This window comes from Haliotis cracherodii, unplaced genomic scaffold, assembly GCF_022045235.1.
Source record: "Haliotis cracherodii isolate W230 unplaced genomic scaffold, xgHalCrac1.p SCAF_17, whole genome shotgun sequence".
NCBI classification, from domain to species: domain Eukaryota; kingdom Metazoa; phylum Mollusca; class Gastropoda; order Lepetellida; family Haliotidae; genus Haliotis; species Haliotis cracherodii.
The window spans coordinates 27,030,946-27,250,438 of NW_027266272.1; the positions used below are offsets into that span (position 1 = coordinate 27,030,946).

The following is a 219,493-nucleotide window of genomic DNA, read 5'->3' on the forward strand; positions in this document are numbered from 1 at the left end:
TGTAGTCCACTAAGGGAGTCGGGCTTTCAATTCAACTTTAAACACACAGATGTATCTTAAAGCTTCAAATGTGTTTACAGCAATAGATTAGTGTTATATCTACCAATACACCACTTTATAATGTCACGGTAATGCCCGGGCGGTCAAAATCTACTTTAAACACACAGTAGATTTTGACCGCCCGGGCCAAGTCGGACCCAACACAAGCCAAACACTTCTGATAGAGATAAATAATTAGATATGATACTAGTCTTTAGATATAAAGAATGTTAGGAACTTTAGAAGTGCTAGGACAGTTATTAACACGTGTCGTGTCAGCCTTACGACATTCGCGAATATCCACTTCCAGAAAACATCCTGTGTTGGTTTAACATGAATGAGTAAAGGTTAATTAGGGATGCCTAAACACGTTAATTAATGAAAAAGGGTAGTCAAAACACTGTCGTTTCCTGCCCAGGACATCACACCCCTACACGCTAAGGTCGGTGAGAATCATTCTCATCAAAGAAAACACACAGTCAAGACATTGACTTTTTGACGAGGACTCACGGTATGTAGTCATAATTATCAGTTTATTACATTGTTGAAGATGCATTTTGATTCAAACCCAATTATATGAGCAAAACTATATGTTTGCGGATATTTGAGATCTGCCTAGATATGCACGTTTCGTTTTATTATTCTGCAATCCATTTTTAGTATTACCCGCTGGCCCGGCCCGACTTTTCTTTGCCCGACTTTATGGCAAACATATGGCTTGAAAGCTTGCTGATACTTTGTTTCTCGTTGTACTAATGACTATCTTTCACTGATTGTGGCCAAATGGTAACAGCAGCCTCTGTCCCGCTCAGAGACAAACATCAACACATGGAGGTCAGGAAGTTATGTAACCGCCAATGCAATGAGAGACATGAGGTGGAAGGAATAGCCTTGCTGTGGACTTACTGACCTCATGATCAGTCTGACCAGAATAATTTGAGTGCCATTTTATCTCATTTTGCTGTTAACATTCTGTTTAAATATGTTTGTCCAATGAAGTAAGACGACTACGTCACTATAATTTACAAGCTTCGGGTAATCAGGCCACAATAGGTAGATCTCATGTGTTAACAATGAAGACCATACACAAGGAGACATTCCTTGGTTAAAGAATAACACCGCTGTCCCTGTAAAGACCTTGACGTGCAACTTGTGTGCAGATGTTTCTACCACTACATATTCGTGTTACACGCATTTAAGAAACAAAATCATATCTGGAAGATTATTTCGGTATGAACTGCATGTCACCATGATACATGTCAACTTATGAAAAATTGTCAAATTATATGTGTGCATAAAGTTAAACTGAAGCAATTTGAAATAATACCACAGATATTGTTTAGGTTTTAAGTCTATGTTGTAGTTTTGAATGTAGGACACTGAAATATAAATAATCAGTCAGGTGTTGTGAAGGGTAAAATAATTTGGAACAAGAGGTATTTTACTGGATTTTGTTTCCAAGATAATTAATACACATCACAGATATTGTCATAAGGACAAAAACAACAACACTTTAGCCAAATATAGGAAGTGTAATCCATGTCAGCATCTGTGCTATCGGTGTGTATGTAAGTTGTTACAGTGGATTTGTATCACAGCATGAACTCAACAGATCATTATTATATCCCAGTGTTTTTTTAGAGTTATTCAATCTCGTGTTCCTTTTTAAAACTTACAAGGTTCTTGTAAACTCACACACAAAAACAAACACACTTACACGCGCGCACATACACACCAAAATTTGAACATAGCACAGCACCATTGGCAGATCCCGATTGCAATTTTAACTATATCCATATATTAAGTGAGCACAGGTCGTTCACCCGAAATTTCCATAGACGACTACAATCACAGAGAAGAAGAAAAGAAGAAAAATATTTTATTTACGTGTCACACACTGTACAACAGTGAAAATAAAAATACACAAATAGTGTGTACAGTGTCCGGCCATTATGGCCTACGAGACACGCAGGACGTCACATACATATGAGTAAAAATGAGAAATATCACAGTACATACATATACATAAAAATGAGTTATCCCCAGTTATCAGAACATTCTGATACTAAGATACATTGAACTAACTTGGTAGAGAGGAAAGACACAGTTGTCTTCGCTGATACATGTGATGAAGAAGCGCGGCTAGGGGTCTGACCACCTTATTGTTCCGCATAAAGAACACGGTCTGATCGGCAGCGGACATCTGTTTAAAGTTTGGAGTTGATTGAGAAGCTAAATTCCATAAACCATAGCGTAAATCTGTATAGAGAGAACATTCAGCAAAAAAGTGTATTTCATCCTCAACAGCATTGCAATTACAGAATTTACACATAAGTTCAATAAGCGGTGTTTTGGGGCGGGTGAATCTTCCCAATTCTATTTCTAATGGCAGTGAGCCGCAGCAAAACTTACTTAATATACTGCGCTGACATCTGTTCGTCAATAAACTGACATAGGGTTCTACTGATGAAGAATCTTTAAATAATCTGTATGTACGTAACTTATTACCATTTACATGGCCTGTATCGTTCCAGAGTCCATGTAATCAATCAGAATGGTCTAAGGATAACAGACATACTTTACACAAGTTAAACTCTTCAGTAGAAATATTATTTAGATCATAAATTGGTAAATGTAAACTGACAAAGTAGTTGAAAACTGTATTATTCCAGGATCTACGGAATTTTACTGACCATCTGCAAATAATACTCTGCATTCGGGATTGATCTGCAGCATGCAAGCTGCGCCTGAACCGAAAAATTTCAATTTTTGGTTTTGTAAATGAGGATGTCCAGCTCATTTCACCACGGACAGCCAAATTTGGAGTCTTCCTACCGACTGCTAAGAAAAATCTACACGCTCGGTTTTTGACAGCATTCATACAGCTAAATTCCTTAGTTCCCCAAATTGCTGATCCATAAGATAAGATAGGCTGGACCAAGTTATTGTACAAAGTTGTAAAAATGTTATAAGCTAAACCACCAGCTGCTTTGAATTTACAAATTATAACACCAAGTGCCCTATTTGCAGATTTAGCTATTTCTTTAACTGTAAAATTCAAATCAAGATGTTCCTGTAACCAAACACCTAGGTATTTATAAGCGTGAGTACTTTCAACCTGATCAGACCCAATTGTAAAAACAAAATCGGACATTTTAATGTAACTGGGGCGATAGTGCACAACTTTAGTTTTCTTGATGTTGACAAGTAAGCGCCAGCGTGCGCACCAGTTTGCTACACAATCTAACATCCGCTGTAAAGAGTGCTCGTCAGGTGCTACGAGAGCATCATCGTCAGCATACATTAGGATACTCAGCATGTCAGTGTCCTGGTGGATACCACAGTGTACGCTATTAATTTCAGCAGCTAAATCATTTATAAATACAGAGAACAAAGTTGGTGATAAAACACACCCTTGACGTACACCTGATTCTACTGGAAAGCGGTCTGTGTGGTGATCATTTACTCTCACACATGACCAAGTATCGTCATACATTGCCTGGACTGCTTGAAGAAAATTACCCTTTACACCAATTTTCATAAGTTTATACCATAGACATTTACGATTAATTTTATCAAAAGCTTTCATAGCATCAATGTAACACACAAATGTCGATTGTTTTGATAGTTTCCTATCAATTATCACTGTAAATAAGCTGTAAATGTGCTCTTGTGTATTTCTCTTTGAGTGGAATCCGTTTTGTTCATCTACCAGTATCACATTGCAGAGAAGTGTTAGGTTGCTAAAGTTTGATATAATTCCTTTTATATTGATGCATGTTCGTATCAGATAGGCATGTATTTTATCCGTAGAAAGGCGGTCAAGCCTACCGTACAATTCACAGTTACAATTAATTTTTAAACTACCTCAGAACAAAATGAAATGTTTCATCCTTATCCTTTCAAAATTGAGGAGCCTCCATGACGTAAATATTTTAAAAATAGTTCTCTTGTCTCTGTCCAATAATTAAATTGTCTTATTTATCATTACTTAAATTGAGACAATGTTATCAAAAGGCCCATCTGCTTACTGGGATAGATTACAGCCTCGGATGAAACAAACCATGACTGATATTTTCAAAATTGAAGTTCTTAGTTTGTATGGCCTCAAAGCAGTGGCGTGGGTGAAATTCGAAACGCGTAATAAATGAACATGATATATCAATACGTGTCTTGGAGTCAGATATGGATCTATGACAACATGTTATTGTATTATCGTATGGTAATATAAGGTATTATTCTTTTCATATCGAAACCAGAATGATTTTGTTGCTATATTAGTATTAGTACCACAACGTAAACAGTCCACACACACTTGTAATACAACTGTCGTCGTGTAAACTAAAGGCGATGTGATCTGGCGATTCACGTTTAACCTTTATTGCTGTCCTAGGTATTGTGCTGAAATAATTAAGCCGAGTGGACCCGAATGTATTTCTTCACTGTGACCGTATGTTCGGTTTTCGCGATGTATCGCAGCCTTTGTTCTGTATCGTATATATAACGTTTCACACAGTCGCACACGAATGTTGTTATAGCATTATACCGTTCAGATAGTATTTGTAAATAATCGAGGCTGATCAGACAATCCCGTTATTGACTTCAGGAGCATCGATACACGCAAGTGGGATACGAGACTGACCACCCGATGTCGTTAGTGTCTCTCACGGCAAGCATGGGTAGCTGAAGCCCTATTATAACCAGGATCTACACGGGTGTTCAGATGGTAAGCAGTATTTTGTTCGCTCGCTGGTTTTCAGGTACATGTGAACCGTTTTGTATCACAGCATGGCGGAAACTGAAACAGGCTTAATAATTATTCAAATCATCCTTTGTCATAATATCATGTGGCAGTGCACGGACCATATACATGTACGTCTTTGGGCAGTGAAAATCTTTGTAACTATAATTTAATGAAGCGCTCGTAAAATACGTTTTGTTGGCCTTTTGTGATCGTCCCAGGGCAGCCCGTAAACACAGAGTGACCTCCCTTGGTGTTTACAGCCTAAAACACCGTCCGAACCATAAACTCCTTCGTTTTCCCCCCGGCTCTTCTGTGAGGAACTTCTTCAAAGACTTGTTTACAGTTATCAACTTCCAGGAACTACATGGTTCCAAATGCTTCGAAGTAGAAGTCTGTCGAAGGTTGCCTGTACCCATATAAGGGAGAGACAGTTCAAGGTCTTCCATCTGCCATCTGACTTGCGTCTTATCTACTTGGTCAATGCGGACGAGATACCCATCGGAAAACACAGAGCTTTCTGTCTGTTTCAACACTGTTTCCTGAATTCAAGAATGGAGCACGTGCCTCATTCAGACATTCAACTGTTAAACTTGGTATCCCCATCTTCCTGTAGGCGAGGGAGCTAATTGACTATAAAGAGCCTAACTTCCACCCTTGCCGTAAAGTCTACTCAAAATCGCGTAACGAAATAGACATCCAGTTCGTCAACTGCCGCGCAGTTGTACTAATGACTATCTTTCACTGATTGTGGCCAAATGGTAACAGCAGCTTCTGTCCCGCTCAGGGACAAACATCAACACATGGAGGTCAGTAAATTATGTAACGATATTATGATAAGTCTGACCAGAATAATTGGAGCGCCATTTTATCTCATTTTGCTGTTAACATTCTGTTTAAATATGTTTGTCCAATGAAGTAAGACGACTACGTCACTATAATTTACAAGCTTCGGGTAATCGGGCCACAATAGATAGATCACCTGTGTTAACAATGAAGACCATACACAAGGAGACATTCCTTGGTTAAAGAATAACACCCGCTGTCCCTGTAAAGACCTTGACGTGCAACTTGTGTGCAGATGTTTCTACCACTACATATTCGTGTTACACGCATTTAAGAAACAAAATCATATCTGGAAGATTATTTCGGTATGAACTGCATGTCACCATGATATATGTCAACTTATGAAAAATCGTCAAATTATATGTGTGCATAAAGTTAAACTGAAGCAATTTGAAATAATACCACAGATATTGTTTAGGTTTTAAGTCTATGTTGTAGTTTTGAATGTAGGACACTGAAATATAAATAATCAGTCAGGTGTTGTGAAGGGTAAAATAATTTGGAACATAGCACAGCACCATTGGCAGATCCCGATTGCAATTTTAACTATATCCATATATTAAGTGAGCACAGGTCGTTCACCCGAAATTTCCATAGACGACTACAATCACAGAGAAGAAGAAAAGAAGAAAAATATTTTATTTACGTGTCACACACTGTACAACAGTGAAAATAAAAATACACAAATAGTTGTACAGTGTCCGGCCATTATGGCCTACGAGACACGCAGGACGTCACATACATATGAGTAAAAATGAGAAATATCACAGTACATACATATACATAAAAATGAGTTATCCCCAGTTATCAGAACATTCTGATACTAAGATACATTGAACTAACTTGGTAGAGACGAAAGACACAGTTGTCTTTGCTGATACATGTGATGAAGAAGCGCGGCTAGGGGTCTGACCACCTTATTGTTCCGCATAAAGAACACGGTCTGATCGGCAGCGGACATCTGTTTAAAGTTTGGAGTTGATTGAGAAGCTAAATTCCATAAACCATAGCGTAAATTTGTATAATGAGAACATTCAGCAAAAAAGTGTATTTCATCCTCAACAGCATTGCAATTACAGAATTTACACATAAGTTCAATAAGCGGTGTTTTGGGGCGGGTGAATCTTCCCAATTCTATTTCTAATGGCAGTGAGCCGCAGCAAAACTTACTTAAGATACTGCGCTGACATCTGTTCATCAAAAAACTGACATAGGGTTCTACTTATAAAGAATCTTTAAATAATCTGTATGTACGTAACTTATTACCATTTACATGGCCTGTATCGTTCCAGAGTCCACGTAACCAATCAGAATGGTCTAAGGATAACAGACATACTTTACACAAGTTAAACTCTTCAGTAGAAATATTATTTAGATCATAAATTGGTAAATGTAAACTGACAAAGTAGTTGAAAACTGTATTATTCCAGGATCTACGGAATTTTACTGACCATCTGCAAATAATACTCAGCATTCGGGATTGATCTGCAGCATGCAAACTGCGCCAGAACCGAAGAATTTCAATTTTTGGTTTTGTAAATGAGGATGTCCAGCTCATTTCACCACGGACAGCCAAATTTGGAGTCTTTCTACCGACTGCTAAGAAAAATCTACATCCGCTGTAAAGAGTGCTCGTCAGGTGCTACGAGAGCAACATCGTCAGCATACATTAGGATACTCAGCATGTCAGTGTCCTGGTGGATACCACAGTGTACGCTATTAATTTCAGCAGCTAAATCATTTATAAATACAGAGAACAAAGTTGGTGATAAAACACACCCTTGACGTACACCTGAGTCTACTGGAAAGCGGTCTGTGTGGTGATCATTTACTCTCACACATGACCAAGTATCGTCATACATTGCCTGGACTGCTTGAAGAAAATTACCCTTTACACCAAGTTTATACCATAGACATTTACGATTAATTTTATCAAAAGCTTTCATAGCATCAATGTAACACACAAATGTCGATTGTTTTGATAGTTTCCTATTAATAATCACTGTAAATAAGCTGTAAATGTGCTCTTGTGTATTTCTCTTTGAGTGGAATCCGTTTTGTTCATCTACCAGTATCACATTGCAGAGAAGTGTTAGGTTGCTAAAGTTTGATATAATTCCTTTTATATTGATGCATGTTCGTATCAGATAGGCATGTATTTTATCCGTAGAAAGGCGGTCAAGCCTACCGTACAATTCACAGTTACAATTAATTTTTAAACTACCTCAGAACAAAATGAAATGTTTCATCCTTTATCCTTTCAAAATTGAGGAGCCTCCATGACGTAAATATTTTAAAAATAGTTCTCTTGTCTCTGTCCAATAATTAAATTGTCTTATTTATCATTACTTAAATTGAGACAATGTTATCACAAGACCCATCTGCTTACTGGGATAGATTACAGCCTCGGATGAAACAATCCATGACCGATATTTTCAAAATTGAAGTTCTTAGTTTGTATGGCCTCAAAGCAGTGGCGTGGGTGAAATTCGAAACGCGTAATAAATGAACATGATATATCAATAATACGTGTCTTGGAGTCAGATATGGATCTATGACAACATGTTATTGTATTATCGTATGGTAATATAAGGTATTATTCTTTTCATATCGAAACCAGAATGATTTTGTTGCTATATTAGTATTAGTACCACAACGTAAACAGTCCACACACACTTGTAATACAACTGTCGTCGTGTAAACTAAAGGCGATGTGATCTGGCGATTCACGTTTAACCTTTATTGTCCAAGGTATTGTGCTGGAATAATTAAGCCGAGTGGACCCGAATGTATTTCTTCACTGTGACCGTATGTTCGGTTTTCGCAATGTATCGCAGCCTTTGTTCTGTATCGTATATATAACGTTTCACACAGTCGCACACGAATGTTGTTATAGCATTATACCGTTCAGATAGTATTTGTAAATAATCGAGGTTGACCAGACAGTCCCGTTATTGACTTCAGGAGCATCATTACACGCAACTGGGATACGAGCCTGACCACCCGATGCCGTTAGTGTCTCTCACGGCAAGCATGGGTTGCTGAAGACCTATTATAACCAGGATCTACACGGGTGTTCAGATGGTAAGAAGTATTTTGTTCGCTCGCTGGTTTTCAGGTACATGTGAACCGTTTTGGATCACAGCATGGCGGAAACTGAAATGGGCTTACTAATTATTCAAATCATCCTTAGTCATTATATCACGTGGCAGTGCACGGACTATATACGTCTTTGGGCAGTGAAAATCTTTGTAACTATAATTTAATGAAGCTCTCGTAAAATACGTTTTGTTGGCCTTTGGTGATCGTCCCAGGGCAGCCCGTAAACACAGAGTGACCTCCCTTAGTGTTTACAGCCTAAAACACCGTCCGAACCATAAACTCCTTCGTTTTCCTCCCGGCTCTTCTGTGAGGAACTTCTTCAAAGACTTGTTTACAGTTATCAACTTCCAGGAACTACATGGTTCCAGATGCTTCGAAGTAGAAATCTGTCGAAGGTGGCCTTGAACCATATAAGGGAGAGACAGTTCAAGGTCTTCCATCTGTCATCTGACTTGCGTCTTATCTACTTGGTCAATGCGGACGAGATACCCATCGGACAATACAGACCTTTCTGTCTGTTTCAACACTGTTTCCTGAATTCAAGAATGGAGCACGTGCCTCATTCAGACATTCAACTGTTAAACTTGGTATCCCCATCTTCCTGTAGGCGAGGGAGCTAATTGACTATAAAGAGCCTAACTTCCATCCTTGCCGTATAGTCCACTCAAAATCGCGTAACGAAATAGACATCCAGTTCGTCAACTGCCGCGCAGATTTCGGTCGATTGTAAAGCATGTGTACCGTCAACTTGTTGTCAATATTTTCCAAATACTTTCATGTTTTTAATCAAGGTGCTCACGTGATTTGATGCACTATGCGAAGTAAGACCCGTTCTTTTAACAATATAGATCTTGATTATCGATCTTATCATCTTGACTGGGCGCCGCCATATTTTAAGCAAATGCAGGTTATATGAGAGGTGGAATCTGATTGTCAATTGGAGGGACAAAAGGGACATAACTCGTAATAGCCACTGGTGGCGCTACGATCGAGCCAAGAAATTCCAGCCAAATTCGGCAAGGGTGGAAACTGGACTTAAATAGTCAGTTAACTCCCTTGCCTCGGGAAGATGTGGTATCCCATGCGGAAAAGAATCAGACACGTCGTTTAAAATAGTAAAAAACACAATATTTGAGGACATCTTTATTCAACTAAAGACTACACAAAATTACATTACTTTATTGAAGGAGACGTTATTGAGCATTTTCTTTCATTACAGTTGATAAATAAGTCATAAGTACATAAACGATAAACACAGATAGACAGATGTTGGTAAATGTACGGAGGGACAGATATATGATAAAAGCTTCACTCAACTAAGGGTTACACAGAATCAAATGTACTGCACTGAAGGATAAGTTATTAAGCAACTTCGTACGTTACACGTGGTAACATAGTCGGGATCAACACAATAAACAAAAACTAGAACAAAACGGAATATGTAGCATATAAGTTGTTATTCATACATAATTTAACTGGAACACTATCACCACAAACGAAAAAAACCCAGATAATTGTTTTAAAATATAGCAATTCGAGAATTCTGTGAGCGAATTTGATTACAACCAATTTCAACTTGGCCAACAGTGTGGTTTCAGGAGACTCCAAAATACATTTCCCTTTATGTTTATACATTTTAAATAAATGGTTGTATATTATGCAAAATAGACATTTCAACATGGCTACCATGGAGAATATGTTAAGGTATGATTGTTGACACGTTACAGAGACTTTTTAGGTATACTGAATTATTATGAATTCAACAAGCAGTATAAAAAATGTTCAGTACACTGAATTAAGGTACAACTGTTGTTATTGTTTAGTTTGTCCATATGTATGCATGTGTCAACTAACATTTCTTGCAAAATCGGTGCTCCCTGTGAAGACCATTGACTTTATTTACCCAACTTTATTTTATTACACTTTGAGGATACTAGTGGAAATTATTAATATTATATTGGTAATTAATAATAAGGCTGCTTTGAACAGCATATCAGTTACATCACGATGGGTTAGCGTAATGTAGGAGGACATGCCCCAGTAAAGTAGGTCATGTAGATTCGAACCCAGTGTCAGCAGATCCTGACACGACAAACGGAATTCTGGTCTGGACAACTTGAGCCCCGTATTCATATTGAAAATGTGAAGCCCATTTGTGGTGTCCCCCGCCGTGATATTGCTGGAATATTGCTAAAAGCGGCGTAAAACCATACTCACTCACTCACTCACTCATATTGAAAACGGAATGCAACTCTTCTGTTTGGTAACGATGGTTTCGGTGTCATGTAAATAGATAGTAGCTACATATTTGAATAAATACAAAACCACATAGAAAGAGTTTAAGATGTTAGCAATTTTTTATATGGACTAAATTAAAAATATATAAATTGATGTGAAATTGGTAATATACACACAGACGCCAACTCAAGAAAAACAACCAAATTTACAACGCTTTTAAAATACAAATGATAATTTATGTAACTGTATGTACATTTAGACACAATTTTACGAAAGGTAATTTGTAATAAGACAAATGTATGTTAAGGCTGGTTGGTGTTATATTTGCAACAAATATGTAGGCCTGTAAATGTCGCATATTCCACAGTTACTTACCCTTGTGAAGCGATTTACACTATTTTACAATAAGTAAAGGTACTTTGAATATATTTCTTCCGGTGCAAAACATCTTCTGTGGTGAAGATGCTGGACAAGTGTTACTGTATATCTTATTGTTTGCGATAATAAAATATGCAATAAAGTAAAATAAATTATATCCTATCATGTATTATATCCAATTATATTAAACGGAATGGGTGATATAAACGACAATAGCGTTTGATTGGTCAACAGTGAAACTGAACATTTTGCAATATTCACTGACAAATATAATCTTTTTACAATTCAATTTTGCTTCCTTGTGTTTACATTTTGTCCAAACAGTTGTGTTTCTGTTTTTACTAATTGGATACTTATTTTCATGTGACGGAATATGGAACAAAATAAAACATAGCGAGAGTAAAATCACCTCAACTTACTCTAAATGATACATAAGTAGCAACATACTAATGTACTTAGAAGATAATGAAAAATAAAAAGATCATTCTATTCTCATAATGGAGAAAACATTGGTTCCAGTTGCTTCCAAAGTCTGTCATTCCTGCATTTACTATTTGGAGTAGTAATACAGAACTCCAGAAGTCGGCCTGAGGCCGAATGACGCCTCCAGTTTCCCCAGCGCATCCGCGAAGGTAGTCCTGGCCTCTGGCTTCTGCTCCCAGCAGCTTTGCATCATGCTGTAGTGACTGAAAAATAACACCACAGGCTGTTATATTTTCGTTTCACAATAATCACCAACTTGTTTTACATATTTACCCTTCACAAAGCAGCCGTAGCGTTACACTCCGAATTTGCACTTCCATTACATTACACACAATATTGGAAGCATAATAAGGTGTTTTTCCTTCCCTTCGTCGGGTTCCCGGGCAGAGTGAGTGAGTTGGGTTTAACGCCGTTTTTAACAATATTCCAGTTTTATCGCGGCGGGTCAGCTTAATGTGGGAGGAAAGCCCGAAGTGATGCAGGTCTCAGACGTTTACCACTTCGGTGAAACCCACGAGCACGGGTATGGCGCTGACAAATCTAGAAACGTAATCGGGGCGAACCGGGACTCGAACCCACAATCATAGGTAACTGGCGTGTGCAAGAGACGCAACTGTGCACAGGGAATCGCGGCGCCTTAGACGACTTGGCCTCCCTTACCGGGCAGGAAAGGGCTCCAAGTACTTCATGCTTCATAAGAGGACAAATGATTATCGGGATGTGAGACCTAGCTGATTGTGTGCCATCGTCCCCGACAAGGATCGTTAACGTTGTTCATATAGTCGACGACAGGCTGACCTGACCAAGACTCGAGTACACACAAGCCACGGTAATAACGCCGAATTCTTGCTGACGTTAAAAAAACATTAACTCACTCAAAACAGGCTTCCTCTGGAATTTTCATTAATTGTCATGATCACTTAATATAATAATTGCCGTATTAAACATCACTGCTAATAATACACATGCGTTTATCACTCACATATCTTCAGCATATTCAGGCTTTGCGAGTCTGTAACCATTCCTCAAGTCGGCTGGCAGATCCCGGCTCCGGATGTCAGTGTAGGGCATCTTGCCTGTGTGGGATAAAGTGCAGGAATATACTAAAACCAAATACCTTCCATGACTATTCCGTGAGTTTATATATGTTTTCCATGACCTCAGATATATCAGCTGAAGTCCTCATTGGTTAGCCAGTCATATGTACCAGCCTAAGTACTGTTTAATGAACAGGGGCGTATGCGGTCGGAATTTTATACTCTTTAACTTTTCCTGTTTTAGCTCCAGCCCGTGTCCTTGTAATACACTGATGGATGATGCCACAACAGAGTATATCACTGGTAAGCAGTGTTTGGAATCACTATGGACTACTATCAGCGGGTTGTTTTGTTTGTGTGCTCATTTTTAACGAGAAATATAGTGTAATAAACTTAAGCTAAAAAAGTGATCCATGACATTTCCATGACATTTTGAATAATTTATGTTTCCAAATCGTTTACTGGCTCTTGAAATGTACTATTAAAATGCCATGACTTCTAAAGGATTTAAGGACGGGACACTGAAAATAGTAACCGTGCATAAAATCTTCACTTAGGCCATAAAAAAAAACATTTATCATAAATCTCACAACCGTACCACCAATCCATGCTTGCCATAAAAGTCGACTATGCTTGTCGTAAGAGGCGACTAATGGGATCGGGTGGGCAGGCTCGCTGACTTGGTTGATGCATGTCATCGATCCCAATTGCGTGAATTGATGCTCATGATGTCAATCACTGTATTGTCTGGTCCAGACTCGATTATTTACAGACCGCCGTCATATAGCTGAATATTGCTGATTGCGGCGTTAAATAACAAACAACCAAATCACATCCACAAACAGCTAATGATAATGTAAGTAAACGTTCTCCAACTGGAGATTTGAATAATTAACCTATGTACCCCATTAGGAACACAATATTGGATTTAAAACTAAATTGTTTTTTTTTATTTAAGCTTTTGTTCATGTGCAACTGTCATTATGTAATATTAATATAATCATTAAAGAGTTCTTTTACCCATGACGGATCCAGGTTAGAAAAGTGCAGCGTTAAACGTGAAACACAAACATCACATGTTGTTTTAGGAATCCATATCCTCACATACTTTCATTAGGCAATGTATTCATACCCATGCTGAAGATCTCCCACATAGTGATCCCAAAGGACCAAATGTCACTCTTCTCATTGGCTCCCTTCAGAGACTGAAGACACTCTGGAGCCGTCCACTTCACAGGGATTCGATCCTGTTATAATGTATATTTGTGCCGAATTACATATTGACAGTAAGGGTTTATGTCATTTTGTGTTAAATATTGTTTTCTTATATTTAATAGTAATGACAAGCTAATAAGAAATTATTTAAATGTCTTCGATGTTTATTGCAAAAATGAAAATGATGGTGTGTAACTACATCGTAGATGCAGGGAACTTTGTTTTGTTTGTTTGTTGTTTAACGCCGCACTCGGCAATATTCCAGCTCTATGTCGGCGGTCTGTAAATAATCGAGTCTGGATCAGATAATCCAGTGATTGATATCATGAGCATCGATCCACACAATTGGGATCGATGACATGCATCAACCAAGTAAGCGAGCCTGACCACCCGATCCCGTTAGTCGCATCTGAAGACAAGCATAGTCGCCTTTTAGGGCAATCATGGGTTGCTGAAGACCTTTTCTACCACGGATCTTCAGGGAACTTTGATTCCCTGGGATGCCATACTTTAACAGAAGCATTTGATAGATGCTACACTTCCCCTTGGAAATTGCGGGAAGAGGTCAGTCACAAGTACATCTAATAGTCATTAGGTCCTTCTAATGAGGGCTTGGTGGGTAAAACCTATCCCTCGTTTGTCACGGTGCCAAGATTGCACGTGTCGCTGCTAAAATTGAATGCAGTCAACCACTGATTTGCCTGGGAGCCGTTTCACAAAGCCATACGACTGTCGTACGTCCTTGTTATAGAATGAAACTTACGACAGTCTTATTGTTACAATTGCTTTGTGAAACGGGGACCTCGTCGAGACTCACAGGCCGCCATAATATAGATGTAATTGTGACCACAGCGGCGGTAAACAACATTTCGTCTCTTACCCCCTTTGAGTCTTCGTCTGCACTGGCGTCCTCCATGCGATATGGTCCGAATCCACCGACCTTCACCTCATTTGTGAAGGTCAAGAGACAGTTGCGAGCAGCCAGCTTGCGATGGACAATCTATAGAACGACATCAAATTGATACAAACAGCTTCAATCAATACATACATAAATGTTATTTATTGTAATCATATGATATATGAGCATATATATTCAACTTACGCCCATCTAGTTACTGGCTTTTTTGGCACTACCGTCATCCTTTCTAGTTTGGTTTAACACCGCTTTGAACACTTTTTCAGTTACATCACGGGCGTCAGCTTGAGGTGAGGGAGAGCTCCTTTAATCCTTAAACAACTTTTACGGCAAGCATGGTTTGCTGAAGACCTATTCTACCCCGGATCTTCACGGGTCTGGCCACACTTGCCCTCTTTATTGGGTTGAATCCCAGTTGAACGTGACTCCATGAAAACCTTCATCCCCATCAGCCTCATTACCAAAACCACCCGCCTCATGTCAGTGTATTGTCCCCGAGGACCTTACACACAAGAAATATTGCTATGGGTGTTACTTTCTTGCTTTTTAAGATGATAAACGCCATATACTTGATCCTACCAGACATTCGCGTTTCATGTGAATCACTTCAGGCAACATTAATGTCCACAGATAGCCTGAATAGTTTGTTTTTCAAAATATAACATTATTTATAAAAAAGTTTGTCGCGTCGTTTGGTTTTATTATTTAGAAGAATTTGTAGTACAATGAAATCATAAAAAATACCAATCAGCCAGCTATAGTCAAGGTAACTAACCCACGTTCTTTATACTTCCATCTCTGACAGTCTTTACATGCACCGTACATTTGCCTCAAAACAGACAGCGTCCAGTCTATACATACCCCTTTACCCACTAGATACTCCATGCCCCGGACAACGTCTAAGGCAAATGTCTGAATCTGCTCAAGAATTTCCAGATTCACTTTGTCCCGACGAGAGGTCAGCCACTTGTCCATCGGTCCATTTTCACAGTACTCCAACACCAAAACTGGGCCCACTGACGAAGAAGATATGTACGTGATTAGGGACCGACCATTTGATATTTGGAGGGGTGGCGGGGGTGATTTTATCGAAAACAAACAGTCCCAGAAAATCCTTTAAATAAATAGTTAAGCTGTTATAAAAAGTATATTGTCTGCCACAAAAATCACATTGTTGCAAGGTGTTGTGCTTCTGTTAATAGTCTGGTTCATAGTTTTTATTTAATATGAGCTTTTGCAGCTACAGCTGAAAAAATGTCTAGTCTCCACACAAAATCTCATATGTAATCGTGGACCCCGTGACAATGCCATGTCTACGAGATTACACAGAGCAGAGAATTTTCCTTTCAGATATTCGGATATTCAAGACTGATTATTTTATATTTAAGGAACCCACTATATAATATTCAAGGGCTGTGGGTGCTAGATCTTTTCTGTGAAAGGAGACTAATATTATATTTTTGGCTAAGGACACAAGGAACATCCTAGTGAACAACTTATTCTTTTGGGTAAAGCCTAAGGGAAAATATTTTTTTTAAAAAAAACCTCACGTCCTATTCTCAGGCCTAAATTGGTCCCTGACACAAAATCGTAAGTGAAGTGCGCTAATATTATAATGAGGGGTGGAGCTCAAGGATGGCTGCTCATGATATTGGCAAGAAGGGTCTTTTGCCGTTTTGAACTGTAATTCATATGGCGCCTAATTTAACGTGGAAGATGAGCCAAGTCGTAGAAGTTTCCGAAACGTTTTGTGAAATGACAAATACATATGGTGCTGAAACGGCAGGGGACTGAGCGAGTCTGAGATTTGAACCAAACATCTGTGGATCCTAATGCGACTAAGGTACGCAACTCGGAATCATGTCGACTTCAATCCTTGGACAACCCTGATGTATTTATGTCTCCATCAGGTTAAACGGTGTTCGTGTTTTTGACTGTATTTGAAGAGGCTGATATGTTGTATCTCGTACTTACATGCATCATTATCAACAACTGCACCGATGAATTTCAGCACGTTGCGATGTTCCCCGACCTTTGTGGCAGCAAAGTTGATCTTGGCCATCATTAGTAAATTATTTTCCTCATTAGGACTGTCTGCAATAAAAAAAACTTTGGAATAGGCACGTTTACAGGCTCAGACGTATCAAGGCCAAAAAAACCTGATGTTGTCCTTTTTTATAAATCACATGAAATCATTTATATCATTGAATTTTGTCCCTTTTGACACAAATGTGATTGACAAGATTCAGGAAAAATATGGCATATATGCAGACCTCGCCTTCGAAATGTTATGCATGCATCAGAAGTACCAAGTCGTTCGACTCCCCATTGTTCTCGGTGCCTTAGGTTTGGTACCCTCAAATCTGTTGACTGACATTGGGAGAGTGCCCGGGTTTGCTACCAGGAAAACAGCCCTTATAACAATCTGGCTAATGCAGAAGGCTACAGTGTTGGGGAGTCTGCACATTCTCCGAAATGTTCTGGGTGGGTTCGTTATTTAGTCGCCTCTTACGACAAGCATTGTCGCCTTTTACGGCAAGGCATCGATCTACGCAAAAGGGATACGATGACAAGGATCAGCCAATTTAGCGAGCATGAGTACCCGTTCCCGAAAGTCGCCTCTTACGACAAGCAGCCCGTGAAGATCCGGGGTAGAGTAGGTGTTCAGCAACCCATGCTTGCCGCAAAAGGCGACTGTGCTTGTAAGAGGCGACTAACGGGATCGAGTAGTCAAAAAAAGGTTCGCTGACTTGGTCGATACATGTCATCGATCCCAGTTGCGTGGATCGATGCTCATGATATAAATCACTAGATTGTCTGGTCCAGACTCGATTATTTACAGACCGCCGTCATATAGCAGGAATAATGCTTAGTGCGGCGTAAAACAACAACCAAACGACAAGCACAGTCGCCTTTTACGGCAAGCATGGGTTGCTAAAGACCTATTCTAACTGGGAAATAGGCTACTTAAGTATCATCCCGATCAACTGGCCAAGGTGTTTAAACCTCCTTCAAAAAGGTCAACGATTTTATGAAGGTTATATCTAAAATCTCCAAAACTCAAGTGTCATATTCCAGCTTCTAGACTGATGGTGCAAAAATGGTATATGCAATGCTCAAATGTACATGAGCGAACTATGTTGAACCCGAAATAGATATAAATACATCAAAGGTATATGCTACTGTCAAGACAGGCTATTCCTCTATATTGTGGTTACCTTTCAGAGCTTTGGCCGCAACCTCGCGCGATTTTCTGCCAGTCTTGTAAGCAGCCTTGAAAATCCGCGCAAATCTTCCGGTTTGGATCTCCTCCATCAGTGTCAGCTGATCTTTCGAGATGTACCATGGCTGCTTCGTCGTGAACGTCATGCCGCCGTAGAGGTAGATGTCCTCCTCGGGACTGTACGTTTTGTTCTAGAATGGACATTGCAAACATTGATCAAAATTGACAAATACAGTGTGTGAATGCTGAGCAGCGGTCAGCATTATACTAGCTACATGGCGACGGCAAGGATATAATCGAATCTAGACCATAACAAGACAGTGACTGAAAGCATAAGTACTAGGAACGATCGACGTCCCCGTTTTGCAGATTCCCATCACATCATAAAGTGTTTGAAACCCGAGGGGATCCAGGTTAGAATTGGTCCCAGTAATCCTGGCCGAAAGAGTCAACTCACAAAGATCGGGTAATTAGATACGGTGACTTGGCAGATAGGATCATGACCAGGCCATCGTGGGACAGCTGGAACATGTCTGAGTGTGGCGTAAAAAGAAGCAAGCCCTGTCATGATCAAGAGCCGATCTCGGCGTGTGAAATACCATGGCCATCTCATTTGAAGACTATACAACTTTGGTCTAATTAGCTTAAAAAGACTTCAATCCAAGCCTATGCCTCTTCTTCTCCCGTATGCTCTAAAAATGGCCCCCTATGACGGAAAATTGGACGTGTTTCGAGACCGTGACCGAAAACATATGACATTAATGGTTTCACCCTTTCATGGAAAATGTAGATATATTGGCATTTTTCGCTGAAGGGCAGGATAATAAATATGCTGTCCCATTACACAGTTGCCTTACACAAAACATTAACACGAATACAAGGCTATCAATTTGTCTTTATTGAAAGAACTCTTGACCTCCGTTAAAGTCATAATAACATATTTATTTATATTTTGCTTGTCCAGACATATACGTCTATGACATTAATACATTTATATTCTATTCACAACATGTGTGTGTCAGTGATAATTGATGCCTACCTCGAAACACGCCCTGTCCTTGTGAGGGCCAAGATTATTGGTCACCGTTCCTGCCACGTGATCCTCACGTTCAGCGTACCTCTTCTGACGTCCTTTGATCAGTGTCGACATTCTTCCCGTCCGCCACAAGAAGAACCCGACTCCAAGGACTGCCAGTATTATCAGGAGTACTAGCAAGAGAACACAGTTGATCATTACAAGGCTAGCAGAGGTAGCAATACACTGATGGCGAAATATATCGAGGATATTTGGCTAATCTTGTCAAAAAAACGTTTATCTGAATGAGTGACCTGAGAAATTTCATATTTTCATGAGTGGCGATGTCATACGTGAAAATAAACTTTATCGTTGTATCCAAATGGGAACCTATCCCAGATCTCCTTGCTTGTAGAGCAACTGCTTTAACGACAAGCGTCTAACCTTCCGCCGTAAGAGCAAATAGTGTGATATGTAAAAATTCTTAATTCTTAATTTATCAATACTGATTTTAAAACACATTTAACTATTTTTCAAGACAGACATTACAGCTTTATAACGTCTTAATGCTAATCGTGATGAAATAGAACGATCTTTCTATGAAAATTACAGGCATTGGCAACAGGACTGATTTACTAAATTAAGAGACAGAATTTGAATTTAAAACTTTGAAATGTACACTTTAAATTCTCAAAGATAAAAGTTTCGTGCACCTTACATAATATGTTCAAAATGAGAACATCGCAGTTTACATACGAGTATACATGATGCATAAGACGAAAGTATGTTTTATTGTTCATTAAGACCGCACTCAGCAATATTCCAGCTGTGGGACGGCGACCTGTAAATAATCAGGACCACACAAAATAGTGATTGATATTATGAACAACGTCCCACGCCGTTGGGTACGATAACATGCCATCGAAAAGTCATAAAGGCCTGACCACCCGATACATTTTCAAGAATACATGTAGGCTGGGGATCTATTCCAAGCTGGAATCCGCACAGGTGTAAAGTCCTCTCTACTCACCTACGATGATTCCGGCTACAACCCCCGCACTTAGAGCTGCAGAAGTCGTGTCCTCCGCTGAAAATTATTACTTATAATTTGTTTGTTTGTTTTGTGTTTAACGCCGCACTCAGTAATATTCCATCTATATGACGGCGATCTGTAAATAATCGAGTCTGGACCAGACAATACAGTGATATACATCATGAGCAATTGGAATACGATGACATGTATCAATCAAGTCAGCGAGCCAACCTTATCCCGTTAGTCGTCTCTTACAACAAGCATGGGTTTCTGAAGACCAATTCTAACCTAAATTACTGCGAAGAGTGGCCTTGAGCATTCCAAAAACGTTTGATGGTTTGTTCTGATTCTAGATTTGTTGCTGACGTGATCATGGCTCTTTCCGCATCACAGTTATGATCTTCTTCAGTTTCTGAACGTGCGTTTGTCATTGAGTCACATGACGCATCACTTTATATATAATGTTTCCTCCAAAGTCAAGGAGTACCAACATTTCTATGAATAACACTGGTTTTGCTTTAAGATGCGATTGGATATTTCCTCTAAGAGTGCCTCTAACAGTTACTCTTTGAACATAACTGAAAGAGCGTTTATGAATACAATAATTTAAATCCTTTTAATTTTTTGGGGAGAGCGAAAGGTCCGGGGTTCGATCACCGGCCGCTTCGTACTTGTTGCTACCCTGTCTGGCGATCGGCTTAAAGGGACTCATCGACTCGGAGTCAGAATACTGTGTCTGAGTGGGGTATTCATGTTAAACTGCGGCATGGTATCTCAGTCGGCTAGCACTATAAATCAGCATCTGTCTGGACTAATGCAAACACACACACACACACACACACACACACACACACACACACACACACACACATAAGTGCAATAATCTTGGACGTGACGTTAAACTCCACTGTCCTCACCTAATTATTTTGGGCAAATTGAGATATTTCTTAGAATTTTCGTAGAGTATTCATGCAAACGGCCCAATACCTATATATAGACTCGTATGTATGTACCTGTGGCGAATGATGCAACGTTAGCAGTACTCTGTTCTGTGCCATACCCTGCTGTCACCATGACCTTGTATGCTTTGTTTTGTTCAAGGCCAGTGAGGTCATACGATGTATCGTCTTTGAACACGGTGACGACATGGCGTGGCCCGGATTCCGTGTGGTAGGTGATTGTTATAACTGTGCGTTCGTGGCAAGTAGGGGCGTGATCCCACTGTACACGAACAGATGTTGCAGTCAGTCGTTTGGTCCTTACGTTTGAAGGTGCTAAATCTGTGGAAAGATCAAATGAGTTCACTTCACTGCAGCTTCACTGCAGCTTCACTGCTACTTGGCAAGATCATATTTTGCCCATTTTACAACAAAATGTATTAAGTACGCCACAAGTCAGTCTCTAATACATTTGAAGTGATTGAAAGGCGTGGGGCAAGTGTGCAATACCATGTATTCAAAAACTGAAAATGTATTACAATAATTTGGTTATAAGATATATATTCGCATGAATAATAATAATAACAACAACAACAATAATAATAGTTTGGTTGAAAGATATCTATGCGCATGAATAATAATAATAATAATAATAATCATCATCATCATCATCATTGAAAGGTCAGTGGCCTGGAAGGGCTTACAAAATATGGAAAAGTGACTAAAGTGAAAAGTTAAACTAATCCATATGCCAGTGGATAAGGTCATGAAATGGTATTGAGTTGTTTCTCATCACCGTTGGCGTCATTTAAATTCAAAACGTCAACGCCAGAGAAGAATCAGTCCTAACTCTCTGCCGAAACAGATTCCACTGGGCACAAAGGGCGAAACAGTGATGGAAATTAAATGAAAGGATCACTGAAAATCAGTGATGACGAGGGTGTCCAGGAAAAGGGTAAGCATGTCCTGCTCTACCGGTCGCACCCTCCACTACTTGTTTGCAAGTGTTTGTTGCATACCTTGTGATCAATTTTGTTTTCGATTGATAAGCAAAGTTTGGTTTCGTAATAAGGTATCTGGTTTGCATCCAACACTCGGATTTTCCGGGAAGAATGATCTTTCCTTGCTTCTTGTTTGTTTGTTTGTTTGTTTGTTGTTTAACGCCGCACTCAGCAATATTCCAGCTATATGACGGCGGTCTGTAAATAATCGAGTCTGGACCAGAAAATCCAGTGATTGACATCATGAGCATCGATCCACGCAATTGAGATCGATGACATGAATCAACCAAGTCAGCGAGCCTGACCACCCGATCCCGTTAGTCGCCCCTTACGACACGCATATTACTTTCCTTGCTAAATATGCCGCTACCGTTGTTTTTTATGTTGAATTAGGTTTCTGCTTAGTGGGGAAAAGAGGAAGCAGGAAAGTCCAGTGACCTGGTCGTTATGGAAACAGAGTTTGGGAAACATTTTTGTGACTGACATCACTGCTTGACCCAAGCATCCTTATTCGGAAACAATGAGGCTTTGTATCAGAACAAAAATAGCATATTTCATAACATTACTTACAGGACGTGGTGCCGTTTAGCTCCAACAAATTCGTCACCTTTGAACAGAAATTATCAGGTTGTGAGTACCAGTTTGGATCACGAGTAGTGTCGTAGGTAATGTGAATGAGTGAATGTTGTTTATCGCCTCAGTCAGCGAGCCTCGTACCCGATCCGTTAGTCGCCTCTTACGATAAGCATGGTTTGCTGAAAACCAGTACTAACTCGCAAAGATCTTCAAGTGGTTATGAAGCCTCAGTCAATACAGAGGCAAGAATATTACTAAAATGTGGAGAAAATAGTATTAAGCACCGTGACCGAGCCGTTCTTGTTAAGCGAACTACTGATTTACTATACGTTAAGAGCGACTCAACGCGTGATGCAAGCTCCATACCCACGCATTCCATCTGAGCTTGATGCAAAGTGCTCTGCCATATGATATTCCAGCTTAATGACGGTGGTTCGTAAATCATGGTGCCTGGACCAGACCATCCAGTGATTGACATCATGAACATCAATCCACGCATTTGGGATCGAAGACATGCATCAACTAAGTCAGCGAGCCTGACCACCCGATCCCGTTAGTCGCCTCTTACGACAAGCATATATAGTCGCCTTTTACGGAAAGCATGGGTTGCCGAACACCTAGTTTGGCAAGGGTGGAAACTAGACTTTTGTAGTCAGTTAACGCCCGTAGGTGGGGAAGATGCACAACGCTGTTATAGAGTTATTTTGCTGACTGTGGTATTTAAATAACTCGCCCACTCTCTCAATGTAAGAAAAGCGTTAGTGGCAGTGTCATATAGCTACTCACCACTTGTTCCTCGTAGTTGGCTGACTTCAGCCCCGCCCTGTTGACAACACGTACATGCAGCCGAACCTCGGCGGTTTTGAGGGCGTTCTTGGCCACCATAAGCCAGCAGTTGCTGATGTAGACTTTGCTGATTCGTTTGTAACACACGTTCAGGGCGTTAGGGCAGTAACAGTCATGTTCTCTGTCTGTGCAGGCATGCGGCTGAAAGCAGGTGCAAAACAACATGGATGTAGAAAACAGATAATTAAGATGTAAAGATGAGGTTGGAGACACTCTGATGATGCAAAATGTGTCCAAATCATATTTGTATTTCCTTTTTGTTCTATACCCTATGCATTTACCATGTCATGCATAGATAAATATTTCAATCAGACTTTCAATCTTAAAAGTTTATTTAATTATTGCGATTTGTTTATTGTAGCACCAACAGCAAATCTCATGCTTAAAACGAACTTTTGTCCAATTACTTAAGAGCAACACCCTGATCCCTGTGGGGACAAGGAACGTGCCATGCGCTAGGAAGTAGTGCATGCATAGTCCCTGTTCATGCAGACTGGCCCTTGACAGTATTCACATTTTGCAACCCTTCACAGAATCTCTTCCGGGCCTGCTTGAGGAAATCAGTGTTAACTGATGTTCCATTATGTCATGACATGTTTGTTAAACGTTCCATTTATTCCCATATAAATTAGACAAGTACAGTTACTATGTCCAATAATACAAAGACCTCACTCACACTGACGGATCTAATCGTTACATTCTTCGTATTCAGTAGGTCTTCATTATTGAAGACCTTGAGCTCAATATGGTCGATTCCGCTTTCGGCATCGCGTGCGGTCACCATTAATCTAGTGAAACGAACAGAGAATTTCTTGTTTGAAAATAAAAAAAGTCTGCAGTGGTGTCATTATGAAATATAAATTTATATATTACAGTACTAACTGCATTGCACAAATCACTGTTCTTCGTGAAATACACTTCAACAATGGACATTTATAAGTCTGATCAATACATTACACGTACACATCACCCTTGGAGTTAACATCATTCCCGTGAGGATGGCCCCTTGTGTGTGTGTGTGTTGGGGGGGGGGGGGGGGGCAACAAACAAGCAAACAAACAAAGAGTGACCATGATGCACTGGTGAGTGAGTTGGGTTTAACGCCGCTTTTAACATTATTCCAGTTATATCACGGCGTGTCAGCTTAATGCGGGAGGAAAGCCCGAAGTGATGCAGGTCTCAGACGTTTAAACCCAACTCACTCATTTTGTCGAACAGTGCAAACCTCACAGAGTTAGTATATATAAATTAGTAACTAACGTAAAGTCTTTTCTTCTTTGATATATTTCCACAGGAAAGGATTTTTTTAGTATTTTGAGTAAAATGCCAAAGAAATTAACAAATTATACATTACAAAATATGTTGGGTTTTTTAACACCAAATGGATCTCTTACTCCTCAATAGGTCTACAAAAGGGATACAATCTATAATTGGAATCTATAACTTTTGAAAGATCAAACTCAAGCATATAGGACTATCAACTGACATTCCCCAATCAACCCAGGTTACTAGATCTGTTTTTTTTTTACCCAGAGCTGAAGTGAACGTTGGATCTCTCGTTCTTCTGGAATGTCATCCCATTGATGAGTGGTGGAGTAAAGTCGTAAGTTACACTTGTCGAGTCCACTTTCGTGTTATCGAGGATGTCCCTGGCTCTGATCCACACAGTAACGGTGCTTCCGCTGGTAACATTGCCTAGAGTACAAGACACAGATAGTGCAATGGTAATGAGTTTTAGCAACAGTTATACAGACAACGTCCTGCTGAAATTTAAAATCTCGCATATATTGTTGTTATGAAATCAGGAAACGAAGTTTTTTCAGTTCAGTGAGTTGAGTGAATTATCTTTTTAATAAGTATCAGTTACCTTTTTGTTTAATCACACACACTGAAGGACGCCAATACGGCCAACCCATGACCCTTCACTCTTAGCAGACCAGGTTCAGGCAGAAAATATATAATAAAACACAAATGGGTCTTTTCTTGCCAAATAAACAGGTTGATCGTATGTCTTGCCTTGCGAAAGTTTATTTTTATCGGAGCCAACTGTAATAATATCTCTTTTTCTGGTTATTCGATCAGATATCTCACTATTTGACATAATGGTCCAAGTACCATTTGTCAGACTTTACAAGGTGAGGTGAGGTGAAATTGGGTTTAACGTCGCGTCCAAGATTATTGCACTTATATAGCGACGTGCATGCACGTGTGTGTGTGTGTGTGTGGCTGCTTGTACTAGTCCGGACTAATGCCGATTTATAGTGCTAGCACACTGAGATACCATGCCACAGTTTAACATGAATACCCCACTCAGACACAGTATACTGACTCCGAGCCAACCAGTCCTTGTTTTAGCCCCTTAATGCCGGGCGCCAGACAGGGTAACAACAAGTACTATCTTTTAAAGTCTTTTGGTATGATAGAACCCCGGACCTTCCGCTCTCCGGGCGGACGCTCTACCACTAGACCACGGAGGCGGTCTCAGACTTTACAAATAACAGCATAACAGAATACGAACCAAAGAATGACGACTGCATTGTTGTGTTCAGACCAGAGACATCATTCCAGTTGGGCGGTGTATGTAGCGTTCTGCCTCCAGTCTTATTAACAGCACGTGTCCACTCAAACCTGACAATGCCACGTACATTGGGGATAGCTGCTGTGGTTCTTCTGCCATCATGATCATCATTTTCATAAGGCACTTCCTTGTAGATTTCTTGGTTTTCTACAACCTTTACCTTAAAGGGGAGGATGGTGTTGAGGAATTTACCACTGTCATGGACATAATTGAGAAAATGGTTTTGCCAGTTGATCACTAGTGGCTTGGAGGCATCGGTCATCCACTGGAAGCCCTTGTCTTGTACAGCAGATGATATGAACAGGGCATGGTTTGGATCAGTGGTCACTTCTGACTCTTTGTCGTACAGTGCAAACCTTCTCATGTATACAGAGTTATTGGCCTTGTCCATGGCTTCAAGAATGAAGGAATACATCCCTGGTCTTGTGGGAGCATAGGGAAGAGGGTATACGATGGGATCGGTGTGGTCAACTTGTCTGTGAACAACAGGTCTCAGTTTGTCTACTTCTGTCAAGCTTCCGTTCCCAGTGGGTTCAAGTTTGAAGGCTTCCCATGTGTATTTGTCCATACCGGATCTGGCATCAGTCCAGCCACCCCATGCCATTGTGATAGGGTGCTATTAAAGGAAAAAGTTAACGCATACAAGTCATCCACTTCCTGAGAACTAAAATGAAGTAAGGGTTCAGTTATTTGATTTGGGTTCATTAAATTACTTGATTTACAGATTAGCTGATCCAAACTGTCACAAATGTGGAATAGTTCTTGAAAGCTTTTTCATCATCGCGCCTAGTCTGTCAACATGTTTCGGCATATCTTGACAGTAGGTCAATATCGGAAGAGAATAAACTCTATGATATTACATGCCCCCCAAACAAACATTTTCGCAATTCATTTGTACCCTTACTGATATTTTTTACATATATGTTTTCAATGTCACTTATTAAATATTCTGGCAAACGTTAAATAATTTTTACTTTCTTGTATGTGAAGTTAAGTGTACGATGAACAGTCTTACATTTGTGAATTCCGGGTGAATCTGAAAAGCATCATTGGGGCTGTTGAACACCGGTTCACCCGTGTCAACTTTAAAGGCCACAGTGCTGACGGCATCCTCTCCAGTATAGTGTTCTGTGGCGTGAGTACGTGTTCCGACTAGCCTCCGGAAGCCACCACTTGAAACTCGGAAGGTCAAGGACAACCTGGACAATTGCATAAAATGTGACATCAATTACATGTTTTGTTTTGTTTGTTTGTTGCTTTACGCTGTTGGTGGATGTGATTTGGTTGTTTGCCGCACTCAGCAATATTCCAACTATATGACGGTGGTCTGTAAATAATCGAGTCTGAACCAGACAATCAAGTGATTCACATCATGAACATCGATCCACGCAATTGGGATACGATGACATGCTTCAACCAAGTCAGTGAGCCTGACAACCCGATCCAGTTAGTCGCCTCTTACGACAAGCATTGTCGCCTTTTAGGGCAAGCATGGGTTACTGAAGACCTATTCTACCCCGGATCATCACGGGTCTGGCCACACTTGCCCACTTTATAGGGTTGAATCCCAGTTGAACTTGACTCCATGAAAACTTTCATCCCCATCAACCTCATTACCAAAACCACCCGCCTCATGACAGTGTATTGTCCCCGAGGACATACAAACAAGAAATATTGCTATGAGTGTTACTTTCATGCTTCATAAGATGATATACACCATATACTTTATCCTGCCAGAGATTCAAGTTTCATGTTTCATGGGAGTGAGTGACTTGGGTTTATCGCCACTTTGAACAGTATTCCAGTTATATAACGGCGTGTCAGCTGAATGCCATAGAAATTCCCGAAGTGATTCAAGTCTCAGACGAAAGCCACGAGAACGGGGATGGTGCTGACAAACCTAGAAACATAATTCCGGGCGAATCGGGATTCGAACCCAAAATCATAGTTCTGATGATTTTTTTATAAGACAACAATAAAGAAATGTAGTAGGTCGTGTATAAAGAAGCGGATGAAGAGTCAAATAACATCATACTGAGACCGTATTTCCGTGTACTTAACGATAATATTGATATATTTCACTGAAATACGACCCGGCACGAGAGTGCGTTGCATATGTCTTTGTGAACGCATTTCATTCATATTGTTTGTATATGTAGAGAGAATGTTCCTGAGACTGTGTGTATGTGTATACAAAGAGTAACAATACATGTGCAAGCAGTTTGCCTCAGACGAAAGTCTTAGCACCTGAACGGAAGGAACCGCCTCCGTGGTGAAGTTGTAAGAGCGTCTGCCCGGAGAGAGGAAGGTCGGTGGTTCGACGCCTGACAGCGTCATACCCAAAGCATGCCTGGTGCTCGGCATGAAAGGAGATAAAACAAGGACTTGTCGTGTCAGTGTAATGTGTCTGAGCGGGGTATCCATATGAACCATCGGCACGGTAACTCAGAGGCATAATTCCGGTTGGCTGGTTGGTTGATTGTTGTTTCATGCCGCACTCAGCAATATTCCAGCTATATGACGGCGGTCTGTAAATAATCGAGTCTGGACCAGTCAATCCAGTGGTTGACATCATGAGCATCGATCCACTCAATTGGGACACGATAACATGCGTCAACCAAGTCTGCGAGCCTGACCACCCGATCCCATTAGTTTCCTTCTTACGACGAGCATTGTCGCCTTTTAGGGCAAGCATGGGTTGCTGAAGACCCCGCATCTTCACGGGTGGCATAATTCTTGAATACACGCGCACACACATACACACGAGCATGCACTTCGCTATATGATCTTGAACGCGGCGTTAAACCCAATTCATGTCTATTGTGAAGGATGATAACACAGACAGTCAGGTAAATATCTCTCTAGCCTTTCAGGAGACTTACCTGTCCTCATCTGTCAAGTTGGAGGTATAATATTTTGTAAAGGAGCATTGGATCCTCTCTTTGGGAATTTCGGGGCCAACTGGATCACTGCATTGAATATCCTCGTCTTCAGAGACTGAAGTCGGTCCGCCTTAACATTTAGAAACAAATATGAGCTTTGGATAAAAATATATAATCGATGTCCAAATGGCAGGCCATCTCGCTGAAATATGGATCGAGTTAGCACACCTAAGATCAAATGTATTTCCCTGCTTTTAATAATTGTTTATTTTGTATTATTTCCCTATTCTAACCTCTTTTCAAATTGCAGAAATATTTAATGTCACACTCGTATAGGACAGGACTACTCACATATGTCATTGATAAATGTAATATTTACAATTCATTTGTGTTTGTGACTGGTGCCATCGATCGGGCGGGATACGCTTACCTTAACACCTGTTATCATCACTATTTGATAGTGATTCCTCAACTCACGTTCAAGTTATTGTCGGAATCGTAAAATCGACTCTTCTTTCCTCCCACATAAGCTGACACGCTACACATAAAATACTTCCAAGCACAGAAAAACCCATGTCACCCTTTCTGTATGACAAAGAGCGTATCGAATTACTTACTAAGCTTAAAATAGGCTCTCGCAATTCCTGTTTTAGCCTCACTGATGTAGGAAGGAGGGGGATATGGTAGATCTCGGCCTTTGAACATAGCACTGGCGGTGACGCTCAGGTTGTTCAGTTGTTGTCGATTTGTCCATACTATGACGTCTTCGTCTTCGGTCTTGTCCGTGCCATCGGCTATAAATCCGAATATCTCTCTCTTTGCCTGCCCTTCATCTTCCCAGTAGGAAAACTGTGCCCGTATCTGTGTGACCTCCGGAGTTTGGGTATCTTTCACTGTAGGATGACATAAGACAAGGGGAAACGTATCAAAGCGCGCATGACATACCGTATTCGACGTAATAAGGGCCCCACTGTAATAAGCGCCCACGGCGATATTTTCTGATATATTGACTAGTGAACAATACTAATTAGCACCCTTCCGATTGATCAATGTACACAAGACTTATTTCTTAGTGTTTAATACGCAATCCTGTGTTATAAGCACCTTTAATTACGGGCAATTAAATTCTGGAAAAATATATCTGTCGTGTATAATACGCACCTTTCTTTTGTGTCAGTTCAGGCTATCAGCATAAACCACAAAATTTACGATCTTTCAACAAAATTATATTCTAATAAGAGCTCCCTATTTCTAATTTTGAGAGCGCCCTGGGCGCTTATTACGTCGAATACGGTAGTATGACCAATGAGGTTAGAACAGCGATATTCTAAAGTGTGAAACACTGTAGAAAATATGTTCGACGCCGGTTTCTCTAACATCGAGTTACATTTATACAGTCACTTACTCTAATAATTACAAAGACGCAATTTAAGTAAAACAAAAGCGAGACAAAACCTGCATGCTGGTCCGTTATCATAAAAAACAGAGTCCATTGTAAGATTACGACTACACCATAAATATGCGATTATGAATCACTATAGAATGGTGATGATACCAGGTGTTCGCGAAAAGGTGAGCGTGTCCTGTCGCGCCTCTGGTCACAAATACATGCAAAGGCAAGTCTAGTGTTCACGCGAAGAAACACGGAACACATGGTACAAGTCCAAGGAGGGAATGGTTTTGGGACATCATGAAACGTTATATGTATATGTTTATCAAATATCAAGGGTTCGACACCTTTCTACATATAGCCAAAAGTCTAGTAAAAATGCATATTATGGATTCGTGAAATATTGTAGGACACGACCGCGGTTGTATGTGGACAATGTATTACTAGCTACATTTTGTTTCCATCCTTCTAATAACTTGACAGTTAGAATTCAATATTTCAATCACAGAAACAACATTGCAACAGTGTTAAGATGTATTTTCAAGTAGCAGTTTAAAGGCAGCTTTAGGTGTCCAGGGGTCGAGGGAAGGATCTAGTTGTGTATAACGGGTCAGTGTCATTGTGGCAGCTCGTTTTCACTATTTTCTCCATGGACGTATGCGTGGAATATATTTTAAACTACTACCACTTACGATGTACACAAAAATGTCCATCGAAGTCCTGCATGCAGTTGCACACGACGTTCCCACCATTGCCTTGACAGTCCCCTGGGTAGCATGGCCGTTCATTGTTACAGTCGACTGATAATAGAGATACACCACCAGTTGATAGAACTGTTTTACATTAATCAAGTAATAAAAAGTGAAGATATATATACATATACATCGTTACTCTGTATAGGTAATAAAAAATATACATCAACTGCTTTACGTACTTAACGGAGACAATGAAGCAAACCACATTTGATTTACTCCTGAGTCTACTCCATCAAAAAGTGAAAAGTGAAAATATATACACTTACAACATGTGAAATCCGATTTTATCCTCCTTCTGATTCCAAATAATAACACATAACGTCATAACAACACACGACCCCCCCCCCCCCCCCCCCTCCCCCCACCACCAAAATTCTTCTTATTAACTATAACACAGGAAAAAGACAAAAATGCAACACAAGTAATAGTTTGTAGGTAATTATGCAATCCCTATTAAGCAGTCGCCATAAAACAGAATAGCAGCTCAAAAAACAGCCGCCCAAAAGCAGAATGGCCGAAGAAATAGGGGTTGCAGTTTGTTACCTGCCAATAAAAACTCAACTCCTGATTCACAATGCTGGCCTTTGTCTTTGCGGTCATTGAGTTGGTTCATCAAGCTTAATGTCTGGGTTGGATTCCCCACATGGATCTATAATGTGCGACGCCTATTGTTGGTGTTCCCCGCCAGGACATGGCTTGAATAGTACTAAACGCGGCCTAAAACCTTCCTCACTCTCTCGTAATAGCAACACAAGACCCAACAGGCTACTCGCCTTCTGATCAGCAACAAGGTTATCGAAGAAAACTTTACTAAACATGTACTTACGTCCGGTGCATCTCGTTCCACCAAATCCTGACATGCAGCGACACGTTCCTGGGTACGTGCAAGTACCGCCATTAGCACACGGGGGATAGCAGATTGCTGCAAGAATAATTAAAGTGCATATAGAGAACTAAACTATTGCCAATATGATGCAGTTGTTTTCGTTTCTTTATAAGAACAGAAAGCGTAATGTATTTCGATATTTTAAACAAAAAAATAACTTTCTCTACCATATTCTAAAACTAACGCAAGAGTCATGGACAATCATGATATGTAGCATTCTTTTCCATCAACCCAAAATTACAAATAGATGGATGTTTATGAATTTTTACGTTTGTTGCAGATATTATTTCCATTGTGAGTCCACCCGGGACAGCACTTATAACGCCGAGTATAAACGGGTTCAGTTACAGATGCATAGCCACAGCACCTGAAACAAGAATAAGTATCATCATACCACCGATGTTAATATACACCTGGAGAAGGTTTTGCACACCCAGTAGTTTTCGAAGACAAATGAAACAAGTGTTGGAATGAAATTACTGACCAAATAAGTGTAATGTGATATTGTCGTACAACTACCGGCGATGTTGTCACAAGAAAACAATGTCGGATCAGCTTCTCTCGATGCAAAGCTAAACAGGAGGCCACAGTGCCTGTATACGACACCCAATGATGTCTCCAAATGTGCTCCAGTGGATTCAGATCTGGACTCATGGCGGGACAAGGCAAAATGGTCATAGCATCGTTTTGGAGATCGGCTGTCTCTGACCTGGATCGACGGGCCTGATGTTCCTGGGTGTATAGGTTTGCTGTGCCTCCAAGCCATCCGTCATCCATCCGTGACATGGAGCAGGAACCTGATTTCGCCCGACCAATGCATTTTCCGCGAGGTTTTCAGATTCTCTTAACACCATGCTAAACGGAACCTCTGATGGGGATCTACCAGCTGCTCTGAAGCGGTTCCTCAAGGTTCTGGTGGACAGGACCGCCTCCGTGTACTAGTGGTAGAGCGTCCGCCTGGAGAGCGGAAGGTCCGGGGTTCGATCCCCGGACGCGTCATACCAAAAGACGTTAAAAGATAGTACTTGTTGTTACCCTGTCTGGCGCTCGGCATTAAGGGGCTAAAACAAGGACTGGTCGGCTCGGAGAACAGTATACTGTGTCTGAGTGGGGTATTCATGTTAACCTGCGGCATGGTATCTCAGTGTGCTAGCACTATAAATCGGCCTCAGTCCGGACTAGTACAAGCAGCCAGCCACACAAGCACGCACGCACGCACGCACGCACGCGCGCGCGCGCGTCGCTATATAAGCGCAATAATCTTGGACGCGACGTTAAACTCAATTCAACCTTACCTCTGGTGGCAGACGTCGTGTGAAAGTCCTCTACGTCTATGTCTACGTCTGACAACAAAGAGGCAAGAAAATGCAAATATACCGAGTCGAATAAACTTACTTCCACCACCAACAACGTGCTGTACAGTGAGTTCTCCGACTCACATAGTGAACCGCGGTGTAAGGACATGTGTGTCTGAAAGAAGAACAAATATAATCGAAAGAATGAGGCATTTTAACGATCCTTTTAGCCCTCTGGCAATGTCCAAGTTATAAATTGCGAAAAATTTGAAATGTTGTAATTAGTTCATCTATTAGACATTTTCAAATGACTTACAGATAATCTTTTCCTTTTCTTTGGTTTCCTACACTTTGGACTTGGTCAAGTGAAAATTTCTAAAATTAAACAAAAAAAGGCGATTTTCCGAATATCTTCATCTACATCTTATAACATCAGTTGGGATCAAAGACTGGCTCTTGTAAAGTCTTGTTCAATATCGAAACTAGAAACAGCCTGTTTGGAACATTTTCGTCTCATCTGTAATCTCATTCCGTAATGTTTTAAGTTCTGATAAACACGTATTATGACAAACTTTACATTTGTGATTACACTTTGTTAGTAAAGTACAGATTCTAGTACCTTTTTGGTTTGACTCCCATCCGTGCCTCACTGTGTATTCATAGCTTTCGGCCATGGGAGCTGTGCCAATTTACACTCGTCTGAGGGGTACACAAAGTACGTGATATAGACCACCAGTTGTCGAACTTTCATTTTTGTGGAAGCCTCGGTAGCTGAGTGGGTTATATTGCTGACTTTGTGTGCTGGCGATTAGGTGCCTCACTCTTGTAGTGTGAGTTCGAATCCCGAATGGGAGTCAACCCAAAACAATTACTAGAATCTGTACTTTACTGAGGGAGTGTTATGCCAAATATAACATTTGACAATTTTCTAAATGGCATTATGTATTCTTAAGAAATATTATCACTTTCATAATGCTTTTTAAGAGTTCTTCTGTTTTCCTGTAGAATGCAGACCTTGTAGGCCAATGGGGCACGTGAGTGAGTGAGTGAGTGAGTTGGGTTTAACGCCGCTTTCAACAATATTCCAGTTATATCGCAGCGTGTCAGCTTAATGTGGGAGGAAAGCCCGAAGTGATGCAGCTCTCAGACGTTTACCACTTCGGTGAAACCCACGAGCACGGGTATGGTGCTGACAAACCTAGAAACATAATTGGGGCGAACCGGGATTCGAACCCACAACAAGGGGGCACGGGTGACCCCGTCGTCTAAGGCGCCGTGATTCGCTGTGCCTGTAACCTATGATTGTGAGTTCGAATCCTGGTTCGCCCCGATTATGTCTCTGATGTGTAAGCACCATAACCGTGCACGTGGGTTCCACCGAAGTGGTATACGTCTGAGACTTGCATCACTTCGGGTTTTCCTCCCACATTAGGCTGACACGCCGCGATATAACTGGAATACTGTTAAAAGTGGTGTTAAACCCAACTCACTCACTCACTGTAGGCCAAGAAGGGCCCTCAGCCCATATTGTTTTTAGAAGGGTTGTATCAATCTACGAAGCATAGATGCACATTGGGTAACATCTTTCTCTTTGAGACTGAGTGAATGCTGTTTTGACGCCAGATTCAGTAGAGGGGACTCTATGTCGTGGTGGCAAGTCTCGCCTCAGTATCGGTTTTGTCATTGTGTCAAGTCTCGCCCCAGTATCGGTTTTGTCATTGTGTCAAGTCTCGCCCCAGTATCGGTTTTGTCATTGTGTCAAGTCTCGCCCCAGTATCGCTTTTGTCATTGTGTCAAGTCTCGCCTCAGTATCGGTTTTGTCATTGTGTCAAGTCTCGCCCCAGTATCGGTTTTGTCATTGTGTCAAGTCTCGCCTCAGTATCGGTTTTGTCATTGTGTCAAGTCTCGCCCCAGTATCGTGTTTTGTCATTGTGCTCTCTGTTTGCTGCTCAAGACCAGTCACTTGCCACACGAAACCGACAATGTGTGAGTCTGCGTAAATATGAAATGTAGACTATGAAATGAATTTAATGAGACATATTGTCACTAGATGCCCAGCTTCGGCACATAAACAGTAATATCTTCAGCGACATTATCGAGAGGCCAAGGGCCCTAAGCTGATAAGCCGAGCCAGCTTCAACACCTATTATTTAAGCCTTCTGTGTTGACCCAAATACATTAAATTGCCAGTAAGAAGAGTAAGATGTTTGTTTGCCATATAACCTTGAAATACAAGTTATGCCTCACAAAGGTTTAACTATCTGTTTAGCATTTAACTCTTAGTGTTACAGGGACATCGTTACTTACATAATAATTGATATGTTACACTAAATATAACACAAACATTACTGAAATAAATGGTGCCAACGAAACATATCTGCTGCACGAAAGATGTGACAAGTGTTAATGTAGACTTGGGTGATCGAAAACCGGGTAGACTTGGGTGATCTACATAAGACTATAAAAACTGGAAGGAGTTTCCAGCAAAATTCATAAAAGGAAATTATTTACTTGATAGTTAACAAATAAATATAAGCGACTTCATTCTTTGCATATCCGGTACATTGGCAGCAACATTGGACGATATGTCAATTGCAAATTCAATTGATTTACTGCCCTTATATTGTGCATCTCGACACCAAACAATCTCAAGTGGTAGCCACCATATATTGGCAGTATAACCGCCATTTGACAATAACAGTTTGTGGACCACTACAAATATGTGCTGAAGGAAAGTCGTTTTAGCGTCAAGGGGGTGACTAGAAGGGTGACATTCATACACTCTACGGTGCCATATGCATGATATTGTTTCAGTCATTCTTGGTTGCCATATACATGTACTTTAAATGTATATATCAGTCCCGTGTCGAGAAGCACAACAAAACCAACAGAATCACTTTTTAATCAACATTAATTTTCAAAATATTACGTAACACCCATGTTATAAATCCCGAATTGTTATGACACTCTAATGATAACATCTGCTATAGTTATTTTTGTAGTAATAAATATTCCTTCATTACATGATCATGTACGTACTGAAGGAATGTTTGCGATCTATCCATCTCCACTGTCACTTAGGACGTAAGACTTTATAACTCCTGTTTAATCAGAATTACTGATGTACATGTTTTAAGACTGAAGGATGAAATTTTAAAATCATTATTTCTGTGAAGTCGAAATTGTGGTAAATTTCATTATGAACTTGATTACACACTAAATGTAGATAATTTAGTATTTTGACAGGCCTTTTTTACTATTGACAGTACAGTGAGTGGCAGTCTATATTAATGCAATACAAATTAAACACAGTGATGTAAAAAATCTACAGTTGTCAAAGACAAATCATGTGATTGTAGGGCTGCAACATAGGTTGATATGATACATTTACTTTGCAGTATGACAGATACTTTTCTATGTATTGAAACTTACAAATTTTGATATATGCATACACTTGCTCGGCTGGTGAATTTACAATGATCCCTTATCAATTTTTTTAAAATGGTTTGGATTCAGTTATTCTTGGTTGATAGGACGCCATACACACGGACTTTTTATGTACATATCATTACTGTGTCCAGAGGCACAACAAAACCAACAGAATCATACTTTTATCAACATTAATTTTCAAACTATTACGTAACACCCATATTATAAGTCCTGAAATCTTATGACACTATACCGGATATCGGCTATATTATCAGTCATGCAGTTATCAGTTATTAGTATTGTTATGTTTGATTTTTGTTCACCTGGCAGTGAATGGGTAAATATAATACAACAATAAAAGGAAAAGAAGAATTTGGAATACCAGATCGATTTGATCCATAACTCTTAAAGGTAGCCTAAAACTATAAACCATCTATATAGGTTTTAAGTCTGAGGTTAGCATTTTCCAAGTCTGTGCAACAAACCTAATACAATTACATCCATATTTACGCCTTAACCCCATTTATAAAAAAAAAATCAATATAATGAGTGAAGAGCATTCAGTTGTTTCTTGGGACTAGTAATAACATACATCAACAAATGATAATAACATCAGCCATCCATGTTTACAAACATACCTTGTTGAAAATTGGCTTGTAGTTCGGTAGCAAAGGTGTTAATATTCCTTTGTTAATGGATTCAGACTCAAAATATTGTTTTGCGTCTTGCCTTGTTTGTAACTCACAACAGCGTTTTGAAATGGTGTTTTCAACATGCATTGAAAATGAACGTTCATGACAGAAACTTTTAAACAGGCTTTTTATTCTTCAACCTTATATGACCTTCTCGTATATCTTTCAGATCAGAATAATGTTCTGCTTGCAATGTGATGTGACACGTGACGTTTACGCGTTGCGAGGAATGCATGTAAACAGATCGACGTAAGATCCACATTCATATGTACAACATGCTATTCAGGTTTGAAAATGACTGACACGGTGTATTTATAAGGCAGAATAGGTCCCTAGTAACCAATGCCTGATCTTCACTTTTTCCCTTCCATTACAATCGTCTGTTCAATGCAACAGACGTACTTGATTTGCGAACCCTTGCATCTTAAAGGGACGCACCTTCACCCAGCGTATTTCCTCAAGCTTCTGTGCAGCCCTTTTACCAAAGCATAAATGAAACACATTCCACTTTGTTCGTTTGTTACAAGTTCAGTGACAAATCAAGTGAATTGTGAACTTGTTTCAAGTAAAAGCTGGATGCATTGCAAAGAAAGAGAACAGTAATATGCTCAAGAAGGAAGTAAAATATTTCTTAGGCCACATTGTCGCGCTTAGAAAAGTATTGAAAACAAAAAAATCTTAAAATCCTTCGTGTCTGCTGCATTGAAAAGACGATTGTGATGGATGGCAAAGTTTACCCTGATCCATAGCCTTCTAGAACAAATCCATCCAGTCTTACTCTCAATAGGGACGTTACCTGTACAAAAATGATCGTCAATAACAACAACTGCTTTTATTCACTGTAGGGGACCACCAGCGATGGGACATCAGAGATACAATTCATTAACAATTGTACATATAACATGTGACACAGCAAGATGAAAGATCCATAAACACACACAAATGAAATGTTTCTGTCTTATAAAAATGACTATTCAGGAATACGATGAACTCCCATAACTTCTTTATAACAGATATACGTTTGCATTTCAATATGTTTGCCCAACACTACTTGTATTTCTTAATCAAGAGATGCATGCTCTAGACATTTACCACTTTGATTAAACCCTCGAGTACGGGTATAGTACTGACAAACCTAGAAACATGTCTCAAGTTTGTTTGTGTTAACACTTAAAGAAGGTATTGTACAAAGGTGTTCAAGCAAAACCATTGTAACGTCATCAGCAAATAATAGCAAAAAAAGCAACAGTATATGGGTGTATTTGTGTGATTTTACACTCATATTCTAGTTATTTTGTCAGTTCTTGAAATGAAATAAGTAAATAAGAATGGACTTACAATACACCCTTCCCTAACACCTAGAATGCCTTCAAAATCATTGATCGCAACTTGTGAACCGTATCTGGAATTTCGGAGGAGGGACCAGAAACGATTTGTTGAGGTTCTTTAGATTGATAATCATCCTCATTCCCTGGGATTGTTTTCTTTGGAAGCAAGAGATCGGTGAATAAAATCCCTTGCTTTGTTTTGTACAGTTATGATGGCGAGATCGACTGTGTCCAATGTGGGACCCGCCAGATGGAATCGACGTTCGATAGGACGGGATGTAAGAGCAGGCAGAACCTGGAAGAGTAGTTTGTACCCATGAGTGATGACATCGAGAATTCCAATTGTCTGCGCAGAACAACAAACATCCTCCCACTGGACCTGGAGTCAGTGAAACGGGGAAAAGCTAGGTCGATAGGGTCTGAAGCTTCCAGAGGAGCAGGTATTGAGTACAATCTGCAATTACCCCGGCCGGCAGATCTAAAAACCACGTTGCAGGCTCGCTGACTTGGTTGATGCATGTCATCGATCCCAGTTGCGTGGATCGATGCTCATGATGTTAGTCACTGGATTGTCTGGTCCAGACTCGATTAATTACATATATTATATTTCCTAAATGTTATGACGTCACGTAACTATAATATATATAGCTGGAATATTGCTGCGTGTGGCGTTAAACAACATACATACAAACAAACAATAACAAGACTTGTTGGGTTTTTTTTACATGGAGCCATCATATAGGTGAAATATTGTGGCGTTAAACAAAACCAAATACAAGAACGAACATATCCAATGAAACCTGCAAACGCTGAACCTAAGAGGACTTGCTATAAGTAGACACATCACAAACTCTCTTTGGTTGTCACTCACGACAACGACAAATTTTACTCACAGTCTTTATAAAAGTGTTTCCAACATCCAAAGATTTCTTACGTTTATGCTCGTCGCGATAGCCACTTTTAAATAGGTCTTTTTTTCTTTTTCGGGTATCTCCTTCAACTCAGAAAAATGTTCTGCTTAAGAACCGTTCAACTGAATGTGCTGACAGATGATGTTTACACATTGCAATGCATGTGTGTAAATAGGTCGATTAACAAAGCTATTAACGGGTCATAAATTTTAATACATTCCACGGTGGCTTTTCCAATCATTGATTGTCCAATTGATATGAACTCTCGGACTGTCTGCGTTGAAATGTTTACTCCAGTGGCGTTCCGCAGTTCATTTCTGAGCGTGGTTGCCGTGTCAAAGTGATGACGTGAGAAACCGGTGCTCCTGCTGGGTGATGGAACGTTCACGACCACCTCCATGCTGCTTGGTAGCTGAACCATGATTCTGATATCGACTCCATGCCATGCAGACCACGCTTTGGGCTCACACCAAGGACATTGGCAATGTGGCCTTGTGTTGCCCAAGTTTCAAGCATCTCATCGCATCTGGCTAATTCATCGACGGTCAAACGAGGTCGCTGACGTAGAGGGGGCATTTCTGTTTTCAGTAATTGTAATAAAGTCTTTCACAGAACGGAGTGCAAGGTTGCCTTGACAAACAGATAAAACGCTGGTAACTGTGTTTATCATGCACCACGTGCATATGGTGTCCATCACAGAATGTCTTTTCCTTCCTGGTGTGGTAGCGTGACTCCAGATGGGCCACCCAATCATTTTGTACCGGGTTTTATTCCAATATGACTTCATATCATAAGTTCATGTTGCATTAAAGGTGTGATCCTTAGGAAACTTTGTGTAGGAATACAAGTCACTGTGTATATAATCATGAATCATTAAACCCGCCGATTTACAGTACTTAACATATATCACTGCATGTCAGCTTATTGTGGATGAAGAGGTAATATTGACGGGTGTGATGGTGACAAACGAAAAATTATATACAGGGCATTGAGGGCAACCGGGGATTCGATCCCATGATTTGCGAATCCTCGCATAGGTAAGGGACGCAACTCCATACAGCGAAATGGCTTCTTGTCCACCCATTTCCCCAATGAATAGAAAAAACGCTCGTTTAGTATTGATGGTGCTGTGAAATTAGCACACTGTTCAATGCATTGCAAGCATAAAGGACAGAAATATAACGAGGCAGTAGAAAGGTATCTGTAATGTGTAGCAGCTTGAAAAGAAATTCTATTTCAATCTTTCGTGCGTGGTGCATTTGAAGAGAGGATTGTAATGGAAGGGCAAAGTCTACCCCTGGAATGACAACTCATCCAACCTGACTATGTAACTCTCAACAGGGAAGTAGAACATCAGGCCCGCCAAAGAAAACCAGCAGAGAGCAACCAAACTATAAAATATGTATACATAATAATTAGCAACGCAAATTACTAACAAAGACATTATCCCCATAACGATTGCTACGTATGGATTTTGCCCTGGCACTTTTTCAATGGAGACCGCAAAAAAACGGGTTTTGTGCGCACTCGGTTCGATGCGGTCTGTGTGACTAGCTATGTTTGGTTCCCTCAAAATGTGAGTTTATGATAGGACGGACCCAATCTTAAGAGTCATACAATCTATACTCAACAACAAAAGTTACTGTGACACCAATATTTTAGTATATTTTTCAAACAAGTAAAGTTAGGTTTTCAATATTGTGGTACATGTATGGAATCAAGTCACAAAAACGCAACTGCTACATAAAAGCATGCATTCCATGCAAAAGTTGACTTTTATGCAAGCCCCATTCATTTCACTACCCAAGAATGTATATATGCATTGTTTAGCATCGTGCTGACAACAACCACTCAGAAAAACAACATAATTACGCAATTATTCTACATTACGAAATGCCACGTCTGTCCGAAAATGAGCGTCTGCAAGCCATTGGTATGCTTGAAGCAGGATCGAGTCAACGTGATGTTGCAAGACAAATTAACGTCCACAGAAACACCTTTTGGTGTTTATGGCAACGTTGGCAACAGACGAATGCACTCAGAGACCATCCTCGGAGTGGCAGGCCACGCCTAACCAATAATCGACAAGACAACTAGATTCGAACAACACACCTACGAAATCGTTTCCAGCCAGCAACAGTGACTGCAAGAAGCATCCCTGGCCTTCGACGAATATCTTCACAAACCGTACGTCGTCGCCTCAGATGTGCAGGGATTGTCGCCAGAAGACCAACCAGACGTCACATTTTGACAGGAAACCACCGTAAAGCACGTCTACAGTGGTGCAGACAGCGTCTACGCTGGACGGCCATGCAGTTCTATTCACTGACGAGTCTCGTTTTCACCTCAGCCACAGCGATGGACGGATTCGAGTGTACCGACGTCGAGGCGAACGATACCTCAATCATTGTGTCATGGAAGAAGATCGGTTCGGGGGCGGCAGTGTTATGGTATGGGGACGAGATCATCGGCCCTGTTGTTCAACCGTTTTTTTGCGTCGTCATGGCCCTTTGAACATGACAACACCCGGCCTCATTTTGCTCGACTGGTTCAGGATTTCCTTCAACAAAACAACGTGAATGTCATCCCCTGGCCGGCTCGCTCCCCTGATCTCTCACCAATCGAGCGCATGTGGGATAAGATGGATCGGTGCCTTCGACGTCAACCACGTGTTGCGAAGACACACCAGGAAGTTCGAAACATGCTCCAGCAGATATGGACAGATATCCCACAGGACTTTGTGCGACGCCTGGTCCATTCCATGAGACGAAGTTATGTTGCTTGCATCGCAACCAGAGGTGGACACACTCGCTATTGATTTGTAAATAGACATTTTGTCATATTCATGTTGTTGTTTTTATTAAATCACGCATTTTCTGAAGTCAGTATGGCAAATTAAACCATTTGAAGACTTACAGGAGTCTTTTATCTATTGCAAACAGAAATTGTTTCAGATTTGGTATAAAACATAACTTTGCATTAAATCTTATTCAATGTCACAGGAACTTTTGTTGTTCAGTATACATAGAAGTAGGATCAGCCAGTCCTTTGCCCCACATTTCTCTAACAATTTCAGGTTGTTCTCTAATGTAAGTGAGATATATCTGGTTTCAACCGACCCATCACTCCCAATTAACCAAACCCCCACCACTTATAGCTTGAATAAAATATAAACACCAACATACAACCAGTCAGGAGTATCTGTCCATACAGATTGCTTGGAAAAAGGCGTATTATGCATGGATTACTGAAAACCAGGATGACACCAGGTGTTCGTGAAAAGGGTAAGCATGCCCAGTCCTACCGGTAGCACCACGCACACAATTTGCATAAATAATTTATTTGATGATACCTCACATCGCACAGTAGTATTCATGCGATCGTGGAGGTACTCGGAAATAACTCAATATTTCCAAAAATGGATAGATATATTACTTCCTGGTAATAGTTGGATGATGATAATGAACGAATTGGGAACACATTGAACCGGTAGTGAAGTATGGCAGTTGATCCTGTTACCGCCAACGATCTTGATGCACGATAGGGAGATGGGAAAGTAGACGGATTTCATATCAATAGTGCGTAATACCGCCACGATTTGTCAAATATTCATTCATTCAGCGAAGCATACTGCCCACGAGATTCCCAACAGCGATTTCAGCGTCTTGACAAATTCAGCCAACATGGTCGGTGGCCTATGACGTTGCACGCGTCTCCCTATTATGACCCAGACGTGTTAAATGGGGGAAAGGTCTGGGCTCATTGCTGGCCATGGCAGTCTATTGGTGTTGTGCTGCTGGGGGTGACAATTGACGAGCGCAGGCGTTGTCGTTCTGAAGGACAAAACGTCGACCTACATGCCTTGTAAGCGGGACAACAAAGGATGTCAGTATGATGCCCCGATAGCACTGTACTTGTCACGTGACTGTTCCGTACACAATATGGAGCGGGGCTCGGTCAGTCATCGAGAATCACCCTACACCATTACCGATCACCGCCAAATTTGTAGGGGTGCGTTGTCGTTGAAAGCGTTCAATAGTCAACATTTTGGGTCTGTTGGTACCTGCTCCATAGTCTGCTAATCACAGACTGTGAAACACTGAACGTATTGGTCAGTAACACGTAGACGCTGCGCGCGTTGTAGACGCCGCATCGCTTGTTCATACACAAAACAATGAATAAAATCAGTAACTAACATCTGTATGATAGGTAGAATCAATAAGAAATAAGTCCACAGATTAATCGACCTTCCTCGAAAATGTCAAGGTGAGGAAAGCCCCTACTCATGACGTGTGTTGCGCTAGTGCGTATGGTACGGGCAAACTATCGGATGTGTTTTGGTGTTATGTTTTACAGACATAAACGTTCTTGCATATGATGTTTGTCGTCACCATCTATATGTAAAAATGTATAATACATAAAAATGAATCTGTAACCGAAGACTAGTGATGTCCAAGCTAAAGGAATGCAGTACCTCAATTTCAATATTTTATCCAAAATGTGTTTAGATTATAATCACTTTTATTTGAATCTTTTCCTTTTGACATTAAAATCGTGGATTGGTTTAAGAATCACGTTGCGTAGTTTTTGCATGTAAATAGAAAATGTCAATCAACTTCTAAATAATAGCCACATTTGCAGTCTGAACTGTCTGATACATGCTGATTAAATCTATGAGCATCTAATTCGCTTCAGCCGAGCCTGGGGTGACGATGCATAATTTGACAGAAGCTAGAACCGAAGCTTAAGTCTATACATTTATTTGTAGTGTCAGGGTCATTGATTAAATTTTTCTTTTACTAAAATCCCCGGGAAGAGCGTTCCACAGTTCAATCGCAAGTGGAAAAAACCAGTGCGCATGGCTTTGGGTCATATGATTCATTGCTTGTAAATTATATCTATCCCTAAGAATATGATTGTTATCATCTGAGATTTGAGCTGGAATATGTTCACTGAGATATTCAGGTGCAATACCGGTATTCATTTTATAAAAGTTCTTCAGTTTGGAATGGTTATCTTCTTTCTTTCAGAGATTTGAAACTTGTTTCATTATGAAGTGTATCATGACTCGTGCCACGAACCGCACTGCAAACAGAGCGTCCAAATGCAGGTTTTCTACGTACCGAGATCGTTCGTTTGTGCAATTGTCCCAAGTACGACAATGGTCGAATATAGGCGGTATAGAGTTTTTTCAAGATAAACGATCTTTTAACTCCTAACGCAGAGTTCTTCAGCATTAGAGTTAGGGAGGAAAATCGTAGATGCTTTTGCCACAGAGACCCTCGGTTGCAATGAAATAACTATTATGCTATCTTGTGACCTGACAACATGCCTAATTGCTAATCAATGCATTTGAGTATTCTGCTCCACCGAATGGATTCATTTAAAAGGGGTCCGGATTAACGGGGTCCCTTTGTATGTTAATGCAAGAGGGGATACGTAAGGCCTGTTAATATATATAATTAAATATTCTGACAAAATGAAGTTACGTGACTGACTTGCGTCAATGGCTGGGCATATTATTAAGTATGACCTGAACCTCATTCCGGTAGTTGGTTACCCTGGCACTAACGATGGTTTTAGTAGAAAGGATATGTGGAGTTGTGCTTGCATTTAGCAATGATTCCACACATACCAATGCGAGGTCCTCACGGCGACGATCGAACGCTTTAGACGCCAGGCTACCTGGGTTTCAGCAGTAACCATGATTCACTAAATATTCGACAGTTTTGTTGTAGGTCGTCTTGTAAACAAGCCTACAATATTTACATATCTCATTAAAACAATTGATAGCTCACATTTCATGATGTATATATCACCCGTGCAGTTAATAATTTCAGAGAATATATCTCAGTTTCCAAAAGGACTCAATGTAACGTCTCTGCCTAATCTTCCAGTGTGAGAATGATACCCAAATAACAGGGAGTTGTCAGTTATATGTTTTTGCATAAACACTATCTAAACAACTTTCAGTATAAAAATTCGTGATGATGAGATGATGTTCGTAATTCGAGATGTTCGTAATGAAAACCCCCAAGAAAACCGAAATCAAAATAATTAAATAAGCCTTACCCGCTCCATTGAATCGAAGGTTGAACCCACAAAGCAAGTACGGAGACAATCAACACAACTACTACTGTTGCAGACATGTTGGACGGGTATGCACACACGCATAGACGCGCTGTTTTATAAACATTCAAGAAGGAAGTACATTACAGCATTAATGTAAACAGTCACATGGTTCTGCCTTCAACCGTTTCATTTAAAAAAACACCCTCAAGGTCGACTCGAAGTATTAACTGTATACAGTAAAAGAAAAGCTAAACAACCATGTTAGGCATTTCCTCGAATATTACCAGAACACTGAAATATACAGTGAAACATGTAATTTGTTATTCGGAAACCTCACCTTCCAACCTACCCTGTTGGGAACGTGTGTACATAGTTAAGGACAAGTTACCCCACATTCACGTTTCGTTAAACCAGGAATCTTCCATAATAAGTCGGTTTAACTGTGATTTTCGGAAAGGTCAAACCCTGTGAAATCAAATCAAATCCTATGAATTGTTTAATTATCTGAATTAATACAGAAAAACTCAAAGTTTATTTCACATTGCTGTTTGTGGAGTTCAAAATAGAATGTGCTATAAAGGTACATAGTACGACATCTTGGTATTTTAACTTTCAAAACACCGACCCACTGATGTTATTTTCGTTATTTCAAGACGTGAACATATTTCAAGTTGGCTGACCAGGTAATGAATTATAATAGCGCCAAGGTAATGTTGCTTACCAGTACATTAGATCTAAAAATGCATTTGTGATTTAGTTTTGATTTGATGATTGTGTTATGTGGAAAACATTTCATTTATACACGACAAATTATTGATAAATGTATTTTGTGCCAAATTCTCCATAGACGGAGATTTTATAGCAATCGTTTGACTTCAAACAACTAAAATTAAAACTTTCTAATGGATAGAGTTATGGATTGTTTTAATATAAACTTGAAAAAATCTCAACACGTGTTTGCCAAAAAAGGGGTTAGAATACGCTGTAGTTCACATTAATAATAATAAAGATAATTTAGGAAAGTAAATAGGGAAAGGCTGTGAACAATAGGGAGGAAAATGTTAAGATACCGGCTGGGACCTTACTTTAAACCGCCTCCTTCAACCATTAAAACCATGGTGCTTATACTTTTAAATGAGTATTGATGATGGTGGATCCTTAACTGCCACGATAACAGTAGCATACGTTACACCGTCAAATATGGAAGACTAGCACATCAAGATTGATTGTATCGTTGTTCATGCACTTCCGGTGTAATGATATCATTTCCGTTTTGTGTAAACACATGCCTCTTGCAGTTAAGCAAACACTGGCCTCTAACTACCACAGACTTGTTTGTTATTTGCCTTTGTCTGCCTTCAGAATCCACATGGTCACAGTGACTACTGTACCCGATCCTCAAGACGTTGAGAACTGAGACATGTCAAAAGTATTTACGTAAACACTTCCAGCTTCCACTTTCATTTGTGACCATTCAAGAAGGAGTCTTCCTACGTGACCAGCACCCATTGTTACATTAACAGAACAGAGCAGCACTTTATTCCTCTCATGCCGAGTACATCGGCATATAAGGTACAAACAGTACACACTCGAGCGTCTTGATTGGTAGGGCAATAGGGTATTAAGGGGCCTATATTCACATAGACTTTACTGATTGAACACTGTTATGTTTATATATCAATGAGTGAGTGAACATATTCATAAGACATTACAGTAACTTCAATTCAATATCCAGATATTCAAATTTATGTAAGATAGTGACAATTTTCAGCTTGGTAAACCTCGGGAAAACTGAAAAGTATTTTACGAGGGACACATACTTGATGTTCAAGTGAAGCGAGTTCTATCTATTACCACGGATGTAATCTGAAGAGGAATCAACAAAACCAATGAGTTTCAGTACCGTCTATATAGAAACTGAGAGAAAGGTCAAGTTTGATACGTTTGTTGACCTAGCCAAAGCAAAGCGGAAGTGACGTCAGTGATGTCAAGTGCCGAACGTGAAAGTTTGAAGTTCATTTTTGTCTCCTGTACGGTAAACGACAAATTAATGTTTTATCTAACTGAAAGGCATCATCAGTCCTTTATCCAGGCAGTAAAAGGCACATAATACCAAGCATAATAATTTAGCAAGTAAAATCGTAATATCTCGTTAATTTCGCCTTTTAAACTCGTACTCTGTGTGTAGTAGACTAAACAACTGTTCCAGGTTTACTTTGATACTTGTAGATCTTTAATATCTCTGCATTCGTTGTTTCCAGGACCCAAAGTTCAGATCTCAGCCATTTTAGCACTTCCGGTTACACTCGTTTCTTTTACTTGGCAGCGGGGTACCCTAATGATTAAAGCGTCCCTCGTCCCGGGTTCGAATCCCCACATGGGTACAAAGTATGAAGCCCACTTCTGGTGTTTCCAGCCGTGATATTGCTTGGATAATGCTAAAAGCGGCGTAAAACCATACCCACTCACTCTTACACTTGGAATTATTGCGACGGAAAGTGACTTCATACTGTCTTTGACGAAGTTAGAAATTGGTGTGTTAGATGTTTAACGAACTAATAAAGTGATAGAAATATCGATGTGGTAGATAAGATGGATCGACAAAATTACATTAATATCGGTATGATATTACCGGTGTAATATACAAATTAATTGTTCTTGCTGATGCCAAGGGCCCACAAAAGCCCAGGGTTTATATAATGTATACTGATAGTAAGCAAAGTGAACTTTAAACTGATTGTCTCTTAATTCTGATTTCATACTGTGTAATGGTATGAAATATATATCAGTTAAACAACAGGCATGATATTCAATGCCCAGACCTACAAATCCTGAGCAGATTACCTTTTATCCGGGTTAGTCTAAGCTTGACATACTTGATTGACGACCCAAATGAAATTTAGTTGACTGTTGGAAGAACTTTGTTTTGTTTTTTAAATATGGCCAAGTACTTGCCACAGGAGTTGTGACTAATATTGATGTCGTTGTCGATACACTTTCAGTTTGTCCTATAAAGAGGATTCATTCGAAGTCAAACCGACGAGAGTCTTCGTATTCAGTGTTCAAATCAGATACACATTTTGTCAATAGGGACATTTTAATCAGATTATAATTCAAGTGAGGCTCTTAAAAGCTTTTAGTGAATAAGAAAGGGTTTTTTTTAAAGACACACGTAAAAAATATCTGTTTAATATCTGTTGTGGCCTATTTGAAGTTGACACAATCGATAGGGTATTAATATCCTACTTAACTTCAAGTCTGTTCATAGTATCACGGCAAACCAGGAAGTTTCTGTGTATAAATCGCACGTGAAATCAGTCACGTTTTGTCAATCTTGTCTTTGTGACCTACCTTCTACTGGCAAACGTATTAGTTTATGTATCTCATCAGCCTATAAGGTTCATTGCTTGGACTACGAAAATTCCCCTCCTGGTTCGTGCATACTATTTGTGTTCGTCAAAAAGTTTACAGAACACCCGGAGGATTGCACTGTCGATAGATCGGAGGCTCGGAAGTATCCCAAAAAAGTATTTTGTGGCTTGTGTTTGCTGGCTTTTATTGAAAAAAAATGCAAAGATACTTTACTAGAAAAATACGCTCCCAAATACGTTTAGCTTAACTACATTCAAGGCCCTGTATTATTATAATCACCTATCACGCTTAGCTGAAGCGCCCCCGTTTATAAGTATAACTACATTAAAACAGTAAAAGAGAGTCTTATCCAAAATTGTTCGAGATCATTTATCTCATTTTGTAATCAAGGTACAGAACTCAAAATCATTTCAACATCATCAGCCAATTACAGCAAACATATTCTAACAGTATCTGGGTGTAATTGTGTTCTGACTTTACACTCATATTCTAGTTCTTTTGTCAGTTCTTTTGCACCAGTAAGTAAATAGGAACGGACTTACTATACAACCTTGCCTAACACCTAGACAGCACTCTAAATCTTCAGAATACTTGCCTTTTCTCCTCACACAAGACGTTAGGTGTTCATAAATACTCGACACTAATTTCAACCTTGCTCTGCTTTTGCCTCTAGACCTAAGACATGCCTACAGCCAGTGTATGTCACGGTTTACTGAACTATACAAATATTGCAAAACCTTCCCTCCCTTGGAGGAGGGATTAGAGGATGTGACACAAAGGTAATGTCTAAATTAGCACCACTCTCTTCTATCAGCTTGTGCCTCATCTGTTTTTTAAATCATTTAGCCCAAAATACTAATCTCTTATTAAGATATCCCAAAACTTATTTGCTCAGAATGATTAATCATGTCCATGGATTGGATTGATAATTCCAAATGACCAATCTCGGGAAAACTTTGATTTAAAAAAAGGACAACTTCTAGATTTGGAACAATAACATAAGATGAATTCTCAAACAATTCCGGTATTTCACTGTATTTCTGGCGATTTTCCCATTAAAGCTATTGTGACTTAAGCTGATATCCACTCTTCAAATAGGGGCATCTACAATATACGAAGCTAAAATTAGTTCTTTGAAATGGTTGTACCAGGTGTCGATACGATATAATTATCATAAACCTGTCTTCTGCCATCGGATTGTTTAAGAGAATACCAAATCATTTTGGATAACTAATCAAATGCTGCGATTCTCCCACAGTTTTGTTTGTTAGTTCCTTTAACGCCGCACCCAAAACATAATATTCCAACTTTACGACGTCGGTCTGCAAACAGTCAAATCTGGACCAAAAACAGTAAACAAATCTACGCTGCCGGAATAAGATTACACGAAATCAACAAAGTCACCGACTCTGACCACCTACCCATTAAGGCACCTCAACAACAAGCATCGCTTGCTGGGCAGTTGCATGTATACGTACCCGAAATGCCCACGATCACCTTTTATCACACTTAAGACGTCCAAACATTTTTAAAACGACCGCAGCGTTATCCTTCGTCTGCCCATCTCCGAGCTTAAGTGACGAACTGAAAACTTTATAATTATGTCACTACAAAGATAGCACCCTGATTACTTCATGTCGTTTCCACGTTATAATTAGATTCATATTTGTTCCTGCCAAACAATATCTTCACCAAAATTAAGGCTTACGACGACTTGAAGCAATGGTATGAAGCTACATCATGGGCATTGTTTCTTGCTCGGTAAAATACAGTTCTAACATTATATTGGTATCAGAAGATGAAAAAGGGTATGTCACCACAATGTTAATCAGATCATGGACATGCTGGGAACATGGGGGTATATATGTTACAGGAACTATGTATAATCAGGGAATCTGTGTATTCCCTGAAATTGTGAATCAGACATTAAATATATTCTCTGAAAATTTCAGGGATTATACATATTCCCTGATTATACATATTCCCTGTAACATATACATATCCACAACCATTGTAGTTAGCACACTGACGGAGATTATGAGGACTGGTGAAGGAGGCCCAACTCAATCCCCGACTTAAATCACTAATAGGATGAGATCACACTGGAGTGTGTTGAGCCCAGACTCAGATCACTTCCACTGGACTGCGAGCAATCCACCCTCTAAGTTCAAATGAATCCCCTGTCTATTTCAAATGTCCATGTTCGGTTGTATGTTCTGGTACGGTTTTTCATTTTATTAACTGGTTGGTTTGCTGGTTTGTTGTTTAATATTCCAGCTATATGACGGCGGTCTGTAAATAATCGAGTCTGGACTAGACAATCCAGTGATTGATATCATGAGCATCGATCCATGCAACTGGATCGATGACATACATCAACCAGGGCAGCGAGGCTGACCACCCGATCCCGTTAGTCGCCTCTTGCGACAAGCATAGTCGCCTTTAACGGCAAGCATGGACCTTCGAGTGATTTGAGCCTGCTTCAGGACAATGTTTTCATAAGACATGAATGTAGCTGTATGGTGGTGACCTTGGATGTCGGATGTTTAAAGCCGAGCAGTACATTCATGTAGCTATGATTTCACAGCTAGTTACGGCATGGTTACTGCATGTATTAGTTAGCACATGCAACTGCTAATTGACGGTGGGCTGGACTGCGAGTGCTGATATATGGATCGGCTGTCACAGACTCACTAACACGTGATTATGCGCTTTGCGAGGAATGTATGTAAACAGGTTAACTTTAAGACCTTCACACGTACATATTGTTATTTAGGTTTGGATCGATTTTCCAAGGCAAAATAAGTCCCCAGTACCCCATACCTGTCGTTTAGGACGAAGTGGATAGAGCGTCAGCCCGGAGAACTTGGGTTCGAGATACAATCCCCTGGCCGCTCCATACCAAAAGACATTACAAGATGGTACTTCTGTTACCTTGCCTGTCGTTCGATATTAAGGTGGATAAAATTTGGACTCGTCGGCTCTGCATGAATATTCCTTAGTGAGGTAGCTATGTTAAACTGCGGGCTTAACACTTGAAAACCATCAATAGTCCGGATTAATACAAGCAACCACACACACCTGCATGCACGTCGACATGTATGTGAATTAATGTTCAACGTGGCGTCATGCTATGGAGAAAAGACGACTCCAAGTTTTTAGGTTTTGACGTTTTTGTAGCGCATTATACTGACAAAAATCTTGGCATTTGGATATGGTTAAGAGAGTTTCGTTTTGCGCTAGTTTAAACAGTATTTCATTCACATATTATCATGTCAGGTTATTGTGGATGAAGAGGTCATTTCACGCATTTTGGGTGAATCCAGGGCAAAACGGATATGATGCTGACAAATCAACAATCATATTCGGGGCAACTAGGGATTGGAACCCCTGATTTGAGAATCCTTCACCAGCGTATTGCATCAGGCTTCTGTGCCACCCGTTTCCCCAAAACATTATAAAAAAAACACCCTCAACATCGTTCATTTGTTACCAGTGACAAATCACTTGAAATGCTCGATACATTGCAAAGAAAAGAGCAGTATGCTCAAGAGGAAGTATAATTATTCTTAACTCACAATCGCACTTTCAAAGTATTGAACTTATCAAAATCTTTCGTGCCTGCTGCATTGAAAAAAGGATTGTAATGGTAGGCCAATGTCTACCCTGGCCCGTAGCCTGCTGGAATGACTATTCGTGCATCCAGACTGACTGTGTATATCTCAACAAGGAAGTTGAATATGGCATTGGTGAACATAGCAGTTAGCGTTTTGCACCCGCCACCTCTCAATTTGCACAACAGCAAATAAACAGTCTTGAATTGATGTTTTCAACATGCATTGAAAATGAGCGTTCATCTTCAAATTATGTATATAGTTGTCATGACAGACTCTTTTGAACATACTTTTTATTCTTCAACCTTAGATACCCTCCACGTACCTCTTTCAGATCAGAATAATGATTTACTTCAGAACCGCATTGGACTGACACGTGATGTTTACGCGTTGCTAGGAATGTATTTAAACAAAACGACGTAAGAAATACATTCATGCTATTCAGGTTGAAAAATGACTCACACGGTGGATTTTCCAAGGCAGAATAGGTCCCCAGTACCCCGTGCCTGTTCTTAAGGGGAACCACCTCCATAGTGCACGTAAGCTTATTGGGGATGAAATGGTCACATTGAAGGGTATGGTGGTGACAAACCAAGTATCATACACAGGGCAACCGGGGACTCGAACCCATGATTTACGAATCTTCGCGTGGTTAAGGAACGCAACTCCATACGAGTTTCTTGGCCACCCACTTCTCTTATAAAAAGAACTTAACACGCCCCACGTCTCTCGTTTGGTATTCACTGTGCTGTCAAACAGACACAGGCTCAAGAAGGAAGTAAAATTCAGTGTAGCAGTTTCAAAGTATTAAAAAAACTAATTGATATATTTCTTCCCTTCTGCATTGAAAAGGGGATTGTAATGGAAGGCCAATGTCTACCTTGGCCAGAAAGCCTTCTAGAATGACTATTCATGCAACCAGACTGACCGTGTAAATCTCGGAATATAGCATTGGTGTACATAGCAGTTGTATTTAGCACCCGTCACCCTCTGACACCGCAAAGCAGTGTTCCTACCATGCAACAGCAGCCTCTAAAAACACAAGACAATTAAGTCTGTTGACTCGATGTACAAGTGCAGATATTCTACCGCAAACATTAACCTTCATATTGTTCCTTTCCTCGTATATTATCAGAAGTGTTGGAAACATGTATACATATACTGAACCGCAAAAGAAACGTCACCATGGATAGATGTATGAGAAACCTTACTTGTCCATACACTGTAAACATACTTTGAGACATAAAAAATGAAACTTGGCAAATCTGATCATCAAGGCTGAAATTAGAGTGTCAAATGTTCTTAAAGTGAAACACAACACTAGTCTCTCAGAAAATGGCATCACAAGTCAGTATCTCGTGTGTCCGCCATGTGCATTGATGACTGCCGTGCAACGTCGAAACATGGAATGGATGAGGCGGTTGATGAAGGCCATAGGCACTTGAGCCCACACTCTGAGGAACGCCTGATGCAGTTCAGCTGCAGTTGTCGGCCTTGGTCGGACGTCATTTAGCCGTCTTTAAATCTCGTCCCACATGTGCTCAATGGGACGTAAATCGGCAGGCCACCGCATTGTTCTGATGCCATGCTGCTGGAGGAAGTCTCTTGTTGGTATCGCAGTGTGGGCACGGGCGTTAATTTGCTGAAACTCGTGGTTGCGGCGACGTGCCAAACGAGATATTTCGTGTGGTCTCAATGTACCGAGCTACTGTGACACCATTGTCTCTCCCTGGACCGACGTTCTGGAAAACCACAGGGCCGACCCTCTGTGCAAGACCAATTCCACCCCACACCATGATTCTCGGACCACCCCACGACCACGGACTCGGCCACGAGTCTCTCTCAACAACACAAGTTTTCGAATAACGTTCCTCACGGCGTCGCCAGACTCTCCCTCTCTGCCATCTGCTGGTGGCACCAATTCTGGTGCTGTGTTGCCCACTGAAGATGGTCCCGGCAATGATGTGGTGCCAGAATGGGTCCTCGGTGTGGACCGTGACAGTGGAGGTGTCTGCTCGTCAATCGTCGACGCACAGTGTTCGCACTAATGTGTCGCTGGTGTGTCCCCATGGTCTGTCAAGCAGTTTCCGCAGCAGTAATAAAGCGATCGCGATCGCACGATCTGACGATTCTGACGTCGGGTGGTGACCTTTGGTCTTCCACTACTTGGTCGGTCATCTGTAGTGTTGCTGGTCTGGTACCGTTACTAGCCCTGTATATGGTCCTTACGTGGACTTGATCATGTAAAATCTGCTTTATTTTTTATCATCAAATTTCATTTTTCCGGACAAGATCATGTTAATTTTAGAAACTTTGACAAAAATTACCCAGATATTTAACTGACAACTTTTCATGCAATGTTACTTGGGCTGACGTTCCTTTTGCGTTTCAGTATATTTTAAAGACGTGTTATTTAAACTGTTTAAGTTAAGGATAAAACGCGACTCCAATGTTTTGGTTGAAAATGTAAAAGCGCGAGCGTGGGAAATGCCCGAGGGCTTTATCCGCAAAGGTAGTTTTACAGTTTCAACCAAAAACGAGGAGTGTTTTATTCAACTTATGAATGCACGAAATACCAGACAAATTAAGAAAACATCGGGATATCTTATAGTGAAGCAATACAGTGTGTCGCGGTGTAATGGAATTCGATGAAAGCGTGCAAGAGAAAGACCACGTTCAGCACGACACAACAAAAGTCACGACATATAACATTGAACACTTTTCAACAGTGGGTAACAAATCTTAAAACTATATGTGAGCTTGCAGGTTCGATTCACGTCATGCAGGTTTCATTTGATTTTTTCTTATGAATTTTAACCAATCAAAAATCGACATTATTGCATACCAAAAAATCCTTTACAGGAGGATCTTGTGCCTGTATGCGCCGCCCCAGAATATCCCAAACATGTTTAAAGGGGTTCAGATCTTGGCTCATTGCTGGCCAGTGTAGAGTCGTTATTGCATTGGCCCTCATGTAATCTACGACTGCAGGCGAACGATGAGGCCTGGCATTGTCATCAATGTACTGAGGTCGAGGAGCAAGAGGGTGGTTGTCAAAATGAGGAACGACGACTGGCCTCAAAACGTCCCGGATGTACTGAGCCCCTGTTAAGTTGCTCCTTATGGAGACCAAATCCAACCTGCAATTATGAGTGATACACCCCCAAACCATTACCGAACCCACGCCGTATGCAACAGTCGGTTTGATGTTCCTGGGGCCGTGTTCCCGGGAGTGCCCCCAAACTCTCGTCCATCTGCGACGTGGAGCAGAAAGCGACTTTCGTCGGACCAATGGATCCGTCTGCAAGTATTCAGATTCCAGTTCTGTCACGCAATACACCATGCTGAAGGAGCAGCTTTATGGTGATCTCTCAACAAGGGATGCTTTATGACTCGTCTAGCCCCCGGTCCTGCTGCTTTCAGTGGTTCCTGGCGGTTCTGGCGCTGAAACGACGATTGGGCAACCACATCTGTGTCAGAAGAGTACTTGTTAAAAGGGTTCTCGGACGAAGAAGGTCCCTGTCTTTGCGATGTGTCGTCACAGGTCTTTAGGATCTGGGACGGTCCTGTACATCACCAGTCTGTTTCTCTCTAAACGGCTTACGAAAATGTGATGATACCCCAAATTCCGACCAATGGCATTACAAGACATTCATGCTGATTATTTGCCATCTTGTGACGTTTGATTATCGCCTTCGTGCCATGGTAACACAATGTCATGGAATAACTGTTTAAAACCGAGCTTAAGAAAGCAATTTTAACGTTTGGATATACTGCTTTTAGAGATACTCGAGAGTAGCATGCTGCACGGGCAAACCATGCATGGCACGTGAGGTTTCGTCACGCATGACTGATTACATTATCTCGAGAAAACATAATTCTTCCCGTAATTATATCTTTCCAATCTCATTAAAATCAGATCTTAGTTCTCGCTGACGCTAAACAAAGATCTGAGGACATCCCATTACGGGTAACGTCAGACCGACCTTGCGCGAACTTTGACTAACCAATTGAATGACCAATCAGAAGGCAGTTTTCTCGTGCTTTACGGCACTAATTTCAAATTGGCGTCTACGCTTCGCAACATATTTTGACAAATTCTCGATTACAAATTTGAAACCTAAGCAAAAGAACATTCTGGAATGACTAATAGATGATCTAGATTGTATGGATTCAGTCGTCAAACCCGTAACTATCGTTCGGAATACCCCGTGTTAAAGTTTTCGAGGTTGTATGATTAGAAATCACATTCCGACTGTCACTTTAATGATCTGGTAAGCGACGCTCTGATTGGTCGGATGAAAGGTCGTCCTGACGTGACCCTAATGGGTTTAGCGGTAGCGAGAACTAAGGTCTGATTTTAATGAGATTGATATCTTTCATGACTGTTACAAATATTGGGACCAAACAATAAAGAAATAAATATGGGTGGGCTTAACTTTTTACTTTGTGTATATCTTTCTATACACGTTTCGGGCCAAGTTTTGACTTCACATTTTTCGGCTGATTTTAAGGTTGTACCAATACAACATCATAGTTTATCCAGGGTAATATATATCCATTCTATTGTGAACAATGCCCTGGACCTTCACCGCCATAGCTCCGATCGGAAGTTGCAGAGATTTTCTCTCGCTCCTGATCCTTGCTCAAAGCTTACATAGATTTGCGACAATCGTAGCTCTAGGATCGCTTTAGGGAACGGGGTCCAGGAGACTTTGATAATATTTACCGTTGGGCCATAAAATTCGGCCTCAAAACAAAGCTACGTATGTATAGATGGTGTTGATTCGGTCCAGGGTATCTCTCATAACAGATTATAATACCCTTGATAATGGAGGATGCGATACTGTGCGTAGAATCATTATATTTGTGCGTCCGACGTCCTTGCATATAAGTTCTCTATTTATGAAGCTCTGTTTTTTGTTAATTTTGTTTGTTGATTTACGCCGCACCCAGCACGTACTGTTCCAGCTTTATGACGGAGTCATGTAAACAGTCGGATCGGACCACCCATCAATCTACAAAGAGCATCTGTTGCTGGGCACCTGTACTAACCCGAAATTTCCACAGTAGCATTTCGCCGTCATATAGCTGGAATATTGCTAAGTGCGGCCTTAAACAACAGAAAAACACAGTAGCTTTAATTACACTTGAGACGCGATTACGTGGATTACGTGTATTTCTGGCATCCTTGGTGCAGCTAAATGATCACTGCTCGGACTTCAGTTTCGTGCTTAGACGTTACATGTGTGTGCTACTTTTAGCTTGTTTGTTTGTTTGTTTAACGCGGCACTCAGCAATATTCCAGCTATATGGCGGCGGTCTGTAAATAATAGAGTCTGGACCAGACAATCCAGTGATTCACACCATGAGCATCGATCCACGCAATAAGGTATCGATTACATGCATCAACCAAGTCAGCGAACCGGACCACCCGATCCCGTTAGTCGCCTCCTACGACAAGCATAGTCGCCTTTTACAGCAAGCATGGGTGTCATGGTATCCAAATTGCGTGGATCTATGCTCATTATATTAATCACTGGATTGTCTGGTCCAGACTCGATTATTTACAGAACGCTGTCATATAGCTGGTATATTGCTGAGTGCGGCGTTAAACAATAAAGCATAAACAATATGTTTGATATACTGACGATAGATTCATTTTAGCGATGTCCGGATTAACAGGGCGCCTTTGTATGTATGCAAGGGCACATACGTAAAGCATGTTTTAACACAACAGAAGAATCAAAACCACATTGCCTTGCTGACGTCGACGGTTTGAAACGACGGTTCAACTGAAGTGAGTGTATGTGGTTGTACGCTGCTGTTAGCTGTATTCAAGCTATATCAAAGTAGACACAATTTATGGATAACAACTTCTTTAATGCTGTAAAGGCGACATTTCAAAGACGTTGACAACGGTATAAGGATTGAAACCGAAACGTCGCTTTTACGATATTAAAGACGTTGTTATTCATATATTGTGTCTAAGTGAGTGAGTGAGTTGGGTTTAACGCCGCTTCCAGTTATACCGAGGCGTGTCAGCTTAATGTGGGGAGAAAAGCCAGAAGTGATGCAGGTCTCAGACGTTTACCACTTCGCTGAAACCAACGAACACGAGTATGGTGCTGACAAACCTAGAAACATAATCGGGGCGAACCAGGATTCGAACCCACAATCATAGGTTTCGGGCGTGCCCAGGGGACGCACGAATCGCGGCGCCTTAGACGACTGGGCAACCCGTGCCCCCTTGTGTTTAAGTAATGCCTATGAAACAATTATCTCAGTGTTTTCGGCGCTACGATCGAACGCTTTAACAAATTTAAAACGCCACTTATTTACAGCAACATAGTTGCATATGAGATCGGTCGTCTTATCCTTAAATATTCACTGATCGTTAAAACAAATCGTTAAAACACAATTATGTGGTTAATAATTCCACAGAGAAAATGTCTCAGTTTCTCATAGGGCACTACCTTCTACGTGTAGATCTGGACTTGTAATTAACACTAGACCGGGAACACAGTTCCTTTTTAAAAAAAAGCTTTCTCCTTTGGGAACATTACGCCGCACTCAGCACTATTCCAGCTATATGACGGCGGTCTGTAAATAATCGAGTCTGAACCAGACAATCCAGTGATTGATATAATGAGCATCGATCCACGCAATTGGGATCGGTGACATGCTTCAACCAAGTCAGCGAGCCTGACCACCCGATTCCGTTAGTCGCCTTGTTACGACAAGCATTATTAAATGATGACGTGCTGAAAATTGCCTTACTTTTTTCCCCACACATCCAAAAATACTAACTGATACCCAAATGAGTGATGTTATAGCTGTGAGTCACATATCATTGCTTATACATTATCAAACATCATCGCAAATGCCTCATCAAACAAACTACAATTATATAAAAAAAATCCTCTTTGAGATTTCAGTAACAAATCACTTCAAATAAGCCAACAATAATAAAATAAACCTTACCCGCTCCATTGAATAGAGGGCTGAACACACAAAGCAAGTAGGAAGATCGACAACACAACTGTTGCAGCCATGTTGGAGGGGTGTGCACACACCTGTATTGACGCGCGGTGTTATAAGCATTCTAGAAGGCAGTAAAATACAACAGTAATGTGTCACTTCGCCCTGCCTTCAAACATTTCAGTCATGAAATTAATAAGATTGACTCACTCTCGTAGTATTGATTGCATCCATTAAAATGGAAAAGAGTAATCAGTCTCGATCAAAGGCAGATGCCATTGAGGGTAAAAGGCAAAACAGGGGTAAAAACATATATGTTTGGAATACTGAAAATCACCGATGACAAAAGGTGCTCGCGACAAGGGTTAGTCTGACGCAGTACTCCTGCCATATCATGGCGGCCTGTGAACAAACCAGACAATCAAGACTTAGTAGTGGACCAGACAATCCAGTGACACGATAGGGCATTGTCAGATTTTGATAAAACTACCTCTCATGTGTACCAGTGCAGAGATTCTGCTGCAAACATTAACATTTCACTGTGGTATACAGTGAAGCTATAATTTGTTGTTCGCCCAACCGACCGTGTTTGGAAAGTGAATACATATACAAACGGTGTTACTCCGTATCCATGATCCATCAATTCAAAACTGTGCGATACCAGTGATTTCATTAAAATGAACCGTCTGAAAAAACGAGGTTTCACTGTTCAAACAAAACCCAGTGAATGGGTATAACTCCAGTCGTTCAGTTACACCCATATAACACAACGTTGACAGGGAATGCATCTTGAAAGTTTGTTCCAGATTGCTACTCGGGGAAAAAACTAGTATTTAGTTCAAAATTGACTTTTATACAGGTATGTAGTACGGCATCTTGGTAGTTTACCTTAAACAGAACAAATTGTTAGCCAAGGCGCTATTGCTCACCAAGTACACAAATTGCCCGCAATGTTGTATTGATAAGGCTATACATATATAGTTCCTGTACATCTTTATGATTTTTGTGGTTTTGTTTTGATTTGTATAATGCCATTTTTCGTTGCGAGAAATTATTGATACATATAGTATGTGCCACATTAACCATTACTTGTATATGTTTTTCCTGAACAGAGATGGGGAAGCTCTTGGTAGTTTACCTTAAACAGAACAAATTGTTAGCCAAGGCGCTATTGCTCACCAAGTACACAAATTGCCCGCAATGTTGTATTGATAAGGCTATACATATATAGTTCCTGTACATCTTTATGATTTTTGTGGTTTTGTTTTGATTTGTATAATGCCATTTTTCGTTGCGAGAAATTATTGATACATATAGTATGTGCCACATTAACCATTACTTGTATATGTTTTTCCTGAACAGAGATGGGGAAGCAATCACCTGACTTCAAAAAAATAAAATTAACAACTGACATTTCATGTGGGTGGAGTAATGAATTGTTTTTATTCAAACTTCAATATCTGTCGGCACCTGTTTTCCAATAAAAGAGTTAGAATTCGAACACGGTTAAACTCAGATTCAGGAGATAATATTATGTGAGTGAGTGAGTATGGTTTTACGCCGCCTTAAGCAATAGTCCAGCAATATCACGGCGGGGGACACTAGAAATGGGCTTCCCACATTGTACCCATGTTGGGAATCGAACCCGGGTCCTCTGCGTGACGAGCGAACGCTTAAACCGCTAGGCTACCCGACCGCCCCAGGAGATAATATAGAAACGGAAACTTGATTACATAAAAAATCAAGGAAAATAAATAGGGAAGGTCCTGGATATATTCATAATGTTTAAATACCAGATGATGGAACATTTATCTTTAGTTTAACTGTCTTCCTTGCATTTCAGGTTATCAATTATACATTTTAAAATATTTCACTAAGCCCATACAACCATGGAGGTTGGGTAGCCCTTGCGCTCTTTAGAAGCTTAGAATGTTTAAACGAGAATTAATGATGATTCGTTCTTAAGTGTCACGCACCCGTGAAGCATCGGGTTAAAATAAGTCTTCAGCAACACGTTCTAGCCGGAAGATTACATCACATCAACATAGGGCTTTGGTACACTGTTAAGTATGGAAAACTTGTGGTTGTATCCATCGTTCTGCACTTCTGGTATAATTCTGCGATCAGATTTCACCGATGAACAATGGCTGCTGGGTCCGATCCCCAAAGCGTTGGTTACTAAGTGCTTTACATCAAAATGACAGTGCCAGTGATAGAGAAAATAAAATGGCATTTGTCAACTGCAAATATTGTCTTTTTAAAATTGATATTTGCAGATCACTAACCTCTCTGTAATCGTTGTTTGGAGTAGAGAACGCACAGATCTCAGTAACATGTACATATTTCTGAAATTATTTCGAAGGAAAAGGTACCCTAATCATTTCATGTTTTTAAAGCTGATAACATGTGAAATTGTTGCGAGAGTTTTAGCGAATCAGTTAAGTGCCTAGTCTCCAGAAAAGATTAGGGTTTAGTTAAGGATGAAGAAGCAGACAGAGTCTACAATGTATTTTGAAACGGATTGTCTCCTAATTCAGAATTTATCATGTATGTAGTCCATATTAAGTTAACAATGACCCTATATAAAACAAAATAAATCAGTTTTACAAAAGGCGTGATTTTCGATGCTTACACCTATACAGAACAACATTCAAGAGCAGATTTCATTTTACTGGGGCTGGTCAACGCTTTACATACCTTACTGACGACACAACCGAAATTTACCCGACATTTTAAATAACTCATTCAAAAACAAACCACGAAGAGTCTTGCCATTCACTGTCCAATTCAGTAACACGTTTCGTCAATCAGGGCATTTCAATCATTCGCTTTGAAATCAAGACCAATGTTACTCAGTGGGACGCTTTAACGCCTTTTAATAAATGAAAAATGATTGTTCAAATACAAAAAAAAGGTGATTTACACAGACAAACGCCCATAAAAATTCAAATGTTTGTGTGGCCTATTTGATAAACAAATTAATGTCTCCCATTTTATATCCTTCTTAACTTAAGGTGTATTCAAAGTATCACTATATGTTTGTACACATCGCACTTGAAATGAGCCACACGTTTTGTCCATAAGGATATTGGTTTATGTAACTTATCAACACACAATGCTCAAAGACAATCCCCTGGCAAATACTGACATTTCTTATTTGCTGTTACGGTCCTTAGTCATATGTTCATATCCCTAACTGGTCATGTTTTCCCTGTCACGTTAGTTAATCAGGAAGAGGACAAGAAACCTCTGATGCTAAGCATCAAAACGGCTGCAAACTCTTTGTTCTTCAAATTATATTTACAATATAATATTTTCTTCAAAATATTTCATCGACACAAGCAAGTTTAAAACAAACTGAACAATATTGGTTTCAATTCATTTCCTGCTTTACATCTAAGGCTCAGTCACACATTCAGGATGTTTACTGCCGTCCTTAATAGGACCTTTCCCGAATAACATTTGTCCAAAATCTGATCAAGATCTTGTGATTCGTGGCGGGAAATTCACAAACAATCAGATATTGTTCAGGAAGCGTCCCGATTCTCACGTTCTCAATCCGAATCTGATCCGATCTGTATCTTCCGCATGGTAAAAAACGACCGAATTTGATCCGACAGCGACCCGATTCTCCCGAATGCGATCCGACAGAGATCAGACAGTGACCGGACAGTGAATCAACAAAGACGGTTCGGATTCGGCAAGATCTGGAAGCAATCTGGACTCAATCGACAAGAAACGGCAATGAACAATAATTTATTCATGCCCGTTTATCACGACAGCGTCCCGATCCACAGGACACCGTCCGGACAACACAGGACATTGTTACGATTTTGATCCGATACAGCAGAATCTGTCACGACATAGTCACGATTGTAATCCGACCAGACAAAATCGTCTGAGTTTCCCGAATGTTACGGGACGCGCCATACTGTGTTTGGCCGACCTCTCTGGACCTACATCCCGCGAGGTAAAAATAGTGATATGAAAATTAAAAGAATTGACTTTCACTTTGTGAACGCTCTGACTGTGAAGGTCCACACTCCAATGACCCAGTCTTGGTCAGTGTCATCGTATATGGTGTGGAGTCTCCGGTTTGGGCTGTTTGTTGAATAGAACAAGGACGCACGAACAGGGCACAATGTAGTGATTAAAGCATTACCACCTCACACAAATCTGTTAAAATCAGATATATGTTATTGGATTTGAAACCTCTATTTGAACAGTTGCGAGTTATTGTATATACTCTGTATTATTTCGTCATGGTAGAATATTTCTTTTTTGTGTTGCTTGTTGAATTATCCACAAATAATATACAATGTAAACATCTGCATGGAGGTCTACAATAATGCTACTGAAGCGCATATATGATAAATGGGACTAATTGACTAATATTCAATTCTTAAACACTGCCTGTTACAGGTATTCCAATCTTTATATTATACTATGTACATATGAAGTCCAGGCGAAGATGACATGAGGAATTAAAAATAAAAACAATATATAGTTCATTGATAGATCAGTTGGTTAAACTGTTTAATGCCCTAAATAGAGGTCACTTCCCACAGAGTTTAGTCAATGACCATGACTGTGGGGGAAAAACAAAACAATCTAGATATGTATAAAAAATGAAGTGTAGCCAGTTCCAGACAGCTATCTTTCAACGAGTTCTTACATGAGAAGTGTGATAAGACTGACCCTAACAACTACAGGAGTTTTGCACTAAGCAGCTGCTTGGGTAAACTATACTGAACCAAATTAAAAACTTCACAATCCTAAAATTTTAACATTTTGACCAGTTATCATTGTGGGCCCTTATTGTGTATTTAAACAGTAATGGCCACGTATTGTCTTCAGATAACACCCGTTTTTGTGCAGGTGAATCGATCAAAATCATGTGCACAGCACTAAAGTGGCAAAAGTGTTTTTTCACGTGCAACTGGTTACGTGGCCATAATAACGCACGTGTTTTCAGCCATACTTGTTAGCAGTCATCAGCAAAAAAAGAAAAACACAAGAAAACAAAAGTCTTTACGGCCATTTGTCATGCCACGCCTTTCAAATGTGCAACGTGAACGTGCCATCGGCATGTTGCAGACGGGAACGTCCGTAGCTGAAGTCGCAAGGACGATGGGTTGTAGTCGACGGACTGTTTATGATTTACAGACGTGTCTACAGCAAACGGGTACCACCGCTGATCGCCCTCGGCCAGGTCTACCACGTGTGACGTCACATGCAGAGGATCGTCACCGTAACCGATTTTTGACGGCTACATCAACTAGAAATTAACTTTTTAGGGGTAGACTGAGTGCGCAAACTGTTCGAAACCGTCTGAGAACTGCTCACCTTCAAGCAAGGCGGCCATACTGCGGGCCGATTCTGACTCAATTACACAGACGTCAACGTCAATTGTGGGCACAGCGACACTTACGATGGACTCGGAGGAATTGGAATCAAGTCGACTTCAGTGATGAATCCCGATTTAATCTTCGATTTGCTGATGGTAGGGCGAGGGTGTGGAGGCGCCGTCATGAACGTTACGCCCAGTGTTGTGTACAGGAATTTGACAGATTTCGAGGCGGAAGTATCATGGTGTGGGGTGCTTTCTGTGGCAATGCACGTTCCAGGCTTCTTGTCATCCGTGGCAACCCCAACGCTGCTGCTTACCGCGACCAGGTACTGGTACCAGAACTTCTGCCTTTTATGGCAGCACATGGACCCGGTTTGATCTTCCAACACGACAATGCCAAACCCCACACAGCAATTTTGACAAGGAATTTCCTTCAGAATCCGGGAGTCAACGTCATGGACTGGCCGTCAAGGTCTCCCGACCTCAATCCCATCGAACACGTCTGGGATGCTCTTGGCAGAAGTCTGCGCACTCTCCAGAACCAACCCAAGACAAAACAAATGTTGATGATACAAAAATATGGATAGGTACGGATAGATATAATTACTGAGGAATTACATTTGAAACTTAAAAATGGTAAACTAGGACCTACCGCAAGCTTCATTCTCCATTACCCAAGATACACCTACAGCTCTTACTTGCAAATTATTCCAAACATTAACCGAGCCAGTAATCCTATATGATAGTGAAATCTGGGATATATAATCAATCCTTCTGATTCATTCATTCTCGAGAAACTGCAGGTCAAATTTTGTAAATCCTTGACTTACAAAGCATGTTTACCGCCACCTGGGAGTCGACAGATATTTTTCAAATCTTTTCATATTCACACACACATACAATAACAGCAGACGTGGTGAATACGCAACACTGCTCATAAACTGACATGGATGGTTGCTCCCTGTTGCGTCGGCATGTCGCTGACAGTTCTCAAGGTTTCTTTTCAATGTTTCGGAGAGCAACCCCCATCTCCAATACAATAAACCTCTCCTGCTTTTAGATTGCCCATCCTACTACATCAGAGACTGTGCTCTACGTGTTCAAGCAAAGGGTTGTGTGGGTCAAGCAATGTTGTTTGTTTATAGTATTAACCTGATACATTCTGTGGCTAGTTCCATACTGAGAGGAATTTCTGGAGGGTGGGGGTGGAGGGTGTCATACAATTAACTGGATAACACTTTTACTGCTTCTGTGAGAGCCGAAGAGTTAGGCTCTTTTCTTGCATACTATATACAAAGTTTAGGGGTTTGAACATGTGAATTGTGTCACAGACAAGAAATCAACACAAGTGATTAAAATATTAATGCAATAATTCTATAAATAAAACTAAATATATGGAAAATAAGAAGTTTAATTTCTCATTGTTGTAATGTGTTCAATAATAGTTTTTGTTTGATTGTTTGTTGTTAAACGCCGCATGTAGCATTATTCCAGCTATATGACGGTGGTTTGTAAATAACAGAGTCTGGACAACACAATCCAGTTATTGACATCAAGAGCATCGACCTACGCACTTGGGATAAGATGCTATGCCACAAACCAAGTCAGTGAGCCTAACCACCCATTCCTGTTAGTCGCCTCTTACAAGCATGGTATCTTCATGGGTACATTTTGAATAATGAACAATGAAATTCTGTATATGTTCAGAATACTTGTGTATAAGTGGATGGATAGTATATCGGTACACGACAATTATATGCGTTCGACTGCAGATGGTTCAATGATGAGCTTTTTTACAAGTCCATATTTCAATACATGTATTTTATATTCATATGAACTCCACAAAAGCTCCACAACAAAAACTGTACCAGCATCACATATACCAATAAACCATTTTTCAACCCAACCTGTCGTAAAAGGCGACTAACGGGATCGGGTGGTCAGGCTCGCTGACTTGGTTGATACATGTCATCGATCCCAATTGCGTGGATCGATGCTCATGACGTCAATCACTGGATTGTCTGGTCCAGACTCGATTATTTTACAGACCTCCGTCATGTAGCTGGAATATTGCTGAGTGCGGCGTTAAACAACAAACAAACAAATAATAGTAAATGAGCAGGTTTACAAATATATACTTCCGACATTTTTGGCATTATATTAAGTAGTGACAGTGGTGACTGTATCTGATGGGTGCAAACAGGTGTCGAGTCGATCTGTAAAGAGTACGACGAATACGCAGACTCAGTCCCTGAACCATACTATTTTCCCTTCTGCGCAGCCCTTACTGTAATGCTATAGCCCCAAAATGAAACACCCCACTTGGGCTCCTTTTATCAAAAGAATATGTAGTCAGAGACTACGCTTTAGTCTCACCGTGAAGTACAACTATCCAAAATACCCCATGCAAGTCTAAATGTTTTCAGATTTCTTCAGACAGAGTGTCCAGGGGTGTAAATGCGTTATTCTTTTTGCGTGCGCAAATACTTATATACTGATTAATTAGCGTTGTAATACAAGGCAAATATATGTCCATATATATATATATACATACATCAGTTTGATCTTGTGATCTTTATTTGTACTTTTGGCTCTTTTTCTACAGGAGATAAAGGGGTATAGACTAGTGGTTACCTAACACCAGAAAGCCAGGTCCAAATACAGGTCATAATTTCATGGTTCGTCTTGTATGTGGAAAACCAATACCAATACAAAATTCTACATTATAACGTTTTCCAATGATTCTCAACTTTTACACAATGTTCTGAGTCAAATTATGAATCATTGTACATCAAAATGTGCTGAAATGTATAACAGTCCTTTCATATATGCATATGGTATGAGTGAGCTCTGTTAATAGTTCAATGAATTTAGCAGGATCTTTTATTCAGAAATGATCAAATCATCAAATTAATGATATTAAGTAAGTATAGCTGTTGTATACATTTAAATATGTTTGTGATTAACCCAATCTTGTTAAAATATATATTAACAGATTTTTTTGTAATTATTTCAAATTAAAATGATAGCACAGAAGGAAAGCATATCACTTGTATTACACGTATCTTGTTAACCCAATAGTTATGAAATAAGAGCAGCATGTACATAAATAGGTTTGGTGCGTGTCTTATTACACATTACTTTCAGAAAGTGTGCATATTCTGGGCTCTGTAACTGGCAAAAAATGTGATACGACGGTCCATACAAGTAAATACGATTTATCATACAAAACTGGCTCCCAATAGGAGATATCGCTTGGGTGAGATATAGAGGTTATCACGCGAGTGTGGTAAATATCCTGCATTAGGAATAAACATTGTATTTAGCGAGCCTTGGCGAGCTAAATACATAGTGTTTATTCCTAATACAGGATATTTACCATCCCTAAACACACAAGCGTGATAACCTCTTTATCATATAATGTCATTCTTCAATTCTGTGCTTGAAAATCGCTTCCCCTCACTCACAAACATTACCTAAAACATTGCGAGTTTTCCTGGAATGCGCGCATTAATATTTATTACGTCACAGGGTAGGTGATGTGTCAGTCGGACAGTGACAGTAGCCAATATAGTTCAAACTGAAATCTGTTTCTTATACAGTGGCGAAGCAACATATACGCAAAACAACAATTGTTTTTACTTGCCTTTCGCGACAAACAATAGGTCTGTCCGCTAGAGTAACTGCCCTTTGTCAAAGGGAAGCTACTCTAACCCTAGTCTATGAGACATCACGGCCAGTGATTGTTCACAGTCGGCCTGGTCTGTCATAACGTTAAGAAGTATACACAGCGCCAAAACGAAACAAGGTAACAATTCATACATATTTCGCCTAAACCCAACTATTTTTATTTGTGGAAAAGGTTTCAAGCCGCAGAGGCCTACAAGCACAGATATGGCTACTGATCCCGCTTGGCTAGGCCTAGTGCCCTCGCAAAATTGTTTCGAAATTTATATCTCCAAAGTTGCCCAAACTTATAAAATGCCTTAGTTACGTCGCAGTTCGACACTGACTTTCAGTATATAAGACTGTTTTTTTTAATAATTGTATCAATTATACCTGTAGTTTATCCGGATTCACGATGGTTAATTCTGACTCGATCGACAATGACAAGTGCGACGCCATGTTTGTTTATAAACACTGAAAGTAGTCCCTACTTGACCTTTGATATTTGCATCTCTATCCGCATATGACCCCAACGGATATCGTTTTTATCCGTTGGCTTTATCCTGCCGAGAAACCTACCCATTATATGATAACAAGCAATATCTGCATTGTAGATATCGCTGCAATGAAATTGCATTGTGATGTCATTGTTACCATGATGTCACAATCAAATGACATCACTAATGGTTCTGCTACTGAAGCTGTAAGCAGTACTTAATACTTCAGACACTGCTTATTACTGCCTACAAACTGAAAAGTTGGAAGAAGGATGTTGTGTGATAAGTAAAATCTTAACCCTCCGAGTTTTTCCACTTTATCAACGGGTGTTGATCAATTTGATATCAAAAGACACGAGGTGAGATTCTCTATTTACTCAAGAAATAGTGTAGATGACTTTAGGTTAGTGGAAAATGTATGTAATTATCAGAACTTCGGCAAGGATCGTGTGCTCAGGCGGTCGTTTGGTCGGATTTAAAGGCTTCGGGGGCCTGGGTGGGGCTTAGAGAATAGAATCCGACCGCGGCAATGTCGGACAAATCCATTTTATGAACAAGGTTGAATTTGGTCTTTTCCGCATATCTTTTCCACAATTTTCACATCGATTATTTGTACCTTTTCTCCCAATACCGATGGTCATATCGCTCCCACTTTCGGATGCGATTGTTCGGGCATTGCGCTTATCTACGATGAACTCACTAGACACTTCCCTCTAAAAAAACGTTGTCAAATTTACGACGTCATCAAGTTGCGAGCGCATGTTCGAATCTCCAGAAATGACGTCGTGATAGACTTATGTCTTATCGTGAAATAAATCTCGCTTCGTTCGTCTTTGTTCTTTGCGATTTATCATCAAATATAGGTCAATATCACATTGCTTTATCAAGACGTATCCATGTCCAACCAATAGCATACACAAATATCGTTGTCTTCGACGTACAATAGAGTCATGATATATGATTATCCTTTGGTGTGCACTATTTCTGGTAGATAAATATGGTATATTCTTACCTGTAATCATAGGGACTATACATTTTATTATCACTTCATCAAGTCTCTGTTACAATTGCAAAATAATGCAAATTTAATGATACAACTGAACTTAAATTTGCGTATACTGTAATACCCTTAGGTTGCTGAGTGCGACATTAAACAACAACAAAAGTATAATATCCGTAAGGATTAAGAATTATGTTAATTAGAATAATTATTAATTTCATGATTTATAGTATTCATTAAGAACATTTCATGTGGGACCAATAGAGAGAATGATTAGCATATACTTGCTAATTTTTTATGATATTTATGCTAGCTCAATCGAAAATTTGATTTATGTTTACGTTATCCTCTAATTTTTGCTGTTTTGTGTTAACACCGCACGCAGAAATGTTCCAGCTACATATGACGGCGATCTGTACATAATCGAGTCTGGACCCGACAATCCAGTGACTGATGTCATGAGCATCAATCCATGCAATTGGGATACGATAACATGCATCAACCAAGTCAGCGAGCCTGACAAACCGATCTCATTAGTCACCTGTCACGACAAGCATAGTCACCTCTCACGACAAGCATGGGATACTAAAGACCAATTCTAACCCGGGTCTTCACGTGTATCAAACTATGTGCCAAAGTTGGTAATCGAACCCGGAACTTCGGCGTGACGAGCGAACGCTTTTACCACTATGCTATCCCATCGCCCCGCATGTCTCAAAGTAATATTTTGCAAATTGCATAGCTATTGCACCTTTTGTCAAGTAATTTGATGAAGATATTTCAATGATTTTGTAACAATTATATTTACTATTTGTATATGCCTAGCTGGAATAAATGGGTCCCCACTTCAACTTGTATGCATTAACAAGTAATGCATTACCAAACTCGCATTGTGGAACAAAGTCTCGCGAAACAACGATACTTCAGCGAGTTTTTACAACCCTAGCACACTTTCCCAAGCGGCATTAAACCATATGATTGATCCAACACATTACAATATGGGCGCGTATTAGTTGAGATGAAACGGTGTTACACTGTTTGACGTCGCTTTCAAAATTATTAAACTTATATGTAGCTACGTGCACTCTGTGTTTGTTTGTACTAATAACTAATACTAGTGCTAGCCCACGGGGATACCAAGCCGCAGACATCTTTGACGTCTTTTGGTATGACACACCGGGGATAGAACCACCGACCTTCTCACCCAAGGCAAGCACTCTGTCCACTTGACCACGGAGGCGTTTGTGAACATGCAACATGTCATACGGCCACAAACAGTGTTTACTTTATTTACTTGCACTTACCTTAATGATGTTTTCAATGTCCCTCAATAATCACAGCAGGTAAAGAACTGAAAAACGTTTTGTCGTTGAAACCTTCAAAATTTCCAAAAACAACGTTCATCCTGGCGCGCATAGACAGTCATGACATCAATAATAGGTGTCTAAGATGACGTTCATCTTGATTCAAAATTAATTTCCTCCAACTTGTTTGAATCAATTTGTCATTAAACCTGTAGTTGTTAAATATTCGGGGCGTCTGCTCCTATTCATTTAGTCTAGTATTAACGCGCATCAAATACACGTGCAACGGAAGTGAGCCCCGATTGGTGTAACAAGTAAATATAACATCACGTGACAAGTCTGGCGAACACCTGCATGAAATATACAACGTTTTAGCCTGATGTGACATGTTGTTTAGAGAGCTTCGTTTGGAAAGTGACGTCTCACATAAATGTCACTATGCTAGAAGATTTAAATCCCTTGTCATTCGAACCTCAATCTGAGAGCTAATTGAACGTTAAGTTTAGTACTGTCTGCTGCATGTCTATGACATTAATCGTAATATCTGGGGATATTATACAGTGGATACTCTAGGGTAGATTCCCAAATGACTTTCCATAATGTTTTAATTCAGCAATTATCATTGTCTATGTTGCTGTTTTTAATCGAATAGTTGTTGTAGAAACTAGTCTCTGTATTTATTGGTCATGTTTTATTATTTTGCTGATTTTCTTCAGTATGTTTAAATAATGTTATATATTTCATATAATGCAGTAACTAACAATTATCCATTGGATTTACTTCACATCTATAAAGTAAGTATCTTCATCGATGTATCTACAACAATTGTATTTCTCATTTCAGACTGGACCCCTGAAGACCCGGATAGGAAATTGGCCTTGGGGAACCCATGCTTGCCGTAAAAGGCAACTATGCTTGTCGTAAGAGGCGACTGACGGGATCGGGTGGTCAGACTCACTGACTAGGTTGATGCATGTTATCGTATCCCAATTGCGTAGGTCGATGCTCATGATGTCAATCACTGGATTGTCTCGTCCATCCTCTATATTTTACCGACCGCCTCCATATAGATGGATTATTGTTGAGTGCGGCGTAAAACAACAATCAAACGAACGTATAATAATTTCAGGCTGCATTAGATATTTAAGGCCCCAGTACAATATAGATACATGTATTATATATACAAAGTGCTGGTACAGTAACAAGAGGTACACAGTGACGATAAAATACAAAATAGAATTATGATAATGAAGATCGTAAAGATAGGGCATCTTTAACGTATTTATAAAACATTACACATTTATAACATTTATAACATAATGACAGGGTTTCAATGTTAGCAGTTTGTAGAAAAGTTCTGAGAGAATATAAAAAAAATTAAGTTAGTGTTGGGCAAAAATTTATGTCTCAAACGTTTTATGCTGGGCACACCAACAACATGTAACACATCTTCTATAATATTTTTACAAAAAGGACAAAAATCTGAGGTTTACAGCAACATCCTGCACCTACCTACATTTTTTCATAATTCGTAATTCTCCAATTCTTAATAGTGTTAAATATCTTCTTTGCTCTCTTTGGTATACAAGAAGCAAACCTGACCACACGATCCCGTCAGTCGCCTCTTACAACAAGCCGGGCGTTCGGGTGGCCTAGTGGTTTAAGCGTTTGCTTGTCACGCCGAAGACCTGGGTTCGATTCCCGACATGGAAGCAATGTGTGAAGCCCATTTCTGGTGTCCCCCGCCGTGATATTGCTGGAATATTGCTAAAAGCGGCGTAAAACCATACTCACTCACTCACTATATTATCTCCTTAATCTGAGTTTAACCGTGTTCGAATTCTAACTCTTTTATTGGAAAACAGGTGCCGACATATATTGAAGTTCGAATCAAAACAATTCATTACTCTACCCACATGAAATGTCAGGTTTTTTTAAGTTAGGTGATTGCTGCACCATCTCTGTTCAGGAAAAACATATACGAGTAATGGTTAATGTGGCACGTACGATATGTATCAATAACTTCTCGCAACGAAAGGTGGCATATATACAAATCAAAACAAAACCACAAAAATCCTAAAGATTACAGGAACTATATATCTATAGACTTATCAATACAACATTGCGGGCAATTTGTGTACTTGGTGAGCAATAGCACCTTGGCTGACAATTTGATCTGTTGAAGGTAAACTACCAAGATGCCGTACTACATACCTGTATAAAATTCAATTTTGAACTAAATACAAGTATTTTCCCGAGTAGCAATCTGGAACAAACTTTCAAGATGCCTTCCCTGTCAACGACAGGCATGGGTTGCTGAAGACCTATCATACCACGGATCTTCACGGGTCTGGTTCAACTAGCAAACCATATGCGTAGTTTTCATGTATTCCATATTTGACTCTACTAATTAAAGTTAAGTATCCTGTGGGTTATAAGCTTAAATGGTAACAAAGATTAAGCTTTACTTTCTATATTATTCATTTGAATTAATCTTTTTCCAAGTGATAAAGATGTGTTTCGTTACGCCTTAGGATCCGGGTTCGACATTCCTCACAAGGGTACAATGTGTGAAACCCAATTAACGTGTCTCCCAGTGTGTTCTGGCGGAAGTAGGCCTATTGGTTGAAGCGCAGTTAAACTCACTTGGTAGAGGAAAAAACCTATATATATATGTCTTTGGTAGAGGCGAATTCTTGGATCATGCCAACATTTGCAACGTGCTTATAATTCATTTTCACTAAATATGTCAAATGAAACTTAAAATACTATTCAAATGCATTTTTTTATATTTCGGCCTACAAAATATAATAAAATGATATAACCATAAAATCAAACAAGTGTCGACTGACAGATTCAAGAAACCGGAGACCATTTACCAAATATCGGTATATGGTTTCAGAAGGAACGTGCGCAGCCCAAGGTACCAGTGTCAAATGAATCAAATTCGAACTGTTTCATAAGAGTTTTGCAGCTAACAGATTGTTGATGTGATTTTGTTTATTCTTGTGATGAAGTTGGGCGAAGGGAGTGAACATTGTGTGCAATTTATGTAGTAGTATGTAATTATGTATATATCATCAAGTGTATTTTAAGGGCACTTCTTATGTTAATACCTAAGTTTTAGTCTACCCTTCAATCTAACTTGCTTCACTAATACAATAGCACAGTCACCCTTACGCTTGCCTTCTCTATTGTTTCTCTGGTCTCTATTGTTTAGCCCCAGCCCCTTACTTTCAGTGACAGGGTGCATTATGGGACTGGTCAGTTTAAATTCACACTTGTAGTTGACTATGTATGGAGACAAGTTGTCGGTTCATCGCTGATAGAATTGAGTCAATTGTCACAGGTTAGTTTGTTTGAATTGTATATTTGTGTGTTCTTATTTAGTGCTTTGAAGGGTTTGTTAAGGTGCATATGTATGGTTTCTTAACTTCTTTTGATAATACTTATATTGTTAGGTGTGATAAATATATATCATATGAATCATCGTATTCAGGTAAATGTAGTTAGGCTAAATTTGCTTAAATACTTTAAGTATGTAAGTATGTTTATAATAGATCATCTTAACTAGCATTTTCATGTTGATATTACTTAACTTATTGTGTAACTAAGCATAATGAGTACATTTATTGATAGACAGGAGCTATTTATCTGTAAATTAAAGTTCTGCACCTAACTGCACATGTATGAATGTATGTCTGTATGTCTGTATGATGAGGTGAGTGATTAGAACATATATTTTAGTGTTCTTGTATATTCCTAAGAATGTAAACATATTGATGTAATATGTTACACTGTAATTATGTTATATATATTTATGTTCAGGTGTGTCCCGGTAAAGCAAATGTCTGATGTTGTGACATCATAGGGCACAGTGCCATACACCTGGTGAGGACATTTATATGTTGTATGTATTTATAGTGATATGTACTGAAATTGTGTGTTATGTATTTATGCATTTATCATCATTATTGATAAACTATGTTTGTCAATTTATTATCTGATAAACCTTTGTAATACTTAGAGTACAGTAAGATAAAACTAATCATGCTAATTACGGTGGATCATAACAATGTATATGATCATATATAAGATTCTAATATTTGTTAATAAGTTATAATGTAATGATATATTTGTATGTGTACGTATTGTGCATATTTTAACTCTGTGTATTTATTTTCACAGGGCCTGTTTTATTTATGTATTAAAACAACTGGCATCCACAAATCAACCTGCGTTTAGTGATTCATTCACCTAAACCACTCCGGTTACATTTACAATACGCGGCGCTCCCGTGAACTCTTCTGAAATAAAAAGCGAGAAAGTCAGTTCTATCCAAGATGGCGTCGATAAACACATGTTACATCAGTTGCGGGTGTAATCGTACGCCGTTTAGTGCCGACTGGGGACGAAATAATTTGATTTGTTACGCATCGTGTAGAGCTGTGGCTATCTATCGGCCAGAGGTAATAATTCCTTGTTTGTTTCGAACTGGTATGCTTATATTGCGCATAAACTGATTGGAACCGACACGCTTAAAATCGCAATTTTCACAACTGTTGACACATGTGTTGATGAAATATCAACAATGGGGGTAAAGATAAACGTGACTGTCAAAATGAACAAGATAGTCTAAACGAAGTCATATTTACTCGACACATGCCTGGTTGATATGTATCGCATGTATTGTAAAGAGTCCATTGCATATCATTGCACGAATATTGCATCACAATACTGAACATTTTTCAGCGATTATCATTTATATTTCGGGACTGGTCATTTATTATGGGGGATGAGGGGTGGTGATCAGAGTGAATCAAGGGAGGGTCACACCAAAATATGGCAGAAGGCGTCGTTGTCTACACAGGTTCTACAGACATGTATACTCGGACCCCGTGGTACCGGGCATTCATCATATCGCAGCATTTGGGATTTCCGGTAGTTCACATGGGACATGCCTCTTAGTGGCTGTCTATTAATGCAAATCAGTAACCAAGAAGTGCACGCATCATAAACAATTTCAATTTCTTCGGAATGTTCCGTCTGCTGTAAGTAAGGATTTATTAAGGCATTGATACTTCCTCCTGGCTTCTTTTTCATATTGCCTTACTCCTATCTATCAATGGACAATGATATAGTCCACAGTTTCCCACATAGACTGCACATTTTTCGCGCTGTGTGGCTATAATCTATAAGGAGATCATATGGGTCATGATGCCTCCCTTAGAAGTACGTTCTTCACTGAAAGATTCATATTTTGGGCATACTAGAAGTGCTTTTTATATATTCATTAACTTTTAGCATGTTTCCATTATTTTTAACAAATTGTTTTCATCTAATTTTTTAAACAAATATCTTAAAATATCTTTTCTGATATTTTGTTGTTGATTTTGAAACACATATTTTTTTCGGTAAATATGCATTGAATACCTATTACTTATTACAAATTCAGAATTTTACTTGTGCTGTCTATGCACTTATGTGGACAAATCACTGAAGTCTGACATCATACTTTGTGGCAGGTCCGTTTCGGGCCTCCATAACACAACTTTTCCCTATACTGCGATACACTGGAGTGCTCTCCCTTGTCGAGCTGAGGCTTGTGCTTGATTTCACTCATCCCAACTAACCTAAATAATGAACTTTTATTGGAAAAATATGCATAGTTAGATCAAATAAATGACATCTGACATAGAGAACACAAATAATCATAAAGGTTAGTGAGTGCATTTTGTTCCGTTTAACTTTAGCGTATATAACAAGTAACGCAATACCATGAGGTTGCAGGCTACCCCCACATAAGTTTCTGAAATGTATTGCGTAATGCGCTGAACTGATTCCTTGAAAACTTATGTATGAGGGGCGTTCAATAAGTTTTGCAACTTCAATTTAAGACCAATTCGCAGAATATCTTTTGCTCTTTCATTTTTCAATGTAATCTCCATTCACCTCAAAACACTTATTCTATTTGTCCTTCAAGCTTTTAATAACACTTTTATAGAAATCCGCAGGTTGGCCCTCTAACCACGCTTCTGTGGCAGCCTTTATGTCCTCGTCATCCTGGAAGCGTCTTCCACGTAGGGCAGATTTCATTTGCAGGAACAGGAAATAGTCATTGGGGGGCTAAATCTGGGCTGTAGGGTGGGTGATTTAACTGTACAGCCCAGACTTAGCCCCCAGTGACTATTTCCTGTTCCCGGCAAATGAAACACAAGATTTACCTGCCACAGTCGGATATTTCGAACACTGGTCTGACGCATGTATTAATTATTATGATGGTTAGCATTGATGTGACATTTACAAATTGTGTTTTTTTACCCAGAGCTGGTCAACAAAACCTGCCAGTGTTGTTTCCACCCTCACCGGCCACCAAGACAGAGTCAACTGTGTTCAGTGGATAAGGAACCCAGATAACAGTAAGTTGTACAAGCAGTTGTGAGCCCAGAATAGTAGAGATGTTTTAAAGTCACTTTCTTTGTGGACCTTTTTTACCCCAAATTCCAAACTCTTTGGAATATAATAACGTTTGTGAGCAGATCATTATATTTTCAATCTTCTGAGAATCATCACAAGTGAAGAGCTGGTGACACCTCATTGGGAGTTCTGAGTTGTTTTGTATGCTGACTCTGTCAACAATATTAACTTAATATATGACTTGTAAAATAACTTTAAAGTAGGTCTCACTGACTTGGTTGAAGCATGTCATCGATCCCAATTGCGGGGATCGATGCTCATGATATCAATCACTGGATTGTCTGGTTAAGACTCGATTATTTACAGACCGCCGTAATATAGCTGGAATATTGCTGAGTGCGTCGTTAAACAACAAACAAAACTAGTTGAACAAAACAGTCTGGTGGACTAAAGGCCATTGGCACCCAGGGATTTAAAAACAATCTTCTATATTCTTGATGTGCAATTTGGCGTTTAATTGTGAAGGCAGGTTCAAACTAAAAAATGAAAGGGAACGATACCGACCGATGGATTGTATATCTGTTGAAAGTCATCTGCTGTAAACACTGCCCGTTTCAAGATGTGTGTCACCACAAGGTTTTAAAACTGTCAACTGTGAAACCTTTGATCACATTGCTAGTCAGTTCAGCAATATTAAATGTATAATACCTTAAAGTATAAGTATAAGGTGGCCTAAAACAACAAAGTAAACCAAACCAAATCTTTTTTCTGATTGAGGCGGTGGGGTAGCCTTGTGGTTGAAACGTTCACTCGTCACGCCGAAGACCTGGGTTCGATTCCCCACATGGGTACAATGTTCGAAGCCCATTTCTGGTGTCCCCTGCTGTGATATTGCTGGAGTATTGCTAAAAGCGGCATAAAACCATACTCATTCACACACTCATTTTTCTGATCATTATTTGTAGACTTTGCTTGTGAGCAACTAGTTATGACATCAAGCAATATTCATCTGTTTTATATATCTCTTGATGCACAGGCAGTGAGGATGAGTTGGTGTCTGGATCTGTGGACAAGACGGTGCGAGTATGGAGACAGGAAGGAGAACATGTGAGTAGAACAGTAACGTGCTTGTTTGTTCGGTTGGTTAACCATGTTAACAGTTGATGATTTTGTTTGTAGTTAAACGCCACACACAGGAATATTCCAGGTATGACGACAGTCAGTAAATAATCGGGTCTCAAAGAGACAATCAAGTGATCGATATTATGAGCACTGTCTCATACTGGCAAACTGTCCCTAAATAGTCCCATGGGATGAAGTAGCAAATATGTTCTAGACACTGACAAGGGTCATCAGTAGAACCTGGTAATGTTAATTTCAGAATTAACTCCCCTTGATTATGTTGCATAAGTGAGTATAATATTGTTGTTTGACCTCCAACCAAAGGTTATTAGCCAAAAATCTGTAAACAAACTTACAAAAAATTCCTTCTGTGTTTCCAGTACAGCTTGACCACTACATTGAAGGGGCATACGGGGGCAGTGAATGCTGTGGCAACTGTTAAAGTTTGCCCCAACGTTTTTGACCACAACACTGCGACTGTATACATAGCAACAGCATCAACAGACTCTACTGTCCGAATCTGGAGACGAGAGCCAGAGAAAGGTAGAAAAAGTTACTCCTATGACTTGATGTTCTGTTTTTAGTTTTTTACGAATCAGAATCTGGTGAACCTCCTCAAGATATGTCAGATGCCACAACTTGATCAGGCTTGACCAGAGTGGTAAACATTCAAGAACTCTTATCTCTATGGGGTTTTCTCCCATGTGAAGCTGACCCACTGTGATGTGACTAGAATACTGTAAGGCGCCGCGATTCGCTGTGCAGAGTTGCGTCCCTTAGGCACGCCAGAAACCTATGATTGTGGGTTTCTAGGTTTGTCAGGACCATACCCGTGCTCCTGGGTTTCACCGAAATGGTAAACATCTGAGACCTGCATCACTTGGGGCTTTCCTACCACATTAAACTGACACGCCTCAATTTAACTGGAATACTGTTAAAAGTGACGTTAAACCCAACTCACTCTCTCACTCAAAGCAGCTTTCAACCAAACTGACTCTACTGCAGTGGTGTGGTCAGGTAGCCTAGTGGTTAAAGGGTTGACTTGTCACTCCAAAGACCCGAGTTTGATTCTCCAAAATGTAGCTCACCTGTTTCTTTATCCTATCTTTATCATATTAGGTCTAGTAACATTCTGTCCAGCATCATAAGCTCAGCTTATAATAATCCATATAGTAACACTAAATTCTGCTGAAAATGATGCTAGGGGCCTCAATACGGGGTTTTTCACAGACTGCCGTGAGGTAGGTGAAGTTTTGCTGACTGTGGCGTAAATCCATGTTTTTTCACTAAACATACGTGTTCAACTACTTGTGGAAGTTATATTGCTTTTCAATAGATGTTTTTAAAAGAAAACGTTTTGTTCAAAATTAATATATATATGTTTGTTGCTTGATTCTCAACAGATTTTGAAGAGGTGCAAGTATTGACATTCGGGACAGGTTTTGTGCTGACTGTTGCGTTCTCTCTCATCCCAGACACTAACAGTAAGTGACTGATAGATGTGATTGTCAGAAAACATGTATACTGTCAAGGCCTAACTGATGGACTGAGTCATAAGGGATGTGACAGGTTCTCATGTACCCAGGCATGGGTCCGTCTGGTACCTGATCAAGGGAGAGAACTCACATCTTTACTGCTCTAACACACGTCTAGATTGATGCTACATGTATTCCAGTCTTGTTGAAATGCTACCATTATTGTTGATTTATACCATTCATGTTGAAATGAAAGGTCGTTTTCCAAAAGTGTCACTATAAATCTCATTAAAATCAGATCTTAGTTCTGGCTACACAAAGATCTCAGGACATCCCATTACGGGTCACGTCAGACCGACCTTGTGCAAACATTCCTTGTGCCTTGGAATGACCGACAAAAAGTTGACATTAGCCAATCAGAAGGCAGCTTTCTTGTGCTTTACAGCACTAATTTCAAATTGGCGATTACACTTTGAAACATATTTTGACAAATTCTCGATAAAAATTTATAACCTGAACAAAAGAACATCTGGAATGGCTAATAGATGGCCTAGATTGTATGGATTCAGTCATTAAGCTCGTAACTATCGTTCGGAATACCCCGTGTTAAAGTTTTCGAGATTGCATGATCTTGTAAGCGACGCTCTGATTGGTCGGATGAAAGGTCGTTCTGACGTGAACCTTAATGGGATGTCCTCAGATCTTTATTTAGCGGTAGCGAGAACTAAGATCTGATTTTAATGAGATTGCATCACTATTGAATGTATTATGTTAATCAACCAGTGTTCAAATTTATGCACGAATGGCAAGTATCCATGTCATATCCCAAATTCTAAAACTTTAAGAATAAGGGGGTCTCAAGATTCAAATATCATAGCAGCAAACCTCAACATGCTCAAGGACCCCAGAACCCCCTTGAATTAGAACACTGCTGATTCACCCATTGTACTCTCTTCCAGTTCCAGTGCTGGCATGTGGTGCCGACGACTCCAAGATCCACCTGTATGTGTTGCAGGAAGGACAGGTGTGTGTCATTATCAGGGTCAAACCATGGAGATTCTAGGCTAGAAATAGTGACCAGTAACCATGGTAATCTATGCTTGTCACCGCCTCTGTGGTCTAGAGGTACAAATTCCACCCGGAGAGCGGAAGGTCTTGGGTTCGATCCCAAGCCATGTCATACCAAAAGACGGTAAAAGATGGTTGTTATTGCTACCCTGTCTGGTGCTCGGCATTAAGGGGCTAAAACAAGGACTGGTCGGCTCTGAGTCAGTGTACTGTGTCTGGGTGGGGTACTCGTGTTAAAACTGCGGCATGGTATCTCAGCGTACAAGCAGCCACACGTGCATGCCTGTTGCTATATAAGTGCAAAAATCTTGGTCGCGACGTTAAACCCCATTTCACCTCACCTCACCTATGCTTGTCTTAGGAGTGGACTTAAATATATCAGGAGGTCAGATTCTGTGACTTGTTTGAGGGTGTGTCATTGTGCCCGATGGTCTGGATCGTTGCTGAAACTGTCTGTGACTTGTTTATCTGGTCCAGCCTAGTTTTTTTTACCACAGCACACCACAATGTTCCAGCATATGTAAATAATCAAGTTTGGACCCGACAGTTCAGTGATTGATATTATGAGCAACTGTTGGGGTACAATGACACACTATCAACTAAGCCACCAAGCTTGACTACCATAATATTCCCAATTTTCATGTCAGTTATCTGCACCTTTTGTCCCAATACCAACTGTCATATCTCTCCCACATTTGGAAGTTGTCATTCGACCATTGCGTTTATCTCCCTTGCCCAGCTTCATCTATGGAGAACAACTCACTAGACTTTTCCCTCTCAAAAATAACGTTGTACAATTTACAACATCATTAAGTTGCAAGCGCATGTTCGAATAGCCAGAAATGACCATAGAGCAATGGTTTATTGTGAAATAAACCATGCTTGGTTCTTCATTGTTCTTTGCGATTTATCTATCTTAAATACCCCCTTAAGCGTAAAGGCATATTGCAATCAATTGTTATAAAAATATATGTCATTACAACAATCTAAAAATCTTCGATGTTATTCAACACTGTAATTCAACACATTCAAATCCCATTCTATTGTCAGCCAATCAGGAAATGGTAGTCGTGTTAGCGTGGCCCAATTTGATTTTGGTTTTGCCACAAACACACTATGCCGAATTGCCATAACAATGTAAACCATCTGCATGTTTGATCACTTACAGTGAATCTTGTCAACCTTGAGATTGTGTATGTATAAACCCAATCCTTTATAGCAGGTTGGAAATTAAAAGTAAAGTTATTCCGTAAAACTAAATACCAATAATCCTGCCTGATCAGCTTGTGGTTGGTCCCCAGTTTGTGAGGAAGAGAGTGCTGACGGGCCACGAGGACTGGGTCAGGGGGATGGAGTTTGCTATGGAGGGTGAGTAGCTGCTGATGCTGAACAAGACGATCTCAACATCAGAACATTGTCAGAGGGATAAGGCCTTGATCTAGATTATGCATTGGATCCTTGGCGATTATATATTGATTTGCGTAGATTTTGCATTGGATCCTTGGAGATTATGCATTGATTTGTGTAGTTTTTGCAATTGATCTTGGAGATTATGGATTGATTTGTGTAGATTATGCATTGTCCAAAACTTGCAAGTGCCAGAGAAAAAACAACAACTCGTGTTTAAACTACCAATATTTGAATTTTCAGACAAATATTTCAAACTTTAAGATTTGACAAATTCGTCTCATAAGTTACCAAGGTAACTTGTAATTTTGGTTGATAACTTGCTACCCTTTAATGATTGATGTCCCATTTTGATATGTACTGAACAAAAAAAGTTTAAGGGATCCTAAATATTTTGTTGGATGTTTTTATGAAATTGTCTTCACAACAACAAAGATATCCCCAAAAATATTCAGGACCCTAACATGTTTTGTTCAGCATAGTTGGATAGGTACATCCACCATTCTAGAAGTATGAAGGCATGACACAGCTAATCACACATGTCTGTGTCCCTCCCTTGCTGTGTAGACGGTGGGGACCTGCTACTGGCCAGCTGTTCTCAGGACCACTTCATCCGCATCTGGAGACTGGCCGGCCGGGACAGCAACACCGGGACGTCCTCCTCCTCCATCAGCTGCCTCTCCCTGGAGGAAGACATCAAGATGAGGGAAAACACGTTTGCTTTTCACCACAATGGTGAGTCCCTGTCAGACATGTCACGCTACATGTCACGCTACATGTCACGCTGCACCTACCTCGTATATACATATCCCAGAGATCCAGAGGAAACTGAGTATTTGTTTAGAAAATGCAACTTATATCATCATAACCCAATTATTTTTTATTTTCTTGTGTAGAAATATGCATGAAAATTTTAATACACTATAACACTGTATGTAATTACCCATTGAGCCTTTCTAGCTTGCACACCTGAATATCTTCATAAGTCTTTATTTACGGAATACAGGCATCACTTATTCCTAAACTCTGCTGCTGTGAATAATGCACTAACAGGCTATGTCTCACTATGTAACTGAGACAGCCCACTGTTGTGGGCTTATGTAATATGTGACACACTTGGACCAGCACACCAACAGGTGCAAACTTAAAAGTTGCTCCTTTTTGGTTTCAAAAATAACCAGTAGGCTTGGCCCAACATTTTCAAAAACCCAAAGCAAACTGTTTGTTTGTCCATTTGACCTGGCTAGGAAGGAGTTGTTGATATCAATTCCCACAGTGACTATCAGGAAAACTTCAAGCAAAACTTATGAAAGTTGATGCAGAGTTAAAACATAAATTGATACAGGGGTATTTGCATCAGTGTATCACATTGTCAGGTGATGCATTGACAGTTACCACAAAGAACCAAAGTAATTAGTTGTTGGAAACGGAGACACCATCCTGTGAGTGTCTTTACTCTGTGAGAACTGGGTTCATTATTTTCTTCATGTGTTCTATTTCACGAGCGGCACAGTCATCTAAGGCACCGCAATTCGCTGTGCAGAGTGGCTACCCTTGGGAATGCCGGAAACTCCATTGCAAAGATGTTTCAGCTGAAAAGGAAAATATCCATCATAATCCCTGTATGTTTCTAGGTTTGTCAGGGCCATACCCGTGCCCCGTGGGTTTCACCGAAGTTGTAAAAGTGTGAGACCTGCATCACTTCAGGCTTTCCTCCCATAGGAAGCTGGCACAGTGTGATATAACTGTGATACTGTTACAAGTAATGTTACACCCAACTCACTCAATCTATTTCAAGAACAGAGGCAAAACATGCTCAGAGTCTTGTCAGGTATTGTTGGTGACATGTTGGAAATCGATGTATTCTATACATAAGTGAAGATCTATTTCATTCTAAAAATGAATGCATTTTCCTCTCGAAAAACCGAAAATATATAATTTTGTATTATCCGTCTCCTGTCCATTTTCCTGTCATACATGTTATTGTGAAATCAATCAAACATGTTGCAGGTGTTGAGAAATTTCTAGCTGTGAGTCTGGAGTCTGTTTTGAGCGGTCATGAAAACTGGATCTACACTGTCCGATGGCGGCCCCAGGAGATGAAAGGTAAATATCTGTGAACAGGTATGCTTTTCTGCTTACAAGTATAAAAAATGTGTTTCTACATTATTTTGGTGGTGAAGTTGGCATAGGTGCCTGATTTCTGAGAGCTGTTTAGGGACTGTTCATTTTTCATAGAGAGGGTTTTGTCAAAGTTTTTTGAGACTGCCTCTGTAATCCAGTGGTAGAACATCTATCTGGAGAGCAGAAGGTTGTGGGTTCAATTCCCGGCAGCATGATACAAAAACATGTTAAAAGATGGTACTTGTTGTTACCCTGCCTGGCGCTTGGCATCAAGGGGCTAAAGCAGGGACTGGTCGATTCGGGGTCAGTATGGTATCTCAGTGGGCAAGCAGTATAAAATTGACATCAGTCAGGACTAGTACAAGCAGCCACAATCACCCACATGTTTTTCCGATTTTTGTTTACATTTTCTTTTGTCCAGTGAAAAGCATAATAATGCTTATATACATTCTTCAAAAAAAGAAATGCACAGGTAGTTTGTAGTTCAACTTGACTACACTAAAAATCTGGTGTAAAAATTGGATATATATGTTATTGGAAAATGTTGGTGGTCTGATATTTGACAAAGATTGCATGAAAACAGCCATTGTCGATTTGCAATGTCTTAAATGGCATTAGCGCGCGCACACACACACACACACACACACATACACACACACACACACACACACACACACACACACACACACACACACACACACACACACACACACACACACACACACACACACACACACACACACACACAATTGAAAATGCACTAATGTTTTAAAAATATTATATTTTTGGTTGAAAAGCCAAATGCAAAAGCACTTTATATCCGCCTAACATCTGTCTCTGACACAAAAAATGACCGGTCCCTCATGTGGTGGGAAAGTTGTTGAACGAAAAGCATTGTAGGTGGGACAGGATGCCCAGTTGTCTGAAGTGTTATGCAGAGTTGTGTCCCTTAGCTGCTACGATCTGCTGCTCAAAGCTTCTAATTCCAGATTAAGATGGTTGGTTTATCAGCACTTTACACATGATCATGGGTCTAACATGGTAAAACGTTGCTATGTAAGTGAAATAATCTTGAATGTTGAGCACCATTTCACCTCACTTGACCAAAGTGGTAAATGTCATCACTTAGGGCCTACATTAATCAATATTCTTTTTCCCTCCATGGTGACTATGGGTTAGAATTGGTCAGCAAGAACTTTTTATTTGAATCTACAAAATGGATTGGGTGGTCAGGCCCAATGCCATGGCTGATTGTGTATTATCGTACACTAGTAATGTAGGGAGGTGGCGGTCGGGTAGCCTCATGGTTAAAGTGTTCGCTCGCTGTGCCGAAGACCCCGGTTCGATTCACGACGTGGGTACAATGTGTGAAGCCCCCTGGTGTCCCCTGCCGTGATATTGCTGGAATATTGTTAAAAGCAGCGTAAAACCAAACTCACTCACTCCCTCACTAGTTATGTTGGGAAAATGCTCATAATATCAATCACTTGTTTGTCTCGTCAAAACACACACCAAAGCATCAAAACTGAATAGATGTAGAGATGCTTTTGATTTTTCAAGATATTTGGGCAGTGTGACACATTTGTTGTATATAATATCTGTGTTGCTAGGCAACCAGTGGCACCAGCCTATGAGCCTTCTGTCAGCATCAATGGACAAGACGATGATCGTATGGCAGTTTGATGTGGCAGCGGGAGTGTGGCTTGAAATGGTAAGTGAATGTCTTTCTTGACATCATATGATATGCATGACCGTGTTAAAATACATTAGTCAGTATTTAAGATTTAACAATTGTCCAGGCAATGAGAGATCCAGTAGTTTAGAGTAACCTCCCTAGATTACTGATGGAAATGGCATGATATTCTCACCAACATTCAGAAGCAGAGCAATTTCTGTAACATTGTCAGAGTCATCAGACATGTTATTGCAATCTACAGACCACCAGCCCAGGGGCTTGGGCTAATACTCAGTAGCTGTTGTTCTCTGAATTTAGCTCAACCACTGAGGCTGGTGGTGGGGTAGCCTAGTGGTTAAAGCATTCACACGTCATGCTGAAGACCGGGCTTCGATTCCCTTACATGGGCACAATGTGTGAAGCCCATTTCTGGTGTCATCTACCATGATACAGCTGGAATATTGCTAAAAGTGGCGTAAAACCATCGCTCACTCAACCACCGAGGTGCACTGACTGCAAACTGATTGAACAGAACAGTCTGACCCTCTACCTAGACAGAAAAATCTTGCTTTCAAGTTTTGTCTCATCTGGACTTCTGTTCTAAACTGGACATATCTGTCCCATGCAAGTCTGATTCAGGGACTGGTCATTTATTATATCGGACGGTGGGATTGGACTTAGGTCTGTATCATATTTTGAAGAACCCCGCTCATTTACTGTTATATTTTTTCATGCCCCCCACCCAAGTATTTTTTCATGATGCGCCCCCTTCCCAATAATAAATTTATAATAAATGACCGTCCCGTAAATAATGTTTAAATTTATTAAAAATTATATTCTAAAAAATAGAACTGTTTTTAATGCACCTCTCCCACCCCCCACCCCCCACCCCCCACTCATCCCCCTGCCACACACATACACACAGACACACCACCCATCCCCTAGTTGTCCAAATAGCATTTAGCATTTAGGCGACCAATGCATCCACTAGACATCCATCCCCCCTCCCCCCTCCCCCCCTCTATGCCATGTTATTTTATCTCTGGTCTCCCCTTAATTTTATTGCCCACCCTCCAGCCCTGTGTACTATTTCTGTGTATAATAGTACTTATGATCAACAACATGAGTGTATTGTGAACTGAATTGTTTATTTAGTCACTGAGACATAATCGGGATGAACCTGTCATTGTAGGTGAGAGTTGGGGAGGTCGGCGGCAACAGTCTGGGTTTCTACGGAGGATTGATGAGTCCTGATGGTCAGTCCATCCTAGCTCACGGCTATCACGGAGCCTTTCACCAGTGGTCACACCAGCAGGTAACACACTTCTAACATGCAACAGATACTACATGTTTCATAGACCTTGGACTTTCTTCCTGTGCAATCTTACCAAAGATAAGTAGATGTAAAATCAGTAATTCAGGTTTTGGGCCATGAAAAATTATAAACATGATTTCTGTATTAAGCAGAACATTTAATGTGAATATTTCTTTCAAATCTTTCAATAATTGTTGGTTTTCTCCTGTAAAAAAATCTTGTTTTTATAGTACTTGTAGATGGCTTAAGCTTGTCCAGATGACAACGTAACAGTTATTTATCCTTACTTAAACAATACTGGCAGTGTTTGTATCAGAAAAACAAATGAAAATACTTAAGCTTTGTTGACATGGTGATTTTGTAATTTTGAGAACAAGCATCTAATGAGAAACATTTTGTTTTGACTTTTGTCTTAATTCTTATTGAGAATTTTTAAAAATTGCAACTCACTCGCTCAATTCACTCACTGAAACACTCACTCACCTTTTTCACCTCGCTCAACTCCCTCCCTCAACTCACTGCATACTTATACTCTTCAGTCAACCTTGACGTGGGAGCCGACAGTGACCGGCGGTGGTCATTTTGCCAGTGTGCAGGATGTAGACTGGGATCGAGAGGGAGGCGAGTTCCTGGTCAGTGTGAGTGAGGACCAGACCACCAGGCTCCATGCTCCATGGGTGACACCGGACAGAGAGGTGAGTAGTCAGTTATAACAGCCTCTATATACCGGAAACCCCTCCTTCCAGACAATCATTAGTCCTGAAATCCCACCATCTGTAGGAAACATCAAAATATGTTTAACTAAACATTACTTGCGTCGTGGTTCATTTATTCAGAAATGCTCACAATCCAGATTAAGGTTTCACTTGATGTATATAGAATTGACCACATCAATAAGAGGAAGACTCTGCAAATATGTCATTGAATGACATCCACAGTGTAAGTTTTTTCAAAGTGTTGGCTGTAAACTCTGTAGGGAATCAGGGATGGTTCATCTGCACCCCATGCTTGTTGTAGAGCTGTAGAGCATCATGGGAGTTCCTCTGGACCCCATGCTTGTTGTAGAGCTGTAGAGAATCAGGTAGTAGTTCCTCTGAACCCCATGTTTGTCATAGAGCTGTAGAGCATCAGGGGAGCTCCTCTGTACCCACATGCTTGTTGTAGAGCTGTAGAGCATCAGGGGAGCTCCTCTGTACCCACATGCTTGTTGTAGAGCTGTAGAGCATCAGGGGAGTTCCTCTGTACCCCATGCTTGTTGTAGAGCTGTAGAGAATCGGGGGGTAGTTCCTCTGTATCCCATGCTTGTTGTAGAGCTGTAGAGAATCGGGGGGTAGTTCGTCTGTACCCCATGCTTGTAGAGCTGTAGAGCATCAGGGGAGTTCCTCTGTAACCCATGCTTGTAGAGCTGTAGAGAATCAAGGGGTAGTTCCTCTGTACCCCATGCTTGTTGTAGAGCTGTAGAGAATCAAGGGGTAGTTCGTCTGTACCCCATGCTTGTAGAGCTGTAGAGCATCAGGGGAGTTCCTCTGTAACCCATGCTTGTAGAGCTGTAGAGAATCAAGGGGTAGTTCCTCTGTACCCCATGCTTGTTGTAGAGCTGTAGAGAATCGGGGGGTAGTTCCTCTGTATCCCATGCTTGTTGTAGAGCTGTAGAGAATCGGGGGGTAGTTCCTCTGTATCCCATGCTTGTTGTAGAGCTGTAGAGAATCAAGGGGTAGTTCCTCTGTACCCCATGCTTGTTGTAGAGCTGTAGGGAATCGGGGCGTAGTTCCTGTGTATCCCATGCTTGTTGTACAGCTGTAGAGAATCGGGGCGTAGTTCCTCTGTACCCCATGCTTGTAGAGCTGTAGAGAATCGGGGGGTAGTTCTTCTGTACCCCATGTTAGTAGAGCTGTAGAGAATCGGGGGGTAGTTCCTCTGTATCCCATGCTTGTTGTACAGCTGTAGAGAATCGGGGGGTAGTTCCTCTGTACCCCATGCTTGTTGTAGAGCTGTAGAGAATCAAGGGGTAGTTCGTCTGTACCCCATGCTTGTAGAGCTGTAGAGCATCAGGGGAGTTCCTCTGTAACCCATGCTTGTAGAGCTGTAGAGAATCAAGGGGTAGTTCCTCTGTACCCCATGCTTGTTGTAGAGCTGTAGAGAATCGGGGGGTAGTTCGTCTGTACCCCATGCTTGTAGAGCTGTAGAGCATCAGGGGAGTTCCTCTGTAACCCATGCTTGTAGAGCTGTAGAGAATCAAGGGTCAGTTCCTCTGTACCCCATGCTTGTTGTAGAGCTGTAGAGAATCAAGGGGTAGTTCGTCTGTACCCCATGCTTGTAGAGCTGTAGAGCATCAGGGGAGTTCCTCTGTAACCCATGCTTGTAGAGCTGTAGAGAATCAAGGGGTAGTTCCTCTGTACCCCATGCTTGTTGTAGAGCTGTAGAGAATCGGGGGGTAGTTCCTCTGTATCCCATGCTTGTTGTAGAGCTGTAGAGAATCGGGGGGTAGTTCCTCTGTATCCCATGCTTGTTGTAGAGCTGTAGAGAATTGGGGGGTAGTTCCTCTTTACCCCATGCTTGTTGTAGAGCTGTAGAGCATCAGGGGAGATCCTCTTTACCCCATGCTTGTTGTAGAGCTGTAGAGCATCAGGGGAGATCCTCTGTACCCCATGCTTGTTGTAGAGCTGTAGAGAATCAAGGTGTAGTTTCTCTGTACCCCATTTTTGTTGTAGAGCTGTAGAGAATCGGGGGGTAGTTCCTCTGAACCCCATGATTGTAGAGCTGTAGAGAATCAAGGGGTAGTTCCTCTGTCCCCCATGCTTGTTGTAGAGCTGTAGGGAATTGGGGCGTAGTTCCTCTTTACCCCATGCTTGTTGTAGAGCTGTAGAGAATCTAGGGTAGTTTCTCTGTACCCCATGTTAGTAGAGCTGTAGAGAATCGGGGGGTAGTTCCTCTGTACCCCATGCTTGTTGTAGAGCTGTAGAGAATCAAGGGGTAGTTCCTCTGTCCCCCATGCTTGTTGTAGAGCTGCAGCCTCTTAAATCATTCCTACACGGTTTCAGACATGTTGGTATGAGCTGGCACGACCCCAGATCCATGGTTACGACCTGCAGTGCCTGAGCATGATCAGTCGCTACCAGTTTGTCTCCGGCGCCGATGAGAAGGTTGCACGTGTGTTCCACGCCCCACGGAACTTCATCGACAACTTCTGCCAGATTTGTGGTGTTCCTCTCGACACGGAGTTGAAGAAAAAGGTAATGATCAGGAATAAAACGCATTCTACTCCTGTGGGGATTCCCAGGGCCCTTGCTTGTGACAAGTTTGTTTTTTGATGTCATGGATGAGGTGATGAGGAGGCTACGTGACTTTGTTGCGTGTCATCATACTTTGATATGGGATGTTGCTTATAATATCAGTCATTGGTTTGTCTGGTCCTGACTCGCTGATTTACAAGCCACTGAGTGTGACATTATAAACAAACTTCCTTGCCTCGCGAAGATGAGGTGTTCATACACATGACAAAACATATTTAAACATACTTTCATGTATGGTTTAACGCCATTTTAGCAATATTCTAGCAATATTGTAGCAGGGGTGGTTCATTATGAAAAATGACAAGCTGCGGTTGTGTTTGTTGAGGTGACATTTATTCCATTATCAATCACAATTGATCAATCACCCCTGTGGGTGACACCGGGGTGTGTCTATAAACCCACATCATATAGGATTATCGCATTCCTGAACTATATGTAGTCCATGTCCTGTCTGTGCAGAGTTATAAGCAGAGTGAATAAAAAGTGTGCAAATGTTAAGGAGGAAAGCTGTAGTTAGATAATGTTAATCAGCTAGGAAGCTGAAAGCTATTGTATTGACAACCTAGAGAGTTGGTGACAAAGGGACAGGAATAGACTAACCTGTCCACCCTTCAATAAAATTGGACCAACTGCTTGGACTCTTTACCCAAGCATATGCATTTTGTACTACAACTAATGAAGATGTATACAACTACTTGAAATGAAAAGAGCTAAAACTATATTCCTAAAAACTATATATACAATATCCTGTTACAATATCACGGCACAGGACACAGTAAATAAGCTTTGTACCCATTTGTCATGTTTATGAACACCTCATCTTCCCAAGGCAAGGAAGTTAACTGACCACAAAAGTCCAGTTTCCACCCTTGCCGAACTAGGCTGGAATTCCTGGGCTCGATTGTAGCGCCACCAGTGGCTATTACGAGTTATGTCCCTTCTATGCATCTATGGACCAATCAGATTCAACCTCTCGTATCACTTGCATTTGTCTCAAACAAAATGGCGGCGCCCAGTCAAGATAATCAAGATCTATATTGAGATTAAACGAATCTTACATCGAGAAGTTCATCAAATCACGTGAGCACATGGCTTAAAAACATGAAAAGAGTTAGAAAATATCTGATGACAATAAGTTGGCAAATGCTTTGCAAAGCCTGCAATTGACCTAAATCTGCATGAAAGTTTACGAACTGGATTTCGATTTAGATGCGCGATTTTGATTGGACCATGCATAGACTCGTTAGTCCAGCCAAAATGTAAATCCATAATACCAGCCTTGTTGGGCAAGGGTGGAAACTGGACTAATCAGTGAACTCCCTTGCCTCAGGAAGATGATAAACACCTGTGCTTTGATTTGTTTAACAAGGACTGTGCTTCACAAAGTCTCATTTGAAATCTAGGTCTGGACCTTATAGTTAGTGTGGTATGCACAACTGAGACAATTCTGTGAAATTAGATGCTCATCATGTTCATATGCCTTAAGATTCTTAGGCTTCATACAGTTGAGGGTAGCAGACAGACATGGCAATGTTTGAAGGGCTTGACTTAATTAATCTAGGACTGTCACGTGAGTTGAGACCCCCTTTACCCTGTTTGGTGTACATTTCAGACTGTGTCCTCTCTCCCCGAGGGAGCTAGTGTCCCCGCCCTGGGGCTGTCCAACAAGGCAATATTCCAGGGGGACGACAGTCTGAAGACAGACCGAGAACTACAGCGCCATCCTAACGAGCAGTACCCTGATGTGTACTTTACACCTGTAGCACTCACAGGTGAATTAAATGCGAAAAATGTGGGTGGTCTTTGCTCGCGTTATAGTCGGAATGACTATCAACAATAAGATGGCCTCACTGCACACTTAGGATGGTGGAAATACCAACTTGAATATTAACACAAACACAGTTTATTGAGCATATTTACAGTATCTCCCCTTCAGCTCTCACAGTGTGTGTGTGTGTGTGCATGTGCGTGTGCATGTGCGTGTGCATGGGTGTACACACTATCTCAGAAACAAAATATCATTTTAAATTTTTATTATTTGTTTTATAGAACGTATGCGGTACATACAATGAATGAACACAGGGACATGCAGGCAATTGCTTGAGGCAAACGGCAATAGGACATTTTCATGGATTAATCAACTTTTTAAAGGAAATTCCTCAATATCATTACCAATTTGAAAATATTCGTTTGGGACTTTTGGGATGACAATGAGTCAGTGTCCTTGAACTTGAACCCATCTGAAACCCTGTACATTGCTCAGATAGTTTTGTGGAATATGGTATTTTCTTTCCCAGCGCCACCTAGTGAGGAGAACTTGTTGCAGAACACACTGTGGCCGGAGACACAGAAGCTGTACGGGCACGGCTACGAGGTGTTTGCCCTGGCCAGCAACCCTGCTGGAACAGTAGTGGCCACAGCCTGTAAGGTAAGGAGGACTCCCAGATGTCAACAGGACCAGTCTGTATCAGAGTTTTAGGTCAGATAAATAAAAGAATTGGTTCTCAGGCAATGTTTTTTTGAAAATATAGTGTGGGCGGGTGGTGTCTTTTTATTTTCCCTTTTTTTTCTTTTTTTTTCGGGGGGGAGGAGGGGGGTTCAGTATGGAACCAATAAACAGATGTGTAATCAATAAACAATTGTGTACAATCAACCTGGGAAAGGGCCTTCCTACTTGAATGTATTCCTTGATGAGTAAAATACTAGAATACAGTATTTGACTACCGTTGGAAAAACGAATCATGTGGCGAACTTTATGATGATGCGGGCGGTGCCTGAGAACCAAGACTATTTAGACTATTCTTTAGCCTAACTTGTCTTAAAACTGAGTTGTCAAGAAATTATGGGGGATTACCCTAATTTAATGCCACGTTAATGGAAATCTTACACTTAAAGTATCAAAGTTAATGATAGCTTATGATGGCTTTGTACAATCTATTCTAATGCCTCCAGTAACTAATGAAATATTAACAATTATAGCTAAAATGAATAGAATTATCATTAAACCGCCCACCTGTTACAGAAATGAGCGGGCCACTGTAGCTTGATAATGCCCTCATATTGTTTGACAACGGGCCTTGCTGCGTGAATATCTGACAACCAAAGTGGAAAACACTTATATTCTGTGGAACTTCATCTCATATTAAGCTGACACACCTTAATGTTACTGGAATACTGTTCAAAGCTGCTATGTGTTCTATTTCACGGGTGGCCCAGTCATCTAAGGCGCGGCAATTTGCTTATTATTTTAAACTTATGATCGTGGGTTTGAGTACTTGTTGGCCCCAATTATGTTCAGGGATGAGAATCTTCCGCAGATCCGGGAGTTTTAGTGACCACAAATTTGTTCAAATTGATGGTTCCCCCCCCCGTAAACACCCCCAGATTATGGACGGTACATTGCAAAGATGTTTCAGCTGAAAAGGAAAATATCCATTCTCATCCCTGTATGTTTCTAGGTTTGTCAGGGCCATACTCGCGCTCATGGGTTTCACCGAAGTGGTAAAAGTGTGAGACCAGCATCACTTCAGGCCCCAGAGGGGAGACATGAGGGGGCGGGATCAGGGGGTCCGGACCAGGAACCGCTTTTGAAAACCAAATGTAGAATGTTATAGGTTGTTAAATTGTCTGAGAGACAATTTTGATATTTTGGGCCGCTCCCTTTTGAAAATGCTGGATCTGCCCTTGACTCGTATTAAATAGGGATGATATATGTATGTGATTATTTCATATAATCATTGCTGTGTTGTATGGCATCTCTGAGAACACTGCAGCTGTCATGTCCTCCAGGCCTCGAAAGCTGAGTTTGCCAACATCCTGCTGTGGGACACATCAACATGGAGACAGATCGGTTCACTAGAGGGCGCCACACTGACGGTCACCCAGATGGCGTTCTCACCCAGCGGACAGTACCTCCTTGCTGTGTCCCGAGACCGGACATGGTCACTGTATCAACAAACAGGTAGGGCAGGCCGCCACACACTGCCCCTTGTCGTGGGGAAGGGTTGGATTGATACGATACATGATACGTTGTTTTTTTGTATCACTACAAGACGATACACATGCTAAAATAAAATGTAATGGTGCCTCATGACTTTAAGAAATGATACGTGATACATTTATTTTCTGTATCAATAGAAGACAGTTGCTAAAATTAATTACTTGCTACTCGTTTAATGATCCCTACCCCAGCGTTTTTTCAGTCAAATATTGCAAAATGTGCTGTAATTAGCTTTTCAAGTTACTTCTAAAAAGAGCTGCTGTGAACATGTCTCCAGCTAGCCTTTCTTTTGGAACCAGCTCTGAAATATTTATAGCCAGGAAGTTTCCATGTGATTTGACATAAATATGCATATCGTGATACATATTGTTTCGTGACCTTAGTATCGTATCAGGCCCTTTGTATCATGATACGTATCATATCGTGACCTTGTGGTAATATTTGAAACCTGTTGACATAATCAAGGGGGTTCTGGGTAATTTAAGGTGTATTGTCATAGTTGTAAATACAGTGATCCCTCGCTACCTTCGGGGTCCAAATAATTGATGAGCGTTATAGATGATCAGCGGTTTAACGAAGGTCGAGTCGAAAGTGGTAGGTGACCTGGTGATAATGTTTTCTGAGATGGGGGAAAACATAGTGTCATTTGAAAACTTGAGTTTATCAAAAATGTTAGTAAATTTTGGGAGCTATGCTTTACTGCGCGCTATAACCGAGTTAGCGCTATATTGAAGAGCGCAGTAACGAGGGAACACTGTACCTTCATCTAGGTGCTGGTTTGAATGGTGCCATTGTCTCTGGCCTAGATCTGATCTTGGCACATCCAGTCTAGGAGCGTTTGTTTATATTTACTATGTCATTTAGTCACGTGGCATCAGCACTCACTCACCCGCTTTTTACATACAACACATATTTTATACTCTTAACGGTACATTCATCTGCCGTTCTTTGCATGGCTGTGGTTGCTGCATTGAGTTTGCTTAACAGTCCACCAGTACCTCCACATCCGCAACCATTTCATCCCAATAACATCTCGTTTTATTTCAAGTTCCACTATTATGCAGGATAGCAGAGCCCGGCCTAATGGGGTCATGTCCTTATATAATTACTCTAGGTTTGTTTGGCTCATACTCTATCATGTTTTGCTGTAGGCGAGACGTGGGAGCGAGTCAGCAGTGTTGACAAGAAGACCTCACATTCCCGCATCATCTGGGCATGCTGCTGGACACACGATGACCAATACTACATTACAGTGTCCAGGGACAAGAAGGTATGATCAACCCATGGACTCCCACATCACTTGGCTTTGTTTTGAGTTGAATTTGAATGATTTAGTGAGTGAGTACAGTTTTACACTGCTGTTAGCAATATTCCAGCAATATCACGGGGGGGGGGACACCAGAAATGGGCTTCACACATTGTACCCATTGAACCCGAGTTTTCGGCATGACGAGCGAACACTTAAACCACCAGGCTACCCGACCGCACCCCCCCTTTTTATTTCGAAAAAAAATCTTTATTTCTGTATAAATTACCACCAAAGACAATAAATAGATCTTAATTGTGCATCCCCCCCTTTTCAAAAAAGCTGTATCCGCCCATGTCCTGAATGAAGTAAGAATGTCATAGTTAATCCTTTTGGAAGAATGCTGTCTTCTTTACCTTGAAATTACCAGCATTTGGTGGCTCAAGTTTTGTAGGAACCATGAATGAATACCTGGTTCTGTTTGCAGGCTATGGTATGGTCACTGTGCAGTGTGACTGAGGACAGGGGTGCAGCTAAAGCAGTGTCCAGTCTGGTCCTGTCCGAGTCTGTGACCGCAGTGGACAGTGCTCCTTGCACCGTGGGAGGACAGTAAGTGGGATTACTTGGGCAGACACCCTGTGGAGTTATCATTATCTTTAATATCAGACCTCAGATCGGATGGTATTCACATATCTTTCTATTTAATTTCATTGAAGATTTTGTGTCTGTCTACAGAATTGATCATAAAAGCTGATGGTTGGTCATCTTACTCCAACAGCATTAAAAGGCACTCATTCTTTCATCCATTGGTTGATTACTGTGACATAAAACAACAACCACTGTCACTTGCACAGGAAACAGTCACCAACTGAATTTAGAAAATAAATGTAAAACTCTACATTTCTTCTCATCCCTAGTATTTTTCGAATGCATAAAAACTATGTGTGGTAAACATTTATAATAACAAAATGGAGATTGCTCAAGTTTATCACTCCCACCCACGCAACAACAAATTTATGAAAAATAATAATAATGTTATTACTACTAACAGTCTGCATGTGTATGTGAGTTAAGCAACACTGCTGTATAAATTACTTTGATGAATGGGTAGATCTGACCTATATTTGGTGTTATCTGCAGGTACCAGTTTGCTGTTGGTCTGGAGAGTGGGCAGGTTCTTCTGTATCGGTGGTGTGCCCAGGACCTATAGTACTGACCTCTATTTGGTGTGATCTGCAGGTACCTGTTTGCTGTTGGTCTGGAGAGTGGGCAGGTTCTTCTGTATCGATGGTGTGCCCAGGACCTATAGTACTGACCTATATTTGGTGTGATCTGCAGGTACCTGTTTGCTGTTGGTCTGGAGAGTGGGCAGGTTCTTCTGTATCGATGGTGTGCCCAGGACCTATAGTACTGACCTATATTTGGTGTGATCTGCAGGTACCTGTTTGCTGTTGGTCTGGAGAGTGGGCAGGTTCTTCTGTATCAATGGTGTGCCCAGGACCTATAGTACTGACCTATATTTGGTGTGATCTGCAGGTACCTGTTTGCTGTGGGCAGGTTCTTCAGTATCGATGGTGTGCCCAGGACCTATAGTACTGACCTATATTTGGTGTGATCTGCAGGTACCTGTATGCTGTTGGTCTGGAGAGTGGGCAGGTTCTTCTGTATCGATGGTGTGCCCAGGACCTATAGTACTGACCTATATTTGGTGTGATCTGCAGGTACCTGTATGCTGTTGGTCTGGAGAGTGGGCAGGTTCTTCAGTATCGATGGTGTGCCCAGGACCTATAGTACTGACCTATATTTGGTGTGATCTGCAGGTACCTGTTTGCTGTTGGTCTGGAGAGTGGGCAGGTTCTTCTGTATCAATGGTGTGCCAAGGACCTATAGTACTGACCTGTATTTGGTGTGATCTGCAGGTACCTGTTTGCTGTTGGTCTGGAGAGTGGGCAGGTTCTTCTGTATCGGTGGTGTGCCCAGGACCTATAGTACTGACCTATATTTGGTGTGATCTGCAGGTACCTGTTTGCTGTTGGTCTGGAGAGTGGGCAGGTTCTTCTGTATCGGTGGTGTGCCCAGGACCTATAGTACTGACCTATATTTGGTGTGATCTGCAGGTACCTGTTTGCTGTGGGCAGGTTCTTCAGTATCGATGGTGTGCCCAGGACCTATAGTACTGACCTATATTTGGTGTGATCTGCAGGTACCTGTATGCTGTTGGTCTGGAGAGTGGGCAGGTTCTTCAGTATCGATGGTGTGCCCAGGACCTATAGTACTGACCTATATTTGGTGTGATCTGCAGGTACCTGTTTGCTGTTGGTCTGGAGAGTGGGCAGGTTCTTCTGTATCAATGGTGTGCCAAGGACCTATAGTACTGACCTATATTTGGTGTGATCTGCAGGTACCTGTTTGCTGTTGGTCTGGAGAGTGGGCAGGTTCTTCAGTATCGATGGTGTGCCCAGGACCTATAGTACTGACCTATATTTGGTGTGATCTGCAGGTACCTGTTTGCTGTTGGTCTGGAGAGTGGGCAGGTTCTTCAGTATCGATGGTGTGCCCAGGACCTATAGTACTGACCTATATTTGGTGTGATCTGCAGGTACCTGTTTGCTGTTGGTCTGGAGAGTGGGCAGGTTCTTCTGTATCGATGGTGTGCCAAGGACCTATAGTACTGACCTGTATTTGGTGTGATCTGCAGGTACCTGTTTGCTGTTGGTCTGGAGAGTGGGCAGGTTCTTCTGTATCGGTGGTGTGCCCAGGACCTATAGTACTGACCTATATTTGGTGTGATCTGCAGGTACCTGTTTGCTGTTGGTCTGGAGAGTGGGCAGGTTCTTTTGTATCAATGGTGTCAAGGACCTATAGTACTGACCTATATTTGGTGTGATCTGCAGGTACCTGTTTGCTGTGGGCAGGTTCTTCAGTATCGATGGTGTGCCCAGGACCTATAGTACTGACCTATATTTGGTGTGATCTGCAGGTACCTGTTTGCTGTTGGTCTGGAGAGTGGGCAGGTTCTTCTGTATCGGTGGTGTGCCCAGGACCTATAGTACTGACCTATATTTGGTGTGATCTGCAGGTACCTGTTTGCTGTTGGTCTGGAGAGTGGGCAGGTTCTTTTGTATCAATGGTGTCAAGGACCTATAGTACTGACCTATATTTGGTGTGATCTGCAGGTACCTGTTTGCTGTTGGTCTGGAGAGTGGGCAGGTTCTTCTGTATCGATGGTGTGCCAAGGACAGGAGCTGGACGTGCTGTCACACACTCACACAATCGTATCCTTCTCGATTCATGATTAGTACTTGTCACAGTATAGACATGACATCTCCATTAACTAATTCTACACAAGTGATAATACTCGTCTGTATCTGTTTTGGGGCCACTTTTTCATAGCCCGAATCAAATCAAATTTCTTTCTTTCCAGTAAACTTTAATAGACATGAAAACATTCTTTCCATCAACAAATATGCTGACACTTGAGTTTCATTAACATTATATCCACCAATCAAACATCGAGAAAAGGGAAATGGGACTTGCCACCGCCAGCTTTAATGGACATGAACACATCCTGTTCATCAAAAAGATTTGGGGGGCTTTCTTTTACGTGTCAGTCAGTTTTCAATGTTTGATTTCTTGCAAACTCTGTTGTCATCAATGGGCCTGACTGCTATGTTGTTGATATCACCAACCCAACATTGAGGCCGGTTGGTAACTCTCATTCATTTGTTTGTTGTTTAATGCCACACTCAGCAATATTCCAGCTATATGACTGTGGTCTGTAATTAATCGAGTCTGGACCATAGTGAAAGTGATTGAAAAAAAGAATAAAGAAGTGTTTTGTAAAAGATACCATTGGTAGGGTGGAATAATAAGGAACAATATTTAAGAAAACAATGTTCAAGAAAACAATGTTCGTATGGAAATGAGGGTTACCTCCCTTCCTCTACACTTTCCTTTTTCTTAAACAAACTATGTGAACATTAAATGTCGATGGAGGTGATTCACTTTGAACAGTGACCTCTTTCTTCCTCAGGTACTTGGAGACAATTAAATGATGTGAAGTGGGGTGTTTAGTATGGAGGCAGGTGGAGACTGTACGATATCTATTAAACTAGGAGGCAACTGACGGGATCGGGTGGTCAGGCTCGCTGACTTGGTTGATGCATGTCATCAATCTCAATTGCGTGGATCGATGCTCATGATGTCGTTCACTGGATTTTCTGGTCCAGAGGCGATTATTTACAGACCGCCAGCATATAGCTGAAATATTGCTGAGTGCGGCGTTAAACAACAAACTAACCAACAATATTAAACAGATCCAGTTTGAAAATATTGAATGTTAAAATTGTAAATTACTTCCACATTTGTGGACTCTCAAACAGTGGGACAGGATGTTTCTTGATGTTACTTCCCTAACAACCAGAAATGCTCATCATCTGGCAGTGAAGAGACTCCGGTTCCGTCCTCGACTTGGTCGAGCTGGATCAACAGGACCTGGCTCGTGGTTGCAACTGGCGAGCTGTGGACTGGATCATGCAGTCAAAGTACATGACATTGATATCAGCAAATTATGATGTGTGTCACACATGACCACTGAGCTCCACTCCGAACAACCGCAGATCTTTCAAGCCTAGATCTGCACCAGTGTATATGATGATAAGGATGCAAGAGAAATCTGGTCAACAAGGATTCAAGGGCTTGGTCCTCAGGACTCTTTGTCCCCTTCACCTTGGGGCTTCTGGATCAGAAGTTGTTCACAGAACTTGTATGAAGTGATTTGGTTTTGTCGTACCCCAACACTGTGTGTGTGTGTCTGTGATAGTGCAGAGTTGAACAATGAATGGTTGCATACAATGGCCACAGAGTTTGGATGGGTAACATCTGTGCAGTCAATTGCTGACAATGACATGTGGTAAAGTTGACGACTGTAGAGACTCAGCTCAAAGTTTATAAAAAAAACTAATTTCTTTAAGTTGAGACATATTGATACTGTCACGATTTTCACATCTGGCACTTTCTTGTTCGTTTTCAAATTATTTACTTAATTTGCCATACGTCCAAAATAAATCCAACGACTTCTTCTGAACCACTAATTGGAAATTAACGTAATTTAACTGGAAGCATCCCTAGGTGGTGGGGATTGAAAATAGTTCAAACGGTAGTGCTAAAGCCCCAGGGGGCTGAGGGCCGGGGCCAAATAGGGGTAATTTGGCTATACTGCTTTAAACAACTTTTCCTTTGGAACTTAGAGAAAGACATCAACCATTTTTGGTTGGAAGCATTCTCCGGTGGTGATAATTCAAAATTGTACAAATGGAAGGCTGATGGGCTGGGCAAAATAGGTGTAATTTGGCTATATTGCTTTAAACAACATCTCTGGAACTAAGAGATAGATATCAACCATATTTGGTTGGAAGCATTCTTCATTGGTGGGGGATTCAAATTGGAGGGGCTGACATGCAAACCAAATAATAAACAGTTTGTTTGTTATGAAGAGAATAATACATTTATGCCAATAGCATTTGCCTTGGGGATCCAGCCATGCCTCTTTAAACGGTTCAAGATTTGTTACATTTGTATCTAGAGAAGTACATGTTCATGCTGTCAGATTTGCCATCCACGAAATATTTGCAGTATTATACATGTACAATGCAAATGTATATTTTGTCATGCGTAAATAGCCAGGTGAGCAATACTGTAAAATCTGCTCCCTGAGAAAATTGATATTATGCACACCAACTCATTTGATGGAAGTTTATTGAGGAGAAATGGGGTTTAAAGCGCGTTAAGATTGTGTCCGTCATATGGCTGCTTGTAGCAGTCCGGACCAATGATTTGCTGCTGTATGAATACCCAACTCAGAAACGTCCAGTCCTTAATGACGCGGCCAGGGATCAAGCCTGACCTTCCGCGAGATTCCATGTGAATGACAAGGCATAGACCTACACCAATCCTTTTAATACTTGGTTTATGGACTGCATAGAATATAGCAAATACACTGTTGCAAAACTATCCACATTTACATTGATAATGCATACAAACATTTTGCTATGAAAGAATGATTGATTTCATGACTTCCCTATAATATGTGAACATATTTATTTATGAAACTTGTAAATAAAATGTGAATCTTTCAATTCCCTGTTTTGTCAAACAAAAGATTGTCATCGACATCTATACTCACATAAGTGAGTGAGTATGGTTTAATGCCATACAGCAATATCTAGGCGGGGGACACCAGAAATGGGCTTCACACATTGTACCCAGGCCTTCAGCGTGACAAGCGAACTATTTTCTTGAACAAAGTCTTTAATACAACAACCAAAGTTACCAAACACTGCTCTCTAAATTGTGCCTGTGACCCCAAGTTTTCAAAGGGTACGTGTGAGTCTGTATCAAAATTACCTGTGGTACAGACTGATATATTTTCTTAAGTAAAGAAGTCCAGATATGAGTAGTACGAAACATACTGTCCATAAGCATCAAACATTATAGAAGTTGATGTGATTACAAGGAAACTGGATTTTTACAGTTGGTTAACTCCCTTGCCTGGGGAAGATGGGGCACACTTAGAAATCATGATATGAAGCTAATGATAAATATTTGTTGTTTAACGCCATACTCAGCAATACTCCATCTACATGACAGCGGTCTGTAAATAATCAAGTCTGGACCAGACAATCCAGTGATTGATATGTGCATCGATCCACGCACTTGGATCGATGACATGTATCAACCAAGTCAACAAGCCTGACCACACAGTATGAAAGCTAAGTTGTATCAAACAAAACCAGATTGCACTCCATAAATTTATCAAGGTTGAAACAGGCCGGTCTGCTGTCTGGCAGGTGAATTAATGATGCATTTCTGTAAAACATAACAGCAACATGGAACATAATCTTGAAGTTTGATGATGTCACTCTAAGAAAGCATAACAAATGATACGTAACAGGGATTGGTGATGTAGTATGGTAAATAAACTTTAGAGGTATTGAGTGTGTTAAAAGATCGATAGGGTAGGGTTGACAAAAAAATCATTGAACACGCACAAAGCATTTTTTAATAATAGGTTGTACTTGTGCATGCTTTATGTCGCTACATTTGCCTTGCTTAACATGTTCCAATCTCATTAAAATCAGATCTTAGTTCTCGCTACCGCTAAACAAAGATCTGAGGACATCTCATTACAGGTCACGTGAGAACAACCTTTAGCGAATTTTGACTGACAAGAAATCGACATTAGCCAATCAGAAGGCAGCTTTCTCGAGCTTTACAACACTAGTTTCAAACTGGCGACTACGCTTCGAAACATTTTTTGACGTATTCTCGAATAAAAAAATTAAAACTGATAAGAACATTCTGGAATGGCTTATAGATGGCCTAGATTGTATGGATATAATCATAAAACCCGTAACTGTTGTTCGAAATACCCCATGTTAAATATTTCGTGGTTGCATGATTAGAAAATACATTCCGACTGTCACTTTCATGATCTGGTAAGCGACGCACTGATTGGTCGGATGAAAGGTCGTTCTGACGTGACCCTTAACAGGATGTCCTCAGATCTTTGTTTAGCAATAGCGAGAACTAAGATCTGATTTTAATGAGATTGAACATCTTTGTTTAGCAATAGCGAGAACTAAGATCTGATTTTAATGAGATTGAACATGTTCCTGAGTGCACATGGGAAAGAAACCTACATATCTGTTTATGGTGCTATGTTCTTCCCGTGGTCGGTGGATCACAGAGTCGGAATGAAGCTATGGAGTCCATTATCCAGTTGGCAGGCAGCACACACATCCGCGATGACTGGATGGCAGGGTAAGACACCCTCTTGTCATGAATGATGAACACACTGCAGTCCTTAAGGGCACTGGTGGCCTCTGCATGGTAGGGAACCGTTTGGTCGTAGTCATCAATATTCTGCAGTTTGGGTTCCCGGGAGAAGATCTTCCCACCAGCACTCTTGACCAGGGTCTGCAGGTCCTCCTTCTGGGGAGTGGGCTCGTGGAAGGTTCCGTAGAAGTAGAACTGGCAGCCATCGAATAAGCCAGGCAGCTGGGGAACAAGGAAAACCGTGAAGCATGATGAACCCACTTGCATGAGCGATCATAGCGCTAACATTATCGTAAGCCTATGTTAAAGTTTGGGAGTTACAATCATATTAGTGCTTACATTATCGTAAGCCTATGTTAAAGTTTGTAAGTTACGATCATCTTAGCGTGACATCACTTTGTGCAAGTGGGCCCTGAAAAGTTCTTGATTATTAGGTAACATTGCCGTGTTCAAGCTTATTGCACTTCTATAGCGATGTGCATGCATGTTTGTATGTGTGGCTGCTTGTGCTTCTCTGGTGAGTGAGTGAGTGAGTGAGTATGGTTTTACTCAACTTTTTGCAATATTCCAGCAATATCACGGCGGGGGACACCAGAAAGGGGCTTCACACATTGTACCCATGTCGGGAATCGAACCCGGGTCTTCGGCGTGACGAGCTAACGCTTAAACCCCTAGGCTACCCGACCACCCCCGTACTACTCTAGACTAATGCCATCCCCCAGAGTTGAACATGTATACCCCTCTCAGACACAGTATACTCATTCCGAAACAAGTCTGTGTTTTGTCCCCTCCATCTCTAACATGTCACAGAATTTCTCTACTTTTATGAGTGTAATTTGATTGGATGGCTATTTGTTGCATTGTTCCATTCAAACTGGACTCAAACGAAATCATGGTAGAGAGTGAGTGAGTGAGTTGGGTTTTAACACCGCTTTTAACAGTATTCAAGTTATATCGCGGCGTGTCAGCTTAATGTGAGAGGAAAGCCCGAAGTGAAGCAGGTCTCACATGTTTACCACTTCGGTGAAACCCACGAGCACGGGTATGGTGCTGACAAACCTAGAAACATAATCGGGGCGAACCGGGATTCGAACCCACAATCATAGGTTTCTGGCATGCCCAAGGGACACAACTCTGCAATGCGAATCGCGGCGCCTTGGACGACTGGGCCACCCGTGCCCCCTCTGGTAGAGAATAGGTCCAGGGTATTTATCATAACAAGGATTAATCAGTGGGTTAGAATGACCTGAAAGTGCATGATTGAGTACAAAAAATCTCTTTTTCCTAAATACTGCATCCCCAAGAGGGGGTGCTCATTATGCTTCGGGGCGTACTATAGTCAAGAAAATATGGTCTTATTCGAACATAAGGGAAGTGAATAAGTGAGAGAATATATGGAGGTTAACTTCTAAATTATGAGGAACACAATGTTTTTGAAATTACAAAAGTAATTAATAAGATAACAAAGGTGGAAACATTAACAGCCCAATCTTAATCAGCGCTTTACAAATGGAAGCAGAAGTTAAATACTGAGCAGTAATAAGCAATGGACAAAATAGAACAACTGTTTTTACATGTACATATATATGCTGTCTGCATCCTAGCAGTCTTTGACCGCCTCCATGGTCTAGTGTCGCCCGGAGAGTGGAAGGTTCGAGGGTCGATCCCCGGCCGTGTCATACCAAAAGACGTTAAAAGATTGTACTTGTTGTTACCCTGTCTGGCACTCGGCATTGAGGGGCTAAAACAAGGACTGGTCGGTTTTTAAAGAACTGCGTCTTGAACTGAGTCTTGAACTGAGTCACTTGCAAACCAGTGGTTGACAGCATGAGCAAAGATCCACTCCATCAGTGTAATGACACATTCAGCCACACGTCAGGTCCTCAGATACTGGGGACTGTCTAGTTCTTGCAGACTTAAGTGAGTTCAGTCCTATAAATACACAATCTCATTAAAATCAGATCTTAGTTCTCGTTATCACTAAACAAAGATCTGAGAACATCCCATTACGTGTCACGTCAGAACAACCTTTCATTCAACCAATCAAACCGTCGCTTACCAGATCATGAAAGTGACAGTCGGAATTATGCAACCTCGAAAACGTTCACACGGTGTATTCTGAACGACAGTTACGGCCCGTACGACTGATTCCGTCACAATTTTCGTCTATCTCTCGTTCCATGGGATAAACATTTGAACGGAAGAAGCGTTGCACAGTACGTGGGAAGCACTGCCATACAATCTCAACCATATATTAGACATTCCGGAATGTTCCTTTGTTCAGTTTTCAAAATTTTAATCGAGAACTGTTTCAACATATTTTTTAAGCGTAGTCTGAAATTGAAGTCGCCAGGTTGAAACAAGTGCCATAAAGCTCGAGGAAGCTGCTTTCTAATTGGCTAATGTCGTCTTTTTGTTGGTAATTTCAGTGATCAGTCAAAGTTCATGAAAGGTCGTTCTGACGTGACCCGTAATGTGATCTTTGTTTAGCGTCAGCGAGAACTTAGATCTGATGTTAATGAGATTGATAAATACACAAAGACAAGATACACTGATGATGACATGCACTCACCTGCTGTCTCCTGTTCAGCCTGCCCTTGGTTGCAGCTCGTGAGTCTGGGTTGGTGCTGGGTCCCGGGACCTCGAAGGCCTCCTCACACACCTTCTGCCTGTACTCCAGACACAGGTCCAGCCCTGGAACATCACAATAGCGTTGTATCTCCACCTGGCCTTATGCTCACTTGTTGACAACCCAGATTTGACTCAAACTCAACAAACACTTTGTACCAATCAAAACGGTCTTTACTACACCATCGCCATAGTAAATTTGTCGCCTCACCGCTATCACACTCATACGTCATCAACTTACCAAGTTTCGAATACTTACTCTAGAATGAATGATAGCTTGCGACGAATCCATGGACGTCACCATGTTGGGTCATGTGACTACTCTAGCTCCTTACACACAATACCAACTCCATGCATCGCATGCAACTTACCTCATTTAACAACAGTAAAAAACGACATGGAGGAACACATTGTCAAAACCTCAAAGGTTTGTATACCCTATGTTCCCTGATCGATCACCCTTCAATACATACAACACTTTGTAGTGCAGTCGCTATTTTTAACCAGCGAATCAAGACATGGTCTGGGAGAGGGAAATCAGCAAGTGATGACCAATGGGCTCTCAGATTACCTCACACAAACAGCAATATATCTCATCGGGCAAATATAAAAAAATTGTCATTTCAAAGGATGATTTTTGACAACAGGTTAGTGATAACAGGTGCCAAAATATATTCACATTAGTAGCTGTTTTATACTTCAGTTGCCAGCTCAAGACGCAATATTTGCTTTCAAAACAGGAGCTGAAAACTTTCTTGCCCTTAGCTGTTGGTCTACTGTTACAGAATGTGTCAACTTCAAGTAAATGTCAGGTTCCTTGACACATGTCCAGAATCAAGGAGGTTTAAAACGATACATCGGTGCACTGTGACTTATTTAATGATTCGAAACATGATAAAGTTTTTACTTATCAATACATGACGATACACTTGCTAATATAAACTACATAATACTTGTTTAATGCCCCCCCTCCCTCCCCAATTTTTGACAGTCAAATATTGCAAGATGTGTTGTAATTATCGTTTCAAGTTCACTATATAGCCGCTACAAACATGTCAACAGCTAGCTTTTCCTTTAGAGTGAGTCCGTGAGTATGGTTTTACGCCACTTTTAGCAATATTCAAGCAATATCACGGCGGGGGACACCAGAAATGGGCTTCACACATTGTACCCATGTGGGGAATCGAACCCGGGTCTTCGGCTTTAACCACTAGGCTACCCCACCACCCCTTTTCCTTTAGAACTTGCTCTGAAATATTTATTGTCAAGACGTTTCCATGCGATTTGACGTAAATATGTATATCGTGTTGCGTATTGTATTGTGACCTGTGTGTATCGGGCCTTCCTGTATCGTTTCACACCTAAAATCAAGGAATCTTTGAGGACTGATGCTGAAATTAGGTACTTTTAATTGTTTGTTTGAACCACGGAGATAAGTTGCACTGTGTGTGAGAAGTACTTACACTCTATGGAGAGGATCCACTTGCCACCGAGCACAGCATTCAGGAACTTGAGTGTACGGGGACACTGGCCCTGCTGGTTACACGATGTGATCACGTGTGTCACTGGAATAACATAAAAATACACAGTGAAAGACATACTGTACATCTTGAAATTAACACAAGCGTTAATTATATGTGAAAAATGCGAGTGGTCTTTGCTCGCATAATTAAGCATCGCATTTATAACAACAGTAATACATTTTGGATAGCAGAGATACAAACTTAAATGTCAAAGTTGTGTTAAACCAGCTAACTTCTGAAAAGTTACCATTTCAAGCCTATTGTTGGTTCGTTGGTTTGTTGTGTAACGCCGCACTCAGCAATATTCCAGCTATGTGACGGTGGTCTGTAAATAATTGAGTCTGGATCAGATAATCCAGTGATTAATGTCATGAGCATCAATCCATGCAATTGGGATCGATGACATGCATCAACCAAATCACCGAGCCTGACCACCCGATCCCGTTAGTCGCCTCTATCGACAAGCATGCATCCTTTTACAGCATGCATGGGTTGCTGAAGACCTATTCTTCCCCGGATCTTCACGGGACTGAAGCCTATTGCCCAATGGGCAATCACGATCTTGTTTTTCAACATGCCCAAGAACATCACATTTCCCTCATATTGCTGATGTATAATTCAGACAGACTTTGAAGTTTTAAAAATATTTTTACAATTGAAAAGTAGGTTCAACATATTAGTTACTTTTCTTTTTAAATTTGCACTTTTTCATGCAACCCATCCTCATGACCAACTTGAAAAATCAGAACCTTTTCAAATCATTGTTATCATTTAGTAATATAATGAATCTAGGTTTGGAGTGGATGGGTAATTGAAATTGAAAACTTAATTAAAGTTTGCCTACCTTTTCATTTTTAAAAAAGAGAGATGAGAAACAAGAAAACATTTAATATGGCCTTAGCAACATTCCAGCCACATCATGTCAGGGACGCCACCAGAAATATGCATCAAACACTGCACCACATGGGAATCGAACCTACGTCTTCAGCATTTCAACAAGCCAACACCCTAACCCCTTGGCTACTCTACCACCTTATATGTCAGTGTGAAATAAAACATCCCACTTATAGCATGGTACGCTTTATTATTGCGGTAGTTAATTCATAGTGAATTGTTGTGGGAAATGCTTATCAACCTATTAAATATTTCATACGCAAAATGTTTCTTGGCCTTCGGTCAACTTTTATGACATATCAATTAAGATTGATCGATTCCGATTTTCTTTACCGAGTTCAGAAAACAAAGCACCCGTCATCAGCAACTCAAGGGCGAGCAACTCTTTATTATTGTGGCATCACCATTTTGTGGTGTGATACGTGTTTGTTATGTGGATTACATCACTTCCTGTTTTGGATTATGCATTATCAGTATGCATGCAACCTAGGATGGGTCAAGGGACATTGTCCAATCAAATGGGTTCATTACTAACCAATTTCAAATAGAGTAGGTGTAATTCCACTTCAAAACATTCCAGAAACTGTCATAAAAAAGTTAACATGTGTACTTACCAATAACTGTGACATACCGCAACAAGTCCTGTATTCGATCAAGAGAAGAAATATTGTGCTTGGATTTGCCTAAGTAAACAGTCGACAGGTTGTGGATCACAAGATGTATCGATACCACCATAAAACAGAGCCTGCGATAATATCGTCAACTTATACATTTGGTGTATCCTGAAACGGAATAAGTTTATTTACCTTCTGGTACAAAACGCTCTACGACCTTAGCATGGAGCATAGATGCACACTTGTGAAGTGTCCTGCCTTGGTCCCTCGACAGTGCAGTACCCAGGAAGCACAGAGGCAGATATTCCTGTTCAGTCTGAAATGGAACTACGCATTACAAACTTTGTATGAAAACGCGATGAGTGAATGTGGCCTGTATACTCTCACATCAGAACAACATTCCATGCAACCAGCCCTCTGACACTATGGATCAACTAAAAGTCAAGTGACGTTATGTCATGGCGCTGTCCATAATAATCATCTCCGACAAAATCACAGAACAAGTGAAGCTGAAAATCCACATGCCTTCTTGTTCGCAAAGGTTGACACAAACTAAGGCTCCGCAAACTAAGGCAAATTGGGAACAAATTATAATATTGTTCAAAATTGGGATTTAGGTTTAAAGTTCTAATTTTCTTAATTTTGGTGGTATTACAACATAACAGCCATTCCTCTTCATGAAATGGCCCTGTTGTAAGTATCCTCGACCAAGCCATCATACTAAGATATAAGCCACCTATATTAGGCTAAAAAAAGTAAGTCTTGGTTCTCAAGCACTGCCCACATTATCTTAAAGTCCAATGCACATTTCGTTTTTGTTTCCATTTTCAATTTTTTTTGTGCATTGTGTTTAAGTATTAAGATTTATATATTTTTTGGAAAATGGAAATAAAAACAAAACATGCAGCAGACTTTATGATGATGCGGGTGGTGCATGAGAACCAAGACTATTATTTTTTTCAGCCTTAACAGCCTTAATTGGGAAGTTTTACTGACATCTGCTGCAGACTTAGGGTTAATATCGGCCTTCAAGCAGGTCTAGATATATCTCTGAAAATCTATTAATGGCCATTATTCAGTCAATTGTGCTCAAAATGAAGTGGAAATTGGTATACACTTTGTTAGTAGTAGGACTCAACACATATTTCCAATGAGGAATATTTGAAATTTTGATTAGATGGCTGGGACCCCCATGCCCCCCCCCCCCCCCCCCCCGTAGTATATATAGTACATAAATAAAGATTGATTGACTCTGTAGGTGCGTCTTATAGTAAGCACAAATTACTGACGAGTTCTTCTAACCCAGAATCCCTACTGTTACATAGTTAACATGGAAAAATGAATGCTCCCTTCACAGGAAGTTACTTAGCACACTTGGGTCGAAGGCATGTTGGGAACAAAACAAAAAAATGGCTCACATGATCTTGTAACTGGAAATAAAAAACCTACGGGTATTCCAACCAAAAGATATATGATCTTGTTATCAATACACTACACCTACTGACCATAGAAACATCAGCCTGGCTTGGTCCTGCTGACACTGGTGTGTTCAGGGCTTGTCTCATCTCATCAGTTAGAGCCAAGTCCAGTGGCGTCTGCCCCTTCATGTTCCTGCAATAGTCAGCAAGTCTGAGGTTGGGAGCTTTTGACTGTATTTCAGTTATTTCGGATTCATTTAAGAAGTAAGGCAACAGTAGTTCATAGACATTTACCAGTTTGGTAAAAGGCAAGCATGGATAGGGGCTGACAGAACTAGGATCACTATCAGCGCAACCAACCAGAGTGAGTGATCGGGTTTAACGCCACTTTTAACATTATTCCAGTTATATCACGGTGTGTCAGTTTAATGTGGGAGGAAAGCCCAAAGTGATGCAGGTCTCTGACGTTTACCACTTCGGTGAAACCCATGAGCACTTGTATGGTGCAGACAAACCTAGAAACATAATCGGGGCGAACCGGGATTCGAACCCACAATCATAGGTTTCTGGCGTGCCCAAGGGACGCAACTCTGCACAGCGAATCGCGGCGCCTTAGACGACTGGGCCACGGGCCACCTGTGCCTCCCCAACCAACCAGAGAAAAGGAACCAATGGCTGGTGAATCCTGGCTTGGCTAAGGGATGCAACTCTGCACTGAAAATTCAACACAGATGGCTTAGACTACAGGGAAAACCCTTCCTGAATAGGTTTGAAAAAGTTATATTCAGCAATCTGAACTGGACAATCCAGTGCTTTATTTCGTGACCAATGATCCACACTAAGTCACCAAGCCTGACCACCCGATCCATTTGTTTGCTTCTTATTAGCAGCATAGGTTCCTGTAATCCCCAAAGGAATAAGACCGAGAGACTTGCATATCAGCATATCAGAGATGACACAAAACAAGATTAACATCAAGGCTAAGGTGAAAGGCAACAGCACAGCCAAATGTCCAATTATTTGGAAATAAAGCATATGTTATGGAACGTACCCCCTACTTGCTGAACAAAGAAATGGGTGAGTAATTTACCAAAATGGCATTTTCAATATGGCTGCCATGGCGGCCATCTTTAACATAACATAGAAATTCTGTGAGCACTATGAGGATCCCACTAACCTGGTAGTTGTGGCAGCCCCTCTGGACACAAGCAGCTTCACCACATCGAGTCTGTAGTTGGTCACGGCATCGTGCAGTGGGGTGTCGTTATCCATGCCGGGGATATTGATCATCGCCCCGTGATTCAGCAAGATCTCAGCAATAGCAGCATGGCCGTGGTTACAACATTCATGCTACAAGATGGACATTACAAAATATGTACTGAACATTAATAATGATAGCACAAGTTGGTTGGTTTGTTGTTTAATGCCGCACTCAGCAATATTCCAGCTATATGACACGGTCTGTAAATAATCGAGTCTGGACCAGACAATCCAGTGATTAATATCATGAGCATCGATCCACACAATCGGGATCAATGACATGCATCAACCAAGTCAGCGAGCCTGACCATCCAATCCCGTTAGTCGCCTCTTACGACGAGCATAGTCGCCTTTTACGGCAACCATGGGTTACTGAAGACCTATTCTATCCCGAATCTTCCTGGGTCTTATTTCAGAGGTGATATATGCCTGATAAGCACAATGGCACTAAGAAAATTGACAACCATAAACAACAAGTTAAATTCGTTTGAAACCCACACATTTTCCTACATGAAATATGAATAGAGGAAATACCAGTGGAGTCCACCCTGCATTGTCACGAACATTTGGGCCGGCACCAGCCTCAAGCAATGCCATCACTCTGTCTGCATCTCCCTGGAACATAGATTGACAAATGTTGATACAAATTCATACCTTCCTCACCCGTGAAGATCTGACGGTGTAGCGGTAGCGTCGGTCTGGCTGCACGGTCTCCGTATGGTCCCCTGTGACCACCTTGCGTCTGCCTTGGTATTTGTCAAAAACCTACGGCCGCCGCAGGGACGCCCTAAAGGCCGTACGGCAGCCGCAGGTTTCTCTGTCTCCACAAATTCAAAATACACTGTGTGGCTACCCTAACATATGTGACTGCTACAGTATGTGACCCTGGGAATGCTGCGGCGGCCCTATAATTGCTATTGGCCGTACATATTTTAGGCCCCTCAGGGGCAAATGTGACTGAGGCATTACTTTTGAAAATGGAGACCCACAGTAATGAAAAAAATCATCAACAGGTGAAAATCAACAAGGGAAGGGAACTCTTGAAACCAACCATTTTTTTTATTTCAATTTTACTTACTTCCCTGACTGACCATGCTGACAGTACTTCTAAGATATCACTTACAAAAATGCTCATGTCTATGTTTTACCATCAGTGCTATGGTTTTTGAAAACTATTCTTTAAAAAAAAAACACAAAAGAAGAAAGCCTAAACTGGGATCCTTTTTAGGGATGCAACTTAACCTGAATCATTTAGTTGCCTGAATAGTGAGGTCACACCCTGAAAGACATAAAATTGTTCTAACCCTCACAACACCGTCAACATGTGACAAACTGATTCGACCCAGCCGATGAGTGCCAAGTTGCATCTGTTCTTTTTTAAATAACTAAATTATTAGCCATCTTTTAAAAAGAGTCTGACCTTGATGGCTGCAACATGCAGTTGAGTCTCCCCCCGGGCATTACGCTTGATGTGTCCCATGCTTGACTCCACGATGCTAACATCCAGGTCCCTCCTTCCGTTCTTCCTCGGGCTCCCCCGGAACACAGGCGAGGTCTTCTCCTTGCTCTTTACACACTTCCTCCCCTTCTTCCTCTGATCTGCAGACTGACCTGATGAACTTGAACTGGATGGTGTGCTTGTATTAGAAGAGGCCTGCTTCTTAGGTCTTCCATGTCCATTCCTTGTTTCCTTCGATACCGATCCGGCTCCGCGGCTAATTTTACCTGGGTTACTTTTGGTTGTAACATTGCTGTCAGTATCATCTGGCATGTCTAATAGTGGCAACTCATCGACATCATCATCATAGTCAAAGAACTGAGTCATTGTTGACTGATCTGCAGGTTTTACCTTTGTCTGTCTGCTGCTGCTTCTCCTACTGCCTTCCTTGCCTGGTGTTTGGACACCTTTCCCTGGCCGTCCTCTTTTCCGACTCTGCCCAGCCTCCACAGCATCAGGACAACCTCCATCATCATCTGCAGCTTCATCATCATGTAACTGGGTCAAGGTTGTCTGCAACTCCTTTTCGCAAACATTTCTACTTCCACGTCTGCTTCTAGAAACACTCCGTGAATCACACATCCTCCTTTCAGGACCTTCATCTGTCATCTTCCCTCCTCCATCATCTTCCATAGGTGCATCTTGCGTCTTCCTCTGACCTCTCCTTGACCTGCTGCGACCTGACCTGACCCCTCTGCTTCCATCTTCATCCTTCTGTTCTGTTTCCACAGACTGTCGTAATCTGGTTGGCTTAGATGTCTGTTTCTTCCTTCTCAGGCTCCTCCCAATGTGAGATCCAGCCTCGTCACCTTGTGTCTGATCCCCCTGACCTGCCGTGACCATGACATTGTTGACCGATACACTGCAGCTACTAATACCACTATCTTCTGTCTGTCTGTCTGATATTGTGTCTGTTGTGTTAGACGTGTGATGCAGCTGCCCAGACTGTGGAGTGCTCTCTTGCAGATCTTGAATTGACTGGTCTGCAAAATAAACATAAATAAGTTTGTTGCAGAAAATGCACCCTCAGCACTATTCCAGATATAGGACAGTGGCTGTGGTGAGGTGAGGTGAGGTGAAATAGGGTTTAACGTCGCGTCCAAGATTATTGCACTTATATAGCAACGTGCATGTGTGTGTGTGTGTGTGTGTGTGTGTGTGTGTGTGTGTGTGTGTGTGTGTGTGTGTGTGTGTGTGTGTGTGTGTGTGTGTGTGTGTGTGTGGCTGCTTGTACTAGTCAGGACTGATGCCGATTTATAGTGCTAGCCCACTGAGATACCATGCCGCAGTTTAACATGAATACCCCACTTAGACACAGTATACTGAGCCGACCAGTCCTTGTTTTAGCCCCTTAATGCCGAGCGCCAGACAGGGTAACAACAAATACCATCTTTTAACGTCTTTTGGAATGACGTGGCCGGGGATCGAACCCCGGACCTTCCACTCTGTGGGCGGACGCTCTACCACTAGACCACGGAGACGGTCAGTGGCTGAGGTAACTATATCCCAGTCTAATGGTCACTATAGCTGTAAAACATCCTTTTTGAATGGAAAAAAATATACATTCTTGGATCCGGGCTATTTAATGATTCCAAAAACATTTCCCAACACTAGTATATGCATAGCATTCAGCAGTATCCTTGCTCACTCATCTCATGGTCACAGTTCATACGAAACTTTAGACACCTTATGACCTTCTCAAATCAATAATAGCTAAAATCAAGACTCAAGTATGCCAGCAAATATTTTAATTAGCATGATTAGGACATTGTCACTGTATGTCATGGTCAGAATTAAAACTATTAAAACATTCAAGTCCACAAACCATGCACAGCAGTGTTTCAATAACCAGAGCTACAAATAAGCAACGTATTTACGTAAAATACCCCCCTCCCAAAAAAAAAGAAAAATTATTCAAAACCCAATAACTTTCAATTACCTTGAGTACAGAAACAAAATGTACCAAATGAAAAACCAAAATTTATGAAAACAGCATGCGTAAATCAGTGTTGGCTGAAGAGCGCGTTTTTGCGTCTTGGACGCACAAAAATGAGTTTGAACGCACCTGCGTAACATGTGTGGGTCTTGTGGACGCAGTGACTGGGGCGTTATTAATTTCATATCGAATTGACACTGTTATCGTAAATCAAAGACTTACGTCTTTGCGTAAAGGTATTTGTAGCCAAACAAGACAGGGAAGCATGTTGATTAACACTTCCGTTTGCTAAACCAAACCAGTTTCATTATTCTCTCCCTGTTTATGACAAATACCCAAACCGGTTTCTTGACCTATATATATTTTCGGTTTTGCATGTATTAATGTTCGGTATGGTCCGTAGCTTTGGTTCAGCCAATCAGGTGATGCATATTAAGCAGGTCGGATATAGTCGTAATTCATTTAGCTTGATGATTGGTCGAAAATATTCCGACCTTGTGTCAAACTAAAAATAGCCCGGCACATCAAGGGTATACTTCAGAACGTGGTAACAGTGACCCGCGACCGTGTAGGATGGTACGCTATGTTTTCGCGGTAGTTAATTTATTATGGATCGTAATGGGGCACGCTTATAAACTTATTAAATATGTGATTCACAAATTTTTTGTTGTTCATTGGATTGATCGATGCTGATTTTCTTTACCGAGTTCGGTAAACAAAGTTCCTCTGTGGGTTATATGGTTTACATCACGTCCTGTTTTGTATTTTACATACGACCGAGGTGTGATCAAGGGACTTCGTTTGAACAAATGGGTACTTTTTCTAATCAATTTCGAATGGAGGTAGGGGTAATTCCACTTCTTAAAACATCCCAGAAACTATCATAAAAAAGTTAACGTGTGTACAAGTAGCCGTGACATACCGCAACGAGTCTGTATTCGATCATGCGATGAAATATGTCATGCGTAGATTTGCATAAGTAAACAGTCGACTGGTTGTGTGGATTTCGAGATTTTATACTGTATATGATAAAGAATAAATGCGAACACTTGAATGTAAGCATTGTTTTCATTTAGCAGACTCTGAATATTTAGTTATTCTACAACAGATTTATCAAGCTGATTATAATTCAATCTCTTGTGGGTTATATAATATTAAGAATTGCAAAACACATTTTGCCAGAACCGTTATTAGTGTAACTGACATGTTTTAACATTTATAGCACCTGAAACATGTTCATTGTTGACTAGATTTATGAAGGAAATGCTGGATCCTGAACATACTCTTACTAAAAAAACCGTTTGATATCCCAATTATGTTATGACTCATTGATCATTGTCACAGTTACGACAGGAACTCACTACTCAGTACAGTAGCCACAGAACAGCCATTGAACTTGACTGAATCCATAAACTTCAAATTATTGGAAGATCTAGATATAAACATTCACAAATGGCCCCTTACCAATTGCTGATAACCCGTGTACTGCCTTTTCATTTACGAAGTTAGATATGAACATGGATAGTTTTGTGTTAAAATAAAGATTCATTAGTATCAAATTTTCATTTTAAGAAATGGTTTGTCCCTTAATGTAATCCTCTTGGTCATGAGAGCAGGATGTGCCCTGATGTGAACCTTTCTCTCACTTTGCCTGTTTGTTGATATTTTGCAGTTGCGCAACTATTTCTGATTTTTCACAACCACTGTTTTCTGTTGTTTATGTTATATAATGATACTATAAATTGGACCCCTCCATTTTTGTTTGGGACCCCTAATTTTATGATGAAGGGGTCCAAGCGACCCAAAGAAAATTTAAGCCAGAGCAGACACTGGTAAATACGCAATGAAGCTTTTTCAGCATGCATACAACGGAGCTAATTTCCTAAACACAATTACGATCTAATTTACTTTCTGAGTCAAGCCTATATATTTAGAACAGTAATGTACATCAAAAACATTATTTCACTTTTTTTTAAATCTTAAAACGTTCACTAATTTTGGGATAAACCCAATAGAGTGATGAATAGATGAGTGAAAAAATATTGGTAACCCAATGAAAAATGTAATAACCCAATTAAAATAGAAACCCTAGAGTAAAAACTCAATTGCTCAAAACGTTATCTGGAGCTCTGAATAACTGTAATTTACCGACTGTGGCTATCATCATGGCTATGAATGATGTCATCATGCATAATTAGTGTATATAATAATTGTAATATTTCTTTAACATCAGATGATAATAATGTATTTTGGAGTAAAAATATCATTTATACTTATCCTAACTCATACTAATTGCTTATCTCATCACATTTCCGAAGGTAGTGGAGTGAGTGAGTGAGTGAGTATGGTTTTACACCGCTTTTAGCAATATTCCAGCAATATCACGGCGGGGGACACCAGAAATGGGCTTCACACATTGTATCCATGACGGGAATCGAATCCGGGTCTTCGGCATGACGAGCCAACGCTTTAACCACCAGGCTACCCGACCGCCCCCGAAGGTAGTGGAAACTTCCTGAGCTGTGTATGCAGAGAACAGCAACACATCTCACTGGATGCACCACCGAGCCATGAAGCAGACCGGAAGCTAGTGACCAGGAAGGTTACTCGTCACTCTTTCATTTTCGAGCTAACTGAGTAGTTGGAAAAATTTTAAGTTGTTATGGGTGGGTGAGTCGGTGAGTATGGTTTTACGCGGCTTTTAGCAATATTCCAGCAATATCACGGCGGGGGACACCAGAAATGGGCTTCACACATTGTACCCATGTCGGGAATCGAACCTGGGTCTTCGACGTGACAAGCGAACGCTTTAACCTCTAGGCTACCCGACTGCCCCTGAAATTATTATGGCCTTATTGTACCTGCATCTCGTGTAATTGCACCCCATTCTGTCTTGTCTTGATTACAGGTGAGAATCCGCCCCAGCTCCTTACAGAGACTGACGAGGTTTGACAGCTGTCTGTTCACCTGGGCATCCTTCACATGGGCAGGTATCTGACATGCAGGACAAACTGCACCCAGGAAGGAACTGCAGCAATCACTGTTAAAAAACAAAAATATAAACATGTTTCACTGGCCACATCACAGACTGCAAATATGATTAAATGCAATGTTTTTATACTTACCTGACGCTACACCTATAGCACCGTGTAGCGTCAGGTAGGTAAAACATTCGTTTGTTGTATAACGCCGCACTCAGCATTATTCCACCTAATGAAGTAAATAATTGAGCCCGGACCAAACAATCCAGCGATTAACATCATGAGCAGACTAACCCCATGGATTGCTGAAGACTTACCAAGAATCTTCAAGGGGTTAATCTGCAATTAATTGCAGGGATTCTTTCATGGTTCTGTCGTGACCCGTAATGGGATGTCCTAAAATCTTTGTTTAGCGGTAGCAAGAACTAAGACCTGATTTAAATGAGATTCACTTGGGGATGAATATTGGGCTCTAACCTAGTCTAAATAAACCTGGTCTTGCTGCAGATTTGGGGCCAAATATCGGCCTCTGACCTGGTCTAAATAAACCCATCTTGCTGCAGATTTGGGGCTGAATATCGGCCTCTGACCTGGTCTAAATAAACCTGGTCTTGCTGCAGATTTGGGGCTGAATATCGGCCTCTGACCTGGTCTAAATAAACCTGTCTTGCTGCAGATTTGGGGCTGAATATCGGCCTCTGACCTGGTCTAAATAAACCTGTCTTGCTGCAGATTTGGGGCTGAATATCGGCCTCTGACCTGGTCTTGCTGCAGATTTGGGGCTGAATATCGGCCTCTGATCTGGTCTTGCTGCAGATTTGGGGCTAAATATCGGCCTCTGACCTGGTCTTGCTGCAGATTTGGGGCTGAATATCGGTCTAAATAAACCCCTGTCTTGGTGCTGAAAAAATCACAGCTTCCTTGAGATTCTGTGAGTATGTTGACCTGAGTATTTTCTAACATGTTCAATATGACATACTAAAATAACACAACTAAAATCAATTAAACATGTTTCATACTCAAGAATTTCTTACCGACAAAATAAGTGATCGCAAGCACCTAGAGTACACAGTGTGGGATGAAGTTTCTTGCTGCAGAAAAAAATAAAAACCTGTGTGAATAATCATCCTGTGATATGACAACTGCTTACATAGTTCCTTAAATTTCAAGGAATCGTTTATGTTTCCTAAACATGGTAAACATGATGAGTGTAACGATTCAATGCATCGCAATTGTCTATGGCCAGATAACAAAATTTACCGACTTCAAGTTAAAATATAAGTTGCTAACACTGCTGTCACTTACACTATCACTATATGTTGGTGTTTGTTTGTTGTTTGACACTCTTTCAGAATACCTGTATTAGACATAATAAGCGCCCCGCTCTAATAAACGCCCAGAGCAAAATTTGCTAATATATTGGCTAGTGAACAATCCCACTTAGCACCCCTTCCGATTGATCAATGTACACATGACTTACTTATTCGTGTATAATATGCACTCGTGTGTTATATGCACCCTTAATTATGGGCAATTAAATTCTGGAAAAATATATCTGTCGTATATAAACATTTCAGGCTGTCAGCATAAACCACAAAATTTACGATCTTTCAACTCTGTTTTTTCACCAAAATAATATTTTAATAAGAGCCCCCATATCTAATTTTGTGAGCACCCTGGGCGCTTATTACATTGAATACGGTAAATATATTCTAACCTGGCCAGTGATCTATACAGGCCCTACACATGCTACAACATGTCCAAATAACCATGAGCTGACAGTCGCCTGGTGTGCAGCACAAATGGAATATATGCTCCTATCAAATTTACAAACACATCACATGTGAAATTTGTTGCAAGACATATCGGCAAAACAATGCCCTGTAATGTCATCATAGCATCAGGGTTGCCGAGGTCATCGAATGTCATCAATTCCACTATCATCCCACACACAATGTCACATAATAAGTCCAGTGATGTTCAAAATATTTCATATTTTTTAAACACCATTTATAGCAAGCACAAGTTTATGAAAGAATTTGTATTCTAAACATATTCTGTTTTCGGTTTCATCTTAATTCATGGAACTTACGGGATTATAATGGGAACTAATATTCAAAAAATAAATTTGATTCAGTAATTTTTATTATTAGGCACAGGAATGATGTTAATTAGGTATGGAATGAATCAATGCATGATCATGTGGAAATAGTGGTCACGATCGATAGAGGAAATGACAAACACCCATGAGTTGCATCCGACTTGCCTAAAACAATCTGACCCGACTCGCCTAAAAAATATATTTCATATTTTGGTAGGGGTTTGGCAAATATAACTTAGGTTAGGCCTAATGATCACAATTACTAGTATATTCATACACAAGCATGGAAATAATATATAAAAAAAACGTATCATCCATAGAATTTGTCTTCTGTCATATTTACATCTGCACTTCATGTTGAGTCAGTGAGTCAGGGCCCAGTCGGTTACCCTATTGGGACTGAGACTACAACACAAACATTTAGGTACATTATGTGTATAAAATGCATTACTATGTATTGATAGTTACATACTTATTCTAAAATACAAAAACCGACCGTAGTTCGCTCAAAAATTATTTTTTTAGGCGAGTCGGGTCAAAAGCTTTTTGGGGGAGTTGGGTGTATCCTACACCCATGACTCTCGATGTGATGTAGCTACAATTCATTGTGCACCTCTTGGGATGCAGTATATTCGTTTTCTACGCCCACTCACAACATTTGTGGATTGCATAAACCCTTTAACAGTGTGGACATATGATATAAAAATATCACTTGGTCAGCTCGTCAGTCTCCCCTTCAATTCCTAAACATGTCAAAAGCTGTAGGTGTGCAAAACTTAAGACGTATGTCACGATTGTAGTCAATAATTTGTTTGTTGTCGTGGTTATGATCAACTCTCTGTCAACTTATACACCAGCAGTAACTGTCATCGGGGGCCTAACATCTTTGACTTTAGCATTCATATGCTCCACACACTCAAATCTCGGGTCTGTCAGTGTCAATGTTCCCTGAAAATTTCAGTGTCCGACACTTGACAAGACAAAGGGAAATGTTGATTCTTTTGTGAGTCTAAGAATAAACACTTTCTACAAAGTTGAAGTATTTTACCATTGCGTGCATGACAGTGAAGTTTCCAAAACATCTAGAGCTTTCAGTGTTTTCGTATACGCCATGTTTTGGCGCCGTTTCATATAAACATAGATCTTATGACACAACTCATACAATTTGTGAAAACAGAAAATACTTCTACTTAGATAGTTTAAATTTATAGATAACAATAAAAACCAAATTATACAATGTCTACATTTCCTATCCTATTTTAATACAAAATACACGGGACCAAGGCAAAATCCTACCTTAATTCCCATGGCAAATATGATCATAATATAAATAGTTTTAAAGAAATATCACATGTTTATACCGGAAAGGGAAGGAAATCTAATTTACCCACAATCCCGTGTTCACGATGGAGGACGGTACGAGAAATGATACATTTTGTCCCGAAAACTTTGACAATTGATCTCTTTATTGTCGATAATAGACTAGTTTCGTTGCCGGTCAAATTATTTAAGTATGTTTTAACGTATAATATTCACTTCAAGTAGTTTTGACTGTATTATGTGTATGAATTATGACTAATACGTAAGTGGGTTGGGCAGACAAGTTATTCATTTTAATTGATTTCGCAGATACAGGGGGCCGATAGCAATTTTTGTGTGGTTATTTCAGTTCGCAGGTACAAAAGTAAGTATTCAGCAATATGTCGGAACCATCAAACGACGTTTCTTAGAAATAGCCATCGACGTAAACTTACACTGGACCGAGGTACTCCCTGACATTTGTTTTGACGTGTTTGACAGTTCTAGATAAGTGGTGCTTTTGGCAGGTTTATCACGTTTTCGTGCTAGAGGGCTTGTTTACCATAATGCTACTTTGTGTTGAATACAAACGTTGTGATCTTATTTCCATGTAACATTTATCTTTCAAATGAAACATCTGAGCTGATTTTGAAAGATATATACATACAGGGCACTTAATTTTAACTAATTATCCAGTTTGTGATATGTAATTTTTAATGATTATGATGACACTGACATGTGAAAACAGTACCCATTAACATCATTCTAGATACAACACATTGGGATTTTTTTTAAGGATTAGCATAGTGAAAGAAGGAAGTTTTTTTTGTGAAATTGTTAATGGACAACATAATTAGCATTTCAGTGTGTTCAGAAGATATGAATATAAGCTTGATGCATGTTATTATGGTTATGTGTTTATAGTAATGCATGATGTGAGAATTTGTTATCAAGACTGCTGTGAAAAATGACTATGTTAACATGTTGAATTCTTTTTATCAGATAGACTCGAGTTCTCTATACTTGTATTTTGATACAGAAATCAAATCAGCTTTTGTTTTGTCCATATTTTGTTCGCAGATAATACCCAAATCCATTATAACTCATTCAATTTTGTTTAGAAAATCCCATTGCTTTTCAAATGAATACTTAAAGACAAAAAGTCACAAGTATAAGACAATGTTTAATATTCCAGGTTTTGTACATGTTTTGATAATCATGGCAACCTTTTCTCTTGCTTAGGAGAGCTGTCCTACAGATGGTGAAATGTAGAGGTCCAGGATTTGCCCACTGAGGAACAAAACTACATCTCAAGAACTTAGAGGAAATGGAGTAGACACTATTACCTCAGAAAGAAGAATGGCCAAAAGACAAAAACCATGATGTCTTAAATTTAGGTGTTTGGTTCAAGGATTGTGAATCAAAGAGACCATGTAGTATGTGACGACAGTATGGCGGAAGGTAGTATTACAAGGAAGAACTCGGACTATAGTTCTATTGATGATCTTTCTGTCCCTTCAACAAGATCGTTAGCTCTGTCCAATGTTCAGCCCCTTCCGTTACGAGAAAGGAGCAACAGTGACTCCAACTTGAATCTAATCAGTCCGCAGAACTGGTCAAAGCTGACAGTTGACAAGTATGAGTTCACACTAGGAGTGGACAGTTCTGCTGTTGTATCCTGGGATATCAAAGAGGATGTCGGCGCTAAGGATTGGATTGGCCTCTTCCCTGCAGGTAAGCAGCTTTAGAAATTAGTTTTTTAATGACTGCTCCAAAGGACTAGTACAAAACATATTTGACTAAACCGCAGTATTTCACTAGTCCTCTGAGTTTTGTAGCTAGTTCTGGCACTGTCCTGCAGATATAGAGAACTGGTAAAGTATAATCATGATAATAGCCCTCACATTTTACTAACAATTGAGGACTGCCATTATCAGCAACAGCAGCATCATAGTCTGGGTTTAACAGCACAATATGAATAGTCTCGGGGCAAGCTGCCTAGCATGAATTTCCAAAACTGGATATGGATCACTGTTGTCCAAGGGAAAAGTTTATTTCTCACTTTTCTGGTATTAGCGTGATTAGTGATGGGAGTACCAATACCAGCATGGACTGATGAAGTCAAGGGGTCTTTGTCATTGCCTTAATGCTAAGCAGTTACAGATCATGTGATTCAAATGTATGTACATTTTATATGATAATATATAGGTTTTTTAACAGTTCGATGTATCTGTTTGTTCGCTCTATCTGTGTTCGTTATATCCGTGTTCTACTGTATTCAGAAATACAGTATTTTTGGCTTTTCTGATAAGGATCGACTAAGAGCTTTGGTTTTCACATCTTCCATGAGATGATAATTACATTTGATTCAATACAATATATTTTCTGCAAGCTTACTGCAACAGACATGTTGTAATGGCATTGTTGAATTTTTAATTAAGTATTATCTTTCACTTTGTGTGAGTTCATTGAGGTATGAACGCCTTCATCATGTTCATGGAGTGAGGGCCAATCTGTATGAACTGCGGAGCTTGTAACCCTTTGAATGGTTAGCCCTAACTATGTTAGATTCCTACTCCTGTGAACTCACACAAAAGTGAAAGTCAATTCCTATAAATGTATTATATAACTATTTTGTACCTTGAAGGATGTATCAGCGGTAGAAACTAACATTTTTAGTCCACTAGTCCTTATAATGATAACATATAGCTAAACCCCTAGAAATGGCATATTTCTACTAGTCTTTATGATACCTTAACTACTGGGCAGTTTGGCAAGGACTACAGGACTAGTGCCAAATTCTAACACTGATGTATACACAATTTTATTTTGAAATAATTTCCAGAAAATAAGAGATGACATAAATATTACCGTATTCGACATAATAAGCGCCGAGGGCGCTCTCAAAATTAGAAATAGGGGGCTCTTATTAAAATATTATTTTGGTGAAAAAAAAACAGAGTTGTAAGATAAATTTCGTGTTCATGTACGACAGGTATATTTTTCCAGAATTTAATTGCATATAAGGTTAAGGTTGCATATAACACACAAGTGCGAATCATGCGCAAATAAATAAGTCTTGTGTACATTGATCAATCAGAAGGGGTGCTAATTGGGATTGTTCAGTAGCCAATATATTCGCAAATATCGCCGTGGACGCTTATTAGAGCGGGGCGCTTATTACATGGAATACGGTAATTAAATTATGCGTATAAGATGCAGTATTTTGCATCTAGTAGTGATGCTAGTGGTGTTGCCATGGTTGGTTGGTTGATTGTTTTTTACGGCAAGCATGGGTTGCTGAACACTAGGGCTGCAATAAGAATTGTATCATGAATATAGGGTAATTAACGAATAAGAATATATATTAACTAATACAATAACAAGTCAGCAGTTAATGTATTTTTTATGATATACAGTGAAACAATAACAACATAAATTATTTGACATGGTTTGTTAATTATTAATTTATTATACATTTATATACTTCTCTTATCCAGATACTAGTATCTGCTCAAATGCGACAATGACCAGTGACTACAATACTGTCAAATTAAATATAAAAGAGTGTTGTCTTTGATGAAATCTATGCATATAATATGTTCTTATGCATATTATAAGGGTCAGGGTATGTAAATGCACATGACTGCATATTCATAAATATTCGATTCTAGTGACCACGAATAACGAATTCAATTCATGAATGGATACGGTTCGATTCACCAAATACGCGAGTGAATCATAACATCCCTACTGAACACCTATTCCATGTATTCTACCCCGGATCTTCACGGGTCTTGCCAATGTTATTCCCAATGCAAATGATTAGATTTCATCAATGTTGATCATGTGATTGACTTAAACTTTTACATGTTTTAGTTTTGAATTCCCTACTTAGGAATTGATCATGAAATCTGTGATTGATTATTTTCCAGTTATCATGACTATATTGTTAAAAGTCTACTTCAATAAATTAGTATGGGATACTGATATTGAATATGACGTGTGAAAATATAAATGACTGCTAATAGCCTATTACGGTTTTAACATGGGCCCTTGAGCCATCCAGATGTCAGGTTTATAAAATGGCTTTATTTGTTCTTAACAATTTTGATTTGGACCCACACAGAACACCAAAATATTTCTCCAATAGCTCTCTCTTTTGTGTGTTACTGTAGATGCAAATGCACTGAGAGGTAACAGGATATGTACAATATCCACAATATATTATATCATGGCCACTACATTTGGAACTTGCTCTTTTGGTTTATTTTCGAAATGCAGCAATCAGATACTCATTCACTCACTCATACCAAGAATTTAGAAACCTCAGTGCTGATTGGCTGATTAGAAAGTTCACCTGACGTGACTTCCTGTGGAGGTGTTGAATCTGAGTAAAATATCAGATTTTAATAAGATTTTATGTTTCCTTCTCATTCTGGTAGATTTCTTTGTTTTAAACATGTTGAGCAGTGGAGTGTTAATAAAATTGTACTAAAGCATTGTATGGTACATGCTTTTCATTTCATGTAGGATTCAGAGAAATAAATCAAATATTTACCAATTCTCATTAAAAATGAGCTGTCTTGATATCAGTCTGCAACTTAAGCCTCTAGTCCGAAGCCAGAGTCTAGTAAAAGTCTGTTTGGTCTGGTAAACACAGCTAATAATAGTCCATAAAATAACACTAAAATCTACCACGAGTGATGCTGAGAGCCGTGTTGGGGCCCCTAGACTGAAAAGTGTTTGGCACAGATTGTGATATTTTTACCAATTCCCATGAACACAAGTGACACTGTAGGCCCTATTGTCGGCTTCAGAAAAGAAATTTCATCCTATGGACCCGGACAGTTATCTAAGTGTACTCAAGGGGGAACGGGTGGCCCAGTCGTCTAAGGCACCGCAATTTGCTGTGCAGAGTTGCGTTCCTTGGGCACGCCCCAAACCTATGATTGTGGGTTCAAATCCCGGTTCGCCCTGATTATGTTTCTAGGTTTGTCAGCACCATACCCGTGCTCGTGGGTTTCACCGAAGTGGTAAATGTCTGAGACCTGCATCACTTTGGGCTTTCCTCCACATTAAGCTGAAACGCCGTGATATAACTGGAATACCGTTAAAAGTGTTGTTAAACCCAACTCACTCACTAAGTGTACTGATCATGCAAGTGTTCTAAGGAAAGACTGATGCTCGATGCAGGAGCCTTTCTAGTTTTAAGGGCGCTGCTTAATTCAAGCGAACTGATTTTCTTCTTGAAATGACTGGAAAGAACTTTTCATATTCTTCGTCAAGATTATTGACAAAGTTTAATGGCATTATCCTATGTATAGGCCAAGCTTGCAGATATTGATCATGTTGGTGTGCATGTGTCTGTGGCTATATGTAACATCCAGGACATCAATACTGATTTGCATTATTTAAACATGTTTAATGCATAGAAAGCTGTGTGGCAACATCAATGAAAGGTTATCAATAGTTACTGGTGTTTTCTATCGATTTAAAATTTCATTTTTGAAATAATTTACATGAAAAACAAATCACTTAAATTTTTCATGAAAATAAATGAAATGGAGTCTGTAAAAGAAGTTTGGGTCATTAGATTTAACCTCAACCTGATTGAATGTGGCCGAGTTGGTTACTTCAAGGAGATGTGTGCCAGAAGTCTGTCAGTGACGGAACACTAGATTTGTTGTTTTGTCTACATCAGTACATGTTTTAATTTATTTTTTTTATGTTTGTTTTTTCATGTGGCTTGGGTTGGTTGAAATAAAGATAAAAGTTTCTGTAGCCAAAGAATTATTTTTTTTATTCGTTATGAAATTTTTCATGTTGGGTTGCATGTAAACTAAACTCTTAATCTGTATAAACGTGATAAGGTGAATGGTGTTAAGTGTATTTAGGACAAACTAAAAAGTCAGACCTTTATAACCTTCCCCCCACTCACAAGATTTGAGAGGCGTTGTGGGTCAGGTGTAGTTGGTAGGTTCAGAAGCACAATACTTTTTCCCCCTTATCACATGTTTACAGTAAGATTTATTACTTTGTCCATTTGATCCATTATTATATGAAAAGTTGTTTTTGTTTATAGTTACTGTGAGGGCACGGGTGGCCCAGTCGTCTGCTTCGCTTAGGGCTTTCCTCCCACATTAAGCTGACAGACCGTGATATGACGGGAATACTGTTTAAAGTGGCAATAAATCCAAGTCACTCATTTGCTCACGAATAGCTTCTTTAAATTTGTTGAGATTGAGTTGTTGTAAACAAAGTAATTCAAACATCAATGAAACAGCTGTGTTGATAATAGTTACAAAACATTCTCACTTATTCATTGAAACTAATGATTATGAATATGACTGGCTAATCGTGCTAATATTGAAGTGAAGTTACACATGACACACAGGAATAGACAGGTGCCTAATGGCCAGAGAAAATATGATTCTATTGGGCCAGGTTTTTTTAGTTGTTTTACAAAGCAATATTCCAGAAAACCCAGAAATTTATACCATGAGCAGCATCCCACTTCTTTTTTGGTATGTGTGGTTCTTGTTTAAAGTTGCGTTCAGCAATATTCCAACTATAGAACAGTAACCTGCAAATAATCAAATCTGGACCAGACAAACCTGTGATATATGTTTTGAGCAATGTCCGTCGGGTTACGATGACACGCCATCAACCTTGTAACCGAGAATGACTCCCCGATTCATTATGTAGCCTCTTTCAACCAGCATAGGTTGTTGGATGTTGGGCTACAATGACACACCATCAATCTGTCAACGAGAATGACTCCCCGATTCATTATGTAGCCTCTTTCAACCAGCATAGGTTGCTGGATGTTGGAATACAATGACACACCATCAACCTTGTCAACGAGAATGACCACCACTTCATTATGTAGCCTCTTTCAACCAGCATAGGTTGCTGGCTGTTGGGCTACAATGACACACCATCAACCTTGTCAACGAGAATGACCACCACTTCATTATGTAGCCTCTTTCAACCAGCATAGGTTGCTGGCTGTTAGAATACAATGACACACCATCAACCTTGTCAACGAGAATGACCACCACTTCATTATGTAGCCTCTTTCAACCAGCATAGGTTGCTGGCTGTTGGAATACAATGACACACCATCAACCTTGTCAACGAGAATGACCACCACTTCATTATGTAGCCTCTTTCAACCAGCATAGGTTGCTGGCTGTTGGGCTACAATGACACGCAATCAACCAAGTAACTTACCCTGAACACCAGATTCATTAGCAGCGGTAGAAACTAACATTTTTGGTTTACTAGACCTGTTAATGATAACATATAGCAAAACCCTTAAAAATGGCAAAATTCTACTCATCCTTAGCTATGATACCTTAGCTATTGGCCAGTTTGGCATGGACTACAGGACTAGTGCCAATTTGTAACGCTGATTAGGCATATTTCCCAAATGTTGTATTTACTAATCTTGGCTAAATCGGTCCATTAATAATGTTAATTCAATCAGCTACAAGGAGGGGACTCAGTATATTACTGGTGGTGTTGATTTGCTTTTAATTTGTTGAGAATCTGATTATTTCATGACCTAATTAGCGGTATTATTCCTACATCAAAACATGCTACAATCATAAATATGTAGTAGGCTCCTCCATTACTTTAGTGACGTCATATTTCAATTTTTATTTCAATTTTACCATTATACAAAAGTGTGGCACTAAACAACAAAGAAAAAAATACACTTGTCAATCATGTTCCATAATTATACTAATAGAAACCTTTCAATAATGTGTAACAATAGCTGAAATATTTGAAGATGAATAGATGAATACGAGGTTTCCAAAAGTTTGAGAAATGTATAAAATATCGTTTTCCTGAAGAAATCATGAAGGGGAGATAATTGTGTCGAAAATCTCTTTCTCAATGTCAATACACAGAGCTCCAGATAACTTTTTGAGCAATTGAGTTTTTACTCGACATTTCTATTTTTATTGGGTAACCAATATTTTTTCACTCATCTGTTCATCACTATTGGGTTTTTCCCAAAATGAGTAAACATTCTGAGATTTAAAAAAAAATTAAATAAAGTTTTAGACTTAATATAACGGTTCTAAATACAGGCTTGACTCGTAAAGTAAATTAGCTTGTAAATTAGCTCTATTGTTCGCGTGCCGAAAAAGCTTCATTGGGTATTTATGAGGGATTTTTTCAAACAATTGAGTTTTCCATTTAATGCATGCATTTCTGTACGCAAGTTAATTGAAAATAATTGGGTTTTGAATAGTTTTGGAGGGTATTTTATGCAAATACGCAGCTTATCTGTAGCTCTTATACATGTTGAATACCTTAGGAAGATCTGACCAAAGTGGAGAATAACTGGCCTAGGCTGAGATAGAACTGGCTTGAGGGAAGTTCTGGCCTAGGTGGAACCTTCCCCACCTCAATTCAAGGGGAAGAACTGGCCTCACCTATTACTTCCCCCAGGGAAGAACTGACAAGGGGGATGTTTCAAACTGCATTGCCTGCTTGAGGGGATTACTGTAACAATAGCTGTCAGCAAACATCTGATCATAGATTCGCGTGCATGCAATGTTTGTGTTTACCTAACACTGTTGATTGGGATAATTAGGTAATTGGTAAGTGAGTTGTATCAGCCTGTCTGGTGAGAAGCTTAAACCTTTCCTTGATGGCAAACTGAGAAACTTTGTTGTATTAATAACATGTAAACTAAGTTGACAAACAGGCCTGTCATGTCTATTGTTCTAAACTCAGCAATATTCCAGCTATGGCAATCAAATCTGGACCGGACAATCCAATGATTGACATCATGAGCATTTATCTGCGCAATTGGGAAACGATGACATGCATCAACCAAGTCAGTGAGCATGATCACTCAATTCCGTTATCTGCCTCTTTTGATGGCGGAAGAAGACCATTTTCACTGGCAAGTCCACTGCAGTGGGTTAACATGCTACAGTTGCAGACCTTTGTCAGTGTCAAAGTTCTAGTTTTCAGTGTTGGTCCTTAAACATGTAGAGGAAAAAGATACTTCTCATGTGTGACAGAGGATGTTTTATTTAATAATTTTTGCTTTTGAGTTTACTTTCACAAGTACTGTGTGAGTGGCCATGAATAATGTTTTGTTTCTGAACAAGCTGAAAGACATAGATATTTTCATAAATGTAATTAAAATTTAAATTCTATTTCCACAAATCAGTACTGCTTTAAATGTGTGTCAAATTGTTAGAAATAAAAGAATTGAAAGATGATAATCATCATCATCTTTAATGTTGTTTTTTATGTTCTTTGATGATGCACTCAACAACATTCAAGTTAGTCTGGAAATGTTCAAGTCTGGATTAGACAAACCAGTGACTGACATCATGAACACATGATGAACATCGATCTACACAATTTAATAGAATATGACCAAGATGACACACAATCAGCCAATCAGAGACTGATCACCCATTCCACTCCCCTCTGCTTGAATACATGGACCGCCCATGAAGATCCTGGGTAGAATAGGTCTTCAGCAACCCATGCTTGCCGTAAAAGGCGACTTTGCTTGTCGTAAGAGGCGAATAAAGGGATCAAGTGGTCAGACTCTCTGACTTTGTTGATGCATGTCATCGATCCCAATTGCGTGGATCGACGCTCATGTTGTCAATCACTGGATTGTCTGGTCAAGATTCGATTATTTACAGACCGCCGTCATATAGCTGGAATATTACTGAGTGTTGCGTTAAACAACAATCAAACAAACAACAAACAAATACATGGACCAGTCAAACAAGCAACACTTAATGTCACAGATGCCTTGAACAGCTGCTTAAAGCAAATGTATAGAATACATGCCTTCCACTTCAGATATTTTAATAAAATTGGATAAAACTTGAATAATTCATTTATTTTGGCAACATGTATCCTTGTCATGTCAACACTATTTTCCTCTGCAGGTGAGACCGATTCCTCAAAGTTCTTGGATTGTAAGAACCGTGGCATCAATGGAGGGCAGACAGGGCAGATCCACTGGGACTTCGAGGCCATCACTCACAACTTTAGTGATGGTCAGTAATTTATTTGGCTTGGTCCTTTGTTTGATTTGGGCAGAAGTTCTGGTCTTGATATTGCGAAACTTAAACTTTCTTATTTGTGTACTGATTTATTTATTCAGTCAGAATGTATAATATTTTGTTCATACTTTGAAACTGGAACAATAGTTCGTGCCCAAACTTGTCTTTGTATCTCCTGTGTGGTGCAGTTGAGAGCAGAAGGTCAGGGGTTCGATCCTCTCGCTGTGTCATACCAAAAGCTGTTAAAAGATGGCACTTGTTACCCTGCCTGGTGCTCAGTATTAAGGGATTTGTTATGGTTTGTTTGTTGTTTAACGCCGCACTCAGCTATATGACGGCGGTCTGTAAGTAATCGAGTCTGGACCAGACAATCCAGTGATTGACATCATGAGTATTGATCCACGCAATTGGGATACGGAATAAAACAAGGACTGGTTATCTTTGTGTCAGTATCCTGTGTCTTACTCTGAGTGGGGTATCCATGTCAAACTCTGGGCTAGCACTGTAAAACCTGCATAAGTGTAGACTAGTACAAGCAGCCACCCACACATGCATGAATATCACTATATATGCATTACAAGTGAAATTATGTTGAAGCAATGTTTCACCCCATTTGAAAGGAATTATGTTTGTAATGTTACAAATGTTATACTTCAGACCAGTGGCTAAAGTCATTGACTGCAGTTAATTGTTCACATGTGCTACTGAAAATAAGGTAAGGACCACCCGATTCTTTCATATTACTATAGTTAACTACAGTAATGTGAAAGAATTGGGACATCCTTAACTTCCATTAAGTATTATACAAGACTTATGTGACTGACACTTTGAAGGAAGATTAACTTCTTCGTATGTAGTTATCCTTTCATTCAGTATGTATTTTGCTTGTTTGGAAAGTTGTTATCAGTAAGTGTGAAGTTGATAATAGTTCTTGTATGCCTGAGATATATTGCTTTCAATTTCAGCTGTGACTGAGATATGTTTCAAGTACTATCAAGGCAACGCAGGAGAAATGGTTGCTGCAAGTCCCACCATCAAGATAAAGAGACCCAATCTAAGGAGAAAGGTACTAAAACAGTGTTGGTTGTGACAAAGATGATCCCTGTTGGCATCCTGGGATCCCAGGGCACAATAGGTCCCCAGTACCACTGCTTGGCCCCCTGTAGTGATCCCAGGGCACAAAAGGTCCCCAGTACCCCTGCTTGGCCCCCTGTGGGGATCCCAGGGCACAAAAGGTCCCCAGTACCCCTGCTTGGCCCCCTGTAGTGATCCCCAGGGCACAAAAGGTCCCCAGTATCCCTGCTTGGCCCCCTGTAGTGTTCCCAGGGCACAATAGGTCCCCAGTACCCCTGCTTTGTCCCCTGTAGTGATCCCAGGGCACAATAGGTCCCCAGTACCCCTGCTTGGCCCCCTGTAGTGATCCCAGGACACAATAGGTCCCCAGTACCCCTGCTTGTCTCACTGTGGGGATCCCAGGGCACAATAGGTCCCCAGTACCCCTGCCTGTCTCACTGTAGTGATCCCCAGGGTCAATAGGTCCCTAGTACCCCCTGTGCCAATCCCGGGGCACAATAGATCCCCTGCTTGGCCCCCTGTGGCGATCCTGGAGCACAATAGGTCTGGGGGCTGAATATCGTCTCTTAGCAGGTCTAGCTAAACCACTGTCTTGCTGCAAACATGGGGCTGAGTATCCTTGAATATTGGCCTCTGATCCAGATAAACCCCCGGTCATGCACTTAGGTGTATTTTTTTGTGTACTTGTTTCATATAGCTAAATCGTACCCTGAATTATCGCCTTGTTTTAATGGAGGAAAGGAAAACAGAAAGACCAACTGACACGATCAAGAATAATTTCCTCCAGTATTTATCATGCAAAAAATGTTTGTGGTGTTTGGGCTGTATGTCCCCATATTCAAAATTAGTGCTTGTCCTCGTGTTTCATTATCCATCTGCCCTCATGCACCTCTGCAGTAAAATGTAGGTCAGAGGAAACTATCACTTGACACTCTTTAGAGTGTTTAGATTCATGAATGGCTGTGGTTGTACTACAACCCTGGGCTAGGTAATCGGGCATAACAAACCATTGTCATCACGTTTCCCCTTCCACCGAATTACTAGATGAGATGCTTATTCACACGTAACCATGCAGGGATGACACTAACCCACAAGCATGAGTCTAGTTGTCTTGTTATAATGATCCTGGGATATTAGTAATTCTTGTGAATTCAAAACCTCTATATTTTATGTCAGTGCCCCTAATCTTGTATTTTGGCTCTCATCACACTGTAAAATCTCTAAATCTAGATTTTCAAGTAAAGTCCTCTTCACTGTTAACTATCCATAACTAGTTGAGATACTAATAGTATCTCACTACCTGACACCTATTTTAGGGTTTGTCCTTTTGTGAGTGAGTATGGGTTTACGCTGCTTTTAGCAATATTCCAGCAATATCACGGCAGGGGACACCAGAAATGGGCTTCACACATTGTACCCATGTCGGGAATCGAACCCAGGTCTTTGGCATGGCGAGGCGAGTGAACGCTTTTACCACTAAGCTAACCGACCGCCCATCCTTTTGTGGTACACTATTGAAGCATGCCTGACATGGTAGCAGTGTTTGCCATTTAAGATGAAAGTGAAAACACCAACTCTGAGGTTTTTGTTCAAAATGTAAAACCTTGAGTGAGGGAAAAGCCTGAGGTCCGAAGGCAAAATACATTTAGATGCAAGAAATGCAAGAAAAAATTAAAGCTGCAAGCAGCAATGGCGGGCTCCGAACGTCCCTGTTCGAATCCTCAAACGGTTTCCTTGAACCAAATCCGTCAAATGTAGGCACCACTTGCAGGGTATTGTTGCAAGGAAAATGGCGTGTGCCAGGGTGTCCAGGTCTGTTCTAAAACCATTTCCGACCTCAAACATGTTCGAATCCATAAAAGGTTGGCTTGTTCCAACTCTGTCAAAAGATAGTCACCAGAAATCGCCGCTACGAAATTGGCGTGTTCCAGGGGTGTCCCAAATATAAATCAAATATTACCACCAAGCGGTGTTACTTTTAGCATACAACCAACAACAATAAATGAGATGCATATTGCACACTAACTTTATGTAAACTTGCAATAGTTTCTGTGGAGAACCTTACAAAATTTCGTTGAAAAAAATGATCAAAATCAAAATTCAATACGTCCGTAACTAAAAAAGAATTCCAAAATCGGCTATTAAAGTTTGATGTGTTATGTATGGAGACAATTATCAAAAAGTTTGAAAGCATTTCATGCTGTGGACTCGGAGTTGTTTGCGTTTAAAGACAGGTTCCCAATAAACACTGCGGAAACCTTGAATCCAAAATGGCTGCCAAACCATGTGACCAATGACCAAAGTCAAAGAACAAAAAATGAGGTACATATAGCACACTTACTTCATGTAAAACAATCAATAGTTTCTGTGGAGAACCTTACAAGATGTGATATTTATAGTAAAATTTCAATGAAAAAAAATGATCAAAATCAAAATTCAATACGACCGTAACTAAAAAAGAATTCCAAAATCGGCTACTAAAGTTTGATGTGTTATGTACGGAGACAATTATCAAAAAGTTTGAAAGCATTTCATGCAGTGGACTCGGAGTTCTTTGCGTTTAAAGACAGGTACCCAAAAAACACTGCGGAAACCTTGAATCCATAATGGCTGCCAAACCACGAGACCAATGACCAAAGTCAAAGAACAAAAAATGTCAAGCAGCTCAAGCATCAGATACATGCAAGGTTTCAAAGTAATCGGATAAGCGGTTGCTGAGCAATAGGGCGAAATACATCTTCAAAATATTCTGTTCTTTTAGTTATCTGCCCTTGGCTTTTGGGCCTACGGCCTTGGATTTTTGGCGGGCACTAGTACCCAAAGGTCCACATACACACACAAACTGTGAACAAAATCGAGCCAGTGGTTATTTTTCTAGCTCTGGTACAAAAATCAGCGGAATAATAATAATATTAAATCAAACGCTAACACTGGGACTCTTCAGCCTTTCGGCTTGGTGACTCTTTAACAGGCCGTAACTTCTTTGTCAGTTGGGCTCCAGTCAAACGGATTAGCGTTCAGCGTTCGTCCGGGTCCCGGGTTCCTGTCGCATTGCTGAGATAAAGTGCTAAATCTGTTTCCCACCTCGTTCCCTATATTCGAATCCTCAAAGGGTTTACCTGTACCAACGCCGTCAAATGTAAAGAACCTCTTGTGAGACATCACCACTACTAAATTGACCTGGGTGTCCCAGGATGTTTTAACCAATTTCCAACTTCGACCATGTTCGAATCCTGAAATGGTTTGTTAGTACAAACGCCATCAAATGTAATGAACCGCTTGTGAGACATCGCCACATGTGTCCCAGTGTGTTCTTAACCCATGTTTGACTTCGACCATGTTCGAATCCGCATATGGATTGTTTGTACCAACGCCATCAAATGTAATGAACCGCTTGTGAGACATCACCACACGTGTCCCAGTGTCTTCTTAACCCATGTTTGACTTCGACCATGTTCGAATCCCCAAATGGTTTGCTTGTACCAACGCCATCAAATGTGAAGAACCTCTTGTGAGACATCACCACTACTAAATTGACCTGGGTGTCCCAGGATGTTTTAACCAATTTCCTACTTCGACCATGTTCGAATCCTGAAATGGTTTGTTTGTACAACCGCCATCAAATGTAAGGAACCACTTGCAAGACATCGCCACATGTGTCTTAAAGTGTTCTTAACCCATGTTTGACTTCGACCATGTTCGAATCCGCATATGGTTTGCTTGTACCAACGCCATCAAATGTAGTAAACCGCTTGTGAGACATCACCACACATGTCCAGGGTGTTCTTAACCCATGTTTGACTTCGACGATGTTCGAATCCGCATATGGTTTGCTTGTACCAACGCCATCAAATGTAATGAACCGCTTGTGAGACATCACCACACGTGTCCCAGTGTGTTCTTAACTCATGTTTGACTTCGACCATGTTCGAATCCGCATATGGTTTGCTTGTACCAACGCCATCAAATGTAATGAACCGCTTGTGAGACATCACCACACGTGTCCCAGTGTGTTCTTAACTCATGTTTGACTTCGACCATGTTCGAATCCGCATATAGTTTGCTTGTACCAACTCCGTCAAAAGATAGTCACCGTTTGCAGGACATTACCAAATTGGCGTGTGCCACAGTTTCCCAGAGTGTACTAAACCAATTTCCCACCTCGACCATATTCTAATCCGCAAATGGTTTGCTTTAAACAACGCCGTCAAAAATAAGGTACCCTAGCAATTGGCAATTGAGAAATGAAGAATCAAGCCAGCGAGTCTGACCACCCAATCGGATTTGTCGCCTCCTGTGACAAGCATAGTTGCCTCTTGAGACAAGCATCGGTTGAAAAAGGCCAATTCTGATCCTGGTCGTCAAGGGTAGTACACACAATATTGAACAAGGCTGTGGAGAACGCTTGGATATCTGCATAGCCAGTGAATGGGGGTGTATGGTAGATTTATGAGGCGCTTCCTTCAGTATTTGTACTCAAGTCTGATTTTTTTACTTAAATCAAATAATACCACACCAAGCAGTGGTGCTTTCAGTATGTAACCCAGCACAAAATGAGCTACATATAGTCTCAAAACTTCATGCAATCTTTCAATAGTTTCTGTTAAGAACCTTACAAGCTATGATCTTAAAGGTAAAATTTCGGTGAAAAAAATGATCAAAATCCACTATGGCCGCAACTACAAAAGATATCGAAAAACGGCTATGCTGATTTGTTGTGTTCTGTATGGAGACAATTCTCAGAAAGTTTGAAAGCTTTTCATGCAGTGGATTCAGAGGAGATAGTATTTGAAGACAGGTACCCAAAACATCCTTTGAAAACCTTGAATCCAATATGGTTGCCTAACCACGTGTCCAATGACCAAAGTCAAAGAACATAACATGTCAAGCAGCTCAAGCATCAGATACATGCAAGGTTTCAAAGTAAACGGACAAACGGTTGTGGAGCAACAGGGCAAAATATATCGTCAAAAAATACTTGTTTTTCAGTTATCTGCCCTTGGCCTTTGGGCCTATGGGCTTGGCTTTTTGGCGGGCACTAGTACCCAACGGTCTACAAACACGCACAAAATTTGAACAAAATCGAGCTAGTGGTTATTTTGCTAGGGCAGGTACAAAAATCGGCGGAATAATAAATAATAATAATAATAAATAATAATAATAATAATAATAATAATAATAATAATAATAATTAAAGCTGCAAGCAGCAATGGCGGGCTCCAAGAAACACTGTGCCCAAACGTCCATGTTCGAATCCTCAAAGGGTTTCCTTGAACCAAATCCGTCAAATGTAGGCACCACTTGCAGGGTATCGTCGCAAGGAAAATGGCGTGTGCCAGGGTGTCCAGGTCTGTTCTAAAACCATTTCCGACCTCGAACATGTTCGAATCCATAAAAGGTTGGCTTGTGCCAACTCTGTCAAAAGATAGTCACCGGAAATCGCCGCTACGAAATTGGCGTGTTCCAGGGGTGTCCCAAATATAAATCAAATATTACCACCAAGCGGTGTTACTTTTAGCATACAACCAATAACAATAAATGAGATGCATATGGCACACTAACTTCATGTAAACTTGCAATAGTTTCTGTGGAGAACCTTACAAGATATGATCTTTAAAGCAAAATTTCGTTGAAAAAAATGATCAAAATCAAAATTCAATACGGCCGTAACTAAAAATGAATTCCAAAATCGGCTACTAAAGTTTGATGTGTTATGTATGGAGATAATTATCAAAAAGTTTGAAAGCATTTCATGCAGTGGACTCGGAGTTGTTTGCGTTTAAAGACAGGTACCCAAAAAACACTGTGGAAACCTTGAATCCATAATGGCTGCCAAACCACGTGACCAATGACCAAAGTCAAAGAACAAAAAATGTCAAGCAGCTCAAGCAGCAGATACATGCAAGATTTCAAAGTATTCAGATAAGCGGTTGCTGAGCAATAGGGGGAAACATATCTTCAAAATATTCTGTTCTTTTAGTTATCTGCCCTTGGCTTTTGGGCCTACGGCCTTGGGTTTTTGGCGGGCACTAGTACCCAACGGTCCACATACACACACAAAATGTGAACAAAATCGAGAAAGTGGTTATTTTTCTAGCTCTGGTACAAAAATCAGCGGAATAATAATAATATTAAATCAAACGCTAACACTGGGACTCTTCAGTCTTTCGGCTTGGTGACTCTTTAACAGGCCGTAACTTCTTTGTCAGTTGGGCTCAAGTCAAACGGATTATCGTTCTGCGTTCGTCCGGGCCCCGGGTTCCTGTCGCATTGCTGAGATAGAGTGCTAAACCTGTTCCCTACCTCGTTCATATATTCGAATCCTCAAAGGGTTTACCTGTACCAACGCCGTCAAATGTAAAGAATCTCTTGTGAGACATCACCACTACTAAATTGACCTGGGTGTCCCAGGATGTTTTAACCAATTTCCAACTTCGACCATGTTCGAATCCTCAAATGGTTTGTTTGTGCCAATGCCATTAAATGTAAGGAACCACTTGCATGACATCGCCACATGTGTCCCAGTGTGTTCTTAACCCATGTTTGACTTTGACCATGTTCGAAATCCCAAAATGGTTTGCTTGTACCAACGCAATCAAATGTAAGGAACCCTTTGTGAGACATCACCACACGTGTCCCAGTGTGATCTTAACCCATGTTTGACTTCGACCATGTTCGAATCCGCATATGGTTTGCTTGTACCAACGCCATCAAATGTAATAAACCACTTGTGAGACATCACCACACGTGTCCCAGTGTGTTCTCAACCCATGTTTGACTTCGACCATGTTCGAATCCGCATATGGTTTGCTTGTACCAACGCCATCAAATGTAATGAACCGCTTGTGAGACATCATCACACGTGTCCCAGTGTGTTCTTAACGCATGTTTGACTTCGACCATGTTCGAATCCCCAAATGGTTTTGTTGTACCAACGCCGTCAAATGTAATGAACCGCTTGTGAGACATCACCATATGTGTCCCAGTGTGTTCTTAACCCATGTTTGACTTCGACCATGTTCGAATCCGCATATAGTTTGCTTGTACCAACTCCGTCAAAAGATAGTCACGGTTTGCAGGACATTACCGCTACCAAATTTACGTGTGCCACAGTTTCCCAGAGTGTACTAAACCAATTTCCGACCTCGACCATATGGTTTGCTTTAAACAACGCTGTCAAAAATAAGGTACCCTAGCAATTGGCAATTGAGAAATGAAGAATCAAGTCTGAAGCGAGTCTGACCACCCGATCCGATTAGTCGCCTCCTGTGACAAGCATAGTTGCCTCTTGAGACAAGCATCGGTTGAAAAAGGCCAATTCTAACTCTGGTCGTCAAGGGTAGTACACATAATATTGAACAAGGCTGTGGAGAACGCGAGGGTATCTGCAAAGCCAGTGAATGGGGGTTTATAGTAGATTTATGAGGCGCTTCCTTCAGTATTTGTACTCAAGTCTGATTTTTTTACTTAAATCGAATAATACCACACCAAGCAGTGGTGCTTTCATTATGCAACCCAGGACAAAATGAGCTGCATATAGTCTCAAAGTTTCATGCAAACTTTCAATAGTTTCTGTTAAGAACCTTACAAGCTATGATCTTAAAAGTAAAATTTCGGTGAAAAAAATGATCAAAATCAAAATCCAATATGGCCGCAACTACAAAAGGTATAAAAAAATGGCTATGCTAATTTGTTGTGTTCTGTATGGAGACAATTCTCAGAAAGTTTGAAATCATTTCATGCAGTGGATTCAGAGGAGATAGTATTTGAAGACAGGTGCCCAAAAAACCCTGGCAAAACCTTGAATCCAATATGGCTGCCAAACCACGTGATCAATGACCAAAGTCAAAGAACAAAAATTATCAAACAACTGAAGCAGTAGATACATGCAAGGTTTGAAAGTAAACGGACAAACTGTTGCTGAGCAACAGGGCAAAATATATCGTCAAAAAATACTTGTTTTTCAGTTATCTGCCCTTGGCCTTTGGGCCTACGGCCTTGGCTTTTTGGCGGGCACTAGTACCCAATGGTCTTCAAACACACACAAAATTTGAACAAAATCGAGCTAGTGGTTATTTTGCTAGGGCAGGTACAAAAATCGGCGGAATAATAAATAATAATAATAATAAATAATAATAATATTAATAATAATAATAATAATAAATCGAACGATTACAATAGGGCTCTACAGCCTTTCGGCTTGGAGCCCTAATAAATCGAACGATTACAATAGGGCTCTACAGCCTTTCGGCTTGGAGCCCTAATTAGAAAACATTGGATAGTTTATGGTAAAACAATACAGTAGGCTCAGTATAAAATGAATTTGATGAATGTGGGCGAGGGAAAGACCACGCAGCATGCTGTCAACTGAAGTCTTGATGTGTTAGATTGAACACCCTTTCATCACCTGCCCTGGTGGTTCAGTGGGAAAGTAGTGGGTTACAATACTAAACATGATATCTGAGGTTACAGGTTTGATTCAACATGTTCAAGTCACGTAAAAACATTGTGACTTTTTTAACCAGTCAAAACTCAACATTAGGTGCATATTATAAGGCTGTCTATAGAATTCACCTGTAAAACCTTGATCTTACAATTCAACTGTGAAACAGCTGAAGTAGGTCTTACAATTCAAATGTAAAACCCCCAAGCAGGTCTCACTTGAAAGTAGTACCTCTCACAAGGTTACTATGAGACTGCAAGATACCAATCATACTATAGACAATAGGGGCAGTAGGTTAACCGGTACAAGATAGAGGGAACATCCTTATCATATCTCCTTGAACATCCGCGGCGGTCAGGTAGCCTAGTGGTTAAAGCATTCGCTCGTCACACCGAAGACCCGGGTTTGATTCCCGACATGGGTATAATGTGTGAAGCCCATTTCTGTTGTCCCCCGCCATCATATTGCTGGAATATTGCTAAAAGCGGCGTAAAACCATACTCACTCACTCACTTACTCCTTCAACATCCTTGATCTATACTGAACAACAAAAATTCCTGTGACATGGAATAAAATTTAATGCAAAGTTATGTTTTTTACCAAATCTGAAACAATTTCGGTTTGCAACAGATAAAAGACTCCTGTAAGTGTTCAAATGGTTTAATTTGCCAAACTGACTTCAGAAAATGCGTGATTTCATAAAAAACATGAACATGCCAAAATGTCAATTTACAAATCTGCGATGCAAGCAACACATCTTCGTCTATGGAATGGACCAGGCGTCGCACAAACTCCTGTGGGATATCTGTCCATATCTGCCGGAGCATGTTTCAAAGTTCCTGGAGTGTCTGTGGAACACGTGGTTGATGTCGAGGCACCGATCCATCTCATCCCACATGTGCTCGATTGGTGAGAGATCAGGGGAACGAGCCGGCCAGGGGATGACATTCACATTGTTTTGTTGAAGAGAATCCTGAACAAGTCGAGCAATATGAGGCCGGGCGTTGTCATGTTGAAAGGTAATGCCTGGGCCATGAAGAAGCAAAAACGGTAGAACAGTACAGGGCCGATGATCTCGTCACGGTAGCGCTGTCCATTGAGATTTCCTTCTACCCCTATCAAACGGGTCCTCTGTCTTGCTGTAATCCCACCCCTTACCATTACGCTGCTGCCCCCGAATTGATCTGCTTCCATGACACAATGATTGACGTAACGTCCACCTCGACGTCGGTACACTCGAATCAGTCCATCGCTGTTTCTGAGGTGAATATGAGACTCGTCAGTGAATAGAACCTGTCCCCACTGCATGACCATCCAGCGTAGACGCTGTCTGCACCACTGTAGACGTGCTTGACGGTGATTCCCGTAAAAATGGGTCTTCTGGCGACAATCAGACAAAAAACAGACGATTTGTGAAGATATTCGTCGAAGGCCAGGGATGCTTCTTGCTGGCTGAAATTGATTTTGTAGGTGTGTTGTTCAAATCAAATTGTCTTGATTATTGGTTACGCGTGGCCTGCCACTCTGAGGATGGTCTCTGACTGCATTCATCTGTTGCCAATGTTGCCATAAACACCAAATGGTGTTTCTGTGGACGTTAAATTGTCTTGCAACATCACGTTGACTCGATCCTGCTTGAAATTCAAGCATTCCAATGGCTCGCAGACGCTCATTTTTGGACAGGCGTGGCATTTCGTAATGTTGAATAATTGCATAATTTTGTTGTTTTTCTGAGTGGTTGTCAGCACGATGCTGAACAATGCATATGGGATCCCGTTAACGCACCTGTTTTTATACCCATTCTTGGGTAGTGAAATGCATGGGGCTTGCATAAAAGTCAACTTTTGCATGGAATGCATGCTTTTCTGTAGCAGTTGCGTTTTTGTGACTTGAGTCCATTCATGTACTACAATATTGAACACTTAACTTTACTTGTTTGAAAAATACACTAAAATATTGGTGTCACAGGAATTTATGTTGTTGAGTTTATATATCTGTGAATCCTACAGACTCTCTGCAATAGATTTTGATGTTGCTAGACTTTAAAATGGGTCCACAGGGCATACAGGATGATAGCTGCACAACAGGAAATTCCTACAAAGTGATGTGGGATGCCCCATGCTTATTTAGAAGTATTTCCTTGTTTGAATCAAACTTAGTGATTGCGTAAAGAAAATTTCACATTACCTGTCCGAACATTGATTGTATTTCTTATGAGAATGGAAATATCAGTAAAATCTAATTTAATTTAATTAGTTCATTCATTCAAACATCAATACTCTATTGCATCCAATAAGACTCACAGTGAATATTATTTGTATCCATTCTTAACTTTTATGTGTATAGAACGTGGTATTTTGTGTCCAGTAAAACCATGCCTCATGATTATTAAAGATTGAGCATGTTGAGGGCTCCTTACATTCAAATGATATGGCATACAATTAAGCCATGTCATCATCAGGACTTCAGCGTTAGAAATTGGCACTAGTCCTGTGATTTGATCATGCATAAGTTAATATACACTTTATCCTCATTCAAACATATAAAAAGTCAGAACGAATGCTCGCATAGTAGAAAAAAATGTGAACATATGTAGTAGTGTAGTAGTACTTGTAGTGAAACCATTGAGTTTTTTATGTTTAATATAATTAACCAGTGTATCACGTAAATAATTACCGGATTGTTGTGTGGGTACCTGGATCCTGCTCAAGAACCACCCAACCCGAGTTTCCTGTCCCAACCCTAGTTTACAACAGAGTCCACTCATTCTCTGCTGATTGACTTTTATTGACTAGATATGTTGATATGTGAGCTCATATTTCATCTTTTGAATCTCAATATTGTGATAGTTGTGTATGTAGATATGAAATTGGAAGTCATGAGGCTATACTTTTCCTTTGATGTTTTCAGGGCAGTCAGACTGTAAATGGAGAAACAATTCCGCTACAGGACAACACACAATTCAAGGTTCTCATCACAGGTGAGTTCCAGTGAACATTGATAAGCGAGGTTGCTTCATACAACAAGTCACGATCTGCCTGTGGGGACAGATATCTAGTACCAACTCAGACTCTTTATCACTTATCCAGTGTATCATATCTCCATTTTATTAAACACTTTGACGATTCATACACACAGCCATATCACCTTTATTCCTCTTAACTTTTGCCTGCTGTTGCAAATACAACCTGAATGTCTTGTCATATAGACTGCCTTCCCTTGTCTTAGTTCTCAGGAAAACATCTTTTCCAGCTAAAACTCATTTTTTTTTAAAATACATAAAGTGATTGCTCGGATGTGGCCGCAATTTTTGTACATCTTTGCAAAACTCCAGTTCAGAAGAGGTATGTCATTAGTTGTTGATTTGATGTCAAGTGAAAAATTATCTGTGCTACGTTGGTGATATGAGAGGTGACATCACTACCAAAATGAGGCTATGGTTGTAAATGGGTCCAGGGTATTTATCATAATACGATACAGATATAATCCACTGTATAAGGCTAAAAAAAAATAAATGTCTTGGTTCTCAGGCACCACCCGCATCATCATAAAGTCTGCCGCACGTTTTGTTTTTATGTCCATTTAAAAAAAAATATATTAATCCTAACATTTAAAAACAATGCACAAAATAAAATTGAAAATGAAAAACAAAAATGTAACGTGCAATGAACTTTATGATCATGTGGGCAGTGCGAGGACACAAGACTATTATTTTTTTTAGCCTAATCAAGAATGACACAATGTGTGTTCTGATTGCGGTTCTTAGCATCACTTTCTAAATATTTGTGTGATGAAATTGACTGTCACTATGAGGTGAACTTACCAGGCTGAAGAAAAATTTATCAACTCAAACTAGTGGTTTAGCACACTAATGTTGGTGATGTTGATGTTTCTGATGTTATCCGTGTTACCTAAGATGGTGATTGCATGGTCCAAATGGCTGCCATGAATACCATTGGGATGGCCGGAGGAAAGGGAGGACAGCTTGCTGTTACACGGGAGGTTGTGTGTTATTGTGCCCCTGACAGCAGGTTATCACTGCTTGCATCATCAACTCCACTGTGAGGGATCTGGGCCTGGATAGATGTCATGCTTGTGGTAAGAGCTGACTGCTTGTTGTAAGAGGCGACTTACGGAATTGGGTGGTCAGGTTCGCTCACTCACTCACTCACTCACTCACTCACTCACTCACTCACTCACTCACTCACTCACTCACTCACTCAAACCCATCCACTCACTCACTCACTCACTCAAACTCACTCACTCAAATCCATCCACTCACTCACTCACTCACTCAAACCCATCCAACCAACCACCCACTCACTCACTCACTCACTCACTCACTCAAACTCACTCACTCAAACCCATCCACTCACTCACTCACTCAAACTCACTCACTCAAACCCATCCACTCACTCACTCACCCACTCACTCACTCACTCACTCACTCACTCACTCACTCACTCACTCACTCACTCACTCACTCAGCCACCCAGTCTTAGCGTCTGTGAAGTACGGATGTTCCCTGTATGGTAACTTTTAAGGCTAATCAATTCCATCAATGTCTAGTCAGTAGATAACCAAGATAAATCAATCCAACAATATTTTAAAGATCATTCTTGTGTGACTATACAGGTTATGCAGTTCTGAATAATTTATTAGCAAGGAGGAAATTATTATTGATCATAACCAAGGCTGGATTTAGCACTCCAGTGCAACCCATTATTGAAAAATGCAACCATATCCTATTTATGGAAGCAGGATGCAACCTGGTTTGTCTGGTGCAGCAAGCTTTTCATGCTAACTTGCACAAGGTGTAAGTTATATCAAATTCCTTAAATCAAGCCCTGATATGTAATTATCAGTTGATTACTACATGGTGACAATCGATGACCTTGTTTCAGCCATTTTCAACATTAACTCCTTTTTTGTCCGGTTTGAATTAACCATGAAACTTGAGTTTTCAGACAGGAAATTTTTCGGTTTACTGAAAGTAGTTTTTAGGCAAGCCTAATATTTTTTTATCTGATGATGAAGAATCTGTAACATAAAACTATGACCATGAGGAAGGGGGAAATTGGCTCGCACCAGTTGTCAGTCAAATTATGATTTTATTCATTCAAAACCAATTTTAATTTGACAATTTTTAATGATATTACACAAAGACACTTTCGCTGTTTGACTCAACTCACAGATATAATGTCAAACGTTAGAGTAGACTCTAGACTCTCTCTATGCTGTTGGGGTTCTCAGAAGCATAAAGTTTAGGTTTGTATTTTGAGATTTGGTCAGCCTATATTTGGCTAGAAAGCCAAGTAGTTGTAGTCTGCTTAGGATTTGCATGCTTTCTCACGATTATTTCACATTTCATTCTTTGTTCATTCGCTGTGCCAAGTTGTGCCCCAAGTCGTGCATAAAATGTGGTCGTGGGTCCATATCCCAGATATGCCCAGATTATATTGCTAGCTTTGTCAGCACTATACCTGTGGTCATGGTTTTACCAAAGTGGTAAATGTCTACATCATTTAAGCATCTCACTCACTCACTCACTCACTCACTCACTCACTCACTCACTCACTCACTCATGACTTCTTTTGAAAATGTTTTACTTTGATTATTTTCATTACTCCTATTGTAAAGTTGTATTCATGCGAGAACTATTTCCATTTGTTCTCCAGATATGGAAGCAGCTAATCTGAAGAAGGGCATGTTTTTTAACCCCGATCCCTATGTGAAGCTGCTGGTCATCCCTGGGAAGACGGAGGAACAACAAACTCACCATATGAAGGAGATGAGGTCGTCCATTGAACAGAACACGACTAACCCAAAGTGGAATGGCCAGGTAGAGATCAACTTGTTGTATAGCATCTATGTCTTGGTTAGGTCATGATCAGGTGAAGTTAAGGATATCTTCTGGACATCTTTTGCAGGGGGATTTAGTGTTCAGAATGAACTAGTACGCTAGTCTGGTCTAGTAAAATTCAGAAAGGACTAGTGACATGTCCTTGATGACTACCACTTTACCATTGGGTGGATGGCAAATTTATAGCAGATCATTCTTGAGGACCACAGAAAGTAGTACCGTATTCGACGTAATACAGGGGCGGTCGGGCGGCCTAGTGGTTAAAGCGTTCGCTCGTCACTCCGAAGACCCGGGTTCGATTCCCGATATGGGTACAATGTGTGAAGCCCATTTCTGGTGTCCCCCACCGTGATGTTGCTGGAATATTGGCGTAAAAAACAGCGTAAAAAACGGCATAAAACCATACTCACTCACTCACTCACTTGACGTAATACGCACCCAGGGCAGTCTCAAAATTAGAAATAGAGGGCTCTTATTAGTATATTATTTTGTTGAAAAAACAGAGTTAAAAGATTGTAAATTTCGTGGTTTATGCTGACAGCTTCAAATGTTTATATACGACAGATATATTTTTCCAGAATTTAATTACCCATAATTAAGGGTGCATATAACGCACGAGTGTTTATTATATGCGAATAAATAAGTCTTGTGTACATTGATCAATCGGAAGGGTGCTAATCGGGATTGTTCACTAGCCAATATATTAGCAAATATTGCTGTGGGCCGTTATTAGTGCAGGGAGCTTATTACTTCGAATACGGTAATTAATCTCTAACCCTGCAGCATTGTTGGATGAAGAGCGCGTTTTTACATCTTGGACGCCGGAATATGAGTCTGAACGCATCTGCGTAACATGTGCGGGTCTCGTGGACGCAGTGACTGGACCATTATTAATTTCATATCAAATGGCCACTGTTATTGTAAATCAATGCCGTACGTCTTTGCATTACGGTATTTATTGCCAAAAAAGACAGCGAAGCATGTTGATTAACACTTCTGTTTGCTAAATCAAACCAGTTTCATTATTCTGTCCCTTCTTACGACATAATACCCAAACCAGGATGTAGTTTCGGTTTTGCATGTATTAATGTTCGCTATAGTCCGTAGGTTTGCTTCAGCCAATCATCTGCCGCATATTTAGCCGCTCGGATACATTCGTAATTCTTTTAGCTTGGTGATTGGTCGAAAACATCACGACTTCGTGTCAAACTAAAAAAAGCCAGGCACATCAAGGGTATATACTTCAGAACGTGGTAACAGTGACCTGCGAGATCAGGTGACCATGCAGGATGGTGCGCTATATTTTCGCGGTAGTTAATATATAATGGATCGTAATGGGGCACACTTGCAAACGTATTAAATATGTAATGTGCAAAATGTTTGTTGCTCTTTGTTCAACTTTTCTGACACATAAATTAGAAATGAAAGATGCTGATTTTCTTAACCAAGTTCGGTAAACAAAGTAGATCTGACTGTCATTGGCAAATCTTACCGCAGTAAGGCTGTGTGGATTATGTGGTTTACATCACTTCCTGTTTTGTATTTTGCATAATCAGTATGCATAGGTCTTCGTCCAAACAAATGGGTTCTTTTCTAATCAATTTCAAATGGATGTAGGGGTAATTCCTCTTCAAAAACATCCCAGAAACTATCATAAACAATTAACATGTGTATACTTGCAAGTAGCCGTGACATACCGCAACGAGTCCTGTATTCGATCATGTGATGAAATATCATGCTTAGATTTGCATACGTAAACAGTCGACAGGGTGTGTGGATTACGAGATTTATCGATAACGCGATACTGTATATGATAAAGAACAATAGCGAACACTTAAATGTACTAATGTAGGCATTGTTTTAATTTAGCTGACTCTGAATATTTAGTTATTCTACAACAGACTTATCCAGCCGTTAATAATTCATTCTTTTGTGAGTTATATTAAGAATTGCAAAACACATTTTGCCAGAACAGTAATCAGTGTAACTGACATGTTTAAACATTTATAGCACCTGAAATATGTTGACTAGATTTATCAAGGAAATGCTGGATCCTGAACACACTCTTACCATGCTTACTAAAAAACGTTTGATATGCCGATTATGTCATGACTCATTGATGTAATGTAATTGTCACAGTTATGACATGAACTCACTACTCAATACAGCAGCATCAGAACAGCCATTGAACTTGACTGAATCCATAAACTTCAAATCATTGGTAGATCTAGATATAGACATTCACACCATTGGTAGATCTAGATATAGACATTCACAAATGTCTGTCCCAATGGCCCCTTACCAATTGCTGATGACCCGGGCGTGTACTGCCTATTCATTTATGAAGTTAGACATTAACATGGATAATTTTGTGTTAAAATATTCATTAATATCAAATTTCCATTTTAAGAAATTGTTTTTCCTTAATGTAAACCTCTTGGTCATCATGGTCATGAGATCAGGATGCACCCTGATGTGAACCTTTCTCTCACTTTGCCTGTTTGATGACATTTTGCAGTTGCGCAAATATTTCTGATTTTTCACGTCTGTGTTCTGTTGATAATGTTATATTACAGTGCTATAGGTTGCACCCATCCATTTTTGTTTGGGACCCCTAATTTTATGATGAAGGAGTCCAAGTGACCCAAGAAAATTTAAGCCAGAGCAGACACTGCTGCAGGTTATAGTTTATTAGCATGTTTTATGAAAAAGAATACAAGTTAAGAAATTCAAAATGGTGTGGCCCAATAATTTGATGTAACTGTAGAATGGTGGTGCTTTATATATCCCAGGGCAGACGTGTGTCAGGACAGATTTTCACAACACAAACATACAGAAATTAGTCAACATGTCTACAGTTTTGCATGAAAGTTCAATAAATAACTTAATAAAAATGTCTACCACATATGAATATAGCCTTATAAACACATCATACTTTCAATATTTTATTTCTACTATTTTAGCAAATGGTGATTAATGGTTTGTCCTGAAGTGTTTCAAATGCTTGCCACGACAGTTGGGAAATATTTCCGGGTACAACCATGACAACTATGCAGTTTGAGTAACGTGGCTCTATGATTTGGAAAGAAGTCATATAAATTATTACACCAAACACATGTCTATTTGGGCAGTCAGATTCAGTTTTCTCATGCTTCCTTGACTCGTCCATGACGATTGCAGGTCAGAACAGTCTCCAGTATCCTATGCTTGTTCAGTGTTGCAGCGTTGTAATGAAACACTATTGTGGAAGTAGATCATAATATGAAGCTGCTTAAACATTGATTAGCAAACAAATACAATACGATGCTTTAAGTTTGTGGTGACATTAAGTTGACGTGGGTTAGCCTAGTGGTTAAAGCGTTCACTCTTCACTCCGAAGACCCATCTTCGATGTCCCACCATGGGCAGGGATTTACTTTGGCCGTGATTCCGTGATATTCTTGCATAGTTGTCATAGATATCACATCAACATTCAATCAACGCAATTTAAAATCATGTACATCTTTCAAGTTTAATCTGCATTGACACTCTCATTTTCACCTACAAAAATAAAAAGGAATAGCTATAATAATGTTCATAATTGTGAAATAATACATCATTTAATGTTTGTTCTGTTTTATATGCTCTATTTTATGTCTTGCGTTGTTACGGGTGGTGAGGCACACTTGTGGTCAGAGGGTTCGCTTGTCATACGGAAGACATAGGTTCGATTCCCCACAAGGGTACACGTCTGCTGTCTCCCTCAGTTTTATTGCTGGAATATGCCTAAAAGCGGCATAAGGACTCATGCTATTGTTACCGTGGTTACACCTCATGACTGATGGAGATTGCCTCTGTTCACCAAGCAGTAAATGGGTACCTGGTTGGATAAGATGTCAATGTGGCACCTCACAGGCAGCTTGAGTTGTATACTCCCCAGGGAGCTGAGAATGAAAATTTAGTGCACACTGACCCAATGACCGGGGTAATAATGTTAACGCTTTGATAACCATCATGGACATGGTGCCACACAAATGGACTATTTTTATTATTATTATTATTATTATTATAGTTGCAACCCTGTCTTCACAACTTCTATGAAAATGCCATGTAAAGATATCTTTTCCCACAGATTTTCAACATTGACGTTCTGATGTCTGACATCCTGGATTTTGAGGTGAAGGACAAGTTTGCTAAGAGTCGACCCACAATCAGCCGTTTCCTGGGCAAGTCGACCGTCTCGGTGCAGAGAATCTTGGATAAAGTGGCACAAGGCCCAAGGTAGGTTATACTGGCATCCTCAAGTTTCTTGTGTACCATGTCCCCCATTCCTTTAGATAGACCCTGTACCCATTCGCCACCTTAGCTTAGTTTGGAGTCTGGTTCAAAGGGAAATTTGCTTGAAATAGGCCCAGTCAATTTGTGCTGTCTGGACTGAAATTAGCAGCCACATACACATGCACATGTTCAGCGATGGAAACTAACATTTTTAATCCACTAGTACATATAATGATAACATATAGCAAATTTCTACTAGTCCTCATGATACCTTAACTGTTGGGCAGTTTGGCAAGGATTATAGGACTAGTGCCAATTTCTAACGCTGTACATGAAGTCACGATGTAAGTGCAGTAATCATTAAGTCACACCTCACCTCACCTCACCTCACCTCACCTCACCTCACCTCACCTGTTTGGCAATATGGCAACAAATAAGTTCTTCTCATCTCATTTTTATCACATTGTGGTAGATGATAATGACCTTGATAGTAAGGTAAATGTCTTAACGCATGTAAATGAAACTACATAATAATTTATAGACTTATCCCTCAGAGAATATCCTTTGAGTAGGATCGGGGCCACACAGATACAGCCTATAACTTATGATGTATTCACCTTATTAATGATTCATTTGAATTAATAAAGAGTATTAATCTGAGTAAACTCTCTGATAGATATGTTTATACTGAATGATTGTTTCCCCTTTTTCAGCCCTGTTTCTTTTAGCCTTGATCTGAACAGACGCAACCCGTCTGACAATGTGACAGGCATGCTCAAGTTTAAGGCCAACATTCAGTTAATCCTTTCAGGTAGGAACTTTGACGATGTATTTATCTATAAATATATTGCAAGTGATTCCATGGCATTTCATTGGCTAACAGAGCCAAATGTTTTCATTTATGTTTCTGTAAACCAAAACATTATCAGTTGGTTGGTTTGTCGTTTAATGCCGCACTCAGCAATATGCCATCTGTATGACGGCGGTCTGTAAATAATCGAGTCTGGACCAGACAATCCAGTGATAGATATCATGAGCATCGATCCAAGCATCAACCAAGTCAGCGAGCCTGACCACCTGATCCCAAAGCATAATTAAGCCACACAGACAACTGTTTCCAGATTGGCTGATAATTGAATGGATGGGGCTTGTGTTGCATTGTTGTGCTGAACTATATTATTTTTGACAAATAAATATTTATTAAAATTGTCTTCAATATGTGTTTTTGCTTTTGTGGAGTTATACACAGATTTACACAGTATTCACTAGGGGTGTGCAATTTAACATGTATACCAATACATTGCAATTCGGCCGTCAGCAATACATGTATCACAATACAACCCTTGCGTATTGATATTTTCCGTTATACTCACTGAAGAATTAATATATGATTATATAATTTATATCTACCATCTTGAGGCATTTGGTGTATGATGTCATGATAACACTGGTATATTGCTAAAACCAAGGCAAAACCATACTTTTTCTGAAACAAAACTATAAATTTTTAATTGATACAGGCCACGAATCCTCCAAACGGAAACGAAGTCATCCGCGGAAAACCTCCTTGCCTGCCGACCTCAGTTCTGATGTCACTCCGCCAACCGGAAAAGTGAACCACCATCGGCACCGCCACACGGACCCAGGCCTGTCCCCTGGCAGCACCCAGCCAGTGGACCAGCAAACAAACGAGCCAAAAGTGTCACTCTTCAACATGTCGAAAGGTCGGATAGTAGACGAGACCCACAACGAGCAGGAAGAACAAGACAGCATTAACGGGAGCCTACCTAGTCTATCGGCTGTGCCGAACATTGTGTGTGGCTCCTACCACAGTCAGACAGACAGCTCGGATTCGGGGACCTCATTATCCATCGTGTCGTCTAGCGATAACTCCGGAGGATCTATCACATACACAACCTCCATGGCCTCTACTACGTTACACAACAGCAGCGACAGTCAGTTAGGAGAGGAGAACAGTGAAACTGAACTGGGGTCAGTGGTGACCAATGATAATTATGATCTCGATGGAAGTAACTCTGACACTCTGACTCCCAGTACGGAGGGCATGTCGGAGACTGATAGGGAGGTTGAGACTCTCAGTGCTAGTGCAAGTATTGTGTCCATCGGAGATTCTCAAAATTCATGGTCACCCGAATCAAGCCGATCTGGCCCCACAAGAGAAGGATCTGAGCCTCCGTCTTTACCCCCCAGGACATATATAGCTAAAAATAAGGCACCCCCCCTTCCGCCAAGAGTGCGCGCTCCTCCCATCCCTCCCAGAAAGACTGATAAGAAAGCTGGTGTTGCTCCCCCATCCCCAAATTCTATTTGTGATACTGCCCCTGTAGATGCACTAGAACCCCCTCCCCTTCCCCCTCGGACATACAGCCCTGTCCACATGCAAGGAAATACCGGGCCAACTCAACCAGGGTCACAAGACGAGGATGCTGATAGATCTAGTTTTAACAGCCTTGAAGCCTTTGCTGGCTCAAGAGAAAATTCTCATAATGAGATAACGGATATTTTAGGTGCTGAGGGTGGAAGTATAACTCCTGTGAACAGTGGTGACCAGGAAGTGTTTCCTTGGGGTCAGAGTTCAGAAGGTCAGACGACCCCACAAAGACCCGATGTGCATCACACAAAGGGAGATGTCAGACGATTAAGTGCAGCTGCAGCAACAAGCTCATCTCATGTTCATATACCTGATCACCCTCGTAGTCGGAACTCAGTTCCTACGCTCTCGGACCAATTAGCATTAATACCCTCGATAGAATCGGCTACTTCTAAGCCCAAAACCGCGAGATCCCATCCGAAACTGCGTCGGACTGGTGGCTTAGAGAGTCAGTCCATGGATGGAATCTCACCGTCAGACTGTAAACATGGTGACAGAGATTGTGGAGAAGAGCATCATAAGTGTTCAAAGACACGCAGTGTCAATGGTTCCTCTCCCCAAAGGTCCTCCAGTTTCCACAACGCATCCCCCTCCCCACCCCGCATTCATCCTAGGAACCGGATACTGTCTGATGAAGAGAAGCAACAAAACAGACAGCAGATTGCTCAACATTTGCAGATATGGACTCAGAAACAGAGAGAGAAGTCCGGCAGTCCAAAGAATGAAGGTCCGCCTTCGGAATCTGGACTCGGCAGCATGGCAGCTAGTTATACAGAAGGTTGTGACGGTGCGTCAGTCGGGGCCGAGGCCTCCCCGCAGGCCGGTCAAGCGACGCAGGGAGGTCAAGGTAGTCATGTGACCCCCAGCAGTAGTCAGAGTGGTCCCACACCTCAGGTCAGTCAAGCAAACACAGGCAGCCATGTTGTCCCCACCCAGGGCAGGAAAAACAGACATGATAGAGACTCTGTAGACGGAGGTGCCCGGTCACAAGGTGGGGCAGTGGGTGAGTCAACGCCCCCAGGTGCTAGTGCTGTGTGGCAACCGCGAAACCCAGACTCAGCATCACCTGGGCAGAGGACGAGCATTGCATCTTCAGGTAGGACCCTGCCACCACCTTAACACACATACAAATGCATTCACACACATACACATGCATTCACACACATACACATGCATTCACACACATGCATTCACACACATGCACATGCATTCACACATGCACATGCATTCACACACATGCACATGCATTCACACACATACACATGCATTCACACACATATATATATTTTATGTTTTTAAAGTTTAACTTAACCATGGTACATGTTGCACAAGAAGTATTGCTGATACAATTTGAGTGCTTACTGGTCAGTGCTGTTCAAGGCATTGTTAAGATTAAAGTGACTTACTCTTTTACATGTATACTACTCAAAACAAGTTAATGAACACCCTTATGTGGGGAGGGGGCACACGTGGCCCAGTTGTCTAAGGCGCCACGATTCGCCGTGCAGAGTTGCGTCCCTTGGGCACGCCAGAAACCTATGATTGTGGGTTCGAATCACGGTTCGCCCCGATTATGTTTCTAGGTTTGTCAGCACCATACCCGTGCTCGTGGGTTTCACTGAAGTGGTAAAACGCCTGAGACCTGCTTTCCTCCCACATTAAGCTGACACGCCGCGATATAACTGGAATACTGTTAAAAGCGATGTTAAAACCCAACTCACTCACTCACTCACCTTATTTAGGGAGATGTGTGTTGCAATACCCACCAAACATGACCGATTAACTACTGTATGAAAAATTGAAATGTTCCTTTACTTCTTTTGAGTAGTATATAGATATAGGCTTTGACTGGCTACATGTTTCTCATGCCTATTGCTTTTTAACTTTGATAAATATATATGTGCCTTTCCAGTAAGTGACAACGACGCAGCATTGCCGAAAGTCCCAGCAAGGAAACCTAAGTATCACCGTATAGAACCACCCCCTGGTGAAGAGCCTCTTCCTAAAGGTATCAATGGCAAGTTACCACTTGTCTCATCACTCTGTGTGGCTCATGAGGGGTCACCTCTTGCAGAGGAAATAATTTAAGTAATCTGACATCAGACTGAACTGTTCAGCGCCTGGGGCCTCATCCTCGATTAACCAGTGTATTATGTCTTCATTTTGTTTTGATGAACACACTGGACACATTTGCCACCGTGGCTTCATTTTGGAAATCATGTCACCATCTCCATCTCTCTTATCATCAACTTTGCATAGAGTTTCTCTCGCCCATTAGTTTGAAATCATCGGAAGATTAAACAACTGCTAAAAGGACCTTTATGATCGAGAGTTCAATAGATATGATTTAAAAATTGTGGCCTTGTACGAGTGAGCCCTCGATTCATTTAATCAAATCGGAACACTAATGACTTGGAAAAATGTTTTCCGGAGTATTTTCCTTATCTTTTGTTCTCAGTTTCATTTGAGACAGTATGCAACAAGGTGAGTCGAGCACTGGTTATATTATCGCTTGTTGAAAGAACGGGGTGATTTGATTGGCTGGCTATTTTTGGCATCATGTCATTGAAACCCGACTCAAACGAAAGACATGATTGTGAATGTGTCCAGGGCGTATATCAAAATAGAATGGAGAGGTAATACACTCGTTATGAAGATGTTGAGTCTCATTCCACAAAGTGATCTTTGTGCTAAGATAATTGTAACTGTACTTACATCCCCAAAAGACTTACAATTGTTGTAGCACTAAGATCGTTTTTGTGGAATGAGTCTTCAAGGCCCCATTCCACAAAGTGACTTAGGAGTCATTGTGCTAAACTTGGTGATCTTAGTGCTCTGATGATCATAAGTCATGGTTAAAGAATGGAACTTACCGCACTTGTAGTGCTAAGATCACTTTGTGGAAGGGGAAGGGGTGTTCTAGGAAGCCATCATTGCTGGAAGTGTCTCTCTGCAGTCACGCAGGGTTGTGAAATGAGAGTTGATCAGTGTCAAGCACCGTAGTGTAACTCTGTTGTGTCAGTCCCTTGATGCCACCAACTTTGTCCCTCTGCCATCCTGGAACACAGTATTTGTTATCTCCCTTCTTTTAGTTGATTTGATATACAGTGGAATCTGTACAAGCCAGACTTGCGTGTGACCGGGTTTAAGTCTGGTTTAGACAGCAGTTTAGATTTGACAGGAATCTGATTCTAGCTTCCTTTGGAGTCTCACACAAAATGTGCAGTCAATATTAAAGATATTGAAGCAGCCAACCTACACAATATAATACCATTCTGGGATCAGCTGACATTTTTACATTGCACATGCTGCCTTGTACAGCAGATATGGTTCTTCACAGTTAATGTTGCATATTTACAATCAAAACACCTGTCAGCTCATAAAAGAACTCTTGGAAGCTTTGCAGTCATCATCAGTTGACCTGACCGTAAAAGTAAAGGCTGTTATTCAAACAAAATTAATCTTGACAGTCATATTTACTTTCAATTCTTATTAAATGTAACTGGGGGCATGGGTGGCCCAGTCGTCTAAGGCGCAGCGATTCGCTGTTCAGAGTTGCGTCCCTTGGGCACGCCAGAAACCTTTGATTGTGGGTTCGAATCCCGGTTCGCCCTGATTATGTTTCTAGGTTTGTCAGCACCACACCCCTGCTTGTGGGTTTCACCGAAGTGGTTAACGTCTGAGACCTGCATCACTTCAGGCTTTCCTCCCACATTAAGCTGAAACGCCATGATATAACTGGAATACTGTTAAAAGGGGCGTTAAACCCAACTCACTCACTATTAATTGGAACTGTTTGATTGGTTTGTTTACCAAAGTTAGTTTCAATCTTGGCCTATACCCAGTAATATTCGGCATCAATCTATGTTGTGAAAGAATTTTAACTGAACATCTTACCAGATGTGCAAGTGAGATATGTGGAAAGTTTATCCAGATAAGAGACCGGATCATTTACAAGATAAATTACAGGACTTGAGACTGGAATCCGGAATGAAGGAAGTCCAGTTTAGACAGATTCCACTGTATTTCTATGTGTCTCGGTGAAGGAATGGGTGTGTCTAAATTTTGTTTTAAAATACACAAGTTTTATAGAAGTTGACAAGTACACTGATCAACAGTGCCATCATGGTAAGAGAGAATTTGTTCATTCATCCGATATTTATTTGATTGAAAATGATCCTCTGTTTGCCTGATTTGACATGAAGTAATATTTGTGTTTTGTTTTGCCTATTTCCTGTTGTTGTAGACATTTGGTGGATGTAGCAATCTTTCAATGTCAAACATGGATGTATACTCAAATGCAAAAGTAACTGTGATTGTATTAAGTTATTGCAACTGAACATATGAATTTACCTATGTTGATAATGGGGCTGTAACAATTCACAGATACCTACAATATCAACGATACTTTGGTACATATGATACTTGAATCATCAGTTTGTGAGATCGTGATATGCTATATATAAATAGAACATGATTAAATAGAGTAACCAGTTCATTTAAGGATTGACTGTATTTTTTTTGTTCATTGAGGTATGAATCGAAAAACTGATGTGCAAACTGTATGAATAGCTGTTTGCTGTGTGTCATTCTGAGGGGGATAAAAATTGTAGGAAAAAGAATGTGATAAACATGATAAATAAGAGCACAGTTACTTTTAACTTTGAGTATATTCTGTGATGTCACACCTTATGTGAGTGATTAACCCTGTGTTGTAGTAATTACAGGTGTCTCAGGTGTTGTTATATGAATTCCTCTCCCCCACCAGGCTGGGAGGCACGGGTCGACAGTCATGGGCGGATATTCTACATCGATCACAACAACCGAACAACAACGTGGCAGCGTCCCCAGGTCGGACATGTTGTTGCTCATCGCCGCCCAACCATCAGCTCGGAACAGAGACAGCAGCTGGACAGGAGGTGGGTGCATGGTACAAGTGTTGGACCACACAAACTGATCTGTCACATCAAAATGTCTAAAGATGTATATATCTCACATTGACCAAGTATATATTTCTTTAAAGCTTACGAAGAGAGCTTTCATTTGATATGCATCATGACACAATTGAAACAGAAATGGAAAAATCATAATCTCACATCAGTGCTTCAGAATGGCCTTGACCCCCCTGACCTTTGGGGTCAAATTTGACCTTATTCCACCACTCCGACTTTGGTAGACTTTTTATATGTTACAAAGGGATCAATTCTAAGTGTAAATCAGTTGAAATCGTTTCTGTTGCAATTTGTGGTGGCTTGGGTCTATATTTGGGTAAACTGACTGGACTACTAGTGTCTGATGGCACAGATGGCACAGTCTTCTAAGAATCGCTATTCGCTGTGCACAGTTGTGTCCCTTAGGTGTTGCCGAAACCTATGATCATTGAATTGAATCTCAAATTACAGGGCAGCCCATAGTTCTGAGTAGTGACATGTCAATACAATAGTCCTTAATAGGGAGCAGCACAGGGGTGCGGTTGCCGCATCTAGATAGGGCTAGTTCTATGCTAGAATGGACTAGTTTTAAGAATGGGGAAGAAAGTTCAGATGCTATCAGGTATTCCCATGAGATGGCATGAGTCATGGCAAGGCGGATACTAATGATATATGGGCACAATGTGTGAAGCCCGTTTCTGGTGTCCCCCGCCGTGATATTGCTGGAATATTGCTAAAAGCGGCGTAAAACCATACTCGCTCGCACTAATGATATAAGACCCGTGAAGATCCGGGGTAGAATAGATCTTCAGCAACTCGTGCTTGCCGAAAAAGGTGACTATGCTTGTCGTAAGAGGCGACTAACGGGATCGGGTGGTCAGGCTCGCTGACTTGGTTGAAGCATGTCATCGATCCCAATTGCGTGGATCGATGCTCATTATATCAATCACTGGATTGTCTGGTCCAGACTCGATTATGTACACACCACCGTCATATAGCTGGAATATTGCTGAGTGCAGCGTAAAACAACCAACCAACCAACAGATGATATAAACACTTTTCCGATCATGGAGGAACAGAGCAGTTTGATCAGATGGCTATTGTTAGCATCATGCCATTGAAATGGACTCAAGAATGAAGCTATTGTAGCAAATGGATCCAAGGCATTATCAAAATAGAATGGACATATAATACTCTGGATAATCGATTGTGATTGTCATTGATTACAGGTACCAGAGTATACGGAGGACAATAACAGCAAGTCGGCAGACTGACCCCGAGAACACATCGTCGGGGTCGGACACAGCTTCACCTGGAGCAGGTATGTATAGATATTGCCTCCACCATGATGTGAATCAAGTTGTCAGTCAACAATATGATACAGGATCTGATTCATTCGGTATCCTTTCACAAATGGGGGCGGTCGGGTAGCCTAGTGGTTAAGTGTTCGCTCATCACACCGAAGACACAGGTTCGATTTCCGACATGGGTATAATGTGTGAAGCCCATTTCTGGTGTCCCCAACCGTGATATTGCTGGAATATTGCTAAAAGCGGAGTAAAACCATACTCACTCACTCACTCACTTTCACAAATGGATTTGATTATGTTCACTTTGGCAGGTTTAAAAACCAATACAGATCAGCTCTTTTGATTATTATTATTTTGTCTGCCACCTTGACCACTACTCTGAAGCCCAAGTCTAGTAAAGTGTTTTTTTCTATTAATGAGCATAATGAGATCAACTAATAATAGCCCACATAATAACAATAAAATGTACTGAAAATTTATGCTGAGAGCCAAATTCGGGCTAGTCTTTTGGGGCTGTCCAGAAATATGACATTATTTGACATCACAAAATTGAAATCGCTTATTGGAGAATTCAAGATTCCATGGTCATGGAAGACAGGTTTAAGACCTATGCAAACATGTTCTGCAATTCTTACCATGAGTTCCCTCCTCTGTACTACAGCCGCACCTGCATCTACGGAGAGTTCCCCCCAGGCCATGCCGCTAGCAGAGAGAACCATCCACAAGCTGCCTGCCATCAAGTTTCTTACACGACCAGACTTCTTCCCTATGTTGCAGGCAAATGAGGTGAGTAGCATTCCTTTACACAGGGTCATCAATCATATGTCACTTATGCAGGGACTTTGCTGGTTGGTTGATTGGTTGGTTTGTTGTTTAATGCCGCACTCAGCAATATTCCAGCTATATGGCGGAGGGAACTTTGCTGGAGACATGGCATAAATAAAGACATTTCCATGAGATGAACTTTTGATAGGATTTTCTTCTACCAATGTAAGAATGTCTTAAAAACGTTTTGGATGAGAATCAGTCAGCATGGTCATTATTCAAGAAAATATACCAATCTGTTATTCTGATGTGGATAAAAATATGACATCTTTACACACAAAAAGCAGTGAAAAGCCATATAATCTGCATCTTTTATTTTCCAGTGTGTTTATTAATACTGTATATTTCAAATCTCTAATGCTAAACGGGCGGTCGGGGAGCCTAGTGGTTAAAGCGTTCGCTTGTAACGCCGAAGACCCAGGTTCGAATCCCGACATGGGTACAATGTGTGAAGCCCATTTCTGGTGTCCCCAACCGTGATATTGCTGGAATATTGCTAAAACGGCGTAAAACCATATTCACTCACTCACTCACTCACTAATGCTAAACATACCCTCAAATCATTTACTGCCATAGTTTAGGTTTGAGCCCGGTTCGGACCATCTTCCTGAGGCAAGAGCATCCACTAGCCTTTTTATCAAAGTCTTGTTTCCACCCTTGCCACATCAAGCCCACTTTCCTGTGTTAAATATGTTTGGACTGTCGCACATATCGATAGACCAATCAGAGAATGTTTTACAAAATCCACATCCACGACTGGATTTACTGCTGCCTGTCTTTGTTGATACAAATTTGTTTTTTCATCTTTAAACCCCCCGACGATTGCCTTTGTTTTTGTGTCAGGGATGAAATCGCGAATGTTTTTTTAGGTCGTTGCCTATGGTAGTTGACATCTTTGTGAAGCTATACGAGATATCATGTTTTCACTGAAAGGGGCACAACTCGTGATCTACGCCAGGTGGCGCCAGGGTCAAGCCGAGAAATGTGGCCTTGATTTTGCATGGGTACAAACTAGTCTTTGATATAAGCTAGTGGACACGTTTGCCTCGGGAAGATGGGTCGGACAACATGATGCTAAAAATAGCTGTCCAGTTAAATTACACATTTCTTTAGCACAAGAACTGACTCCCTTACCCCATCTTAAACTCTAAAACATCTTTTCCGAACTATTATCCAAAAGAGCAGTTACTCTGTGGCAAACACACACTTGCATGCATGCATATCAATTAAGGAGTAAAATCATGTTGAACGTGATGTTACACTCCATTTCAAGACCGCCTCTGTGGTCTAGTGGTAGAGCGACCACCTGGGGAGCGGAAGGTCCGGGGTTTGATCCCCGACCGCGTCATACCAAAAGACATTAAAAGATGGTACTTGTTGTTACCCTGTCTGGCACTCGGCATTAAGGGGCTAAAACAAGGACTGGTCGGCTCGGAGTCAGTATACTATGTCTGAGTGGGGTATTCATGTTAAACTGCGGCATGGTATCTCAGTGGGCTAGCACTATAAATCGGCATCAGTCCGTTCTAGTACAAGCAGCCACACCCACACACTCACGCACGCACGCACACACACACGTGCATGAACGTCGCTATATAAGTGCAATAATCGTGGACGCGACGTTAAACCCCCTTTCACCTCACCTACACTCCATTTCACCTCTCCTCAACATAAAAGTGTTAGTAATGAAAGTGGAAAATGAATAGTTAGTAAAATGAAGTTATAGTTGTAAAAGAATCCAGGATAGTTATCATATATTCGAATGGAAAAAATGCTGAATGATCTAGGATGCATTATCTGTGCGAATATTTTACTGTCTGCATCTTTTGTGCATCTCCCCGAGGCAAGCGAGTTAAGTGACTTTAAAAGTTGTAAACTAGGCTGGAATTATGGAGTTATGTTTTGGCTGCACTAAGGAGTCTATGCATAGTCTAATGAAAATCACTTAACGATATCGACATCCAGTTCATAAACAACATCGCAACTGCCGTGCTGAATTTGTTCAATTGCAGGATTTGCAGAGCATGAAAATCTTTTCATGTTTTAATTTCAAGGGGTTCACGTGATGTGATGCACTAGGTGAAGTAAATCCCATTTTATTACAATAAAGATCTATGAGACATAAAAGGGACATAACTTGTAATATCCACTGGTGGCTCTACGATCGAGCCCAGGATTTCCAGCCTCATTCGGCAAGGGTGGAAACAGGGCTAATTCAGTTAACTCCCTTGTCTCAGAAAGATAGTAATGTGAGACAATCAAGCATCTTGGTAAGAAGTGCTGCAATCTCATTAAAATCAGATCTTAGTTTTCGCTACCTCTAAACAAAGATCTGAGGACATCCCATTACGGGTCACGTCAGAACGACCTTTCGCAAATTTTGTCCGACCAATGAAATGACTGACAAGAAATCAACATTGGCCAATCAGATGGCAGCTTTCTCGAGCTTTACAACACTAGTTTCAAACTGGCAACTATGCTTCGAAACATATTTTGACGTATTCTCGATTAAAAAGTTTAAAACTGATAAGAGACACATGCTGGAATGGCTTATAGATGGCCTAGATTGTATGGATATAATCATAATACCTGTAACTGTCGTTCGGAATACCCCGTGTTAAATATATTGTGGTTGCATGATTAGAAAACACATTTCGACTGTCACTTTCATGATCTGGTAAGCGACGCTCTGATTGGTTGCATGAAAGGTCGTTCTGACGTGACCCGTAATGGGATGTCCTCAGATCATTGTTTAGTGATAACGAGAACTAAGATCTGATTTTAATGAGACTGGAAGTGCTGCACATTGTTTTCTGTCTGTCCATGCCCTGTAGGGAATCTATTCTGTGAGAGTCACTTGTTGTTACAGGCTGCAATGGCAGATTACAACCGGAACGGAACTCTGAAGCACATGATCACTCGCATCCGACGTGACCAGAACGCTTTTGAAAGGTTTGTAAAGTCTGTACTTGATCTGAGTTGATATAAAAGCATGTTGACTTCAACATTTTGTTTAAAGCATTTGAATGAAAAAGATGTGATACTTCATCAGTCCACACCCTGTTAGTCTAGTCTTCTGGGGAACCTTGTAGAGGTATTCAGCTTTCACCAAGGCCACATTTTCTCCCATGTAACAGCTGTCCGGCTGTGATATTGCAGATATATTGTTCAAAGTGGCCTTCAGCCAAACTCACTCAATCACATGGAAACATTACTCAGCATAAAGTTTGGTTAAAACTGCTCTATTAATACGTTTCACTCCATGAAACATATACATTATGTTTATTAAACCATCCGACCTTGAAATGTCGAGAAGTAGGAATTCTGTTTGAAAGCATGCTTGGGTCTTACTTTTGCCTTGCAAAGTGTGATCATTGCCTTGAAAATGCCTTTAATAAAGGGGGCAATTTGGTTGAACTGTGGAACATGCCTAGATGTAAAGGGCAATACAGGCACAGGCTTGTCACAAGGGAACATTGTTGCTAAGTGGTACTTGATACTGGACGTATGGTTTATATATCTTGTTACATTTGTTTGTCTTTTAACGCTGCCCTCAGCAATATTCCAGCTATATGATGACGGTCTGTAAATAATCAAGTCTGGGCCAGACAATCCAGTGATAAACATCGATCCACGCAATTAGGATACAAAGATGTGTATAAACCAAGTCAGCGAGCCTGACCACCCAATTCCGTTAGTCGCCTTTTACTGCAAGCATGGGTTGCTGAAGACCTTGTTACAGAGGCTTTTCATAGATTCATCAGTTTTGTATATATGTCGAAAAAGGTTTTTTATGCAATGTGGCATTTGAACAAGAATTTTTTCTTTAAACGTGAAGAATTAATGGATTGTTTTTTCTAGGTATCAGCATAACCGTGACCTTGTGACCTTCCTTAACCTGTTCGCTGACGGTGAGAAGGAGCTGCCCCGAGGGTGGGAGATGAAGTTTGACAGAACAGGGAAGGTGGGTATTGTGGAAGCAGTTTCAATCATTTTCACTCATTCACTCGCTGCAGGGGTGTACCTAGACCTGCTGAAAGGACGATATTTGGAACCAAATCTGCATCAAATGTCAGTGAAGAGTTCCTAATTGGAATAGAAATATTTCCAGTTTATGCTAATATATGTAGTTATAAATAATGTTTTGACTTTGTAGAGGGCTGGGATCTCACTGATAATAGGACAGTTATGAAGAAGAGGCTTTTTCTTCACTCACTCACTCACTGACTCACTCACTCACTCACCCACCCACCCACCCACTCACTCACTCACTCACTCACTCACTCACTCACTCACTCACTCACTCACTCACTCCTTATCCTACCCTGGCTCATTGCATGTCACTGTGCCCTGATGGCATGGGTCATTGCTTATTCTGTCGACCACATATTATCATGGTCCAGACTGGGTTATTTTGGGGCTGTCATGATACAGGTGAAATTTTGCTGATTGGCAATATTCAACTTTCATTCACTCTTACATTGTGTTGAAAACTGAATATTTTTGTTAATGTAAGTCAGACTTTGTCAACAATGGCAGAATTTGTTGACGGTGTGACAATTATAAGGGTTAAAAAATATCACTGATGTGTGAGTAGGTCATTGTGACTGACACTCATGCAATTTATGACGGTCAATCGCACAGATTGCCTGTATTGTCTAGTGTCTCACTTTTCGGTCCCATTCTTATGCATGGTGGTTAAATACATGTTCAAATATGGTTCAATTTGTCAATAGTATTTTTCTGTTCACAGGCATTTTTCATTGACCATGCCTACCGAACAACAACATTTATCGACCCGCGCCTGCCAACAGACATCCCTCCAATCAACCCGGATTTCCTGCAGACGCCAATACCTAGAGGACCCAGCAGAGCTGCAAGGAATGACCCGCTCAGACTCGACGCTGTAAGTCAGAACAAAGGCATATGAACAGATCAGTTTTCTTATCAGATCCAGTGAAAGTCAAGAATGAAGATTGTCCAGATTTTAATGGAGTTATCTTTCCAGGTTTAATGCATGCCACCATGGTTGCTGACTAAGTTAAATTAGATTTCTGTTTTTGGGAAAGCATAAAATGTCCGGTGACCCAACCAGTTTGAAAAAATATATTGAATTTTTACTTTACAAGACCATAAATTGATGATTATCTAGAAAAATAAGCAAGTTGGATGATGAAAAGAAATATTTTTGTTTCCAGCTTTTGTTTCAGTGACTAATATGAATTTCATCTCACTGTAGCTAAAAATAAGATCCCCACTTTTCTCAAATGTTAGTAACTATTTACAGCACTTACTGGACATATTTGACATATGGGCACAAAATTAATGCTGAAAAATTCATGAGAAATTATTTGCCTGAACTTTTCATGACATGACTGTATTCATATGTTTTATGTTCGTGACTATGCATATCAAATACTCAGTCGCAGATGTAAAGTGTTCACAAAACGGCCTACCCTCTCTTGTATATGAGATGGGTGTGGTCCGCGGTAGTCAGGGAAACGCTTGACACCAATTATCTCACTTGCTGTGAGGTGCCTGCTAAAGTGTGACCCCATAGATTGTGATTAAAGCATCCCATAATATGGGTGCAAAATGCCATTTTATAATTGTTTGCAACATGACGATTGTGGAGCAAGTTATATACCATATATAAATGAATGAAACAATATACATATTCCAGGGATGCAAACTTGCTCACCCAAGTAAGTTATCTCATGTTACAGGATACTCATGAAGATCTGGGGTAGAATTGGTCTTCAGCAACCCATGCTTGCCGTAAAAGGCGACTGTGGTTGTCGTAAGAGGCGACTAAAAGGATTGGGTGCTCAGGTTTGCTGACTTGGTGGATGCATGTCAACATATCCCAATTACATGGATTGATGTTCATGATGTCAATCACTGGATTGTCTGGTCCATCGTCAATTATTTACAGCCATCATACAGTTGGAATACTGCTGAGTGTGGCATTAAACAACAAACAAACAAACAAACAAACATCATGGTACAAAAATCGTGAGGGCTAGTAGAATTTCTGGTGTTTTAGGGGTGTCCTTATATACGTTGTCATTCAGGCTAGTAGATGTCTCCGGTTGAGTTTCATCCCTGCATTCTCAGCCAATCAAGTTATACAAGCTTTTTTATCAGCCAATGAAATTACAGCATTTTCATATTGTTTATTGAGAAACTATTTAAACTACATTTTAGAAGTTGCTACTCTCCCCTTCCCACAATTTGGATAAAACTGCCGTCACAAGGACAATATGCAGTGAAAGTTATTCTTACTGAGCAATGTAATTTCTGCTTCATGTTGATTGTCTTGTTCAGTGCGACCATAGCACAGTGACCTCATGTGAACAAATTATCACAAATACATGTAATTCACTGTTAAGAATTAATCATAAGATTCAAGGGAATTCCTTGCTTGTTTTTATTTTATTTAGTATGTTTTTATTTATCGTTTAAACAATAGCTTGTTTTTATTTTATTTGAAATGAAATTTGTTTTGTTTATTGTTTAAACAATCAGCTAAGTGAGTTTATATCTCCACTTATTTCTACTTTTTCTCATAAAAATTAGTATAGGTAATATAAGGATAACCTATGCGCATATTGAAATTACGGATTATCTATCTGTCCCAGATATTCCGTACTTCCTCGTAGCTTGTAGGTTATGGTCTGATTATTCGAGACATGTCTAAAATGCATCACGAATGACTGACACCATCCCTGTTGTTCCTGCCTGTGGAATATACAACTACCTGGACACAATGCACATGGGCTGTTTTCGTGTGTTTCAGCCTGTGCCCCCACCCCGGCAGCCCGTGGCTGACACTGTCATCCCTACAGGTAAACCTCCTCCTCCTCATCCTCCTCATCCTGCTCCTCATCATCCTCATCATCATGTCCTGTGTGTGGGCATGTGGACATGGCTAGCTTTACCTCATCAAACTCTACCTCTTCAACAGTGGGCCTTACTGCAAATCTAATTTTGATTACAATATTTTGGCCTGATCAATCTATATTTGAGTCCAGGAGATTCTCAGATGTTGTTTATTTTTGTTGGTTTTTCTTCTGTTGTTTCTTTTTTGAAGGGGGGTTCCAAGCCTGGACATTTCTGAGAATTTTACGAATGTCATATCATTATATATATAAATATACATGTACTCATGTACAAGCCTTAAGCCTATTGTACAGATGGGAATTTCAGTACTAGACTGAAGAGTTTAGTTTAATTCATCCATTGACACGCTGAATTTTTAGTGTGTTTTTTATCACAACTAAAATGTCAGTTATTTGAACATGCAATCAACAATTTTGATTAGTTTTAGTGATTCAAACAGCCATAACGTTTTGGCATCCCCCAAGTCTTGTCATGTACATTATTGGTATCCTTTCTCTACTGGTATGGGTATAGGATGCACTATTTGTGGCTGGTAAACCCTGGGTATAGAATAGGTCTTTTCTAGGGTGTTTGAAAAGTTTATGAAGGATCATTTTCAGAATGTAATGCATTGAATACTCGGTATGATAACATTACAGTGATATGATCCAATAGTTTCTTGTATTCACTGATCGTGTGACTGTTGAGTGTGAAAGTTGGGAAATAAGGAGTAACTTATTTTATTTTGGGGTTTACAAATTCAACCAATCTGACCCAAAATTGGAAATAAAGCATGTTTGTTTTATTTCTGAACACTCTGTCTTTGACGGATTAGAAAAACTAAGAAAATATATCTCCTAAGATCAAACAAAAAAGGAACTTTTAGTGTTTTAAACAGTGATTGATCCGATGCATTATATATTGGCAAATGACTTACCAACAAAACAAACCTATCTCTAACTGAAGTAGCTTCATGTATTTATTTTTTGCAACATTGCAAAGCTGATTAATTTGATGACAATAAAACAGATTATATGGCGCTACACAATATTATAGTATTTTGTTCAAAATACCCAAGCTGATAACTGTATTCTAAGTAAGATAGAAGTAAGATTTATTTTTACGTAAGTTAGTAAGTAAGTAAGTAAGTAAGTAAGTAAGTAAGTAAATAAAAAAGTAAATAAAGTGTTGCCCATGTGAAGCTGGTCATGTCCACTAGCAGAGTGTTGTGATGAGGTAAAAGATTTTCTAATCAATTGTTTTGTGACTTGGTGTGTACAGCACGCTTCAATGGAATATATGCATTGTACTGCTGCAAGGGATGGTTTTGTGACTGTGTGTGTGGCATATGATTAACCGAAGTAGAGCAGTACAATGTTATTCCTGTACAGTTGTGTGGTCTCAGTCTGGACTAACAGTTCATATTGTTTGAGTGAGAGCTCATTTGCTGAAAACTTAGATGGTGGTCTGACTTCTTTGTCAGTTGTGATTAAAATTGTCCTTAAAAAAATTAATTTCAAGGGTTTCAGTCCTCCCCCACACAGAATCACATGTTATGAAACATGATGTCTCCTTGGTAAGTGACTTTGTCCAAACTATGGGTGTTCACCCAGCCGTGGATGGGTACCCGGTAGGAAGAGATGGTATTGTGAATGCAAAACCCTCTGGTGCCTTAAATGGTTTTATTATCCCCAGGGAGCTGAGAATGTAATTTCTACAAGCTTCAGCCCAACTGGGGAGCATTAATTTCCATCCCTGATTCTATGGCATAATATTATCAAGTTGTTCATCGTATCATTTTGTTCTTAGCCATGACGACAGTGAAGCCATGTAACATTTGGCTTCCAATCCACATTGACGATGTCTGAAAAGCACAAATATCAGAAAGTTATAACACTCAATCTTTAAAAATTGAAAAATTCCTTTAATTGGAACCCCTCCCCTGTATTCACACAGTGTCAGCTATCAGTCCATGCAGCAATGAGCTCTCACTCTCATCACTTGTGTTGTGTGAGGTCTCCACCCTGTGTTGTGCTGGCCACCACGCATGCAGTATTTCACTGCTCCCGTTTGTTGTGTCACTTTGGTTTATTTGTGAAGTATTTGTGAAGCTGTGAAGTGTTCATTCTGTGTATGCTACTCTACTTTTGTTAAGGATTACCTTGATAACCACAACAGGATGAGCAGAGTTGTACAGGATTAAGGCTCTTTTTTCAAGAAACAGTTAAAAGACGAATAATAGGCATGTGTCGGCCTTGAATTTTTCATTGGCCCAAACAGAATACCATATGAACCCTGTTCTGACCTCAACAGTTTTATCATAACAATTTGCCCAGCAGGGCTTTGATTAAATTGTGGTATGATTGAAATTTGAATTTCTCTATTGCCTTGACATTCTTCAGAATTTTATTAAGCACAGGGGTTTTATGTAGTACCATATTTGACGTAATTAGTGCCCCGCTCTAATAAGCGCCCACGGCGATATTTGCTAATATACTGGCACGTGAACAATCCCAATTAGCACCCCTTCCGATTTTATCAATGTAAACAAGACTTATTCATTCGTGTATAATACGCCCTCCTGTGTTATATGCACCATTAATTATGGGCAATTAAATTCTGGAAAAATATATCTGCCGTACATAAAATATTTCAGGCTGTCAGCATAAACCACGAAATGTATCTTTCAACTCTGTTTTTTTTCACTAAAATAATATTCTCATAAGAGCGCCCCTATTTCCAATATTACGTCGAATACGGTATTTCGAATACGAAATGCACTTAAAAGGCTATTTAGGAAAAGTATTTCTTTCTTTTTTTAAATTTGGATTTTTGCAATGTTCTTATTAGTTTCGGAGGCTTTTTAACATTGCATTCAATGTAAAAAGTAAGCATAAAAGCCTCTTCCCCCTTTTTAGGAGGTAAAATACAAGTCACCGCTACAAAGCCATAACATTAGTCGGGAATTCCAATTTCATTTTTTTTGCTGCATACTGCTACTAGACTGGTCGAGATATATCCCTGACAAAGCAAGAAGAAACTTTTGGTTCACTACTTGATATCACTCCACTTGTGATGCTTGTCTTAGACCAGTCCACTGTGTCAGTGAAATGATTTTGGATGATGCTTAACAAAAGTTGAGTAGTATATAATAGTCTACAGGACCTTGTTTTGTGTGACTGCATGGTTGATGGAAGGTTTTTGTTTTCAGACTATGTGCAGGCTAGCAAACCAACACGTGAGTGGGAATTAAGCTCAAACTACTCTTCCTTCTCCTCCATCTTTTCTACTATCATGGGGCGGTCGGGTAGCCTAGTGGTTAAAGCGTTCGCTCGTCACGCCGAAGACCCGGGTTCGATTCCCAACATGGGTACAATGTGTGAAGCCCATTTCTGGTGTCCCTTGCCGTGATATTGCTGGAATATTGCTAAAAGTGGCGTAAAACCATACTCACTCACTCACTCACTTCTATGATGAATTAAAAAAAAAAAACATGCAAAAAATGTCATTTGAAGACCGTTTGTTCAGTTCTTATATTATATATAAGCAACATTTGTTTTCAAATTGACAATTTTCCATTAAATCCACTCATTATTTTATATGAAAAGGCATCACTTGATATATAATGAGGAAATTTGACTATTATCTGTTTGCTTGCTTGCTGTGTGGCTCCTGTCCCTGTCACATACTCATGCGTATATGCATCGTCGATTATGCATGGTAGAGTCTCTATTTTATTAAGACCAATACCTTGGACCCTCCCGCCACTGTAGCTGTTTTGGAAGTGACTTCACCTTGCCACAAACCTAACCAATTTTTCTCGCCCATGAGCTTGAAATCAGCAGCCAATCAAAAGCTTTTCTGAAAACCAGAGATCCACATTTAAAATCGCGGCGTGTTACTAGCTAGCACCCTTTGGCAGATTTAAGATTAGAAAAGTCCCCAGCAACCTATGCTGGTCGTTAGGGGCAATCGAGAGGATCAGGTGGCCTCCGTAACTTGGCGTGGATTATTGCTCACAATATAAATCACTGGATTGTCTGGTCCAGCTGGGGCGCTCGGGTAGCCTAGTGGTTAAAGCATTTGCTCGTCACACCAAAGACCCGGGTTCGATTCCCGACATGGGTACAATGTGTGAAGCCTGTGTCTGGTGTCCCCTGCCGTGATATTGCTGGAATATTGCTAAAAGTGGCGTAAAACCATACTCACTCACTCACTCACTCACTCTGGTCTAGCCTTGTTACTTCTTCTTAGCCTTACTTATTTCTGAGTGCAGTGGGAATAAACACACAAATTTGCGTGTCCACGATCATTTTTATTCAAATCAAAACATTGTGGGTTTGAATCCCCTTCACCCCGATTATGTTTCTAGGTTTGTCAGCACCATACCCGTGCTCGTGGGTTTCACCGAAGTGGTAAATGTCTGAGACCTGCATCACTTCGGGCTTCCTCGCACATTAAACTGACACGCCGTGATATAACTGGAATACTGTTAAAAGCGGCGTTAAACCCAACTCACACACAGTCAAGGCTCTTAGCATTGTTTCATTCGAACCACTCTCAGAACGAAGCTACAGTGGCAGTTGGTCCTGGGTATTTATAATAATAAAAAGGAGATATAATCCACTGGATAATGGAGGATGACTGATATATGGAGTTAGTACTAACACTCGATATCTTTCTGTTCTGTGGTATAACTGTTATTCTCATGATTAGTCCTGGTATGGTTTCTGTGACTTGGGGATCAATCTCACTGAAGTGATATCTTTTAGTCTGATACTGTACCTCTCTCTGCGTGAAGATCTCAGCACACCCCCAAGGCTGTGTCAGGTGAGGTTTCTATTCAACCAATGACCGTGAGGCTTCTAAATTCCCGGTACAAGGGAGCAGATCATTCAGACATGCATATCTGATCTCTGTACCTTCAACATGAATGTAAACGGGGAGGTCCAACTGGGGTGTCCTCTGATCTTCACCCAGAGGGGCATCGTGTCGGAGTGAAAGATAAGATTTGAATGAGATTGATATGTACACCTGCCTCAGGTAACTAATTGAGTATATTTGTCTGTATTATCCTTTTAGTTTTGTTAATTGCAGGTGAAAGAACAGCATCTGGTATGATTAAGAAGAAAGTTGTTTTGAAAAGATATATATATGTTCTTAATGTTGTTTTCAAAAGTAAGGTCACTTGGTTGTAGGGCTGTAATTGGTAGAATATTTCAGTAATCGTATATGAACTAAAACATTTGTGATATGTTGAGACTCTCTGACTTGGTTGATGCATGTCATCGTATTCCAATTGCATGGATCATCGTTCATGATGTCAATCACTGGATTGTCTGGGCCACATACGACTATTTGCAGACCGCTGTCATCTAGCAGGGTTATTGCTGAGTATTGAGTTAAACAGCAAGCAAACACATGCTTTCCTCCCACATCATTAGGATGGCAATCTATTTTATAACTGAACTACTGTCAGAAGAGGCATTACACCAAGCTCACTCACCCATAATACAAACCTTGTATGGATTCGGGGTCAGAACAGGTCCCATCATTCCATATGCTTGTTGAACGGTTAGACTTAAATGAGGATCAAATGGGCACAATGTCTGACCTTCTTGATGGTGTGGCCTCATCCCGCAGCATCATGGATTATTTCTCATGTCATCTATTACTGGTCTGCATTCCCAAGACTGGAATATTTACAGACAGATATGATGCATGTAGAATATTGCTGACTGGCGTAAAATAGTATTCACTCACTCACTCACAGGTCAAAATAGTTTTCAGGCTTGTAAGTTAGTGAATGCGTAAGGTTTTTGTCAGCTTTAAGCAAAATTTCGAACTCAGGCCATCAGTGGAACGAGTGAAAACTTAAAGATTTCAATCAGTAAAATCGACCCCTGAAGATCCAGGTCAGAATAGGTCTTCAGCAACCCATGGTTGCTGCAAAAGGCGACTGTGCTTGTCGTAAGAGGTGACTAACAGGATCGGGTGGTCAGGCTCGCTGACATGGTTGATGCATGTCATCATATCCCAATTACGTGGATCGATGCTCATGATGTCAATCACTGGATTGTTTGGTCCAGACTCGATTATTTACAGACCGCCATCATATAGCTGGAATATTGCTGAGTGTGGCGTTAAACAAACAAACAAATGTTAAAGCAATCTAATATTAGTGGTAAGTAATGATATTGAAAATGTTATGATGACATCATGCTATTGTTGTTGCAGTTGATTCTGAGCCAGGTATTTACTGGCCATTCAGAATAGGCTTTTGTGCAAGTAAAACCGATGCAACAATTGGTCATTATGCAAATTTATAGAGAAATTATGTATTAACCATAATATGGTTAAAATCTGAATTTCACTCGAATCTGTTGATTCTGATGATTCTCCATTAAATCATCATCATCATGGATGCAAGTCACATAATGAATCTGTGAGGAGTTGTGAAACAGTATAGTCCTGGTTTGATTTCAGCATACAATGAGAAGGTGGTCCTGTTTCTACGGCAACCAAGCATCGATGACATCTTGAAGGACACGTTCCCCCAGTACTCCTCCAACAACGTGCTGAAGGAGAAGATACATAAGATCCGCTCACATGGCACCGACGCCCTTGACAGGCTCTGTAATGATATTGATCTCACAATATTACTTAGGTGAGAATTGTGCCACTGGCAGCTTGGGTTGTGGACTCCCAAGGGAGCTGAGAATGCAATTTTCATGTAAACATATATGTAAACCAGGGTAATGTACCTTGAATATACCGTTTGTGTGGATCATCATCATCATCATCATCATCATCATCTCCAATGGAAATAGGACCCCAGTCCCTCATATTGTGCCCCCATAAAGATCCGGGTAGAATAGGTCTTCAGCAACCCATCCTTGACGTAAGAGGCAACTAACAGGATCGGGTGGTCAGACTTGCTGACTTGATTGGTGCATGTCATTGTATCCAATTGCATAGATCGATGTGCATGATTATTTACAGAAGGACATCATATATTGCTGGAATCTTGCTGAATGCGGTCTTACCCGACAAACAAACAAAACCTTATGCTTGTCATAATAACCAACTAAGGAGGACCGGGTTGTTAAAATGGTTGCTTGGCATTGTTGCCCAATGGGCTAGTGCTAAAAAAGCGGCATCAGTCCAGACTAGTGCAAGCAGCCGCACACCCATACGCACACTATATAAGTGCAATAATCTTGGACGCGACGTTAAACACCATTTCACCTCACCTCACTCAATTGCATGGATCGATGCTAGTAATGTCAATCACTGGATTGTCTGGTCCAGACTTGATTATTTACAGACCGCCGTCATATAGCTGGAATATTGCCGAGTGCGGCGTTAAACAACAACTACAAACAAACAAACAAACACCCTTGCCCTTTCAAGCTGACTTTTCTGTGCTAAAACAGACACGCTCAGGGGAGGACTATCGCACATCGATAGGAAGATGTTCATTCATAGACCTTTTTCACTGTCCATTTCTACTTAAAGCTCTGCACGCTAACGTCGAACCCATTCGACAGAGGTGTCCATCCCCGTGCATCTGATGTCGAACCCATTCGACAGGCGAATAGCATAACAACACCCCAAAATAAAACTCGCCATATCTATTTACCAAGAAGGCTTTGCGTAACATTTAAATTACGTATGACATGCATAAATGCTCAGCTTGCTCAATATCAAAACGTTCAGTCATTTATTTACCTCAAAAAGAAAATATCGCGAGTTAAAAAAGTTTCGGCCAAACTTCTCGGCACACATCTACCAGGAACGGCCATTGTTGACTTTTGGCACTTCACGTTGAGCGGCATGCAGTCCGATATTTTCTTTATAATTTCATCATTTTTCCTATTCGATCATAATTTTGTGTTTGCTGACGAAAGGAAAACACTCATGTTCCTTTATTTCTAAAAATTAGCAACTTTCGGTGTAATTAATTGTAAACAAAAACAATCTGAATCGTAACATCATCGATTGGATGGAACTTGTACGATCATGGCAACGGCGGTAAACAAACAACTCCACATGCATAGTTATCCCGTTAGACTATTACAATCATTTTGTTACATCTAACTTAATTTTCTAGAATTATTGACACGCATGTATAAATCTTTGTAAAAAGAATTTCATTTTTAAAGAGTTTGCAAATGATTTCGTTTGATAAACTTTCCGACACATTGCCAAGCCGACAAACGTCAGTGATACGTTTGGGCGTGGCCTAACTCGCGATTTGTTGAGTCGAACAAAGTCAACAAACACTGCGAAAAACGACAAATATTGGATGATACGCAAAATCTGAACTGATATACATTCTAGGTAAACCATTCAATAGCAACATAATGCATTTAACGAGAAATAATCAAAGTACTTGCAATTTTAGCTATCATTTCTGAAACCGGAAGCACGTACAGCATGTGACACATGGAAGCAAAATATGCAAAAGTTGGTAAGCTATCATAAAGAAATTCCGAAATAGATTCAAATTCAAAAGAAAATATATAATTTACTATTTTTCGTCAACTATTTACTATTTATTGATCTGGAGAGCAGTCTTCACTCTTATTTGTTTCATATTTCTTCGTGATTGTCGCCATAAAATGTGTAAGTCTAAATCCGAAACCGTAATGGATTTCACGCTCGATGATTTTAATTTTAAAATATTTTCTATAAACGAGCGCAACGGAGAGCGATCCAACGTATTGGTATGCCATAATAATAACATAATATTGTTATTGGTCTAACATTACAAAAAGAACAATTTAAATATTAAAGATGTTGTTGAAAACTTTCTGAGAACCTCCCGTCCTCTGAACCGATAACATTTTGGTACACAACGAGGTAGTGTAAATATATATAGATTCTAGGCTCCTATTTATATATGTGTGTGATTTTGTACCCAAAACAAATTAAATTGTACCCAAAATACTTTGTGAATTTGTACCTAAGAAAATAAGACAATAGATCTATAATTATATTTATGTTTTAATGTAGATGAACAGAACACATAATAAAATATTTCATCAAGTTCCAAATATGATTATGACTGTGATCCTTGAAATTGATTGTTTAGTTTTGAGAGAAAATTGACGTCTTGTCACTGAAGGAGAGGCCAGTTAAGTTGGTTAAACATAATTTAGAATGAATTGTTTTTTATAGGAAAGTGATATTATGTTAAGTTTAAGACACCAAATTAATGTATATCTTTGAAATAATTCTAGGTAGATCTACAAAATCACATACCCATTTGGGTAACAAATTACTAGAAATTTTGGGTGCCAAAGTCACCACTGTACATTTCAACTGATTTTCGTGAATCAATGGGATAAAAAAAATTCGTCTGAATGATTCCTTTTCTCATTTTTTAAGACAAGAATTTGTTTTACATAACAAAACAGGCAGATCTACACGGATCACGTTTAGTCCTAAAAATGTGAAAAATATGGACACCTCAGAAATGAGGGCTTATAAGGTTATAATTCTACCTAACTAGTCACATGGTTTGACTTAGATCTAGGTCTATCTAAGAAATGTCCTTATGAAAATCTTTTTTAAATTTTTTTATGACACTTACATTTCTGGCACTTAGACAAAGAGTATTCAAGGAAAGACAGATATGTTTTTGAATGAAAATATGACTTTCCTTTATAATTCTTTTTTCATGATGACAGGGGAACTTTTATACACACCAGCTGAGGAAGTTGTGATACTGTGATTGCATACAAAGAAAAAACAGTTTGGAAGCAGTACCTGTATGTATAAAATAGACCACATAAGGTGAACAAAAGTAATGGATTGGCTGACTGGAAAAAATACATTTGGCAAGGGTAAACATGTACACAGGCATGTTTCTTTTCATTCCAACCAGAAGACTGAGATAGCATTTTCTAAGAAACCTATGGCAAACTAACCAGCTTATGTGCCACCATGGTTCTTGTGATTAAACAAACACAAATGTCATGTACTGTTACAAGTACTGTTACTGTAATTAAATTAAATTAATTCCTATTAAATTATATTTCAGAATTGTTTTATTTGGAAACAAACCACATAATGCGCAAAATTAATGTCCATATGAGTTTAGTATGTATATGTTAAGGATCTGATTTAATCATTATTCATGGAATACTAAAATTAAAATGATGACATCAGAGAGTTACTTATTCACATAGTTGATTTTCAGAGTGCAAGATAATAATTGTTGAATAAATATGTTTAAACTAAAGATAATAATTGAAGTTTGATCAGTTACACTGTGCTGATGCAAAGACTAATATTTACTGTCCCCACACACCATCATTGTGGGAAAAATAACTATTAAATATAACTTAAAATTTTAAAACCTGTAAAAAGCTGTAAATAATTAAACAATTACAAATCTATCATCAATGCGCAATCATGGTGGTCTTCATATTTTTGGAATAAATTTAGAAATCCTTCGTGAAACTGTTCTAAAATCATGCTAGAATCTATGAATGTATTCCCGAAAGGAAAACTATCCTAAATGTAATGTGGAACTAACACCGAAAATATGTACGTAGAATTTTATTGCTTATATATACCCTATCATTTTCAGCAACGCGGGGATGTTATTTTGAAACACGTTTTGTCAAGCCCATTTTCGCGCACCTGTTGTTGAGGGTGATCTTGCTGATCGACGATATCCATAGACGTATTACGTGGGATACACTTGTTGTAGTGAAACTTATCAGCATGTACATCGCAGAAATATGAATCATGTCCCATTTATATTCACAACATTGAATGGTGATTCTTAAATATCAACAGAAGTTCAAATAAAAGATACCGAGAAACTTGCATGTGGCATGTTGATTTATCGTCTACCGTTTCCGGGTCACGGGAGCATGCAAGGTCAAACGGATTAACTAATACGCGAATTATATCGTCAAAGTCACATTTTTATTTCATGTTAGTGGTGATTACTGATACTGTGTATCGACTTATATTTTTGCTCTATGTGATAGGCGAACTATTTCAAATTTTACTGTAATTGTTTTGTTTCGAAAGCTTATCAGCAGACTACCCCTGTCTGTGACATCACATCCGGTGACCTTTGCACTAATTGAAATAGTGCTGTCAGAATTCACGATCTTTATTTTCATTTCTCTCTCGTCATATTTATTGGAATATGACGAATAAAACATTCTTCGATTGAGAAGATCGTCAACTTTCGCCAAGTTATATTTATAAAGGCAATGTAAACTTTGTTGATATTAAAATAGCAATAAGTTATGCGGAGGTCGGGCGAAGCGCGCCATGTTTGATTTTAGGACGTCTGCTAGCATCATGACACGGGTTGTTTATTTTTGTATATCGTAAATATTCAACCAAAACGCTTGAAATTAGGATTAGTGAATATTTATAAGTCATTAATTGTTTCCTGCAAATTTTATAACATGACACGTCAGATTAACCCGAATATTCGTATTTCTGCAACCGACATGATGACCTCGAAAATTAAGTTATTTTTCTGTTTAACGTTTAGATAATAAATTCACTGAAATGGTTCATAATTTACCATCGCGCTGATATATGCCGATTATAAATCCCGAATTTTTACTCAATTGAAATTATGATATCGGAGATATGATTATTGAAATCAATTTGCAAAAATGTTACGATATTAGAGGGTTTCTAGCATGAAATGCAAACCACCTTCAATAACGCAATTCAGGTAAGTTCAAGAAAATTAACAAATTTTGTGTTCGCTTTGGTCTTAACCTTGGTATGATTGAAAACACCAGGATATTTTTATATAGAATTGTGTAGTTTTCTATCAGGAATAAATGTGCAAAATATTTCTTCAATTGGCCCTTGTTTAATGAGGCACCGACTGTTTGAAATCACCCACCCTCTTTAGAGCGCCTTATGCTAAAATTAATCCAGCAGGCAGGGGTAAGAAGTGTGAAAATAATTCAGCAGGCTAAAGGTTAAAGCAACTGACCAAGGCGAACTACATTCCCTCATTTACTCCATTAGATATCTGTTTAGAGGAGTACATGATGTGAGTTTAACTTTGTGTTTGCAGTGTGTTTGAGAATGAAATAATGTCCTACGTCCCCCCAACGGTGACACCGAGACTTGCACAGGCTCACGAAGGCGTGACTCAGGGCTCTCCTCAAGGCTCACCAGGTAGGGACATCCAAACAGCCCTTTTTGTCTCAAGGCTTGTCACTTGATTTAAACGTATAACCAGGACTGAAGTCATTGAAAGTGGAAAAATATTATGTCTCATTGTGCTGACAAGTTAGTTTTCTGTTCCTCTGCTGTTCCACTGCTATTCCATTGAGAGAGAGAGAGAGAGAGAGAGAGAGAAATTTAAAAAGAAATGTAAAACCAGATGTAAAAAAAAGAAGTCTCATTTGGATATGGACAAGAGTTGTTGTTTTCACACCCTAAGGGAAAACATTCATACCCTAAGGCTTAAAAAAAAAGAATTGGTTCTCAGGCAATGACTTTTGTAAATAGAGTGCGGGCAGGCAGTGGTTTTTTTCGGTTTTTTTTGGCTTGTTCAAACTAGTATGTTCCCAAATAAACAGTTGTGTACCATCAACCTGGGAAAGGGCCTACCTATATAAACAAGCATACAAACTCCTGTTGCCGCCATGACCATAACACCAGATGCACAGTACAGCAGTGTGCATGTGAAAGGAAATAACTGTGTGACGTATTGGATTGCGTCGTATTAGGATCATAAATATTTTTAAAAATTGAAATAAAAACAGAACGTGCGGCAGACTTTATGATGATGCAGACGGTGCCTGAGTACCAAGACTATTATTTTTTTTAGCCTAAGGGAAAACACTGTCCAAAAATGTGTAGAAAACATTGGGTATCTTCATAATTCACCATTGCTTACTTTCAGTCCAAAGAGCCCCAGCTAGAGTGCCAGCGCCATACAAGAGGGACTTTCAAGCTAAACTCAGGAATTTCTATAGAAAACTGGAATCAAAAGGTTTCGGGCAGGGGCCGGGGAAGTTAAAGTAAGTGCTGGTTTCATTGATTTGAGCAGTGTTCGAGAAGATGCCTGTCTGTTGGCCTGATACTAAGCTGTTCATCTCAAAGGATGTTGATGATATTTTTTTAACTTACGTGTGCTGCAGGTTTTTTCCTACTTCAAGTTTTTAGCAATTTGCTAAAATATTACCACTATTTTTGAATTGAATAAAAAAAGGATTTAAAAAATAAATAAAATTTCGGAAAAAATCACAAGATGTTTTTTCATTTATTTGCTTGAAGGAGCTCTTAGCTTAAAAAGACATATTCTTCAAGTAGCATGGCCCAATAATCATCTTGTTCATATCTTCCATATTTTACAGGGATAGACATGGCTACTAGACCCTAGTAGATCTGGGTTAGAATAGGTCTTCAGCAACCGATGCTTGTCGTAACTGGCGACTATGCTTGTCGTAAGAAGCTACTTACGCGATCGGGTGGTCTGGCTCGCTGACTGGGTTCATGCATGTCATCATATCCCAATTGCAAGGATCGATGCTCATCATGGCAATTACTGGATTATCTGGTCCAGACTCGATTATTTGTAGACCGCAGTCTTAGAGCTGGAATACAAACAAACAAACAAACAAACACACCAACAAAACATGGCCACCAGTCCGTTCGTTCAAGACTAGTGAAAATTTAGAGTGACTGGCTGTTTACTGAAAAATATAAATGAACGACACTAGTCTGAAATGAGCTGTAGACAAGTTGATATGACAAATGGTGTCCACCCTTGATCTTGTATACATTTAACAATATGGAAGGTCACTGTGTTTTCAGGTTGACGGTTCGGCGAGACCATGTGTTAGAAGATGCTTTCAATAAAATCATGTCTACACCAAAGAAGGAACTACAAAAAAGTAAACTGTACATCACCTTTGCAGGGGAAGAGGGGTAAGTGGAATGTTTATCATGGTAGGCATCCTACCATCTTCCCGAGGCAAGAGATTTAACTGAAAAGTCCAGTTTCCACCCTTGCCGAACTAGGCGGGAATTCCTGGGCTCGATCGTAGCGCCACCACTGGTTATTGCGAGTTATGTCCCTTCTTAGCCTCTCCTATGGACCAGTCAGTCTCCATCACTTGCATTTGTTTCAAACAAATTGGCTGCGCCCAGTCAATACGATCTGATCGATAATTAAGATCTAAATTGTGATAAAATGTGTCTTACATCGCGAAGTGCACCAAATCACGTGAGCACCTTGATTAAAAACATGAAAAGGTTTTGAAAATGTCTGATGACACTGAGTTGGCGTTGCACATGCTTTGCAAATCCTGCAATCGACCAAAATCTGCACGACAGTCTCCGAACCGGATTTCGATTTCGTTGCGCGATTTTGATTGGACTATGCATATACTCGTCAGTCCAGCCAAAAAACCCATAATACCAGCCTAGTTCGGCTTGAACTTTTATAGTCAGTTTACTCTCTTGCCTCGGGAAGATGGCATCCTCCATTAGCAACTGTATCATCTCCATTCTGTTAGGATGAATACCCTAAACCCCTTTGCCACCATAGCCTCGTTTTGAGTTTGTTTTGAGTGATATGATGCTAGAAATAAGGCAGATTGGCTTGGGACTGGTACTTGGGTCAGGTGGGTCTTGAGTAGGACCAGTGTTTGAAATAATTTTGTAACCCAACAAGACAGTCGGGCAGGTCACCCATAAATGTTGCCTGCCTTCTTCAAAGTTACCTTTGCCGTAAAAAGTGACTATGCTTGTCATAAGGGGCGACTAACGGGATCAGGCGGTCCGGCTCGCTGACCTGGTTGATACACGCCGTCAATCCCAATTGCATGGATTGATGCTCATGATATTAATCACTGGATTGTCATGTCCAGACTCGATTATTTACAGACCGCCGTCATATAGCTGGAATATTGCTGAGTGTGGCGTTAAACAGCAAACCAACCAACCCAACTGTGTGGATCGAAAACCATGATGTCATTCACTGGATTGTCTTGTCCACATTCATTTATTAGGAATATTGTGGTGTGGTGTGAAACAACAGACCAACAAATGTAAAACTTACCATGTGTTGTGTTTTCCTTCCACAGTTTAGACTATGGTGGTCCCTCTAGAGAGTTCTTCTTCCTCCTGTCCCGGGAGCTGTTCAACCCATACTATGGTCTGTTCGAGTACTCGGCCAACGACACCTACACTGTACAGATCAGTCCTATGTCAGCCTTTGTGGAGAACGCTCACGAGTGGTAAGAATAATCACTTGAGGACCATCCATTGGATGTTTTATGTTTGTTCTAGAAAATGCTGGAAAATATTAATTTCCTCAGTTCTCACAAAACATAAAAATGCAATATTTTCATGTTTTGACGTATGTATCTTTATGTATCATGATGTATATAAATTTACATGTGCCTCATAAATGTATGTATGGGCCGGGGGTAAGCACAAAGTCGTAGTTTTGTATGAAGAGTTGCATCCCTTAGTGAAAGAAGGATGTGCTGACAGTTTATGGCTGTTCAAATCTCAGATTTGGGGAATCTTGGATTTGACTTGCCACAGTTATGACCCCTGGTAAGTCAGCACCTTCACTAAGGTTGTAGATATCTCAAGAACGAATATTTCCGCTTACTTTAAGGTGACACCCCATGATATGATTAAAATACTGTTAAGAGCAGACTTGGTGTGGAATTCTCATGAGGTTACCAGGGCTTGTGAAAAGAGCATGTGTGCCTTGACTGTGTGTCATCATGCACCTATTGTGTGGATCGCTGCTCATGCTATCAACCGCTGGTTTTCCTGGTCCAGACTATTGTGTCCAGGCTGCAAGCTGGAATATTGCTGTTTACAGCATAAAGCAACATTTACTTATTTACTCACTGATGAATTAAGATAGTAATGGTGTATTTTTACAATCTGTCTTTACTCACTCATAGAGAACTCTGTGGGGACCTAGGTTAGAGCGGATCCCTCTCATTCTATTGCTTGTTGTAAGAAGTAGTTAATTTGAATTGTGTGATCAGGCTCTTTGTCTGTGATGAATGCTTGTCATCATACCCTGATGACGACGTTGGACATTATTGGCTCATTATTTCAACCACGACTTTGTCTGGGCCAGACTTTAGTTTTTTTTATAGGGTCCTGTAAGGCCTTAATTAATTAATTAATTGCTAGATTATCGTCCCTGCCCGACTCAGGACTAAACACCCTGACAAATTAATTTTATTTGCCTGAGTGAAATGTTTAGAGCACTGTGATGATATCAGCTGCCAGACAGCCATTTCATGTTTACGACATGCCGTAAACTTGTCTACCACCGACCCCGCATGATATTGCTGGAATATTGCTAAAAGCGGCATAAAACCATACTCACTCACTCACTCACTCTACCACCGACTCTTGGTGCGTGCCTGCCTTCTGTTTGCTGTCAGCTGTCAAGATGGCTCTTCATGTTTTGAAAATACGAGAGTGAGCAAACCATTAAAAACTGGTATGCCTGTCCTTTGTCAGAGTCTATGACTCTTATGGAAGTCTTCAACTGTTGTGGGGAACTTGACAAGTTAATGACACTTGAGGATAAGTTCATAAACACACGAGTACAAGTTGGGGCAGGGAATGTGAAAATAGGTTTGACACAGATACATCCGACTGCTACTGTTAAAAGCAATGTTTAGTTATTATCTTTGTTATTTCTGTCATCTATTGTTCATACCAAGGTGACCAGTCTTCAACTTGACAACTTTAATGGAAAATAATAAATCTTAAACCTCCCTCCCCACCTTAAAAAATAAAAGCAGATGATAATCTAGCTATTAATTTTTAATGCCCTAATGATAGCTGAAATATTGCTGACTGTAGTAATGAACATTGATGTTGAGCTATGTTGTAATGAAGGCTGATGTTGAGCTATGTTGTAATGAAGGCTGATGTTAAGCTATGATGTAATGAAGGCTGATGTTGAGCTATGTTGTAATGAACGCTGATGTTGAGCTATGTTGTAATGAACACCGATGTTGAGCTATGTCATAATGTGATCGTGGTGTGTTTCAGGTTTCGGTTTGCTGGCCGTGTCCTTGGATTGGCCCTCGTCCATCAGTACCTGCTGGATGCCTTCTTCACCAGACCCTTCTATAAAGCTTTACTCAGAGTGTGAGTCACCCACCTTGCAGCGTTCCGCACACAAACACAAGGCAGAATACGCATGTGTTGCCCATTGTGGATATAGATGAAATTATTCTAAGTAACTTTCAAATTAGCATTTTTACTTGAAGCTGATTGGTTTGTTCGTTTCAATTGTTTCACTGTTTGTGAAGAGTCTTGTAGCAATAAAGACCTATAAAAATAACCTATTCAAGATTAGCCCATGTGAATTAATGTTGTCCTTGGCAATCTTTGGAACTTACAACATTAACTGATTTGTGACGTTATCTGTAATTGCTTGTAGTTTATGCCTGCATCCATCCCTGCCTTTCTCTATTCTCGCGTAGGGGGCATTGGTGGCCCAGTCATCTAAGGCGCCGCAATTCGCTGTGCAGAGTTGCATCTCTTGGGCACGCCAGAAACCTTTGATTGTTGGTTCGAATCCCGGTTTGCCCCGATTATGTTTCTAGTTCGTGGGTTTCACCGAAGTGGTAAACATCTGAGACCTGCATCCCTTCAGGCTTCCTCCCACATTAAGCTGACACACTGGCATACTAAAGTTGGAATACCGTTGGAAGCGGCGTTAAATCCAACTCACTCACTCACTCACTATTCCCATGTAATAACAAGTGTAATATGTGTAATAACGTGTAATATGAGTAATAACATGCAGGTTTGTGATGCTCAATGGTGATTGTTCAGTTGAAGCAACACAACTTTATTGTTGAGAACAATATATGATGTCATCCATTGTTCATGACATCACAATGATTACATTACATCATTTGGACATTAGGCTGCCTTCAGTTCTCTGTTGACGTTTCATACACTTTTCTTCAGTTTCTTTCTCAAAATGACAATTTGTAATGATCTACTCTGAATTAAGAGACACAGACAGGGTGAATATGCACTCATCTTCCCGAGGCAAGGGAGTTATCTGACTAAACAAGCCCAGTTTCCACCCTTGCCAAAATTGGCTAAAATAATGGAGTTCTATTTTGGCTTGACTAGCAAGTGTATGCATAGTCCAATCAAAATCGTGTAACGAAATCGACATCCAGTTCATCAACTGTTGTGCAGATTTCGGTCGATTGCCGGATTTGAAAGGCATGTGTACCACCAACTCAGCATCAACAGATATTTTCCAAATCCTTTCATGTTTCCAATCAAGGTGCTCACATGATTTGATGCACTTCGCAAAGTAAGACCCGATTTATTACAATGTAGACCTTGAATATTGGTCTGATAGTTTGACTGGGCGCCGTTTTAAAGCAAATGCATGTGATGTGAGAGGAGGAATCTGATTGGTCAATAGGAGGGTCATGGAAGGGTCATAACCCATAATACTAAAATGTAGTAGCCATTGGTGGCACTACGATTGAGTCCAGAAATTCCAGCCTAGTTCGGCAAGGATGAAAACTGGACATTTACAGTCAGTGAACTCCCTTGCCCCGGGAATATGATATGCACTGTGAAGATGGGGAGTAAGAGAGTTTTGTGGTTTGCTTCACAATATCATAAATAGGAACGGGATGACAATGATTTTGAGTATTTATGTTAAGGCAGCCTGTGGCAGTTATCCATGAATGTTTTGTTATTCCATGGATTCGTGGAGTCCTAAGTTTGTACTGATGTGTGTGTATCTGTCGACTGCAGGCCTTGGTCCTTGGAGGATGTGGAGACGATAGATGCTGAGTTCTACCAGAGTCTGTTGTGGATTAAAGATAATGATATTACCGATGTTGACCTTGACATCACCTTCTCAGTCAGTGAGGAAGTCTTCGGACAGGTGAGATGAATAATGAGTTTTCCGAAAACAGTGGAATGGTTGTTCATGCCGGTATGCAGGGGTTTAAAATTGCATTACTCGACGTCCATGTACAGTATTGTGCACATGCCAAGCAAGTCCTTTCATGACTAGTACTTTGTCCTGGTCCAAGGGATCTGTCATGCTTGATTACCCAGTGTATCATATCTCCATTCTATTGTGATATATGTCCTGGGCCCATTCACCTGTTCTTGTGACAAAGTGTTAAAATTAGCCGTCCAATCAAATTACACCGTTCTTTCACGATTGAAACAAGCAGCGATATCACCAATACTAGAAATGCTTTGTTGTGTGTCATCTTGTAGTGTAAGGACATCCATCCCCTGTCTTGATACCCAAGAAAATATAATTATCCAGCTAAAGTTCATTTATAACAGTCTCCTGATTCAATTAGATATATGTCAAGGGCTTGCCCGAAGAGGCATTGAATGTTGACTATAGGCATTTTTTTAACTGTTGACTTGAGAGTATTTCTGTACTGGGTTAGTGAAAAGAGAGTTGAAGATGGTGGTGCCACTTCTGAAATGAAAACATGGTGGAGAATGGGTCCAGAGTATGTGTCATTGAAATGAGATATGATACACTGAATCGCGCGAGGATAGGGATCTCTGCTTTCATTAAATTAGACGTGAATCTAGTTTCAAAGAAAATGGAATACACATCCTTATATTTTGTTGCAATCCTGTTGGGATTCCATGTTAGATTAGGCCCCTGACCCATAACCTAATCCTCTCATAAATCAAGGACTGGTCGGCTTGGAATCAGTATGCTGTGTCTGAGTGGGGTATTCATGTTAAACTGCGGCATGGTATCTCAGTGGACTAGCACTATATAGTCGGCATGCCCAGACTGGTACAAGCAGACACACACACACTCACTTACACTCATGTTTTGGATATTTTACACTTGCCCTGTTTGAAGTAAATTATTTCAGATTATCTTAACCCCTGATATTTTCATTGTCGGTAGTTTGGAACATGATGACATAAAAGGCCGAGGTTCAGTACAGAGTTCTCTCCCTTGGAGATTGACGCTCAGTACAATGGTCAAACTTTCGTAGCGATTCATTTCTGATTCCAAACTCCAACTTGATCAATAGTGTAAAGTCTGCTTTGTATGATACAGGACAGATGTCAAGGGAAAGTCTTTTTGTGCAATTTGTATTCAAGCAATGTCAAATTTAAAAAAAGGTAAAAAACACCAGGGCTCAGAATTTTCCTTTTCGTTGTTTACAAATAAATTTTCCTTTTTTGCCATCTACAAATAGTAGATCCTGCTCTTAACCTGCTCGTTTTGCCAGAGAATATGTATTTGGTACAGAAGTTTCTGAACCATTGTGTGTCGTCTGCCTCCCTCTCCAGGTGACAGAGCGAGAGTTGCGGCCAAATGGGAAGAACCTGCCAGTGACAGAGCGAAACAAGAAGGAATACATCGAGAAGATGGTCAAGTGGAGGCTGGAGCGCGGAGTCACAGAACAGACAGACAGTCTCATCAGGGGCTTCCACGAGGTCAGTAACACCAGCTGACTATTGGTCACTCCTGTACCCAAGGAAGACTTGGCTGTCACTTTTGTCCAATAAGGGTTCAAGGGCAGAACAGGTCTTTTGTAATAGATGCTTGTCCTAAGAGGGTCAGGTGGGTATAATAATACATCATGAACTCCCACGACATCAGTAACACCAGGTTCAGTGCACAAGGAAAACATGGTGCAACAATACTCTAGGCTGGGTCAGTTCTAGCCAAGGTTCCTGGGCAGGATAGACCCACAGTACTCTTTTCTTGTTGTTCAAGGATCAGGTGGTCTTATTGAGTGGCCTGGCTGGTTTGTCCTGATGGTGTGGATCATTGCTCTTGCTGTCAACTGTTTGTCTTCTTGGTTCAGTAATTTGTAAACCTGTGGTGATTCTTGGTTAGAACAGGTCACCAGCATCTTCCCTAGGCAAGGGAGTTAACTGACTTTAAAAGTCCAGTTTCCACCCTTGCCGAACTAGGCTGGAATTACTGGGCTCAACCCTTCCGAGCCTCTCCTATGGACCAATCAGATTCCACCTCTCGTATCACTTGCGTTTGCTTCACACAAAATGGTGGCGCTCAGTCAGGACGATCTGATCGATAATCAAGATCTATATTGTGGTAAAACGGGTCTTACATCGTGAAATGCATCAAATCACGTGAGCACCTTGATTAAAAACATGAAAAGATTTGGAAAATATCTGCTGACAACGAGTTGGCAGTGCACATGTTTTGCAAATGCTGCAATCGATCGAAATCTGCACGACAGTTTACGAACCAGATTTTGATTTCGGTGCTCGATTTTGATTGGACTATGCATAGACTTGTTAGTCCAGCCAAAATGTAACTCCATAATACCAGCCTAGTTCGGCAAGGGTGGAAACTGGACTTTTATAGTCAGTTAACTTTCTTGCCTCGGGAAGATGGGTCACCAGCAGCCAATACGTGTTGTGAGGGATGACTGTATAGATCAAATTGTCAGGCTGAGTGACTTGGTTGATAGCATGTCATTGCACCCCGACAGCACGGCACGGTCATAATGTCATCCCTGTGAAGATTCCAGGGTAGAATAGGTCCTCAGCAACCCATACTTGCCGTAAATGACCACCGTGCTTGTCATAAGAGGCGACTAACAGGAACGGGTGGTCAGGCTCCACTGACTTGGTTGATGCATGTCATCGTATCCCAATCGGCTAGATCAATGCTCAAGATGTTAATCACTGGATTGTCTGGTCCAGACTTGATTATTTACAGACCTCTATATAAATTCATATAGCTGGAATATTGCTGAGTGGCGTTAAATAATAAACAAACAAAATGGTCATGATATTTGAATAGACCATGGTTTATCTGATCCAGACTCGGTCATTTACAGTCTTCTGTCATATAGCATGAGTATTGCTGAGTGTGAAGCAATTATTTGTAGCCTGTTGTGAAAGGGATAGACACAGCCACTAGTCCAAACGTCCTTAGGGTGCAGTTGGGTAGCCTTGTGTTTAAAAGCGTTCGCTTGTCATGCCGAAGACCCAGGTTCAATTCCCAACATGGGTACAATGTGTGAAGCCCATTTCTTGTGTCCCTCGCCATGATATTGCTGGAATATTGCTAAAAGCGGCGTAAAACCATACTCACTCACTCATCATAAGTCCTTAGACAAACGAACTCTCCTAGAATCTAGTTATGTTATGTACACAGTCTAAATTGAGCTGTTGACAGCTTTGATTTGTCCCTTTTGTATCTCAGTGGCATGGTTGGCCAAGCCTTCTGAATGAAGCTGACGCACCATGATATAACTGGAATGCATTGGAGTGCTCACTCACTCACTCACTCACTCACTCACTCACTCACTCACTCACTCACTCACTCACTTGTGTCCACATGGTCAACTCTTGTTTATTATGGCTGGAATATAGCCAACTGAGGTGAAAACAGCACCACTTCATGCTCAATGTGATAAACGGTAATGAAGCATATTGTACTTGAAGTGGGGTTTTTCATGTGAAGCTTTTGGCCTTACAGGTGATTGAGTCTCGGCTTGTGTCTCTGTTTGATGCGAGGGAACTGGAGCTTGTGATTGCGGGGACGGTGGAGATTGACATCTCGGACTGGAGAAGGAACACTGAGTATAGATCTGGTGAGGAAACATGTCTTTTCTTGTCCTACACAATCTCATCAATGTCAGATCTGGACCCATATGATGCCTCTCTGCATGAAGATCTGACAACCCCTCCATAGAGATTGCATTAGTGAACTTTCAGACAATCAAGGCTTTTACATTTTTGGTAGGAGCATGCATAGCATGTAGACCAGCAAAACTTATTTTAATATCAGGAAAATGAACTTAAAAGGACAGTTCCAAATGTAAATAATAGACAGTGGAGATTGACATCTCAGACTGGAGGAGGAACACAGTAGTGTAGATCTGGTGAGGAAACATCTTTTCTTGTCCCACACAAGCTCATAAAAGTGAGACCTATATTCGATACAATGCCTCTCTGTGTGAAGATCTAATAACACCTTCCTGTATAGTGAATATGGATAAAATAAGCAACTAAGCTAACAGTATGTACTTGTCCAGTATTTTCTGGACACAACATGCTTGAGATTGTGTGTTGCATTTGTGTCCTTCTCTGTTGAACCTGGGTTTGGACTGGAGGTAGTAGTTGCATATCAAAATCTGTAATCTACTCCACAAATTACACGCCTTGAATATCAATAATACAGACATCTAAAAGAACTACCAGGGATTTATCTAGATGTGCCCATTGGCAGATATTCATACCCACACTTACCCAAGTATGCAGCAAATGTCAGTAAACAAATTCCAAATTGGAATGAGAAACCTTCCCAGTTCATGTTACTATGGTTATAACTAATGTTATGGCCTTGTACTTCACTGATAACGCCGACAATAAACATGATAAAGTGAATGGGGGGTTTAATGCACGAGCGCACGAACCTAGTTTGATATGCTAGATAATCCCTGGTACTACTGATAGATGAACAGCAAGTGTTGTGAAATTTAGATGAAGACTGAGAATTATATTTGGATCTTGTCTTAATACCAGTGTGCAGATATTTCATTTTTATATATTAAGTCCAAGACTAATAACATTCAGGAAGGACTAGTGATATTTCCTTGTGGACTACCACTTTCACCATGAGGTATATGAGTGCAGTGTTAAACAACAAACACAACTCAGAGCGAGGTAGATGATGGCATCTTGTTGAATGTTTCAGGCTACCACGACCAGCACACTGTCATACAGTGGTTCTGGATGGCTATAGAGAAGTTCAATAACGAGAGGCGGCTACGCTTGTTACAGGTAATGTAGGACATAGTTTTACTTAAGGGCTTGTATTACCTCCCACCAAGAAGTGGAATGGGCTATATAGGGCTGGGCTCCTGCCATACCTCTGTCTGTCCAACATCAGTGGGGACAAGTCTTTTTGAAGGCTGCTATTGATACAAGGATTAAGGTAAAAACCCAGTGGGAGTACGGGTGGCGCTGTTATTCACTCATCTTCCCGAGGCAAGTGAGTTAACTGACTTTAAAAGTCCAGTTTCCACCCTTCCTGAAATAGGCTGGAATTCCTGGGCTCGTTCGTAGCACCACCAGTGGCTATTACAAGTTATGTCCCTTCTATGCATCTCCTATGGACCAATCAGATTCTACCTCTCGTATCACTTGCATTTGCTTCAAAGAAAACAGTGGTGTCCAATCAGGACGATCTAATCGATAATCAAGGACTATATTGTGGTAAAACAGGTCTTACATCGCGAAATGCATCAAATCACTTGAGCACCTTGATTAAAAACATGAAAAGTTTTGGAAAATATCTGTTGACAACGAGTTGGCGGTGCACATGCTTTGCATATCCTGAAGTCGACCGAAATCTGCACAACAGTGTACGAACCGGATTTCGATTTCATTGCTCGATTTTGATTGGACTATGCATAGACTCGTTAGTCCAGCCAAAATGTAACTCCATAATACCAGCCTAGTTCGGCAAGGGTGGAAACTGGACTTTTATCGTCGGTTAACTCTCTTGCCTCGGGAAGATGCTATTCACTGTGCAGACACTTGAGCAACACCAGAAACCTTTGATCGTTGGTTCAGATCCCGATTCACCCCAATTATGTTTCTTAGTTTCTCAGCACCATACACATGTTTGTGGATTTCACTAAACTTGTAAACACCTGAGGTTTGCTTCACTTCGATCCTTCCTTCCATCTGACACGCCATGATAACTGGAATACTGTTAGAAGTGGTATTATACCTTACTCACTCATTCACTGCTTCGTGTTGGGACACGTCTGGCGCAGACTTCTAAGGCACCGGAATTCGCTGAGCAGAGTTGCGTCCTTTACCTGTGCTAGAAGGTTATGGTTGCTTGTTTGAATCCTAGATCCGCCCGGATTTCTCGGCACCAAATCCGTGCTGGTCGGTCTCAGATGTCAAAGGCCTGTATCACTTTGAGCTTTCTTCCCACATCAAGCAGACACCCCATGATCTAAGTGAAATACTGTTCAAAGCAGTGTTAGACCCAACTCACTCACTCACTCACTCACTCATTTACTCGCTCACACACCGACTCACTCACTCACTCTGTTTCCAGTTCGTGACAGGAACGTCCAGTATACCCTATGAAGGTTTCTCAGCACTGCGAGGCAGTAATGGCCCAAGGAAGTTCTGTATTGAGAAGTGGGGCAAACAGACAAGTCTTCCAAGGTTTGTCATCAACAAAATGATGGTTTTTTTGCCTTTTAGAACAAGATCCATATTATTATTCCTGAGAAAGAAGGTTTGATGAAAGGGTAATCCTTGGGGAAAAGTCATTTTTAAGCTACTTGTTATTTTTTCCTCAAATAAACTTTTGAAAAACAGTTTAAACTCAATAATTATTTGTCCTTGAAGCCACACAGCACATGTTGCTGAATGTTTGAAATTGCCTCACTAAAAATAACAAGGAGAAATCACACATGAATTTAAACATGACATTTCTCCTCAGCAAGCTCTCACTTCTCAGAATTGGTCATAGATTCTCTTTTAAAAACAAGAGTTGAACTTGCTTTAGAAATACTGTTAATTGTTAAATGTTGCTACCTCTCAAGTTGTTAAGCCTAAGTTATTCAGCTTATCACAAACATTTTGTTTGGATTCAATATCCTTGCACATACAGGTTCACTTTAATCAAATTGGTTCAGTATCATCTAATTCTACAGGGGTCAAGCTTTTTTGTTGTGATGAATAAGGAAAACGATTTTTACATTCAATGTTGTGTTTGTTAACTAAATAACAGTGCTATATGATTAGAAAATATTTAGACGTTGAAGTTGCCTTTGATATTATATGTAGATGCACATTTACAATATGTTACACATATTGTCTGTTTAAATTCTTCAAAACTAGAAAACGGAAGAGTAGTTATGTTTCCAGCATTGTTAAGAGCAATGTACTCCTTTGTTCCAGAGCTCACACGTGTTTCAACAGACTTGATCTTCCACCATATTCCTCCTCCGAATCCCTGTTTGAGAAACTTGTCATGGCAGTCGAGGAAACCAGCACCTTCGGCATCGAGTGAACAGTGACCAAGGCGGTCACTTTGACACTGAAAGAAGAGAAGGGACACCATGTGTTCTAGTGGAGATCTGTTCAGGTCATGATTCACACTGTGTTGGAGTCTGTGTTACAGATCATGTGTTCTGGTAGAGATCTGTTCAGGGCATGATACAGGTTGTGTTTGGCTCTGTGTACAGGTCCTATGTTCTGGTAGAGATCTGTTCAGGGCATGATACAGGTTGTGTTTGGCTCTGTGTACAGGTCCTATGTTCTGGTAGAGATCTGTTCAGGGCATGATACAGGTTGTGTTCGGCTCTGTGTACAGGTCCTATGTTCTGGTAGAGATCTGTTTAGGGCATGATACAGGTTGTGTTCGGCTCTGTGTACAGGTCCTATGTTCTGGTAGAGATCTGTTCAGGGCATGCTAAAGGCTGTGTTAGGCTCTGCGTACAGGTCATGTGTTCTGGTAGAGATCTGTTCAGGGCATGCTACAGTTGTGTTTGGCCCTGTGTAGAGGTCCTAGGTTTTAATAGAGATTTGTTCAGGGCATGCTAAATGCTGTGTTGGGCTCTGGGTACAGGTCCCATGTTCTGGTAGAGATCTGTTCAGGGCGTGATACAGATTGAGCATCTGATGCAGGTACTGTTCAGGGATATAGGCCGTTCTGTTCTAGGTTCTGTGTGTGGAGACACGGCTATCATTGCCACCTAGTCTTCAAGCAGCTCACCAACTCACTCACACATCTAGTCAAACGGGGACTTCATGCTCAAAGCAACACAGCTCAAGGTCAAACAATGTGATTCCTCAAGCTGAAGGATGAAAGATGAAAAACCATTACAATATTTCTGCTCACTGAGAAAAGATAGGAGGGAGTCAAGTTTGACTTGGTTTTCCATAGACGTCACATGTAACTTGTGAGTGACAACTCAAATAGGTATATCCATATAGCCACAACCACAAAGTGGTTTATGGTCTCCTCAACACACCAATACCATTTGCAGGGTAGAAGTGAACAACATGGAGAAGAAGCAGGGCTTCAGACATTGCCGAGTCCAGGTCCAGTGCTCCAAGATACTATGGCAATAACAACCCACCCATGCAATATTGGCTTGAGCATCATGTATCCTAGCTGCGAAATCATGACTATGTACTGCTCCAGAACTACTATCCAGTACTGGTTGATAATTCTTGGATCTCCATCCTCCCTTCAGTATCACTCATATAGAGTCTGATACTGTGTCTGATAGGAAAAAACACTTCAAAGGCAATAAAAAAAGTAAGGATATTTGGAAAATAGTTTGAACCCTAGCTCCGAGACCATTTGAACCAGAAAACAGAGTTAACAAAACGTAGTGATGGTCGTCTCACTCGGTTATATTTTTTCTAATAAACAAAAAGGTTTTTATCAAAATATTTTGAAGAACGTCGATGTAGTGGTTTGGAGATTGGGTTATATCAATTGAGTTACGTTTCGTAAATGTGCATTTTTACGCACAAAATCAACATTGGAGAGCAACATTATACACAAGTAATAATTATTTCCATAAAATTGTATACCAAAATAAAATAGAGTGTTCGTATTAATCAAGTGTGTATTGTGCACACAAGAAAATATTTGATGAGAAACATGTGATACTGGATAGTAAAAAGGTGCAAGTATGTAGCTACGACTTCATAGCTATGCGTATGTCATTATAGAAGTAGCTTGCAGTAGTAGCACCATACCAAAGACTGTATGTAGATTTTAGTCCAGCCTCATCACCAAAGTTCCCTGTGTATTAAGAATGTCAGCTGGTGTGAGTTTGCAATCACAAACTTGTGTGTGGTCGTCCTGAGGACATAATGTAAGTCAGCCCGTCACCAATATGAAGTGGTTCAGCAAAGAATCATGAACTAAAAGTCAAAAGATGCATGTAATAAGGGGAGATAACTCCCATTGTGTGACATGTCACATATTGCTTATGATTGCTCGAAGTTGTGCTGCAGTGACGCCTCTACATTGTAAGCTCATTGTATGGTCAATGTGGTACATCATTGATGGAAGGTCACTCTACAATAGAAATTAAGGAAAATTTGAAAATGGACACCTTTTTATCGATTTGCAAAATACTACACCAGAGACCATATATGGTCTCTGACTACACTAACATATAGATATTTTGATGTTTTTTTACAGATAAATATTTTGCCTATATGTGGTTAAAACAAATTAATACTTTTATTATAACGTAACCTGAATGATTACATTAAGTGTGAATTTGGCATTGTAGTTAACAAGTGCCTCGTAATTAAATGCGCACAAACCATCTCCATTTTTCCTTTGGACAGTTAGATGAAAAGAATAAGATTTCAGAAATACCTATCTTAGAAAAAAAATATGATACTCTTATCACAGACTAGCGAACATGCCAAGGGTGATTGTGATAGATCAGTTGTCAGAATGTTTCATGATAAATGAATATGTCATAAAAGCATACCTACTATAGTGCTGTGTACCTTCTACACCATAGCTTTACACCATGGTGTTAATATAGTGCTTTAATTAGTCATATTGGGTTTGAAGTAGATACTGGTATGCAGATGCTCTAATACATTTATGTGAATGTGGATATTTTTTGAAGTACCATTTGAAATAGTGCTTGTTTTATCTGTGAAAGATTCCTTCAGAAGAGATTTGTATTTATGTTTCACTTTTTGTGTCGTTTCAGTATAAAGCCATTTTTTGTTAGTTGGTTTACCGATCTGCTTTGAAGAAAACTTGGGTCAGTGTTTTATATAGAAATAATATAAGACCTTTCAATTTTTACAAGAAAACTCAAAATAATAACGTCTGTGGGATGAATTATTCATTTTTATGGTCTCTATATTTCATTTGACATTGTTTTTTAAATGTGATGTGAATGTTGTCATGGAAACAAGTGACAAGCTAGGAATAGTCATCTCCCCGAGGCAAGAGAGTTAACTGACTTTAAAAGTCCAGTTTCCATCCTTGCCAAACTAGGCTGGAATTCCTGGGCTCGATCGTAGCGCCATCAGTGGCTATTACGAGTTATGTCCCTTCTAAGCCTCTTCTATGGACCAATCAGATTCCACCTCTCGTATCACTTGCATTTGCTACAAAGAAAACAGTTTTCCCCAGTCAGGACGATCTAACCTATAATCAAGATCTATTTTGTGATAAAACGGGTCTTACATCGCGAAGTGCATCAAATCATGTGAATACCTGGATTAAAAACATGAAAAGATTTGGAAAATATCTGTTGACACTGAGTTGGCAGAGCACATGCTTTGCAAATCCAGCAATCGACTGAAATCTGCGCGACAGTGTAGGAACCAGATTTTGATTTCGTTGCACGATTTTGATTGGACTATGCATAGACTCGTTAGTCCAACCGAAATGTAACTCCATAATACCAGCCTAGTTCGGCAAGGGTGGAAACTGGACTTTTATAGTCAGTAAACTCTCTTGCCTCGAGAAGATGGGCATAGTTTAATTGTTGAAGCTCCATCCCACACTTGAGTGAAAATTTACTGTCATTGAGCTTATATCAATTGTCTATTAATGCAGGGAAACAATTCATGATTTGTATTTTTTATAATAAAACTCAGGGTAATAAAAGAAAGCTTTAGTCTGGAATTCTTTTCCCACCACACACCTGATTTTTAGGGATGCAGATCTGTTAACAAAGTAACAAGAAATGTGTAGGTAAACACTGAAGGGAGGGGATGATTGTTGCTTGCTTGAACTGTGTAATATGTTAACAATATTGTATACAGAACGTCTTTAAGAGGCATATCCTTTGCATGGCCAAGGTGTATTGAAACATAATGATTTTTTGAGTTTCTAAACTCTTTTATGTTTTTGGTAGGGACGACCAATCCAAGATTAAACCATAATGAAACATTAGTTCTCAGAACGGTAGACTCTTTTCCCCCTCGGAGTACTGGACATTTATGACCACTTAGTCACGTTTCTGGGTTAATATCTTCATAAATTATATATGTAAATAAGGCAGAACTGTGTCTTTGTATGAGGGAAAGCTGTATCGTATAGATTGCAGCCTTACAGTGTGTTGTCCGAAATGTACCATGCTGGATGTGTATGATGGAGTGATAGGGACGTCATAACGAAAAATATGAACTGGTGAAAAATAGTGTGAAAATTTGTAATGTTTAATTCCGTATTGGTTGCCCTCTTGAGAAAAAAGACATACTACTGTTTTGGAAACCAAGTTTTCATTTGTGGTTAAATATGACAGAGACCATAGTCTCTAAATATGATCTGGTTATGCTCCAAAACATGCTGCGATTGTTAAGGATATTAGATCATGAAGATTGCTGTAAAATGTTATAGGAAGACGAAACAGATGAAAATTTGGACATTTGAAAATACTCCTTAGGTATCAAGAGTATATATATACCTGGCTCCAGATATGTTTTAACAATTTCTTTACTTATTTATTTAATCACTTCACATTTGGGAATTTCTTTGGGCATTCAGTATATTTATGGGTCCATTTGTAAGGTATTTTCAAACCATTGACCTTTTTCTAATAATAATTCTGTTTAAAATACTCTTTCATTAGACTTCTAATTAGCATCTGAATCTCACAACAGCAATATATGTCTAAATTACATTATGTGAGACGTAGAACTTGGGTGACTTTGCTGTGATAGAGTTCATGTATGTGAGGGGGGCACGGGGGGCACGGGGGGCACGGGGGGCCAAGTCATCTAAGGCGCCACGATTCGCTGTGCTGAGTTGCGTCCCTTGGGCAAGCTAGAAACCTATGATCGGGGTTGGAATCCCGGTTCGCCCCAATTATGTTTCTAGGTTTGTCAGCACCATACCCATGCTCATGGGTTTCACCGAAGTGGTAAACGTCTGAGACCTGCATCACTTCGGGCTTTCCTCCCACATTCAGCTGACACGCCGTTATATGACTGGAATACTGTTAGAAGCGGTGTTAAACCAAACTCACTCACTCACTCACTCACTCACTTACTCACTTACGCATGTGATGCCTGCATTTGATCAGTAAATAAGGATCGTGAAGAAATACTAGCAATAATGCTGAAATGGCCACAATAGATAATTATGCAAAGTGTTCCATGTGCATTTGTACGCAAGCAACTCAAACCTATTGGTGTAACGGTTTATGTTGCATATTTTACGCAAATACGCAGATTATCTGGAGCCCTGTATATAGCATCGCATGTTTGATGATACTTGGTATGTTGTATTAAGATTTTGAAAACAATTGCTACATAAGGAAGTCGACCTTGCAAACACACCATCAATATCGCTTTATGTTTAAGCAATCTTACAATGGTAACCAAGGTAACCAGAGCATGAAATATTATTTCAGTCTGTATAGGTTGTGAATTTTTCTTTATGACAAGTTCAATTGTTTACAATGAAGCTCAATATGGCCATGTTAGGAAGGATGTGGTGGATAAGCAAGATGAACTGGAGCTCTGAGAATTGGCTACTGCATCTCCTAAACCGTTACTGCTCACTCCCCTTGAATATGTCATACATATATTGTCAATAAATGTGTACATAATACTGTATATATATATCACAGGGGTGAATGTCATGTTCATGTCACAGTTCAGATGTAAATAATATGGTTACTTGTCTTGCGTGAAGAATGGACGACTAAGTGACGACGTTTAACAAATTTACAATGGATATTATGTGTTTGATCATCTTTACATTTAATATTTCTCAATTAGGTCTGGTAGTTGTTTGTAGCAACTACATACAGTGTACACGTTGTCGATGTTGTCAGCACCTGTTAATGACGTGATTACTTTGTTGAACGCAATGCTGAAAGATTTGCAAGTTTTTATCTTGTACACACAATTACGCTATAAACCATTTGTTCCACAAGACTCTTGTTCATGACAATCAACAAGATTCTTGTTCATTACAATGAATAGCATTGGGATCATGTTACCATGGTTACTAGTATGTTTACATTATTCTTTACTGTTGTTATTTAACGAATATTATTGAAATAGTTGTAGACAGTTTGTGAGTTCAAGCATGGTCGTGAACGCATCTTTGAAACCAGTACTATTTTATCCACTAACTCTAGTCCAGTTGTGTATATGTTTACATGTGTTGTGTTATCACATTCGGTTTCCATATGTCGCGTTACTCCCTCTGTAATCATCTTATGCTGCCATGCCTGTAAGATCTGCCAGATATTCAGCATTTTGTATATACATGCATAATACAAGGCACAATTAACCACAAGTATTGTTCGTACCCTCTGGTGTAGTGCGCCAGATCCTAGAGCTGTGGATGTTGTATATTGTAATTACAAATGACTGTACAGCTCCCGAAGGGATTTCTCCCTATTGTACAAATGATTCTAAATACGCCTGTTGCTATGGTGATGATTGAGATGTATATTTTTGTATACTTATGCAAGCTGTATGAGAGACGTGTGTCCTTTGTCTTCTGTGCCTACCGCCAGCTTTCATTACCAGAGAACTACACTGCGCAAGGAGCATGCAGTTGTACGTAGAATTGGTTCAAGGGATGTGGTATGATAAGGGCCTTTTATTATGTTTATGCCCACTAGAATTGCATAATCTCAGAAATAAGCAAAACTTTTAGAAATCGTCAGGAATTATGTTATTCATATGAGTGAGTGAGTATGGTTTTATGCTGCTTTTATTACGGCGGGGAACACCAGAAATGGGCTTCACACATTGTACCAATGTTGGGAGCGAAAGCTTTAACCTCTAGGCTACCCGACAGTCCCTGTTGTTCATATGAAAAGACTTTGTTAATTTTAATGCTTGTATATTAAAACAACACAAAACCTATACATAAGGCTAATTGTTGTCAGTCTCCAAGATGCTAGAGAATAAATTAAAATAGGAATCCAACTCAAGTTAATGATTTGGCATGTCTTGGTTGTCTCGGGTTAAATTAAGCATTGTTCTGGGCTTCATTTGAATTTGAATTTTTATTTTGTGGATATATATTTTTAGATGAGATATCTTAATTTCTTGGACTTATTGTTATTGTAAGTTCAATATATCTAGAGGGCTGATTCAGAGGTTTTCAGTTACTGTGTTCTGATGTCTAAACATGTGGAAGTCTCTGATCCCAGGAAATGTATGTAAGTACAGTACAAACATATGGTAATAAATATATCCTTGGTCCCAGATTTGCTCATAGTTAAATCTCCTCTTCATTTTTAAAAACTTTTTTTTTCGCAAAGTAAAAGGTATATTGAGATTTGTGTATTCAGATTTTAAATTTATATGAAACATGAAACACTGTTGTGAAGTTTTGTCAGTGGAAAGCATTGTTGTGCACATATGACTGATGTCTCGGTTCATCTTGCAAGACTTATTACACCAGTTTCATTCATATGAGGGCATAATGAATACCAACTAATTCAAATTTTTTATGTGAATTTCAAAATGTTTTCTTTTCGTAGATTATGCAGATCTAGTTGGCAAAAAGGCCCTTTTCAGTCCCTGTCCTTTGTCAGATCCAAACCCATTTAGTTCATGATATCAGCTTGAAATATATTCCTGTAACTTCAATGACAGTTTGGATCTCTCAGACTGAAGTAGAAATATATGATTAATAGAATAACTGAATAACCACAAGCCTGATTGCCCCGCGTAGTCTTTTTCCTGCAGATCTTTAACCCAAAGTTTTAAAAGCTTTGTTCATTTCATAGATTTGGCCAAAATAAATTAATTGATTGTCATCCAACTTAAAAACATATGTCAGACGAGAGGCATTACAAAAAGTTATTGTGTAACAAAGAATGGTACGAATATTCTGTATTATTTTCCTCTGTAATCCTAAATGATTTGAGGCCAGTCTTTGGTATTGAAACAAGATAACATTTTAATTTCTATAGTACAGCCATATAGAGATACTGGGCCCAAATTGACCCTTATAATACCTCGTCCTTAGATGAGTTTACGTGCTCGCATGCTCCTTGCCATCTCTTGCCTTGTCACTTGCTACTGCTGCTGGTACTTCCATCGCGATGGACGCAGGGCAGCGTGTCATAGTCCGATCAGTGTTTTCCATAACTAAGCAATCCCATCTTGGTGGGTGTAGATATTGCTAAATGTCACCGTGTATCTAAACAAATGAAAGCGTGGATTCCGAAGTCAATAACAAGAATGGTTCAACAGCCTACACCAGTCCTACACCTATGTTTCCTGTTCATGTTGCCTTCATTGTTTCCCACTTGTTTGTTAGTTACTTCAATTAAATGTCGGATTCCTTGAAGGTGTAAATGAAGTCTTTGATATTGGTAGAAATGCTAAATCAAATTTTGTTTGTTAGTGATAGAAATATGTAGCTTATACAATCTATATATCACATACATGTATTTGACTTGCTGAGTTGAACTGCTAATGGATGATGTGGCAGTGATTGGTTCTACTGTCGTGTAGATTGTACAAGGGCTTCAACACACACTTGGTAATGGCAGCATTGGGATTTGGAAGATGTGTTTTCAAGGTCCCAGTTTTGTTTTAACGTACTGGACATGTGTTACAAAGTAAGGTCAGATTTCGAGATGCTTTAGTGTTAAGAATTTGAGAAGTGACAAAATAGTAATCATAATTAATTATGATTTGTATTGATATGTTTTTTAAGGATCTACTCTTACAGTGTATGGCTAGGATACATTTGTTTCATGGATGTAGTGTTAAGCACATAAAAATAAAAGAAAGCAGTACAAAGTTCAACATATGATATAAAAATGTAATGCCTTAAGTATGCTGGGTTAAGTGGTCTGTAAGTTTTCAATCAAACGAATAAAAAAAATTAAATACCGTATTTGACATAATAAGCGCCCAGGGTGCTCTCAAAATTAGAAATAGTGGGCTCTTATTAGAATATAATTTTGCTGAAAAGCAACAGAGTTGAAAGATCGTAAATTTCGTGGTTTATGCTGACAGCCTTAAATGTTTATATACGACAGATATGTTTTTCCAGAATTTAATTTTCCATAATTAAGGATGCATATAACACACGTATTATACATGAATAAATAAGTCTTGTGTACATTGATCAATCGGAAGGGGTGCTAATTGGGATTGTTCGCTAGCCCATATATTAGCAAATATTGCCGTGGGCGCTTATTAGAGCGGGGCGCTTATTACGTCAAATACAGTAACACCTATTTGTTGTAGTTGTCCTATTTTGTATGATCATCTTAGTATGAAAACAAATTGACTATAACAGCAGACATATTGACATTCTCTAAAGCTCTGCCGCACCATTAGCTATATAAATCATTATGAAATAGGATTCACTTTACCTATGTTGTAAGGAGTCTGTAATACATCCGAGGCAGGGCCTGGAGAATGTCAACTTTTTCACAATTAAGATTTTCGGTTGATGTCTCAAAAGTCAATCCCATGATGACCTTTTAAACTGTCTCTTGAGAGGATAAGTAGTTGGAGGAATGTTAATGTGATGTGACAAGTCCAGGGTTCCCATCCACAAAGTGTTTTCATCTTTACGCCAGTCATGGGTCTACGTGAAACCATAGTTACGACAGACGTAGGTCTACATTCAACTATACAGTTACGCCAGTCATGGGTCTACGTGAAACTATGGTTACGACAGACATAGGTCTACATTAAACTATACAGTTACGCCAGTCATGGGTCTATGTGAAACTATAGTTACGACAGACGTAGGTCTATATTAAACTATACAGTTACGCCAGTCATGGGTCTACGTGAAACTATGGTTACGACAGACGTAGGTCTACATTAAACTAGTCCGTTACGCCAGTCGTTGTGCTGTTAATGCTTCGTAGATCGGAGTATTACTAATTTTCCTGACTGCTTTATTGAGTCTTCCATTAAGCAGTGCTTTATAGACCAAATGTATTTTATATACAAACCACAGTTGTGTGTTATATTATGAACATAATCAAAGTTGAACATTATCAAGATATGTGTAAAAATGCAAATGGTTGTTGTTCACATTAATCACAGATATGCTGTTTGCTCACTTTCACATTTCTCTTGTGTTATTTTTTGTGTTGCAAGATCATAACTTCATTTTCGCCAATGAACAATAAGGGCACAGACAAAAATAAGATTGTGAGAAATGTAGCCACTATGCCACACGCATTGATGGAATAGCTGGAATATTGCTGAATGCGGCGTTAAACAACAAACAAACAAACACAATGATGGACGAAATGCATTTAACATGGTCACTCAAGGTATGGAAAACTCAATATCTTTAGAAATGAATCTTGGCATTTTACAGGAGCTCACAATTCTTTTAAGAACCTTTTTGCGAACAACTTTCTTCCTTGATTGTTTTGGGTTGTGGTTAACCTCGCTGTGACTTAAGATTAATTGACTGTCCAAATTTGATTCCTGTTCATTTCATTCAAAACCCACTTTGTAGGCTACTTCAGTTGCCATGATGTACAGAGAAACCTTGTTAGTCTACACCCTGTTAACCCAGAAACATCTCCTGAGTCCCGTTCCACAAAGCGATCTTAGCACTAAGAGTATCGTTACTCCCATACTTTAACATGGTCTCACGACAATCACAGCGCTAAGGTTGCTTTGTGGAACAGGGCCCTAGATGTATACTGCTGGAACACGTGTATAAAGAGACGTCACTTCGTAATCAGGATTTTTAATCCAGAAAAATGTTTTAAACTTGATGATTTCATTGGGACTGCTACTGTCCAGATTGAAATGATTTCACTGAATATTAATCAAGCAATCATTCATTAGCCCAATTACACAGAAACTATGTCTCCCAATTGGCACTATACACAGTGTTCAAACTTCCGCATGAAAGTCCCCAATGTTGAATATTTATGGATCTGTTCATTCAAATACCATAGAACCCATCAAGGACCAAGGATTAGAGATTGGCAGTCTGAGGCAAAGACTTATCAGTCCACTAGCCCAAACTTGGCTCTTCGTATCATTTTCAGTACATTTTAATCTTCTCATATTGAGTTTTAGTAGCTGATCTTACTAGACCTAAAAGAGTTTTGTTTGACTCAGGCTTTGGATAGTGGCTAAAGTCGCAGACTGGATTGGCAGTCTTGGGCATGGTCCCCCTTCAATCTGATTTATCAATATTCATTCTCAAATCACAAGTGCAGCAGTTGCCTATACGGCATTTTTCATATTTACAGACGACCACAGATATATGTCAACAACCTTTATCATCTTGATACAGGGATCTTTTACACAGGCAAATGTTAATGGCAATGTGTTCAAGTCATTTTTATACAGGGTGAAAATGTTTTTGTTCTCTTAACTGACATTGCCCAGTTTGCTATCCCATCCATTAGTTTAATTGTATTGTACTCACCAAAATCAAGAAACACATACACAAATGTACATGTTGGGTTCTTGCCCCAAACCAACTTTTCACTTGAAGGTATTTTAGTTTGCACTGCACCCTCGATTATCTGGTGTATTCTGTGTCCATTCGGACCAATTCTCTACCATAGGTTTGTTTTGATTCCAATGTATATGGCAGTGCGGTAGAAATTGCTGTCTCACCGAATTACCGATTATTGGTTTCAATAACAATGCATAGGGGTGATAACTCTTGCTTCACAGGATCAGTGAGTGTAGATTTATTTAGAATTGAGATTTTGATTTCAATCTCGTGTGAGATCCCGAGACATTCCGTTGGAAGGTAGCGATACGAAATGGATTCAGGGTTAGGAGAGGTCTCCAGTAACCTATGCTGGTCGTAAGAGGCGATCAAATACTGACATTAAGCCCCACTTCACAATGTGATCTTGGCACTAAGATGATTGTAACTTTAACAGGCTTATGATGGTCGTAGCGCTAAGATTGCTTTGTGGAATGGGGCCATGGTTGGGCGCATGTCATTGCACCTCAACAGTTTTGGGGGCGGTCGGGTAGCCTGGTGATAAAGCGTTCGCTCGTCACGCCGAAGATCCAGGTTCGATTCCCGACATTAGCACAATGTGTGAAGCCCATTCCAGGTGTCGCCCGCCGTAATATTGCTGGAATATTGCTAAAAGCGGCTTAAAACCATACTCACTCACTCACTCAACAGTGTGGATCGTTATCCACGATATCATTTGTAGTTGTTATGTAGCTGGAATATCGCGAAGTGAGGTGTTAAATAACAAACAGCGAATGGGTACGAGGTATTTATGATGATAGAACGGAGATATGAAACACTGGACAATCGAGGACAACTGATCTGAAGCAAATGGCGAGTCTCCCCAGAAGCTAATGGCTAAATGAGCTTTAGTTTCAAAACTATATTGCTATAGGTATTCTACCAGCAGTGTGCATATAGATGTAGTTTATAATCACAGTCCAGTAATGCAATAAGAAGTCACAAGGACTCTAAATTGTTTTACCTGTACTGAAAATATGTCTCCAATACTCATTTTATTGTGTGCCAGATTATATCCTAGGTCAAATGTTAACTCAGTTCCCATTGTAAAGCTCAAGTTAATTAGTCATTCCATTGTTTTACATACTTTATTTTTTCTTTTTCTTATTCAAGTTTTCCCCAAGTGGCAGTTATGATCAAATATGGAAGTTGCAAATTTGATGATTTGAAAACTTCTTGTCGATGATTTAAAATGATGACTTTTCAGTATTCATGTTAACATTATTTCTTTGTTAAGCTGATTGTTTTTATATCAGGTGACAAGATTAACAGATTGTGGGGATGTTTTATCGCCATTCTCTTCAAGTTTAGAGGATGGTTTTGTTCACAATTGTGTTTTTAGTCCCTGATGGACTTGAGGACATGCATCTCAAAGCTGACCCAGAGTACCTGATTTCAGTGGTATTATGCCACAATAATCAACAATATTGACATCCCTTGCATTGTCAAGTCAAAACGCATCTAGACACTGAACTGCTTTTCTTCAACACGAGACATGAAGATGAGTGTTACCTCCTCCTTCTGCTAAACAAGTCTCTGTACTCTTCTAGCCACATGCTTGCCGTAAGAGGCGACTTAGCTTGTCGCGACTAACAGGATCGGGTGGTCAGACTCGCTGACTTGGTTGATGCATGTCATCGTATCCTAATTTGAGTGGATTGATGCTCATGATGTCAATCACTGGATTGTCTGGTCCAGACTCGATTATTGACAGACCGCCTTCATAGAGCTGGGTTATTGCTGAGTGCGGCGTTAAACAACAAACAAACATTCAAGTATTCCTGTCTCATTGTGTTGTTCTCAGGTCAATTGTTTTCATGCATTGCTATAGAGACTTAAAGACTTCAAATGCTATTGTACACCTTTGTGCAAGGGACAGAACTATTTTGGTCATCTATTCAATGTACACCATTAGACAAATATACATTTTATGTGAAATATATTTATGCTAAATAATATTCAATTTCTGCTGAATGTTATGGTGAGTGTGTTTCTTGAAGTCCTCTTTTAAGACACAAAGACAACAATAGTTTCTTTCATTTAGGCATTGGGGACTTGTCATCAATTGGCTGTGCTGAGTTGCATCCCTTAGTTGTTCCAGGATCTGGTGATTGGGGGTTTAAATCATGCCACAATATAACTTAATACTGAAGTGGCATTAAAGCCAGTTCACCCGTGTGAGTACTTGAAGACAGTTTATTTAGATTATTTTCCACCAAAAAGCAAAAATTAGGTGAACCATATTTGTAATATGTTAACTCAGAGTGGAGACACTGACTCAATGAATGGGATTTTTTCCTGCATGTTATTTTATTTTGTGATGAATGTAACTAACAGCCTGCATGTGTACAGTTAGGAGTATGTGCAATAGATCAGCACCGTACATCAACTTGAAGTGAAGAAAATAGTCCTTTACAATGAATTCTTGTATGTTTGTGTCATTTGATGTATAAATGATGAAGTTGACCAGAATATGTTAACCAAGTCAATACTTTATTTGACAAACAGATAATCAGGACTGACAACACTATACCTACATGTTTATACATATGCTGGATCTATAGATTGCGAGAATTAATCCGTCAACAATCAACACAGTTATCAGTTTGCTGCCATGTCAAATCTATTTTTGTCTGTTAAAAAATTTGGGTTACTGTAAGTTAGATTAATATTGAGATTGTTCTGATTAAAATCCAGAGTTTTTTCTCATAACAAGAGTTATTCCTATATGGAAAAACTCAGTTTTCTACTTTGAAAAAAAGATGGTGACACTGTCTGTTTGAAAACTAACCTCTTATGGGAAACATGTATAATTTTTTTCATTGCCTAACCAACATAAAGCTTGAGATTGTTGTGTATGTTTATAAACAAATTTGCCACATGTTCATCAGCAGGCAATCCTTATATAAAGAGGGTATTGCTCGTACGCAGTGGCAGATAATCCTTGGTTCCATCTTGTCATATCAGTGAAGTGAGAACCAGGGGTTATTTCTGTGCCATTTTTAAGTATTTTGTGTGAGGAAGTGAAATGATTTACTTTAGTTATTGTTCAGCTCTGAATAACGACATGGATATTCCAAATAAAAACCAGAAATGGTTTCTTATGTAAGTGTTATGTTTTTAGGTTTCTCAGCACCATTATCATGCTTGTGGGTTTCACTAAAGTGATAAACGTGAAGGACTTTCATCACTTACCTCCCACATCAAGCTGACATGCCATGATATAACTGAAATATTGTTCAAAGAGGCATCAAGCCCAACTCAGAAAGTTTCTTGTAAGTCAATGGAAAAGTTCACTGAGCATTATTATTATTATTCACACACACAGAGCACACATACATACACACATACACATGCACACAGCATCATAATGATATGTTATCAAGTCAGAGGCCAAGAAGAAGCAATGCTGTCAATGTTACCGTCACTTGTACACCTATAATTACATATTCCTGTGAGACTAACAGTGCCTAGTACATCTAGCATTCAGTTGCTCGATTCTTTTATAGTGATATATATATGTCATATATATATATATAGACTGCGCATGTATCTGTTGAGAACTAGCTAGGTATTAATCATTACTGTTATGATCAATGTGTTACTGATAATCATTTTTTTACCATTTCCACTGTCTGATTATCCATGAACTGTATGTATAAATTTGTGATTTTGTATGGTTTTACATGATTCTGTTAATGTGTCGTATGTATTATTTGAAAATAGTTGTCCAACCACATGTTTATTTATTTATTTTGTAAATATTCCCCATTTTGCTACCCGTCTAGTGAGCGAGTGAGAGAAGCTATTTCACCTCGCCTGCGACTCTTATTGCCAGAAAATGCAAATAATAAATATGCAAAACTTGACAGTTGTCTGTTTTATTCACGTAGTGTATTAATCAGGCAGGGTTTCACATAGCCTTGACCCTAAGGGATTCCGGATAAGAAAAGGTCCCCAAGGAAATATGATGGTCACAAGAGAACAACTTAATGGATTGGGTGGTCAGACTTATTGACTTAGTTGATTGCATGTCATTATACACGGATGCCTTGGATCCTTGCTCACAATAGTGATCACTATTGTGTGGTCGAAACATGAATATTTGGGGTAAGTAGGTCTTCAGCAACCCATGCTTGCCATAAAAGGCGACGATGCTTGTCGTAAGAGCGACGACTAAAGGATGGTCAGATTCGCTGGCTTGGTTGATACATGTCATCATATCTCAATTGCGCAGATCGATGCTCATGATCTCAATCACTGGATTGTCTGGTTTAGACTTGATTATAGACCGCCGTTATATAGCTGGAATATTGCTGAGTGCGTCGTTTAACAATATACAAACAATAAACAACAAACTTCACACATTATACCCATATAAAGAATCAAACCAGGCCTTCGGAATCTTGGCTAACCTAACTCTTTAAGTTAGCCCTGTTGTAGATTGCATACATAAACAATGTCAGGTCAGATTTGATGGGTAGTATTTTTCGTCAACATCGTAACCGTGACGTCATGGTCTAGAGTTGAACCAATCGGATCTCACTTAGCACCTTAATTCCAGAAGCAGAAGTGGCGTGGTTTCAAGAAATGGCATTGATCTAATGCATGTCAAGTTAATTCAACAGGTGGTGAGAATACCTTTAAAACCGAGAGGCACATGGGCGCAGACATTATTGGTGATGTTTCTCTACTATTTACGCGCTACAGTGAACGTCCATTGAACCGTTCGCGTTGTGACGTGCATATTGAAAGCCATCAATGAGGACACGTTATTCGGCGTGATTTTGTTGGAACATTGTAAATGTCGACGAGGTAAGTGCAGGCACACTTGTTTGTGTCCATATGATGAGTACCCTATTCACTACCATTACTTTCTGTTACTTAGTAACATTAGAATTGCCCCAACTGACCGTGTTTACCTCAGTTACCACTTCCTGTATCCAGAGTTGCCTCCCTTTGACAGTAATCGCTTATTGTCACTAACATCTAGCACTACAAACAGCCATAAAACCAATCCTTCAGTAAGTCCCAACAACCATTTTATAAGGTTGCCCACAACCAGTTCTACAAGTCCCTCAAGTCTTACAACTAGCCCTGCTATTAATCACACAACAAGTCCTACAACCAAATGCGTATGTGTATGTTGAACCTGAATATATTCAATAATAATAATAATAATAATAGTAGTAGTAGTCGTAGTCAATTTACTTGGTGGAGGTGTTATTTCACCATTTTCACTTGTAGAAGGTCAGACCTATTCGTACTTAGTGATGCAGGTTAGAAACAAACTCCAGAACGCCCATATCAAAGACAAACGTCTGGCAGAATACAAATGTGGACAGAAGAAAAAATGGAGTCAAGAGCTAAACGTTCGCAATAAAGTCAAAGCCACAACTCCATTTGTTGTATCCGTCCTTTCGTATTCTTTTGGTGTTGTTTTGATGACACCAAAAAGTCAAGGTATTGACACCCTCACGAAGAATCATGCCAGACAATAGGTCCCACCACGCTCGCTCTTCCTTCAATCGCTTATATTTACTAATTATAATGTGAGGTCGTGATTTGATTAACGTGAAAGCTCTCATGATCTCACTTTGTTGTGAACTTTGCACACATTTTGGCTGACGGTCCTCTTGTGAAGACTACACAGTTTTCTTAAATGAACCAAGGATGTAGGATCATCACAGTGTCAACGTGAAGGCTTTCTGTTTGCTGCTCAGTCACTTCCAACTCGAAACCACCAATGAGTGATTTTGCATCAAAATGTAGATATGAAATGTAGATAATGCAGTGAATATAATGATACTGTCCAACACAGAGCCAGTGTATGACAAACTTTGGTACAAACACGGTATCTTAGGCGACATGATGGCGTGACTTGATCCTGCAAATGAAATCATTTCTACACTTGAGTTCTCTGTCCCTTGTGATGTGATGATTTTGACAAAATTCAGGAAAAACGTGGACTCTGCTTACGAAATGTCACGCTGGCATCCAAAGTACCAAGTTGTCCAACTCTCCATTGTCCTCTGTGCCTAAGGTTTGGTATTGCCAAATGGCTGTGTACCATGTGGAGGATGTGACAAGTGCAGTTAATGTTAATGATCAATGTGACCCCAAGGATGTGGACAACTGCCGGATATATCTGGTGGTAGCTCTTGGAGAGTTGCAAAGAATTTGTTTCAGATTGGATGCCACTAAAGAACGTTGGCGCACACGACGTCCGAGTTCATCACATTGTCACATCACATTGTGGCTCGGAGGTATAATGTCTGAGTGGGGCTCCATCAGTGGGCTACCATTAAAAACTGACATAGAGTTAGACTTGTAGCATCCAGACACGAGAAAGCACGTCAATGCGACATTAAAGCCAATTTCACCTCACCTCATCTCAAACCACAACACACATTCGGGTCCAAATGGGATATTCCGTTACCCACACACAATATCTTATTGTTTTAATATTTTTTTTATCTGAGATTTGGAGTTTGGGGTTTAGCGCCAAATTAGAATTCTTATTATTAGTGCAGGATTTCACAGTAAACCTCAAACAGACAGATTCCCCGACGTGCAGTCCGAACATTATGACGGTTGATTTTGGGAAAATAGTTACATAGTTTGATATAGGCCAACATTAATATGGCGTAATGAAACTGATGTATCCAGTTCCAAGATGGATTCTTCCCAATGCTAACCGAGTTGACCTATGGCATTGGGGTAAGGGTACTTAACTGCTATTACTTTAACAAAATCTGAGGCAAAAGTAATTTTATTAAGTATTTTCTAAAAAGAATGTTCCAAAATCACATCGGTTCATCCACAACAGGAACCCCCACCCAAACCCACATACACAGGAATCTGGGATTCAAACCCATCATCATACCTTTCAGGACTGATTGAGTGTATTTTCAAATTATATTAACCCTTTGAAAATATAGTTATATATGCCATGATATGCCATGATGTAAATGGTAATAACACAAGTAAAAAGGCGAAGAAATTCATAATCATGCTTTAGTAACCATAGGGATGTCTATGAGAGTTTAGAATGGTACAACCATTTGCTTATAACTCTGATGTAGTGGTGTTTGTGGAGGGTTCAGTTAGAGGTGAACTTCAACCAACTTCAAAGTTTAGGAATGTCGCCTTTAACTTTTAGATGATTCAGCATGCTTTTAAGCGTTGCATTGATGTCGTTCTGACGTGACCCGTAATGGGATGTCCTCAGATCTTTTTTTAGCGACAGCGAGAACTTAGATCTGATTTTAATGAGATTGAACATCTCGATCTGTCCCATCTACCAGTACCTGAAACGTGAGAAAACATCGTGAGTGAGAGCGTTTGGACTAAATCTGCTTTAAACACTATTTCAGCCATATCATGGCAGGAAACCCCGACATAATGCAGGTCTCAGTCAGGTATGGTCTTAACACATCTAGAAACATAATCAGGAGGAACCGGGATTTGAATCAACCATCATAGGTTACTTGCAGTCTTAGGAACGCTACACTGGACCGCGAATTGCTGTGCCTTAGACTACTGGGGCCACCCGTGCCATCACCACATAGGGTAACCATTGTAAATTTACAGTTTCCAACAGGTCCATAACATTGGACTTTGAAAGTGTTGTGCATCAGTGCAAACAATTGAATTAAAAAAATGAAATTTGGAAGATGTGTTGACTCTCCTTCAAGAACCACTGGAGAAAGCTGCACTCAAAAATCAAACGGCTCCAGCAACATTCGCTGATGCGTGGGTCTACAAACAGTAAGAGCCCACAGTATCGACTCGAGAATATAGTTCTTCACGTTGCTTTAAAACGTTTGACCAAACCAGAAACAGTCTCCGCTAAATGTTTGCAACTGATTACAAATGTACCACGTTCATTCAATTAAGTAACTCAGTCACATTATGTATACATCTGTTACATCTGTTGTACCATATACTCTAATGACGTGTCGTGGTTAATTTGACGGGACTGACATTATTCTAATAATTACCTTGAACAGTTCTTGTGTACTCCGAGGGGGGAAAGAGTCTACCGTTCTGAGAACTAATGTTTTATCTTGGATTTATCTTGGATTGGTCGTCCCCACCAAAAACATAGAAGAGTTTAGAAACTCGAAAATCATTATGTTTCAATACATCTTGGCCATGCAAAGGATATGCCTCTTAAAGACGTTCTGTATACAATATTGTTAACATATTACACAGTTCAAGCAAGCAACAATCATCCCCTCCCTTCAGTGTTTACCTAGACATTTCTTGTTACTTTGTTAACAGATCTGCATCCCTAAAAATCAGGTGTGTGGTGGGAAAGAATTCCAGACTAGAGCTTTCGTTTATTACCCTGAGTTTTATTATAAAAAATACAAATCATGAATTGTTTCCCTGCATTAATAGACAATTGATATAAGCTCAATGACAGTACATTTTCACTCACAAGTGTGGGATGGAGCTTCAACAATTAAACTATTCCCATCTTCCCGAGGCAAGAGAGTTTACTGACTATAAAAGTCCAGTTTCCACCCTTGCCGAACTAGGCTGGTATTATGGAGTTACATTTTGGCTGGACTAACGAGTCTATGCATAGTCCAATCAAAATCGCGCTCCGAAATCGAAATCCAGTTTGTGATTTGATGCACTTGGCGATATAAGACTCGTTTTATCACAATATATAGATCTTGATTATCGATCAGATCGTCTTGACTTGGCGCCGCAGTTTTGTTTGAAGCAGATGCAAGTGATACGAGAGGTGGAATCTGATTGGTCTATAGGAGAGACATAGAAGGGACATAACTCGTAATAGCCACTGGTGGCGCTACGATCGAGCCCAGGAATTCAAGCCTAGTTTGGCAAGGGTGGAAACTGGACTTTCAAAGTCAGTTAACTCTTGCCTCGGGAAGATGCATGAGAAATGGTTTGCGGCAGAGAATATAGGATTGTAGACCTTAACTATCTGCGAGACATCTTGCTGCTATAACATTAACACGATTCTGTTGGGAAAGCCAATCCCCCAGAGAGTGCACGAAACGATCAGACGACCGTAGCCTGTTCCAAGCACAGTGACCCAAAACCTGGAAAGTATCATAGTTACAAGAGTCAGTCAGTTGAGTCATCATAATTACTGCGTGTCAGCTTCATGTGAGATGAAAGCCTGAAGTGATGCAGTTGCAACAGTTCGAAGCAAGGGAAGCTTAAATACTATTGAACTACACTTTGTTTCTGGCATCTGTCATGACATAGTTACAATACATGTTTGTTCTAGCGATTCCGTGTTGCAGCTAAAGGCAATGGAAGACTTTCCAAATAAGTATAAGACCGCCTCCTTGCTGTAGTGGATATGGCATCTGCCCGGAAGTCGGAAGGTCGGTGGTTTAATTCCCTGTCGTTAATTACCAAAGTACGTTGTTATGGTAATTGTTGTTACCCTGACTGGCGTTAATGGGACAAACACAAGAACTCGTCAGTTTGGAGCCTGAAGATAGGATATTCATGTTAAACTATGGCATTCAGCTACACATGCACGCACGCACGCAGGCACACACACACGCACGCACACACACACGCACTCACTTACACGTCGCTGTGTATGTGCAAAACAAAAATCTTGAAAGCGAACCCACTTTACCTCATCCTATACATATGTCTTTCATACTGAAATGTGCAACGGCGTTTCCAAGGCTATATATCAACAAAATTGACACAAAAGAAGGTAGGTCATATCCTCTTTGGGGCTACCGGAAATTAATGTTACGAGAAACTTTGACATATGTTCAAACGGCTGTTAACATGCCTTGTTCTGATACTAAACTACAATTCTGACAAGATCACGAAACTACATATGGGCAAAATGAGTGATAAACACACGCATTCATGTAAAATGAACTAAAACTATACAATGTGCTCAGTTCAACAGACGCATGGAGAGACAATAAAAAAATAACACACCTTCCTAGCCACTTTGTCATTGTTCTGTTTAAAGATACGCCCAGTGTCTTTTGTTCACCACAGGGAAGTCGCCCGCTAAACGGCACAGCCTGATAGGAAAACAAAACATAATGTAGAGTAGATAAATCTTTGGCTAGTCAAGTAAAACATGGCACAGATTGTAGATTTTTAAAAAAAGATAGCACGGGTTATAGCAGTTGATCCGAATCTCTGTTGGTTGGTTTGTTGTTTAAAGCCGCCCTCAGCAATATTCCAGCTGTATGACGGCGGTCTGTAAATAATCGACTCTAGGCCAGACAATCCAGTGTTTAATATCACGAGCATCGATCCACGCAATTGGGATCGATGACATTCATTAACCAAGTCAGCGAGCCTGACCACCTGATCCCGTTAGTCGCCTTTTACGGCAAGCATGGGACCCGGATCTTCACGGTCCCGAATCTATAGGATCTAGGATACGAACTACCATGAACACAACGTTTCACGGAGTGAAACCTTATTTGTCCAAACACTGTAAACATACTTTGAGACATATTAAAAAGATGACAGTTGGAAAAACTGATCATCAAGGCTGAAATTAAAGAGACTAATGTTCTCAAAGTGAAACACAACACTAGAGAAAATGAGTCTCTGAGAAAATGGCATCACAAGTCAGTATCTCGTGTGTCCGCCATGTGCATTGATGACTGCCGTGCAACGTCTATACATGGAATGGATGAGGCGGTTGATGAACGCCATAGGCACTTGAGCCCACACTCTGAGGAACGCCTGACGCAGTTCAGCTGCAGTTGGTCGGACGTCATTCAGCCGTCTTAGAATCTCGTCCCAGGTGCTCAACGGGATTTAAATCGGGACCGAGGGCAGGTCACTGCATGGTTCTGATGCCATTCTGCTGGAGGAAGTCTCTTGTTGCTCTCGTAGTGTGGGCACAGGCGTTATCATTCTGAAATTCGTGGTTGCGGCGATGTGACAAATGAGGTATGGCGTGTGGCCTCAAGACTTGATCAATGTACCGAGCTGCCGTGACACCATTGCCTCTCCCTGGACCGAAATTCTGGAAGACCACAGGGCCGACCCTCTGTGCAAGACCAATTCCACCCCACGAGTCTCTCTCAACAACACAAGCATCCGAATAACGTTCCCCACGGCGACGTCAGACTCTCTCTCTCTGCCATCTGCTGTTGAGATACAGTAACGGCTCTCGTCTGAGAAGAGGACTCTTCTCCACTGCTGGTGGCGCCAATGCTGGTGCTGTGTTGCCCACTGAAGACGGTCCCAGCGATGACATGGTGTCAGAATGCCTCCTCGGTGTGACGATGGAGGTGTCTTCTCGTCAATCGTCGACGCACGGTGTCTGCACTAATGTGTTGTGGGTGTGTCACCGTGGTCTGTCGAGCAGTTTCCGCAGCAGTAACCTTGGTCTTCCACTACGTTGTCGGTTATCTGTAGTGTTAGTGTTCTGGTACCGTTGCTGGAGCCTGTATATGGTCCTACATTGGCTACTTGCCGGGCGGGGGCGGTCGGGTAGCCTAGTGGTTAAAGCGTTCTGTCGTCACGCCGAAGACCTGGGTTCGATTCCCGACATGGGTACAATGTGTGAAGCCCATTTCTGGTGTCCCCCGCCGTGATATTGCTGGAATATTGCTAAAAGCGGCGTAAAACCATACTCACTTGCCGGGCGGTTTTTCCACCTTGTAATCGTCCAAGGGCTTGGTGTCGCTGATTTCTTGTCAATCTTAGCATATGGTAGCAATTCAGTAACGAATGAATGTTACCTGATCTGGGTGGATTTTTATAGGACCAAAGATGGGGGAACGCATGTGCATTTCAGTTTGCAGTGAACTCACATGCATCGGGTAACCATGGCTGTTGCCGTGATGCGTTTGGGCGATCGGTTTTATTGTCATCTGCTTTGTTTTTTTATTATCAAATTTTATTTTTACGGACAAGGTAATGTTAAATTTTAAAAACTTTGATAAAAATTACCCAGATGTTTTTAAATAACAACTTTTCATGCAATGTTACTTGGGGTGACGTTTCTTTTGCGGTTCAGTGTATGTAAGCATCACTACATTATTAGTTTGATCAAAGAACTTGGTACAAGTGGCATATCAATAATGCCACTTACGATGCCAGTATGTTAAGTGAAAGGAAGAAATCTGCCAAAACCATGCATCAGTGCTGTCAACTTTTGACGTGATTCTTTCCCTCCTTTGTATTGGTTTTCAAAGCTCCAAAGAGAGATATATTGCTGGTTGCAGCAAATCACCAAATCCCTGTCTCAAAGATTAACCACAATCATTAATACTATCCAGGAAGTACTTTTGTATATTTGCAGAAAGTATTTGAAACGGGTGGAATCTATATCATGTGGAATCTCAATAAAAGTTCCAATTCTGTCAAAACATTTAATTTTTTAACTTTGTACACCACAGTCGCACCTGTCAAGTAAAAGGAAAAACAAATTTATTTGATTTGTCACAAAACGTGATAAAAGCTTCAAAGGTTGGGGGTTTGTTTTGCAGGGTAACTAGTACATTCTTTTAATGTCTTTTGGTATGGTGCGACCGGGGATCGAACCCCCCGACATTCTGCCCTCCGTGCGGACACTCTCCCACTAGACCAAGGTGGGGTCTACAATGAAGGAAGGACTTCTTTCTTTATGTTCACACATAGTATATGAGAAAAGTGGAATTTATATCAAGAGGATTTTCAAAAATTGAAGGGATTTGCTTGAGTTTTTACAAACTCAGAAAAGAACCAAGTTCAATTATTTCGAAACATTTGATTTTTCTTCTTGTACACCCCACCTCTCAGTACAAATTAAGGGAAAACTTCATTCCTTGGCCCATTGGGTAGTGACCATATTACATCTCTACCGTCAGAGATTCAGGACGAATTGTCCAAATGAGAATTACTGAAAAAACAATATGTGAAATACGAGACTTCCTGATTGAAATGTGAAATTTAAAATGTGAAAGTCATTTGAGTAAGCATGAGTGAGTGAGTGAGTGAGTAAGTGAGTATGGTTTTACGCCGCTTTTAGCAATATTCCAGCAATATCACGGCGGGGGTCACCAGAAATGGGCTTCACACATTGTACCCATGTCGGGAATCGAACACGGGGGTCTTCGGCGTGACGAGCGAATGCTTTAACCACTAGGCTACCCGACCGACCCTGAGTAAGCATGAGGCATCACCATGGGCATCAATTTTAAGTTTGATTTAGTTCAAAATATTAATTAAAAGGACTTGACTAAATCAT

The 219,493-nt window shown here is 40.2% G+C and overlaps 4 protein-coding genes across 8 annotated transcripts; 2 read left to right on the top strand and 2 right to left on the bottom strand.

Moving 5' to 3' along the window:
- Window positions 1-11,599: 11,599 nt before the first annotated feature.
- On the bottom strand, window positions 11,600-45,926 carry LOC139465028 (uncharacterized). Its single transcript, XM_071246697.1, has 23 exons — window positions 45,846-45,926; window positions 33,514-33,588; window positions 32,388-32,485; window positions 32,059-32,154; window positions 31,170-31,277; window positions 29,705-29,980; window positions 29,088-29,217; window positions 27,221-27,404; window positions 26,146-26,821; window positions 25,157-25,322; window positions 24,304-24,415; window positions 23,568-23,768; window positions 22,776-22,812; window positions 21,280-21,546; window positions 20,264-20,320; window positions 19,258-19,427; window positions 18,214-18,409; window positions 16,970-17,089; window positions 15,857-16,011; window positions 14,960-15,079; window positions 13,997-14,111; window positions 12,810-12,903; window positions 11,600-12,030 (listed from the first exon to the last, which is right to left on the bottom strand). The coding sequence occupies exons 1-23, from the start codon at window positions 45,920-45,922 to the stop codon at window positions 11,895-11,897; spliced, it is 3,666 nt and encodes a 1,221-aa protein (XP_071102798.1). The 5' UTR covers window positions 45,923-45,926; the 3' UTR covers window positions 11,600-11,894.
- Window positions 45,927-75,972: 30,046 nt separating this feature from the next.
- On the top strand, window positions 75,973-101,714 carry LOC139464573 (elongator complex protein 2-like). Its single transcript, XM_071246091.1, has 20 exons — window positions 75,973-76,098; window positions 77,955-78,052; window positions 79,087-79,153; window positions 79,549-79,711; window positions 80,572-80,652; window positions 81,603-81,667; window positions 83,013-83,079; window positions 83,686-83,853; window positions 85,129-85,224; window positions 86,853-86,953; window positions 88,110-88,232; window positions 88,772-88,927; window positions 91,274-91,465; window positions 93,138-93,297; window positions 93,823-93,953; window positions 95,315-95,486; window positions 96,677-96,795; window positions 97,259-97,380; window positions 99,948-100,046; window positions 101,195-101,714. The coding sequence occupies exons 1-20, from the start codon at window positions 75,973-75,975 to the stop codon at window positions 101,343-101,345; spliced, it is 2,457 nt and encodes an 818-aa protein (XP_071102192.1). The 3' UTR covers window positions 101,346-101,714.
- Window positions 101,715-104,487: 2,773 nt separating this feature from the next.
- Window positions 104,488-122,573, bottom strand: LOC139465030 (BRCA1-associated RING domain protein 1-like). Its single transcript, XM_071246704.1, has 11 exons — window positions 122,509-122,573; window positions 120,394-120,450; window positions 119,240-119,418; window positions 114,365-115,425; window positions 113,479-113,559; window positions 112,862-113,034; window positions 111,772-111,877; window positions 110,459-110,582; window positions 108,699-108,800; window positions 107,180-107,301; window positions 104,488-104,829 (listed from the first exon to the last, which is right to left on the bottom strand). Exons 1-11 carry the CDS (start codon window positions 122,571-122,573, stop codon window positions 104,488-104,490), a joined length of 2,412 nt encoding a protein of 803 aa, XP_071102805.1.
- A 286-nt stretch (window positions 122,574-122,859) lies between these two features.
- Window positions 122,860-199,551, top strand: LOC139465029 (E3 ubiquitin-protein ligase HECW2-like). 5 transcript variants are annotated; one of them, XM_071246699.1, is made up of 30 exons: window positions 122,860-122,876; window positions 124,002-124,493; window positions 132,701-132,811; window positions 133,783-133,883; window positions 145,245-145,314; window positions 148,013-148,176; window positions 152,309-152,457; window positions 153,168-153,265; window positions 153,975-155,942; window positions 156,759-156,863; window positions 159,615-159,765; window positions 161,007-161,098; window positions 161,749-161,873; window positions 164,782-164,864; window positions 165,774-165,876; window positions 166,666-166,818; window positions 168,712-168,760; window positions 172,006-172,032; window positions 175,281-175,461; window positions 180,868-180,971; window positions 181,705-181,822; window positions 182,619-182,732; window positions 183,893-184,045; window positions 185,847-185,945; window positions 187,593-187,725; window positions 189,126-189,272; window positions 191,296-191,410; window positions 192,517-192,602; window positions 193,897-194,009; window positions 194,751-199,551. In XM_071246699.1, exons 2-30 carry the CDS (start codon window positions 124,211-124,213, stop codon window positions 194,860-194,862), a joined length of 5,307 nt encoding a protein of 1,768 aa, XP_071102800.1. In that variant the 5' UTR covers window positions 122,860-122,876; window positions 124,002-124,210; the 3' UTR covers window positions 194,863-199,551. The 5 variants fall into 5 exon arrangements, with proteins under 5 accessions (XP_071102800.1, XP_071102802.1, XP_071102803.1 ...); XM_071246701.1 differs by having other exon boundaries at window positions 156,759-156,854; XM_071246700.1 differs by lacking the exon at window positions 122,860-122,876 and adding an exon at window positions 122,888-122,971.
- The last annotated feature ends 19,942 nt before the right edge of the window (window positions 199,552-219,493 follow it).

Coding starts and splice junctions, on each gene's coding strand:
- LOC139465030 (XM_071246704.1), bottom strand. CDS start 122,573: ATGGCGTATACGAAAACACTGAAAGCTCTAGATGTTTTGGAAACTTCA. Junction 120,451..122,508: donor TCACTGTCATGCACGCAATG/GTAAAATACTTC, acceptor TTTTTTCTGCAG/CAAGAAACTTCATCCCACAC. Junction 115,426..119,239: donor TGCAATTACACGAGATGCAG/GTACAATAAGGC, acceptor TTTATTTTGCAG/ACCAGTCAATTCAAGATCTG.
- LOC139465028 (XM_071246697.1), bottom strand. CDS start 45,922: ATGTCTGCAACAGTAGTAGTTGTGTTGATTGTCTCCGTACTTGCTTTG. Junction 29,981..31,169: donor TGGACATTTTTGTGTACATC/GTAAGTGGTAGT, acceptor GTCATCCTACAG/TGAAAGATACCCAAACTCCG. Junction 27,405..29,087: donor AACTTGACAGATGAGGACAG/GTAAGTCTCCTG, acceptor GCAATTGTCCAG/GTTGTCCTTGACCTTCCGAG.
- LOC139465029 (XM_071246699.1), top strand. CDS start 124,211: ATGGCGGAAGGTAGTATTACAAGGAAGAACTCGGACTATAGTTCTATT. Junction 168,761..172,005: donor TGACACTGTCATCCCTACAG/GTAAACCTCCTC, acceptor TTTTGTTTTCAG/ACTATGTGCAGGCTAGCAAA. Junction 187,726..189,125: donor GTGAGGAAGTCTTCGGACAG/GTGAGATGAATA, acceptor CTCCCTCTCCAG/GTGACAGAGCGAGAGTTGCG.
- LOC139464573 (XM_071246091.1), top strand. CDS start 75,973: ATGGCGTCGATAAACACATGTTACATCAGTTGCGGGTGTAATCGTACG. Junction 88,233..88,771: donor ACCAGTGGTCACACCAGCAG/GTAACACACTTC, acceptor TATACTCTTCAG/TCAACCTTGACGTGGGAGCC. Junction 97,381..99,947: donor CCTTGCACCGTGGGAGGACA/GTAAGTGGGATT, acceptor TGTGATCTGCAG/GTACCTGTTTGCTGTTGGTC.